Consider the following 207,740-nt stretch of genomic DNA (forward strand, 5'->3'; position numbering starts at 1 on the left):
AGATTAAAAAGGACATGCACATGTCCTCCTTTGGGAAGCAGGGAAGGGTTCTTTACAAACCATTCCGCCCAGACTCAGCCATTCCACTCCTGCGTATGCACCTGAAAGCATCCAAAGGAGGAACTCAAAGAGCTATGTGTACTCATGTTCACAGCAGAAGTATTCACAACCACCAAGTGGGGGAAGCTACCCAACTGTCTATCAATGGGGACACGAATCAACAGTCTACACAGTGCCTGGATGGCTCAGTGGGTTAAGCATCCAACTTCAGCTCAGGTCATGATCTCAGGGTCCTGGGATGGAGCCCTGCATTGGGCTCCCTGCTCATCTGGGGTTCTGCTTGAGATTCTCTCCCTCTCCCCCTGTCTCTCCCCTACCTCTCTAAAATAATCTTTTTTCTTTTTTAAAAAGTTAATTTATTTTGTTTAAATTCAATTAATTAACATATAGTGTATTATTAGTCTTAGAAGTCAGTGAATCATCAATCTTATATAACACCCAGTGCTCATCATATCACGTGCCCTTCTTCATGCCCATCACCCAGTTACTCCAACCCCCCATCCCCCACCCCTCCAGCAATCCTCAGTTTGTTTCCTATGATTAAGAGTCTTTTATGGTTTGTCTCCCTCTCTGATTTTGTCTTGTTTTATTTTTCCCTCTCTTCCCCTACACTCCTCTGCTTTGTTTCTTAAATTCCACCTGTGAGTGGAAACATATCCTTGTCTTTCTCTGATTGACTTATTTCGCTTAGCATAATACGCTCTAGTTCCAACTGCATCATTGCAAATGGCAAATACATAAATGAATCTTCAAAAAAATAGACAAACACAGTCTATCCAGACAATGGAATATTATTCAGCCTTCAAAGGAAGGATACCCTGACACACGAAAAGACATGGATGAGCCTAGGGGACAAGATGCTGAGTGACTCCAGCCAGACACAGAAGGACAAATCCTGTAGGATTCCATGTGAATAAGGGATGTACAGAAGTCAAAATCAGAGACAGAAAGAAGGATGGCGGGTTCCAGGGGCTGGGAAAAGGGAAAAGGGAAACGCGGAATTAGTGCTTCATGGGCACCAAGTTTCAGTTTTGCAAGAGGAAAAAGTTCTAGAGAGGCATGGTGCTGATGGCTGCCCAACAGTGTGAATATGCCTTGTGCCACGGGCCTGGGCACATAAAAGTGGTTAAGATGGTAAATGTTGTGTCGTGCGGATTTTGTCACAATTTAAGAATAAGCCATCCTGCCCCACCCCTCTTTTTCATAGATGGAGAAAGTGGAGGTGCAGGGAGGAACTGACAGGTCTGGAGTCCAGAGGACTTCACCATCCCGTGATCAGAATCACAGATTTTCCTTCACTGTCTCTTCCCATTAATTTTTGCTCTTCGAATATTTTTTTCAAGTTTTTATTATGAAACATTTCAAACAGGAAAGCAAATGAAACACGTCTAATGGGCACCTCTATATCCACCACTGTGACTCAATAGTAGTTACATTTGCCAAGTGTGGCTTATCTCTCTATATGCATACGTATGTTTTTTTCCTTATAAAACATTCTGAAGGTGTGCTGCAGACATCATGATGCTTTACCCAAAAATACTTGAGCGTGCCTCTCTGAAAAACAGATATTTCTTGCATCATCACGTAACTACAGTTATTGAATTATCAATCGTTCCCCAATCCCATTGGATATCCTGCCCATATTCACATTTTTGCAGTCCCCCCCCCTTTTTTTAGAGTTGCTCTTTTAGAATCAGGATCCTACCCAATTTTGAGTGCTGTGTTGGCTTGCTTTTGTCTCCTTTGTGACACAACAGCGCCCCCTACCCCTTTCTTTGGACATTGTTTTTGTTTTAGGGGTTTTCTTCTTCCACCTACATAAGCCCGACCAGTCCGGTGAAGGTCCTGCATTAGAGCTTTGTCTGATTCCTCATGGTGCTGTCTACCGCATACCCACTGGAAGTTGGGGCCAAGGCTTGAGTAGATTCATGTGGGATGTTTTAGATGTGGCTACTTCCCCTGTGATGCTACAGACTGCATGGTATTGGACGACCCTAAAGGCAGGTTGCCCCCACCAGAGTGATGCACAGTCTGGTCAGCTAGTTAATGTGGTGACAGCTGTTCTCATCATCATAAAGGTGAGTTGCGGAGCAATCTGTGAGGTAGGACTGTCCTTAGGCAAGCATCCTCCTCCTTCCCCCATGGCTTTGGCACCCACTACTGGTCCTTGCCTGAGTCAGTCCTTTTGCTGGAGGTTACGTATAATAATTCTTCAAATCCTACCATTCTTCCTCTATTTGTCTTCTGGCACCTTTTATGTAAAGAGATTTCCTTCATAAACTGTGAATGAGCCACAGTTCTTCCAAAAATGAAAATGTAAATGATTAATCTTTTCTCATTAATTGCTAATTTTCATCATAAGATGTTGGCATAATTAGATTTTTTTTTTGCTCTTCTCTCCTCTTTCTTCCCCTTAAATTTGAATATCAGTATAAAGTCATGGGTTTTTATTTATTCAACGTAACTGTTGAATTATAGAAATTCCTTTTTATGGTCAATGTGTCAGTTTCTGAGGGCTGTTATAACAAATGACCAAAACTGTGTGGCTTAAGACAACAGAAATTTATTCCCCCATGGTTCTGGAGGCCAGAAGTCTGAACTCAGGGGTGCCTGGGGGTTCAACTGGTGAAGCATTTGCCTTCAGCTCAGGTCATGATCCCAGGATCCTGGAATGGAGCCCCATGTCAGGCTCTCTTCTCAGCAGAAAGCCTGCTTCTCCCTCTCACTCTGCCTGCTGCTCCCCCTGCTCCCCCCGCTCATGCTCTCTCTCTCTCTCTCTAATAAATAAAACCTTTTTTAAAAAAGTTTATTTAATCATGAGAGACACACAGAGAGAGAGGCAGAGAGAGAAGCAGACTCCATGCAGGGAGCCTGATGGAGGACTTGATCCCGGGACTCTAGGATCGCGCCCTAGGTAGAAGGCTGGCGCTAAACTGCTGAGCCACCCAGGGATCCCTAAATAAAATCTTAAAAAAAAAAAAAAAAAGAAATCTGAACTCAATTACATTTCTTTTTCCGTGAACTTTCTGTTTGTGTGTTTTGACTTTTTCTGCTATGAAATAATTGTGCTTTTTAAAACGATTATTAAGAGTTCTCTGAACATGTTAGGAGGCTTGTGCTATAAATTGCAAATACTTTCTCTCAGCTTATTTCTTTTCTGACTTTGCTTATTTTCTTCCTGCCATGTAAAAGTTGTTTTGTTTTGGGAGGCTGTCTAATTTGTTGGCCTTTTCTTTTGTTGCGTCTGACTTTTCGGCCATTTCTGGAAAGATTTTTTTTCATCTGAATCCAAAAATTCACTAACGTTGTTTTCTCCCAGCACTTGTGTGTTGTTACTTTCGACACTTAGAGCTCTAGTCCCTTAGGAGTTTATTCTGGCATAGAGTGTGAGGTAGGGATCTAAACTTAAAATGATCCCTGTGTATTCTTCAGAGGAGACACGACTAACATAGAACCTCTAATTGAGAATTCCGGTGCTTTGTGGAGCAGGGGAGGTGTCATGGTGAATATGAGACTAACACGGGGCCTCTGTGGAATGTGGCCCTGCACACAGCACTGCAAGGGAGGAACAGAGGTATGATGGGGATTTGCCCAAAAAGACAGCCAGCTCAGCATTTCCAAGTTGAATTAGTAGGCATCTGAGTCAAGGTTAAACCTTTGACAATATTCAACAGACAACACACAGGGTCATTGGTGTCACCTGCCAGCCGCCAGTTCCTTCGCCTGCTGTTCAGCTCCCTGCCCACTCCAACCAACATGCTCTCCACCCTCGCCCGCCCTGCCGGTGCTCTCCCCCGCAGCTTCAGCACCCCGACCCAGAACAATGCTAAAGTAGCTGTGCTTGGGGCTTCTGGAGGAATTGGGCAGCCCCTTGCGCTTCTTCTCAAGAACAACCCCTTAGTGAACCACCTGACCCTCTACGATATTGCTCATACGCCCGGAGTGGCCACAAGTCTGAGCCACATCGAGACCAGAGCAACCGTGAAAGGCTACCTCGGACCTGAGCAGCTGCCGGATTGCCTCAAAGACTGCGATGTGGTGGTTATTCTAGCCCGAGTCCCGAGAAAACCAGGCATGACACGGGACAACCTGTTCAACACCAATGCCTCAATTGTGGCCACCTTGACTGCTGCCGGCACCCAGTATTGCCCTGAGGCCATGATCTGCGTCATTTCAAATCCGGTCAACTCCACCATCCCAATTGCATTGGAGGTTTTCAAGAAACATAAACTTACGACTCCAATAAAATCTTTGGGGTGATGACCCTGGACATTGTCAGGGCCAACACTTTCATTGCAGAACTGAAGGGTTTGGATCCCATGTGAGTCAATGTTCCTGTCATTGGTGGTCATGCCGGGAAGACCGTCATCCTCCCCCCTCCCCAATCTCTCAGTGCACTCCCAAGGTGGACTTTCCCCAGGACCAGCTGACTGGGTGGATCCAGGAGGCCACATGGAGGTGGTGAAGGCCAAAGCTGGAGCAGGCTCTGCCACCCTGCCCATGGTGTATGCTGGAGCCCGGTTTGTCTTCTGCCTTGTGGATGCAATGAACGGAAAGGAAGGAGTTGTCGAATGTTCCTTGGTTAAATCCCCAGGAAGCAGACTGTGCCTTTTTTTCCACATCGTTACTGCTGGGGGAAAAGAGCATCAAAAAGAATCTAGGCATTGGCAAGATCTCCCCTTTTGAAGAGAAGATGATAGTGGAAGCCATCCCCGAGCTGAAGCCCTCCATCAAGAAGGGAGAGGAGTTTGTGAAGAACATGAAATGAGAGGGCAGGCAGCTAGCAGTTTCCCTAACTTGTGAAGGCATCATGTCCCTGCAAAGCCATCTCCTGTCCTCATGTTTCCGTTGTTAACCAAACCACGAGTGTCATGTTAATGTCGCCTCCCCTTCCAATTGCAGGTCCATCGATGCGATGCGTGCATCAATAAAAGCAGGCTTCCATTTTCTTTAAAAACAAACAAACCAACAGACAACACACAAACCTTCAGGGGCCCCTCACTGCCTCCAGATATAATTGAGGTTTCTTATTTACCTTGAGGCCCTCCATATGCTGACATTTTTAGCTTCAATTTCACACATCTCTTTTTTTTAAAAAAATATTTATTTCTTTATTTATTTATGATAGACATAGAGAGAGAGAGAGAGGCAGAGACACAGGAGGAGGGAGAAGCAGGCTCCATGCAGGGAGCCCGACGTGGGACTCGATCCCGGGACTCCAGGATTGAGCTGTGGGCCAAAGGCAGGTGCTAAACCGCTGAGCCACCCAGGGATCCCAATTTCACACATCTCTTAAATCTGACCATTTATCAAGCAAACAGCCTTAGGTTATCTTGCTGGAATGCCTTTGCTCACCTGGGTCTTCCTCCTGTACAGCCCCTCTGCTGCATCACCATTTAGCAAACTCCTGATTTAGCAAACTCCTGATCCAGAAGCAAAGTTCATAACTCTCCCCCACCAGTAAGTGGCCCTCACTGCAAGTTGATCTTGGGCTGGACTTGACTCCGAATCACAGTATGGTTGGTCCCTCCCATTCCATCTGCTGGATTCTATGCTCCTTGAAAGCATGTACAGGGGATTGCATAATGTTCTTCCCCAAAGTTCATGTCTACCTGGAACCTCAGAATGTGACCTTATTTGGAAATAGGGTCTTTACAGGTGTAGTGCAGTTCAGATGAAATCATACTGGCTTGGATTAATGTGGGGTCTAAATCCAATGACAGCATCTTTATAAGAAGAGAAGCAGACACATACCGAGAAGAGGGCCATGTGAAGACACCCAGGAAGAAGGTCACATGAAAACAGAAGCAGAGAAATGAGTGACACAGCTATGAGCCACAGAATGTCCAAGATTGTTGCACCATCACAAGGCAGGAAAGAGGCATGGAATACATTTTCCATCAGAGCCTCCAGAATGAACCAACCCTGCCCACACTTTGACTTCAGACTTCTGGCTTCCAGGACTGTGAGAAAATACATTTCTATTGTTTTTAGCACCCCACTTATAGCACTTTGTTAGGGCAGCCTAACATTCATATGGCAGGTAAGAGCAAAAACAATGTTTATTGATGCCCATGCTATGGCAGGTATTCTGTGTCTCATGGTTGACTGTCCCTGCAACCCTCTGAATCAGGTGGTTAAGGTATGGTCACCATTCCCATTCTCCGGGTGCAGAAACTTAACTCGCTCAGCAACTCATCCAGGCCACACAGGTGGGTTGTAAACCCAGGATTCCAACTCCCCAGGGCCTCTCCTGCCTCACCAGACAACCTGATCTGTGTACTGCACACCTGTAGCCACCATGACCAGTTCTCCTTTCTGATTAAGACAAGGGTTGGAAAGAGCATTCTTTTTTTTTTTCTCCTTTCTTTTCTTTCTAAAAATCTAAAGTGTAGGGACACCTGGATGGCTCAGCAGTTGAGCATCTTGCCTTTGGCTCAGGGCATGATCCTACGGTCCTGGATCAAGTCCAACATTGGGCTCCTTGAGGGGAGCCTGCTTCTCCCTCTGCCTGTGTCTCTGCCTCTCTCTCTGTCTCTCATTAATAAATAAATAAAATATTTAAAAAAATCCAAAGTAAAAAAAAAATCCAAAGTGTAAATCTCAAAAAGAAAAAAAGATGAATTTGATAACATCAGGATTAATGTCTCCTTTCAAATGAATTACGATACAGTTAATAGGATGATAACCTGGGTGGCTCAGTAGTTCAGCATCTGCCTTTGGCTTAGGTCATGATCCCGGGGTCCTGGGATCGAGTTCCGCATTGAACTCCTTGTCTGCCTATGTCTCCACCTCTATGTCTCTCTCATGAATAAATAAATAAAATCTTAAAAACAGGATGATAACAAATTGGGGGCGACGTTGGGAATATCTGTAGCCAACAAGGGGTACATTGCTAGAACAGAGAAGGTGTTCCCCACAAATCAACAAGGGAAAGATAGTAATTCTGTCAACTACCGCGAAAATGGTCAAAAGATAAGGATCAGCAATTTATAGCAGAAGAAACCCACAAGCTTAACAAGAATATGATGGGGGATCCCTGGGTGGCTCAGCGGTTTAGCGCCTGCCTTTGGCCCAGGGTGTGATCCTGGAGTCCCGGGATCAAGTCCTACATCAGGCTCCCTGCATGGAGCCTGCTTCTCCCTCTGCCTGTGTCTCTCATGAATAAGTAAATAAAAAAGTTTAAAAAAACAAAAAAAAATACAAACAAACAAGAATATGATGAAACCCTCTATCTCGCTAATAGAGGGAGGTAAGTTAAAACAAGAACATGTCATTATAGCCCTATTATGCTGAAAAAAATGAAAGAGCTAGTCAATGCCAAATGTTGGCGGGGATGGGGGCACTTGCATGGACTTCTAGTGGGGGAGTAGACTGGAGCAGCCCTCCGGGGAATAATGTGGTGGTATGCCTGTGCAAAATTTTTGGAGGTGACAGATGTGCTTAGTAACTTGGTTGTGGCGATGGTATCACATGTATATGCATATGTCCACAGGTATCCAGATGTGGACAACATGTGTGCAAGTTTTTGTAAATCAATTATACCCCAATAAAGCTAAGACACTTTCTCTAAAAACAAACAAACAGGGCAGCCCCGGTGGCTCAGCGGTTTAGCTCCGCCTGCAGTGTGATCCTGGAGACCCAGGATCGAGTCCCACATCGGGCTTCCTGCAGGGAGCCTGCTTCTCCCTCTGCCTGTGTCTCTGCCTCTCTTTGCTCTCTCTGAATGAATAAATAAATAAATCTTTAAAAAAAATAAAAACAAACAAACAAAACAAACAAAACCTAAGTCCTTCACCAGTTTTAGATATGCATCCCAAAGAGATTCTCAGCCGTGTCCATAAGGAAACAAGGACAATGATGTTTCTCACAGTGTTGTTTCTGGTGGTACTGTGGCTGTCATTCCCTGGGAGAGTAGACAGTAGATCAGGGTAGATCTGCATCATTGAATAACTGTTAGCAGTTAGAAGCTACTGGCTAGATAAATACAAAGCAACATGCACAGAGTCTCAAAACAAAGGTGAGTGGGGAAAAAAGTAAGAAACAGATTGCCATCTGAAACATAAACTATTTACGTGAGTTCAGAGCACATGCATATATACGTATCTAGTCGTATATGTTAGACACGTATCTTCTTTGTCTTTTGGACACAGTGCTAGGCAGCGAGGGGCTGCTGAAGAGACCAGGATCCCGAGCTGTGGAGGCTACCACCAGAAATGTGGACTCGGACCTGCACGAGATGTGTGGCCACTGGAGGCAGTGTCACTGGCATGAGGCTGCCATACAGAAGCTGAAAGCCGAGGCAAGAGGACCATGGGAATGGATGAAATTAAGGCACCGAGGGAGAAGTTCTTTGAACTAGTGGCGTCCTTCCCAAGGCCTTCAGATCTCATTGCATCTGGAAGGCCTTTTGTTTGCAAAAGAGAGAGACCTACAACCCAAACTAGCATCAGCAAAAATAGTTGTTGCCTCATGGAATTCAGAAGGCCAGAGCAACTCTGTTCTCAAGGACTTTGAAAATTTTCCTCTCCAACCCTTCTATTTATCCCCTGACAGCAAATTATATTTCTTTTTCATATCTGTCTCCATATAGGTCTTTCCTATCTTTTGGCTGGACTTTTCTCAGAGCTTGATGGAGGAGATGGGAAGGTGGAGGGTCACAGCTTCTTCATCCCAGTTTAGCAACCCAATTTCTGTTTTAGCATCCATATATAGACCCAGGGAAGCACCCTGATTGGTCCAGCTCAAGTCACATGTCTAAAGGCCAATCACTTTGGCTAAACCATGGGGATCTGGGATTGATTGGCTAGGCTGGGCCCAGTGCCTATGGCCTGAAGGTGATACTGTGTCTGTCACCGTGTAGCACCACCTGCCAGTACCGGCTCAGCACCTTTGTTCAGAGAGGTGGACCATGGCTGGTGGAGAGAGAAAGCCCAGCCGTGGAGCCCCTGCCACAAGGAGGCTCCAGGGTGGTGCCTGGGAGGTAGTGGTCTCATTAACATCTATTCAGCAAATGACAAAACTTAATCCCAGAGAAGGAGAAAAGATCCAGGCAGTCCGAACTAAGAGTGGCAGGGGATGGTAGCCAGGCTGCTTCTGCCTGTTCTTTCTGGCCTCTTCTTGCAAGCCCCTGGTGGTCCATATGGAGAGAACAATTACCATTCTTCTTCCAGACACTGTATAAACAGTTAACAATGTGGTTATGCCCCCCTTGGGGGCCAGCAGTTGATGAGCTCCATGGATCACTGCTCCCTTCCACAGAGAAGAACATTCCAGCAGGATGAGGTCAGAGAGCCAAGGAAAATTGGGGGTAGGGAGGGAGGTTCCTGGGTCAGAGCTCTGGAGCAGTGCCTGGCCCCCAACTCCACCCCTTAACCTGAGTGTTCCAATCACTGGACTCAGAAATCTCTGAATGCACTTGAGTCCCTGCCCTGGTATGAATGCAAAGGCAGTAGTCCATTCCTGTGAAATGGTTTGTGGACTGGCGGCACTGGGAGAAACCGGATCCTTCTCATTCTCCCCAGACCTTTTCATCGCTGGACCCCAAGCTGGGCGGCTACACAGAATTTAGCATTTGGTGGATCAGCTCCTGAGAGTGATGGATGCTGGCCATGAGCACAATTAACACAGTAACATTAGTATCATTTATTGAACTAGGTTTTACCCTAGTTATATGTTAATGTCTCACTGATTCAATTTCACATCCGCACTAGGTAGGCATTATCCTTCCCCATGTAGTGGATGAGGAAACTGACACTAACTCACTAACTACAATGGCAGAAACCTGCACCCAGACTCTGGGCTATGTGAATCAAGAACTCTTGGCTCCACACCCCCCCCCACCCCCACCCCCTGCTTCTTTAACCACGTTAGTCTGGTTGAATCCCCAGCTCAATGCCTACCTCCCCCATAAGCCAGCATGGTTATAAAGGTTGTGCTGTAAGGGACAACCAGGAGGTTTAGGGGTGGGAGGGTAAGGGCTGAAATACACCCTGGGCTCTGCGCACATGGGCTGTGGGCTCAGAACGGGTGTCTCTTTCTAATTCTCACAAAGGCACCATACGAGCTAGCAGCAGCCGTAGACTTGGAACCACGCTGGGCCTCTGGGAATTCTGACAGCACCCACTGTGCTGCCACTTACACATCTGGCCCCTTAAATCATAGGCTGACTTGCATTGTGACCCAACTGGTTCCCATGACAAAACTTGTTATTCCCATAAGTCATCCAGCATTTACTGTCGGCTGGCTCTTGCTTCCTTGGTGCTTTTGGCCCGAAATGGGTCATTTCCTTCCAACCGCCTCTCCCTTTCTATTTCATGAAGCTTATTTCGTAAAACCTAAAACCAAACAGGTACCCGCTCCCTCAAAGACCTTTCAAAAATCCACCTTTAGACTCATCTCACTCTCTCTGTACCATAGTGCTTATCACATCCGGCCTCTGATGTCGGGCATCACCGGGGGAGCCTTTACTACGCTTGGGACTTGAATCCTCCCTTGGGGAACACCATTAAGCCCATTTCACAGGGGAAGAAACTGAGGCTCAGAGAAGTCCTTGTCCGGTTCACAAAGGCTAAGAAGCAGAAGGCACGGAATCGAGGCCGCTTATCTTAAAGCTGCCTGCTCGGCTGAAGGTGGCCTCCCATAGCTGCCGTGGCCACGTGCGAAGCGTCAGCAAGGTGGGCTTTTGCAAATGTTCCGCAAAGGCAAGAAGGCTGCCCCGGTGCAGCCTCTCCCTCCTGGGCGGGCTGAGCTGCCGCTCCGAGGTTCCAGGGCGGACCCTTCACCCGCGCGGGCCCCGGCGGCGACCTGGGAAAGACGACCGCGGCTCCGCGGCGGGGCCGAGCCCCTGGGTCGGGGGACCCCGGGTGCGTAGGGGCGGGGGCGGCCCGAGGGAAGGCCCGAGGCCCCGCAGCCACACCCAGCCCCGCCACCTTGTTTACGCCTCCGGCTCGGCCCCTCCCGCCCGGCCGGGCACGTGACCTCCGCCCCGCCCCTCGCCCCCTCGCGTGGCTCCTGCCGCCGCGCCGGCCCTTCTTTTCGCCTCCTTCGGAGTCACAAGATCTCTCAGCGACCTCCTTTCGGGATCCTTCCGCCGGTCCCCGCCCCCTTCCCTTCCAAAGTCTCCTGGGCCCCTTGTCGACGGGCTCGCATCCTCAGCAATGAACAGGGCGGCCTCTTGCGCCCGACGGGGCTGCCGGCCGCGGCCGTCTGTCGCCGGGGTCGCGGGGGCGGCGAGGCCCGGCCGGGCACTCTTTTTCGCGGCGGAGGCCGCAGCGGCCGTGGCCGCTTCACGACGGGGGGAGGTGCTGCACGTCCAAGATGGCGGCGCCCTGTAGGCTGGAGGAGCTGTGAGGTAAACAGCCGAGGGGGAGGAGACGGTGGGTGAGTATGGGGGTGTCGCCCCCTCCTTTTCCTGGGGGCTTCTCGGGGCAGCCCTGGCGCCATGACCCCGGCCCGGGAGGCCCCGAGGGGCTGGGGCGAGGGGCTCGCTGCGCTGGCCGGAGAGGGAACCCCGGGAAGGGGTGTTCGGAGAGCTTTCCCCTCCCTGTGGCGGGGCCCCGCGGAGCCGGCGAGTCCCCGGGGAGGAGAGGCGGGCGGGACCGGCGCTTCGCCCGTCCTCGGCGGCCGAGGGGACGGCGGCGCTCCCGGCGCGGCGCCGAGGGCAGCGGTGCGGTGGGCCCCCTCGCCGGCCCCGGCCTCCGTCGGTGGGTCGGCGGGTGACAGGCTCCGGCGGGGGCGGGGGCGGGGGCGGGGGTGGGGGCGGGGGCGGCGGCGCGGGCGGGGGCCGGCGGGGGGCGGCGGGGGCCGGCGGCGGCGGGGCGCGGGGCGGGGGGCGCGCCGGAGAATGAATGGAGGCGTGCTGCGGCTCGGGGCCTCGGCGGGGCGTGCGGGCGACCGGGCCTCGGCCCCCGCGTGCTGCTTGCTGGCGTCTAACCGACGGTGCAAGGCAGTTACCTTGAAGCCAGCGGAGGTGACAGCTGCTTGCGGAGCCACTCCTAGGCGCTCGTTCATTCATTTGAGGAGCCGGGGGACGAAGAGCCCGCGGTCCGAAAGACCTTTTAGAATTAAAGCTCTTTGTGTCTCCCGTTCAAGAGTCTTGCTTCCCGTGTTTTGGGTTTGGGGGGTGGGGGAGCTGGGCGGGGGGCGCGGCTCCCTGATAACCACAGCTCGGGCCTGTGCAGTACTCACTGTGGAAGTGCTTCGCAGCCATCCTCGCCTCCAGTCCTTGTGACCAGGGGAAGAGGCGGCCGCTGTTAATACTTCCACTTCTCTGGCAAAGAAACGGAGGCCCGGAGAGATTAGGGCTACTGGCCCAAGGTCACACCTCTAGGATTAGCTGAGCCAGGGCTGACACTGGGGTCTAGGACTATGCCGCGGGGGTTCCCAAGACTGTGCCTCTGTCATTATTTAGACTTAGGTTCATCTGTTTGTACTCTCCTTCACCAGTTACTTGAGCAAAGCCAGCCTGTCATTCTAAACAAGTGATTAGAATTAAGTGGCCAGAGTGTGTGCACAAGAAGCGCCTCTTGTCTGTGTGTGTGTTTAATTTTGAAGCGGGGGTTGTATAGGTGCAGAGCTCTGGGTGCGCATTCACTCTAGCCTTGTTTGGGATGGCAGCGTTGTGCTTGTAAATATGTTAGTCTAAATTAGGCTGGGAAGTATTTGGTGTTTTTGTAAAACTGATGCGTTTACCGCAGAAAGAAGGCCCACTAAAATCCTTGCTGTGTTTTTTTATAGAAAGCATAGAAATAGCACTTCACTTTACATAGTGAGAGCTGTAAAAGTACTAAAATAGAATAATACTCTTCTGAGATGCTTTGATTTATAATTTTGGGATCAACTTGGAGTCATCTGAATTCAAACATTCCGGCAAAGCGGAGCTGTAAATTCCGAGAAGCATTATGAAAGCGAATCTTCTGGGAGCCCTTGATTTACTGAGCAACCACCTGTGATTCTTAAGTTGAGCATTCCTGAGTAAACCTGGAATTATGCAAATGTGAAAGCTGATTTAGGGTTGTGCAGGGAAATGCACCTGTAACAGTCATGCATCAGGCAAATGAGGCTCCTCAGAAACACTGAAGCATTCTTTGCAATTGCCCTGGGGAGCTGCAGAATCTTCCTCTAACCACCCGGTGTAAACCTAAAGGGTATTTATAGAAGATGTAAAATGAAAATATCCTCTTACTAAAGTTAATATCTTATCCAAAACACTCTTACATCACGTGCCTGGAAGGGTAGATGATGTAAGCTTTCTTCACTTCATGCATTTCCTGGTGTCAGAAAGACGCGGTATGTTTTTAAATCCCTAGCCAGACAGAATCTTAGGCGACTGCTGGCCTTCTTACTTATCTTCGTTAAGTTGGAGCGTCTCAAGTCCTGTGACTCAGTTGTACTCTCCCTTCGCTGGGCTAAGCGAAGACATCCCATACTGCTACTGTTGTGGTGTAATCTGATGCCTTTTGTGCAAGCTTGGTTTCAGTTGGGAGCTGAAACTGAACGGGACAAAACAAATATAAACCTGTCTATTTAGTATTTACAGAATAATAAAATTGCCAGGAAGAGATCTCAAGCAGTAGTGTTCGTCAGAACTCCACGCTCGGATGTCTAGCCTCATAGTAGGAGGACCTACATTTTTGGTCTTCAAGGATACCCTGGATATATATTATTTTGGAAGAAGTCATAGAAGATTCTATGGTACACCGGAGGTTGAGGACCAGTGACTTCAAGTATCAATTTGGCTATTTTTCCTTTAATGTATAATTTATGGCAGAGGCATCTTCTTAAAATAGTGTCTCACCTCTGGTGTGGGTAGTGGTGAGTGAGTGGGGTGGGCTCTGAACTACAGCTGACTCGATTTTGTAGCTTTGTCTTCTTTTATCATTTGTTGGGGTACAGGGATTTTTCTTTTCTGGGGTCCAGAGCCATAGTGGACTAAACTTAGCTTTTTCTGGAATTCGTTGTATACTCTTGGATGCAGATGAACCGAAGACAGGAACACACCATTTTAAGCTTTCCTTAAAATCAAATAGCTTTCGACTTTTAACAAGCCATTGAAGTTCTCTGAGCTTCAGTTTCTTCATCTGTGGAATAAGAGAGTTGGATTTTGAATTAGAGTATTTCTGAGTCGAAATTTCTGGGATTTCAGGTCCTCCTGGGGCTTCAGCTAAACATTCTGACTAAATTGATTGAGTTCCAGTGTTAATGGCTTTATAGTAAGTAAGGAAATTGGTGACGCTTAGCCTGACCCGTTGAGTAATGACTTGTTTGTCCTTTCTTTTATATCACATGCTTTTTGAAAATGTAATTCCGTATAAGTTCATCATAAGTCTCCCTTTGAGAGGTTAGTTTTATCTGTCTTAGTTTTGTTTGCCATATAAGTAGTTGAAATTAAGCATGAAAGCAAAATGTACTCAATAACATTTAAACTTGCAGCTTTTTGCTTTAAAAAATATGTATGTGTAATTAGCATCATTCACACTCAAGTTTTTTCACCTCAGTGCTTAGTATAGTTTAGTTTGCATGACAATATTCTTTTTTTTTTTGCCATTTAAATTGGTTTGAAAGAGTTCTGCCATCAACAATTTCAGATTGTTCTTTTTCCAACTTACTTTTTAAGCCTGTAGTTATGAGAAATTAGCCATTTAATATCTGATGTCTGTGTTTTTGGGGGGAGATGAATAAATAAAAAAGAACCGTCCAAAAAGATGTGAATACCTTTTTATATATAAATAAGGTATCTGATCTTAGGATCTTGCTAGTTTCTTCTTGTCTCTTGTACAGTGCTAACTTTTGTTCTGTCCAGGGAAGTAGCAAAAGGTAACAGATGAATGAATTCAGATTGTCATCTAATGAGTAAAGTACCTCAAAAACCTTGCTGATACAAAACAAGGCATGGTCGTTACTGGCCTACAACTCACAGGTCACTTTCTTTTTTCTTTTTTTTTTTTTTTCCACTTTCTAACGTAAAGATAATGACAGTAGAGACCATGAAGCATTTGAGTAACAAGGGACAGTTTTGCCTTTCTGTTGGTGATGGAAGGCCCAGAAGGGAGTGATAAGGAAGAACAGACGTAGTGACCTTATTAACATCTGCTCGCATTGGGTAAGACCAATGCTGCTTTGAATGATTCACAGAGCACAGGAGCAAACACGAAGTGTATCCATTTTAAATCATGGAATAGTTTTATCAATGTTTCACATGCAAGTTGTTACATGGAGAGACTGCTAAGCCTTAATGTACCCGGCAATACATTTTATTTATTAGTAATACTGTTATAATCAAGTTTATACTTGTTGAGTACTTATGTGCCTAACATTGTGCTAAGTATTTTACATGTATGATCTCTGTGAACTCTTCCCACAGCCTTAATAGACAGGGTAGGAAGATGAGGACACAGGCCTAAGGTCACTTACTCAGCTTCTGAGCTGGGATTTGAACACTGTTGACTGGCTTCAGAGCCCAAACATTTCATCTTTCAGTTCGATAAATGACATGAACTGCTAATCTCATAACTAAATCATAGGTCAGTGGTTCTTAACTTTCCTCAGTTCCACTCTGAAAATCTACAGGAAGGTTTAGACCAAATATCCCTTTCTGTCCCATCATTACCAAACAATTCATACAAATTCACTTCGAACTTTATGGACTCACCCTGCAGCTCAGCTGATTATTCTAGATAGATTATTCCTCTTAAAAATGGACTTGGGTTTTACTAAAAAAACTTTTTTTTTTTTTAAACCAGTAGGTGGGAAAGGCCCAAGACTTTTTTTTTTTTTTTTTTTCATGAGAAACACAGAAAGAGAGAGAGGGGCAGAGACACAGGCAGAGGGAGAAGCAGGCTCCTTGCAGGGAGCCCGATGTGGGACTCAATCCTGGGTCTCCAGGATCACGCCCTGGCCCAAGGCGGCACTAAATCCTGAGCCACCCAGGCTGCCCAAGGCCCAAGACTTCTTTTAAAGATGGACCTGTACTCTGTGTTATAAATCATCTTGTTAAACTTTTATATTGAAAGATTCTTTACACTTCCCTGGGAATTCAACCTTAAATGCCATATTAAAAAAGAAAAATTAGAAGTGGAGATCTCAGGTGTGTAACATGCTAAATGCTTGTCAGGCTTGGCCTTCAGTCTGTGCCGGTACCTTTAGCACCCGGCAGAAGTCCATTGGGCTTTTTCCCAAGGCTTATGCACTATGTAGTTTTTCCGTTGAACCTCAAAATATGTTTAAAATTATGTATTAAATATATGTTTTTAATGTTTCTTGGCTTCATCCTTCTCCTTCCTGGACCAGTGGTTCTCAGCCTTTAGTGGGCATCGGAATGACCCCGAAGACCCCACCCCCAGAGTTTCTGGTTCAGAGGTATGGTGCAAGGCCCAAGAATCTGCATTTCTCATAAATCCCCAGCTGATGCTGTTGCCAGTGTGAGGACCACATTTGAGAACCACTGTCTTAGACTATTAAACCCTGGGCCTTTATTCCCTAGGGCATTTCTATATTCTACGAACTTGAAACTTAAAGAAATCTTAACAGTTTACTTAAATTTCTTTTAGGAGAAGCTTTGTAGAGGGACTCTTTGAAACATACATGATATCTGCCTGACCTGTATTTTGTTGGTAAATAATTTTGTTCAGGCTAAAAGAAACGTTATTTATAGAAGACATATCTTACTGAAATCAAGCTCTGTCCAAGTTCTGTAAGATTCACCTTTGACATAGGGTATAAGCTTCAGCAAGTTGTCCCTCAAGGTCCCTAATGGCAAGAATTCTGAATGGTGAATCTGGAGCTCCCCTGCCTGTTCATGTGACCTGGAGAGGGCCTGCAGCTGTGAGACCGTGGAAGTCACCCACGACTACACATTTGGCAGGTTTTGCCATCAGCTGCTTCACTCTGACACACAAAGTAATGTTTCCTACTGTCTTCTCCTTCCTTCTGTGTGTCCGTGGGAAGAGAGAATCGGAGCTAGCATCATCCTTTTTGGATGCATTTGTGCTGAAGGCAGCTTTGTTCACTTGGTAGAGTATTGCCCTAAGAAATCACCTGAGACTCTTACTGAGCCAGAGCTGAACCCAATAGTGTACTAGTATATGATTATTATTGTTATCTTTGCTATTAACATAATGGTTCCATTTTATCTGTAGTGTGCTTCACACTGAACTTTTCTGTTTGTGCCTGAATTGTATCTGAGTTGTCTTTGAGTTTTTTAGATGAAAAACCTGAGTATGGATAGCAAGTTACAGCAAAGGGCATCTGCCTGCATGTAAACATCATAGACAAGTGTGCATAAAACCGTCTCAGGCGATGTGGTTTGCAGGTTGGAAGAGTCCTAGGCTAGAAGGCCACACAGTACTGGCTTTCCAAAAGTCTGAATGATCAACTGATATTTCATATAAAATACGTTCAACTGATACTTTCAGATAAAATATGTTCTAAAGGCATTTTCAGTGCCTGCCATGAACATTTCATAAACAGATAGCTCTTAGCCCTCCCACAGCTTGTAATGCATCTTGCTTAGGGCAGAGATGTGAAAACCTGTATGTGTCCTGCCAGTGGCAGCTATCCATGGCTGTTAAGCGGAAGTCCATATGTAGTCCTACGTATAGAAGCCATCTATCTATCTGTAAACACCTTAAGAATGAAATTAAGGTGAACTGTGAAAACAAATTGACCTGTGCTCTTTCTCTTACATCTTAAAATACTAACAAACACAGAACCTTCTTTCTCAAACCTGCCCTTTATTTATTTTCCAAAAAGAAAATACTCTCCAAAAAGAAAAAACTTCCAATTGCTTGTAGGAAGTGCCATCACAGTGTTGCTTTTGGGTGAAAACACAGCTTTTGCGTCAGATATGAAAGAGGAAAAATCTAGATCTGGGGGCATGTTTCTTTTATTTGGCTTTTGAAAATGAGAATGTGGATTGACCCTCTTATGCTCTGAGGTGCTTCCATCCACTCCCCTTTGGGGTACACATCTTTGAGGGGCTGGTTTTCTCCATTCCTCACTAACATCACAAGTTCATAGGTCACATCCACTGACTGACCCAAATTCTGTTACCTAGCAGTACTCTGTAGGGCAGGATTTTTTTTTTTTTTAGGGCATGATTTAAATATTAATGAATAGGGCAGCCCCGGTGGCCCAGCGGTTTAGCACCACCTTCCTGGGGTGTGATCCTGGGGACCTGGGGAGTTCCGCATTGGGCTCTCTGCGTGGAGCCTGCTTCTCCCTCTGCCTGTGTCTCGGCCTCTCTCTCTCTCTGTCTCTCTCATGAATAAATAAAATCTTTAAAAAGAATATGAATGAATAAGTAAGTAAGCAGTTAAACATAAATAATGGCAAGTAGCCTTTGACAAGCCAGCATTAAATTGATGACAATTTATTACCATTAGCCATTTTTTGGCCTAGCGAGAAAGAGGTTAGGAAATCTTACTGTTGAGCATTGGACAAAAAAAAAAAAACATTGTGATTTCATATGCCAGTCCCTTGTCCAAGATGGCTGGGCAGGCTACAAGAGCTCATCTTGTTTATATACCAACTTTATCATTGCCCTGGATATTCCTTTTCAGGTAAAAGATCCAACTAGGATTAATTGTAAGAGGACATCTATATGACTCACTGGACTAACAGCTGATGTTAAGGTTCTGAATTTTAAAGGCTTCTGTGTTTTAGTTCCAGTTTTTACTTGATTGACTGAGGCCAGGCAAGCACTCCCGGTCTGAATGATTTGGCTGAATTTCTGAGAGGCCAGCCCACCTCCCAGCAGTGGGCGCACACTTGCAGTATGCCACTGAGGACCGTTGGTGTTTAAAGCCTAGAATGTGCTCCATGAGGAAATAAAATTACCCGGACATCTGGGGCAAGAGATTTGAATTGTTAGAGGGTTGCTGCCTCCACGAGTTTGACTTTGAGCATCACAGTATATTGAAGGGCTCGTTTGCAAGCTTTCTCAGGCTCACTCACCAGACGTATGCAGTGCGTGAAGCTCAGCTTCCATACACTACACCCCACCCTGGAGCGGGGACCAAAGAAGTTGGTGAAACATTGGCTGGCCTGCACAGGATATATTTGCTTTTTGTGTGCTGGATGCTGCAGTGGGCCTGAAGGGGGGAAGGGGGTACCTGGGAACCAAACAGATGTCCAAGTCCTCGTGGAGCTTACCATCTCATGACCAGACCGTACCTAAATATAGTTTGAAAGGCCCACGTTTTAAAGGGAAATTGGAATGTATTTGTATAGACTCATTTAACATGAGATCGTTCAGACGGAAAGTATGGTAAAGAGAGGAAGAAAGTAGAGAAATGATACCTGCCCACAAATATTTTGTGCTTGTCCTGTAGAAGGATCAGATAAAGGTCGTGCTGTTTTTAAGGCAGGATTCAGCTTCATAGGTTTATTTTAGCACTATTGTAACAACTTCCATATAGTCAGCAAGTACCAGACGCCATGGTAGCCGCTAGAGTGATAGTACTGAGCTCCTGTCTCTCCCTGGATGTTGCTTCTGTTCTAATGAGGGAGATGTGTTCAGTAACTAATTACTGAATGTCACATTTTATTTAATTGGGTTGGGGTAAGTGACACAAAGAAATATAGGCTGCTAAGCAAATATAACAGGGGACCTGACCTAGTCTAGGGTACAGGAGTGGAGGGAAGGGAAGGCTTGGCTTCTCTGATGGGGCAAAAAAAATTTTTTTTGAAGATTTATTTATTTGAGAGAGAGTGAGTGAGCATGCATCCCCACCTCCCCCCTGTGACAGGGGGAGAGAATCTTCAAGCAGACTCCCTGCTGAGCTTGGAACCTGATGTGGGGCTGGATCTCAGGATGCTGAGATCATGACCTGAGCTGAAACTAAGAGTCTGATGCTCAACTGACTGAGCCATCCACACGTGATGGAGCAAACATTTACGTTGAGATTTTAGGATTGATTGTTAGCTTGGGAGTAGGGAGGCGAGAGGGGCAGAGCTATAGAGAGGGAGGGGATACATGGGCGGGAGGACAGGGAGGTGCAGGCCCACTAAGTGCTTTGCGCCTGGTCCTGTTCTTGCTTTTGGAGTGTGCATCCCAGGGCTGTTTGAGCGATGACTGCCCCAGGCTGTGCCAGGGCTCAAGGATGCATCGTCCTGTGTAACCCCTCACAGCCTTCTGAGGTAGAGGCTGCTATTCTTCTCACTTTCCAGATGAGGTAACAAGGTCAGATGTTAGGCACCTGAGGATAACTGCCAGAAGTGGCCCAGCTAATATGTGGCAGAGCTGGGATTGCACCTCAGAGCTTTAGGACTCGAGAGCCCATCCTGACCATTTGTTTATAGCTCCAGTAAACAGACAGCTAACAAAAGGTAGAGAATACAAGTTCAGCACAATATAAAGAGTTTTCCAGCAACCAGCTGTTCAGAAATGTAGACAGGGAGAGAGGCACGTGTGCCCACTGATTGTAAGTGTTCATTCCCGTGGAAACTAGCTGGCCACCTGTCAGGGCTGGGGCAGGAAGGAGGTCGAACCTGGTGAACCCTAAACTCCCTCTGGGTACATCTGGGATTTCACTTCATTGTAAGATTATTGTATACATTATATGTGTTTTTTCCCTTCAGTGACCATGAAAGACACCAGCTTGGCAGCACTGGAAACCGAAGTACCAATTGTCCCCAGAACAGGTAAGGTATAAATTCAGTCCAGTGGTTGGGAAAGACAGAAGGGAATCATTCACCTATATGGTTGCATAGGTGTGTACTTGTTTCTTTGCACTCAGGATTTAACAGTTCTGGTTTTAGCTACTTGCTAGGAACTGGTCCTTCTGTGGCGCGAAGTAATTTGTCAAATTACCCATGATTTATTACTTATTCAGTGCCAGACACTGTGTTTGGTGCTTTCTTTTTACGTGTTACTCATTTTCTTTTTCACAGGCAAACTTTTGGTGGAGCCCCATTTTACAGATGAGGACTGGGGCTCTGAGATACTATCTGAATTTCCTAAGGTTGTATAGCTGCTACTTGGGGGACCTGCGACTTGGATCATTTCTGTCCAGCAGCAGGGTTTGGTTTTCACACTAAATGAGATTGAAGCCTTTGTGTTGGGGTGAGTCATTTGACTAGTGTGGAGGTTCTCAACCTTGGCTGTGGAAATCCACTTGGATCTATAAAAACAAACCAAATGTGTTCTCTCTGCCCCACCCTTTAACCTGTTCTGGAGTAAGGCCTGGGCTTCAGGATTTTATAAAATCTCCAGTTGATTCTAATGTACATCCTAGGCTGAGAACCCCTGAGCCTAGGGAATTAGCATTTACATCTTAACGTGGCCTTATTTATTAATTGTCTTAATTAGTATTTTGGGATGAATTATATGCTGTGACAGTTTCTAGGAATTGGAGGATGCTCAAGGTCCCAGGATATATCCTTCATCAATACTGAGGTGTTGGCACTTTTGTGGATATGCATTTGGTCTTAGTGACATGACTTACCACTGAGCTGTGATTTTGAGTTTGCTGGCAGGAATGCCCAACGCAACAGCATTGTGTGTCTGTGGGAAGGTGTGGAGAAGATAGGGAAAGTGTTTGGTTTCTCTCGATGTATGTGTTTAGCTAATGGGGTTCATTTAATGGCTCACTGATTGCTAGTTACTATATTCCATCACTGCCTGCCTTACCTTACCTCATAGGAATTGTGAAATAAAGTAGGGATGTTTTGCTGTCAAGATGATGTCTGTTCACAAACCTGATACAGACTGTAGACTGTCTAACAAGACATAAGTAGCATTCTCTCACAAATAGGCAAAGGTCTCTGAGTGTGACTTCATTTTCAGCATTTTCATGTGTACTCCACACTCTCCCTTCTTTAGAAATCTGCTGAATGTGAATTTGAACCCAGCATCACATGGTAATGTTCGTATCATTTACGCCCAAACTGAATAACACATTGTAAATCTCAAACTTTATTCCACATTTTTCAGTATTGCAATTATATGACATCGTAGTAGCTAGATTTATAAGGTTTGGAGTTTTAAAATGGAAAAATCACTTTGTTAGGACTAGCAGCCAGATTGCTCCTCTGGTCACTGTTACAAGCTGAAGATGAGCTAAATACATGCTCATCCTCGGCTGCCATAGGCAGTCCTGTCACTAACCTTTATGGATAAAGTAGAATGCAATTTAGGGAAGTTTCTCGTAGATGGTTTTCTAGAAGGAAGCTGTATCTGGGATTGATAGCTTAGGCAAGCCTCACAGATCCTTTGTCTTTAGCTACTAAAAATTATTGGCAACCTATAGCTATATCTTTTTGACAAACTTTTTGTTTACATTTTTAACCTTCATAGACCCAAAACTACAAGACACCGTCTTCCCTAAAGCATTTTTTGTAAGGTCTGTTTTTAAATTTGATTAGTGACTGTAAAATATATTAGGGGGTTTCAGTTTTTCACCAACATCGTTTTCTTTATAGTCTTTATATTCTTCATCTTTGCTCGAAGATAATTTATCATGGATGTTGATTGTGATTTTGGATTTTTTTATGTCATAAAATCGAGGTGACAGGTTGACATTTTATTTTTCATTCATCTTCATGAGATGTGAAGTATTCCCAAATATGAATTTTGCTTGAAAGACTAAGATTTTAAGTTAAATGCAGTTTTAAAGGTTGTTTTGTTTGTAATGCTACAAGACAATTCTGAAATATTTAGAATTAAAATATAGTTTAATTCCTTTCTATTTAGCCATCTGTTATTAAAATTTTTATAAACATTTGGCTTAGAGTAATTACTCTTGTAGAGTTATTTATCTAATCTACCTTCTTTTAATATTCATATTAGTTAACATATTTAGCCATTTGTAAGTTCTTGATTGTTTTTTTTTTTTTTTTAATTATTATTTATTTTAATGATAGTCACACAGAGAGAGAGAGAGAGGCAGAGACACAGCAGAGGGAGAAGCAGGCTCCATGCACCAGGAGCCCGATATGGGATTCGATCCCGGGTCTCCAGGATCGCGCCCTGGGCCAAAGGCAGGCGCCAAACCGCTGCGCCACCCAGGGATCCCTCTTGATTGTTTTTGAACATAAAAGTCACATTCGTTAGCTAAAGTTTTTATATTTCTAATCAGTATAAACTTGTACTTAAACTTATAAACACAAAACTTGGATGTTAGAGCTAGAGCATTTTATTCAAAAGTGAGTATTCAGATTTTTAACAGTAATTCTAAGCACATACCTTGTCCACATTACAGATACCGTGTAGATTATTGTAATAGTAATGACATATAGTTATTGATTATACGTGCTCAGGGGTTCTGCAAATGCTGCTGAAGTAGGCATTTGACAGTTCAAGTTTTACGCTTTCTAAAGACCAAGACCAAAGCCAGATGTTGGCCAAATAGACTAGAAGCCAAACTTGGGTGACTCCTTATTTTCCATGCACGTTGAGATCATATTAAGTATTCTGTTCTGTTTGATTGAATCTGATGACCAGTTGTAAAGTTTAAACTTGGTGTATTCAAGGGTGGTGACTAACAAACAATCCCCTATTGCTTCCAATTGAGTGGTCAGGGGAGACCTCTTAGAGATGGTGACATTTTGAACATAGACTTCAGTGACAGTTGGCTGTGCAAAGATCTGGGAGAGAGAGGCATTCCCAAGGATAGTGGGAGCAGCAAGGGCAGGAGGCTTGAGCAGGAACCAGTTTTCCTGGCTTTTGGGAGACTGGGAGCAGAGCAGAGAAACGACAAGGCAGAGTGGTATGAAAGGAAGCAGACAGAGGCCAGGGGTTCACAAGTGGCTGAAGCACGTGGAGCGTTTTGGCCACTCCTGGGGTTCCGCTTTTACTACCTCCATGGGAAGCCATTGCATGATTCTAAACAGGAGAGGGATGGATTCTGATTTCCCAATTTCAGAGTCTTTGTGGTGGTTTGGTGGCAGTTACATCATAGGGGAGCAGGATGGGAGGTGATGGGGCTCGGAGTGGCCCACAACAAAGGGAGTAGCAAAATTGGTGGGCTTGCTGATCAGGGGGGAGTGTGAGAGCTGTGGAGGAGTTGAGGATGTCACCATGGATTCATGTTGGCTATAGACTGATGGTTGTGTGTTTTCCTGAGGGGGGGAGTGTGAGAGCTATGGAGGAGTTGAGGATGTCACCATGGATTCATGTTGGCTATAGATGGTTGTGTTTTCCTGAGATCCAGAAGACTGGCAGATTGACAGGTTCTGGGGTGGGAGTAGCTGTTGAAAGTCATGTCTTCCCATCTTCCCATGTGAACAGTGTGGTCTATAGCACTGTACTGTGGCACACGGCCACTGAAGATAATGTTCACCTAAGTGGAATGCTGCTTTGGCATGTGGGATACAGAGATGTACTAACCTAGGTATTGACTTGCGGCTTCTTCTGACTCCTGTGTTCTATACTTGGTTATTTGCAGAACAGAAGAGAGACTTTCACAGCTGTAAGTCGGTGCTGCCTGCCTGTAGTGCTAATCTTCATGTGACTTTCCCCAGCCCATCTTCCCCAGGCTGGAAAGTGTGTCTGACATGTGTACGCCTCACCTGCCCCCACTACATGCATGGCCCTCTCCTCATTCTGTGCGCCCACTCAGCCCTCCGCACTTCCTTCTCCGACACCACGTCTCCATTGCACATGCACGTCTGTCTTCCCTCTCAGCACCTTGCACTTAGCCCCTTGAGAAATGTTTGAATGAGTTTTAAAAGCAAAGATAATCCAATCATGGCATTGATTCTAAAAGCTCATTATTAACTCTTGGGAGGGCTTTTTTGTTTGTTTGTTTGTTTTTTTTTAAAAAAATTTTATTTATTTATTCATGAGAGACACACAGAAAGAGAGGCAGAGACACAGGCGGAAGGAGAAGCAGGCCCATGCAGGGAGCCCGACGCGGGACTCCATCCCGAGTCTCCAGGATCACGCCCTGGGCTGAAGGTGGCGCTAAGCTGCTGAGCCACCCAGGCTGCCTGGAGGGCTTTTTTGAATGTCAGAATCCTTGAGCTTGTGGGACACTTATGAGGAACCTTACTAAAACCCAAGATTTATATTTTTGGGGGGATTAAAAACTATGGTTGAAAGGTAGAAATTTAAAACAGAATTTTAAACCAGAAAAGCTGGTTGCCAAAACTGTACTAATGTGTCTTATTTTCTTGTTTATTTATTTTAGAGATTTTATTTATTTATTTGAGAGAGAGAGAGAGAGCACGTGCCAGAGAAAGAGAGAGAGAGCGCACAAGCGAGGTAAGGGACAGAGGGAGAAGCAGACTCCCCACTGAGCAGGGAACCTAATGAGGCACTTGATCCTGGGGCTCTGGGATTGTGGATTGGCAGACGCTTAACCGAATGAGCCACCCAGATGCCCCATTAATGTGTTTTAGAATAAAACTTAATTTTAAAAATATTTATTTTGCTTTCTATAAAGAATCTGGAAGGAGCAGGCTCCAGAAACCAGACTTTGACACCTAAGATGACGTTTGTGAACTGAAAAGCAAGCAAGGTAGTCCAAGCTGGTCAGTCCTGACTGTGGCCAAGTTGCCTGGATGGACACCATCTTTGTTTGGAATTGAGCTCCTGTCATGTATTCTGGGCTGGACTTGGGGGACCAGCTCTGATATTCCTGCCTTCTGAAGTCACAAAATACAAGCTCAGAGTCTCACTAGACTGAGAGTAGATGGGTAGCAATTTTATTGGAACACAACCAAACTTAGGGCAAAATGCTTCTAAACCTGAGAATAATTTGTGATTTACCTGAAGTAGAAAGGAATGTGAAGACTAGCCAGAAAATCTGCTATTAAAAAGTCATCTTGAAAGTGGTGGCCTCTGCCTGGGTCTCTGCCTCTCTGTGTGTGTGTGTTTCTCTCATGAATAAATAAATAAAATCTTTTTAAAAAAAGAAAGAAAGAAAAAGTGGTGGCCTTAAGATTGCTACTAGTTTTCTTTTTGATAATTAATGAGCACTGCTCAGGGAGTATTCGTGCCTAGTGTATGCATACATTCTCTCATTTAATTCTCTCCACAGACATTAAATCCTGACAGGTTGATATTTTCTTCACTTTTAAATTTAATCCAACTCAAAAGGTGAAATTTGTTTCTATTTTCAGCTCTGAACTCTTAGAAGAAAATCTTATCAGTTGTAAGCCCTTTGAAATGGACTCCCTTTGTGATTTACCTAAAAGATTTATATTCATAGTGTGAGCCAGCAACTTCCTACATCACATCACGATAAGCTATCAAAAATGCATTTAAATTTATTTATTTATTTATTTATTTATTTATTTATTTATTTATTTATTGGCTTATGAACTTCTGATTTACTGAGAGCCAAATCAGTGGCCACTGCCGGGTTGTAATTAAACAAGAGCATAGATGATAATAGTTAATACTCACCAGTTGAGTATTGATGCTTTAAATTTTGCACTCTCGCAGGAGGAGCTTAACTCTTTAGTGGACTTTTTCTATAGCATAATGTTTCCTCCCTAGTGCTTGTTAAAATGCAGGTTCCTAAGTCCCAAAGCCAGCTGTGGAATGGGCCAGGAGATTGAGGTTCTGAGAGGCATCCTGGGTGGTCTGGGTCCATGTTGAAGCCAGAGGGCTGCTACTCCAGCCACTCAAAGCAGCACAGAGCAAGCCACATGATACAGCCATGGGCCTGGTAGTTGAGCCCTCACAGGTCTGCTTTATTGTGTGACCTTGGTGAAGTTACTTCCCTTTTTGAGTCTCCATATTCTCATTTATAAAAGAGGATATCTGCTTACCTCACAGAATTGCTGTGAAGATGGAAACCATGAGTTCACTTGATGTCATATTGAGGGGCTCAGGGCTTTACAGTCGAGCAGATAGATCTTGGTTCAAATTTTAGTTCTCTGGTTCTGCCTCTTGGTAGCTTTGCAACTCCAGGCAAATGGCTTCATTTTTGTTTCTCTCCCTGTAAAATGGGGACAGATGAACCAACCTCATGATACTGGTCTAAGGACTGTATTCACTGATGTTTGTAAAAGATGTGCAGTTCCTATCTCTTAAATGATCATCGGTTTTACTTGTTTTTGAAAATATACCTTTAGAGACCTAAGTGGAGACAAAGAAATTATTGCAAATGTGGATAGTGACACCTGGAGAATGAGCTGCTTTTCTGTATATAAAGATAAGGCAGTGGATCTACCACCAGGAGGAATGGAGTCTTTGAAGAGAGGAGATTTACCCTTGTGCCCCCACTTCATGCCTCTTGCCTGTGACCAACGGCATTTGAGTGTGACATATGTCTGTGAGGAGGCATTTGTATGAAAATTCGAGACATGGTCCCTGGTTCAAATGAGATATTAAATGTACAGCCTCATGACCTAACAAGCTAGACCAGCTTTTAGGCAGGGATGGGAGTTTCATGAGGAAAATAGGATGTTTTTATTTCTTCATCTGAAAATAGTTCATCTACTTTTTGGATCAATGATTTGAAATGTAAACATAGCCTTAGCCAAAACCCAAGGCAGAGTCAGAAGTAGGAATAAAAATAAAAAACTTCGCTTGGGTCCTGGCATTAAGTTGCTGTGATGGTTCTGACTGGTTGCAGTGTTCCCTGTCTCTCTCCAGTGGTTGTATTCCATAGACCTCCTCTTCACAAATTTGTCAAACAGAATTATTCTCACACCCTACCTTCTTTCATCAGCAGAATTCTGGACAGGCTTTTCTGCATTGAGCACATGTGCTGGTTGTCTTGCAGGTAATTTTTTTCTGGGGAAAAATGGGGCCATTTTGTCACACTATCTTCCGTTTTCTCAGTCTGGTAGTGACACCAATGAAGAGCCTGCAGAGTTGTTAGCGTGCATCCCGGACCCGGCGTAGCACATTTGTGTAAGAGAATGGCCCAGCAAGCGAATATCGGGGAGCTCCTCTCCATGCTGGACTCCCCCGTGCTGAGTGTGCGTGACGATGTGACAGCTGTCTTCAAAGAGAACCTCAGCTCTGGTAAGCGGGGTCACGTCCATGCGCGTCAGAACGACTGACCTGGGAATGACCATAGTCCGCTGATACAGGTTTTCATCTTCTAAGGAGAGTCTCAAAAACCACTGAGAAAAGAGCATCTATTGCTGGGTTTATTCTCTGTGTGCTTTAAGCTTTTTTTTTTATTATGGAAATATTCAAATAGACACACAAACTTATGAAGTAAGAATCACATAATGAACTCACGATCCAGCTTCAAAGTTGCTGCCTTCTTGTTTCATCTCAGCCCTGTTGCTCCCCCTGTCCAAGTATTTTCAAGGAGATGCTGTTTGGAAATCATATATGTGATTTCTGGTATAAAATGCATGGCCTCACTTTAATCAGAGAAACATGAATTTCACAGTACCTTTCTTTGCTTACTAGGTTGACAAAAATCAAACACTGATTACAGAAATGGGTACTGTTGGCAGGAGAATGGATTAGTGTTCAGCCTTTTTGGAGTATCCGCCATCCATTAAAAAGCCTGTACCATGTGTCCCACTTACAAGAGTCTGTATTTCTTTATGGTCTTGAATGAAACCTAGTGAAAAATGGGGAAACCCAAGGATCCTTCAGTAGGTGACTAGTTAAATGAATTGTGTAGAGTTGTGCAGTGGAGCAGCAGATCAGAGGTGCTGCCACAGGAGGGCATCTACAACACACTGTCGAGTGTAAGACCACACACACACACACACAGACTGCAAGTACATGGGTGTGGGGGCCATGTGCGTGTGTGCACGTGTTTGTGGTTACCCAAGTAGAAAGAGGTTTGAAAGGACGTGTACCAAACTCGGATGCTTATCTCTGAAGAAAGGATTGAGAGAGGCCAGTAGCGAGGAGGACTCGCACTTTATGTACTTTGACATAATCTGAGTTGTTACCAGTGGAACTGGTTACAATTTTATAATCAAAGGAAGCAATAAAAAAAGAAGGTAGCACTTCAGTGGTTCTCTGGATACTTAGGTAAATTCGAATAATATCCTGTTTTTTTTTTTTTCTTTTCAGTTTTATACCTTTATTTGACTATCAGCGATTAGTTCTCATCCACATTAACAGTCTGTAGATTTTTGAAAGTTTTTAAACCTAAATGGATTGAAAGGTGGAAATAGAATTTTTTATGTAACCTTGGGGAGCACATAGAGATACGCTTGCTGGATTTCGTGACAGATAGCCATTTGAGGCAAATTGAAAATGTTAAAGGAAATAATGATTTTCCTTTCCTTTGTGCAGACCGTGGTCCGATGCTTGTAAACACCTTGGTGGATTATTACCTGGAAACCAATTCTCAGCCGGTATTACACATCCTGACTACCTTGCAAGAGCCTCACGACAAGGTAACTGCTGGGCTGTGTCCTCTGTTCCCTGCTGGTGCCGCTGCCTCTGTGCACACCCACTGTGCGGTCTGTCAAGACCTTGCTCCTTTGACTTCTCTGTGCCACAGATGATCTTATTCCCAGATTGCCACTGAGTAGAAAAATAATTTGTGGAATCTGTGTGTCCTGAAAAGTTTACAAAATAAAATGTATTCCAGAGGTTTTTTTAAGCTTTTGCTATTCCAAGAAATCCTATAAATTCTGGTGTGATTGTTGTACAGTGCCAGTTTGACCTGTAAGGTGCTCATTTAAATCCATGCTTTGAATAGGATTTTATTTTTTATTTTTTAAAGATATTTATTTATTTATTTGAGAGAGAGAGAGACAGAGATAGTGACAGAGAGAGAGAACATGAACAGGGAAGAGAGGGAGAAGCAGACTAGGCTCCCTGCTGAGTAGGTAACCTGATGCCAGGCTTGATCCCAGGACCCTGGGATCATGACCTGAGTCAAAGGCTGACACTTAACTGGCTGAGGCAGCCAGGCGCCCCTAATAGAATTTTAGAGTTAATCAATGTGGAAAAATCTGTAGGTCCAGACAGCTAATGCAGCTAATGTATGAGTCCTGTTGCCCCGTAGCAGGCACTTGGAGAGCTCCTTAGTGTTTTATTTTTGTTGATGATAAAAAGCTCACAAAGCATTGTAGTTGCATACTTTGGTTAAGTGTTGACTTTCTTTTTTTTCAAAGATTTTACTTATTTATTCATGAGAGATACACAGAGAGAGGCAGAGACATAGGCAGAGGGAGAAGCAGGCTCCCTGTGGGGAGCCCGATGCCAGACTTGATCCAGGACTCGGTCCCAGGACCCCAGGATCATGACCTGAGCCAATGGCAGACGCTCACCCATTGAGCCACTGGAGTGCCCCAAGTGTTGAGCTTCTAGATGCTACTGGCTTCACTAGGATTTAAAGACCTGTGCCTTTTCCAGTATATCTTGTTTTGTTGTTTTTCTGGGTTGAATTTTAACTTCTAGACTGCCCAATTTATGTTTGGAGCCAAACCATGTAGACCGGGCTATGGGAGCAATAAGTAGCTGTTTCCAGCAGGATCCTCTCGCAGCTTCGGTAACCTGCACAGGCTCAGGACCAGTGGTTATTGTAAGAAGTGGCTTATTTGTAAGCCATTAATAAGAGGGTCCGTGAAGGAATTTCCATCCCCCTTACACATGGGTATCATGGGATCCTTTTTCAGGACCTGACAACTGGCTGCCCTCTCTCAGGCCAAATACAGTGGTGTTTTGTGTGCCAACGTGGTTTTTAAGATCTTTGGTTTGATCTCTTTATCTGGATGGCCCGTGCTTCATGTCAATGGGGACTCAAGGGACTGGTGTCATTATTGTACCTCTGTGTCACCTTCGTATATTCACATGAGGATTTGCCTTGTTTCCCCTGATTTCCTCTGCCATTCCCCCCAGCCTTACTGAGACATGTTTCCCTGTTCTTTTAATTGTTTAGCACCTTTTGGACAAAATGAATGACTGTATGGGCAGAGCGGCCTCTCGGCTGCCCGCGCTGTCGTTATTGGGGCACGTCATCAGGCTGCAGCCGCCTTGGAAGCACAAACTCTCTCAAGCACCTCTTTTGCCTTCTTTACTCAAATGTCTCAAGGTACAATGTTTACAAGGGTTTGAATGAAATGCCTTTATGAAGATAATTTCTGAAATTCTGTGTAACTCTAAAGCAAGCAAGCTAGAATAGAACCTTGAGAATTTAGAAACTTTCAGTGTTTGGCTCTCCTTGGATGTAACATAGACCAGAGTTGGTACTTAGTAAATTCTCAGTGGGTCCTGGTGAGTGTCCAGGATCTTAGTCTAAGCAGATTTGGCAATACTTGGGTCAGACTAGTTCGACGTGACGTTATTCCCACCTTCTTGGATTCCATCCTTGTCCAGTCTTCCATCTGTTAAAACATCTGGCTTCTCTTTCGGGGAAGCCCAGGTTCTCTCTTAATGAGGAGAAAAATGGTTCATGGCTTTTTTTTAGCCATTTAGGAGCATGTTCTGGTTGCAGTCATCATTAAGGTTTTGTTGACATAAGGCCTACTGAATTGCATTCTGTCTTTTACAGTAGATTTAGTGCATTTTTCTACACGGTGAGTCAAAACCTAAATAGAACTTTATGGTTTTACTTTTGACAGTGGCTTGCTGAAAGACTCCAGGCTATTTGCTTAATCTGTTTTAAGCCCTGGGCTTGTTCCCTATCTATAAAATAAGGAAATATGGTTAATAATAACTGCTCGTACCTCACAGAGACCAAAAAGATCTGTTAGTGTTTGTTCCAGGATGGTAGTACCTCTGGATCATCTGATACAGCACCATGCAAATTGATTTTTGTCTCTGTCAACAAGGGTAACTGGTTCATTTTATCCCTAGAGGTGGGTCCCAAAGAGTCACGTTAGTCTTCTAAAAACATGCATTTAATGTTGAGAAAAAAACGAACAATTGAAACAATTTAATTTTTCTTAAGTGAATGGATCGGTGAGAATATAACTCAGTTTTGAGGCATACAATTCAGTTCAGACTGTAAAACACTTACCTTTTCCAAAAGGGTAAACTCTGACAATTATTCATAGATAGCTGTCCAAGTTGTTGGTTAGAATATTACTGTAAACAAAATTAGGGTTAGTCCTTTTTACTGGAACTGGTTATGTATTTTTGAGTCTCCTACTGGTATTTTACATTCTTCTAACTAGGTAGCTATTGGCTATGACAAAAGACCTCGTGCTTAAACGTAAAAGCTAAATCTATTTAAGGCTTTATTTCCAGACTCAGAGATTTCCCTTTTTTTTTTTTTCTTAAGATTTCCCTTTTTAATAGTAATAATAAATGTCTTAACCTGTGTGGTAGTTCTTGATTACTACTTTGTTTCTTAAATCTAAATACAGTTACTTGGCAAACATTCATGATTTAATTATGGATCAGGTGAGCTGCTGTAGCTATCCTGAGTTGATTCATTATCCATTGGGTATTAAGTATCTTTAATTAGCTTGAAGTTATATGACTTGATATTAAACTATAGACATGGTCAGAGGTCACTGTATCTCCTTTTATTTGCTAACCTATACATGCTGCTGTGAAGGTGAGCTGCTCAGGAGACCTGTGAGCGCCTTGCTAATTTCCTCTTAAATTATACTTCTGTTGTAATCCTTTAAAAAAAAATACTAAATTTTTTGACCATATGTAATGTTTTTTAAATTGATTGACAATAAGTAAACATTTGAGGATTTGGTCAAATGAACAGAAACGGTCATGTTCCTTTGCTCTGTTAAAGCCGTCTCCTCATGCTTCTGTTCAGGTGCCACAGGTAGAGCATCCCCGGCTAGAGGACTTGGGCATCTGTCCCCAGGTCAAGTTGAAGCTTCTCTCCCAGATAGGTTTGTCTGGGGGCAGCAGAAGTGGTTTTGGCAGACTCATTATGGTCAAGTTTGATCAGCGTGGTTCCCCCTCAAACCGGAGGGATAGGGACATGAGTCTGTGAGGGGACCTCTAATTGTGATCCCCTCAGGATGTAGAGTAGCCTCTCGGGGGGCTTTTAGCGCTGATCCTTATGTTGTGCCTGATGGGTGTTTCTCTGCTCAACCTTTCCTTCTGCAGATGGACACCGACGTCATTGTCCTCACAACAGGTGTCTTAGTGTTGATAACCATGCTACCAATGATTCCACAGTCGGGGAAGCAGCACCTTCATGATTTCTTTGATATTTTTGGCCGTCTTTCGTCGTGGTGCCTGAAGAAACCAGGTAAAGATGTCCTTACGTATCTCTCATTCTCTACCAGGTGAAGGCTTCATCAGTGATGAATGGGTCATGAGCTGTAAGGGAAGGACATGTAGAATTCTGTAGCTGGAATGGGTGGTTGTTCCCAGCCAGTTGAGGAGTACCTTGGGTGTACCCACTGTAGGCAGATAGAAGAAGCAGGACTGTGGGAAACCTTCCTCATTCTGTTGGCCTAAAAGGATTAGTTGTCAGAGAAACTGGTAGGGTGTAAAACTCCTTAATTGTCACTAAACCTCAATATGTCAAAACACCTTCAGTCCATGTCATAGCAGTGCGGGGCTGAACTTGCGGAGCCTTTGTCTTGCTCTGTTGGTCTGTTGTGACAGAATAGACTTCCGGTTTTGAGAACCTATCTTTTGTACGTGGAGAAGGGAAAATGCAGTGGGTCCTAATTAGTGTCCTTGTTTTAAACAGGGTGGGCTATTTTCCCCCATACTGGCAGGGGGTCCAGCTCTATCCAAATGATTCCTAAGCTATAAGCATGTGGTATTTGGAATCTTTTGGTAAGCCCAGCATCAGATACTCATGTTGAAAAGACCAAGTGAGTAAGCTGTGTGACACCAGATACTGTAGCTTCCTGTATGGGATTAAATAACGAGTCCAAGACCCATGTGATGCTGGTTATTTAGTGGGCTCTTATGGGAGGAAAGGAACAATCTGTCCATCATGGAAGGGCTGTATGGATACTGTGGTCTGGGTGAGGCTCGATGAACAAAGTGTTCAGTTTATCTCAGCTCCTTAAGCTGGTTTCTGGATAATAGTTTTTTCACTCTTTAGTTACAAATCTGCATAGCTAATACAGGCTGATTTCAAAAGGATCTCTCAAATTTGTTCTGCAAATATCTGAATGCATGTTCTGCACCAAGCATCGTGCAAGGCACTGAGGGTGCAGAGGTGACTATGACAGTGCTCTTCAAGAAACTCAAGAAACTCATGCTGAACAGGACAGTAGATTTTAGGGGGGCATCTGGCTGGCTCAGTTGACAGAGCATGCCACTCTTGATCTCAAAGTCATGAGTTCGAGCCCCATGTGTCACATAGAGTTTACTTAAAATTAAAATAATTTAAAAAATTTTAGGGAGCGTAATTATCATGACAAAGGTCAGTATTGTGAGAGTGTTGGGTGAAGACTGGAGAGGAGGACTGGATCAGTAGGAGCCTTTATGGGTCATTCCAAGTAGATCAGAGTTTATCCAAAGGCCGTAGGGAGACATTGATGGATAGTGTTTGGTGGGTTCAGGTTTGCATTTTAGAAAAACACTCTTGCTATCTTTGGAGAGAGGTAGGAGCAATAGACCGCAGGTCACACCGGCAGCCACATGCTCATGTCTGCTTTACACACGTCATCTTGTGTTTGGCTAAGTCTCCTCTCCGTGATTTCCTGTTTTAGGCCATGTGACAGAAATCTATCTTGTCCATCTCCATGCCAGTGTTTATGCTCTCTTTCATCGCCTCTACGGAATGTACCCTTGCAACTTTGTCTCCTTTCTACGCTCTCACTACAGTATGAAGGAGAACTTGGACACTTTTGAAGAAGTGGTCAGGGTAAGTGAAGACTGCTCATCTAATACTTGCCATACTGTGTGCACAGGCTACACTTGGGTCTTGTGTTCAGTGGGAGACAGATTTTGGAAAGCAGCTCAGCTTCCCCCACCCCCAGTCCTAGGCAGCCACTGATCTGCTTTCTGCCTTTGCAGATGTGCCTCTCCTGATGAGCATTTCACAGACATGGGGTCTTCTGTGACTGGGTTCTTTCACTTGGTGGAATTTTTCAGGGTTCATCCATGCTGTAGCAAGTGTCAGGAGTCCATTCCCTTTTATTGTCAAGTAATCCATTGTGTGGAACTTAAGCCTTTTATAATTTGTCGACCCAAACTTTTCTAGCCAATGATGGAGCATGTGCGAATTCACCCGGAATTAGTGACTGGATCCAAGGACCATGAACTGGACCCTCGAAGGTATAGAAATGAAGCTGGTGACTCAGAATTTTACAGCATCTCTTGACAGATTAATAGTGTGATCTAGGCAGTGTCCCTATTGAGGTAGTATTTGGGAAGACAGGTTCTTCAACTTACAGAATTGCTCTGTTTTGAAGGGCTTGTACAGCTAAAACTTCTTATGAGTCTGAAATATACTCCTCTCTGATGGAGAATTAATAACTTCTCTGGTGGAGCGGAGGCGGCTGCAGTGCAGAAACCCGCCCTACAGAATCCCAGAAAGGCTTCCAGCTTCGTGGTAGCAGTGATTTTGTGAGGGAGACTGAGCAGTGTGTGGTTGAGAACAAGCAGATTGTGGAAAGTGTGGATGCCTATTGGTGAGCCTCCACCTGCATATAGCCAAGTGACTGCCATTCTCCCGGGGGCCCTGAGAAGTTTCCAGGTTTATTCTCTGGAGGAAGTATACCTGCGAGGCTTCCTATTGGAGGATACCTTGCACAGGGTGGGTGGATCTGAGAAGGGAGTGGAGTTCTCTTCATGGAGCTGTGAGCTCACCTCCCTCCCCCACCTCTTCTCTGACTGGCAGCTAGGCTGATGCTCCCTCTTGCAGAGGATTGAACCCTTTTTGGGGAAACCAGTCCACAGATAACTGACATTTGGGGATCTTCCAGTAAAAAAGGTAGTTCACTGCCTGATCTTACCTCATGGGCCCTCCCCCTGTCACATGGAGCCTCAGGCAGATTAAAACAACTTCATCTGAGAGATACCATGTGTGGAGAGAGATACCGTGTGCCTGTAATGGTGAATAGCATCACACAAACACCTGTGCACGCAGCCACCACCCAGCTTCTCAGCAGGAACATTACTGGGTATCTATCTCCCTGTTCGCTGTCCCACTTCAGAGAAACTACCATTTTTGCTTTTATATTAATCGTTCTTTCTTTTCTTTAAAGTTTTACCCCATGTATTGTTGTGCTTTGGAAAGCTAATTAGGAAGCCAAACCAGGCTAAGGAAAGGGCAGTCCTGTCAATGTTAGACAAAGGTTCTTAGGAGGCAAGGGGAAGAAGAGCCCAACATCTGTGTCTTAGTCTGGCTTCTTTTCACTGAGAGTTTATAGGATCCCCTTGTCGGGGGAGGGGAATTGGTGGCAAGGTCATTCATGACTGAGACCTGAGAAACCCTTGATCAAGAAACCCTTGATCATCATAATGATCACCCTTGTCAGAACATCTGGCAGGGCCTATAGCAAGGCTGGCTTCTGGATGTGCTGCCAAAACATGGCAGAGGATGAAGACTGCTTGGTTTGCTGCTTCTTGGCTCACTGTGGCCCACCTCCAGGGGCAGTTTAGAGCAGAGTCCATCTGTGGGGCTGATCCAGGCAGAGAGGGGAGCACAGGGCCTTCATCAGTCTTTACTTGGGACAGACTAAGCACAGACAGCATATCCAGGCCTGGGTCATCTGCAGGCTGTGTCCCTCCATTAGGAAGATAGTGTGGTGGCAGCAGGGACGAGGGCAAAGGCCTGTGTGTTGGATCCAAACAGGCTGTCTCTCATGCCTCATGCACAGATGTCCTCTGCCTCTCTCTCATGCAGGACCTCCTATCCCCCATGTCTCCCTTTTTCTGGATTTGCTCTTGTTTTCGTGGAGTGTACCCTCTAGTAGCTCTTAGAGAATGGAAGCAGTTCTGTGACTGGGAACAGACTTCCGGCCCTCCTCATTCTGAAGGCATTATTCCATTGCCACCTTGCTGCTATCTTGCTGCCATGTCACTTGAGATCCAGAGCTGTTCTTTTTTCTCACGTCTGTATCTGCCATGATTTTCTCCACGGGAGCCCAGAGAGCCTTTTCTTTGTTCTCCTTATATCCTGAATCAGAATCTGTCAGAATCTGTTCTCATTGTTTAATCTTGAAACTCTTATGTTTAAGCTCTAGGAAATTTTCTCTAATTATCTTGTGTTTGATTTCCTTCCCTCCATTGTGTCTTGTCTGTCTTTCTGGAATTGCTGGGATATAAATTGCGGCCTCCTAGAGTGTTCTCTGCTTTTCTTTGCTCTCCAGTTTTTTTCTCTCTGCTATTTTGTTATTTCTGAAGGTTTCCTCATCTTCAATTTTGAATCCTGTCGTAAGTTTCCTTCCTAGCACCATGTTCTTAGCATCTAAGTGCTTTTTATAGGTCTCTGAATGTTCCTTTTCCTGGTAGCCTGTTTTGGGTTTTATGGATGCAACCTCTCACAGCTTTGAGAATACTGAGAGTTGTTTGTTCCCTGTGTAGTCCATGGACTCTTGTTCTTTTGAAGTCTTCGAGGTTTTTCTCCAAAGATCTGATAATCTGCTTGTATCTGGGTAGGAAGACCAAAAAACTCTGTTCACAGGGATGGGACTTGTCATCTCTAAGCTTCCCGTGTGTGTGTGTGTGTGTGTGTGTGTGTGTGTGTGTGTGTGTGTGTGTTTGTATGTATGTATCTATCTGAACCTCTGTTGGAGATGTCAGTATCGTGTTCCTCCTGAGCTGGCCAAGTTTTTGTAGAGATCAGAAGATCTCTAGCCTGGCGAGGGTCTGGCTGCTACTGTAGGGAAGAGACTGATGGTGGGAGAGGTTAGTGGTCTTGGCATTCAGAATGTATATGCTCACTTAATTCCTTTCTCTGAATGGTACTCATGCCCTCAACTATTTTTGGAGTAGCTCAGTCCCAAAAATCTATTTTACTCTCTCCAGAGAATAGCCCAGGTTTCTGCTGCCTGGGAGCATGGAGTCAGGGAGGGGACTGTAACTGTCTCTCAAATAGTTTTCACCGTCTTCTTAATGCTAGCTGTCTTCATCTACCTGTTGCTCATCTCCAGTTCCAGAAGTACTTGAGGTATAAAATTTCTTTCGCTTTTGAAGGATTCTGCAGTATAAGTCAGGTTGACTTTTAGCTTTGAAACAACAGGAGCTTAGGATTCTGCTTTCTTGGACTTGCTACATTGGTTACCTCTGGGCTATCTGCCTTCTAGTTTCAGGAACCTGTAGTGCTGTTCTGTCTTCCTCCATTCTTCTCCTTCTCAGAGATTTATATTTAAAAACAAATAAACAAATCCATGCTGTAGGCTTGGTGGGTCTGGAGGTTGTACAATTGGATGTGTAAGTTTGGTCTATCATGTCGATTTGGAAGTCTCCCAGCTTAGAGAGCCTCTCTCCCTGTGGGTAGGCAAGGGTCATCTGGCTTTTGAAGAAAGCTCTAACACAAAAGACAGGGGACCAACATAGGAGAAAAAGGAGCTAGATAGAAACAGTGATAATGCAGAGAGCAGAGGAGAGCATCTGTAGTAGCCCCAAAGATGGGGCATTTGAACACATGTAGAGGTCAGAGTACCATGGAGGGGAACATTCAGAGGCCAAAGAAAAAAACCCTTGAAGATGAAAACTGAGAGCTAACGTCAAGACTTCAACAAAAGAACTGGAAGGTAAAGTTGAGAGCATCTCAGCAATTGAAGGATAGAGATGAGTATTCTGAGCAGAGAGATAAATGTAAAATAATCAGTCCAGGAGGTCCAACATCCAAGAAAAGAGAGCTTTAGAAAGAGAAGAGAAAACTTCTGTGGGGGAAGAAATTGTAAAAGATATAAGAGAAGAAAACTTCCAACACAACTGTGAAAAATACAAAAAAAATACAATGGGAGGATTAAAGGACACGCATTTCCAGATTGAAGGGGCTTACCTGGCACCCAGCCTCTGTCACTAAGAGAGAAATCTCCCAAGTCTCAAAACACCAGGGATAAACCTTTCAGAGAGAGAAAAACCAAAATGCTTATTAATAAGGATTAAGAAAAAAATAATAATAAGGATTAAGTTGGAATGATATTAGCTTTTCAAACTAATTGAGACGAAAAGGTTTTAAACATAGAATTCTAGACCTAGCCAAACTGCTGGTCAACTGTGACACGTTTAGATATGCAAGGAGTTAAATTTACCTCCCATAGACCCCTTCTCAGCTAACTACTTGAGCATGTGTTCCATCAAAATGAGAGTAGAATTCTGTGAGACAGAGTCCAGGAAACAAAGGGATCTGACTTAGGATCATGGTCACGATGAGTCGGGCTAACACTGTGCTGCAGCAGCCCTCGGGACAAACCAGTCTCGACAAAAGTTGGGAAGAGAAGGCTCCAGAGGAAGCCGGTTAGAGGGGGATGGGGATACTTCTTATAGCTTATGTACATATCATTATGTAAAAATTGTATCAGGCATTGTTTCAGAGTTTTTACAGTAAGTTTAGGAAGAATTATAGTAGATACACAGAAGACTGAGGAAAAGGAACAGAAAAATCCAAATTCCAGGACAAACTAAATCTAACAGAAAAGGAAATCTCACAGTACACTGTTGAGCTCACTGACACATAGTATTTGCATAGCCAATAATAATCACTGAAAACTGATTTTAGAGAAAACAAAACTATGATACACATGTGTTGAGAGCATTGGGGAGGAGGAAAAAGGATACAGAAGTGGCCTACATCCTCACTGACCATAGTAGAAGTCAGTAGATGTAGTGTATAATCTGTACATCGGGAAATTCGGAGCACAGAGCGTATTCTTTAGGAATATGTGGGCAGGGTACCTGTTCAGTCACAGCCAAAGCAGTTGCCAAATTGGTTCTGGGGAGTGGCATTGGAGGGACCTTTTAATTGACTTTTTAAATGTATTTATTTCATTGATGAATGTTAGATACCATGGAGCACTTCTGTCTTATGTTCCTCTGAGAAAGCAAAAAAAAGTACCGTAGAAATTAACATGCAACTGATTAGATTCTACTTCCCAGTTTCAGAGAGATTAAAATATGAAAAGTCTCTTTAAGAATCAAGGAAATTGGGCAGCCTGGGTGGCACAGCGGTTTAGGGCCGCCTTCAGTCCAGGGCATGATCCTGGAGACCCAGGATCGAGTCCCACATCAGGAGCCTGCTTCTCCCTCTGCCTGTGTCTCTGCCTCTCTCTCTCCTCTCTGTGTATTCTCATGAATGAATAAATAAAACCTTAAAAAAAAAAGAATCAAGGAAATAGTATAAATGCCCATATTACCAATTAAATCAGACATTTAAATGTGTTCTTATTGTATTATGATTCTCACCTTCTTCTCTAAAAGCTATATTCCTATGTGTACATGAACTCCTGACCCTTCCTCTCACTTCATCCCTTGCTGGTCATGCTGAGAATCCTTGGGGAGGCTACCACCCGTAACACATAGGTACCTCAGGCAGCGAGCACCTGTGCAGACCAGAGGTGTGACACTGATGTCGAAAGGCTTTCCCCTTAGGGATGTGGCTTATACCCTGGACATTCTTGTTCTGTATTTGATATCACATTTTCAGCATCTCAGATTGAATATTGAGCATTCTAGAACAGCTGTGTAAGAGCAGATGCTTTGTTGGGGTAAACTACGGCATGCCCTTAGTGCTGGGCTGTTTTTCTGTGAAATTTGGAGCATGAAGATTCCTATTTACTTAGAAACCTGTATAGCAAAATTATGTCATCTAGAAGTTTATGCTTCAGCAAGTTATTATTAGGGCTTTGTAGAACGTAGCAAATACTGAGGAGATAAGGAAAAGAAGAAAAAGAAAAAAAAGAAAAAAAAAAAAAGAAAAGAACATCCCCCATAACCTCAGTTCTTTTAATTTGAACACTTAAGCGTCATCATCTCTCTCTTTTTGGGGCTTATCCCTGAGTAGTTTTTTTTTTTTTTTTTTTTTTTTTTTAAATTTTTATTTATTTATGATAGTCACAGAGAGAGAGAGAGAGGCAGAGACACAGGCAGAGGGAGAAGCAGGCTCCATGCACCGGGAGCCCGATGTGGGATTCGATCCCGGGTCTCCAGGATCGCGCCCTGGGCCAAAGGCAGGCGCCAAACCGCTGCGCCACCCAGGGATTCCCCCCTGAGTAGTTTTGAATCCTTTATTCATTTAAGCTCATACCCTGACCATCTAACATCACTGAATCTTTGGAAGCATGGGTTTTAAAATCAGCTCTAGGAAAGTATGGTTTACATACAATAAGATTCATTAGTGGGGCAGCCCCAGTGGCACAGCGGTTTGGCGCTGCCTGCAGCCCAGGATGTGATCCTGGAGACCTGGGATCAAGTCCTACATCAGGCTCCTTGCATGGAGCCTGCTTCTCCCTCTGCCTGTGTCTCTGCCTCTCTCACTCTCTCTGTGTTTCTCATGAATAAAAAAAGAAATCTTTTTTAAAAAAAAAAGATTCATTATTTTGTTAAGTTTTGACAAAAGTCACAATCACGATAAAGAATGTGTAATGTGTCATCGCCCCCAAGATTCCTCCTTGCCCTTTGTTGTCAGTCTCCTTCCCAGTACTTGGCAACCAGTGACCTGCTGAAGGGATGCTTTTTCTTGATGGTGTAAGAGTTTTTCTTCCATAGAATACATCCCTTTGTTGTGATTTTGGGTTATTTCTCGTCTTTTTTCTGTGACAGGCTGTGCTGAGCATTGTACATCATGACATAAGTCGATTCCCACAGGCTAAATCTTAGAAGTGGAACTGTCCTCGTGGGCGTTCTCTAGGTTTGAGTCTTTCTGTGCAGCATTTCCAGCCTAGAGATGGATTAGAATGCCCCAGGATTTGATGGGAGATCTTCAGCTGGCCTCAGCTACCCAAAGGTTTCTGGTTCTCCCTGTTCTTTGATTACCCTTGTTCTGAAAGCGATTCCCAGGTTCCCCTGGTGACCGCTTGGCATAGTTCATGCTCTCTTTTGAGGATATGCCCAGCCTTTTGTTGATGACATTTTTGTTTCAGATTAGTTTCTGATAACCTGATATGACCATTTTCAACAGGGAAGGTAGAGGTTTATAAAATGAACGGCCAATTCTTAATATACCAGCACTGTTTAGTATTTGGGCAGGCGGGGGGTCTGTCTTGTCCTCTGAAGGTGCTAGTTCTGCACCTGGCCTTGCTTTAGTGTTCTCAGTGGCTTGGTTGCTTGATTAAATGGATTACAATTTGCCTTTCTTAACTGCCGTTGCCTTTTCCAGGTGGAAGAGATTAGAAACACATGATGTTGTAATAGAGTGTGCCAAAATCTCTCTGGACCCTGCAGAAGCCTCATACGAAGATGGCGACTCCGTATCCCCGCAGGTGTCAGCGCGCTTTCCTCATCGTGCGGCTGATGTGGCCACCAGCCCTTATGTTGACACGCAAAACAGCTGTGGTAAGAGTGGCACCGGTACTTAACCTGCCTCACAGCTTTGTTTCTGGAAAGCATGGCTCATTTATATCAACTGTGTTTTCTTTTCCTGGGATAAAACTCAATTCAGCTCCCAGGAACAGTTTCCCAAATGTTGAAAATTAGAATTTGCCTCCAGTTTTTCCTGGTTAACCCGTCTTTCAGGTTTCATTCAGAGTCCTATGTCCTTGGTCTCCTACCCGAGAGTATGCCAGTGGGCTTGGGGGTGCGTTTTTAATACATAAAAAGGGAAATAGACTCAAGTTTTCAAATTTTAGGCAGCCCCCTCTCAGGGAGTCTTTCAGACACTTGCAGTGAGGCTCCTGGGCTGGGCTGTAGTACTGACAGAGTTTGAGCGAGTCTGGACAATTTAGAATTGGTTTCTAGAGGGCAGCCCCAGTGGCTTAGCGGTTTAGTGCCGCCTTAAGCCCAGAGTGTGATCCTGGAGACCTAGGATCGAGTCCCACGTCGGGCTCCCTGCATGGAGCCTGCTTCTCCCTCTGCCTGTGTGTCTCTGCCTCTCTCTCTCTGTTTCTGTCTCTAATAACTAAATAAAATCTTAAAAAAAAAAAAAAAGAATTGGTTTCTAGAAAAGGCAGGCTTAATCTGTAGGTAGTACCCACTAAAAGGGTCATCCAAGCTGTGCTTTTTCATGTTATCCTGAAACTTCACTTGACATCAAACTGTCCTGAACTTGGTGTGCCTGGGAGGCTCAGTCAGTTAAGCGTCCAGCTCTTGGTTTGGGCTCAGGTCATGGTCTGGATGGTCTCAGGGTCTTGGGAGCCATGCACTGGGGAGTCTGCTTGAGATTCTTTCCCTTTCCTTCCCTCTCCCCTGCCCTTCCCCCACTCTCTCCCTCCCAAGTAAATAAATACAATTGTAAAGAACAAAACAAAGAAATAGCCTTACTGAACTTTATTTCCAAAGAGCCATTTATTTTTTTTTTAATAATTTTTTTTTAATTTTTTTTTTAATTTTTATTTATTTATGATAGTCACAGAGAGAGAGAGAGAGAGAGAGGCAGAGACACAGGCAGAGGGAGAAGCAGGCTCCATGCACCGGGAGCCCGACGTGGGATTTGATCCCGGGTCTCCAGGATCGTGCCCTGGGCCAAAGGCAGGCGCTAAACCGCTGCGCCACCCAGGGATCCCCCAAAGAGCCATTTAAAGAGCCATTCAAATATTACTTTGTCCCTGGGATGTCTGGAGTCCCCTCAGTTTTCTTTTAAGTATGAACATTATCGAATGGTTTAGAGGGCCATATTTTTGTTGTTGTTGTTTTCAGAATAATTTAAAATCGCACACTAACCTCACATGTCCTTTCCCTTCATTTTAGGGAGTGCTACCTCGACCCCTTATTCCAGCTCTCGGCTGACGTTGCTAAATACGCCCGGGCAGCCACCTCAGACTCTGAGTCCCCCGTCGACACGGCTGTTGACTGAGCCGCCACAAGTATGGTGTTAAAGAGTGCCTGCTTGCTTCTCTGCTTGCTGGTGAAACTGTTTGGGTCAGGATTTAGCATATGCTTGGGAAAATCTCATTCTGCTCCTTTTAGGAGTTATTCTTAAGGACAGGTGGTTTTAGGAAAGTTAGTCACTATTCCCACTTGGGTTTCTCTTGGAGGCTAGATTTACAGAATGCCTCTTGTCTCATAATAAAGCTTTAAATAAGATGCCTTCTTCCATTTGGTCATGGATATAAGCCTTAGGGATGACTTGGTGTTCACTTCTCATTGCTGACATTTTGTATTAACTTCCCAGGCTACTCTTTGGAGCCCATCTATGGTTTGTGGTATGACCACTCCTCCAACTTCTCCTGGAAATGTCCCACCTGATCTCTCACACCCTTACAGTAAAGTCTTTGGTACAGCTGGTATGTATGTCTGAGGTGGGATTCAGTTGGTTGGCCTGGGCCCACTGTGCAGGGCAAGGAACTGTCTCTTAGATCCAGCAGTGAGTTAGGGGCTGTCTTCGACACCTCATGCTTTGCAAACTCTGGGGTTTTCAGAACCTAGAAAGTAAACAAAGATGGCTTTAGATCCCGAGAAAGTTCTCTAGCAGCTTTCTTCACTGTCCCAGGCAGGCTGAAAGAATTCAGAGTTTTGTAATAGGCTCAGTGATGGTGTATATGTTGTCCTTGTCTGTGAGCAGGTGGAAAAGGAACTCCTCTGGGAACCCCAGCAACTTCTCCTCCTCCAGCCCCATTGTGCCACTCGGATGACTATGTGCACATTTCCCTCCCGCAGGCCACAGTCCCAGCTCCCAAGAAGGTATGCACAGACTTGTCCATGGTCCTTCTGCCCCAGCACAGGGCCCTGAGTGCAGCCTCGCTCTGGGAAGGAAGCCTGTTGTGTCAGATGGAATTTGGACCTGAAATGTGATGGGTTTGGATCAGAACAACTGAAAATAGACTGGCTAGCAGCTCTCAGAGCATGATCTGCTTACCCTGGGAGGTGGATTGCTTTTGTAGTAAGACTAACCTGCTCTTTCCCCTTTTGATCACTTTGGCGCTCACACGCATGGTTCAGAACAATAGGGTGAAGGGCCCGCCCCCAGCACAAATCAGGGCAAGCAGCAAACTGTCCAGTGTGCATTGCTGCCTTCTTCCTTGGCATGTTTTCTTCAGTTTAAAAGAACAAAGATAAACCCGAAATACCAGTATCTTAAGAGAGGGCTATAGAAAGCAGTAAAGATGATTAATTTTATTATTATTATTTTTTGATTAATTTTATTATATCGCGACCTTTGACATTTCTATATGTTTAATATTCTTTGAGATAAAATAGGAGAGACATCACAAACACTTGTGCCGTTACTTGAGTTGATTGTTGGACCAGCTGCATTTTTTGTGGAGTACCAGTCTTATTTGGAAGATCAGCTGACTGACAAACTGGGTGGTTGTTTAGATCTGGGTGTGGGACAGGCTACTGCTTACGTGACCAGCTGAGTCTGTCACTTCAAAATAAACAATGGACAGTCTTTGCTGTCAGTGCTAAAATTTGGTTTTCAGGTGCAATTAGAATATGAAAAACCTGATCTCTGTCACCATGATCCTTGATAGCGTCTCCAAGACTTTTATGAAGAGATTGAAAAGTCCAGGAGAGCTTGGTGAATAATTGAGTTTTTGATGTCATATAGTGAATAGTTCCTCATTGGGAAACCCTGCAAAATGCGGCAAGCCAGTATCTTCTAAATGTCCAGCGTGTGATGTTTCAGAGCCACTGTAGGTAAAAGGTGCATTCAGAGTACAGAGTAGACTAGTGGACTTTAACACAGTATGAGGGGTGGAGTGCCATGGTTTCAGATCCTACACTATAACTAACCTTTAAGAAGTGACTCCTTGTCAAGTTTTGGTGTGACATTAAAGATTAAGTCTTTTTGTAACTACTTAACACTGGGGCTCAAAAGTTCCTACATATACTTTAGGCAAAATAACATATTGCAACAGATTGAAAGCAGAGGCCGACTTGAGCATCTAGCTCTCTTCCATTAAGCCAGATACTGAAGAGATAGCACAAATGTAAAACAGTTCCACCCCTCTAAGTTTCTTTTTATTGTTTTGGGAACTATGGTTGTTTTTCATAAAAATTTAAATCACTTAGGTTTACATGTAATGGATTTGTTATTTTTAAGTGAATTAGTAAATAGTTTTAAAATTTTTGGTCTGATTTCTGATGTAACTATCAATAGTGAGAACCACATAAATACAAGTTTATGGGACTTTCTTTTTTGATTTTTTATTTTTTAAAGATTTTGTTTGAGAGAGAATGAGAGCATGAGCAGGGGAGGGAGGGGCAGAGAGAGAGGGTGAAGCAGACTCTGCTAAGCAGGGAGCCCAGTGTGGACCTTGATCCCAGGACCCCAAGATCATGACCTGAGCTGAAGGCAGACACCCAACCAACTGAGCCACCCAGGTGCCCTGGACTCTCAGTTTTTAAGATCATAAAGGCACCCTGAGACCAAATAGTTTGAGAACCACTGAGCTAAACTTTAAACTCTTTTATATTGTGTTACAGTTTTAGATTTTTAGAATATGTATCTTACCTAAGGGAACGTAATTTTCTGCCGTGTGACTTAAATGGTACCTATCTTTTCAGGAAGAGAAAACAGATTCAGCAAGGCCCTGTCTACACAGACAGCACCATCTTCCAAACGACAGAGGATTAGGTAAAGTCTGGGTAACCCTAGACCTTGCTTGTCTCTTCTTAGGTTATCTGTGCAACGGAGAAAATTCAGGAACACCACAAAACAATGAAGCTCAGAGACAATGAAGTATAATTAATTCTAAAAACCAACCTAATAATAACACCAAAAAAAGCTTTTAAGCTATTGCAGTGAAGTACCTGTGACCTGTGTTTTGAGCTGGTCAGACTGTGGTATTTATCTGTTCTCTGAGACATTAAGAATGGAGGATTTTATTTTCTGTGGGATTATGTTTTTGGTACCTTTTTTTTGTTTTTTGTTTTTTTTTTTTTGGTACCTTTAATTAGACCCTTTGTGGTAGCCTTGCTTTCTGGAGTCACTCCAGGGAGAGTGGTTTCTAGCCTTCTCCCTTCACTTTGGCAGGAGGAATCAGTATGGATGTTGTCTATTGCTGTGCGAGCAGTGTTACAGTTGTGGGGGTTTTATATATGTGTGTGTGTGTGTGTGTGTGTGTGTGTGTGTGTGTGTGTGTATATAAAATCTTTGTTTTTCTTTAGAAGAGCTACCTGGCCTCAAAGGTTCTGTCACTCTAAGTGACCTTCCAGGGTTTTTAGGGGACCTTGCCTCTGATGAAGATAGCGTTGAAAAAGACAAAGAAGAAGGTAGTGTGTGGGATTCTGGGGTCGGATGCGATTGCTACGAAAACTGGGATTTAGTGTCAACGCTCCCAGGCTTACTTGGTTTTTCTTCTCCTGGGGGAAGGAGATGGGAGTTTTATTGTGGGTCCTATGCCAGGGAAAGGAATGCTGCTTTTACGGGTTGCTCTGGGTGGCCCTTAACCCCACACAGCCCCATGCTGCTTAGCCTCACCTAGATGGCCTGTTTACAGTGGTGTCTCTTACCTCCCTTCGTCTTCTCAGCGGCGATATCAAAAGAGCTCTCAGAGATCACGACGGCTGACACTGAGCCCCTGGTTCCTCGAGGAGGCTTTGACTCTCCCTTCTACCGGGACAGTCTCCCGGGCTGTCCTCGCAAGACCCATTCGGCCACCTCTGGTCCTCAGGGTACCAGTGTGAACCCTGAACCTTTCAACTCCTCCTTGGACAAGCGTGGGCCAGACACACCAAAGCAAGCCTTTACTCCCATAGACCTGCCCTGTGGAGGCACCCACGAAAGCCCTGCCGGGGACAGGGAGCGCCAGACTTCGCTGGAGACCAACATCCTCACTCCCAGCCCTTGTAAAATTCCACCTCAGAGGGGAGTGGGGTTTGGTAGTGGGCAGCCTCCCCCTTACGATCATCTTTTTGAGGTGGCATTGCCAAAGACCGCCCATCATTTTGTCAGCAAGAAGACCAAGGAACTGTTAAAGAAAGCAAAAGGAAACACAGAGGAAGACTACCCGCCCTCAACCTCCCCAGCAGAAGTCCTGGATAGGCTGATCCAGCAGGGAGCCGACGCGCACAGCAAGGAGCTGAGTCGGTAAGGGCCCAGCTGCTGCGTCCTTTCCTTAGGCATGCCCTCAGCATAAGATATCGGAAGTGCAGGAGGGGACAGGACTTGTTCTCTGTGTTCACAGAGGCAGCTGGCTCCTCTCTGTCCTCCCAGCTGCCGTCTTTGCGCGTGCGCAGCTGTGTGGTGTCCTCACCGCTGTCCTGCGAGGACGTGCTCACGTGCTCTCAGAATGTGAGGATGAGGGTCTGGTGTTAGGTGACCTAGGAACCTCTGTCTTGGTGTGTAGTCCTCCAGCTGCAGGTTTGGTTTTCCTGTTTGGGTAGCACGGTTCGGCAGATGGAAGGTCTAGTCAGTGGCATTTCAAGGGCAACCCAAGGGCAACCCGGGGGGCCCTACCCCTCCTCTGTGCTGGCACACAAGCTTTTCTAGGAGAGGCCTGTCTAAGCTGTTGTTCAAACCCTCCTCCTCCTACCCTTCCCACTGGTTAGGAGGGGGCTTGAGAATTCCAGCAGGTGGAATTTAACAGAGATTTGTCTTTTTGAATGAGATTTGGTGTAACAGGCTCAGGTACATTACCTACTTTTTCCTTAAACTTGGCTACCCGCTGTGTATTTCAGTGCAGAGGGTTGAAAATAGCTGGTAGTATGTTTGATCTCTCAGTCGCCTTGGAGAGTTGAGCAAACATTGGCCCAGGCGTGAGCTCCAAGGGAGGGCATTGGCACCCTGGAGACTCGGTCATGTTTGGTGGGGGCGTCGACCCTCCATCCAGTGCACGCCACCGCCTCTAACTCCCCGTGGACCTGGGGATTGAAACTTTCTTCTGCCTCTCCTGCTCTTGACCACAAGGATGTGATCTAGCCTTGCGCAATCAACAGTCCAGAGACGGTTGTCCAGGTGAGGTTGGTAACTTTATTCCCCCAAACCTTTCTTCCTAGGTTGTCTTTACCCAGCAAGTCTGTCGACTGGACCCACTTTGGAGGTAAAGTTGTTACTTGCACTTTAGGCCCAGCCTGTGTGGATCCTGCGTGCTTGTCGCCTTTTCTGTCCTCGAAGGAGGTGTGCCCTGTAGGAGCAGGTCTCCCCTCTGCTGTGGCTCCAGCCAGCGTATCTGCTTGGCCTCTATTGTCTCAAATGTTGCAACGCCAGCATTTCTACTTGTGAAAAGTGCCACGTAGCGTGTGTCTGAGGGTAGAAGTGCAGAGAGTACAAACCTTGTGCCAGGCTTTCCTAGGAAAGACCCTGAGGTCAGTGGTGCTGGAGCTGTGTCTGGGGGAGTACACAACATGGGAGAGAAGAAAGGAGCCTTGAGTAACTGTACGTATGGTTTGGGTCTGTGGGGAAAAGTCAGTGAAGCTCTTAGGAGTCCTGCCATGTTCTAGCTTTTTGTGTTCCTTTTTTTTTTTTTTTTTTTTTTTAAAGATTTTATTTATTTAGTCATAGACACAGAGAGAGAGAGGCAGAGACACAGGCAGAGGGAGAAGCAGGCTCCACACAGGGAGCCCGATATGGGACTCGATCCCAGGTCTCCAGGATCACACCCCAGGCTGCAGGCGGCGCCAAACCGCTGCGCCACCGGGGCTGCCCTTTTTGTGTTCCTTTAATGGGGAGCTGGGTAGTAAATCCTCTCCCCCCTCCCCTGGTACATGACTGTTGCTGAGACCCAGGTGACCATTTGCAAAAGGAATGGTGACTTGTTTCTGAAAGAATTGTGTTTCTTGAGCTAGGTAACCGTGGGAGGGTCTTGACGGAACCATCTGTAAAAGCCATCTCTGCCACCCTCCCTCTGCTTTAAAATCAGGCTCTCCTCCCTCAGATGAGATCCGAACCCTCCGTAACCAGTTGCTTTTACTGCACAACCAGTTACTCTATGAGCGTTTTAAGAGGCAGCAGCATGCTCTCCGAAACAGGCGGCTCCTCCGCAAGGTGATCAAGGCAGCAGCTCTGGAGGAGCACAATGCTGCTATGGTGAGCGTCACGGGGGCTACGTGAAAGGGGCATTCCAGTGTTTGTTGGTCATGTGTAGACAGTGGCCACTGAGTTGGGGCCTAAGCTTCCCGTCCTTGGTCTACTCAATGCTGCAGTTGGGGGTGCTGGCTGGGTCTCCAGATGGCCTTGCTGCTCTTGGAACCTGTGGGATGAGTGATTTTCATGTGTGTGTGTGTGTGTGTGTGTGTGTGTGTGTGTGTGTGTGTCTGTAATTGCCTAGAGTGATCATAGAGTATTATCTTGTTTCTCAAAATACAAAATCAACTCTCCTCAATTTATTTTATGGCAGACCTCTTGTAGCATAGTGGAGAAGCCAGTCAGACCTGGAGGCCAAACCTTGGCTCTGCCACTTTTTTGCCTTAAGAAAATAGCTTAGTCTCTTGCAGCCTCTTTTACCCATTCTGTAAAACAGGAATAATGATAATAGCACACACTTTTTAAGCGTGGTGCTTAAAGAAGTCATGTGACTACTTGCTCGGTGCCTGAGTGGGCAGCCAATAAATGTTCATTATTTTTGGTGACCTTGATTGATAGCATTTATTAGAGGTCTTTTGCCAGCACTGCTAATTAGCACTTTTTTTTTTTTAGATTTTATTTATTTATTCATGAGAGTCAAAGAGAGAGATAGGCAGAGACACAGGCAGAGGGAGAAGCAGGCTCCATGCAGGGAGCCCGATGCGGGACTCCATCCTGGGTGGAAGGCAGGCACTAAACCGCTGAGCCACCCAAGGATCCCCCTAGTTAGCACTTTGGAAGCTGTTGGGAGTAATTGGTACCTGAGAAAAGTTCTTCCAGCATCTTACGATCCATTGACTACTGTGAAATTGGTAACCTGTGACCTCTAGCCCAGCTGGACGGTTGTGAGCCGGCGGATGCTGGGGCCTGTGATGACAGCTTCAGGGTGGCGTGTGGCTGTTGGCATGGGTTACATGTGCTCCTCACCACTCACGTTTGAAGGCAGCTGAAATGATCACGTCTTTGGTCTCTGCTAGAAAGACCAGTTGAAGTTACAGGAGAAGGACATCCAGATCTGGAAGGTTAGTCTACAGAAGGAACAAGCCCGGTACAGCCAGCTGCAGGATCAGCGAGACACAATGGTCACCCAGCTCCATAGCCAGATCCGACAGCTGCAGCATGACCGGGAGGAGTTCTATAACCAGAGCCAGGAGCTGCAGGTATGGGCGGCAGCCCCAGACTCGGGCAGCCAGGAGAGGGCACACCAGCGCCTCACTCATCCCAGCCAACACAAAGGGCTTTTCTACACTGCAGCACATAGATTGCATTTAGGGCAAAGGTTCCCCGGCTCTCTTGGGTTGTCCATAGTTCCCGTAGCGGTTTGGTAACTTCCCTGGCATTCCACAGCCAAAAGTTTTGTTTTTTAAGATTTTATTTATTTATTCATGAGAGACACACACACAGAGGCAGAGACACGGCAGAGGGAGAAGCAGGCTCCATGCAGGGAACCCAATGTGAGACTCAGTCTCAGGACTCCAGGATCACACCCTGTGCTGAAGGTAGGCACTAAACCGCTGAGCCACCCAGGGATCCTGCAGTAACAGGTGTACTTGTTAAAGCAGGTCTAAACAATTTAGTATTTACATTCTGACAACTCAGCAGCTGTTTGAAAACAATACACTTAAATTTAAGTGGTATTTCTTTTTTTTTTTTTTTTTTTAGATTTTGTTCTTAAATGACCACAGTAACTTACCAGTTACTGTGTGCGCCCCTGTCAGACACCACATAGAGGCAATGACCTTGCAGTCACATTGGACACTAACACCCTCATTTCCCACTTCACACTGATATTCACATGGTGGTTTTTATCCCAACAAACACCTGAACCCAGCTCTGCAAAGATATTACGTCACCACAGGCTCATGCTCACTCTGAACTCCTCCAGTTTGTAATTCACATGATGACCGACAGGTGTCACTGGGTTCCTCTCAAAAATTTAAAATCTCACGGCAGCCCTGTGGTGGCTCCAGGCTCCAGGGTTCTTCAGTGCGCAATTTGGGGACAGCTGATCTTTTGTTCTTTTGCTAAACAAATCAAGAACTTAGGAATCAACCAAAACTTAATTCTTAAAACTAAGGAGCTAAATCCCAATGGCCCAAGAATAGTAGAGCAGCTGAGAGGCTGGGCTTCCCCACTCATCCGAGGGCCGGCAGCTGGGTGGTGCTGTGTAACTTCCTGGCACATCTCTTTGGGCAGACGAAACTGGAGGACTGCAGGAACATGATCGCAGAGCTGCGTCTGGAATTGAAGAAGGCCAACAGCAAGGTGTGTCACACCGAGCTGCTGCTCAGTCAGGTGTCCCAGAAGGTAAGAAATAGGTGTGGGCTTCTCCTCACATCTCTTGCTGACATTCTTCCTTTAGACAGGGCAAGTATATTACCTGAGTGCCTCCAGCAGGGGTTCCCACTCCTCAGGGGAAATGTGGCACTGTGTGGAGGCATTTGGTTCCAATTTTAGCATATGTCCTGCTGAGGTGAGCATGTGTGGGGGCATTTTTGGTGCTACTGACATCAAGGGGGCAGGGGCCTGGGTGCTGCACACACTCCACAACATACAGGACAGTCTCTGCAGCAGAGAATTGCCTGGGTGCACCTTGTCTGTGTGTGTCCCAGGGAACTCTTACTTAAATACTCATTTATGTAAACGTGGAAAGTTTGTTCCCGAAAAGTTCTTGAGTTGGGATCCCTCCCTTTTTGGGATTCACTGCACTCCGTATAAGTCACTTATGAACAAGTGAGTTTTCCTGTGCTTTAAACCTGGACCTCGTGTCCCCGCAGTGATGGTCACAGACACACCTGTCCTCTACAGGTGTCTTGTGGGTGGCCATTTTGATGTAGCAAATCTCTGCTGCTTTGCCTTTGCACAGCACCATTTTGAAGTGCATTTCTGTCCATCGTCGTGGCCCTTGGACACCTTCCTCACCAGCAGCCATTGCATTAGGGGATTTGAAACTGTGGGAGTTTATTGTCTCCTACCACCAAAACCCTGAGTTGTTAACTAGCTGGTCCCTGTGTACTGCGCATCTGCCAGATGTGTGCCATGGCATCCCTCACTTTGCCCGCCCCTGTGTTTTGGTTAGCTCTCAAACAGCGAGTCGGTCCAGCAGCAGATGGAGTTCTTGAATCGGCAGCTCTTGGTCCTGGGGGAGGTCAACGAGCTGTATCTGGAGCAACTGCAGAGCAAGCACTCAGATACCACGAAGGTATGCTGGGGCCCGGGGGGCCACAGCCCACGGTATGGGGGTGGGAACCCATAGGACGCAGGCAGCGTGTCTGCAGCAGGCCGCACAGGATGGTTCCCGAGAGGTCTAAGTGCCTTCCTAGTGGCCGTCCCCGCTCACTGGCCTGGTGGGTGAGCACTCTTCAGCTGTTGTATAGGCCTGTTTCCTCTAGTTGGCTTGCTTTGAAATTAAGTCAGGGGTAAGTGAAAGCATCTCATGGTAATTGGTACAGAGTAGCTGGTAAAGGGTTTGTCTTCTCTTACCTGTGCCCGCTTCAAGAGGCAGAAGGAGAGAGAAACAAAAAAAGGATAGGGAGCCAGTTCTGTTGAACATAACTTTTAGGAATGTGGGTATATACTGGTATACGTATTTTTTCTTCCTTTTTATGTTGAATTTAATTTCAGCAGATGGTGGTTCAGTCCTGGCAACAAGGCCAGCATCGGGATGATCTTACACTAATTAGTGTCTCACCAGTGGTGTTGAGGCAGAAGTTTTATGTCACTTCATAAATAGCCTCGGGTAATGTTAGTGAATGAGTCGGGAATGAGTTCGAATGGAATTTTAATAGTAAATGCTCAGATGCTTCCTGTCACTAACTTCTCCATCACACACAGGTTTTCTTTTTAGGATTTCTTGGGCTTATGCTTTGTAAAGCTCCTTTTTTGACCAAATGTAAAAAGTAGTCTTAGAAACAAAGAGATGCAATTTTCATAATAGAGTTACTCCTTATTTCTCAGCTCCTCTCAGCTCTCAGATCCAGACTCCCTTTAGAAGGATGTTAAATGTGGAACTTTCTAGAAACCAGCTAGCACTCATTTTGGAGGTATAATGGGTTTGGGAAAGAACGAGGGGTAAACAGACCTAAGAGACAGGAGAACCTCTGAAAATGCTGACTGAAATGCATTCCTCATATCTGCTGAGAGAAGTCACAGCTGGGCTGGCCTCTCTGGTGCTGCCTTCAACTGGAACACTTGGATTCCCGGGGCCTCTGGAGCCACCTGACCTCTTGGGGCCCTGCTTCACACTCCCTAAGGAGACGTGATGACCCTGACATACAGCAGTTAGGATGCCTGCATTCATAAGCCGGAACAACAAAGCCCACTAACCCGGCTTAACAGTAAGAAGTTGCTTTCACTTGACAAGAAGTCCCAAAGCAGGTGAGTTCCAGGCTGGTCATGTAAGCAGTTTATGAACAGCATCAGAGAGTCTCGTTATGGGGCATCTGACTGGCTCACTCGGTAGAACGTGCCACTCTTTTTTTTAGGATTTTTTTTTTTTTTCCTAAAAAGCTCCCAGTTCTTTCCATTCTCCTGCCTCACCTGACATATTGCAGCAACTTTGTCCTCTGGCTGGCTTGCCGATGGTTGCATGGTGTATGCACAGGTAGGGTGCTCACAGATAGACACCACTATTTCCCCTGGAAGAGGAGAGGTCGCTTCCTGTGGGTCTCTCTCAGTGAGGAAACTTTGCCAGGAACCCCTTACCAGCCTTCCCACCCTTGCTGTTGGCTAGAATTGTGTCTTGTGCCCATTCCTAGCTCAGTCATTGCCTTGAACCTGTCAGGATTTGCCCTTGGGCCAGGAGTCAGGCTTCCTCTTGTTCAGTCAAGTGGGGAGGCAGGGTGGTAGTATCTGAGGGTCAATTGGGCTTGGCTGGTAGGTGCTGAGTATAGCACCTCCTGTGGTGGCTGTGAGGGTTCATGGAGGCACATGGATGCTCCTAGTTCAGTACTTCCTTTGATTCTCCATAAAGAGCTACTGTCACTGATGACAAAGGCCCGATTTGTTCACCTAACCTGTGTTGAAGTCTGGAGCCCTTGGGCACAGCTAGAACGGTCACATGATCTGGTGCGCAGTTCTGAGTGTAAAGCTGTGGAGTTCCATGCACCAAGAAAGCATTCACTGCTAATCTTCAAGGCAGGGACACTTCCATGGAAGCTCATCTCTTTGCTATTTAGGGTTTATCTTTAAAAAAAAAAAATCTATGGTAAGTTTTATGTTATGTATACCTTACTGCAGTAAAAAACACACAACAAGAACATAACACATATTTGTTAGAAGAATGTTCTTTCTGTGTCTCTCCCGAGCATGAGTGTACACTTGCCGTGGGTTCACCTGGTTTGGTCTGTCGGCAGGCAGCGCATCTGCCTGGCGTGATCTGTAAGCCTGCAGGGCAGCCTGCCCATCATGCTGCGCCCACTAGTTTTCCCTTAGTCGATGTGAGAGGAGAAGAATCTAAAAGAAAATGAAGCACCCACGACATCACTGTGTTGAAATTTTAACTGAATATCTATATGGTTTCATTCAGTGTTTGTGATTGTCAGCGTTTATGTGGTTGATCCTACTGTTCATGTGGTTTTATGTAAAGCCTGCTTTTTTATCTTTTTACTGACACATAAACTGTAAGTTTACTAAAAACTTGAAAGTATATTCAAAATGTACCTTAACTCACTTAACTGTTCTCCTGGCATTAGACTAACAGTACTTTTTTTTGCCCTTCTAAACATGCTGCATGATTCTTTTCGTGCCAAAATGTCTAGTCTTGTTTCAAATGATTTCCTCGGGCAGATTTCCAGGAGGGGTTACTAGATTAATACTTTCGTCCAGCTTACTTTGTAGAAAGTTGTACCAAATCCGATTTCCAGCAGCAGTGCACCAAAGTGCCTCCTCAATGCTTAGTGCCTCGGTTTTGCACAGTGGATGCAGCACATTTGTTTTCTCAGGGACTAACTCCAGCCCCTCTTGTAGGAGGTAGAGATGATGAAAGCTGCGTGTCGGAAAGAATTAGAGAAAAACAGAAGCCACGTTCTCCAGCAGAATCAGAGGCTCGATACCTCTCAGAAACGGATTTTGGAACTGGAATCTCACTTGGCCAAGAAAGACCACCTTCTTTTGGAGCAGAAGAAATATTTAGAGGACGTCAAAGTCCAGGCAAGGTAACTCCCGTGGGGACAGGTTTCTGCAGTGATGTGTTCCTCTGTTGGTAGGGCATTTTATATTCTGGGGTGGTCTGTATTTCAGAGGACAGCTGCAAGCGGCAGAGAGCAGGTATGAGGCTCAGAAAAGGATCACCCAAGTGTTTGAATTGGAGATCTTAGATTTATACGGCAGGTTGGAGAAGGATGGGCTCCTGAAGAAACTTGAAGAAGAAAAAGCAGAAGCAGCTGAAGCGGCAGAAGAAAGGTAGGAACAAAGAGGCAAGAGCAGGAGCCTCGTCCCTGAGCTGCCAGCAGCAAAACAGGGCATGCTTCTCAGGGCATGAGAACCCTCCATGCATTAGGCAGGACTGCGGCACTCAGACTCCCCCTGTGCCCGGTGGTCTCTCTGCGTCCCTGTCCTTGGCCCCGAATCGCGAGATGTAGTCACAGGAGGTGTCCTCGTGTGCCATTTGTCTCCTGTCCCCCGTTGAGACTCGGTTTCTCTTGCTGAGACCTCACTCTTGGGTTCTCTGCTCTAAAGTGCAGAGCTCGGTGTCTGTGTGAGCATGCCATTGTAGTTGCATGGCTCCCAGCACAGATGCTGCCAACACTGTCCCTTTTCTCCCCCCTGGATTTCTTATAGGCTTGCCTGTTGTAAGGATGGCTGCTCAGATTCTGTAACAGACCACCATGAAGAGGCATCTGGCCACAACGGCGAGACCAAGCCCCCCAGGCCTGGTGGTGCACGGGGCAGCAGTGGAAGTAGAGGGGGTGGAGGTGGCAGCAGTGGCGGCAGCAGCAGCGAGCTTTCAACCCCAGAGAAACCCCCCAACCAGAGGGCAGGCCTGTTCAGCAGTCGGTGGGAAACGACCGTGGGAGAGCCTGCCACCAGCATTCCCACGACTGTCGGCTCCCTTCCCAGTTCAAAAAGCTTCCTAGGCATGAAGGCACGAGAGTTATTTCGTAATAAGAGTGAGAGCCAGTGTGATGAGGACAGTGTGACCATCAGTAGCCTTTCTGAGACGCTAAAGACAGAACTGGGCAAAGACCTGGGTGTGGAAGCCAAGATTCCCCCAACCCTTGATGGCCCACACCCCTCCCCCCCGAACCCAGACAGTGTTGGACAGCTCCACATCATGGACTACAATGAGACTCATCATGAACACAGTGAAGGATGACGGTCAATCAGTGTTAACTTGCAGGTTGTTGGCATAGAACAGGAAGTGTGAATGCTCGTTCCCAGGCTTTCCTATTTCTAGGGTCTGGGTGGCTAGCTCACGCGGTGGAAATGGGATGGAGGTCCTTTTGACAGTTGACTGAATGCAGAACGGTTTTTGGATCTGGCATTGAAATGCCTCTTAACTTTCCCCTCAGCCCACTCCCCAGCCTGTCTTTAATTTACCCAGCAGTGTGGACTAATCCGAGGGCCAGTTTGCGTTCCTCAGTAGCTTTATTTTCTTCCTTCCCCCACAATGGTTGCACCCTTTGAACCTGTGCAATATGAGGCCAAATTTACTCTTTGAGTCTAACACACCACTCTCTCCTTTCCTGAAACTTGGAGAATGGGTTGGCTCTCCGTTAGCCCAGGTAATTGGTGGTGTTGCAGGTAAGTCTGGTTTTATCCCTTTCCACGGGGATGTAGCTTGCAAGGCTGGTCATCTTCATGTGGAAACTTTTTACATGAGACTTTTTCACTGCTTTTTGGTTCTGAAGTTCAGCATCTGAAGCAGCAGATCTAGAGAAACAATGGTTTATTCACCCTTACGTTCTTTTGGCAGTTCTGATAAGCTTCTTAGAAAGTTCTGTGTGAACAAATGTCTGTTGTTAGAGAAGTCTGGAACTGGCACTGTGGAGACCATCCTTCCCCTTAGGGAATGCTCCATCCCCTTCCCCCCTACCTCTTATTTATTTGGTGTTTGCTGGAAAGCTGGGACTGCTCTGACCAGGCTGGCATGGGGGCAGTAAAAACCTACTCTCTGCAGGAGGGAAGGTTGGTGGCTTGAGTAGTTGCCCGAGAAGCCCTTGTGGATGGGGAACTGCCCCTGGAGCAGGGATCTGCTAGCTGAGCCTCGTGGTTCATCCCTACCCCACTCCCCCCGCACCCTGCCACCGTCTGTCTGCCTCTCTCCCTTTGTGTTCCCATGAGCCTCTTTAAGGCTTTGAGTTTATGTTTCTTGGTGATGCTGCAGCAGAAAGGCTCTGAAGGTCCAAAGAATTTCTTCATTGCTTCTCAGGCTGGTAGAGCCGCCTCACCATTGCAGGTTCTAAACCACCAAAAAGGTAACAGCTTTCTCACATCACCTTAACTTTCTGGGGCTGGCCCTCCAGGGAGCTTGATCCTGCTCCCTTCCTGCATGTTAGTAATGGCTGAGCATTGACAAAGTTAGTCTGACATGCACCCTGGGATGACCACACATGCTCAGGGGAGGGGACCCAGCACAGCATCTGAACTCAATGCAGGCTCTGGAGGTTGATGCTAGAAGCCTAAGAGTTGTTGCTTAGTGTCCTTGCTGAGGCAGGGGGAGACTGGTAGGAAAGAGCTGATGAACTTGGTTTTCCTCTTTTTATTCTTTGAGTTAAAAGAGGGGTCAGCCATGAAAGGGGAAAAGACGGATTGTAACAGTACGAAATCTTACCGCATACAGAAGCTTCCAGCATGTGAGGGTAAAGGTCTCTTCTATGTAGTATTGCAGTAAATATTCTAGCACCTCTGACCAGAGGGAGCTAGGTCATGAGAGATGCTGTGTCACCAAGACTACAAGGGCACAAGGCCTCATCAGGACAGAATCTTCAGGTGTGCTCGACTGTGCCTGGCCTGGCCCCACCTGGCAATTGCCGCTGGATGTCCTCTGTGGACTACTGATAACCCCATGTGGTGAATTTGTCCAAAGGAAAGCTTAAAATCGAGTATATCCTATTCCTACTTCAGTTTTAGAAAAGGAAAACAACAAATTCAGAAAGGGAAAAAAATGTTAACTGGATACCTACTGAAACCAGGTCAAAATGCTCACCCTCCCCCAGCCCAAGAGACCTGTGCCACAGAACAAAGACACCCGGCATTTAAATCAAAGCCTTTTCCCTGATTAATCAGCAAAGGCAGAGGCCAATGTAAAGAAAGAAAAACCTTTTAAAAAACATGGGCAGATTGTAAAAATCCAGGGAAGGAGGTGGCCACATGGTGAAGTGGGCTGCAACCTGTGCTGGAGGCTCCAAGGCAGGTGTCTGGGCCCAGGGCCCTTGGCACATCCCTCCTGCCCAGCTGTCTGCTCAGCTCGACAACCACAGCCCACCCAGGGGAGCTGCGCTCAGCCTCCTTTGGGTTCTAGCGGGCCATGCGTTTTGTTCAGCCAAGGCTGGGGCATTGAGGCCTGGATGCATGTTGAAGTTACCCAGCCTAAACAGTTTCAGGAATCAAGTCAGTAGCCAGATTTAGTTCAGTTTTAAAAACTATAAACCTGCCTGCCAGGAATCAACAGGTCACTTGATCGGGTTGTGGCAAGTTTTTTTAAGGATGGAAAGGTGATAGTAGAGGGACACTAGAGAGAATTTGAATATGGGAGCCAGCAAGGCAAATGTTTTAGAATAATTAGCATCAGGGGCAGAACCAGATGGTTCAAGCGGCTTGGTGTTGACCCACGTCGGGCTTGAGCAGCCTCCACCCCACCACTCAGAGCAGGCTTGTCAGCCTCAGGGCCATGTGGCCAGTGTGCGTAACCTGCTCTGATCCCCACATGACACTAACCAGGGTCGGCACAGGCCCTGCGATTGGAGTCTGCTTCTTGGGTAGCATGAAATTTGTTTTCAAAAGCAGCACTACAGTATCAGCGGTGGGGGTCAAGGGTGGGGTGGGGCAGGGGCGGGCGGAGATGGCAGCATTGTCTCCACAGAGAAGGCACATTCCTGAGTCTGCTGTAGGACAGATGCACATGGACCTCTCCCAGACAGGACTTTGAGGGATTTTAAAAAAGGTTTTGACAGGGTTTTGCCATAAAGTCCACAAAAATTGTTAGTATGATATTGGAAGGAGGGGCTTGTCATGGGTGAGAAAACAGATCCAAAGGCAGGACACAGAGGAGACAGGGGTCATTTTTTGGGTCAAGAGGTTTTTTTTAAAAGCATCCGTGCAGCTGAGTGCTAGGCCCAGCTGGGTGCGGCAGGTGGGCACACGTGGCCTCCCTAGTGTTCAGCTGTGTTTCAGCTGCTAGGGGTTCATACCAGGCTCCGGGAGCACAGATGGAGGCGATAGGTTAAGCTACTGTGTGAGCCGGAGTGCATGTGCTGTGCAGAGGGGAAGAGGCCAGCTCTCCTGAGCAGGGAGCCTGGGAGTCCAGCAGGCCGCCGTGGTCCCAGAGGCTGGCACATCACAGAGCAAAGTCAGGACAGCAGAACATGAAACTCCAGGCCCTGAGCTGGCCCCATTTGCCACCACCTGTGTAGTTTCCAGTGGTTTTGTCACAAAAGGCCAAAGTCTTGCTGTTGCATACGAGGGGGTGACTGATACAGTGGCGGCAATGAGGGGATCCCTATGAGCTGGGCCGCAGCAGTTCAGACTCACGGTTTCAAATGAAAAATTGGGTGTCTGTGTGTAAAGACTATAGCATGTGCTATGAGTAGACAGTGGGAGTTTGTACCAAATACTAGAACATGCCACTCGAAGCCAGAATGGAAGACAAGTGAGAGGAAGTGCCACATGCAGATGACTATTTCTCTGATGGAGACCCCTGAGAGGTGGCAGGAAGCCATGCAGGTGTAAGAAGGGTGTGGGCAGAGTGGAGGCCTGGTCCCCAGCTGCTGGGCAGGTGAGGGGCCACCCAGCCTGGGAATGTTCTTGGAAGAAGCCAACCCCTCTTGGGGTGGTCCCTGACGAGCACAGTCCCACCCAGAGCTTGTCTCCTGCGGGGAAGAGAGGGGCTCCAGGAATGACCCATCAGCACACCTCCCTGTCCACTCCCGAGGCACACGTGCCGGAACACGTCTCCAGCACCACCGTGTCTATGTATGTGCTTCTGTCCAGAGTTGTGTCACATGAGCCTCCCTGACACTGCAGAGGAATCAGTGCCCTTGATGGCGCTTTTCTGTATAGGTGAAAGAGCAAGTTTAGGTTGGGGCCTGTCCTGAGGCTGCTGCTGTGACCCTTGTCTCCTTGAGCCTCATGTTCCCGTCCTTGCCTGTCTGACATGCATGGGGAGGGTGTTTCCATCTTTTCCACACCGTCCTCCAGTCTGTACGTGCTCACCTGAGAGAAGAGGGAATCTTGCCCGGGATAGTGAGCACCTGTGTCCACAACTGATTCTGGCCTTGAAAACAATTACTGAAAGCAGAGGACCCTCTGCCCCTTTCCCTTCCCCTTTCCCCTTCCCCTCCCTTCCCCTTCCCCCTTCCCCCTTTCCCCTCCCCCCTTTCCCCTTCCCCCTGCCCCCTTCCCTTCCCATTGTCACTGAATTGTCCATCCTGTGGGATAAGTAGGATAGTTGAACCATTGGAATAGATCTTTTAGAGGAGAGTCCTGAGCGTTGAGACCCCCTCCCGCCAATGTCAACCCCTCATCCTTTCCCCCACCTTGCTACAGTGTTTGGACAGGAGGGTACGGCGCTGCTGGATGCAGCAGATACTTTGGCTGATCAAAGAGGCGGCCAGGCATTTTGCACCAGGAAGAATCAGTGATCACTTTTCAGAAGACTTCTATGGACCATAATAAACATATTACGGAGGAACAGATTTTGCTAAGACGTAATCTAGTTTTATAACTCAATCATGGATCAACCACATATGGCTAACTTGCAGTGTAAAGGGATCCCATCAGTGAAAAAAAAAAGATTTTTTTAAACTGCTTTTACTTAAGTTTGAGAAAGTCCTCTCGTCAAAAGGTTTAAACCTTCCCGCCTCGATCTTAAAAAGCATGTCAAACAATCCACGTCAGATGCCATAAACAAGAACTGCGAGAGAAAATGGTACAATCTTAAATGAATGGGAATTGGAATCAAAAGGGTTTGCTGTCCTTCTTAGAATGTTCTAAAATGTCAAGGCAGTTGCTTGTGTTTAACTGTGAACAAATAAAAATCTATTGTTTTGCACTACTCTGCTGTGTTGACATGAAGTGACTCATGCTGGCCTCCTAAGGCCTTGCAGGTAAAGCAGGGACCTGTCTGGATGCAGGGGGCTCCTGGCTTGGTTGGCTTCCTCGGGCAGCTGGAGGAGGGGCTGACAAGTAGAATCTGGCTGTGGTCTCTGTAAGTCCCCTTGTGTTCTAGCCAATGACCTGGCACAGCCATAGGTCCTACCTTTGTCTGCCTCAGATCCCTGCCTTTCCCCTGGAGTGGCACGGGGACATGGGAGGGGTGACTTGAGTCATCTCCAAGATGCTCCCGCCTGCTGGCCTGCCCTGCTGTCCATGCTTAGAGTGTGCTCACCTCCCTGGGGGTTGCTGGCCGTTGGTTTTAATACAGTCCTTTTGGGGCAGCCATGGTGGCGCAGTGATTTAGTGCCGCCTGCAGCCCAGGGTAATGATCCTGGGGCCCCGGAATCGAGTCCCATGTCAGGATCCCTGCATGGAGCCTGCTTCTCCCTCTGCCTGTGTCTCTGCCCCCCACCCCCGTCTCTCATGAATAAATAAAATCTTAAAAAAAAATAGTCCTTTTGGTGGAGCCCAACAACACCGAGGTTGTCAAGAGCTTACTGGTCTGGCGCAGCCCGCACCCACCACCTTCCTTCTGTGATGTTATTGGGTGTTTGGAAGATGGCAGGAAATACCTTACCCAGCTGTTAGATCCAGCCTCGCCTCACATCTCTTCCTGGGAACGCACATTTCCAGCTGCCCCCGGACATCAGTGTGCTCTGCCCATGTTAATGGCAGAAGCAGACTCAGGTGGCAGTTTTTTATTTTGTCTGGAAAATTCAGAGGTCTATTCAGATTCTCATCTGAATAGCTTCTGACTATGGAAGGAGTCCCTGTGCCGGCCTGTGGGTCTTTGGCATGAACCTCCTGAGTGCAAGCATCTATAGTGGTTGCTCTCTGCTCACGGTTTGCTTGTGAGGCTACTGCCCAGTGTCCTCTGAGGGCTTAGGATAAATGCAGTTGTCTTTAAGGGATAAGTCCCAGGAAACCCGAGCCAGGCAGAGAGGTAGGAGAACACTTTTTATTCTTGATGGTTGCGCTCGAGGAAGCAAGAATACAGAAGCTAAGTCGCCCCCTGTGAAGGGAAAAACCAACAGTCAGAGAGAACTTCCAGCAAGCTCAGAAGCCAGAGACACATTTTATAATGTCGGGGCCTTCAGTGTTGTGAAAATCAGGTAACCGTCCTTGCACAGGAGCCATAAGACCAGAATTCTTGCGGCTTCTTGCATGGTCTCCCTCTCCCAAGTAAAAGAGAAGCGAAGGCAGGTTCACTCCACTTTGGGTTTTGGCCCAGAGACCTAATCACACTGAGGAAGTTCGTCATGCTGGCCCTCAGCCTCCCGGCAGGCCGAACAGCCCTGTCTTGCAGAGAGCTGAGCCTTGCCTACTTGCCCCTATGGCGGGAAAGGAGCTCAGAGGCCTCCAGCTCGGTGGATCAACCGGGAAAGCCAGACCTGCAGCGTGGCCGGGCCTGGTAGGGTGCACGTGGGCAGGCCAGTGGCCCCAGCTCTCAGCTGCCTCCCCAGAACACCCTCTCCCAACAACACTGGAAGTGGGGGTCCTCTTCATTGGCACAGACCTTGACACTCAGAGGCAAGAGCTTAGAAGTTAAAGTGAGAAAGGAGAGAGGTTCTCGACAGTATATTGGGCAGGCCCCCTTGGGGTTCATCAGTGGCAGGGGCTGTGGGTGCCAAAGAATGGATCAGACAGCGGAGACCAATTTAAGTGACAAAGCACTGTACGGGACGCAGGTTGTCAGCTCTGAGTTACAATTTCCCGCCAGGTGGTCTCCAGGGAGGTTTTGAACATCCTTGTCATTCCTCCTAGGTTTGGGGCTGTCTTTTGTAAGTTGCCTACATTTGTGTTTTCTTAACCGAGGCTGGGTGCCTGTGGTCCAGGAAGGATGAGTGGCCGCCGCCCCGATGGCTTCCTGGCATGCCTGGGACTCACTCACATGCTGCAGTGCTTTGCGGGGCAGCTTCTCCGAGTGGGCGATCCATTCTTTCATTAAGTCCAGGACGATGGGGATGAGGCTGACGACGCCTCCGTAGTGATTCCTGGCCTCGTCACAGCTTAGGTGGTTCACCACATCATGAGGGTACCTGTGGGGTGGCAAGAGGGACTCATCCAGACCTGGGGCAGGCTCTGATCCAGACTGCAGACATCAGAATCCCCTGGGGAGGTTTCAGGGCCGCATGGGCCATACCACACTCTCTACCAGATGTTGGGCAACAAACCCTAGCTAATCCTGTTGTGAGGGGCAGGACTCTGGAACCACTCACCTGTGGTTGTAGAAACCCAGATTAGGGGCTGTGGAAACCTGCCATAACTGCTCCAAAATGTACTGCTTAGTCCCTCTGACTCTTCTTCACCCCAATAACTAAACCATATGCTCCAGAATATGTGCTGAGGGCGCAGAATTAACTAGGTAGCCACACTGGCAGGGCTGGGACTTCTCTGTGGGCTTCTGGGAACATGTGCTCTGTGATCCCCTTCCCTTTGCCGGGTGTCAACTCCAGTGAGAGGGCTTGCGTCCCACTCTATCTTCAGCTTCAGTAAAATGATCGGTGGGGTTGGGCCATCCAATAAATCAGTGGGCCTGGGATTTCCCACCTGGGCAGGGGGCCTGGAGGCACCTGCCCTCATGCAGAAGACTGCTTCTTCCTGCTGGGTCCCTTCTCTCCAGCCCCGCCCTGCTGCCTGGGCCTCCAAAACAGGCCCAGAAGCGACTTACTTTGCTCTAAGGTTGCTTAGGTCATTGCTTTGGCTAACCAGGGATTTGCATTTCTCAAGCAGGTTGTTGGTGACCGGAGTGCCAGAGTGCAGGGCCTCAAAGTGCTGGCACAGCTTGTTCAGCTCCGAGCAGATGTCCAGGAACATGAGCAGAATGCGCCGGTCTGTGGAGTTGTTGCAGTAGTGCTCTGTGTAGCTCTGCACCTGTGAGGGCCCACACGATGGGAGCTGAGGCAGCACCACTGGGCCCCTGGTGAGTTTCTGGGCCAAACACCAGGAAGCAGCACCCCACACCCCTGTTCCTCCCAGCCTCCCAGAGTCACAGGGCAGAGGCCAGTCACATTGAAGCATTTGCATGCACAGGCTGCTATATACAGTTAACATCATGGAGTGCCCCCTGCACTGTGCTGAGCTTTGCGGCCTGGCCCTCACAACACCCTCACCTGAGCCCTATGCGCTGGGTGCCTTTTCAAGTCCTTATTTTGCAGGTGACTAGTGGGGGCTCATAGAGGTCAAATCACTTGCTCGGGCACCAGGGAGAGTGGCCAGGCTGGCCTTTGGCCCCAGTTCTGGGCCCTGAGCTCCCACCTTGTACCAGGCCCCACACACTTCAGCCCATACCTAAAGAGGGGTGCTCCCTGACCTTTCATGCCTCAAGCCTGCTCAGAGGACCCACTCCTCAGGAGTGAGAAGCAAGCAGAAGGCACTACAATCCTTTGAAGTTTCATTGTCCTATGTTTCCAGGGCCTCTCCCTGGGAGAGGGATCTTCCATAGGAGAAGAAAAGGTAGTCTTTACCTCACACCACACACCGAAATCAACTCTAGGATGAAGAGCTTCAATGCCAAAACAACACGGAAGCTCCCAGGTGTTCCAGGTACAAGAGCAGGGAAACCTTTCTGAAATCATTAAAGGTGCTCAGAATGGTAATATGGTTGATCCACTTTTAACTCTCCTCAGGGGGCATGGAGGTCCTTCCCTGGCAGGGGCTCTTCCCCTCCATGCAACCTCCACCCCCCCACCTCCCCCACTGCCCTGCCCATCACTCTGGATCTGAGGTCGGGAGAGGCAAGAGGCCTAGCCGTGGGCTGAGGAGGAACTGGCTCCGGTCCAGGCCAGATTCACTGGCCCACTTCACAAACGCATGCCCTGTGACAAACTGGTGGCTGGGGGCATTACCTCCTTCCTCTAGCAGCCAGAAATTCCTAAGTCTAAGCCAGGGTTTTCCTGCCACTGCCGGTTGCTTTTCTTTTGCTGGGGTGAGGTCTTCCCAAATGATCTGAGTGGTTCCTTCTAAGGACAGCAGCTCTGTAAGAGGGGGGAGGCTCTGGCGGCCTCCATGGATGCGGGGCACCACGTCCAGCCACCTGAGGCACCACGCTGTAGCTATAACACAGAGTCACCCGGCTATCTGGTGTGTGTGCGGGTTACCTCAGGATAACCCAGGCCCAGGGAGGGCAGGGCAAGCACCAAGAATCAACAGTTCACACAGAGAGTCAGACCATGGGGCATTGTTTACCAAGAGCCTCCCGCTGGACTTAAGGCAAGGAGGCCACTCCCCTGTGCGCATGCATTGTCAGGGGTCACCAACTGCTGATGCAGACTCTGAGCAGAGGCTGGGGTTGGGGGTCGGGCTGGGGGTGTGGGTCGCGGTGGGGGTGTGGGTCGCAGATGTTCCTTCCCGACGCCAAAAACCTGTCCACTGGCTTTGGAAGTCTGAGCCATTGGGGAATGGGCTAGAAAGGCTGTGGCTAACTTCCAAATAGTTCAGGGCAAAGGGTATTTTTCTGTAGGTTTAAAACTTTTCAAGTTAAAAAACTGGGCGAAGCTTTTACATTTATTAGACGAATGGATTTTTAAAGGATGCTGCCAGCAAGGGTTGCTGTTCTGGGGGGGGGGGCAGGGGGCGCACACGTGCTTCTCCTAAGGAGTTCTGAGTTCCATTGCCCACCCCCACCCCCACCCATGCACCACTGGCCTTCCACAAGCTGGCCCATGGGCCCGCAGCACGTCTACAGTTGGGAGGCTCCCACCCAGGTGTGGGTTACTTCCTGGAAGGCGTGTCTCATCTCCAGGCCTCCAAGTCCTGCAGAGCACACTGTGATAATCTGCACACGGGAAGAGCAATGTGCCCAGCACGGTGCAGTTTCTCAGGCCCCAGTGGGATCGCACAGCCAGGACCACAGGCATCAGACACGGGCGGGGCGTCTCCCTCATGATCTACCTAAATCCACATACTCCCTGGGGATGTGCAGTTGTTCTCACTCTACAGAGCAGACGACTGGGACACAGGTGACTCTCGGCCTGAGGTCCCTGAGGGGCCGTGGGGCTGAGCTGGGATCTGAACCCTGGTCGGCAGGCTCCAGCCCTCATGTGTAACCACTTTGTTATTCACTCACATATCTGGGGAGGGGATGCAGGGCTCATCCCACTAGTCCTGACCCTGGCACAAGTATGTTTGCTGCACTCTGAGCCTCAGTTTCACCTTCCAAGCAAGGTGTTGCCCGGGAGTCCCCAGGGAACTCTGGCCCCACCGCCCGGCAGCCCACGGGACGCCACCTGCCCAATGCTGGCGATGGGTCGGATCTTGTCGTGGGCATTCTCCCTACAGTGCTCCAGAGCGGCGATGAAGGTGAATTGTTGCTGCTGGAAGAGTTTGTATTTCTGCTCGATGCTCCGAAGGGACTCCTTTGCCTCATTCATTGTCTTCCTCAGCGATTATTCACAGAAGGAGAGGGATCTACAGGGAACAAACAAGAGCACAGGTATGAGGCCCTCAGAAATAGACTGCAGACCCAGCTCTGGAGGCCCCGACCAGCATGGCCAGGGCCTTCTCCGGGGAGCACCTCACTAGTTCCAGATCCCCCCAGGCTGTCCAAGACAGAATACAGCCTGACCCAGGTCCCTTTACCCTCCAAGGACATGTACTTTGCCATGAACCATGATTTCCTTCTCTCAAGCATGGACAAAGATTACTCTGGTCCTCAGTCTCTCCAGGCTGTGGGGGTACACATGCACACACACACATATACACACACGCACACACAGCCTATGATGCCTTCCTGTGCTGTCAGCAACAGAGGGGATCACAGAATAGGTCACAGAGTATCAAATCTGTGATTTTTATAAGTTTGGACCAAATCGTAAGACACCTGCCCCTTTGCAATTCGTGAGAAAGTCTAGGGACTGTTTCCAGTGGGCCAAGCAGCGGAAGAGTCTGTACTGGATTGTCAAGTCTGAGAAGAGGCGGTTTCCTTGCTCTGTGCTTGGGTCAGGAGCCCTGATCTCAGCCTTGCACATTCTCAGGGTAGGGGCTGGCCCTCGGCAACTCCTCTCTGCCTCCCACGTTCATGGAAAGAATGAGCCTGATAGGAAATATTCACGCCACAGGGAGTGCTCTCTTTTGGTGCCTCACAGACTGTCCCTAGCATGGTTCAGATAGCCCACAATGCGTCTAGAATCTCCTCTGTGAGCAGAGCCTGTGGATTCTGCTCTCTGTGACATCACAGTTTTGCTGAGCCCACGCAAGATGTCAGAGGTCACAGATTTACAGAGTGCTCGAACTGGAGACCCTGGTCGGTCAACTCCCTTTAACTCCTGGGCAGGGGGGAACAGAAGTCCAGGGTGTCACAGCAAGCTTGTTGGAGACACTCTAGGTCCCAGGCTTCCTGACCTGTAACTGGAGTCCTCAAAGCTGCCCCAGCCACTGTGCCTCCATCACAAGGACCCAGTACAACACACGCCCCACATGAGCAGGGGTCAGAGGAGGCCGGCCAACCTAGGGTCTGAGGGAGTTGCTGCAAGTGGAAGGGGCCAGACACCACCTGGCAAGGGCAAGGGTGGGGAAGAAGACATTCCAGGCTTCCTGGCAGGCCCTAGGTAGAGGACCGAGCCCGAGGGGGACAGAAGGCATTTCTCTCTGCTGGGTCTCCCTCGGCATCCTGAGCCCACAGCAGGGCTGGAGCAGGGAGGGCATCACCATGGCAAGAAGAGGGATGAAAGGAAGTGCAAGAACACATCAGAAGGTGGCCTCCAGGACATGATGGGAGCAGCAAAGCTGAGAACTGGGAGATCTGGGAGCGGAGCCACACCAGGATGGGCCCTGATAACGGTACCCCGGGAAACTCAGTGGTCTACTGTACATCCTAGGGAGCGCATTCAGCAGCAGTGCCCAGGCCGCACCCTGGGAACCATGATGCCTGTGTTTGCTCACAGCAGCTGCAGCTCCATGGGCCTGGGCCTGGGCCAGGCACCCTGCCCATAGTGGGTAAGCGAGAAGGGGAGCCTGGGCTGTGGGGTTGCGGTGGGCACCTGCTGTTTTACAGACACCTGGAACACCTGCCACAGTCCCTCTCCCCCTGCCCAGAGGCAGAAATGGTGGACACAGGAAAGGGGGGGCAAGGTTTTGGGGTGTGCCTCTCATGGTATAGGCTTACCAGGGCAGGTGAGGCATTCAGTGTGACATTTCAAGGGACATCCCAAAACTCAGCAATCGAGCTAGGTAAAAGTATTTGTCACACAATTTGGAGAAATAAAAGTTAATACCAGAAAGTCCACAAAGTATCTGAATTTTAAGTAAATGTGGGATGCGATCCAGTGCCACGCCTTGCTGATCCGGTAAGCCTGAGCAAAAGGAACAAGTAATATTGATCCTGGCTTCACATTTTTAATAGTTCCCTTTCAATGGAGTTTTTGCATTAATTTTGATGTTATTTGTCCTGATTACCGGGGTTTCAGGCACCCCTCACAGTCTGCATCAAGGCAAGTGCCTCACTTGCCTCACCTACCACAGGCCTGGGGCTTGGCTTACATGTGACCTTGGGGTTGAAGCCTAGAAAAGTTGGAGCCCAGCACACAGGTGGGTTTCTGGGGAGGAGAAGGAGCATATGCTTTGTCTAGCCCTCCTCCAAAATGCTCAGAGCTGGGGTGGGTGGTGAAGAACCCAAGCCCTGGAGTTGCATAGTCCTGGGTTCAAATCCTGGTTCCACTCCTTGCCGGCCTTGGGGTGGGTCTCTGAGTACTAACAGGCTGTCAGGAGAGAACAGTGTCAGCCTCCCAGCCTTGGGGTGAGCACTGCAGGAGGTGGCAGGTGGCAGTGTGGAGCCCAGGGCCTGGCACGTGGCAGTGCCTGGTCGCCAGGGCGCTCAGGGCTGTTGTGATCACACCGTGTGCACACAGTCAGGGGGCATGCCACGACAGGCATGGTGTGCGCCCTGAAAGCAGCAGAGACTCCCGGAGAGGAGAGGTGGGGCCCCTGGCTGGAGGCTGGGAGGGGGTTATGTGAGAAAACTGAAAGCAAGCACAGAAGGCAGTGGACAGGGTAAGGCTAAAGGACCCCAAGTATCACACAAAGCTAGGAGAACCACTGCAGGCCAAAAGGGGTAAGAAGCACATCATGCATTCATTCGTTCCTTCATCATTCATTCCTCACCATTCTGAGTGCTGGGCTATACACAGCACTGGACAAAATAGACAATATCTCCTTCCCTGGAGGGATTTATCTTTCAGTATGGGAGGCCAACAGTAAGGATGAGTGAATGAACCACGTTTTAGATAAGGGCACTGCTAAAGAGAAAAGCAAGCAGGGCAGTGGGACTAGCATGTCGGGATGAAGAGCTTCTGTCTGCAAGAGGGTCCTTTGCAGGGGCTGGGTGTGTGGGGGGCAGACAAACTAGAGCTACGCTCCAGCCTTCAAGGATATCCTGAACACCCACCCCAATCCTCCTAACAGCAGTTATTCTCAACAGGGCTGTAGGAAAGCGCTGACCATGCGTTAAGTCCTCACCTTGAAGGTACCATGATTACCCCTATTTGAGAAACAACAAACCTGAAGTTACCCAGCTAGAAGTGAGCAGGCCAGGATTTCCCACTTGGCTCTGCCTGACTTCATAAAGTCTGGGGTTGGACAGCTCCCTCTTTCCCTCCCATGATGGTCCATAGAGATAGGCATGCCACACATCAGATTGGCCAGGGTTGGAAGCCAGTGGGTGGGGTGGAGAGGACACCAAAGGCCTGAAAAGCTGCCGGAACCCCCCTAGGGGTCATGCACTGGCTGGACCCTGGGGTCTCATTTCCATTCCTGTGAGACAATTCTCTGTTCCCCATCCAGAAGGGCTGCCCTATGTGTCTGCCTCCCTGCCACCCTCCTGGGGCTTCCTGGGGCTGTCAAGTTCTCTACAGATGCAATGCTACCTCAATTGGTGGCCCCAAGAGCCCCTGAGAGCAAAACTGACTTGGTTCTTGATCCTAGCGACTTGTGACATGCACGCCAGGAATGTCGTGAGAAGAGCTGTAATAAGCTATCCAAAGTGATTGTCCCTTGAACGAGAGTCACTGCAGCCAAATTAGTCTGGATGAAAGGCACAGGGTGCAGGCACTTCTCGATCTGGGGGAGGAGGAAGGAAAAAATGATTACCCAATAGGTTTTAGGCTTTAATTGATTTGTATTTTCCCAGGCTGCTAAAGAAGATTAAATCATGGTATGAAAAGCGCCTAGGGCTTAAAATAAATGAGGAGAAAGGCAAGTCATTTCAGAAATGTCCAGGAAGCAAACTGAACCTCTCCAGTGCAAATTGCAGGTTTGGTTGTTGTGTTCCCTGTTCAGGGGGAGGCGGCACGCTTTTTCTTCCCCAGCTGTCTTTGCAGTTGGCTCTGAAAGCCAACCAAGGTGTGCACGCTTTGAGGAAGCAGCTCTGAGGGCACAAGACAGAACTGGAGCCTTTTACACAGGAGAGCATATCTCTGGGCAAGTGGCTGGTGGTGCAGCCTTTGGCTAGAAGTCAAGCCCTGGCTCTGCCTTTGCTCAACACTGAACTTGGCCAAGAATTTCCCCCCTTTCTGGGCCTCAGTTTATCCATCTGTAAAATGAGGTGGTTTGGATAAGATCTGCAAGGGGACTTCTGATTTTAATGCTTCACGATCAACAACTGATGAGGAAAGAGGCCCCAAAAAGGGAAATAACTTGCCCGAAGTCATTCAGCCAACTACTTCTCACCGTTTTGATCCTCCAGTTTCTCACCTGTAAAATGGGAATGAAGGTACTTATTTCTCAGGGCTGGCGCAAAGGTTAAAGGAGATAATATGACTAATAGTAGCCCCTACACATGGTGCACTCCTCCATGCCAGCTACCAATACTTCAGGCCCATTAGCTCATGAAATCCTTCCATAATCTCCCCTTCACAGGGGAGGAAAGTGAGGCACGGAGCAGAGCAGGCTCACACGGCTAGGTGGAGCCAGGAGGTGAACTCGGAGCAGTCTGTATTGACAATGCCGGACGTCCTGTCCATAATGTACAGACCCCACAAGTTTTGTTAAGAGCACTGAGAGCTCAAAACCAGCAGCTCCTCCGAAAAAATGGCAAAAGACAAAAAGCTAGAGTTCTCAGTCCAGCGCAGCGTCTGATACCAGGCTGCCTCTGTCCCACTGGGCATTAGCGCAACTGAAGCGCTCCTTCCCGCCCCCCAGGTCCCACCCCATCCCCGTCCCGGGGCGGCGGCGGCGGCGGCGGCGGTCCCCACCCAACCCTTCCCCCTGCCCCAGGGCTCCGGTGGCTCCGTCCCCGGCCCGCTTGCACCTCGCTGGTCCTAGAGCGGCCTTCACTCACAGAGCGTGCTGAAGCTGGAGTGCCTCCGAGGGTGTCTGGGGCCCTTCTCAGGGCTGCGGAGGTGAGGGGGGGGGGGGGAGGACGACGAGAAGGGGAGGGGCCGCGGGCCTGATTGTTCCCGCGGGTGCCATGGCAACAGGGTCACGTGGCCGCCCTGGCCCCGCCCGTGAGCCCAGGCCTTCCCGCCCAGCCCCCTAGGAGCCCCCCAGGGACTCCCCTACCTTCTCAAGCCGTCCCCTAACCTCTGTTCATTTTAAAGATGGGGAAACTCTGGCCCGGACAGCAGAGCCGGCCCGGCCCTCGGAGCTGTCAGCGCCCGGGTCGGGGTGCGCTGGCGGAACCAGCGCAGGACCCGCCCCCTTGGGTGGGGGGGTGTGGACGTGCCCCTCGGCGTCTCGGCACCCGGGGCCCTGCTGGAGCACCTCCGGTCCTAGAAGGCCGCAGCTGGAGAGGCCTCGCGGGCCCGCTGAGACGTGCAGACGGCGGGGTGAGGCCGGGGCGGGGAAGCACCTGCCCCCGGTGGGCGCGCGCTGATGACGCGTGCGGCGGCCCTAGCGACGGCGGTCTCCAGGGAGCGGGCGCGCGCTGATGACGCGTGCGGCGGCCCTAGCGACGGCGGTCTCCAGGGAGCGGGCGCGCTGCACCCGGCATGGACGCGACCACCGCCCCGCACCACATACCCCCGGAAATGCCCCAGTACGGGGAGGAGCGCCACGTGTTCGAGCTGATGCAGGTGACCGCGGCAGCCGCGCCCCGTCGCGACACCGGGCGCCGGCCGGGGGCCTCTGTAGCGATCGCCGGCTGCTCGGCGGCGACCCCGCAGCCGGGGGCGGCGTCCGGCTCCTGCACCGCTGGGACCCCGAGGGATGCCTCGGTCGGCGGACCCCCTGCCCCTGCCCTGCGGACCAAGGAGGGAGGAGAGAGGGCAGGCCGCCTGGCCAGGAGGTGGACATGGCTCCGGGCCAGCCAGCTCCGAGGCCTGGGCCAAGTCCCGTTCCCTCCACAGTTCTGGCAACTGTGAAATGCCAAGAGGCGAGAGCTGGTCCCCGGGGAGGCCCCTCCCGCGCTGACACCTCCAGGTTTCGGGAGTTCCGGGCGACATCCCCGTCCCCTGAGAGGGCTGCCTCCCAGGATCCCAGCCCTACGGTTGGGACAGCAGCATTTCCCACAGGGCCTTTCTTCACTAGGGCCAGGAGTTCGGGGCTGCCCGCAACCTCTCGTCCTGGGTTCTGAGTTGTCGGGGCCCTCAGTCCCCGTGTGCACTTCGGCAAAGCCCTGCCCCTTCTGGGTGCCCTTCTGCACCTCCTGGAGGCAAAGGCTTTCAGGAGCGGGACTGAAAGAACTCTGCCACTCAGGGGTGGTGAGGGCCTAAGAGAAGCTGGAGCCCAGTGTCCAGAGCACTTGCTCCTCCAGGCATAGCCCATCCCGAGGCACCCCTGTGGTGATGCCTGTGCTCCGTGGAGCCTCTGACCTGCACCCGTGGGAGCAGAGCTCAGTCAGAACCGTCTCCATCTCTCCACCAAACACGTGTTTCCTTTGGAAAGTGGTAACTGACGGAGGGAGAGACTTCTCCAAAACCGAGTGAGCCAGTCCAGGAAAAAGCAAATGGCCAGCCGAGTTATAAATCACCTGCTGGTGGGCAGGATGGGGCCAGCTCCCCAGGAGGCTGTGGTTTGCTCTAGAGAGCCCGGTGTACCTCAGAGGGATTGTGGACGGAGCAGTCTGAGAAAGCTTTTCATCCAGTATTTCCAGTCCTTAGTCATTTGTGTGGGTTCCCTCCATGGTTTTTACCATTTTCACTTCTTACACTTTTTATTTGCAAATAATTTTAGATCCACAGGATATTACAAAGGCAGCACAGAGTTCTGCTGTACCCTTCCCCAGCTCCTGTCACTAATACCATCTAACGTAATTCCATGACAATGACGTTGGTACAAAACAGTTAACCATAATGAGGCCTTATTTGGATTTCATGTGTATTTACCTGTACTTTTTTTTAAAGATTTTTTTAAATTTATTCATGAGAGACGGGGGGGGGGTGCAGAGATATAGGCAGAGGGGGAAGCAGGCTCCCTGTGAGAAGCCCGATGTGGGACTCGATCCCAGGACCCCAGGATCATGACCTGAGCCAAAGGCAGACGCTCAACCTCTGAGCCACCCAGGCGCTCTTGACCTGCACTTCTTTCTTTTTGTGTGTGTACGGTTCTATGAAATGTTATCACATGTATCAATTCACATACTACCACCACAATTCCACTTTAATGTAGTCATTTCTTTAAATCAGCCCATTTTTTAAAAGATTAGCCTGTTTTACCTCCTCCTAGGCAGAATCCTTGAAATCCTAAGTTTGCTAATATGCGTTAGATATGCAACTGTTGTAAAGTAAAATGAAAAACACTCATCTGTGAACCAGCTAGCGTCATCTCAACACCACGTCTGCAGTGAGACCAATCAGAGGCCGCCACCAGTGGGGTCTCCACCAGCTGGGGAGGTTGAGGCTCAGAGAAGGGAAGGGACTTGCTGGTGAGGCACAGAGTGGAGCTAGGACCTCTCACAGCTTTGTGCTGTCTACACACGCATCCACGCGCTCAACACCCCCAAAGGACAAAAGTCCCCTGCCCTCTGGGTTGTCCCTGAAGGATGCTCCTTACTGCGCCAGCTCAGCTCCTATTACTTCCCCAGTTCATTCCTGTGCCTCTGGTTCTGGAACCATGGAAGCTGCTTTTCCATGGAACTGAATGGCCAGACTGTCCCAGGACTATTTAGATACTTGGCTGGTAACTATTCTGTCCCACTCTCCCATCCTGGATGGACACGGGCAACAGTGTTGGCCATGCCCTCCCCAGCAGACATTGGCATTGGGCACCTACTGTGAGTATGCCCAGCACCGGTACAAGGATGAGGAAATTACAGGGACGTGTGGGGGCTACAGGAGCATATGACAGGATTTATCTAGTGAGCGTAATCAGGAAGGTATGATTACATGGAGACCTCATGACTCAGAGGGAAAAGCGTTGCAAGCTGAGGGAATAGCATTTGCTAAGGCTCTGAGGGGCACATGAACATGGTACATGAAGAGAACTGAGAGAAGGCAGGTCTGGGAGGCACCAAGGGACTGGGGGGAGAGGATCCTGGGCCCACCTGCTCTTGGGTCTGGGTGCAGTCCCTGCAGGGGTCTCCCAGTGATACCTATGTGGCTTTTCCCTCATGCCTCTGCTTGCGGGGAACCAAAGCAGATGGCACCTGGGGCAGGGGCTGGATCCCAAGTTGAAGGCATGTTTGGTGGGTGTGGTGGAGGGATCAGACCAGCCAATATTGGTAGCGACCGGGGTGCTGGGCCACCTGAGCCTGAGCCCAGGGCCCTGAATGCCCATGCAGGTGTTAACCCCCTGGGTGTCTGCCCTGTGCCCACAGAACATGCTGGAGCAACTCCTGATCTACCAGCCCAAGGACCCCATCCCGTTCATGATCACTCACTTGCAACAAGACAATGATAATGGTGAGCATCCGAATGGGCCTCCTCCCTCTCCTTTCCCTGCCTAACCACTGTGAACCCCTCTGTCCTCCCTGTGTCTGAAGGAGGGCTGGACCGGGTGGGGAGGGCTTTTGACAACATGGAATGGTGGCCGATTTAAAAATGCCTTAATTTCTTTCGGGGGCACAGCTAAAAAAGTCTCTTGCCAAGTTATTAAAACAAAAACCTCTGAATGGCCCATGGAATAAATTATTAATGTGTTTGTGGGTCCCATCTGATCTCGCCTGTTGGGTTTAAGCTCTGTGATGACTTCACTTGTCAGGTGGAAATTTGGTTTCTCGTCTACCTAGACAGGCAGCACTCAGCTTTTCCTGAGGGTCTCATGACTGGTGCCCGTTAGTGGGCACCAGAGCTTCCCAAACCTCGGCCCAAGTACAGGCCAGCTGGCCCCAAAGCCAGAGCCCAGAACCAGGGAGAAGGGAAGGGCATTCCATTCCACATTCGATTTGCCAAGTGGAGGATCATTCCCGTCCTGTGTGAACCGTCAGGGAGAACTGGTATCTGGGAGCTTTGATGTTTTTTTCATTGGCTTACTGGCCACTTTGAAGGAGGTACCAGTGCACCAGTGAAGTTAGCACTTGGCACAGCTGAGAGGGACAGAGGCCTGAAGTGCCCCGTGGTAGGTTCACAAGCCTAAGATGAGGAAGGACACTAGGAGTCTGAAAAACAAGCACAAAGAAAGGCGGGAGAGAGGAGACCCCAGGCCTGCCTGGGGACCGGGCATACCTGGCCTTTTCGGCATGTCCCAGACAGAGATCCTGATACCAACCTTCTCAGGCTTGGCTGAAGAGCATCAGAGTGAGGGGCTGCTCAGATCCCAGTGCCATTTCATCAACCTAAGCAGAGTGGCTCATGGAGAGCACAGCTGTGCCCTTTTCTGAGCCTCTGCAGACTCGAGGATTGATGTTAGTGGTAAGCCCACGTGCCACAGGTGGAAATGGAGCTGAGAGCATGGAAGGCCAGGAGAACTGTCACTTTGAGCTGTCCACCTGGCCTTCTGGTGTGAGACTCTCCTGAGAGGCCTCCGTTCTCTGACTGGCTGTTTATTTCCTGGCGTTGGGGGGGCAGAGTGGCCACCTTCCTTCCTGGCAGCCCTGCTGTGGACTGTGGCTCACCAGCCAGGCCTCTCCTACCCAGGCCTCCGTTTGTGGCTTTCTGGAGGCACATGTGTCTGCCTTCCCACCTCCTCCCACCTGAGTCTGGACAGGGACTAGGTGTTGCTATTACCTGAACCCTACTGGGTGCCCTCTGCCAAGTTTGGCTTTCTTGTACTGCCACCACCAAATAACAGCAAAGTTAGAGCAGAAGCAAAAGTACAGGATAAACAAAGCGAAAGCAAAGGAAAAGTGAAATAGGAGCAGAGCAAGAGCTAATGGCATGTGAATTCAGTGAGTGAATTCAGTGAGGTGCCACCACCCGGGGCCGCTGGGTTCACTGCATGTCAGCACTCTTATCAGAATGTAAAGAAACTTTTCTCCACATCCTCTCCAACATTTGTGGTTTCCACTGCTGGTGGGAATGTGAACTGGTGCAGCCACTCTGGAAAACTGTGTGGAGGTTCCTCAAAGAGTTAAAAATAGACCTGCCCTACGACCCAGCAATTGCACTGTTGGGGATTTACCCCAAAGATACAGATGCAATGAAACGCCGGGACACCTGCACCCCGATGTTTATAACAGCAATGTCCACAATAGCCAAACTGTGGAAGGAGCCTCGGTGTCCATCGAAAGATGAATGGATAAAGAAGATGTGGTTTATGTATACAATGGAATATTACTCAGCCATTAGAAATGACAAATACCCACCATTTGCTTCAACGTGGATGGAACTGGAAGGTATTACGCTGAGTGAAGTAAGTCAATCGGAGAAGGACAAACAGTGTGTGTTCTCATTCATTTGGGGAATATAAATAATAGTGAAAGGGAATAGAAGGGAAGGGAGAAGAAATGTGTGGGAAATATCAGAAAGGGAGACAGAACATAAAGACTCCTAACTCTGGGAAATGAACTAGGGGTGGTGGAAGGGGGGGGTGGGGGTGAATGGGTGATGGGCACTGAGGGGGGCACTTGACGGGATGAGCACTGGGTGTTATTCTGTATGTTGGTAAATTGAACACCAATAAAAAATAAATTTATTTAAAAAAAAAAAAGAATGTAAAGAAACTGGCGAGGGAGCCTGGCCCCGCCTGGGCCTCAGTGTCCTCATTGGTAAACGGAGGGGCGTGCTTGGGTGACTGGGATGGAGGGGGTCGTGCCTGGCCAGCGGTGGGTGGCTGCAGGGGCCGCTTCATCCTGTCAGTTTGAAACATTTCGCTTTGGGGTACATGCTGCCATGCGTTCTCAAACCTTGAGCCCCAGGACTCGGCCAGCCCCCCATCTGGAAGTTCAAGAGCTGAAATTTGAGGCAGATTCTCATTATACTTTAATCTTGCTCATCTATGTGCAGATTTGATTTTCAGTGTCAAACCATCCACTTTACCAGCATCTTTCTGTTTCCGACTCAGCACCGCAGCAGACACTAGGGGCTCGCCTTACCACCACCTGTGCAGCCTCTTCCCTCCCTCCGTCCCTTCACCTTCTTCCATCCTCCTCAGCACCTCCTCCGTTCACTCATGGTGTTTTCTGAGGCACCTGCCATGGAGCCTTTATTCCTTCTCCAGACCACACAGCATGCCATGTTGCTCCCAAACAGGGGTGCAAAGAATGCAGACCTGCCCCGTCTGGCTCTAGCTGGGGCCGGCCTCCTGGCCTCCTCAAGAGCCAGAGTCAAGGTTTTTGGCCCCAAAAGGGAATAGAGGCATTGAATCCCAGGAGCCACTGTTTTGGAGGGGGGTGTTTTGTTCCCACAGCCTCTCTCAGGCCATGGGCTGGCTATTCTTATGGATGGTGGAATCTCTTTGCCCTTTTTGCTCAAGTCCCAACCACTAAATAAAGAACAGAGAGGGACATATGCGGGTTTCCCCTGTGCCCAGGCCTCTGCCAACAAGTAAAGCAAAAGAGGACTTTTATGAGTTTTCTTGGAGGGAGAGGAAGCCGAGAACAGTTGAACCCTACTCCTGTGTGGTCTGGAAGAGGACCATAGATGAAGGGAGGCCCTCCGACGTCCAGTGAGTATATTCACTGCCCTGGGCTCGTAAGTGAGGTCATCTTGCCTCCTTCCAGCCACGCAGGAGCCTGAGTTTGCAGGAAGCTGGGCACTCAGCATCTCCACTTACTGGACATGGTGTGGGGTGGACAGTGGCTCACATGGCCAGTGGCTGGTGTAGAGGGAGAGAAGGCTCCAGACTCATCCTGGTGAGCATGCACAGGAGGGAACAAGGGGAGCCCCTGGCACATGGCTGGCAGCCCCTTCGCCTCGAGAAAAGCAGATTTAGTACAAAGTGAGCATTTACAGTAGCCCTGGGCAATATTAAAGCAGGTGATGGTGTATATAATGGTATGTTGCGTTTTTTTATCAAACGTTTGTCCAAGAAAGCTGTGTATTAGAGCTCCAATACCTAAGGGTTTTCTTGTGAATTTTAAATCATGCTCCTAGTTAAACCTCAAAAGGATCTGTGGATGGAAAGGTTTTTTGATTTCCTTTGAAGTGGTTTGAAGAAGTTGATTACTCTTGGCAGTCAAGCAGCCTTTTATGACACTGTTTATAAATAATTACTCATGAGCAGAGCTGGAGTTTCAAGGTGTTAGATTTTAAGAAACTGAAATTAATCACATAAATGTGTGCGAGAAATTAGGTGGGGAGAAAGGCCGTGGATGTTCCCCCTTTTAAAGCAATTTCATAGATGTGTACAATTTGGGTGCCACTTATGGGAGCCCGGAAGGGGAGGGTTTCCCCAGCAGCCTGTGAGCCCCGCAACTTTGTCAAGATGAATACATGACTTGGGAGTCAACTCATTCCCAAAAGGTTCTTGTCGGGGTGTGGCCCCTACTCCTCAGGCTCCGCAGACCCTGAGCCCCTTTGTGTCTGGCCTGAGGTCTGAGGAGCTTGAGCAGATGCCTGTGGCCAGAGTCCCAGCCAGGCAGCCAGGCGAAGGGCACGGGAGCCGGACCGGTCCACCTGCTGCTCCCTTACTGTGGCTCTGGCCAACTGTGTCTGCCGCACTGGGGCGGGCAGGAAGCACCCCAGCTGAGCCTGCCTTGGAGAGGAAAGTGGGTGCAAGGGTTTGCTGAGCTGAAGCGTGGCAACATTAGGCCAGTAGCCGGGGCTGGAGGAGATGCCCTAGTGCTGCCTTGTCCAGGGCCTTCTTCCCACCCACCCCCATCCCTGATTCACATCACCACCAACAGGAAAGATTTGGGGCTTCCAAGAAGCAAATTCACACATCATTGGGGCTAAAGGACCAGGTTTATAAGTGTTTAGAAATATAGGAAACAGTGCTCTAGAGCAATTAGTTGGGACACATAAAAATCGAAGAAGCAGCAAAAAGCCATGACATGTGCTGAGGCTGTCATGTTCTCCAGGAGAGAGCCGTTCCCTAGTCAGGGACAGGCACGGAGGACGACTGCTCCCCTTCAATTCCCACCTAACACAATTACCAATGTTCCATTATGCTTTGCTTGGCAGCATCGGTCCCAGCACCGAGCAAGGACAAGGTGCTCCATGAGTGAATCAGTGAATCATCTTAAACTTTCCCTCCATGTTTTCCCTGAAAACGAGAAGGTGCTATGAATCTGGGCAAAGGTCTATATTTACACCCATGCATCCTGGCTGGGTGTAAATATGCTGATCATTAAATCATGGGCCAAATGGACACTAGTTCCTTCTCCATTTCCACTTCCAAACTAAAAGGTCATGCCTGTCCATTGTCCTCTGCACAGATGAGGGGCCCTCCCAGTGGCCTGGCAGGAATGGGCTCTGCATGTAGACCTCAGAAGCTCAAGTGAGTTGAAGTATATGAACAAGATGGGACATGTTCATCGTCCCCTTGGCTCAGGGGTCAGGACGACAGTGGTGAGGAGAGAGATCTGCTTTCCCACTGTGTGTTCTGTGCTCCTGGCTCCCCACATTTAGGGGCAGAGGGGTGGCTTTAAGTCAAGGTGGTGCGCAGAGGAATCAGCATGGATTCATCTGTCCAGACACCATGTCCTGAATCCCAATTTGACCCGGGAACACATGCCTTCCAGTCCTTTTCCTAAAATACTGGTCTGGTCTTTTCCAGTGGGCCAGCACCTACTCAGTCATCCAAAAGCTGCTATAGGAATTATGTGGGGCCAGCAACCGCCCAGAGCCAGCGGTCTCCCTCTGAAGCAAGCCATTTGCATAGAAATGCCCACATTTGAAAACAAAGACTTTTCTATCTGGGGTTTTATAAATCTGGCCTATATACTCCAGGCTCTCCCCCATTATTTCCCTCAGTAATATGATGGGGAATACAATTTGCTAAATAAAAAGGCATATGTGTGTGTATATGCTCAGAAAGTCATTTACATAAAATACAGCTTTATCTGAGAGCGTGTCCCTAAGACAAAGTCCCTGTTTAAAATGCTTTATGGCGCTTGAAATCCAAATTGTTCTTGATATTTATTAGTTTGGCAAACAAGTTACTGTGTCCATGTCCCCTTGGAGACAGACAAATAAACCGTCTCAGTGATCACTTACCTCTCTAAACATAGAGGGTATGTTCTGTGGTAAGAGCATCTCTGAGCCCCTGGGTTACAAACGACCATGTCACTTGCAGAAAATGAAATCTGGGGAAGGAAGGAAATGAATACCCTCAGAGCACCGCAGGCTCTGGAGGTTGCTCTGTCATATAAGGTGGTGACATTCAAATCTTTCTCTTCCACAGTGCCGAAGATTGTGATATTAGGTCCACCCGCCTCGGGGAAAACAACTATAGTAAGTGCATCATATTAAGTATTGTAATACTGTAATATCTCATTTACCTGCAGAGCTGGAATGAGGCTGCCCCTCAGTGGGTTTTCACCACGACTGACCTTTCCTTCATCCTTCCCCTCTCTTGCTTCTTATTTTCTTATTACAAGAGGTGGCTTGTGTGCCTAGTAGGAAACCTAGAAAGCACAGAACACAAAACTATATTCCCCACCCATCCGGGTTGAGCATTATTTTAGCAGTTGGGATATACCTTCCAGGGTGTTCTCAGGCTGCACGGATAGCAGACTCGCACACTCTTTGGTTTATATCCTTAGGATACATTCCCAGAACCAGACCAGAGTCAAGAGACTTTTTTCCCCCTAGAATTTTAATTTATTCATTCATGAGAGACAGAGGCAGAGACACAGGCAGAGGGAAAAGCAGTGTCCCTGTGGGGAGCCCGATGTGGGACAGGATCCCAGGACCCCGGGCTCATGACCTCAGCCAAAGTCAGATGCTCAACCACTATGACACCCAGGTGGCCCTTGAAATGGACTCTTCACTCATTCTGAAACTTTCAATTATAAAATAGTTCAATCAGAAGGGCATAGAAACTGCACTATAGATACTCACATACCCAGCTCCCCCAGATTTTATAGCAGTTGTCATTTTGCCATATTTGCTCTGATGATTCTCTCCCCACCTTGAAGACCATGACTTGAAAGGCACAGCAAATACCTCATCCCACCTCCCCCTTCCTGGTCTTTCCCTGGAGACAGCCCCAATCCGGATGCTAGTGTGTCTCCTCCTGCCTACGGTTTCAGTATTAAGTTCCTGTCAAGAGTCAAAACTTGTGAAAGGTGTAATCATATGAGGTAGAACTCTATCTTTTAAAAGTCTGGCTCGGGATCCCTGGGTGGCGCAGCGGTTTAGCGCCTGACTTTGGCCCAGGGCGCGATCCTGGAGACCCGGGATCGAATCCCACGTCGGGTCGGGCTCTCGGTGCATGGAGCCTGCTTCTCCCTCTGCCTATGTTTCTGTCTCTGTCTCTCTCTTTCTCTCTGTCTCTCTCTCTCTCTCTCTGTAACTATCATAAAAATAAATAAATAAATAAATAAATAAATAAATAAATAAATAAATAAAAGCCTGGCTAGTGGGGCAGCCTGGGTGGCTCAGCGGTTTAGCGCCACCTTAAGCCCAGGGCGTGATCCTGGAGACCCAGGATCGAGTCCTATGTCTGGCTCCCTGCATGGAGCCTGCTTCTCCCTCTGTTTGTGTCTGTCTTTCTCTCTCTGAGTCTCTCATGAATAAATAAATAAAATCTTTTAAAAAAATAAAATAAAATAAAAGCCTGGCTAGTGAACATCAGTTAACTCTTCTTTGATGACTGTGCCATTGCTGTGAGCCCTCATCCCGGGCCTGGATGATGTGGGGGGCCATGTCCCCTGATGAGCTGACACTTTGCTTTATTCAGAAAAGGAATTGGGGTGCTGAGTAGCTTAGTTAAGCATCTGCCTTCGCTGTGGGTCTTGATCCTGGGGTCCTGGGACTGAGCCCTGTGACCGAGCCCTTGCTCATTAGGGAGCCTGCTTCTCCCTCTCCCTCTGCCTGCTGCTCTGCCTAATTGTGCATGTGTGTTCTCTCTCTCTGTTAAATATATATGTTTATATATTTTTGTTTTATAAATATTTTATATGTATATATTGCATATGTTTTTTTTTTTTACTTTTTATATATTATTTATAGTTTCGTTTGCAAACAGAATTAAGATGGCCAAGCCTTGTCCAAGCTGACCTGCCTGTGCTATATTCTGGCATCATTTATATCCTACCATTCTGTCTCTCTCTGTCCATCCAGCCGCCTATCTATCCATCCCTCTATCCTGCTGCTTGTCAGTCTGTCTGTAGTTTTTTCTACTGTGTTCCTCAGGATCAGGCTGCCAGCTTTCCCTCCTGTCTGCAGTACCGTCCCCCCAAATGTTGTTCTGCTGCTAGAAACCAGGGGCTCCCAAGCCGGGCAGTCTCAAGCATTACCAGGGTGCTTTGGAAGATGCAGGTTCCAGACTCCCCTCCAGATCTGACTGATCTGATCTCCTGGGGAAAAGCCCAGGGAGTCTGTAGAAGCCACTCCAAGGTGGTAGCCTCTGCGCTGGAGAGACAGGCTCCCAAGCCATGTAAAGGCAGAGGCAAGTCACTCAGCCTGAGGGGTCTCCTCTGGCAAAGGGCCTTTGTCTTTGAGACGTTGGGCTCTGGGCCCACCGTGCTTACCCCCAGGTCTAGCTCTCCCCTGACCTCTGGTGAATTTGCTGGGTAGAATTCCTGAAGTGTCAGGAGCACAGACAACTTTTTTCATCAAGGCTCAGCTTGGCTGAGGCAATCGACTTTGCCTCCTGGTGAGGTCAGGGCCCACAGTGCTTGGCTGGTGTTTGAGCTACAAGCCTTTTGGTGAATTCGCTATCCTTGCCTCTCACCGCTGCCTGGGGACACACAGACTCTAATTTTGCAGTAAGATGATATACAGTAAAATCCAGACAGTGCCCTAAAAGGCTGTCACCACTGACATCTCCCAGCATGCACAGCAGAGAGAATTAAGGTTCATAGTTGCCCCAGGGAACTTTAGGGCCTTCTGAGTCATCCTGATGCTGAAATGGTCATCAGTATAATCTGGGCATTAAGAACATTTTACTGCATTATTATTCCCTAAAATGTATTCATCTCTGTAGAGTATACATAGGCATCAATGACCTAAATATTCATTTGGCTAGACTAGGTCATGTCCCAATCTAAGGAAAAATGAATGAGCAGGGCTGTGACCCATACTTAGGTCCTGTCCCTGCATTTCTAGTCATAAACCTTCTGAGGTGCCCAGAGTTGAGAAAGGCATGCCAAGGGCAGCTACAGGCATGGCTTTCTGTAGGTCTTCTAGCTCCTTGTTGTCACTGGCTGCTGGGAGACAGAGCATTCGCCCTGTCTCTCCTTCCTGCCTTGGCTTGGGGGGGCGGGGACTCTATGGGCTTGTCCCCCTTGGCAGCCTCCTTCCCACCAGAAGTCATTGGGCTTCCTTGTGGCCAACCTTTTCTAGTAGAATATAGAAGATAGAAGGACTTGGACATTTTAATGGAGTTCCCTCCTCCATCACAGCTTTCACTAAAATGTTCTTGTCCTCTTTCCTTTCTTCAGGCAATGTGGCTGTGCAAACATCTGAGCAGCAACCTTCTCACAATGGATAACTTGATGGCCCAAAAATTTTCCTCTTTGGCTGCAGTTGCCAGGGAGCATTATCAGAAAATGAAGGTAGGACTGGCCCTGGGGGTGGGGGTGGGGGTGAGGGCAGGAAGGGGAGAAAGGACAACAGCTCCCACGGCTACCCTGCCCACCCTGCCAGCTAGTTTCCATGTCCTTGTGGACTAAGTAAGGGAGAGGCTAGGGTAAGATGAGATACAGGCAGGGTGTGATGGAAGGAGGAGACAGTTCTCAAGTAGGACACATCCTGGTGGAGATGGAAATGAGGGGTTTGTGGCAAAAGGGGTCATTCATAGAGCAAGAAGGCCCCTTGCTGATGGAGTGGCCTGGGCTTGCTCCTCTCCAGAGTCAGCCACATCACAGGGGTGTCCAGGGGCAGGAGCTCCCTCTACATATGACGGAGCCCCCACCTGGACAGGCAGGGGGTTTAAGGGTGGTCCTCCAGCTGTCTCCACACTGCAAAGACGGATGCCTTGTACCTTGGGGATTCCTCCTTCCGCTCGAGGTGCTCTGGGTGCTCTGTGGTGCTCCAGGTAGGTGTTCTGTGGTGCTCCAGGTAGGTGTTCTGTGGTACTTCTGGCACTCTGTGGTGCTCTGTGATGCTCTGTGATGCTCTGTGATGCTCTGTGGTGCTCTGTGGTGCTCCGTGGTGCTCCTGGAACTCTGTGGTGTTCTTTGGTGCTCCTGGAACTCTTTGGTGCTCTGTGGTGCTCCTGGCGATCTGTAGTGCTCCTGGCGCTCTCTGATGCTCTATGGTGTTCCTGGTGTTCTGTGATGCTCCTGGTGCTCTGTGATCCTCCTGGCGCTCTGTGATACTCTGTGGTGCCCCTGGTGCTCTGTGGTGCTCCTGGTGCTCTGTGGTGTTCTGTGGTGCTCCTGGCGCTCTCTGATGCTCTGTGGTGTTCCTGGTGCTCTGTGGTGTTCTGTGGTGCTCCTGGCGCTCTGTGATGCTCTGTGGTGCTCCTGGCACTCTGTTATGCTCCTGGCACTCTGTGATGCTCTGTGGTGCTTCTGGTGCTCTGTGGTGTTCTGTGGTGCTCCTGGCACTCTCTGATGCTCTATGGTGTTCCTGGTGCTCTGTGGTGCTCCTGGTGCTCTGTGATGCTCCTGGCGCTCTGTGAATCTCTGTGGTGCTCTGGTGCTCTGTGGTGTTCTGTGGTGCTGGTGCTCCTGGTGCTCTGTGATGCTCCTGGTGCTCTGTGACACTCTGTGGTGCTCCTGGTGCTCTATGGTACTCCTGGTGTTCTGTGGTGCTCCTGGCGCTCTGTGGTGATCTGTGATGCTCCTGGCGCTCTGTGGTGCTCTGTGGTGCTCCTGGTGTTCTGTGGTGCTCCTGGCGCTCTGTGGTGATCTGTGATGCTCCTGGCGCTCTGTGGTGCTCTGTGGTACTCCTGGTGCTCTGTGATGCCCCTGGTGCTCTATGGTGCTCCTGGCGCTCTGTGGTGCTCCTGGTGCTCTGTGATGCTCCTGGCGCTCTGTGATGCTCCTGGTGCTCTGTGGTGCTCTGTGGTACTCCTGGTGCTCTGTGATGCCCCTGGTGCTCTATGGTGCTCCTGGTGCTCTGTGATGCCCCTGGTGCTCTATGGTGCTCCTGGCGCTCTGTGGTGCTCCTGGTGCTCTGTGATGCTCCTGGCGCTCTGTGATGCTCCTGGCGCTCTGTGGTGCTCTGTGGTACTCCTGGTGCTCTGTGATGCCCCTGGTGCTCTGTGGTGCTCCTGGTGCTCTGTGATGCTCCTGGCGCTCTGTGATGCTCCTGGTGCTCTGTGGTGCTCCTGGCGCTCTGTGATGCTCCTGGTGCTCTGTGGTACTCCTGGCGCTCTGTGGTACTCCTGGCGCTCTGTGATGCCCCTGGTGCTCTGTGGTACTCCTGGTGTTCTGTGGTGCTCCTGGCACTCTGTGATGCTCCTGGCGCTCTGTGGTGCTCCTGGTGCTCTATGGTACTCCTGATGTTCTGTGGTGCTCCTGGTGCTCTGTGGTGATCTGTGATGCTCCTGGCGCTCTGTGGTGCTCTGTGGTGCTCCTGGTGCTCTATGGTGCTCCTGGTGCTCTATGGTGCTCCTGGTGTTCTGTGGTGCTCCTGGTGCTCTGTGATGCTCCTGGCGCTCTGTGATGCTCCTGGTGCTCTGTGATGCTCCTGGCGCTCTGTGATGCTCCTGGTGCTCTGTGGTGCTCCTGGCACTCTGTGGCACCGGGGCTATCCTCCTCGTCCTACTCACTCCCACACAGCTGTGGGCAGCATCCCAGGGCATTGGCTATTCTGTTCCTAAAATCTCACCAACGCCATATTTGAAACTTTTTTTTAAAAATGGGAAATAGCTTGATTATGTTGTTTCTCTTTAATACAAATAGAAACTTTGAAATGTTTCTTCATAATCCCCTTTGTTTTTTTAAGATTTTATTTATTCACGAGAGGCACACAGAGAGAGGCAGAGACATAGGCAGAGAGAGAAGCAGGCTCCTCATAGGGAGCCTGATGTGGGACTTGATCCTGGGACTCCAGGATCACGTCCTGGGCCGAAGGCAGGTGCTCAACCACTGAGCCACCCAGGCGTCCCCATAATCCCCTTTGGAATATAAGCGGATTTCTTAGTCCACTCGGGCAGCAATCACAAACTACCACAGACTGGGTGGCCTGGCAGCACAGGATTGATCCTCCCAGTTCTGGGGTCTGGGAATCTGAGGTCATGGCACCAGCAGATTAGGTGTCTGGGGAGAGTCATCTTCCTGCTGTGTCCTCATGTGGTGGAGAGGGCAAGGGCACTCTTGGGTCTCTATTTTAAGGGCACTAATCCCATTCATGAGGGCTCCACTCTTATGACCTAATCACATCCCAAAGCCCCCCCACCTCAGCCCAATACTGTTACTAGCAGCAGGGATATGCCCTCTTGGATGTTCTTCATGGAGTCTCCAGCTGCCTCTTGTTTGTGAGGGAAGCTAACTGAGAAGGAAAAGAATCCCTGTGTTTGCTGAGTGCTTTCCAGGCGTCCATCCTTATCTCATAACTTCCGTGACCTCCATGCACAGCATGGGGGTGCCGACCTCCCCCGGGGTAGGACAGATTCAGGCCTCACCCAGAGCCCGACTCCAGCAGTTGGGGTTGGGTATGGGCCGGGCAGGGGGCTGCAGTGACTCCTGGGGCCCAGATGGAAGTAGCACCTTCTTCCTTAGCTCTACAGCCAGAAATGGGCACCACTTGTGGCCACTTCTTGTGTTTCCGTCCTCTCTGAGGTTTCTCTTCTTCTTTCTTGGCCCGCACTCTGTTCCCTGGTTCAAACCACCCACAGAAGCAGTGCCAAGGCCCAATGCATGGGCCAGCTGGTCAGGTGTCCAGAGGTCCCAGGCAACTCTGGTGAGGAGTGTGCAAAGGGGGCTCAGCAAGGTCACTGGGCCCTGACATGGCCGGGAGCGCCCTGACAGGGCAGGGGGTGTTTTCAGGGATTGGGGATGGGACTCCCAACCCCAAGTTCACCAGTTCCCACAACTCGATGGAAGGAAGACCTCATTCAGCAGAGTCAGTCACTGCAATAGTGATACGACACTGAATATGCTCAGTCCAGAGCACCTCCTGCCCCCACTGCCTGGCAGGGGCCCTGGGGCAGAGCATGTGATGCCCCACCTGCTCTCTGGCCCTGCAGTCTTGCAGGAATCGCCGTGTGGTTATGGCTGGGGTGACACCAGCATCTGGGGTGGGAATATGGGTTTAGAAAGAAAGTGTGTATCTCATATTCAGATAGCTTCTCAGGATGGGGGAGGCAGTCTCATTTCTAGGATAAAGATGCTTTTATCGGGTTTATCAAATTCAACAGAGAGAAGGATTTTAAGGAAATTCCTTCTGGGTTTCATTACACTAATTATCAGCATATTTCAGACCGCATCGAAGTACTTTCAAGGGTGTCTGGTACTGGGGTTCCTCAGTTCAGAAGCATGGGGGAGGGAAGATGAAAGGCAGGCCATCAGGACTGATGAAGGAGTAATAGGTTCTGAAGAGCCCGAATGGGTGTGTGTCAGGCAGCCACAGGTGGCCGTGTCCAGGCCTGGCCTCTCATTAAGGGTCATCTTTAAAACGTCCGCAGATTAGGAGCCTTTTATAGCTCTTTTTGCAAGTAGCGATGATACCTTCAGATCCCTAATCTTCTATGAATCTCAGCTCTGCCCTTGTACTCAGAATTCTCCCACGTTTCGGGTGTTAACCAAGACCTCATCTTAGGCATTTCCAGACGGTTCCCAAAATACTTCTTCATCCCCTCCTGTGTGCCATGGGAGACCCAAAGATGACTTTCTTCCTTCCCCTGGCCTCTGGGAGCTCTGGGGGGCGGTGAGGGGACCCAGACTAAGGGACCTGGGAGCCTCGTGCCTCCGGCAGTTTGCCTAATTCACTCGGCCCTGAAGCCTTCTCTGACTGAGTCCCAGGCACCAGCTCGCCGTTGGCAGAGTGGGCAGGGCTGTAAGACTCTGGCTCAATGGGGCCCTCACCACCGTCATGCTAGGAAAAGCCTTCCTAGAGGGCATAACTGCAGGATGTGTGATGCGGGAGAGCCCAGAATCAGGCAAAGGGCCACAAAACCCATTTTTGTTTTTAACTGTTTATGATAAAATACTGTAATGCTACTCAGGCAGTGAGAAAGGCATGAAAACCCTCCCGGGCCCATCCCCGGCGTCAACCAGCCTTGGCTCCCGACAGTCGTGTTCCCTGTGTCACTCTGTGCCTGCCTGCTCTCTGGTTATGAGAGCAAACCCATATGGTATTTCATTTCACCTGGAGCTGTTTTACTGGTCTCTATCCACTGAGAGACTGAATCCACAGTGACCAGACCTTATATAAAATGGAGCTCTGAGCTACAACCTGCAGCGACCTGCGGCAGGGCACGCCGCAGCTGCCTGTTGGTCCACCGCCAGGCTTTCTTGCTCTGCCGCACCCAAATGATGCAGCGACTCCCTCACCAGAGCGAAGCCCTGGCTAAGTAGCCTCTGTTTTTTCTCATTTGGCCGGCCTTCATTTAGTTTCGCTTTCCAGAAGATAATATGTTCTTTTCTCTTAAACTCACACACACGTTCACACTTAGAAAACTTTCTTTTTTTATTTTAAGATTTTATTTATTTATTTGAGAGAGAGAGAATAAGTGAGCATGAGCAGGAGAGAGGGGCAGAGGGAGAGGGAGAAGCAAGCCCCCCGCTGTGCAGGGAGCCCGATGCAGGACTCGATCCCAGGACCCCCAGGATCATGACCTGAGCTGAAGGCAGGCACATCACTGACTGAATCACCCAGGTGCCCCATCAGTCTTTCTTTGGTAGCTGGTCTGGGTTAAAGTCTCCCTGAGGAGATGCCTTTCTGAGTCCTCCAGCTCCTCACCCCCTCTGTCCAGGCCCAGGGCACTCTGGGTATAAACACCTCTCTTGAGAGGTGTTTCTTGTCTCCTTTTCACCTTGACCAAGGCCACCTTTGCTCTCAGTTTATCCTGTTTTGTTAAATCCTTTTCCGTCATATGCCTGCTCTGGTCCATTCCCTAAGCCTGCCCTCATTGGAGGTCACAGACACTGGGTAGGGGACCCCTGTGGGTGGGGTGGAGAGCAAGATGGGCACCACCAGGAGTCCAGGGCACCAAAGTGAGGGAGGCACCGGCTGTTAGGTGCTGACCTTGCACTTGTACAAGCCTGAGAGTCAGCGCCTCCTTCGACTCTGGCCCAGGGCTCCTAGAACGCCTCACCCCAGTCCAGGCCCTGCTGGAGTTTGGGAAAACCGAGTCCTGTGGGTTTCTAATCACATAGGAGGTGATAGGAAGGTGAAGCAGTTCCCTGGGGAAGGGATATTTCTCTGCAGCAGTAGCTGAGTGTGATCGCTCTGGAATGTTTTAATTTCTAAAGAACTTTAGTGTTGAAATCCCTGCAGGGAGAAAAAATACTTGCAAGCATACTCTAGAAGCTGCCTGGTCCAGAAGTTCTCAATCTTTGTGGCACATGAGACTCTCTTGGGGCACTGCTGGACTCGATTAGTCTGATTCCCTGGGAGTGGGGCCAGGCATCGGGGGTTTTAGACGCTGCCCAAGGAATTCTAATGTGCTCTCCGCCACCAACCACCAGCCCCTTTTCTCATTGTGGTTGTTATTCTTATAAATAGTCCCCAAATCAAAGTTTCTTCAGCATGTGGCCTTTGTATTAGAGCACCACAGCATATGTTTGTTGAATGAATGAGTGAGCCAGGCTCCGAAGGCCAGTCAGACAGGAAGGAGCCAGAGCTGGATTCTTTCTAGCTGCAGTGTCATCTACTCATTTCAGTTCTGTTTACAAAGTAAATCAGCTGTGGCCCAGTGGACGCAAGTGCCCAGTTGCCAGGGTCACCATTTTCTTTAACATACAAAGAAAAGAACTTGTGCCCTTGTCCTGCCTCCATCTATATACAGGGATAGAGGGCTCTCCAGGGTCACAGAGGATTTCTGGGATTGCCCAAGTCCAGTGGGTGGTTTCCGTCAGCTCCAGCCATGCTTTCTCCAACCTAGTTGCTCCATGTCCTGGAGGCCACACTGAGACCAAGTACTCAGTGCTGGAGCCCTCCGACTGTCTCCTGTCCCTTGTCAGCCACTCAAGGTGGCAGTGTGAACAGGCCTTGCAGAAGGTTTGGGGTCGTGGAGGCTCTGCCTGCCACCCAGGATAGGGACACAGAAGCCCAAGGACCATTCTCCCTGTAAAGCTCATTGGCCTTGCCCACTGCAGAGTCTCTTCTGGGCCACCTCCCTCTGTGGGCCTGTCATGTGGCACGTGGTCAGGGGTGTGTTCTTCCTTCATCACCTAGTCTCCCCTTCTCTCCCTCTTCCTGTATCCTGTCACCTATTGCAGACCCTGCCAGGGCCCTGCCTTTCAGAACTGTGAGAATGCCTGCCATACACATCTGCTCTGACGATCCTGGGAGCAGTAGGAACTTTGAAATGAGAGATGTCTTTAAGGATTCTCTGACCTGTTCTTGAGTGAGCTCAAGTCCCAAGTACTGGCTTCCCACCACCACCACCAGCACCTGTAGGAGGAAGAGGCCAGACTGGGCAGACCAGGAGTCTCAACTCTTCCCCTCCTGTCTCTGCTCCAGGTGGAAGTTCATACTGTAGATAAAAATGCCCTCTGGCTCTTACACAAGTGTCACCCAAGGTGACACAGGACAGTAGGGGCCCTGAGAGTAGGGCCTGGTGATGGGACCCATGCCAGCTTGTGTCATCCCACTAAGGAAGCCCAGGTGTGAGAAGTGAAGTAAGGTGCCCCAGAGGGCAGAGCCAGGGTTTGACCTGCCACCATACCTGGTGACTTACAAACAGCAACAAACCAGTGTGTCATTTAATGGAGGGCAGCACCTCTGAGGTTGGCAGATCAGTTCTTCTGCCCCAGGGCTCTGGACATTGGGAGCTGGATGGAGAAGAAATGTCCAAACAGGAGCCAGCACAGCCAATTCTGCCCTTGATGAGTCAAAAACAGGGAGATGAGGGGCCAGGGACCTGCATCTGATCTGGACCTTCTCTGTGACCAGCGGGGGCTTCACTGAGCTTGATCGGTTTGTCCCTGATTCTCCCCACAAAGCCAGGCCTTGCGAGGCTGGGATGGGAGAGCATGGCAGAGCTCTGGGAGGAGGGAGCCTGATTCCTACAAAGACAGTTTGGCAGGACTCTGAGAGGCACCCCCTGGAAGCCCTGCTGCTGACGTGACACATCAAAGCTGGCATTGAGACAGCGCCAAGGCGGGGAGCAGCAGGGGGCACCCGGGAGGGGCTGTGCTCAAAGTCGTGGGCCTGTCCCCCGCCGGGCACACCCCGGCAGGTGCTGTACCCCACCTGGACCTGTCTCCTTTCAACCTGTGTTCTTTGACTGGCTTGCATCCCCCTACCTCCTCCTCTGCAACCCCTCCACCTGCCCCAGTACCTGTTTGAATGCTGCCTCCTGCATGGGTGTTGTCAGGGACAGGAGACAAATCTTGAAGGGAAACAGGCCAAGGGATGGAAGCTGGCTCTGCCTGGGGTTGGCAGGGGACAGGAGGGGACAGGAAAGGGCTACTCCCTGTTGACCCTTTCCTTGCCTACCAGGGGAAGTCTCCTAGGATTGCTGGGAAGATATGAATGGAGCAGAAAGGCACTGTCCCCAACAACCTCTCCCATGTGGGGTAGGGCACTCGGGTGCTTGAGTTTGCTTTTAAGGCAGTGGTTCTCCAGGTGTGGTCCCTGGACCAGCAGCCTCAGCATCCCTGAAAACTTGTTGGAAATGCAGCTCCTCAGCATTTCCCCAGACCTGCCAAATCAGAAACCCTGGCATGGGGCCTGTGAGCTGTGCTTTCCACAAGCTTTCTGGGTGTGTGTGTTCAGGTGAGGGAGTAACTGGCTTGCTTAAGCAAGAAATTAGCAAGATGGGGGAGAGGGCAGATGTAAGGACGTAGGTGTCTTGGGAGATCCGGAAGCCAGGGACTGCATGCTGGCTGGCCTCCTCTCGTCTCTCCAGCCTTGTCTTGCTCTACCTGTCATGCTTTCATTCATTCTTTCTCTCTCTTCTGCTCATTATTGCTCTTGACTTCTGCTGTCCTTTTGGTAGAAACCATAGTGGCCCCAAGAACTTTCAAGTGGACACATTACAGATCTGGTTCTCATCAGAGGCATACCCTCCCTCATCCTCTTGCCATCTGTTGTCTTCCTCTTCCAATTCCACATCCTTGGAAAAGCCATTCTGAGGCAGAGACACCTAGTTTCCCTTTCCCTTTGTGCTGGTTTCGGTGGTTTGCACTCTCCTTGTGCCTGCAAAGTGCTTGCTGCAGCTCTAGCCCCTCAGCTTTGGATCCACTGGAAGGCAAGGACTCCTGCTTTCCACTGACTGTACCTATGTCCTGGACCTGATGCCTCTTGGCTGGGATTGGGTTATGGGCAGCCTCTGAAACAACCACAGTGGCCAAGGGTGGGACATACAGATCAGCTTGGACCAGTCAGGGCCCTCCTCTATATCTGAGGGCAGACTTGACCCCCATGGAAACCATACACGCTGAAAGGCAAGGGGGTGGCTCCTCAAAGACCTTTGGGGGATGGTGTGATACTGGAGGTGGCTGTTTGGATGTAGGATAAAAGATAAAAGGAAAAACTACAATATTGTTACTCATTTCTACTGGTGAGGTATGTTAACCCTAAAGAGGTGAAGACTTGTCCAAGGTTGCCCAGATGGCTGGAGCTGCAGCAGCCATTATGTAGCCAAGAGCAGGGAGCTTGACACAAATGGAGCCAGCCCAGGGCAAGAGCTGGGGATATGAGCCCTGATGCTGAGCGTGAGTCTGTGTTCAATGTAAGAAATGCTGTTCCAGGAAACCCCCACCCAGCAGTGCTTGGAATTTATTTTGACTTCCCACATCCTTTATCAGAGATATAAGTGGGAGTTGGGAGAGATGTTGGTCCCTGGTTGTGCACTATAGGGAGAGGCGACACAGATACATTAGTGGACCCCTTGGTCAGAGCTGCTTCCTTGTCCAGACCCATGCTGAGGAAGGAGTGTGCAGGGAGAGGTACCTGACCATTATAGCCCTGGTGCTGAGCCCTTGCTGGGAGCTCATCATGCGTATCATCTCATTTCATCCTCAGGACAACTATTTGAAATACATTGTCTTTGTCTCATTTATAAATGAGGAAACTGAGGCTCAGAGCATTGAAGCCACTTGTCCAATGCCACTCAGTGGGTGTCCAGGGCCCAAATCATGAGTGTCTGAGTCCCTGACCAATCCAGTGGCCTCCTTGGGAATATTCTTTTTCTTTTTATTTCTTTTTATTTTTTAAAGATTTCATTTACTTATTCATGAGAGACATACACAGAGAGGCAGAGACACAGGCAGAGGGAGAAGCAGGCTCCATACAGGGAACCTGATGCAAGACTTGATCCTAGGACTCCAGGATCATGCCCTGGGCCGAAGGCAGGCACTAAACCACTGAGCCACCCAGGCGTCCCTCTTTTTCTTTAAAAAAAAATGTAGCTTCTTTACCATTTTTCCCCAAAGATTTATCTGTTTATTTGAGAGAGAAAGCATGAGCAAGTGTGCAGGGGGTACAGGGAGGGGGAGAGAGAGAGGGAGAGAGAAACTCTAAGCAGACTTCCTGCTGAGTGCAGAGCCCAACATGGGGCTTGATCTCATGACCCTGAAATCATGACCTCAGCCAAAATCTAGAGTCCAACGCTTAACCAACTGAACCCAGGTGCTCCTCCCTGGGAACATTCTTTACCCACTCAGCCCATCCCCCTCCTGAGACCAGAGATAACCTCTGCAATCACATTCTCTCAGGGCTTTGGAGCCTTTAGCCCCCTCTCCCTCCAGCTCCTATCCCTGCCCTGTGAGCCAGTTACCTGGAATGTCGTGTCCCCAAGGGTGTCCTTTGCTGCCAAACATCATCTGCCCAAACAGCCTGCTTTGTCCAGGAACCCAGTCAAATAGCTTAAGGAGGAGGAGCTGAGCACCCACCCCCAGCTTCTCTCAGCCTGCCCCAGTACCCTGTTCCCTCCCTCTGAATTGCTCTGTGGGGGAACTGACCTAAGCCCATTCACTGAGCACAGAGAAATGTTAATTGGGGGTCAAAATATGGCAAACATCCACAGTTAGAAGCAATTGGGCACTGTCTATTCCCCACACTCTCGCTGCCATGACATAACGAACATGAGGCATGGACACATTCTGCTATGTGCACCATTTCTGAGCCAGCCTGGACAGTGTGTAGCGTGTTTGAGAGGCTCTGTGGTGTCCCAGCTGTCTCTCTAGGTGCTCCAACAGCACTCCAGGCAGACATGACAGCATTCCTGAGGCAAGATCTGGTCTCTCCAAACCCTCACAAATACTGGCTCTAGGATGAAAGATCCAAATGTATCTCCAGTGTCACTTAAATATCACCAGGGCCACATTTAGCCCTAAGGATACTTCAGGAAATTGCCCTCCTCCCCAAGCCTACGTGGTCCCACTCCAGGATCCTCAGCTTGGGGGAAAGAAGTGTAAGGTAGATTTTATGCTGCCCAGAGCACACCCAAGGACCCTCACCTGCACCTGGCAGGAGCCCCGCCCCTCCTGGGAGCCGGTTCAGCCCTGACATAGCTCGGGATGCGCTGTCTGGGGCTGGCCTGGGAGTCTGCTTTGGCCAAGTGTTTGGGATTCTAGTGATTTTGGGTCAAGGGGACACTTGGGAGTGGGTTTTCCAGGTATCGGCTCCAAAGCATTCAGGGTTTTGCTAGACAAACCAGACTTGGTTGTGAAAATTGGGATGTTGATTCTGGTTGTGAAAATTGAGATGTTGATTCTGTTCAGAAGAGAGAGAGAAGGTGGGCCATCCTTGACTTCCTACCTGTGCACCTCCCCTCCCTCCCCACCTGCCTTTGCTGGTCCCAGGGAGTGTGGAGTGCTTAAGAGGTAGGGCTCTGGCTGCCCTGAATGGGTTCAAGGTCTGCTTCTGCTCTTTCCTGGTTGTATGGCCCAGGGGAGGGGGCTTAAGCTCTCAGAGACTCAGCTTCCCCATCTGTAAAGAGGTGATAAAAATAGTACAGATAGTGTAGCTGGGCACAGTGCCCAACTCAAAGGGTATAATCCACAGCTCATTATTAGTAATAATTTGTTGAATGTATTCAGGAACATAAAGTGTCATGAACTCATCAGCTGGTAAGGCCATCCTTTATCCTTGGCACTGACTTGGGGCTGGGGCAGAGGTGTGCTGGTCAACATTTAACAACCAGCTCTCTGGGGAGAAAAAAGCCTGTCTTGGCAGCGTTTGCCCATTTCCATGGTATAAATACTCCCACCGTGGCTGACTTCAAGCTACCATGTGAGGTCTCTGAGCACAGAGTTGGGAAGAGATGGGCACCACAGCCCCTTTTCACACACTCTCTAGGGTACAAAGATACTAAGACTGGTCCCTTTCCCACAGGAACATTGGCTTAGCCTGGGGAGGGCCAGGGAGGGCTGCCTGCAGGCAGTGGCACTTGGGCCAAGGCTCTGAGGGAGCCTGGAGTCACTCAGCTGGGTGGGGGGAGCATCTGGGCAGGGAAGATCGGTGTGCACATGTGGTGTGGAGCCGTCAAAATGGTGGTTGGTGTAAAATAAAACTCAGGGTAGGAGTGGAAGCTGCAAGGCGGGCTTTACCGAGGCCACTAGATCATCAGTCAGGGATGGGGGAACCTCCATGTTGACACAGCCAGCTCCTCAGTGCTCAGCTGAGCCCACTGCCCTGCCAGTTACATGTCCTTTTCAGCTCAGAATGTGAGTTGGGACCCTCATTTTGCGTGTCATCTTTCCTTTAGAAACTGTCCAACACACTGCTTGTCAGACTGATTCAGGAACGCCTGAGGGAAGAAGACTGCATCAGACGGGTAAGACACTCCATGTGCGGCAGCTTGAGGACTCCTGGGGGGGCTCTGTTATCACACAGAGGGAGGGTGAGGGATATGGGATCAGGTCCTTGCACAGAGATGACCAAAGGCCTTCAGAGAAGGGTAAAACAGACAAACCAGATCTCGGTGAAGTTCTGTCTGTGGACATGGGTTTCGCCTTGGTTGGAGCCAAATAACCTGGTGAATCTGGGGTGTCCATCAGGGATCCTAGGACAGAACTGGCTTGTCTCAAGGGGTCACATGAGAGCCTTAAGGAAAGGACAGTTCTGGAAGTGGGGGGTAAGCACTGCCAAAGCACCTGAGACCAGCCCCACAGGGATCCAGACACTCCTGGACCTGGAGGAGCGGAGAGAGAGCTGATGGGTACCCCAAACTCTTTCCTGCCATCCTTTGATCTCCTGCCAGCCCCACCTTTGGCCAGACCCAGTGAAGCCAGAGGGCAGTGTGTCCAGGTGAAGCAGTCCATTTGTGGAAGTCGGCCTCCTGGGGCACGGAAGGGGATGGAGAGAGTGGAGAAGATCTGGAGGGAAAAAGCAGGCAACAGGAACGGTGGGTGCCAGGGGAAGGCTTTACAGCCTGACTCCTTGGATGCTCAGAGGAACTCCGTTGGGCAAGCACCGTGACTCCTCGATTTTACAGATGAGGAAATGGAGGGTTGGCTCTGTGATCTCCAAATATCTTCTCCTAGTCCATGGCTCACCTTAGTATCCTCATATTAGTGGCTTTCACAGGGCAAATGGTTTTAATTTTAATGAAGTCCCATTTATCAATGATTTGAACACTTTTAAAGTATTCCATTTTAACTTATCTCTCATGTTTTTAACTATATCTCTGTGTAGCTTTTTTAAAGCAGTGATCCAGTGATGGCAGTATACAGACTCACCTTTTCTCAGTGTATTTAGATTCACTTCTGTGCCATCTGGAGCATGGTGTCCAACATAGTCCCCTCCCCTCTTTGAGTTTGTGACCACTCTGTGTGTTCCATGTGTGTACACTGGAGACCCTGGCTGGAGCCTTAGCAGTTAACTCTCAGTCATCAAACCTATTTTAAAGAACTCAAGAGGAGAACTGCCTGTCCGATCTATCCAAGCATTTCCATTTCTGACACTCTCCATTCATTCCCGATGCTGCACGTGGCCTCTTCTGCCTGGAAAACTCTGAGCATCTCTGCTGGCAGTGAACGCTCATGGTTTCCTTTCAGCTGACAATGTCTTTATTGCCTCCATCCTTGAAGGATGTTTGTCCCTGGATCCAGAATTCTAGATCCTCAGCTCATTCTTCTCACACCTCACAGTGTCCCACTTCCTTCTGGCCCACGTGGTGTCTGGTGGAAGGGCAGCTGCCCAGACTACCGCCCAGTAGTGCGTCCCTTTCCCTCACCCCCCCTCCCAACCCCAAGGCTTTCTCCAAGACTGTTCTCCTGGCTCTTGGTTTCCAGCAGATTAATCACCATATGTCTGGCATGCATTTCTTTGGATTTATTCTTTTGAGGGTTTGTTAAGTTCCTTGAATTTACAAGTTTAAATTTTTCTCCAAACTTGGGCAGTTTTCAGCCATTATCTCCTCAAATAGTTTCTGCACTGTCCTCTCCCCCATCTCCTGAGGCTCCAGGGCCATGAGCACCAGGCCTGTGGTATGCCCATGGTCTCTGGGTCCCCATCCTCTGTTTCCTTCCCCTCTGCCATGGTTTGGATAATATGGGTTGAAGCATCTTGAGGCCCACTGAGGCCTGCCTTCCCTTGTCTCTGTTCTCCTGTTGGGCCCATCAGTGAGCTTTTAATTTGGATGGCCATGTTTCTCAGTTTTCAAAATTCATTTGGTTCTTCTTGCTGTCTTCTGTTTCTGAGACTTTATTTTTGTCCTTTCATTACTTGTTTGAGCTCTGTTGTTATTATTATGTTTTAATACCAGCTGCTTCAGTAGGGCACCTGGGTGGCTCGGTTGGTTAAACATTTGACTTTTGATCTCAGCTTAGGTCTTGATCTCAGGGTCTTGAGTTCAAGCCCCACATGGAGCTCCACACTGGGCATGGAGCCTGCTTTATTTATTTTTTTTAAACATTTTTTTAAAGATTTTATTTATTCATTGATGAGAGACACACACACACACAGAGGTAGAGACACAGGCAGAGGGAGAAGCAGGCTCTATGCAGGGAGCCCAATGTGGGACTTGATCCTGGGACTCCAGGATCATGCCCTGGGTCGAAGGCAGGTGCTAAACCACTGAGCCACCCAGGGATCCCCTGGAGCCTGTTTTAAAACCCCAGCTGCTTCAGAGTCTTTGGTAACTCTCACAACCGAGTCACACCAGTGGTGATGTCTTTTCCCCATGAGTTGAGGTTTTCCTGGCTGTCCTTGTGTTACATGATTTATTTTATTTATTTTATTTATTTTATTTATTTATTTATTTATTTATTTATTTATTTATTTATTTATTTTATTTATTTATTTTTTTTTACATGATTTTATATCCCGGACATTTTTCATATTGTTGTGAGACTCCCGCTGTTGTTTAAATCCTATGGTAGATGTTGGTATTTTTGTCTTCACAGATGATTTGGGCTCAGGCCACAGGTGCCAGCCACCTTCTCTGTGCTGTGGTTCCCATCTTGCTTTGTTGTGATTCCCATCTTACTCCTGTCTTCCCAGCCTTTACATGTGCTGTGCAGTGCTCTGCAGCTCTGTGCCATGTATACCACTCAGCAGGGCCTGGGCAGTGGTCTCTGCTGTACTTCATCTCGCCATGTCTTTAGAACACTGCCTGGCATCAGACCCTTGTCCATACAACTTGAGGGGAAGCCCACATGTCCATAAACACTTTCACTTGGTAGCTTGCCTGCACTGCTCTCTCTTCCATTTCCGTGGGAGCTTCCAGTTTGTCAGTGTTGCTCCTTTTGATCCTCTGGCCAGAAAGCTGGTACTTTATTTGTCCCACTCTGCCACAGGCTTCCCGTGACTGCCTCTGCAACTGGGGCCAAGTGACAGGAGGGTGGAGAGAGGAAAAATGAATGAGGCTTGGCTCCCTTCTCTGCTGACTGCAGGGTTGCAGGCACCTATGGCCACCCTGTGTCACTGCCGCAGCAGCACAATTACCTGGAGGCTGGGGTACAAGAAAGTGGCAAAGAAAAACTCATGGAAATCTCCCTCACTGTCCTGAGTGTCAGGAGCCTCCTCTCCCGCTGCACAAGCCAGATGACAGGGCCTCTCTCGGTCTCTACCTGCCACCTACTGCTGGGTCTCAAGGCTACCTGAAGACCAGGCCAGGAGAGCTGGTTCGGTGGTATTTTGAATTCTGGTCTTCTTTCCCAATTCACCTTAGTAGACTACTGTCTATTTTTCTGATTCCTCACATAGCTGCCCTGCGTGTGCTGTCCAATCAGAGCTGCTTTTGGTGGGCGTGAGAGGGCAGGCTGTGCAGATTTCATCCTGCCCAGAACCACAGCTTGTATGCTTGCGCTGTTCTAACATTCACAAGTGTGTACACACACACACTCTCCCTCTCTCTCTTGCTTCAAAATTCACTGAGAGGTCCAAATCTAGGAAGATCCCCATGTATCTTTCCAGAGTGCTGGTGATGGAGTTGTGATTCTCACAGGCTTGGTCTGCATGGTCCTCAGCCCTGTGAGTAAATCATGGTACAGCTACAGCTAAGCTGCAGTCTGGGTTTCAAAGTCTGGTCTAAACAGTGTGTTTTCCTTCAACCCCAGGTTGTTCAATATGCTGATGGTCTCTCACCATCCAGGCCAGGCCAGGGCCCAAAATTCAGAGGCCATTCTAAATTGGGAGTAGCAAATGTTCTCTGTAAAGGCCAGATGGTAACTGTTCTGGGCTTTGTGGGCCATGTGGTCTCCTGTTGCAACTACTCAACTCTGATGTAATGTGAAAGCAGCCACACATGATACATAGATGAAAGGACATGGTTTGTTCCAATAAAACTTTATTGGTCTTGAGCTTACCATCTGCAGCTGGAGACAGCCTTGCATGACCAAAGCAGGGCCAGCTGTGAGAAGGGCTATGAGGGCCGCTAACCAGGCCAGGAGAGTCAGGTTGTTCCAGAAGCCTCCAGAGATGGGGCCAAGGTGGTCTGCAGAAGGTCTGTCTTAGGCAGAGGGGTTGGCAGGCAGAATGAGGCATGAGCTCCCCTCCATACTCAGTTCAACCAAGCTCTAATCAACTCTTCTTAAAACTGACCTATCAATCGATCACCCTTTTGAAGATTTCCTCTCTTTTATCTGGGAGATGCAGGTACAGTCATTTGTCAGGAATAAAGAGGGAGGGGAGAGCCTCCTAAGTGACTGGAAACAGGCCTGCACTTTCCTGTACAAAACGCTCTATGCCTTAATCCATAATTGATAATGAATTTGCCAAGTCAAATTAAACTCTTGCATTGCAGATCACTAGGCTGAAAGCATTCGGGTCTGCTTCTCTTCTCTTTGCTAAGATGCTTCTCTACTGTTTAGAGTAGTGCTGGTCCCATTTGGCCAAATATTGGGTGTTCCTCCTTTGGAATGAGCTTACCCAAGTCGCCCAGACTGGAACCTGCCAGCTGGATGGGGGCTACATTTAAAAGCAGAACCAGGAGGCACCTGGCTGGCTCAATCAGTACAGCATCTGACTTTTGAACTTGGGATCATGAGTTTGAGCCCCATGTTGGGTATAGAGATTACTTAAAAATAAAATCTTAAAAAAAAAAAAAGTGGAGCCAGACAGGCACAGCCTTGCTTGCTAATTCAAATTCAGTATGCTGAAGAGCTCCTGGAACCGGGGCTGTCAGCTCAGTTCGTTGTGGCTCTAAACACAGTAATTCTTCAGTTCCTGCCCCGGGAATCTTACTTGCCCTGAGGATTATGAGAATTATTGCCCTGGGCCAAGCTACCATCCCAGTGGGGGTGGCTCCATGGTCCATCTTGGTGTCACCAAAGACAGCAGGATCTCCCCAAGCCCTAGTTCAGATTTCCTTGTAAGACACAATGCCAAACCATCTCATGATCCAGGTGCTCGAGCCAGGGCTGCTGTGTCCTGGCTGTTCTGCTCATAGGTCAAATGTTGGCTTTTGCTGGCTGCCTTGGTACAGGAGAGGCCCAGAACCCCAGCCCAGCTGACCACAGGAACAAGAAAGGTGCTGAGTCCAGCAGGCATGTGCGTGAACCCAGTTTCTAGACTCAGACCCTTCTCTTAGTTTCAAGCCAGGCTTTACCCATCTTTACATAGCCCAGCCTTAAGACATACAGAACAGTGTTATTTTGTGTAAGTGATTTTTATAAATTATTGCATTTTCTGTGCATAAGCATTTAGCCTGGAATTCAGAGGTGTGGAATCATGGGGTTGGGTTATTGGGTACATTCCACGGGGGAGAGAAACTGCCTTGAACTCATGCATCAGAGATCCAGATACCGGATCTAGCTGGACTGGGCTAGTTTGTTAATGTAATTTTTTTTTTTTAATCTCTGTAAGTCACTAAGTCATCATTTCTGGGATTAAGATGGTGATTCTCTGATTTCAGCTAGACATCCCAACCTTGCCATTGGTGACCTAGAATAGTCTCTGAAATGTGCATTTAACTACTATGGACCTTCCTGAGTTTATCTAAAAGTTTGGTCCACTCAGCCTCTCTGCCCAGTGTACCTGTGGTGTGGACAGAGTGTGAGACCAGGTGTCCCTGGTCCTTGCCAACAGGTACCACCATCAAGATGGTAATAATAGGGGCACCTGAGTGGCTTAGTTAGTAAAGCATTTGCCTTCAGCTCAGGTCATCATCCTAGGGTCCTGGAATTGAGCCCCGCATTGGGCTCCCTGCTTCTCCCTCTCCCTCTGCCTCTCCCCCTGCTCGTACTCTCTCTTTCTGTCAAATAAATAAGTATAAATCTTTAAAAAAAAAAGATGGTAATAATATTTATTAGTGTTAATTTGTTATATAGCAAATAATATTATTACTAGTTATACTGTAATACTATATGACATTATAATTAATACTCTTGGTTGATTTAATACTATATATTTAGTATTTATAATGAGATTAGTGACCATTTCATTATTACTATGTTGATGATGGTGGTTAGATATTGTCTGGACTCCAAGGACTTGGGGCACCTGGCCTGGCATCTTGTCCACTGCACAGTGGACCAAGGGGGCAGGGTGCGGGCTGCATTCTCATCCAGAGGCTTGACAGAGGAGGGAATCTGCTTCCTTGCTCATTCAGGCTGTTGGCATAATCCCCTTCTGTGCTGTGGACCCAGGGCCCTGTGCATTGGGGCTATAGTCATTATACCATTGATGGGGACCACTGATGGGTACATAGAGCAGAGGGCCACATCCGAGGCCTCATTCATCTTGACAGCAGCCCGGTGGGGGAGGTACTGCCCTCACTGTGTTTAGGGATGCAGAATCTGAGACTTTCAGAGGTTGTGTGTCCTGCTCAAGGTCCCACAGTCAGTCCCCAGAACAGAAATGCGAATCCGAAGTCGTGCTTTTGGCAGCTCTGTTCTTGTCTCACCAATGCATACTGTGTTCCTCCAGGGAGTACTTCTCTTCAAGAGGCCTCGGTTCCCTGTCTGTAAAAGGACAGGCTTGGCTTCAGCTTTGAAGCCCCTTCTGGCCTTACATTCTGATTCTGATCTTGTCCAAGCCATTGTTACCTGCAGAGCAAAGAAATATCTCCTTTAATTTGTTTTAAATTTCTTCTGAGCTTCAAGGGGCATCCAGTACCTTTTTCATCTCTTCCCGGTGGAGACAGGATTTCAAGAGCAAGAGGTGAGGTTCCTAATTATGTGCTTTGGTTGTTCAGAAACAAAACAAACCCTCATCCAAAATAAACAGGCTTTCTTGCTTTTAGGGAGAAAAATGACACATATGCATATTCATTTATATGGTAATTATTATTATTTAGCTACACAGGGACTAGAATTGGTAATTTAGAGCACAAAAAGGAAGCGGGGAATAGCGTTCAGGGAAAAGTAATGCAATCATAACCCATCAGGATTCTGTAGTTAATGTCGGAGTTTTTTTTCTTCTCTTTTCCTTTTTTTTTTTTTTTTTTGGTCTAATGCAATCTCTTTGAAGAATTTCTTTGAAGTGACCATCAAATGCATTAGAGAAAGAGAAATTAGCGCTTTGTATTGGGATGATGAAAAGGAGGTGTTCTCTACCTGTCAGAGACCCATGGCCTTTCTTTAGGGACAGCCAAGGTCTTGAAGTCCAAAAGCTCTCCAGACCACGTCTCTAAGGGCAGAGGGAAGCTAAGAAGTGAGGCAGCGGTGAGTTCAGGAAATTAGAAAGGAAAAGGCTCTAATGTTAGAGAGATGCTAAGTCTTACTTCTCTGGAGTCACATTTGTTCTCACAGTTTGGATTACTGAGGTCCATTTCCTTCCTCCAGCCCTGATCCATCCTTGCAGCCATCCTGCTTTCTTGCTGGCCCCTTCTTCCTATTGCCACCTTGGGAATTGCTTAAAATAAAATGAATGACTTTATTTCTTGACCACAATACATTCATATGGTTCAGCGTTCAAGAGGTGCCCAATACCCCTCACCCTCCTGCCTCCCCAGCCACCTGCCCCCTTCCAGGAGGTAACTAATGTTAACACTCCCTTGTAAGAATACCTCTCAGAAAAATGTTTATATTTTATGCCTACAGAAGTGTTTGTGTTTTTCAAACAAATATAACAGTGCCCTCCACTGCCAAGAAACTTCACTGTTTCCCACCCTTCTTGGTGTCCATCCTTAAAGCTCTGGAGGCCTGGGCCTGCCTGCTGCCCAGCACCATCCCTCTGTCCCCTTGTGCCCACTGCCCTTCACACCTGCTCTGGTGTCACCTGTGAGATGCCTCTCAGGACCTCTGCACACTGCAGGGGAAGGACTCACAGTGGTTTTCCACCCCTGGTGCCCACACTTTGTGCCTGCCTCTCTCCCCAAGTGAGCACAGAACCAACAGAAGAGGGCAGAGGTGGAGGACAGGTCACTCCTATGGTGATGTTACACTACCTAGACTCCAGACATTGAGTGGACTGGAGAAAGAGTCTCCTTACTGACGTGACAAGTAAGCTGCCATATGGGAGAGGCCCGAGTGGGCAGCCTCCAGCCAGCGAGAAGCCAGAGCCCTCAGTCATGCAGCAGCACAGAAGAGGCTTCTGCCAACAGCCTGAATGAGCAAGGAAGCAGATTCCCTCCTCTGTCAAGCCTCCAGATGAGAATGCAGCCCGCACCCTGCCCCCTTGGTTGCTGTCCTCTGAGACCTCGGCAGAGAACCCAGATAAGCAGTGCTCAGACTTCCACTCCACAGAAACTGAGATAATAAATGTGCTATTTAAGCTACAAAGACTGTTAATTTGTTATACAGCAATAGAAAACTGATACACACATTCTCTTCTCACTGCCTGAGACCCCCATTCCACAGCGGGGCAGTTGCTCCTCATTCCTTAGTCCCAGGATAGAGTCCCTCCCTCAAGGAGGCCTCTGAGCTCGCTGAGCCGCAGGGTCGTGGGTGCCCTGTTATATGTCTTCGTGACCTCTTGTTCTCCTGTTCCTCTGGACCCTCACAGTGACAGGGTGGGAGGAGGGATCCCATCAGTCCCAATCAGTGTAGGACCCCCAGCTCCTCACGCATCCTCGTGCGGATGGCATAGATGCCAGGCTCGGGAAATAATTATGACATTTATGAATGAGAGAACACCATTTTGATGATTCCCCAGTCTGTACCACCAGGGCGATGAAATCCTATCCTCACTTGTTATTGGCCCAAGGACGAGAAGGTGCTTAAAATATAATGTGACTATGCAATCGAGTCCAAACATCCTAACTATGATTTCGACAACGAAGCATGTTTGTCCTAAGACTTCTCTGGGGAAAATATTTTGATTGTTGCCCTGGCATGGCTTTATGTAACCTGTGGAGACCTATTTAGTGACTTTCCTCATCACATCTTAAAATTGTTAAATTGTTTTCTTTTTTTAAAATGTTTTGTTAATTTTATTTATTTTTAAAAGATTTTATTTATTCATGAGAGACAGAGAGAGAGAGAGAGAGAGAGAGAGAGAGAGGAAGAGACACAGGCAGAGGGAGAAGCAGACTCCAAGCAGGAAGCCTGATGTGGGACTTGATCCCGGGACGCCAGGATCACACCCCAGGCCAAAGGCAGATGCTCAGCCACTGACCCACCCAAACATCCCAATCTTAAAATTGTTTTCCATTGTCAGTGCTTTCAAGGTCCCCCTTTGGTCTCAGTCCCCCACAGCTTGACAGGTTCAAGGATAGCCTTTGTGCCCTGAGACCCCAGGGTTTAAGGTTTTGCGAACCATCTTCCAATTTGATCATGGTGCCTTGTGCCAAGACTTCCTGTGTCCTCTCTCATCATCTCTTTAATCAACTGTAACAAGGACCAGCCACCCAGACACTGGGTTTTAAAATATTAAATGAAGGCATATCGTAAAAGTGACCGTGCCTTGTGAAGGAATTCTAACTCATCTTACATCAGTTTTTTTTTTTTAATATCGTCTTTAGAAATCATCCTACCTAAAACCTTTTACAGAAGGAGAAACTGAGGCCCAGATGGAAGAAGAGACTTCACTAAAGTCAGAGGACCAGCAGCCAGGACAGCAGGGCACTGTGGCCACTGCCCCACTGAGGTTCTTCCAGGCCCAGGTTTGGCCGGGGTCTCTGTCCTGTCATGCCAGGCCCTTTGACAAAGGCACTTTTGTGTCACCAGAACCAGACTAAGTTGGAATGTCATGGGCCAGAAAATATCCAGCTAAGAGAAAAAGAAGAAATGTTTGATATATGGTCACCTTTGTACCCCAGCTGTGTGGTGGAGAAGGAAAGCCTTGTACCCAATTACCATGGCCTGTCAGATGGTGGGAGTTTATCACCCAGGAAAAGGCAGAGGCCCCTGTGTATCAGGGATATGATTTATAGGCTCCGCAGATGGCTCGTGTCCACCTCTGCTGGCCGGAGATGTCCCTGGCATGTCTGGGTTGGTGGGCAGCAGCTAGGAAGAAGACAGCAGGGACCCAGTGCGAAGAGCTTCCCAGGCCTTGGCACATCTCTGTGTGGGGCTCCATGTAGCCGCAGGCAGGCTGCATGCACTCCAGGGTCCACGGGGCTGGCTGGCTTTCCCTATTTAATGAGATCATACAAGCAAGTGCACAGCACTGCACCTGGCTCTGAGGTCCACTTAGGCAGGGTGAAGACACTTTCCCATGTAAGTTGAGCAGGTGAAAACAGATCATGTATGGGCACTGGAGTCCCGTGTACTTCTGGGGTCAGTGCATGACCCGCTGGCACAGCATGCCATCGGAGTCATTACTTCAGTGAGTTCTGTAGCATCCACACAGCCCGCATGGATGAGAATTAGCAGCCTTCTAAATGTAGGGCCCAAGGGAACAAACCAATGAAATTTAAAAAGCAGCTGGAGTCTGTCTCTGCTTCTGTCCATGTGCCTTGGTGTTTCTTTGATTCTGTGAGCTTCCACTTGGGATGGAGTTCTAGCGGTCTGGAGGTGAGGACGAGCTCGGAAGGTGGCAGAGCATGAGGCCAAGCAGAAGCCAAGCACACAGAGCCCACTCCCCTTGAGGGCTTCTTTGGGTTGTTGGGCAGGGATCTCTATGAGCGAGGCAGGAACTGGCCCCCTTGGTGCTCAGCTAGCTATCAGTGCTCTCCTCAACCGTGTTCTGTGTCCCAGCATCCCAAACCATGATGCTTGGAGCCCCTCCCAAGGGGAACCTGAGGGGGCACCACCCCTGTCTGCACCCAGGTCTCTGAGTTCTTGCCAGCTCTGCCCAATCTCCAGCAGTCAGTTAGGTCTTCCTAGAGCCCCCACCAAATGCCTGGAGTGGAAACCAGAACCTGTCGGCCAAGATGTGTGGTTAGCCACATAGGATGTATACAGGCATCGGCATCAGTGAGCTCAAAAAATATCACCTTGCCCCCCAACTCACCAGGCCTGTGGTCTTGCTGTAGTAGGAGGCAGGAGGAATAAAAAACGAAGTCCAAGCATAGGCAGCAAAATCAGTCCATCAAGATAAAGATACAAATGACTGTTAGCCAGCACTTAGGGGCACATGGTAGGTTCCAGACCTGGTGCCAAGCTCTGAGGCATTTTCTGATGGGAGCCACACAACTGTCCCATGAAGGTGTCAACTAAGACTTATGGGCACCTACTGTGTGCCAAGACCCATTTGCAGTCATGTTGGGGATGAACCAGAACAAGGGAAGCAGTGCCCCCTTTCATGGGCCCCTTTCATGGCTTAGTGCTGCAGGTGGGGGTGGGTGTCAGTGCTGCAGGTGGGAGGTCAGTGCTGCAGGTGGGGGACTGAGTGCTATAGATGGAGGGTCATTCCTGCAGGTGGGGGATCAGTGCTGCAGGTGGGGGGGGGCGGTCAGTGCTGCAGGTGGAGGGCCTATGCTACCATCCTCCCTCTGGCTGCAAAGGAGGTTACAGTGTCAGAAACCTTCCCTGTGGATCCAAAAGTGGGTGTGCATTACCTAAAGGAAAACAGACCTTCCAGAAGTCCATCACATTCAAAGTATCTGGCTGCATATCATCTCCCTCCCTGGGCTAAAGAAAGAGTGTCATAATCAGAAGCCAGACTTCAGTCTGGCAAATGCTGACCACACTCAAGTTCTCAGTCAAGGAGAAGGTCTGTGGCACCTGCTGCAAGAGGGTCCAGCACTGGGTGGGGTGGGGAATGTGCACTGCACACAAAATGCAAAATGATACTTTGTGTTGCCAGGATGACCTTTTTTTTTTTTTTTAAGCTCATTTATTGTACTGGAGGCTCTCGGTTATTTGGTGAGAGAGGAGGGAATGTTACGATAGGTTTTCAACCAGAACCTGAAGTTTAAAATGTACTTGGCAGGTTTCTGGAGTCTTTTCCTTTCTCCCCTTTTTAGGCACAGATTTATACTTCCCTGCCTGTAACGGGAGTCAGTATTTATAGTGGAAATGCTGGCAGAGCCAAGGAGCTTGAGTCTGGGCCACAGAACCACCAGCTGTTTGTTTTATTTCTCTTCGCGGTGCCGTCAGGCTGGCATTCATCACCCACCTTTCATCCTCTGACGGGAGGAACACAGGATTTTCTTACCATTGTTTTGACACTCTCAGGTTTATGGATGTCATGCACATCCTCTGAGGAGCACGGTTTTATTGATCAACAGCTCTGCGGAGGCCCGGGGCTGTGTGTTCCTCTAACACAGACACAGTTAGGATTGCAGGGCGTTGGAGGGGCGGTCTGGCCTCCACTCAGCAAACTTAAGGCATGCATCGCGGTGAGGCAGGGCTCGGAGGGAGCTGGTGAGTACACCCTCAGGGATCCCTCATCTGAGGGTGTTTCTGGCCCCTCGCCTGAGGCCGTGGCTGGTTGGTTGGCCGGTTGGTATGATGTGGGGCCTGTGTGGCCCAGCTGTGTGCACGCAGAGCAGCAGCACTGGGTGCTCTGTGGGTGGCAGGTGCATATGACGATCCGTCTCGCTGTAGTCGGGAGGAAAACCAGGTGATGGAATGCAGCACTGAGGCTGATGTCTGAGCAGCCATAAGTTTGGAACCGGCAGAGAGTATTGAGAGGCCTGGTGACGCTGGAAACAGGGCTGAACTTGGAGCCACCAGCATGTTGCCTGGGGTGGGTTCCTCCCATTCAGAGGTGGAACAGAGACCTGCTTCCTGAGAGCTGGAAATTCTGGCCAGGGGGGCAGAGGAGATGGTGGCAGCTCTTTATGCCCTCATTCCTAAGCTCTTAACTGCTTGGTTCCTCAGGGAGCTGCCCACTATGAGCAGCATGCTGTGTGCCGGAGGCTGGAACACACGCTGAGCACCTCCACTTCCCTGGCACCTTCACCTGCCAGACACGGTGCTAGCTGTTCATGTGCATTGTCACGCCCAGGCCCAAACGCCAGCAAGGGCAGGCACTCGCAGCTATGCCTGTTTTGCAGACAGCAAGCAGTCACACAGCTGGTGGGTGAGGGTCCCGGGGTCCCCATCTGGCTTAATAGCATCAGTCAGTAGGATTTGAAAGACATGTGGAAAGTCACATGGGTGGTTTTTAGCTATAATCTGCAACATATTCACTACCTCCAACTTTGATTATTAACAGACTACCTATAACATTAACTGTACATCAGAATATTAGAATACAAGAGCAAGTATGTGTTTCTGTGGTATGCCTTTTATTTACTGAGACTTGGGGGCATTCACTACTAATTTTCACCTGGTGAAAATTCTCATTCTCTGTAGACATAAAAGATGTTCTCACATTTTCCCTTGCACCAGTTGGTTAGGTTGGGCTTTTCCTGGAGTGGCTGAAGGGGGTCTGATCTCTGGAAGTAGAAGATTGTGGCCAGAGATGAGAGGAAGATGTGAGCAGTGGTCCCAGCCTCCTGGCGATGTCCCTAGGGCAGTGGGCTGAGGGAGAAGGCCCTGTTGACTGGGAGAGAAGGAATAAGTAAGGGTGGGAGGGTGCTTTCTCGAGGAAGTGACCCAATACATGGGGGACAGAAGGACAGAGGAGGCTGCACCCACTGGGAATGGGGTGGGAATCCGGAGGGACAGCTGCTCTTTGTGGAGGTGTGGCCCATTGTTGCCCAGGGCACTGCCTGCCTTTTGAGACCTGGCGTCACAGCTTCGTAAAGTCACTCCTCTCGTGGATTCTGCCTTTCTAAGTCTTGTGGAAATGTGGCTGCCCTAACATCCCGATTGCTGGTAGGGGAGAGAAAGTAGCATGTGTGTGTGTGTGTGAAGCACCTCCTTGGGGCCAGGTATTTGACCATCACGCTTGTTATCAATGATCTCATGCGGACATTTCAGTGATTTTCTCATGGGTGGTCTTACTGTTCCCACTGCACAGACAAAGGCAGTGAGACTCGGGGTGGGGTCATTGGTTACAGCCAAGATTTGGACCCAGCCACAGTGCCATCTATGGCCAGTGCTTTCCCTGCCCGGGGCCCAGATGGGTAGCGTGGGGGCCCCAGGGTGAGGGGAGAGCTCCAGTTTGAGGGGAGACAGGAACGAGGGCTGGCTGCCTTGGTTTGGGGCTGTGCCTGGCTCAGTGGACCTGATGCAGGGAGGGTCTGAGGAGCCACTTGGGGTCTGTGGACGGGGGACACTGTGGCCTCTGAGGACGAGGCCAGGTGCTCAGCCAGCATCGGTCCCCAAACTTGGATGCAGCACTTGGCCCGTGGGCCGTACTTGGGAATTCCTCAGCGAGGGGTCGTTTGTTTTTTTTTTTAATTTTTATTTATTTATGATAGTCACACACACACACACACAGAGAGAGAGAGGCAGAGACACAGGCAGAGGGAGAAGTAGGCTCCATGCACCAGGAGCCCGACGTGGGACTCGATCCCGGATCTCCAGGATCACGCCCCGGGCCAAAGGCAGGCGCTAAATCGTTGCGCCACCCAGGGATCCCCGAGGGGTCGTTTTAATTGTCGATCAGACTAGGCTCCTTGTCAGCCCGTCCCTCAAACTGTCCCTGCTGCCCCGAGGGGGTCCTCCCTTCTTTCCCTGATTTCAGGGAAGAATTCTGTAGGAGAAGCAAGCTGCATAGTGGGAAGGAAATGATGTCACAGTGTTTGAAGAGCATCAGAGGCAGGCCTGTTGCTCATCCTATTGTTGCCTGTTTCTCCTGCATGATTATTAATAATGTGCCAGTCACTCTTGAAATGTATTGGTTAGGCCATGAATCTTAACAGTTCCTTGCTTATAAGTCACCTGGTCCATTCCTCTTGATTCACAGAGAACATTCAGCACCTTGCCCAGGTCAAGGGGCCAGGTGGAAAGGAGCTGAGCGAGGCAGACTTGGGGCGGTGGGTGACAGTTCACCCCCCAGGTGCAGACACTGACCTGTCAATATGGAAGCACAGTGTACCACACAGGGTGGTGGATAAACACCCCAACGAATTAATATCCAGATAGATGGGGGGGGGGCGGTGAATGAATGGATAGATCTTACCCAGCTGTAACAACATGATGACTGTTTACCCACCTGCTGGACTCTGACTGGCCCCTGTGGCTCCTGCCCATTTCCAGAGAAGCAAGCTGCCCAGGCAATGGAAAATGGCCCTGAGCACTCTGGAGCAGGTCCACTGTAGCCAAGGCCACTCACCAGACCCCCCTCGTTCTAATCCAAACTTGTCTTCTCCAGGTCCTCTTTAATTGGAAAGCTCTCCTCAGTTCCTATCTGGAATGCCAGTTATTCCTCTTTCCAAGAGACTGCCTTTCTAAATGAATCCTTTATATTAAGTTCTACAAACTTGGGCTGCCCTGCTGGCTTGGTCAGTGGAGCGTGCAACTCTTGATCTTGGGGTCATGGGTTCAAGCTCCATGTTGGGTGTAGAGATTACTTAACAATAAAATCTTTAAGAAAGGAACACTTGGGTGGCTGTCAGTTGAGCATCTGACTCTTGATTTAGGCTCAGGTCGTAATCTCTGGGTCATGAGATTGAACCTCACATGAGGTTCCATGCTCAGTGGGGAGTCTACTTGAGATTCTTTCTCTCTCCCTCTGCCTCTTCCCTGACTCGAGCTCTCATGTGCCCTCTCTCTCTCTTCCAAATAAATAAGTAAATAAAACCTATAAAAATATTTTTTAAAAGTTCTATAAACTTAAATAGGATTCCTTCTTGCAAGTAGGTAGAGAAAAAGAGCCTAGTTCATCTTTCTCAAAATTATGATACAACTAGCCACTTCTTTGTTGCTTGTTTTGTGGGTGTTTCCGGAGGGTCCTTTTTTTTTTAAAAAAAAAATTTATTTATTCATGGGAGACACAAAGGGAGAGGCAGAAACATAGGCAGAGGGAGAAGCAGGCTTCCTGCAGGGAGCCTGATATGGGACTTGATCCCAGGACCCCAGGATCACACCCTGAGCCTGATGCTCAACCACTGAGCCACCCAGGTGCCCCTGACTTAGGGTTTTATTTAAATACCCCAACAGGTATGGGCTAGACTGTGGTTATTGCCCTACTTTTCAGGTAAGGAGAACAAGGCCAGGGGCTTTGAGGTGACCATTTGGAAGTTACCCAATTGGTGATGACACAGCGGATCCCAAAGCCCCTGCTTTTCACCAGCAGATAATCTGACACCCTAAAGGGCAAGACCTATTTCTGAAGAGGTGGGAGCACACCACAGACTTGCTATGAAATGTTAGGGAGGAATGTTGTTGGATTCCCCATGTCATTCATTTCCAACCAGAGCCACTGTGTCTGAACCTGAGAATGAGACATTACCCCAGGAAGTGTGTTGTCTCCGCAGGGGGCTATCTTGGTGTCATCCCAGCCCTGGAGATGGGACAGGATTGGTCCATCTGTGGACAGAACAGGGTGGTCTTCAGACTGGGGTTTCCTCTGAATTTCAAGTCAAATTCAACGTGAATTTGACTTGAAAATATATCTGCATATTTTTAGCTATTCGGGAACATTCATATCTATGTGTGCCAAATTTTAACAGTTAAAATCTTGCTAGGCTTTTAACCTGCAAACCTAGGAATACTGACTGTCCTGGATCTGCATGTGTGTATGGAGTGCCACACTTGTGTCGCTGATGAGCAAGAGTGGGGCTCAGCACCGTTGGTTTTTGAGAGGAGTCACTCAGCGTGCTCAGCCTGTTCTGAGCATGTGCATTATTGCCAGGGTGTGTGCAGAAGGCCAAGTAGAGCCCAGGGGACACCCTGTTGGTGGCAGAGCCCGTGCATAGGAGCAAGTTAAGAAACAGCCCCTTCCCATCATGGCCCTGGCCTGATCCTATTTACTGATTTACGACTTCTTGCCTTGCCAGAATTTACAGCCATTAACTTCCTCTCAACCAAAACTGCAGTTTCTCCTTGAAAGTAGAGTCCATTCTGCAACTGGGTAGTTGCATAGCACCTCTATAAATGCAAGAGCTCTGGGAAGGATGACCTTTTTTGAGCGCTAAGCCTGGTGCTTCCATCCTAAGGGTTCTGCTATACTCATATACTTGAGTGTGGTCAGGAATCCCAGCAGGTGTTACATATTGTTTGAGGTTAGTTAAACTTTGAAATAAAAATTCTTGTTGGTCGTCTTTCAGATGAGTTGGATACGAAGGCATCCTAAGATTATATGGCAGGCTACGGTGTCCAGGGCTTGTATAAGCCAAAGGAACTGATACTGGGGCAATCTGATGTCAACTTTTGGGTATATATTAAGAGTCTCCTTGTTCTCACAGATCACCTTTACAACACATCAGTTTGCCAAATCGACCTTTTCAGTTGCATTTCTTTCTGGCTGGTAATCTCTCTCTTCTTTTTTCCTTTCTTTTATATGTTGGGAAATCACAGAGCACTTCATTAGAAAGAAGAGAGATGGCTGGTGGGTCTGGGTGCGTCTCATGATACTTCCCCTGGTTCAGACTTGAGCTGAGTGGATCTGATTCACCAAGTCCAAATCTCCAGCCTCAGATCACCCCCTCAGGACTGTGAGCAATCAGCATTCAGCTCCAGGGAACGTCTGCTGTGGAGCCTGCCGCATCTGCAGTTGGAGCTGGGAGCCAGGGAAGGGGCATCCCAGGGGAAGCACCCCCCACTCTGGTCTTCAGAAGAGAGGGGAGGAGACCAGGGGCAATGCATCAGAAAGGCAGAGGACCCAGAGGGCAAGAGTTTTACTGCATGAAGCTGCTAATTGTGCTTTAATAATAGTCAGGAGGGCAGGAAAGGCCAGTGTTCACACAGAGCAGGACAGCCCGCTCCGCGTCGGGCCGTGCTCTTCTGGGCCTCGCCAAGTTCCCTAGGCTGGCTGGCTGCGTTCTTTCCCTTTTTTTCATCTGTGACATCTGCTCGGTGCTTGTCCCTCCTGTGATCCCGTACCCCTCGCAGCTGTGCAGAACTCCAGCTCTGCCCTGGTGCGTGGAGTGCCCTGAGCATACGGCCTTTTTGATGTGTGATAAAACAGAACCAAGCCACGGGGGTATGGCGAGCGAAGGCATCAGAATATCAATTAACCTGCTCTGAACAAAGCTACGGCTCCAGAGTGGAATAGACATTTCACTGAAGTGTCAGGAAGATGGATAATGTATTCTAATTAGGGATTGACTGATACCTCCGCATCCAGCCACTCCTGGTAGTCAGACCCATGAACCTAACGAGTGTCCCATCATGGCACTGGCTGGGTGCTATTTACTGATTTATGACTCCTTGCTTTGCCAGACTTTGCAGCCATTAACTTGCTCCCAACCAACACTGCCGTTTCCCCTGGAAAGAGCCGTCCATTCTGCCACTGGGTACTTGCACAGGGTTGTTGCACAGCACCTCTGTAAATGCAAGAGTTCTGGGAAGGAGGATATTTTCCGAGCACAAAGCCTGGTACCTCCACCTTAAGGATGCCCCAGGACCTATGCTGCCTGCTGCAGTGGCCTTGGTTACTACCCTCCCTTCCCAGGAGAACTGGCTTGGGCCCATGTGGAGATGAGGGGTCTCCATGGCTGCCTTTCCCACCAAGCATGAGGCTGTACTAATGGGGCATGAGTGCTGCCCTAAGGGGTCCCTTAGGGACCTTACTGCCTGGGTGATCACACATCCCCTTGAGTCTGAAAGAACAACCCTGGAGAGCCAGTGGCCTGGGATTCACTTCAGAGCACCCCCTCCCTTGCCTCTTTTGAAAATTTCACATCCACACCAGAATGACGCACCAGTGAGGCTAGGCTAATTAGGGAGATGTTCCTCATTTTGCTGCACTTTTCCTGTGTAATTGGAAGGCCCGCTTTCTCCAGCGAGAAGTCGGTGAGAGCTGTTCCCCTGAATAGTTCTAAAAGCTTTGGACCACATACTGATACAGCTGCAATTTATGGGCAAGATTATAATGATTGCTCCTTAATGCAATATTAAAAGCGAAGGTCTTTTCTTGGTGCTGAGTGGAGACGGAGTTCCAACCTTCTTTCAGCTTCAAAAAAGGAACTCGAAATAATCCCCAGCCCCTATACTAGAAGAAGCCATTGGTGGGCTCCCAGCCCCTCCCTCCAAATAGAGAAAAAATAAGGGGGTCTGAACGTAGCTAAAGTTCAGGAAATTTTGGTTGGGCTTCCAGAGCTGCGAGCGGGAGCTCTCAGATGCCTTGCCTCCCAGCTCCTCTGGTGGTGAGCACATCTGTAGGTGTTTGCTCTTAAGAGCAGCAGCCCAGCTCCAGGCTGGCTATAACAAGGACTTGAGGGAGCAAAAGGCTGTTAAGAATTTTTTTTGCACTTTTGCTTCATTAGTTCTAGAAACCAAGGTTCCGTAGGCTGCGCGTTTTCCTGCATAATTTAAGAAATTAATGAAAGCATGCCTGATTTTTCCAACACTCTTTACTCGGTAAATTTGTTTAGTCTTTTTTTTAACTGTCGGTGGAGGACGTTGAACCTAAATATTTTAATATTGAAGAAATGCAGGCCCTTTTCTGCTTAGTTCCTTTTTTAGGAATACAGGTGTTCTATAAATTAGATGTTCCGGGTTTTAAATGAGCTTGAATCTGAGTTCATCCCTATAGGTCCATTGTCTGACCTTAAAGCAACCAAGTTCTCCCAATGACTCCAGGGAAAGGTCTATGGTGAGGGAACCAGTGTCAGAAACTGCAGCTTCTGGGATAGTCACCCAACTGCCTTGCAGCAGAGGGAAGGCCTGAAACAGCTGCTTTATTTCACCTTCCAGAGCTCACTTTACCTAATAATCTGGACATCAAATATAAACCATTAAAAAGTGTGTGTGTGTAACTCTAGACTCCTGGGACTTGAAAGGACTTTAGAAATCGTTTGATGTGAACTTTGCTGAGGGATATAAAAAAAAATCAACTTACACAAATGGGAAGGGAAGATACTGATGTTGTGAAAGTGTCAGTTCTTCATACATTGATACATTTAATGTCATTCCAAAATTTTAGCAGAATTTCTAGTTTTGAACTTGCTTGGCAGAATTTCTAGTTTTGAACTTGCAAAATATTTTTGCTGCCTACTTGGAAGAACAAATTTAAAAAAAATTTTAAACTATTTTTTAAAAAGATTTTATTTGGGAGCAAGAGAGAGCACACAAGTGGGGGGAGAGGCAGAGGGAGAGGGAGAAGCAGATTCCCCACTGAACATGGAGCTGATGTGGGACTTGATCCCAGGACCCTAGGATCATGACCTGAGTTTAAGGCAGAAGCTTAACCAACTGAACCACCCAGGCACCTCAAGCCCAGGTCTCTTAAAGCTCCAAGTTTTGGTGCCTCTTCTTAAGAGAGTAGGGTTTTGTTTTGACTCAATTGGTTCCTCCTCCCAGGATCCCCCATCCGAGAAACTCTCTTTATGAAATAATCCACGAGATGGAAAGAGCCATATGCACATAACTGTTAATCACAGCATTATTTATTATCACAAGAATTATTAGCAGTTGAAATGTTCCATCATGGGGAGTGGCTAAGTGACTGTGGCATGCTCACTGGTGGGACATTGTATAGACACTGAAAATAATGGCAATGCAGAGGCGTGCCGATATGAGAAAGTGTTTTGATAGCCATAATGTGTGATGTAAAAAATCAGGACATAAAATATGTATGTCGTGATTCTAGTCATAAATATAAGATTCAGAAGGGGATGTAACAATAGGAATGTACTTGTTAAGTTCTGATGTGGCTGTCAGAAACATTTACTTTTTTTGTCCTTAAAGTTCTAGTTTTTCTATAAAGCTATATTGCTCCTTTTAGAATTCCCAAAAAAAAATCTAAAAAATAAAGATAGATGAGCACCTTTCCAAATTCTCTGTCTAGGGCTGGATTCTGGATGGCATCCCTGCAACTCGGGAGCAGGCCCTGATGATCCAGACCATCGGGATCACCCCCAGACATGTCAGTGAGTAGCTTGCGAAGGGCCCTCCCACCAGAGCTGCAGTCCCCAGACCCCAGGAGTGAGGACCCTGCTCTGTGTTGCTGGTTCCCGGTGCCCACTCTCAGCCCCGTACCATCCAAGACCCAGCAGGAAAGAGGAGGATAGCACAGTTGAATTTTTCACAAAGCTAAAGGCCTTCAGGGATTGCTCTTAGAGAAAGGGGGTTTTGCTTTGGCCCTGGTGGTTCCTTGTTGCAGGAATCCCATTTCTGAGAAACTCTCTTTAGGAAATAATCCAAAATATGGCAAGAACATTCTGCACAAGAGCATTACAGTGAAAATTGTTAGATGAGATGTTCAAGTGTGGGCTGTCTGCTGTCCTGAGACTGAAGATCTCTTGGAGGGATTCTCAGGGGTGTGGATGGGTGTTGTGTTAGTGTTGTTACACAGCAAGAGAGACATAAGACAAGCTATTGGCCCATGAGATCCAAATGTTTGGGACCTGCTACCGACATGTCAGTTGTGCTGTTGTCCTTCTCCATCCAGTTGCTCTGAGCGCTCCAGACACTGTCCTGATTGAGAGAAACCTGGGGAAGAGAATCGACCCTCAAACAGGAGGTATGACATCTCCACCCCTACCCCTGCCCCATGGAGTTTCAGAGGCGATCTGTGATTGATGATTATCCAAGGAACGGTCCCAACCACCATCTATGGAGCCCTTCTCCACTCGGGGCATGGGCAGAGGGCCACATGGGGGCTGCGTAGGCAAGCACAGGCTCAGATGCTGCAGGCTGGACTCAGAGCAGGAGGTCACTTGGGATATGATGAACCCCAGCAGAGCAGGAGTTGAGGCCCCAGGGGCTGAAAGGAGGAGCCCTGTTAGTGTGGAGATGGGTTTTAGCTCCCAAAGACCAGGCAGTTCAGCAGGGGCCCGGAGCCCTTGACCTCTGGCCTGAGGCTTTGGCAGCAGACAGACCAGGGTTCATAGACCCTGGCCTCACCCCTTTCCATCTGTGTGATGTGGGATGAGCTGCCCAACGTTGCCAAGACTCAGTTTTCTTTCCTGTACGTGGGTGAGATCTACCTTGTGATCTGATTGCCATGAGGACAAGCGTGTGCAGGTGATGCCCAGGGGGGTGAGCACTCAGGAGCCACAGCCATGCTTCCTGGTACCAAAAATCCTCATCTGTTTGTTATTATTATTATTATTATTATTATTATTATTATTATTATTTTAGGATTTATTTATTTGAGAGAGAGAGAAAGAGAGCACAAGTGGGAGGGGCAGAGGGAGAAAGAATCCTGAGCAGACTCTGCTGAGCTCAGGGCCCAACGCAGGGCCTGATGCCATGACCCTGAGATCACAACCTGAGTGGAAAGCAAGAGTTGGTTGTTCAACTGACAGAGCCACCCAGGCACCCCCTCATCCTTTTGTTATTGTTAATAGAGACATAGGAGCAGCACCAGACCAAAGTGTATCCTGCACAGTTTAGGGTGAATGAATATGCCTAGGATTCACACAGGCTGTGGATTTCACACCGGCCAGATGCAATGCTGACCTTGGCAACCCCTGGGTGGGTGAGTCTAACCCTGTACATCTCTCCCTTGCAGAGATTTATCACACCACCTTTGACTGGCCCCCCGAATCTGAAATTCAGAACCGGCTGGTGGTGCCGGCGGGCATCTCAGAGCTGGAGACAGCACAGAAACTGCTGGAGTATCACAGGAACATCATCAGGATCCTCCCAGCTTACCCCAAAATCCTGAAAGTCATCAATGCCGACCAGCCATGTGTGGACGTCTTCTACCAGGGTAAACACAGATGGCAGTGGGTCCCGCATGCACTTCGACCCTCCTCATCCCAGTGTCACTTAATATGGCAGCGATGCCAGTGACCAGGCTGTGCCTGAGACCCTGGGAATCAAGTCACAGGTGGCCCAGGTTCCCTGTTCAGAGACCCTAGGTGAGGTTCTGTACTCTGGTGAGAGGAGTGTGGGAGCAAGTTTTGCCTTGGGGGTGAGGGAGAAGGAAGAGAAAATTTATAAAAATTAAAATACAAAAAAAAATTAAAATACAAACGTATGAACAGAACCCACTCCACCACCCAAACCTGCAGTGCAACTTGGGGGTCATGATTCCATTTAAAGCAAGGTTAAGGGCAGCCCCGGTGGCCCAGCGGTTTAGTGCCTCCTTCAGCCCAGGTGTGATCCTGGAGACCCAGGATTGAGTCCCACGTCGGGCTCCCTGCATGGAGCCTGCTCCTCCCTCTGCCTGTGTCTCTGCCTCCCTCTCTCTCTGTGTCTGTCATGAATAAATAAATAAAATCTTTTAAAAAAATTAAAATAAAATAAAGCAAGGGTAAGCAGCCCCACGCCTGGTACTGCACTGTTGTTGGAGCAGTAGCAAAGGCTCACAGAAAGTGGCTGGAGCATGTGTGTGTGTGAGGAGCATGTGTGTGTGTGAGGTGGGATGGGGTGGGGAGCCAGGAGCCTCGTGTTTAAATCTCATCTCCATTACACATCAGCTGTGCGGTCTCTGGCAACTCTTTTACCCCTCTGGGCCTCAATTTTGTCATCCCTAAAATGGGAACAAAAATCATGTCTTCCTCCCAGACTTGGGTGAGGATTACATGGGGATTCTGCAGATTACATATCCACAGCCATGAGTCTGGCAGCTGGTGCAGAGGAGTGCTCATAAGTGTCAGGCATCATTGCTATTGGGACTCCACATCCTGTCCAGAAAGGCCAAGGAAAGTTAGAATGATGAGATCCCAGGGCAACCGAATTATAATTTATAATTGTCTCTACATCAAATTATCCCCTCCTATGCAATGCCAGGTAAATGACACAATAAAAATGCCAGCATGCGTATCTAAGATACTTGATGGTTAACAATAGCCCTTTTTGGTATATTATCTCAAATCTCTTTAAGAAAAGTTGTGTTGTGGTGGGGAGATGCTTCTGAGCCCCCACCCCCCACCTGCTGGTGGACTTCACTTTCCTGAGAGCCCAAGGTTGGCACAGCTCAGTCACCTGGTGGGGGGATGTCTAGCAAACATCTCTATGTTGAAACAAGCCAGGCTGTGGATACCCTACAGTTTTCCAGTGATTTTGCATCTCGGAAGGGTCTTTAGTAGCAAACGCTGCGCTCTGAAGATAAACAACCATAGCATTTATCTTATGGCATGATTCTGAATTTACACATTAATTACCTCCAAATTACTTAATTAAATTTAAAAGTTCATATGATCATTCATAAAGAATTCATGCCTGGAATTGTAAATAAAAATGTGAGTGTCTGCATATTAATTATTATTAATTAATAATGCAGACAGATAAATTGAAAATTGGAATGCAAAATTCTCTCTGTGTTGTTTTTTTAATCTCTCTGCAGTGCATCCAGCAACCACATATTTTTAAAAAGAATAATTAGATGTTGAGATTGTCTGGGGGATCATTACTTCTAATTAACTTAGTTATTTACTGTAAATTAAGCATCATTTGTAAGCAGGCTGCTTTGCCTGTAGCGTTTGTGCATTTCAGATGTGCTGGATCATGGCAGTTCTGAGGATGGAGGGGTTTGCTTGCATGGCTTCCTCCAGCTTATTCTCAGGGGCAGAAAATGTTACCCAGGCAGCAGGTTCATAAGAGCCCTCCCAGCCCTGCCAGCTCTCTGTAAAACGGAGCAAGAATAATACATCTCTCGTGGGAATGTGCACCAACCGAGTAAGAGCATGTCCTCAGAGTATTTTGCCTAGCGGTTCCCACAAGCTGGTGTGTATGATATTACGATGACAATGATGAATAACGCAACCTTTAAGATAGTCAATTAACTTACCTGTACCTTTAGTTCTAAAAACGAGGGGAATTGTGATATTTGTAATGATCCTTCCAATTTAAAAAAATCCTACAAAGATTTGAAAGGTCGAAATTCATACAGTGAACAGCACAGGGCTTCTCATTTGCCCCCCTATTCCCACCCTGGGGACATTTGGCAACGTCTGGAGAGATTTGTTGTCACAACTTGGAAGTGTGCTACTGGCACCTGGTGGATATGCCCAAAATATTGCGAGGGCGAGGTTGGCAAACCCTGCAGCACCTGTCTCTTGATTCAGGGGCACCAGGTCCCTGAAGGTGGCATGGTGGCTCAGCCCCTTACTGGGGCAGAACCCATTGAAGGCAGGACAGCCATCAGAGGGCCATGCATGGCTGACCTTGCGCAGGATGCTCTGGGTCCCTGGCAGGAGGTGAGCCTGGGGAGGGAGCCCCTGTTTTGATGTCAGCCATTGGAGAGCTGGCACCGGCTCCCGGCCTCAGCAGGTTCCAAGTGGCTGCCTGTAACAGCCTCCTCAACTGCTCTCAGTGCATCCTCCGTGCTCAGGTCAGGGAGACCTGGTTTGATGTTGTCATCCAGTGCCCTCCACGGTGCAGTCGCCTCAGTGTTGGGGACACTGGCCCCATGTCCCTACTTCCTTGTTCATCAAATACCAGGGCATGCCATGGGCCAGGCAAGCAGCTGCATCTGCCTACTCATGGGACCTATTTGATCACTGCCTCTTTGGAGACTCCAAACAAAGTTGGTGTCACTGGAGCACAGCTGAAATTATTCTCTACCAATTCCTGAGTCCTTTAGAAGTCCCCATGTGCAAGGCCTGATGCATTTATAAATCAAAGTCTACATCTGACACTGGGAGACTGGCCTGGTCCTAGGCTTCATTCAGGCTGGAGGCTCAGCCCAGATTCAGTTTGGAAACATCCCAACCCATCAAGTATGTGTCCTGTGTCCTGGGACCAGGACACCAGTTCACCCCAGCAGCACATCCAGCCCCCCTTCAACCAGGAGGGAAAGGCAGGTGTCCTAGAGGAACTGTAGGGTGGACAGGCTCAGAGAGTGGCTTCTGTGGATCCACTGCCCCCTCTATCTTCGTGCCTAGGCCTGAAGCAGAAATCTTTCCCCTTCCCTGTAGCCTCACCCCGTGGCCACTAGCAGCCACACGGAGGGTTTCCTGGAGCTGTAAATGAGAGAAAGAATCCCTGCTGTTCAAAGAGCTCGCATACCGGTTCTGTAAGCTAGTTTCCTTTCTTTATGATCTGAGTTTACTATCCTCATATCCTCTCTTTCCAGCTCTGACCTATGTCCAAACCAACCATCGATCAAATGCCCCATTCACCCCACGGGTGCTGCTTTTCGGGCCCATGGGCAGTGGGAAGAGTCTGCAGGCTGCCCTCCTGGCCCAGAAGTACGGCCTCGTCAACGGTGAGTACCCTGGCCATGCTGTTTCCAGAGCCTTCTCCCGCCCACTGTCTTCCTGAGCTTTCTGGCCTTATGAGGGTGGTGAGGAGCAAAATCGCTTCTCTTTCTCGCTCTCTGCTGTCAACAGCCTTCAGATATTCCATCTTTACAGGGATGGTTTTTGTTCCTCACAAAGAATATGGCCAATAAAAGCATTAACCAATAAAAAGGTGTCCGCAGCCCCAAGAGCCAGCACATTTTCCAGTCATTGTTCGTTCTAGCCTTCGGAGCAGTGGCTATTTTGTGCTTTGCACCAGGGACACTTCCTCCAGCCCCCGTGGCCTCCCTGGAAGCCACAGCCCTTGTATAATCTGGAGCTGCTGTTGATTTATTTTCTCCAGTCCCATTTGGCTCCCCGAACCCAGGTCAATGTTTTCACAGGCAAACAGTTTCTGAACCAGACGTAGACTTCTTGCTCGTGTAGTTTCAATAAATATTTTACCAGGAGGAGAGAAAAGATTGAAATCAGTTTCTCCAGGCCTGTCCTGAGGTGGTCCCAGGCAGTCTCAGGAGCCAGCCGCCTTCAGGAAGATGAAGCCAGAAAAGAGGAAGAGTCAGAGCAGACACACAGGGCGGCTGCAGGGAGCACAAGAACTGCTGTCACCATGTCACCACCGACATAACTTCCAGTGAATGCTCCACAAGCCTCAGTTACCTCTGGTTATGAGGAAAAAAAGATCCCTGCACCCCAAATATAAAAATATGCATATATATACCTCCAAATTCTGCAGATACACCATACAAATATATGCATGTACAAACATGCACAGATATATATGTACCACCCTAGAAGGATCACGCTTTGAAAAAAGAATGCTTTTCAGATGGGCCTCCTCCAATATAAAATCCCAGAGTGATGGACAGACTAGTCAGGAATCAGTAACAAAAATCATACCCATGAAATAAAGCTAGGGAACTGAGCAATTATTCTGATTAGTAAAGAAAAATAGTCATAATCTCACTAATAGTCTTGTAAAAATACTAAATAGTAGGACTCTGATTCGATTAGTATGGAGAAATAATCTCAAGGCCTCAGGATGAAAAATGCTTTTGCTTGTATGGATGGTTTGTTGTTGTTGTTGATTAACTGCATTATTTAGGTAATTCCTTCTTTTGGTTTTACCTCTTGAAGTTTTATAAGGCAGACTTTGCAGCTCTGGTAGTGGCTCCTGTGGGAGGAGTGAGCCCCAGACTGCTTGCGGCTGCACCCACATGTTTATGGAGGGGGCTGTGGCACCAAGGGCAGGAAGTCTGGCCATAGGAGGAGCAGGAGTGGAGGGTGCCCCTAAAAGCCTCCACACAATACCTTAACACAGCACACGGCCTTATTTTAATCACAATCACTGTGTTGTGTTTTGTTCATACAAGCACTCAAGAAAAGCATTTTTAAGTTTATGTTGTTTTCTGAGTACCAGTCACGAGAAATGAAATTATATGCCTAGATTTCTTCCAGAAATGAAAATAAGAAAGCTCAACATGGTTTCTGCTTTGTAGCTGAAGAGCCACTGGGGGGCTTTTTTTTCCTGGTAATTGAGCTCAGAAAGTTCATAGTGGGTGCCTGGGTGGTTCAGTGGGTGAAACGTCGCCTTCGGCTCAGGTCATGATCCCAGGGTCCGGGGATGGATCCCCATGTTGGGCTCCCTGCTCAGCGGATAGTCCACTTCTCCTTCTCCCTCTGTCCCTTTCCCTGGCTTGTGCTCTCTCTCTCTCTCTCTCTCAAAAAAATAAATAAAATCTTAAAAAAAAAAAAGAAAGAAGGAAACTTCACATTTCTCAAATGCATTCTTGAGAAGTACAAAAAATCACAAGAATTCAGTACACCAACCTGTGGGACTTCCAATTGGCAGAGCCAAGCATGGCACTGTCCACGGCGGTTTCTCTGCAGAGGCCTGTCTGTACCCAGAGCTTCCAGGACTGCCTGCTCCCCCATGGCCACTCCTTGGCTTGGCTCTCATCTCCCCATTTATGGATCATTCAGTTGTGGGAAAACAGCTCCAAATAAGCAAGCACCCCAATATTCACACCAAAAAGACTGATTAGAAGATTTGTTTACAATTGGTGAGAATATAAAAAGGCACAACTTTTTGAAAGACAAAGGCACCATTGGTTGACTGTGAACCCTGCAAATCCTCAGGCCCAGTGGATGTCACTCTGTGGATTTTTTTTTAAAAGATTGAGGGGATCCCTGGGTGGTTCAGTGGTTTGGCACCTGCCTTCCGCCCACGGCGTGATCCTGGAGTTCCGGGATCAAGTCCTGCATCAGGCTCCCTGCATGGAGCCTGCTTCTCCCTCTGCCTGAGTCTCTACCTCTCTCTCTCTCTCTCTCTCTCTCTCTCTCTCTCTCTCTGTGTGTGTGTGTGTGTGTGTGTCTCTCATGAATAAGTTAATAAAATCTTTTTAAAAAATAAAAGATTGATAGATTGATTCATGAGAGAGAGAGAGAGGCAGAGACACAGGCAGAGGGAAAAGCAGGCTTCCTGCAGGGAGCCTGATGCGGGACTCGATCCTGGGACCACAACCTGAGCCAAAGGCAGACACTCAACCACTGAGCTGCCCAGGCATCCCTCACTCTGGATTTTATTCTACTGACACTCAGACCCTGAACAAGAGAGTGCATCATGAAAGTAGAGGCAACCCGAACTGACTTAATAAGAGGCATAGTTAAGTAAGCTGTGAGAACCCCGTATACTAGAGCAAATTAGTGCTAGTATGTAATTATTACTTAAAATGAGGAGGCAGCTATTAAAAAGAGACCTGCAAAGTGACTCAATGTCCGTGATCTCTTGTTTAATGTGGGAGGAGGTAGAGAGCTAGTCATTCAACAGTGTTCAGGGGATGATCTCATTTTTGTTTAAAAAGTGTCTTCATGTACACTCAGAGAACATCTGAAGGAACATCCACACATCAAACTGGCTGTCCCTGTACAGTGGCATATTATACAATTTGGATTTTTTTTTTGCTATGAGCATGAATTTTCTAACCAGAGACAACCATGAAAGTTTTATTAAAATAACATAATCATAGGGGCAGCTGGCTGGCCCAGTTGGTAGTGCATGTGACTCTTGATCTCAGAGTTGTGAGTTTGAGCCCCACATTAGTTGTAGAGATTACGTAAAAATTTTTTTAAATTAAAATAAAAAATACATATAATCATCCCCATTGAGTGACTGCTATACACAGTAGAGGGATGGTATAGAAAGAATCAGAGAGAAGCATAAGGATCCAGGTACACGGCTGGGCTGGGGCAGGGGGTGTGAACAAGGTAAGATGAGCTTATCCAACGTAGTTCCAGGTCTTACTGTGTTCAGAGCCTTGGTGCCGGGAGCTGTTAGGAGAGAGGAGGCGGTTACGTTGTTTTTTTCATAGGACATTGTGAAGTGAGGTTGTTGTAAGCAGGAGTGTTAAACCACTCTTTCCCAGTATAAGCCCTGAACACTACACATTTTCCTCTAAATACCTCTTTAGCTGCATCTCACAAAATTTTAATGTGTTGTGTTTTATCATTCAGCTCAAAATATTTTCTTATCTGCCTTGTGGTTTCTTTTTTTTTTTTAGATGTATTTATTTATTAGAAAGAGAGCATGCACAAGCAGGGGGGGACAGAGGGAAAGAGAATCTCAAGCAGACTCGACACTGAGCGCAGAGCCTGACTCGGGGCTTGATCTCATGACCCTGCTAAATTTCCAAATTATTTGAGAATTTTCTAGATTTGGGGGAAGAGTATTGATTTCTAATTCTACTGTGCTCAGAGAACATACCTTATATGATTTCAGTCCTTTGAAATTTATTGTTACTTTTTTATGGCTCAGCATAAAGAACATGTATTCTGGCATTGGTGGACATAATGCTACACACATGTCAGTTAGGGTAAAATGTTTGATGCTGTTCAGATCTTCTGCGTCCTTCATGATTTCTCACTACTATTATCTATTACCAAGACATTAAAATCTCCAGCTCTGATTGTGGGTGAGTCTACTGCTCTGCCACCCTCTGCTGTATGTCATTTGAAGCAGTGTTCCTGGGAGCACAGACACTGAGGACTGCTGTGTCTTCTTGATGAAATGACCCCTTTCTCATTAGGAAATGGTTCGCTGTCTTTCCAGGAAGACTCTTCCCGGAAGTGTACTTTGCCTGATAGTAACGGAGCCCCTCCAGCTCTCCTGTGATTGGTGTCTGTATGGGATATATTCTGTCTTCTTTCTTTTTAGATGATCTGTGTCTTAGATCCTAAGTATGTGTCTTGTACCCAACATACAATTGGGTCTCGCTTTCTTAAAATCCAGTCGGGGGATCCCTGGGTGGTGCAGCGGTTTGGCGCCTGACTTTGGCCCAGGGCGCGATCCTGGAGACCCTGGATCGAATCCCACATCGGGCTTCCGGTGCATGGAGCCTGCTTCTCCCTCTGCCTGTGTCTCTGCCTCTCTCTCTCTCTGTGACTATCATAAATAAATAAAAATTAAAAAAAAATTAAAATCCAGTCTGGGCATTTTCTGCCTTTTCATGAAAGTCTTTAGTACATCTCCATTTTGAGTAGTTTTTAGTAGGTTTCAAGGCTACCATCCTGGTTTTTTGTCTTCTGTCCCCTTATCTTTATTTCTCCTTTCTGGCCAACTGTTGGATTAACTAAATGTCATTTAGTAATGCATTTCATTTCCCCCATTGCCTTTTAAGCTGTGTCTTTCTGCTTTGTTCTGTTAGTAGCTGCTCTAGGGGTCATATGGCATCATTTATTTCTCACAGTGTGCCCTGACTTAATACTATAACACGAGGACCCACAACAGGCATCTTTCCATTTCCCTCACTCTCTCCCATGTGCTATCTTCGGTCATACATTTCATTTCTTTTTTTTTTTTCATACATTTTATTTCTCTATGTGCTATCAACTCTGCAGTATATTGTAACTATTTTTGCCTTAGTCATTTGGTTCTTTTAAAAAAGATTTTATTGATTTATTTATTCATGAAAGACACAGAGAGAGAGGCAGAGCCTCGGGTAGAGGGAGAAGCAGGCTTCTCACAGGGAGCCCAATGTGGGACTCAACCCCGGGACCCAGGGTCACGCCATGAGCTGAAGGCAGACACTCAACTGCTCAACCTCTGAGCCACCCAGGTGTCCCAGTCATTTGGTTTTTTACGTGAAGTGCAGGGGAAAGGCTCTGTTATGTACCCACACACATCAACATTTGTTTGTTTGGATCTACATTTCCATCTGTACCGTACTCTTTCTGCTTAAAGAACTTCCTTTAACATTTCTTGTTGTGCAGGTCTGCTGGCAACAAATTCTGCTTTCATCTGTCTGAAAATGTCTTTATTCCACCTCCATTCTTGAAGGACGCTTCTGCTGCACATAAAAATCTATGTTGACAGGTGTTTTCCTCTTAGCGCTTTAAACATGTCATCCCATTGTCTTACAGCTTGCGTTGCTTCTGATGAGAATTCAGAGATTATTTTTATCCTTGTTCCCCTACATATAAAGCATCTCCCCCACCCAGCTGCTTTCAATATTTTCTCTTTGTCTTTAGTTTTCAGAAATTTAACTATGAAGTTGTATCAAGGTGGGGTTTACTTTGTGTTTATTCTGCTTGGGTCTCAGAGATTCTCGGATCTGTGGATTGACATTTTTCATGACGTTTTGAAATGTTTTTCTTCAGTTTTTGAAATTCTCTTGCCATTATTTCCTCAAATATTTTTTCTGCCTCTCTGTCCCTCCTCCCCCTTCCTCCCCTCCTCCCTCTCCCTCCCTCCCCCTCCTCCCTCTCTCCCCACTTCTCTCTCCCTCTTTCCTTCCTTCTCCTTCTCCCTCCTTTCTGCAACTCTGATTACACATATGTGAGATTAGCCAATACTGTCCATCAAGTCACTAAGGGTCTAATTCTTTCTTTCCAGGACTCCCTTTAACTTCTCTTTGTTTCAGTTTGGATACTTTCTCTGTACTGTTTTCTTGTCTCCAGATTCACAGATTGCAGCCTATCCAATGATGTTTTCCATTTAAGATAGTATATTTTCCAGTTCTAGAATTTGCATCTGGTTCCCATTTCTCTGCTAAGATTCCCCAACTGTTCACTCATTTTGACTATCTTTTCCTTAACAGTTTTAAATATATTTATAATAGCTGTTGTATTGTTCTTACGTACTTTCTCTGACATCCATGTCATCTCTTGATCTGATTCTGTAGCCTGTTTTCTCTCTTTATAGGAGTCACACTTTCCTGATTGAGTGGGTGGTTGATTGATTTTTGCATCTCAAGTAGTTTTTTATTATATACTAGACATTGTGGATCTCACATGGCTGGGAATCTGGATTGTGTGGTTCTGCTTTAAGAATACTGAGTTAAGAGTTGAGGTCTAACAGGCAGTTAATTTGCTGCAAGATCAACTTGATGCAGGGAGCCTGACTTTTAGTGTTTATTCAGGTGGGACCAGAGTATATGTCCTCTCTCAGGTTTATGTGCCCGCATACTCAGAGTCTCCGCTGACTGGGCAACTGGCACCACCTCTCACTCTGGCTGTCAGAGTGCCAGTGTCTCCCTGCACTGTGTGCCCCTCCCTTAGCTCACAGTTTCCTGGTAGCTTTATCTCTGCCAGGCCTGGGGGAAGGGGATCTCACCCACCATGTGCATGTGCACAGCTTTGCATTGACCAAAGACCCCAGGGAGTCCCCATGAGGATTTCTGAAACCACTTCTCTGCACAACTCCCTTCTCTCCATCACCTTGTTCCCCAAATACCAGCTCTCAATCCAGTCTTTGTTTCCTGAGTTTGGCTCTCCTTATCCTGTGCTGTGCTGTGGTTGGAAAAGTGCTTATAGATGGAAGTCTATAAGGCACTTTGGGTGCCTCCCTACACCCAAGGGTCAGAGCCCAGTGCTGTCAGTGTTCCAATGCCTGAAGAGAGTTGTTTCACATATTTTGGTCAGTTTTATGGGTTTTTATGACAGAAGGCACATATAACATCTCTTGCTCCTTCCTGGCCAGAGCTGGAAGTTAAGTGTGGGTTTGATGTCACACAGACCTGGGTTTGAATTCCAGATTGACCACCTTGTTGTTCTGTGACCTGGGACAGGTGCTCCACCTCTTTGCACACTGAGCACGGTGCTAGGCATGTGGAAAGGTCTCGTCACTATCAGCTTTCATCATCACCCATGTTCCCTTAGTGAGTTGCACTGCTATGATCACTGCTGTCCTTCAAACAGTGAGTGAAGCACAAGGTCCCTGAGGGATAAGTCTTTGGTGATGGTTGTTGTCTTAAACATTCACTTTTTCCACTTACTTTTAGGAGTGGTTTTTGGTTTCTTTAATATATGAAGAAAACCCCTTGGTCTTAAAGTGAAGACTAGCAAGACTGTGTAGTCAGTCCCTCATGAAGACATAGCCAAACCTTCCATCTTAGGCTCCTAGGGGCTCATAGCCAAGGAAAGTGTGGCCTGGATTTGTTCAGGGCTTGCTAACTCACCAGCACCTGTGTGGTGGCCATGGCTGGGGTCTAGAGACATGATGGAGCTCATGATAGAATGGCTCCTGCCTGCACGGGCCATACATCTGAAGAGGGTTAGTAGCTACTGGTCAGGCAACCCCAGCAAGCTGCCTTAGTTATGAACATGTCCATCCCTCATGTAAACATAGCTGGTGTCCCATGGAAACACCTGGGCCACAGCAAGGACTGTGCAACAGTCCGGCCTCTTCTGTGCAACAACCGTGTGGACACAAGCAACAGGCAAACAGGTGGCTCCCCTGTCCAACCCCCCCAACACCAGGCATCATTCCTCAGCCCTGGCCAGAGCTGTTGTCGGGGTTCTGGGCCTGAGCGAGGCCTTGCAGGTGCTCCTCTGGTGGCACATCTCATCAGTGTCCTCCTTGCACCGTCCATTTTTAATCCATTCTCTACCGAATGCATTCCTTTTCATTTCGCACTTTCCTCCTCAGCTTCTTTTCTATTCCCCAGGTCCTTTTTGATATTTGCTTTCACTTGGACACACACCCACACTCAGAAAAACCCTTTTATATTTTTTTCAGTGACCTTTTTTCCCTCCAGCAGGCAGCACTAGCGCTTCTTTTTTTCTGGTTCCTTCTTCTGTTTAAAATTTAATGGGTGTCTTTCTGTTCCTCTCTCCCCCAGTCCACTGTGGGCAACTGTTGAAAGAGGCTGTAGCAGGCGAGTCAAAATTTGGCGAGCTCATCCAGCCCTATTTTCAGAAGGAGATGGCAGGTAGGCCACACAATCCTCAACTGCCACAGCCTTGCAGGCTAGGGGGGCAGATGGCTCTATACGGGGGTCACCAAGCACCAGGGGGTGGGGCTCAGCCTGGAAACCTTGGCTGGGAAATGGAAATTGGGCTTTCCTGTCAGCAGAGGCTCTGCATTTGCTCCCCAGCAGGGCCCCTTGGCTTCCAGCCCCGTCCTGAGCTGGGAGGGGGTGGGGTGTTGATAGGAGGTGTTATTCCTGGAGATTTGGCATGTTTCTGTTTCTCGAGAGTGTATGCTTTTCATAACTGATAACATTTAAATTGAGAGCCATGAGAGGCCATGGAGCTGCCCACATCCTTCATATTGGGCATACAAAAATACTGTGGGTAAATATTCTGATTTAATCAAAGTCCAAACCCAGAAGGTTCAGACAGCTTTCCAGATACAAGAGATGACTGGCCATTGGTCCTCAGGGGTTTTGAGCAGGGAGGCTGGGCCACACCTTCTTTCCAGCCCCCTCTGTGATCTACCATCTGAAAGCGTTCTCTGTCAACCCCCAGGAGGGGTGCCTTTGAGATCATTCTAGTTCAATTTCCTAAGCCCATAAATGAGGCTCAGAGAAGGGGCCAAGCTGCTGAGGCTGCACAGCCAGTTCACATCTGAGCTCCTCTGGACCAGGTGTTTCCTCCCCGGGGCAGTGCATTCCACACCCCCACATCCTCCTTTCCTCACCAAGTGCTGTAGCTCCTCTGGACATCACTAAGTCTGATGTGATGGTGTCTTGTAAAGAAAACCCAGAACAAAAGCACCCTCTGTAGAGAGGGTACGTGCCTTGACCAGGACACCCCCTTGGCAGAGCGCTCCTTATCTTCTCCTTCCATCTTCTGGATGGAGCAAGTTGAGGGACACACATGAGAACAGGCAGCTTGCTCCTGAGCCATCAGCCCAAGGCCCCCTGGGACCATGTCCTGGCTTGGTTCTCCCAAGCCCCCTTTAAGATGCTCCAGGCCCCCAGGGTGAGGTTCAGGGGAGGTGGGGTCAGATCCTTTAGACACAGTGATCTGTGTAGAAGGCGACACGTGAGTCTATTCATTCCTCCATCACTGGGGTATTAATCAAGTGCCGTGGAAGCAGGAAGCTCCAGGGTGAGCTCTGGTGCCTCCCTGTCTGGTTCAGATCTCAGAGCCGCTCCCGTGAGCTGCTCAGCCCTGGTCAGAGCCTGAGGCCTCTCAGTGGTGAGATGTGGACGGGAGTCCCCAGGTTGCAGGGTTCCCGTGGGGACAGGACATGGTGTGTGTACCTGGTGGCCGGCAGGCATGCAGTGGGGGAGTCTTGGGGCCTGCAGCAGGCCGGCATGGTGCCTGAGCTCACTGAGCAGTCTCCCTCCCGTAATGCCCCTCTGCAGGGATGGGTGTGGGTGCCGCTCGTTCTTAGCATCCTGAAGAATGTTTGTGGAGTAAGTGGGTGAGTGTAATAAGTTCACAGATTTATACCATTCTAAATTTTACTGCAAAATAGTCCCCTGCCTGGACTGGAGGGCAGTTTAACTCCCCACTAACTAGCAAGTGGTGGTTTGGAGAGAAGGACCGTGACCCACCAGATAAGGCTGCACTCACGATCGGCAGATCTTGGGCAAGGAGCTCTGATGCTTCTTGCAACTTTTCTGTCCTTTTGACTTTTTTTTTTTTTCCAAATAAAGGGTTACCAAAGGTCAGCATTTAGGTGGTTTCCAAATTTGCACTCCCTCAAAAACACTGTATCGGGTCCCCCTTATACCTGCACAGGCTTGCGAACACCCCTGATGTGGGAGGGTGGGTCGTGCCCAGGTCAGGAGAGAGCTGTTGTGCTGGCTGGTGTCCTCCTCTGTGTCCCCGCCATCTCTCCGCATACAGCTGACTGACTTGTTTACTGTTGCTGCTGAAACAAGCTTAGTGGTTTCAAACAACAGCCATTTGTTTCCTGGCAGCTCTGGAGGTCAGAGGTCCGGGACCTGAGCTGTGGGTTCCAGGTATGGCTGTGCTCCCTCTGGAGGCTCTGGAGAGAGTCTGCTTCGTCACCCACTCTGGTTCCCAGATGCCCTTCCTCTGTCCCCACAATCAGCACTGGAGTACCTTCAGATCCCTCGCTCCCCGACCGCTGGGGTAATAAACCCTGGGGTCTTTCCAGTGGTGGGCAAGAGGCAGATTGGGTTTTGCCTTGGGTTTTTTGGTGACTACAAAGGAGATGGGGGGCACGGGTCCCTGTAAGGCTGGACTCTGCTCTCCATTGTCTCCTCTGCACCCTGTTGCTTACTTGGCTTTGCAGCTCTGTGCTTCTGTACTTCCTATAGAATTAAAGACACAACAGCAGCCATTACTGTATCTTCCTAACAGAAGCAATAAATTCTGTCGTTTCACTAATCCCGATCTCGCAGGGATAGCAAAGAGTGCATTTACATTCATAGCCACTATCAGGGTCTCATTATGGGCTGTAGGGAAGCTGCTGAGACAGCCCCAGTGCTGGGCCCACTCAGGAGGAACACCAGAGCCACCCAAGTCTGGCGGGGGCCCCACTTTGCCACCCAGCTGAAACGGGAAGAAAATGTAAATGATGCTAACCAAACTCGGTTTTGAAGGGAAGGTCAGACTGAACACAGAGGCTCTGCTTAGCCCACCACGGCCTTGCTTATCTGTGAATCACTGGGGTTGGCAGATCCCCCACCTGGGCCTCAGGAGCAGGTCACCTCCCCACACCCCAGAGTGCTGAGCCCAGAGGGAGGCAGACCCAGAATTCTCTGGGGGCATCGGATGGACATATGGCAGTGCTATGAGGGCACACTTGGGCCTCTTGATGTGGCTTCCCAGTCCAGGCCTGGGGATGAACCAGTAGAGACACTTCCTCCTGCTAAGTGTCCACACCCTGATGGTGGGGATGGGGAGACCAGCCTCAGACCTTCCTCAGGAGGAGCCCTGAGTGAGCAGAAGCAGGAGCAGGCAGGGCAGCCCACCCTACTGGGGGCGAGGGCCAGCCAGCTGGAGGATGCGAGCCAGAGGGAAAGGGCCAGCCCAACCAATGACTCTCGTCTCTGGGGAAGAGTGAGGCAAAGGGCAGGGGAGCAGATGTCCTCCCCCAGATGCTGCCCTGGGCTTGGAAGGTGCCCCCTCCATACTGAGAGCAACAAGGCACCCCATTGGCAGAATTCCAGCAGAACTCGATAGTGATGATCCTCTGTTGCTCTTGGGGGCCTGTTGAGGCCTGTCAGATTCCCATCTTCACAAGCCTAGATGAGTTTCAAATATCTGTGCCCTGAGTGCCAGTAGCATTCCTGGGAACACAGGGGAGCCTGGCCACTCTCCTGCATGTATTTTTACATGTGAAGTCCAGAAGGGTCAGGGAGCTTGACTAAAGGACGGAGATTCTTGTCAGGGCCCAGAGGCCCCAACACCCTGGGGCAGAAGTGGCAGATGTCCCCACCAGAGCATCCTGCCATATAGCCACCTCAGTGTAGAAATCTGCCTCATCTGAACCCCTCATACTGGGCAGGGCCCTTCTGGGGACCAGACCTCCCACACTGGGGACTCTGCCCTGTGTTCCTGGCTGCTGGCCTGCTTGCCAGCCCTCCAGCCTGGCCCTCACTGGGACCCCTGCCATCACAGGCTCTTGCCCTCTCTCCACTCACCTTGGAGCTGCAAGCCCCAGAGACGGGCAGCTTTGCGATGGTGGTGCATCTCGGCCACCCTCACGGTCACCGTCACCACTGTTGCCAGCGCAGCAGAATAGATCCAGATGTCATCTTTCCCCCCACAGAGCCACTTCCTCTTATCCTCTTAGTACCCACCGCGGGGCCTCAGGATGTTATGTCCCAGTTGTGACCTCTGCAGGCTCAGTTATGTTCTCCTCCGTCCTCACAGGTGCTGCCAACACCTCCTTCTTTGGAATCAGTGGCAAAATTAATAACTGTTGTTTTCCCATCTTTCCACATTTACTGGGCAGAAGGCTCCAGGGCCCGTCACAGCCTGTCCTAAATCTCTCGATCCTAGGCTCTTGGCAACCTCACTGTGGACAGAGGGTTGGGGAGATGCACACTCTATGTCCCGGACTTTGAAATATATAGGTCTGACCTCCTAAACTTATCCTTACTCTAGCTGCAGCGAACAGAACAAATTTATTCCCCAGGGTTCTGTGCACCGTGTTCTTTATGCAGGCAACCTCCATTACAGGCTGTACACGACACACGGGGCTGGGCCTTAAGTCATGCAGGCTTAGCTGCCAGGAAGCTCCTGTCACTTCTACATGGGTATGAAGCAGGGAAAAACTATTCTGGGTGTTTGGAAAAATCATTTCTCAGCTGTTTACATACCATTTAAAATGAGATGATTAGTGCTGATGGATTCCTCATCCAGTTCGCACAATGCCAACATGTGTTGTTCTTTTTCTCGCCAACATCAGGCGAAGGAGCCACGAGATCTCAACTCTGCCTAAATCAGCAGCAACTCACAGTGGTCACCACCTCCAAATGAGGGGCTCAGCTCCTTCCCTGGGGCTTCCTTCCTACCAAAGGGTCTTGTGGCAGGTGGGATTTCTTAATTCTGGAGGTCTGGAATGTCACAAGGAAAGCACTTGTTTCCCCATTGAGATGTCTGGTTCTCCAGTTCTCACTTAAATGTGAAAACCAGCCTTCCTCACCGGCCTCAACTCATGCCATCAGCAAGAAGTCTGCACTGCTTTAGTCTTATCCGTTCCCTTGGGTATTCCAGCCAGAACTCATGATCTAGAGGCTGGTGGCGATAGATACAACCTCCTTCCAGAGGTCTCCTTCCTGGGTCTGATTAGTGGTATGCAACCATCTCTTTGGTTCAGAAGTGCTGCCTTCTATCCCAGCTCTGATAATTGTTTCCTTTCTCCAACATTGCTTGGGCTTTCTCTAAAGAACAGCTACCCAGGGAAGGTATTAAAAATAGCCAAAGGCCTATCTTGTCTTTGTTGGTGTCACTCTTTGCCCTGAGAGCATGAAATGTTCGCCTTGATCTGACCATGTGGCCCTCAGAACATGTTGGGATTGTCAGGTCAGGGGACCAGGCACATCCCCAGCAGTGGCATTTGAGGCACCTCTAGGAGGCTCTCCAGGAGAAGCACAGAGAACCGTGCCTTCCAACACCTGCCGGCCCGCCTGTTGGTCAAATTACAGTGGGCTCCTAAGTCCCGTCACCTTCATCACCAACCTGCCCTGCCAGCACCCCCGGCAGCTAAGGTAGTTCAATGACCAGAAGGCCCAAACTCCCTGGTGCACACGCCAGGCACACACTGACTCCAGGTGAGAAACAGCTGTTTAATTGGTGTAATAACTTTCCCCTAAGATCGTCAGTGCTGATGCAGCGGTAGGGCAACGTGGAAGACAGATCATTAGCGAGTGTTCCTTCTGTCCCCTCTTGCACTCCCTCCTCTTTCCAAAACACTGCTGTCTGGAGGAGGTCCCTTCTGGCCTGATCTAACCGAGCAGAGGCGCGAGATTTGGGGGCGATCCGAGGCTCATTTGCACTCTTTCTGGTGACGAGCCCTCGCCACAGCAAATGCAGCCCTCGTAACACACACCAGCCAAACCAGCCCCAAATTGGCATGATTATGAGTGTTTCCAGAGCCTTCGGCGAGCCCGCCTCCCAGGGGCGGGGGATCAGAGCTCCACCGAACTGCTGCCCTTTTTAGGGGGAATTAATATTCTCAGCACTAAATGCACACTAAAGATCTGACAATAGACCAGCTTTTCTCTTTTGTTAAAAACTTGCAAGGAGTTGCTGAGTTGAAAGACAAAGTAAATCTTCCCGTCTGAGGAGGTAAGCGGAACGGGATTGCTTGTTTTGCTCGGTGCAGCCTGGGCGAGCTGCACGCAGCCTTGCAGCGGAGGCGGAGGCGGGACCCCAGGGACCTCTGCCCGGCTGCAGCAGGGCTTTGCACGCGGCGTGTTTGTACCAGCTCAAGACAGCGCGCGGCTCTCTAAATAATTTACCAGTTGATTAATAGACTCACAGGGGTATAATTAGAAGAGGAAGAGACGGTGGGTACAGTAACCGGTACAGTGCTTGGGGGAACAGGAGCCTTTATTTTTTTAAAGAAACTTTCTAGGGTGCTGGGCGTTTGAAGACAAGTTGGGAAGAGCTCAGTGCCTCATCTCTTTTGAAGTGGAAATAGGACAGTTTGAATCCGTCGAGTTTAATTTTTCACAAGCTGTAGGGGCCCCGCAGTGCAACTCCCTTTTTATTATTGAAAAAACTCTACATTTTTCTTTCATTTTTCTACACACACACACACACACACACACACACACGCATGCACACAGTCCAGGCAGTAAGTTATAAACACATTAATTTACTCTTTTATTCAGCGTGTGTTTTATGTGCTTCGCCTCCCCTGGATGTGTCCCCGAGTGTCCCTGCGGCACCCCCACCCAGAGCTCCCGCATGGGGCCACATATAGATTGATTAATGGACGCCCCCTGTAATTTATGCATTTTAAAGGAACCCTCACCTCGGTCTGACAATGCTTTTGAAGTAGCTCCTTTTTTCAAGTCAAACTTTTGACTTTTCCACTGGGACTGCTACAAAGATTTCCTTATGGAAACTAGGTAGGAGGCTTTTTCAGCCTGAGAGGAAGCCAGGGCCAAGATAGCCCAACAGAGCAGCAGGTCTCAAAGCAGGTGGTTGCATTCGGAGGCCAGAAGGCCGTTAGTGAGGATGGTTCCAGAAAGGGGGTCAGCGCCCCCGTTTATCAATGGGTTCGTGCCCTCAGAAGGTCCGCCTCCTTGTTTTTTCAAACTCGATTTTCATCACAGATGGGTGCATTGCCGGGCATCATCAAAAGGTTTGTCACCAAAAGGTTGAAAAAGCTTTTTGTTCAGTGGTGGGTCTGGTGGAGAAACTGAGGCAGCAAGGGGCTCTCCACTCATTTGTGCATTTGTTCAACGGAAACTCTCCCCACCAAGGATGGGGGCATCTCCAGTGCCATTCTTCCCCTTAGCTGTGGCACCAAAGAGGGACAGCCACAGATGTTTTTGCTGGGCTGAGTGTTCATCCAGTGCTTGCTATGTGCCGGCATCTAGATTACAAAGTGCAATGAAACAGTCCAAACATTTCTGCGAAGTCTAAGGTGAGTCCAGAGGTGCATGGTGTCCTTCTCACTCCGACTAGAGCTTCTGGAAGTGTTTCCCCTCCACAGGCAGCCCCAGTGGCTTCCAATCCACTCAGCTGTGAAATTGTCTGCGACAGGCCAGACCCGAAGGCCCCAGTCTTCTCCAGCCAGGAGGTCTCCCAGTGCAGCCGTCTGGGCAGCTGCTCACACCCCAGAGGCAGGTGCAGCTAGAAGCCCCTTTCCCTCTCAGAATGTCCTCAATGGGGAGCTGACACTGGCTCCTTTCTCCTTGGGCTGAGTGGGGCCTGAAGTGTCCAAGGGGAGGCTGCCCTAATGACCTTCTGTGGGTCCTACACTCTGGACAGTCACCACACCCCCGAAACAGATCAGGGACATAAGACTTGCTGCGGTTTGTCAGCCAGAAGGCTGGCTGAGGCATCCCCGCAGGGAGCTTGGCACTGCTGTGATAGATGAGGGAAGCACCAGGCCCACACCTTCAGCCTTGCACCTGTCTAGGTGCTGTGCTGAGAAGGGGGCGGAAGAGTGGTGGGTGGAAGCAGGCAGGGGTAGAGAGGGGATTGGTGGAGCAGGGGGAGAGGGGTGGGAGATGAGAGGTGATGGAAGAGTATGGAGTATAATGGAAAGTGTCCACCCCCACCTGCTATCCTGGGAGGCCTGGGGGGGGGGCGACCGGGGAGGAGAGAGACACCTTCTTCCTCCTTACTTCCCACCTCAGACCTTGAATGTACATATCTGATTGATCCCCTTTGACCCTGACTATGAGAACTCTTATCTCTTGCCCCTGCCTTCTGGTCATGAATGGGTTACAGGGAGGTAAGATGGACCTCACCTGGGACCTCTCCCTACCTGTGTCTGTCCCCCCAGCACCTCACGCTGCATATTTCTCCTCAGGCTCTATCTGCCCAATCAGTGGTCTGCTCCTCAGTTCCCATCTCAGCTAATATTTATGAATGAATGAATGAATGAATGAATGAATGATGCCTTGTAGTAAGAGTTCAGCTAACACTTATGAATGGATGAATGAATGAATGCATGGCTCATAGTAGGAGCTCAGCTAATGTTCTGCAATGAACGAGTGAATGAGGGAGCACACAGTAATTGGCCCCAGACAGCATGGTGTGGCAATACCAGGCAGGCCTGCCCTGGGGCACCTGGGGCCAAGAAGCTTTTCTTCTGGCTTTTCCATTTATGTGAAAACCCGCTAATTTGGAGGAACAAAATGGAGAATAGGTGACAGAAGGCCTGACCAGCTTCCAGTTTGGTGCTCAGCCATGGTCACCTCTAGACAGTCAGGTGAGCAGCCACGGGTTCAGGCTCTGGACTCACACCACTTGATTTCAGTTCAGACTCTGCTACATCCCAGCTGCATGACCTTGGGCAAGCCACTCAGAGCTATGATGCTCTCATCAGTAGGGTGAGCTTGCCACAGTATCAAAGCCATGGGTTGGTTAGCTAGATACAAGGAAATTCTATCTATGTTGGATACTTACTAATAATAGCTAATTAATATTAGTATCAGTAATGATAGTAGTTGTCATCGCCACTGTACTAGAAGCAATGGTAGTAGGAGCAAGCTCCATGGGCTACACACGTATGTTTTATTATGTGGATATTGTTTTCCTGTGACTACTGAACCGCCTTGGGTGCCTGGTTCCATAACCAGGAGCTGGCAAAGGCCCAGTTTGCTCCTCTGGTACTCTAGTTATCTCTTGGCAGCTGCCTGACAATTCAATGGCATGACTCCTTTATTCTGCTTTTGATTTCATGGATGAAGATTTCAGGCAGGGCACGCATGGCAGAGAGGATCGACTCCACTTGGTGCTGACGTGAAATGGCTGGGGCCAACTAGGCTGGCTCATCTGAGCGCGACAGCTGGTTCTCAGTTCTGGTGTCAGCCTGGTTCCTTGGTTCTTCTCCCTGCATCTGCTAAGGCTGGTATGTCCAAGACAGATTCCTCAGTCCCATGCCTGGCGTCTGCAGTGGGACCCTCAGAGCAGCTGCGGCTGGTCAGCATCTGTCTCCATGCAGCCTCTTCACACAGCTAGCTTGGGCTTCCTCACGGCATGGCAGCCTTGGGTTGGTGTTAGCCCTCTTATGTGATGACTGGCTTCTAGAACGAGCATCCCAGAGAGTCCACGGTTGGGGGGGAGGGTGGGGTAAGCTATGGGGCTTCTTATGACTCAGGTCTAGAGGTCTCAGAATGAGCTTCCACCTGATTCTGTTCATCAGGCTAGTCAATAAGACCAGCCCAAGTTCAAGAGAAGAGCATTAAGAGCCTACCTGTTGGCGGGAGGGGTATCCGTAGTCTGCCACACCAGGGGAGGTTAGGTTGAGTGTTGCAGTTTGTCAGGACTGGCTGTCTCCTGGGACTGTGTGCAGCAGATAGGCAGCCTTCTAGATCCTCAGGAGCTGGGCAGCAGCATGACTTCACATGCCACGTAGGGGCTTACAGATAGCTCAGAGACCTGAGAGTCCAATTCTGTTTAAAGAGGAAGAAACCCCAGTGGGGAGGTAAAGCAACTCACCCAAGGGCTCACTGAGAGACAAATGCAGAGCAGGGCACAGAATCCATGCGGCTCTTTCCTCTGAAGGACAGGTGGAGGGCACAGAGACCGAGCAAGTGGCCCCCAGAGCTAGATTGCCTGGCCTTGAATCTGGGCTCCTTCAGCTATTAGCTGTGTGGCCTTGGGCAAGTTACTATGTCTCTTTGTGCTTCAGTTTGCTGATCTGTGAAAGGGGCTATCAGGAGATCACAGGAATTAGTACTTATAATCTAACAAATATATGCTTAGGACAGAGTGAGGCTCACATGCTTGTTAGTTAATGTGCCACCATATCTTTGCCAACCCAGAGAAACGGGTTCATGAGTGTCTCCTGGTTTCTTCGTAGCTGCAGAGTTTGCTCTCACAGATCACATGGCTAATAGTGTTCTCGCTACCCATGAGATGTGGGGGAAAGAGCTGGTTCTGAGCCCCGGCTCCATTAAAGTGGAAGAAAACCATGTTCCTTAAGCTCTTCATCTGCAGTGTGCATTGCACTTTTAAGACAGCCCAGTCCACATATGGACCGGCTGCCTCCCCTTGTCCTCCAGGGTACTTGCATGTTCCACTGACAGACATAAGTGTGTTTTAAGATCAGAATAACAAACTATCAAATCGTTATCCACAGTGTGCCTAAGTGAGCATTTTCTAAAAGTCCTATTAATTTGCTAAGTGAAGCACCATTTATTTATAGAGGAATGTCTATTTTTAAAATGGTCTTTTTTTTCTCATCTAAAACCAGTAGACAAACAGTATGCACTGTGGGAGGCTGGGCCTCTCTGCCGTGCTGCACGTATGGGGCATGGACACCCCCATCTTGCCTTTGCTTTTTGCCCAAGTAGACAGGCAGAGAAGAGAGTGACAGAAAGGAGGCAGCTGTCCTTCGAGGGATGAGCAGCGAGCAATATCCTCCTAATTGGTAAGAGCCCCAGGGCTAATGTACTTCTCCGGACTTGAAAAAAAATCCAATATTAAAAAAATTGTTATTTCCTGACATCACTGTCTGCCAAGCAACTTTAAATGCTGTTGTTAAGCAGTATGGATGTTAGGATATGGACTTTGGGAACCTAAAGTCTTAGGTGCCTGTTCCATCCTGTGCCTACCAAGACAGGAGCTTATCTGGAGCAAATGACTTGAGTTTACCAAGGAGGCAAACTACCCAGTGGGCCTACTCCCCGCTGACGACTTGCAGGGTGTGATCAAATGGAAGCATCTAGTTTCTCCTCCTAATCTCCCACACACGGTTCAGAAAGGTCCTGTTTATCATTTTAAGTGCTCACTTGGGGCGCAGTGTCCACGACTGGCCAGCAGGTGGCAGTAAATAATAAACAACCGGCATCACTGGTGGAACACCTAGCCGCGCCCCCCCACCCCCACCACCCCCAGGCGGGGCTGGCGATGCGAGTCCTTCTCCGACGCTGGTGATTTCCGGCGTGGCAGTGGCGGCAGTGAGGGGGGCTTGCAAGCCTCGGCCACCAGGAAGCAGTACCAAGGCGGGGTAGTAGTGGTGGTAGTAACAGTCTCCTGGAAGTGGTAGGAGTTTAGGTTTTGCTGAATTACAGTGGTAGTAATTTGAGGCCCTACAGGGGCCTCAGCTATGTCCTGGGCCAAGAAATGCACGTGGGGGGGTGGGAGCCCCGTTTCTTTGAAATCTCCCTATAAGATGGAAACAAAAAACAGAAACAAAAGCAGCCCTTTCTCCTTCACAGTCCTGTTCCCTTCCAAGATTACCCCCACCGGCCCCCTTTGGTAGCTGGCAGGACCAGGCACTGTGTTGGGATGTTGGGAAGGGGGAAGAGAAGCACATTCTGAGTCTTCCACAAACCTGCCAGACAGCTGGATGTCACCTTTACCTCGATTTCAAGGCAGGCTTGAAGAGGGAAGAAGCCATGGGGTAGTCGTGGGGTGTGCATATAGGCGAGGGTTGGTGGTATGTAACATACCTCATGTGGATAGGTGTGGGGTACAGGGTGGAGGTGTGCATGCAGGTGGGTGCAGGGTGCTTGGGGGTACATATAGGTGTGTGTGTAAATGTGCATGTAGTGGGTGTGCAATGTGTGTATATAGTATAGTATATAGTATAGGGGTTTGGATTGTTGTACGGGTGTGGGCTGTGTAGGGGTGTTGAAGGCGAGTGCGTGGGTCTGAGTGTGTGCATAGCATGTCTATGCAGGTGTACGTGTGTAAGATGCGTGTAGGGATGTGTGTGGTAGACAGAAGTGGGTTTCTGAGTGTGGGTAGAGGCTATGCACCTGCAGTGTGTAGGGGGTGTGATGAGGCACCCAGCTGTTTCTGATCGGCCCTGGCGGGAGGAGGGTAATCAGCTTATTCTGGGCATATCCATCTGTCTGCGGTCTCTTTTACCTTATAAGCCCTGACTGAGGGAGCAGGTTCCTTTTCTCCACTTCCTGCCCTGGCCTCCTGGGGCCAGTTCCAGTAGCCTTAGCCCCCTCGTGCCGCCCCTCCCAGCTGAGTCCCAAGTCTGGGCGCTAACCGGCCAGCAAGTGCAGGAATGCAAGGATGCGGACAGCAGGCGGCAGTGTGGTGCAGCAGGAGGGCTCCAGTGGGGCCTGGAGCCCATCCCTTCTGCCCCTCAGCTCCCGCTTACCCAGGAAAATCCTCAGCTGGCCCAGGTGCTCTCCCCCTGGCCTCACACTCTGCAGCTCTCTGGGCTGGACTTGACTGAGATGACACATTGGGCCCATAGCCGAGGAAGGAAAATCTGGCTGATCTGTCTGTCCAGGCATCTCATGGGGGCCCCCTCTCGATTGCCTCTTTCTCCTGTCAGGATTGATGTGCACGAAGGAGCTTGACCTGAGCTGGGTTTTTAACAGCAATGCCTTCCTTTCAAGACAGTGGGTGGGCCTGGAGTGCTGGGTAGAGTGATGGGGGACCCGGGAGGATCCTTACAGGGCCAGGGAGCCTCTCACCTGTGACCATGGCTCCCCATCAACCCCTGTGCCAAGCACACCCAGCCAGCAGGGAATAAATGGATTGAGATTTTAATAACCTCGAGGTCAGTGTGAAACTGCCATCTTTTATGGAAGATTTTCAGAAAAAAAAAAAAACACCCTGAAACCATGTGGTGTGGCCTTATGAAATAATGGGATATTCATATCTTGCACTTTGCTAAATTTAGGGTTGACAGGACATTCTGGAGAGGTAGCCCTCGGCAGTAGCTTACAGGCAGGGTAAGATGTTAACTGTCAAGCCCAGAAATCAAGCCTGAGGCACCTGACTCAGTGGAGAAAGACTTTAGACTGCACTGAAAATCTCTATCTGAGAGGAGGATAAAGGGTAAATGGACAGCATTATCAAGGAGACTTTAAACTTTCAGCAGAACACATCCAGCGAGATCTGTTCCGAAAAGCTACATTTTTGCTGAACTGGCTGGTCAGACCTTGTGTGTTTGGGAAAATGAGTCGATAGCCTTCAGGAAAAGAAAGGCAGTAGCTAAACAAAGGTGCAGAGCAGAAGCCCTGGTGGTGGTGGGGGGTGGGGCTCAGGGGTGGGCCGGGAAAGGCACTGGAGGCAGAGCAGCGGCTGCCCCCCTCACCCCAGCCCTGTCCAGAGGAGGGGAGCCTGGAGGGCTGCTCGGTCCGCGGCGCGGCCAGGAAGCAGTGTCCAGAGCCGCCACCAGCTGCCTTGCCCAGCCCCCGCTGGGGGGCACTGACATCTCTGCGGAGGAGACCCTTTGGTGTTATGTCGATCTGTCTGATCTGTTCGTGCTGGGAGGGGACCTTGCAGCCCCTCCAGAAGCTCCTCCACCCAGATTGAGGGACAGAGGAACCGGCCTTGTGGGTGGGAGGGAGGGTTCAGCAACTTTCCCAGACTACTTGAGAAGGGCGGGTCTGGGCACAGAGCTGGGCAGACCCTGTAGGGAGCTGGTGCAGTAACGGGGGTGGGAGGCCCCCTCCAGCAGCCCTGGATCCCCCCTGAGTGAGAGCCACTAATGGGGGCACGGATGGCCTTCAGGGAGATTGCATCCTTTGTCCTTTTCTGACAGTCTCTCCAGTGGCCATTCCAACCTCCTGTAGGCATTTATATAATTTCCTTTTGGGCCCCCTGGGTGGCTCAGCGGTTGAGTGTCTGCCCTTGCCTAGCATCGTGATCCCGGGGTCCTGGGACTGAGTCCCACAGCAGGCTCCTCGCAGGCAGCTTGCTTCTCCCTCTGCCTGTGTCTCTGCCTCTCTCTGTGTGTCTCTCATGAATGAATAAATAAAATCTTGAAAGAAAAATTTCTTTTAAAAAACCCTGCTTTTTAAATGGAAGCCTTTAAACATTGTAAAAAATAGAGAACAAAAAAAAAAAAAGAAAGAAAGAAAGAAAAAGGAAGCTGCAGGGCCCCATCCCTCGAACCCACCCAAGCTTGTGTCTGCACCCACCCGGAGGCCGCCCACCACACACACACAGACACAAACACACACAGGATTTTATTTTGAAACATCCTAGCCATCAGCTCACAGTCTTAGGACTGCCTGATTGATCCAAGAGTGGGTTGATCCACGAGTGGGTCGTGGTGTAGCCAGAAGGGATCGTTCAGAGCCAGCCTGGTGGTCCACCCTTGCCGAGGGACCTGGTTCTATGGGCCGAAGGACAATCCCTCGTTCTGCCACAAACACGGAAGGGAGCAAAGAGCCTTCTGGTTTTAGAAGTGGTACTACTCACTCACCCATGCATTCATCATCCATCATTTATTCATTCGGAGTGTTTATTAAGTGCTTGCCATGTGCCTGACTTTCCTGGGGTCCCTATTCTCAGGGGGTGGCCTGAAGCTGGGGACATAGGCAACAGCAGATTAATAGGAATGAAGAAATAGCGGTTCGAAATTATGGTGAGCCCTCCTGAGAAGTGCTGATCTGAGGGTCTGTGTTTCCCTGACTCCTGAAAAGAGGCACTCGTTTTGGTTTTGGCCCAAAGTCCGAATCAGTGTGCATTCCACCTTCTTCACCAAAATGCGTCTCCCCCTCCTTGCAGCCCTTAGCACTTCCTGCTTCTCTGTAGTCCTCCTGCCTTTCCAACTGGTCCCTGCCTCTCTCGACTCCAGGGCCCTGAGCTCTGCGAGGGCTCAGGTCTGATTCATACGGTGTAAGAGGGGCCTCTCCACTGGCTCGTGTGCATGGAGTGTGTGTACATGTGGGTGTGTGTATGCTGTGTGTATACGTGTCTGTGTATTTGAATTAGACCATATCATACACGCCGTTTGTTGACCTGCTTTTTCCCCTGATCAGAAGTCAGAGGCTTCTTTCCAAGTTAGTATGAGTAGAAATGGTTTGTTGAAAGGTGCATCGTATCTCATCACGTAGACGTACCATCCTTTATTGAGCCTGTCTTCTGCTGACAGACATTGTACATACAGTGTTTCTGATTGTCAACACTGGAAGCGGCACCAAGATGGACATCTTCGTGCACACGTCGCTTCCTGTCTGTGCTATTATAGCTGAGGTATGAGTTCTTAAAAACGAGATTGCTGGGTTGAAAGGCATGAACATTTTAACTTGTTCTTAAATTTTTAAAAAAGATTTTATTTACTTATTTACTTATTTAGAGAGAATGTGAGGTGGGGAGGGGCAGAGGGAGAGAGAATCCCAAATAGACTCTGTGCTGAGCACGAACCCCATCTTGGGGCTTGATCTCACAACCCTGAGATCATGACCTGAGCTGAAATCAAGAGTCAGACCCCCAACTCCCAGGTTCCCCTACATTTTAACTTGTAGTGGGAAATTGGGAAATTCTCTCTAGAAATCTTTGTAAATTTATCCCCCCTTGACCCCCCGCAGAAAGTCTCTTTGTGTTTTCATTTGGTCTTCCGTTCTTCCCTCAAGTCATGTTTCACTCCAGTGAAGGTCACTTAAGCCACAACCTCTCAGGGCCTTGGTTTCTCACCTTTGAAATGAGGGAGGTCAAGGGGATGACCTTCCAGGGCCTTCCCTATGCGAATCCCCAGGGCTCTGAGCCTCATGAGCAGCCCTCTGTTGCCTCGAGAAGGCTGCAGGTTAGCAGCTCAGGCCTCCCTAGGGCGCAGCTTGCTTTACCATAGAGCCTGTCAGAGAGACAAATATTGGCCCAATCCAGCCCTCACTCCCACACAACAGAGGCCTTAATGCACCCAGGGTGTCACTGGTCAGCAAGCTCCTTACGTAGGGGATCACCTTCTCCACTGGCAAGCCCATTTCAAACCTACAGCACTCTCTTAAAGTCTGATTTGAGCTCAGGTGTTGAATTTCTGAAATTTAATCTGAAAAGTGTGAAATTCAAGGGTCACATATTCTTACCAGTGGCTTCATCCTAGTAATCTGATGGGAAATCTGAATAAACTTTGGGAGAGGACTAGGAATACCTACCCGGCCCTTTGAAAGACCTCTAATGGATCTGGCATCTTCAGTGAGTCCTCTACTGGCCCCACAATAGCCAGTGAGGCAGGTGTTACAAGGGGGACACCGAGGTTCAAGGAGGTCCCATTGCTGCCAAGAAGAGTCTGCTGACCACTGGGCTCTCTGCTCACACTTGCCCTGAGAAAGGAATCCAGGGGAATGAAGTGGTGAGTTTTCTGAGTTTTATTCTAAGGACTGCTTAGAATAAATGTAAGGAATGCAGCTGTATCACAAATCCTCCTGTAGCCCCCTCTCCTCGACGCCTGCTCAAGGCACAGCTCACCCACCTTCCCAGTTTGCAGAGAGACTGAGGTTCAGAGTGTCAGAGGGGATTGGGGCAGAACTGGGACCATGAGAGGGAAGCTAAGGCCCCCTCTTACCACAGCTGGCCTCTCTCTGACAGGGCATTGCTGAATCAGATTCCCACAGACTTTAAGGGCTCTGTGTGCGGGGGCTCAGCAACAGATATTTCCTTTCTAGAAATTTAAAAAGTTGGCTATTAGCTGGTGACTTTGATTCAGGGTCCTCAGCCCAAGCTCTTTGCAGATCTTACAGGGGGTCCATTTTTGCCCTTAGGAGCCTGCAGTGACCACTTAGAAAGTCGTACTGTTGATTAGCCACATCCTTGGGACCTGGGGACCCCAAATGGGGACTCCACTGGCTGATATCACAAAATGAGCTTTCCATGTGCAGATGTGGCCAAATGCAGCATCCTGAGATTAACCCCCATGTGTTCATTCAATAAATATGCACTGAAGGGCCAACACATGATAATTCCCAAGGTGGCCTGGCCTGTGTGTGGCCCAAATCCCACCCCCATTCCTTCCTGCAGACCTGGCTGGGCCTGTCCGTCCTCACTTCCTGCAGACCTCTCTGCTCCAGTCACAGGGGCCGTTTCTCTGAACCTTGAATGTGTCCAGATCATTCTAGTCTCAGGGCCTGGGCCCTCACCACCCTCTCTGCCTAGAAACCCCTCCCTGGGTCTTCACACAGCTGGACTTACGATTCAGATCTCATCCAGATGGGACTTCCTCAGAGGCTGTCCTAGAGCCGGTCACACCAGCAGCTTCCCATCACTTGGTTTATTTTCTTTACAGTACTTATGACTCCCTGCAATGGTTGTTTATCTGTGCATTGTCTTTGCCCCTTGCTAAAATGTCAACTTCATGGGGGCAGGGCCTTGGCTTCTGGCTTGCCACATATTACCATGCCCGACACAGTGCCTGGCATAGCACGGATGCTCCATAACTATCCATTGGACAGATCACTAGGAAGGGTTTTTTTCTGTATTAGTTTCTGATTTAGGTGGAAATATCTATAAATTGTTAAGGGTAGACTGGGATTAGAAAGCAATATGGCAGATTCTTAACCTATTTTGCTTTTAGTCTATATTTATCCTGTAACAAGACATAGGGTTCTGGAACAAAGAACAGGCCTGTTATTTATTCATACCATAATCTGAATGCTAGCTCCCCACACCGCAGATCTTCATGGGTGATGTTGTGAGAGCCGACATACCCTGTGTACAGACATAGGGATCTGTAGCACAGGGGACAAGCCCTGAAATTATGACTTTTGGAGCTTATGGAGGGCAGCTGGCCCTAGGTTTGCAACCCTGGGAGTATAAACAAAGGTCTCGAGACAGGTCCCTAAGTCTCTGTGCAGTCTCTATCTTTAACTCTCAAGGCCTGTTTGAAGTCAGTCATCCTATATCCCAGGAGCCAGCAGTCTGTTCTCAGAACACCCTGACCATGGGTAAACATGGAAATATTCCTATTATTTTCCAATGTACATCTCCTGAACTGAAAGGTACCAGCCTCCACCATCTTCAAGTGTCTAACACATGCCTGGAAGGCCATGTGTGCCACTAACCCCATGATGACAGATCCTGTTTGCTCTTCCGGCAGATGAGGAATCTGACACTTGGTTGGGGAGGTTGGGTGACCAGCTGAGGTCAGTCATGTGAGGGCAGGCCCCAGACCCTAGATTTGTGTGCCCCTCAAACCTGTGTTCTCTCCTCTCCACCACCTGGGGTCCCCAGAGTCTGGGCAAGTTGTTTTTAACATGTTTGGTTAGTTGCAGTGAAGCTTTTGAAAAGGGAAGCCTCCTGTGTGTTTATTCTGCATCTATTTCATGCTTAATCCAGGGGGGAAATGAGGTTGGACATTGTCTTTTCCCTCATGGAACCCACTGTCTTTTGGAAGAGGCAGACATCACACAAAGACTTAGCCAGCTACAAGGGTAGCAAGCAAAGGAGAGGTACAGGGGCTAACCCAGGCTGGGTGCAGTCCTCAGGGAGACATTCCACTGGGCCTGAAGGCTGAGTCCAAAGGCTTGCCCCAGGCCGGGTGTTGGGGAGGAATGTCCTGGATGGAGGGACTGGCAGACACAAAAGCGAGGTGAAGAGCTGGGGGAGAGTCACCTGGGAGAGATCCAGGAGTCCGAGACTGCAGGGACTGCTGGCCATGGGGGAAGTGACCACTCTTATCCTCCCAGCACTGGGGAGCCACAGCAGGTGTAAGCAGGGGGAGAGATGGGATTAGCTGCATCAACTTCTCGCTCATGTTATATAGCCAGATATTCTTATTACAGCAAAAGCCTTGTCTGCTCTTTCCTCAAGACTGGTGAAAAAAAGGCTGAAAGATGTTAGAAAGAACAAATTCAGGGAAATGCAAATCACTCAGAATAAGGTTTATGGTCCTTTGGTGACAAAGGGAGTAAGGAGTGTGTCATGGCCATAGAGGAAAGCAGCTGTTTCTGCCTCTCTCACCTCTGTGGTCAGTTGGCTGCCAGCCTGAGGGCCTTTGGAAGGTTTCAGATGTATGCACCACGGCCACTTGCCCAAACTGTGGATGGCTGGTAGGAGGGGGACTGGGCGTCTCCAGAGAAGCCGCCAAACACCCTCGTTGCAACTCTAGGAAACCAGCCTGTCGGGGCCACATCCATAGCAAACACTGGTAATATTTACCAAGTATTTCTGGAAAAATGAGTGCAAAGTGCAGGAAATGCAGTGCAAATTGCTAAAACACAGTACATCAGCAACATAGGACATTTAATGAGTCTGAGAAAGAGGTATAAATTTCAGGAAAATGTCAATTGTGGTAATGTAAACAAGAAGCTTCTCAATATCTCATTCTCCATGAGACTGTATTTCAGTTTCTGGTTATAACTAGAGTTATAATTCTTGAGATTTGATTCTAGACATCAAGGAGGGGAGAAAAGGAGGAAGGAAGAGAGCAAGAGTTGCTTGTGTGTTGCCGATGAGCAGAGAACACCCCGAGGCACCAACGGGGTCCCATTGCAGGAAAGCTAAACCTTCCCCCAGGGGCCTGGTGTGCTGCCCTGGAAAGTCTTTTGCTGCAAACACTGGATCCTGGGTGCACGAGGGCTGCCCACGTATTGCTGGAGGGCTGGGAACTACCCTGGCCACTGACATGCATGGTATGCTGTCAAGGTCGGGGAAGGATCAAGGTCAAGGTCTCCAGTGCTTTTTCTTTCTCAAGCAGCCACGTTCCTCCCATTGCTGGGACCTCAGAGGGACCTGTGCACCCGAAGTCTCATCCACCTAAACCCTACTCTTCATCAGTTCAGTTCAGGGTCAAAGACGTTGGGAGACCCATGGGCCACAGGCTGCCACCGCAACCTCACACTCCTGTTGGGTAAGGAATGGTGCCTAGGATGACAGAGTGACCACCGGCCCCCTTTCTCTGCAGTCCCTGACAGCATCATCATGAAGGTGCTGAGCCAGCGCCTGAGCCAGCAGGACTGCATTCAGAGAGGGTGGGTGCTACACGGCTTCCCCAAAGACCTGGACCAGGCACACATGCTGAACAGCCTGGGCTACCAGCCCAACAGGTAAGCTGTCCCCTTCCGGTGGGGCTGCGGACCACACCACCTCCCAGAAGGTCCCTGCCAGCGGCCACCCTCTCCCCAGGGGCTCAGCTGCCAAGGTCCACCTGACGGCTTGTGGTATGCAAGAAGCCTCCTGTGATTCCCAAAGTGGGAGGTCTCTTGGGCACCCCGACCCCCACCTGCCCACTGCACTTGCCTGTGAACCGGGAGTCAAGCCTGGTTTCGGATCCAGGCTCTGTCACTTGCGGTGCTGGACCTGTGAGCCATAGCCCCTAGCAGCCAGGCCTGCCTTCCTCAGGGAATTGTGCCAATCAACAGACACTTCCTTTTTCTACTATTTTCACACCTTCATTCTGTACATCGAAAGCTTTGGTGCATCTGATAGTTGTTTTCATGTGGGTATGCAGTATGAGCTGAACACTTTTCCCCCAAAAGGCTGGCCATGTGTTCCAAAACAAGTGTCCGGTGCTGCTGAATATTCTGCTCTTCTTCCCGTAACTTGAACTTGAGAGCACACCGTCATTGGGTATGTTGTGGAGGTAGAAGAAGCAGATCCAAAGGCCACTTAGCCAGGCCTTGCTCATGAGGGAGTCGTCACATCACCTGGGTTTGGCAGAGGCTCCGAGGGGGCGGCGGAGCGGGAAAGCTGGCAGTGGACGAATGGGCCGCTGCAAGTGTGTCCTGCCCAGGTGTGGCCTGGGGGAGGGGAGGCGGCCGGCCACTTGGCAGCAGGGCACCCCATGTGGTTGGCCAGGGGAGCATATATGGCTTTTCTCTGGTTGGTCCTAACCAGACACTGCTAGTTATTGGTCAGTCAGCTCCTGGCTGTTTGGGGTCAGTTGGAGAAACTGTGATTTGGTTTAGGAGAGTTTTAAATTTCTAGGTAGTTGACATTTTATTGCTTTTTTTCAACTCACATTATTAGTTTTTTATTTTAGTGAAGAGTATGGAGTATGGAGAACTTGCTCAAGTACAACCTTTAATTTTTTATTTTATTTTATTTTTTTTAAGATTTTATTTATTCATTCATGAGAGACACACAGAGAGAGGCAGAGGCACAGGCAGAGGGAGGAGAAGCAGGCTCAAGGCAGGGAGCCTGATGCGGGAATCAATCCTGGGACTCCAGGATCACGCCCTGGGCCAAAGGCAGGTGCTAAATGGCTGAGCCACCCAGGGATCCCCAACCTCTAATTTTTTAAAAAAAATTATTGAGCTATATTCTCTGGGTGATTTTTCAGTGAGTATTTGAAAAGAAGTGTATTTTATTTTATTTTTTTTGGAGAGCAAGAGAACATCAAGGGGCAGAGCAGAGGAGGAGAATCTTGAGCAGACCCTGCACTGAGTGAAGAATCTAATGTGGGGTTCGATCTCATGACCCGGAGATCCTGACCTGAGTGGAAGTCAGGAGTTGGATGCTTAACTGACTGAGCCACCCAGGCGCCCTCTACTGTATTTTTATTAATGTTTCTTGTTCTTTTCCTGCAGTGTTTGCTTTATATGTTTTGGCACCAAGTTACACAGTTCATAAAGGCTTATGTTAGCAACATGTTCGTTGGGGAGGGTCGGTCATCTTGGTGGGAGTGGCCATCAGTGACAGAACTGGGACCCACATTCAGGGTGTCCTCCTTAGCACCAACACATCAGTTTTCAGGGAAGCATGCTGGTACCCAAGAGGCAGATCCTGTGTCCCACTCTCTGTCACGGTGATAAAGGGACTGCAGAGGTTCTGGCCACTGTGGTGCAAGCACACAGGTGTGTGGTTATTCCAGAAAACCCTCCCTCGGGGTGTAGCTGCGCCAGAATGGAAGGAGCTCCTCCCATTTGCTTTGCCTTTCTTTTTTCTTATTGTCTTTCCTGAACTTAATAATCACCCAAGACTCCCTTTGCCTTTCTCCCACAGAAGGGAGCTTGTTTGGCATCCCCCAATTTTCTTTTGCTTGGTTTACTACCTCATTTTGGTCAAGCACATACATCAGGAGCTTCTCAAGAAAGGTGCAATGGGAGGTAAATTTTGGGGGACTTGGTATGTCTGAGAGTGTCCTTATCCTACCTTCATACTTGCTGTGTAGTTTGGTTGGATGAGGAATTAAAATTTTTTTAAAAGGATTCATTTATTTATGTGAGACAGAGCACACACAAGCAGGGGGAGGGCCAGAAGGAGAGGGAGAAACAGGCTCCCCACTAAGCCGGGAGCCTGACTTAGGGCTTGATCCCAGGACCCTGAGATCATGACCTGAGCCAAAAGCAGACGCTTCACTGGCTGAGCCACCCAGGCGCCCTGGGCAAGGAATGAACCAAAGTCACTCTCCCTCCACAATATCGAATTGCCATTAAGAAGCCCAATGCCAATCTGATTTCTGACCCTTCATCAATGACCTTTTTTCCTCTCTCTGGAAGTTGGTAGGATCTTCCCTTTGTTCCCACAGTTCTAAAATTTCACTGTAAAATTTCATTCATTTCTTTGGTATGGGTCTAATTTACTCCATTGTACCTGAGGTTAACCTGGGAACCTCTGTGTCCTTCACTTCTGGAAATTCTCTTCAATTATTTTGTTGATAGATTTCTTTTTTTTTTTTCTTTTCCTCCCCCCCCCCCCCCCCCCGTGCTCTGGAACCTATTATGTGGGTATTAGACCTCCTGGAGTGGCCCTCTAAATTCTTTAAAAATATCTTTTCTCTCTTTTCTCCTATATTTTTAGTTTTTTGGTCTGCTCATGTGCATAGTTGGTTTTATTTTGTCTTGCTCTACTTTCTACAGTTCTCAACTTCTTCTCCCAATCCTATTGCATTTCTAATTGTGGCTGTAGTATTTATTTTTATAAGATTAAAGAGCTCTTTTTTCATTCCTTTTAAAGTCTCTTGATCTTGTATCATGGATTATTTTATCTCTTGGAGATGGTGACATGATAGGCTTGTTTTTGCAAGAGGTGGGAGGCTCCCCTCCTGCACAGCCTTCTCCTGTTGAGGTTTCGTGTGTCTTGGTCTCATTCTCCCTCAGTAGATTCTTTTGTTGGATTGTCTTTCAGACATTGGGTACCCTTGGTGGCTTGCTCCTGTGTAAGACTCGGGGAGTAAGACACCAAAGGACAGCAGCATAGGAGGAGCCCACAGGCTTTGTCTTCATTGAAAGGTGATCTCTTGGGGCCATCTGTGCAGAACCATCCACCAGATTCCTCTGTCCTGCTCAGGTTCTAAGCCTCCTGCTGGAGGGTAGACAGAGTAGAGTCCAGGGAAGGGAGAAGCAGTAAGAGGTGGGAAGAGGTGTCGCACACCGCACGCCATCTGCATATTTTTGACCTGGTTCCCCTAATTTCGGTACAGGTGCAGGCTCTCAAGTAGTGCCTGGCACTCTTTAGCCTGAAGAGCCTGATTATACCCTCTCCTTCCATTTCTACCCAAATGGAAGAGTGGCATTGGCTTGGCTAGGTGGAGTGAGAGGGGATCTGGGTCTTGATGTCTTCTGAGATGAGTTTCAACCAATCCTCCTTATTTTAGCCACTGGTGCCAGAGTGGTGCTTGTGCTTGAGCCTTTGGAGGGTTTGCTGGTGACAATTGGTTTGTTCTCAGTGATTTCTACTGTTGACTTGGGGTTTGGCCTTCGGGGGGGGGGGTGGAGAATCTCTATAGCTGGTTGTCATGGGCCCCCCTGCTTTCCAGCCCCAGACATTCTGTGGTTGTGTCCCTTCCTCTGTTCTCTCTGTCACATCAGGTAGGCTTTCCCCTCTGGTCATTTTTCCGGGTGGGCTTTGGGAGGAAACAGTTTGGTGTGTGTTCCAACATGGCTTTCATGTACCTGGTACTCAGCTCATGGTTGCTCTGTTGCACTTCTGCAGCCCTCACTTTTACTTCCAGCTGCTTGGCTTCCCTTATTTTTTGTTGTAGTGTGGACAGAATAAAATTGAGCTTAACATTTTCTTATCAACCTGCTTTTTTATTCCTTGAATAGTTGAAATTATCCCACTTATTTTTGCCTTTCTCACTTTATTTTATGCTTCATTATGGTTTCCATCTTTTTTTTTAATTTTAATTTTTATTTTATTTACGATAGTCATACAGAGAGAGAGAGAGGCAGAGACACAGGCAGAGGGAGAAGCAGGCTCCATGCACCGGGAGCCCGACATGGGATCCCGGGTCTCCAGGATCGCGCCCTGGGCCAAAGGCAGGCGCCAAACCGCTGCGCCACCCAGGGATCCCTATGGTTTCCATCTTTTTAAAAAAGTCTATTTATTTATTTTTTAGTAATCTCTACACCCGACACCGGGCTCAAACTCACGACCCCAAGATCAAGAGTTGCCCACTCCTCAGACTGAGCCAGCCGGGCGCCCGTCTTTTCTTTCTGATCTGTATCTCCTTTGACTCCTGTTACTGAGGTTGCTCCCTTCTCCCCTTCCCAACAATCCATGCAGATGATGCTCTGGTTCTCGTCTTGTTGATCTCCAGCCCTGCTGGCATGTTTCCCATACACGGTTGGGCTGTATTTCTCAATTGGTTGATTTTGAAATGAAACAAAGTATCCGACCATGTAACATGGAAGAGGAAAGAGGAAGAACTTCCCTGTGTGCCCCCTCCTCACCCCCTGCCTGTCCACTCTCCACTGTGTGGAGGGGGAGGCAGGGACAGACACGTTCTCAAGTTGTTTAGTCCTACTCTGTTCAACACACGTTCTTATTTTTATGATTACTAAGCATTTCTTTCTAGAAATAGGACAGTTATGTTTCTTTTAGCAATAATTACTAAACTTGTGAGGTTTTAATTCTCTCTTCAACTGGATTCAGATTTCAACACCCGCTGTTTACAAGATTCAACCTCCCCATTTACCAATTTTAATTCATCTTTCCTTTTTTTTTTTTTTTAAAGAATGAAAGTGGGAGGAGGGGCAGAGTGAGAATCTCAAGCAGCCTCTATGTCCAGTGTGGAGCCAGACTCTGGGCTCGACCCCAGGACCCTGAGATCATGACCTGAGCCAAAATCAAGAGTCAGAAGCTCAAACAACTGAGCCACTCTGGTGCCCCTAAGATTTTTTTCTGGTAGCTTTTATCCCTAGTTCTTTCCCTGTCTGTCCTGCATTATAACTTCAACTAACTTCTATTGTATTACTTTTTCGTTGCCCCTAGCTTTCAATTCTATACCTCTTTTACGTTTCCCTTCACTTTGCCCCTTAACTCTGTTAGCTTTCATTCTCATCTCCCCTTTTATTTCAACGTCTTTTCTGTGATTTGCCACATCACAGAGCCTATTCTCCCTAAATTATGTTGAGTATATTGATAAGTCTTTTTTGAAAATGTGCTTGTGTGTCCTGGAGTAATTTTTCCTCCAAAGGGTATTTCATTGTCTCTCTCTTTCTATTTTTTCCGTTTTTTCCCCCTTTTATGACTCTTTTTTGGCAGCATCTATCTGTGGGTCCCCAGATGGTTGTATTTTGCAAACCATTTGTGTTTGAATAATAGGCCTGTCTTTTGCCTAAGAATAGCATGAGTTGGTATATTAGTTTTGTTACTACGACTCCTATAATAAATCCCTACAAACTTGGTGGCTTCAGCAACACAGATTTATCGTCAGCCAGTGCTACAAGGCTAAAACCAATAGTCTGCAGGGCTGTGTTCCTTCTGGAGGCTCTGGGGGAATCTGTTTCCTTCCCTTCCCCAGCTTCTGGAGGCTGCCCACCGCCCTTGGATCTTGGATCCTTTATCCTTTATCTCCAAAGCCAGCAACGTTGTACCTGCTGACCCCTTTCTGTAGTCACATCTCCCCTCTGACCAGAGCTGGGCACACTTCTCAGGTTTCAAGGACCCATGTGATGAGACTGGGTCCACCCAGGAAATCTGGGATAATCTGACCATATCAGGGTCTTTATCTCAATCTCATCTGCTGAGCCCCTTTTGCCAGCAGGTAAAGTAACACACTCCCAGATTCTGGGGGTGGAGAGGTGGCCATCTGGGTCGGGGGGTGTTATTCTGTCCTCCATAGCTGGGTTCTCCTCCACCTTGTCTCATTCTGCTCCTCGAGGAGAGGCTGCAGAGCTTTCTGCTGGCAGGCTGAGATGTCTGCTAGTTCCTGTCTGACTGCCCATGTTGCCGACGAATTTCCAGGGATCACAGGGCCACAAGGCTAAGTTTCCACCCTCTGTTTTCTGGCAACCGCACACATTTTGATGTCAGGGGGCAAGCTTCCGTGTAAGGTCATCATCTACCTGAAGATGAAAAGCTCTGGAAAGAGATGGAACAGCCCCCGAAAGGAAGGCTGGGTGGGTCACTGACTCCGGTGGAGGAGACAGTCCCAATCCGGGCCTCGATTTCTTTAACCCCCAGGGAGAAAACAACAGTTCTATTTATTGACCCTCCACACCGTGCCAGACCGACCGGGGAGGGCACGGTGTTTATTCAGAAGCACACAGGAAAGAATATTCAGGAACCTCTTTGATTTAGGGCAGGCTTGCGAGTAACTGTTTCTCTATTCACCTCTGAATAAAATCAGTCTCTAAAGACTTAGTAAACAATGCCAATTTAATTTATTTGACCCCAGGGCAGAGGACAAGCTGGGGGGAAACGATGTTTGTCTACAACACAGGTTTAATCTTAACGCCTGTTTTAATCACCTTTCCGTATTTCCCTGCCGTCACCGGGGAGGGCTCTCTCCTCCTCCTTGTGTCCGACTATTCCATTCCGCACACCTTCACTTTCAATTAACATTTTTATGATTAATTCAGAAGGTAATTTTAGCCATAAACCTTCAAGTATAGACATAGGCTAAGAAAGCGAGAAATATTCTAAAATGAGCCCACCTGGCAATGGGATGAATATCAGGGCTGTAATTCTGGTTTGGTTGTGATGCCAATTATAAAGCACTCTAGCTGTGGTGTTGCTGTTTTTGACACCAGGAGGAAATCTTGACAGAATTATAGCCTAGAAATCAATCTGGGAATACGATACAGAAATCTATAATTCAGATATGAAAACAATCTACAAAGGCTCTTTTTTTAGGAGGGTTCGATGAAATTAGATTAAAATAAATTTACATATATATCAATTTTATTATTAAAATATATTCATGCTAGTAAATAGAGTTATTGGAGAAGGAGAAGCCTTGCTCTGTGTAGGACACAGAAATAGACCTCTCTGGCTTATCAGAAAACAAAGTTATTGTCTCCTTGTCAAATATAAATCTCTTCTCAGAGCTAATAAATGGATAGTGTTCAAACGCAATGTTTTGTTTGACTCCTACCTCATAAACCCATGGCACATAATACTAAATTATATTCCGCCGAGCAGTATCAATCTCTGGATTCCAACATCACATGGTGAGGGAAGTAGGCCAAGTAATTGATGTGTTGCAAAGAAGGAGAAAAAGTTATTTGAGAACAAATAAAATGGGCTATAAAGTTTGTTAAAACGTAATAATAGTAAAAAAAAGGGGGGGCGGGGAGAAGAAGAGGAAAGAAACAAAGAACTGTCCCAGGCTGCATCCAGGAACCTGCCCTCTGCCTAGCTGCAAAATAATTCATTTCATGCTGCAAGTTTGTTGCGCGGTCGTTCCCTTTAAAATTAATGTTTACTATAGAGAAGGAGTATAGGATTCTGATTGATGTTGGGAAGTTTACAGTGTATCAGACACACTGGGTTTTTTTTTTTTTTTTTTTGCATCCTCCATCTCTCTCAGTGCTGCCAGGAGGGACGGGACAAGCTGTGGCCTTGAGCCCCCACCCCCTGCACCTCCTGCACCATGGCTAGGCACCCAAGGTCCCTGTCCTGTCCAACGACACCACACCAGAGGTCAGAGCTGCCACGACATCCCTCAGAGATCTCTGGGGAAGAGGGTCTCAGAGACCCTGGCTCAGCCTGTGTCTCTCTCTCTATTTCAGTGGACTAACTTTGGGGAGCAGAAAGAAATCACCCAAGGGCCAGATTTTAGATGAGCTCCTTTGTGTCCCAGCTCATTTTTGTGCAAATTAGAAACTGCTTGATGGGTTTCTTTGAAAGTGGGTGTTTTGGGTTTTCTATTCCTTATTATTTTTTAAGCAAGGTGGTTGTGGTGTCCCATGTCCAGAGGAGCTCAGAGGAGTTTTGGTTGTCCCCAGGAAGGCAGTGACCCATTTTCGCTCCTTGCATGTGGCTCCCAGTTGTGCTGAGTGTGTTGTTGGCTTTTACTAAACACGCGGTCCTTTCCTCCGGGGAGCAGGAGGGCAGACTTTGGAGAGGAATGGGGTAGCAAACATTAGTGCCATGCCAGTAAGGGGCTGGGAATCCCACACCCAAGTGCAGCCTGCCGGGGCAAGCCTGGCCTGTCCAGAGAAGCAGTTCCAGAAGCTTTCAGATGTCAGGGGCCAGGCACCTGAAGCCAGCCCTGGTGGCTCCGGCCAGGACATCTCTGCTTGGTGTTTTTAGGCCAGTCCCAGGCTGCCGCTGGTGTTAACCAAGAATCCCAAGAAGCACACCTGGTCTTGAATTGTCATCCTCATCCTGACAACAATGATGTTGGTAGCTGAGTGCGGATTACATGCCTTCTTTACATCTCACTTAATCCACTAAAAAAAAAAAAAAAAATCCACTCAACAGACCCAGAAAGTAGGCTTATTCAGCACTTGGTTTGGCATAGCCTTGGACCTTGTGGAGGAGACCAGGTCTGAACCAGCTCTTGGCTCTGAACTGTTATGTATCCTTTCTGCAGTGTGATTGGCATTGATCCCAGCTGGCCAGCTTGAAAAAGCTACATTTAATCTAAGTTTTCCTATCTGTCAGATGGAGCGATAAACTCTACTCTCTGAACCTTATGGCACTGTAGTCCTAGAGAGTAAGTGGAATGTGTGTGTGATTTATAATTGGATATAGGAAGCTGCTTGAGCTGGTTCCAACTTCTCCTGGTGGGGCAAACTCTCATTCAGAATGTAGCACCAAGTTTCCTCTTCCATTCTCTCTTCTTTTTAAGGTTTTATTTATTTATTCATGAGAGACACAGAGAGAGAGACAGAGACATAAACAGAGGGAGAAGCAGGCTTCCTGTGGGGAGCCTGATGTGGGACTTGATCCCAGGACTCCGGGATCACGCCCTGAGCCGAAGGCAGATGCTCAACCACTGAGCCACCCAGGCGTCCCTCCCTTTCCATTTTCACATAGTGTGTTACACACACACATACCCCAAGTGGGTATGCTGCAGATTTGTCTACACGGTCAGAGATGTAAAAATATTTATGGTAGTCACTCATTTGGTTTTGAATCCCTGGTACATAATAAGAAGCCAAAATGGCAAATATACTCTAAAGGGATGGCCGTCAGGGAGCAGTTGCTCTATCTACTCATTATGGGTTTGTACATATAACTTACTGATACCTAAAATATTTTTTTTTCTCTAATGGCAACCAATCTGTTTGCATTTCTTCTCCACATAATACCTTTTAAAGACTCAGGGTGGCCTGAACTTGGGGAAGGTGACTTCTTATTCACCTAGTGGCACGTGGGACAGGCTGACAACCCTGAAATAGGCCAAGGCATAGTCAACACCCTCTTGTCCAGAAGGACCTTGTGGGGCCAGGCAAACTGGGAAATCACAGGGCATTTAATGGTGTCGATAACTTGTTCTGCTGAATGCTGGTTTGATTTCTTGGTTTTGATTATGTTAAATTTTAGAGACTGGAGTGAGATGGAATAAGATGGCATCATGAAAGTAAGAAGTGAACGGGCATGTAGTTTCTCGGCCAGAGTTCTCTAATTTGATTTCAAAGCTTGTTCTTTTGAGTTCCGTGTGACACTGTGTGCTCGGGGACAGCACAATGACACCCTTGGATAATAGCTTTGCCTTTCCTAGCGCGTTCTGAAGTGAGAAGGATGCTCTGATCTCCTGAGGGGACAGCAGTAGGACCAGAGAACAATTAAAATGCAAGATAGAGGGGATTTCTCGCCTTCCTCCGCTCTCTCTCTTTTTTATTATCACTTGGTCCTTCCAGGAAGCTCTCATATCTCTGCCGCTGATCCTTACGTGGATTAGGGATAATAAACAGCCCATTAATGGAGGCCTGAACCAGGAAATGGAGTTGGAATCAGCAGCCCAATTCAGTGGCTGACTGAGGTTAATAACTCCATTACTCCAGCTCTATGCTGAGCCGCCCAACGAGCGGCATGTTAGCCTTATCTTACTCCTCATTAATTGAGCTAATAGAACCCGAGTGACCCTGCCTTGCCGCTGTAGTCTGAGAGTTTACCAGACATGGGCTGGAATACATATTACTCCCCGTGTGCTCTGTGGGTGCCTTTGTTTCGGAGGAGAGATCTCTCTCAAAGGCTGGTTAGCCACCAGATCCATCCTCACAGCAGAGCCACGGTGCAGGTGTCTGCACCGGGGTCCCCAGGTCCCCCTGACTTTGTTTCCTGAGGGTAGGGTGACCAGGACCTGCCCCTCAGGTGGAGGCCGCTTGGCTATAGGGCTTGAGCTTCAAACCCAACAGCTCTGGAAGAGGTAGCAACTGTCTCAACAGGGTGTCTGGGGTCAAGGGTGAAAAAGAAAGCGTGGCACGCTGGACGAGAGTAGGGTGGACCACAGCCGTGCCTCTCTGGCTGTCCTCTGTCCTGTGACCCTGGGCAGCTGCCTCTTCTGTGCCCAGCCTTCCTGCCCCGACGGTGCCTGACAATTCGTGGCGTGGTTCCAACCACCTTGCTTCCCTGTGAGCAGCCAAGTGTGCTACTTAATCTTTCTGAGCCTCAGTGTCCTTCGCTGCCAAATGGGGTAATAAGCTTGTCGCCTGACCTCACCCTTTGCTGGCCGCACATAGGTATTCTCTGGGAAAACATGGATGGAAGGGGTCTATGAATCGGAAAATGCCCTATACAACCAAGATAATGTTGCAGGAGACTCAAATTCGAAACCTGACTTCCCCGCAGCAGTTTATTAGCTAACCTCTCTGTGCCTCAGCTTCCTCAATGGACAACCAGGGGCAGTGGCCTGTAGGACCTCAGGTGGAAAGTTTGATGAGTTGGTGCAGGTAAATGCTTTGCATAGAGCCTGGCATGACCATTCCTCGTGTACTGGGGTCTCTGAGCCTGTCCATGGAGGTCAGAGCTTCTGGAGAGAGACCAGAGCTCATCAAAATAGCAGGCCCAAGGTTCTGTGGCCCCAACTGGCTCCCTGGCTGCTCTGCAGGGACTGCTTTACTCTGGTCAGAGAAGGTAATTTCTTACTCACCAGTGCTACAGCGTGCTATGTGGCGCACGAGAAAGTTCCAGCAAGTAGACAAAGACAAATCGCACTTTCACTAGAGACACCCTGGAGCCAGCAAAGAGGAAGATCTTCAGGCTAGAATGGCCTGGCAGGTTGTGTGGGAGCTGAGAAACTAACCTGAAAAATATGTGGATTTTCATCACCTGTCCCCTGTTGTTTTACACGATTTAAAGGTTCTTTTGATGGCTGGACACAACACAGTGATGCTCAGATGCAAGGCAGAACTTTTTTGTGACAGTTCCAAATAGGAGGTGGCTGGGGCTGTGCTGGGGATTGCACTCTGGGGACGGGCGAGAGCATCTGAGCCGTGGAACGCTGCTTATGTATGGCAAGGGGGCGGGAGTACTTGGGTTTTAGAGGCTCTCTGTGGATTGGCTAATTTATTATTTTTAAAATATTTTATTTTTTTATCTGACAGAGAGTGTGAGAGAGGGAGAGAGAGCACAGAGGCAAAGGGAGGGGGATAGGCAGACTGGCTGCTGAGCACAGAGTGCAATACAGGGCTCGATCCTAAGACCCTGGGATGACGACCTGAGCGGAAGGCAGACGCTCAACTGACTGAACCACCCAGGAGCCCTGGATTGGCTAATTTAAATAATGTGGGGGGCTCTGGGGCATAGGGACTATCCCCAGTTGGAGTATGGGAGCCCCATAAGGGAAGTGGTTGAGGGTGGTACTCAGCAAGCAGCCTCACAAGAGGAATTGAGAGTTCCTAGCAGAGACTTCAAAACTGTGTGCTTGTGAGACATGTGTTGTACCTGTCCTGTGTGGGGTAGACTGACAAAGCCAACGTGGCCTAATTCCACCTTCTCCACATTCCATGGTTGAGGCACGTTTTTGCAGACAACCTTGAAGAGGTTTAAGCTCAGCCCAAAGGCCATCCACCCCTGCAGTCCTTCCACCCACCATGTGGTGACCCACCAGCCCCTCTGAAAGCACCTCTAGCATGCACTCCGGTGTCCTGGGGCTGTTCCAACCTTGGAACAAGCCTTGTCCAGGCTTTCTTATCCACTGGCCCCCACTCAGCACAGGCCTGTGCAACAGGGGTGTCATCTTCCTGGGCCACTAGCTTGGTTTCCACCATGCTTCTCACTGACTCTAGTGCCCAGTGACAATGGCACACCCTGCCCACCGGCTTTGAGAGCAGGGTTATGCTTCCTTGTAGCAAACTTAAGTCCCAGTTGGTGATGGGAATTTGGTGGCCACATCAGGGGTTTTGGAAGTGAGGCCTGCCTCCGGAGAGAGGTGGCAGCTAGGTCACTTGGCCAGCGGTGAGGAAGGAGGTGTACTCCTGGGCCTGGAGCCCCAGGTCATGGCCAGTAATGGTGGTGACGGGGCCACAGCCCACAGCCCCTGCAGTCGTAGATTTTAATCTTCCAGTAAATAAGAACTGAAGTAGAAAAAGGAAGGTTCTCCCATTATTTTCCTGCCTGGGGACTGTTGACATTTTACCACTTATTTCCAATGTTTGTGTAAGAAAGTCTAGTGAGGATGTTTCTGAGCAAATGTGGAAGGTCAACGCTGCTTTTTTTCCTGGGTTAAAACTCAGTTTATGACAGTCTGTTACTAGGTTTGTCATCTATCTTTGAGAGCATAAGAGCAATTACTTTTGAAGCAGTGACATCAAAAATGTACATTACCTTTGAACCCTTTGCCTGCAGCCTCCAGGGTCTTTCAGAGAATAAAAATACAGTGATTCCCAGAGAGAGCAGAGCCCAGGCAAGCACAGGCTTGGCTCTGCTGTCCCAGACGGCAGCTGGGGATTCTGAAGACACGTGGCCTGGGGGGGCGGCAGCCAGAAACCAGGGAGCTTTGAGCCAGGAGCCAGCGAGAACTGGTCCTCGTGGGGTGTTTGAGGATCTTTAGGAAGAGATGACATATGTATAACAGGTTCTTGTGGCATTTTCTTAGTTGGTAATTTTGTTAGTTAAAGATGGAGAGTAACAGTCTTACCTGGAGTATATTGAAACTCCATTTATTTATTAACCAGGTAAAATTTTTTTCCTAAGAATTTTCTGAGAACACTCAGTCCTGCCATCAGCATTGGGCAGATGTCCCTGCTGTCCATAAGAGGTCTAGAAAGATATCCAGGGTCAGTTTGTCACCCTCTGGGTTTAGCACACTGTTCTAGGTAAATGTGTCATTTTGGGAGAAAGTGACATTTCCTCCATTTCCTATTTCAGTGTCTGATAACCTTCACAGTCAGAAAACCCCCTCACGTCCACCTCTCCTCTCCCCCCATTGAGGCTTACTGTCCTTCACTGGCAAAGCACATCTCAATCTCTTTCTCATCTGTGGATGCTAAGCTCTTATTAGGAGTCCGGTGGGTTTTATCCAACCAGTAACAGTCGGGCCTCTGCCGGTGGTGAATAAGACATCGGAGAAGATAAACATGCCTTCTCCGCCACGGTGATCAGAGATCCCGAGCAATCTCCATGCCTGGGTGGAGAGTGACAGGTGACCTTTAACAGAGCAGAGCCCGGGGTGGTTGGCATTTGAGTCTGGTTCTGATGGAGACGCCCCCATTTTTGGCAGGTGTGATGCTCCACCGTTAGCTTAAAGTCATTTCCCTGAGAAAGGCAAGAGGCCGAGATGCCGGGATGACTTGCAGAAATCATGTTTGTTTTTCTTTACCCAAAGGAGACTTTGGAAGACATCAGAGTGTACTTCAATTTTCCATCTTCCTTAGAGGCGTAAATAAAGTGCTGAACCGGTGAACCCAGCATTGTGCTGTAAAAGCCTGGGCCTCTGCCAGATTCAGGTGGCAGATGTCTAAAAGCTTGAAGCTGTCCTTCCTAAATATCATGGACATTATTTAATAAAAGGAAAACTTTTAAAGAAAGTCTTCCACAAATAGAAATTCAGCTCTACTTTTTCTGAGATGGCAAAACTCTGGGTATTGCTGCCTTGTTGGCTTTGAGGTTTCTGCAGATTCCAGACCCCACACTCAGCCCCTCGGGGGCAGGTGCACTGGATCCCCCCTCCAACACCCTGTTGCAGGTCCTGTGCAGAGCCTCCATCCTAGGGCCTGACATTGCATCTCCTTTCTCTCTTGGGCCTCTGTCTCATGAAGTATGGGTTCGAGATCCCAGGAGAAGACTGCATCCCTCAAGAAAAGACCTGCCAGGCCTGGGACTCCCGATCACAGGGCAGACGCAAGGTGGGGATCAGGAGAGGGAAGAGTCTCTCTTTCCCGCCCACCCCCATTCATGCTTCATATATCCTAAGCACATCCACCTCCTTCCTGCTTCCTAAACACTTGGTGTTTGCTCATGATATGGCTTCTTCCAGAGCACCATGGGTTTTTGTCTAAATCTTATCTTTTCTATGAAGCTAAGTTCAAACTTCACTTCCTCCAGGAAGCCTTCCTTGATGCTTCTCCATGCTCTGTACCTTCTGGGGCCTTTGTACATTGTTCTCATGACAAGGAAGCAGCTTAACAGGATAGGGTTTAAGCAAGAGGCTCTAGAAGCCTGGATTTGCCCCTTCCAGACTCTGTGAGGCTGGGCAGGCTTGACCATCCGTGGGCATCAGTTTTTTCCTGTGTGAGTTGAGAGTGGCCTTGTTCAAATAAGCAATGCACATTCACAGAACATCCATTACATGCAGGTACTGTCTCAGTTCTAGGAACACAGAAGGAAATGAGAGCTAATAAACTTGCCATCACGTGGCTTATGTTCTAATTGGGGTGAAAAAGGCCGTATACAGCCAACAGACCCATAATAGGTTGGGCTTCATGGAGAACAGTAAAGCAGGGTGAAGGGGAATAGGGCAGATGGGCAGCAGGAAGGCAGAGGAAGAGATGGTGTGCTGTGTAGAAGGTGGTCAGGGATGGCCTTTCTGATAAGAGGACACTTAACAGAGGCTTAAAGAAATCATGTGCAGACATGGAGAAGAAGAATACAGGCCTGGAACAGCAAGTGCAAAGGCCCTGAGGTGAGCAAGGGCTTCACAAGCTTAAGAGCTTGTTGATGATGGTTGCCGCCAAAGGAGTGGGGGAGAGAGTAGGAAGTGAGTAGTCAGAGGTGGACAGGGCCCCTGAGGTCTCAGGCTTTTCCTGTGAGTCAGGTGGGAGCTCTGAGGAACCTGAGCAGGTAAGTGGGTGGATAGTGGACGACAGGCAGGAGGACAAAGGCAGAAGCAGGGACAGCAAGTGGGTGGCCCTTGGTAAGGACCAGCTGGGAGATTCTGGTACCCCAGCCCAGGGTAGTAGCTGTGCAGGTAGAGAGAAGTAGTCGGGCTCTGACTGTATTTGGAAGGTAGGACAGATGCAGTCAGATTGCATGCAGGGCATATGAGAAGAGAGAGAGACACTGAGGAGAGCTCCACGGTTTTTGCTTGAGTGTCTGGGAAGAACAGGCCAGCCAGTCATCTAAGCAGCAGGCTTGGGGAGGGGCCACCAGCTTGGTTTTGGACCCAGGAGGCCTGAGATGCCTGTCAGGAGTCTGTCTAAGTGTCCCAGGGCTGCAATAACGAAAGCCCACAGGGCGCTTACATGACAGAAATGAATTTTCTCTACATTCTGGAGGCTGAAGTCCAAGATCAAGGCATTGGCCTCTTCTGAAACCTCTCCCCTTGGCCTGAAGACCACCCTCTTGCTGCCCCCTTCACATGGTCTTCTCTCTGTGCTCATGTCTCTGCAATCTCTGGGTGTCCACATTTCCTCTTGGTGTAAGACACCAGATTGGGTTAGAGCCCACCCTGATAGCCACTTCCTTAAAGACCCTGTGTCGGGGCGCTGGGGTGGCTCAGTTGGTTGGGTGGCTGACTCTTGATTTTGGCTCAGGTCATGGTCTCAGGCCATGGTCTCAGGGTCATGGGATCAAACCCATTGTCAGGCTCCATGCTCACCATAGAGTCTGCTTGTTCCCCTCCCTCTACCCCTCCCCACTCTTTCTCTCTCTCTCTCAAATAAATAAATAAATAAATAAATAAATAAATAAATAAAAATTAAAAATAGGTTACATACAGTCAGATTCTTAGGTAGTGGGGGCTGGAGCTCAACATAGGAATTTTAAGGGGCACACTCAGCCCACAGTGGCCTCTAGGGGCCTTTGCTGTGGCAGCCCGAGCAAACTCCCACAGGTTCTTAGTGCGCTTCTCAGTCACACCTTCATGGCTGCCCCGGTGACAGCCAGGTATGGCTCAAGGAGCCCACGGCTTCCCCCAGTGCACCCTCCCATTCCTCGGCACTCACCCTCAACCCCAGCCAGAGCTCTGAACTTTCATGCAAGTCAAACCCAGGAGGTCCCTGGAGACCACCTAATGCATCCCCCAAATTGCACAGAGGGAGAAACTGAGGCTCAGAGAGACTAAGCAACTTGACTGGGGTCTCACTGTGAGTGAGTAGGGGCTGGAAGCAGGCGTCCTGGCCCTGGGCTGCCAGTTGTCTTATTTGAGTGCCATATTTTTTGAAATGCCATATGCTTTTCCCCCATCCTAGCACACCAGGGCGGAGAGCCGCTGCCCACCTTACGATCACACCCAGCACCTGAGGTCTTCCCGGGGTCCCCTTTTCCTTGGGAGGATGGGTTCGGGCTGCCACATACCTGGCAGCAGCTCCCCCCGTGATTGCTTGAACCAGATGCCCCTCTTCTTGCAGAGCTCTGGGAGCATCCCCCTCTCCTCTCAACAATAATTAGCCTTGTAAGACTAATGGACGAAATCGTGTCTAATTACCCTGTTGAAGGCCCAATTATGCGATTAACATTCGTGGGTTATAAGCTAATGATGAGAAGAGCCTCTCATTTGCATAGCATCAAGTTAATTGAGCCGCCAGCCGAGGGGCGGATGGGGTGGTGGGCAGGATTCTCTTTCTGGAAGGATACTAATGACCAGAGAGGACAGTTCACCTGACAGCTTTATTAATTACCAGCGATCTGATTACCTAGCAGGAGTGGCAAGTGAAGGTGTGGGCGGAAAGACTCGGCTTTGTCACAAATGGGAGATGGGAGACTTGTGTGCTGATTTCTGTTCCCAGCATTTGGCTGTTAGATGCAAGCTCATGATTGCCTTGAGGAACCATTTTAGAAAACTCTTCCTGCAAAATCTTGCTCAGGCCCTTCTGTTACAGGCTTCCCGGCACATTCTCTCCACTCACTTCCTCATTTATTCTCTCTCATCCATTCATTCCACTCCCACGGACAGAGCCTCTCTGGAGTGAGCCTGGACGCCCTGCCTTGGGAGTGTTCACAGAGAGGGTTCTTACTTGGCTGGAGGCTCCCAGCCTCCCTGGGGGTTTCAGACTCAGCATGGTGTCCCCTTGCAGTTGGTGAACGCCCCCAGAGACTCTCAGGCTTTGGAGAGTCCTTGGAGATCACCAGTTCAGGTCCCTTATTTTACCCCCCATGAAGTGGGGGGGGGCTCAGAGAGCCCAAAAGCCTGGACTTCACATCCCGAGGCAGGGATTGGTGGGGTGGGGTGGGTGCTGCTGGTCCTGCCCTGCATCCCTACCCCCAGAACTGCCCTGCCTTTTCAGCCCCTCCCTGTGGATGGTACACGTTCTCTCCTGGGGGAACCTGCCTAGGAGCCCCACCCATGTGCTTCCTGGCCCCTCACTTCGCCCTCATGGCACTCGCCCGCTGGCCTATATTTCTTCTCCATGAGGCAGAGACTGCACTATACTCACAGTTTAGGTGATTGAACTAAGAAACCATGAAAGTGGTGTGTAGCTGGACTAAAACACAGGTCGCTCTCCAGTGAATTTTAAAACAAAGAATTTTTTAAACAAAATGTAAAATCCTGTACATGTAACTTGCTCTTTCACTTAATAAATTATTGCGGACATCTTTCTCTATCATTACATAAAGCTACAACTCTTAATGTTTGTAAAATGTTACATTATACAAATTCTTACATAGTAACAGTTCATGTACACTGCTACATAGTCCAGATGTATCAGAATGTATTTAAATGCCCTCTGGCCAACAGTTGGTTCCAGGCTTTTTCTTTTTTCTTTTTTTTTAAGATTTTATTTATTTATGAGAGAGGAGAGGAGAGAGATTGAGAGAGAAACACAGGCAGAGGGAGAAGCAGGCTCCAGGCAGGGAGCCCGACGTGGGACTCGATCCTGGGTCTCCAGGATCACACCCTGGGCTGAAGGCGGCGCTAAACCACTGGGCCACTGGGGCTGTCCTCCAGTTTTTTTCTGTTACAATCAATCCAGCAACAGGCAGCACACACAGTCTTTGTGCATTTGTTTGTTTGTTTGTTTTTAGGAAAAAATCAGGGAATGGCATTGCTGGGCCATAGGGTCTGCACAATTAAAAAGTTAATTTTTTTAACTGAAAGGAGTCAGAAATTGAGAGAGTACCAGTGGATAGCCAGTGAAAGAGAAATCTCCAAAGAAGAACAACTAAACAGCTAAGCCTCTGACTTGGGTTAGAAAAATAGTAAAGCCAAAAGTGGCAGGAAAGAGACTATAGGAATAGAATTTGGGAATGTAGAAAACAAAATGACAATAGAGCCAAAAGTTTGTTGTTTAACCAAGTCAATGAAATTGACACACCTCTAGCAAACTAGAGAAGGTGCAGATAAAAAACATTTGACATAAAAAGGGGATATAACCATAAATATGAATAACTTTATGACCATAAATCTAGAAACATAGGCAAGATAAATAAATTCATAGGGAAAAAAAAACAAACAAAACTCTTGCCAGTATTGACATAAGAAGAAATAGAAAAATCCTAATGATCCTATAACTATTAAATGCATCAAATCATAGCAGTGAGACCTTCTCCTCTCCCAGACACTCCTGTATATGAACACTCGTGGCATCACTGTGTGTGATAGCAAAACACCTTTGAGAAGACACCACCATGCAGGAGATCCTACGTGAATTGCAGCAAAGCCACAGAGCAGTGCACTATGAAGCAACAGAAGGGGATGGACCACAGCCACACACATCAACGTGGAGGAATCTTAGAAAAATAATGTTGAGTGCAAATGCAAGAAGAACACATTTAGCATGATATCAAAATAAGAAAATGGAGCAATGCAGTTTTTAGGTACTCTTATACATCTTTAATAATTCACAATAGTGAGGGCACCTGGGTGGCTCAGTTGGTTAAGCATCTGCCTTTGGCTTTAGTCATGATCCCGGGGTCCTGGGACCCAGCCCCAGGTCACTGGGCTCCCTGCTCAGTGAGGAGCGTGCTTCTCCCTCTACCACCCCCTACCTCTGCTTGTGCTCTCTCTCATGCTCTCTTTCAAATAAATAAAATCTTTAACACATTTTAAAAAAATTCATAATGGTGGTTTTCTTTGGGCATCGGAATAGAGAAATGGAATTGGTTAAAAGCATCTAGAGCATTTCCTCAGTACTGGAGTGATGCATTTCTTAACTGGGTTCATGGGGTTAGTTTTTTTTTTTTAAGACTTTACTTATTTATTTGAGAGAGAGCACGAGCAGAGAGGAGGGATAGAGGGGGGAGGAGTAAATTTCAAGCAGATTCTGTGCTGAGTGCAGAGCCTGATGTGGGGCTCAATCTCATGATCCTAAGATCATGACCTGAGCCAAAAAGAGAGTTAGACACTTAACTGACTGAGCCACCCAGGTGCTCCACTGGGTTAGTTTTAATATATATATAATATATATGAATATATTAGTATATATAATATATATGAATGTATCTACCCAGATAGACATTTTTTCAAGAATACAATCCTTGTCTTTTCACCAATATATCTCAAGCTCTCAAAATAATAATGTCTGGCACAGAGTAAGTGCTCAACAATTATTTGTGAACCTTATGACTATATGTTACATAACTTATTTTTGTGTATCAAAATGTATCAAGATTAAAAATGGAGGATTATATTAAGCTTTCTTTTCATCCTACACTTCTACTCCCTTCCCTAGAAGCAACTGTTGTTCATAATTTGTTGGGTATTCTTCTAGAAAATTTCTCTACATTAATAGATAAGGGGCATCTGGGTGGCTTGGTGGTTGAGTGTCTTCCTTTGGCTCAGGGCATGATCCTGGCATCCTGGGATCAAATCCCACATCGGGGTCCCCACAGGGAACCTGCTTCTCCCTCTGCCTGTGTCTCTGCCTTTCTCTGTGTGTGTTTCTCATGAATAAATAAATAAAATCTTTTTAAAAAATAGATAAGAGACAAATATATGCATTTATTTTCCGTAGATGGAGACATACTACATACACACCCTACTTACTCTTTTCTCTAAATGCTGTATCTGGAGGTTTGTTTGTTTGTTTCATATAGCACTCCTCATTCTTTTAATGGCCACATAGTCAGTCTTCCAGCCTATGATTATGCAGTTGTTTCTTTAACCAGGTCCTTGCTGAAAAGCATTTAGACTGTTTTCTTTCTTTCACTTTGCAAATAATGCTAGAGTAACTGTATGTGAGACTCTGTATTCGGAAGACTCTCCCTATAGAATAAAATCCTAGAAGTGGCATTGCTGAATTTTAGCTGTAGTTTTATTTCCAATGGGCACTCCCAACGTGCCCAAGGGCTCCTAATTTACTGGTGGAGATAAAACGTTGTACGACCAAAGGTGGTGTGTGCTTTGGGAACATCCACACTATCCAAGAAACAAAGGCTTCATTTAAGCTCTGGGGGGGTGGGGCGGTCACCTAGACAGCAACATGGTGGTGGCCCTGGAGCCACCTGAGTTCATGGTATAGTTCAGTGAACCACACACCTGCTCAAGCTATGGAAAATTCTTGATGTCATGTAAGCAAAGTTTTAGGGAGTGTAATTTTTTTCTTAGGACCAATAATGGATTTAGAATATGCCTAAATGTTTCCTTTTGAGAATGGTTGTATTGCCCACAGTGGTTACTTTCTGATTTACATGTAGAGTATGTAAGTCATGACAGTTATTTTAATTTTTAGCTTTGAGCCACAATTCAAACATGACAAGGCTTATGAACAAACATAAAGGCCAATCATGATAGAAAGTCATTCTCGAAAGACCTGCACTGCCTCAAGAGGCTGGAGGCTAATGTGCCTCAGCACCTGTGCCGCATAGAACATGAGGATCTGCCTTGAGACTGGGGTGTCTCCCAGACATTTAGCCTTCAGGAAGACAAGTACCCGGAAACTCTGCCCTTGGCTCTCAGGCTGCCCATCCTGCGGCCAGGTGGGAGAAGCATGCTGGGATTACCCACCCTTTGTGGGAGCAGATGTGCATCTGGGAAAAGCATGGACATCAAGCACCATCTGGAAGCAAGGTCTATTCAGTGCCCCAGGGACCAGCTGGCTGGCTTTGCCATGGCATTTTCTAGAAGTGGTAGGTTTGGTATTAAAGGGCAGGAGCTTTGGAGTTTCTGAATCTGTGTCTGTTGACAACTGTTTAGTGAGCACGTGCTATGTTCTGGGACAGTGAGCAAGACAGAGGAGCTTAGCCTCTGGGAAGGAGCCCTGCTCTAGAAAGAAAGCTGAACAGTAAACAAGTTGTTTATAACACAGTCCACTTGACTCTGAGGCTCTGAGGCCCCAGGGGTGTATGGGAAGCTGCTATGAGTAGCTCAGAGGAAGCAGAGAGAACAGAGAGACAAAGGTCCGGAGATAGGAACTAGCTCCACTTCCTTCTGGTCACTTCACTTTTCTTCATTTGCAAAGCAGAATTGATAGCATATGCGGTGAAAGTCACCATTAGGTCCCATGAGGGAGTACAGGTAGATATGAGCAATAATATAGGCTATTTATGTTACAGGCTTGGTGAACTGCTCTTGCCTCTATATTTTGAAGAGGAGGCCCCCCAGGCACAGCCCTGTGGTTCCATAAGAGAGTTGGGACTGCCCATCAGATGACAAGGCAGCCTTCCTTTCATCCTCTTTTTAAAGGTTTATTTATTTTGCAGAGAGAGAGAGAGCGAGGGGGGAAGAACAGAGGAGGAAGGAGAGACTCAAGCAAACTTCCTGCTGAGCATGGAACCCAACATAGGGCTTGATCCCATGATCCGAGGTCATGGCCCAAGCCAAATCTAAGAGTTGGACACTTAACTGACCCCCTCAGGTGCCCCAAGGCAGTCTTGCCTCTTATCTGATCTAACTTTTCATATATAGTGGGCCCTTCTCTCCCAGAGATGGTGGGTTGGAGATAGCCTCGTTGGTGGAATGAAGATGGAGGGCTGGGAGACCCTCCTGAGCTTGGCCTCTTGCTCAGGATCCTCCCACCATGCCAGTGAGCTGTGGAGATTTCCCTCCTGCCTGTGGTGGTACGTCAGTTTGGCTGCCTCTGGACACACACGCTCAGCTGTCACTTGCTGGGTATCCACAGCAACTGCTACGGTGTAAAGGAGACAAATGTAGCGCCAAAGTGGAGTTTGATGGATCCAAAATTATGTATTTAGTTCACAGTTGGTATAGAGTGCTCATAAAATCTTGATCATGATAGAGAGCCTAATAAACATTTGAGAACATAAATATTTGGGGGAGGAAACGGCTCTGTGAAACATTTAGTTGTGGAGTAGTTACGAGAACAGAGGAAATCAGCCAGGCGGAACTCTCCAGATACCAATCTGGTGAGTTATATATGTAGGGCCAGTAATGATCTTGAGTGAGCCGTTTTATGGATGTGCGGACGTTAATTTGAGGAGTACGTGCACGTGGGGCTGCACTGCCTTGAGTAACTGCATCACACCAAGCGTGGAGCTATTTGTCCTTCAGACATCTGCAGCCGGGGGCGGGGGGGAGCTGAGGTGCTGCTGGCTGGGGAATGGGTCAGACTGGCCTGTCTGGATGCCAGTGGAGCACAGCACCGAGTCAGCCCTCAAGCACCATGCCTTGGAACCCCTGATCTGCTGCGGTCCCTGTGGCTGGCCGCTGTGTGGCTAGGAAAGAGCCCCTGCCCCCCACACTAGGTACAGCAGTTAGGGCCTATGCTGGCCGGGTTCACATCCTGCTTTGCCATTTACAGGACCTTGGGCAGGTCACTTACCTACTGTACAAGAGCGGGCACGACAGCCAGTCGTGTGAGTGTGGTGAGAAATAAATGAGGCGGTAAGTGGCCCATGTGTACAGAAGCTCCAAAGATGGGGTGATCGTCACCCTCTTACTGGCCAGAAGGATTTTGGAAGTCAAGGTGAGCAGGGTGCCAGTGAGTCTGGTGAAAGGGTGATTGAGGTTCGATTTATTTTGGAGTGTGGCCCCTGGCAGTGGATCCCCACCCACACCCATCCTCCATGTGGCAAGACATGGCTTCATGGTTGGTGGGGAGGTGGGTTAGAAGGAACTTGTTCCCAAGAACAGTGAAAGTTTTAAAGTATGCGAATTATTTACTTAATGGATGTTTTTGTAGGTTTCAGGCTGCCGCATCCCCGCAGCCCCTGCCCTGCTTCGGGAGCAGAGCTGCCACACCCTGAGGTCCCCCTAGGACAGACCAGGTGCTGGATGTTGTACTTTGTGTAGATGCTGAGAAAGACAATTGGCTTGAGCTATAGGCCTTGAAGCTTTCTCTTTAGAACCGGGGAGCTTCTTTTTGGGAGGGTGATTCTTCTCTACACAAGAGCAAGCCACTGCTTTGCTATTTCCTAGAAAAGGAAAACAGAGGGAAACAATTTAAATATAGCAGGAGGAGTCTGGACCAAAAGACCTTTGGTCTTGTCTATAAAGGTGGCCTTGAGAGAAAAAGCCAAAGGAGGCTGAGGGATAAACCTCTCTCCTTGCAGATCCTTCAGCGTTGGAGCCCATCACTGGTCCCAGGCCATTCTGCCTGCAGAACTGGAGGGCTCTGGGCTCTCTTTGCTAGGGGAAGTGCCTCACTGCAACTGGTCCCGGGGCCTGCTGCTCCCACAGCTGGTGGCCTGTGGATCTCCACAAACAGGAAAGTCATTCAGTCACTCAGTGAACTCTGGTGAAGCCCTGGGATGAGTGCTGTGTGCTCACCGTACAGGCTCTGGGGATGCCGAGGTGAGTGCCTTCGGCGGCCCCTCCCCCGGAGGTCTGCCCTCCAGTCTCTCCTGGAGAGGTTCTTGGGGTGCGAGGTAGGGCCTGCAACACCAGGAAGACACCCCAACAAGATAATAACGGGTAAGTGGTTGCTGAGCACACCAAGGCGGCTCAGCTCCCTGACACGTGGAAAATAGGAAAACCTGTTAAATATTTCAGACAACCAAGTTGTAATCCAAAGATCCTGGCAGGACAGCGAGTGCTCGCCCTGTCAGCCAAAAGAAGGGCAGATGCTGATAAAAATATCACCAAAGAACGGCTAATCAGGTCAGCCGTAATGTTTTGGCCATAAGGCCTTTTTCCTTATGTGGTTGGAGAAAAATTGAATCAAATTGGAAAATGTCGGACCCATGTGAGAGTGAGACGGCGTGGCTGGGAGGGGGTGGGGAGAAGCTGCGCTCGGCTCCCCGGTGCAGGAACGGGGAGCCGCCACCGAGAGAGGGAACCAGGGGCAGGGGTGACCCAGGTCAAGGTCTGACCGCAGACGGACACCTGCTCGGGGGAAGGGGGCGGGGCTTCTGACACCCCGCGTCCAATCAGGGAGACGGAGCGACCCACGCGCTCGCCTCATTTGCATGCGTTCTGAGCTTCCAGGAAAATTTAATCTTCGGGAATCCGGGAGTCGGTGCAGGTGGGGGAAGCTGGGTGCCGCCGCCTCCGCTGTCGCGCCCCTCCTGTCACCTGGGACCCGGCTCGCGGCAGTGGGCCGACCCCGCGCGGTCCTGGGCCCCCTGTGCATCCGCCCTCCCGCCCAAGCACGCCGAAATGCAGATAGGCAGTGCTGTTTTGAACCGAGGTGCATCTTGGTTTGCCTGCGGTGCCTGCGGGTGGCCCAAGTCCTGCAGAGACGTCGTCGCAGAACGGAACCTGCTCAGCACTTCCCGTCCCTCCCCCCCCCACCTTCAGCCACCCCGAAGCAGGTGCCCCGAGTTTGTGCCGAGGAGTGTGGGTCCTCAGGGAGCCCTAAGTAAACCCAGTGCGCCACGTCCTTTAGAGACCCATTCAGGGCCACCTGACCAGGAGTCACCACCTCTTGGAAACTGCTTGTCCTGGAGCCCGCGGAGGGCACTTCCCTTCCAAGGAGGAGTGCACCTGGGGTGGACTCTGGGATGGCTTTGGCCCCTTCCCTCTGTGAGCTCCCAGCCAGCAGCTGAGCAGAGCCTGCCACTGCACACACCCACGAGCACTTCTACCCAGGCCACGGCCCCAAGCCCTTCCCACAGTAGAATTTCTGGCACCTCGGGCCAGGCTGGGGCAGTGCCTGCTGTCCCCCAAGCCCCGTCCTGTCTTGTGGGGCCTGCTCACCCACTGGCATGATCTCCACGATGCAGGCTCAAGATGAAGAGAGGCCAGGGATAAGGAGGTAGACTGAGAACTCTCAGTAGGGGGTGACTTTGCAGGTGACTTTACCTCCCAGAGTGTCAGGCTCCTCCTTGCTAAAAAGAGTGGAAGAATAATACTGGCTCCTTCTCCAGGGAATGCTGTGGAGCACACGGCTGGGAGCCCAGTCATAGTACGAAAGGAGGGAGGGACTCACACACTGCTTTGTCTGTTGCACAAGTACTGGTTGTGGGCTGCTCATTGCCAGACTGTTCCAGATCCTCGGGCCACAGGAGTGAACAAATCATTTCCATGGGAGCACATGGCCAGGAACCAAACCGGCACAGGAGAAGGGTGAGGTGGCAGGTTCCACACTGGGGAAGGCCCCTCTGAGGAGGGCTCACTGCACTCGGAACGCTCTCCCAGACCCCATGCGAGCCGCTCTCAACCCTCCTTTGAGGGCCCTGGCCCAGTCAGCCGCGGTGTCGGGGCGCAGGATTATTGCGAGATGCTCTTAGGGTAGACTGCAGCAGAACTGGTAGGCTTCTGGACTTGAATAACAGATTTAATTCATAGACAACTATCGAAACTCAGAAGTTTTAAATTGCAGGCCTGTGTCCCCAGCCAAGGACTGGAAAAGCTTTATCTGGAAACTCAGGTTTCACCTCCTAGGTAGGTTCATTAGGAAGTTTAACCCAGGAGCATACCCAGATAAACAGTTTAACCTTGGGTTTGTTTTCAGTAGGCAATTAGGGGAGTCTTCTTTTGGCACCGCCGCAGGGCTGGCCTTTGGGTGAGGCCTCCCAGGGCCATGTCCTCCAAGTGCCATCAGTCAAGGCCAGGGTAGAGTGTGTACCTGGATGCAGCTGGAAGTGAGGTGCAGGTGTGGGAGCGTCTGGGGTCTAAGGAAGCCCCTCTCTGAAGCTGCTCGCAGGGGGTGGGACTGTCACCGTGGGATTCACCAGGTGGAGTCTGTTTGATGTGATGTAATCTAAATCTATGTCTTTGCCGGCCCACAAGTAAGAGCTTCCTATCTTACTTAGAAATTTGAGAAGAAAGAGAGAGTGGCCTTTGGAATGTGGCTCAGACAGGATTTCCCTGAGATGAAATGTTCTAGAAAGTCCTTTGACTTGTGCTGGGAAGGCTGCAGAGGGGTCTCCTGTAGGGCCCGTCAGCCAGCATGCTGGAGAGAAAGATGCTTGGATGAGATGATGGGGTTGGAGGTGCTGAGGGGAGGCAGAGGATGAGCTAGCTGGGGGAGGGGACAGGAGGGACAGGAGGGGCCCAGGAACCTCCACACCACAGCAAAACTCAACAAAAGTGTGCTGAGTGTCAATGCCACAAGCAAAAGAAGGAGAGGTGGTAGGTCATGGAGAGCATGAAAAGATGGTGAATGCCCACCCCACGTGGCCACCTTCCTCGGCAGCATATCCTTGGGGGCACTCTGCCTTGTCATTGGCAGCATGGTCCCACTCACCCTTCCAGCGGCCCTCAGCTCCATCCTGTCCTTCAGAGCATCTCCCTCCGTTCTGAGGGTGATGCTTTTGAGGACAACACAATTCAGTCCACACGCATTTATTGAGCACCGACTGCGTGCCAGTATGATTCTAGGGGCAGACACATTATGTGCCTTCAGGGGCAGATGATAAACATAATGGTCTCCCAGGGAAGGGATTTCAAGGAGAACAAAGCAGACGTGTGAGAGGCCAGGGTGCCGCTCCTTCCTGGTGTATGGGGCAGACACCTTAGCCCAGTCCTGAACCAAATGAGGGTGGCCCTGTGGCCACTGGGGACATGTATGTTCGAGCTCAGGACCAGCCTGTGCAGAGGTTGGGCCACAAGACAGCAAGGAGGTCATGTGGCTGGGGAGTTGGGAGCAGGGGCCCCTAGAGAGGATGAGGTCGGCCCACAGCTGACACCCAGGACCCAAGCTAAGCAGGTGCAAACTGTTCAGTCAATCCATTTTGAAAGACATCACCTTAAGAAATTGTCTTAAAAATTCATTGTGGAGCCAGTAGAATTATGGGCTCTAGAATCAGAGGTTCCTGGTTGGACTCCAGCTCTGGCCTGGACTGGCATCATGGCCTTGGGCAAGTTCCTTCCTCTGTCTCTGAGACTCCTACTTTCTCACGGCAAAATGGGTCCCAAGCTATAGAACTCCTTTGGAAGATTGTTCATGAGGCATAAATATGCCCTCAAAAGCATGAGGCTAAGTGAAGAAGCCACCACAAAAGGTCACATATTGTGTGATATCCCTCAATGAAATGCCCAGAACGGGGTAATCCACTGAAATAGAAAGCCACTGGTGGCTGCCCAGGGCTGCAGGAGAGGAGAGTCCAGAGTGACTAGTCAGTGAATACTGGGTCTCTTTTTAGGGAGATGAAAATGTCCTGGAACTACATAGAGGTGGTGCTTGTATGACACTGTGAACATCCCAAATGCCCCTGAATCACACCCTAAAAAATCATTAACTTCTGTGAATTTCTCATTTAAAAAATTAAAAATAAACAAACGTGACTCCAGAAAGAGTAAATAAAACAATACAAGTGGAGCACGTAGAAAAATCCCTGCACTTGGTAAACCCTCAGTAGTCCAGCCGCTGTGGGTCTCAAGTCTGTCAGGTCACTCACGAGCCGGTATGGACGTAGGGTGCCTCATTTGTAAAATGGGGATGCTGCTAACACCTACGTCCCAGGCTTGTGGTGGAGATGAGTGAGGTGGCGTCTACACAGCCTCAGTGTGATGCCAGGCCACATTGTGTGAAGAGCCGCAACTCATAACGAGGCGATCTGCACAAGAGCATCCAGGGAGGCAGTGTACCCAGCTGCCACGGCTCAGACAGCAGTGTTCCTCCAACCTGAACTTAAAAAGTCTGCTATTCCTATGGACGTGACCTTGAGTTCACTAGCTGCTTTGAACCCCAGTCTCCATACTTGTGAAATGAGGCATAATAGCGGTACCTCGCTCTGGCTGGAGAAGCTTCTACGAGATAACGTTACATATACAGCGTGCTCAGCCCACAGCAAAAGCTGTAGCTGGACTCTGATTAGTGACAGCCGTTTCATTGGGAAATTATCACCCCACCCACGCCGTTAGGGTATGCTTCGTCTGCCCAAATCATGTTTGCCGAGGATGCATCTTGTCTCCTTGCTGGTTGTATGTTCTAATCTTCTTCTTTTTTTTTTTTTAATTTATGATAGTCACACAGAATGAGAGAGAGAGGCAGAGACATAGGCAGAGGGAGAAGCAGGCTCCATGCACCGGGAGCCCGACGTGGGATTCGATCCTGGGTCTCCAGGATCGCGCCCTGGGCCAAAGGCAGGCGCTAAACCGCTGCGCCACCCAGGGATCCCTGTTCTAATCTTCTGATGGCAGATCAACCCCAGGTACCATGAGGAGGTAGCCTTTCTCTGCATATTTGTAAACAAACAGAGGAAGCTCTGTGAGGGCAGGAACATGTCCGGCTCGTTCACCGCTGGATCCATGTACCTGCGACAGGTTAGAGAGTAGCACATAGGACGCACTGGGTAAGTATTTGTTGTGTGAATGAGTGGACATAAGTTGATTTTCCTAAATCAGAGGCATTGGCCTAGCTCTTCAGACTCTCTCACCAGGCTCTTCATACACCGGGGCACTTGGAAGGCTGCCGTGTGGGTAGGAGGTGCAGTCCACCTACAGGATCATCTCACGGGCCAGCCCCTGTTGTGCCCCTGTCTCTGGTGCAGTCAGGCGCAGGTGTGTGAAACTGTCATTCTGTGCATTGTGCGGTCCACATGAGAAAGTCTGGCCCAATCGTGTGTGTCAGCACCATGATGCTGGGCCGTTGTTTAAAATGGATGCTTTGCCTTTTTTAAAATAGCCTTTTTCTTGTGATTTTGTAACTAGTGTTCTTTTTCTTGTGATTTTGTAATGAGTGGTTTTCTTTTTGTTTTAAAGATTTATTTATTTTAGAACAAGTGAGAATATGAGCAGGGGGAGGGGCAGATGGAGAAAAAGAGAGGGAGAGAGAGATAAGCAGACTCCCCGCTGAGCACAGAGCCCCAAGCAGGGCTCAATCTTATGACCCTAGGATCATGACCTGAGCCCAAATCAAGAGTCAGACACTTAACCGACTGAGCTACCCAGTTGCCCCTAATTAGTGTTTTTCTTAATTATAGAAATGGTATATTCTCATTGTAAAAAAAGGCAGACATGTATAAACTAAGGAACACTTGTCTTTCCCCTGGTCTCTCCCCCAAAATAATCATTATGTTCAATTTGTTGCTATCCTTTTAGATTTATTCTTTCTCTTATTAAATGTAAATAGGCTCATATGATACAGGATCTTATAGAACTTTTTTTTTACTTTTATGAAGGTTGTGTCTCACACTTTCATGCCACGTCAGCACTCTCGATCTACCTTATTTCTCTTGAAAGCTGCAGAATGTGGGTTTGCCACAATTTGTTCAACCTTCCTCTGTGGACATATTTGCAGTGTCTCTATTACAAGTAATTCAGCAGTGGGAAATCTTGCCCATATATCTTCGTAATTTTATTTACTCAGAAGAAATTCCTAAAGCAAGATACTTGGCTTCTCTGGGCCCTGGTTTCTCCATTTGCTCCTGGAGGATACTAGTTTCTATCTTGTGGGATTATATAACATCACGTCTGCCAAATACTTAGGACTGTTTGTTGCACATAGTAGGTGTTTGATAACTGATATTTTTATTTTATTTTAAACCAATGCATTGAATCCAGCTCTGCTACCCATCGCAAATTCACATTTAAGCTTAGGCCCCAAGGAGATATGTTGGGTGTTTTAGTTAGCTCACTTTCTGCTAATCTACAATGGGCTCTTCTTCTATCCTTGTTCCCTGGGGTCCCTGGGTCCCTGCAGCCCTTTCCTCCTCAAACAAGAGGCTCTGCTGGCTCCATCAGCCTCCTTGTAGATCCCACTGCTAGCTTCATGCCACAACTCAGCATCCGCTATGCCGTTGCAGGTGGAGGCTGACCCCAAGCACAGTAAAGGAGAAAAGCAATCTAGCCTCCATAATGGACACAGTAGAAACTTGGTAATAGTCCTGGTTAAGACAACGTGGGCACTTTACATGCCACACCACATCCAAAGCACATGGGTTAGTGCTTTTCATCTCCATGTACAGCACCCACATCCCTAGTGTGGACAGGGGGAACCCAAGGCTTGCCAGGCCACGTGGGCCTGGGCACAGAGCACAAGTGTGAATGTCGATGAGGAGTGTGGCCTCCGGTCCAGGCCACTCCCTCCTCACAACTCTGGGTGCCAAAGTGGCAGCAGAAAGATTCTTTCTGAGGCGCCTGCAGACCAATTCCCAATGTTAGCCACTGTGTGTGTGTGTGTGTGTGTGTGTGTGTGTGTGTGTGTGTGTGTGTATGTGATATAAAATCAGAGGAGAGAGTAGAGCCGTTTCAGAGGACTGGCCGGGCAGCTGGGCTACTGAGATCCACTGACCACTGAGGCAGGGCTCTGACCATCTAGGGAATGTCCATCTGGTCCTCGCAGAGAAACTGAGACCGTGGCTACAAGGGTGGCATCTTCCTGAACCAGACACCCCGCCGCTCCAGCCAGGAAGTCAGGCATGTTCGCCTCTCTGTCCTTTGGCCATAGGATCCGGGAGCATGCTCTCTCTTTCTGAGCACCAGGATAACCTTACTCCTTCATTCCCTCTTCCCGGCGATTCCCTTCTGAACCCACACCGACCTCTGACAACAGAGCCTCGAGTTTGCTTCCAGTGGGCCACTAACTGTGTTTAATGAAGCCCCGAGTAGCCACCTTGTGTGGGCGGACAAGGTCAGCCCAGAGGAAACCCTTGGCTCGTGCCCACGTCAGGGTGCAGGGTCCCCCGGGTCACCCAGAAGGCCCAGACTCCCCCAGGGATTCACCTGCTGCGTGACCCTTGAGGCCCTGCATCAGGTACGGTGCAGGTACTGTGGGAACAATACAGGGTCTTCGGACTTCGCCCCCCACCTCCCCCAGCAGGAGGTGGTCAGGTTCCCAGCGTGGCCACATCATGAAGCCAATGTCCGGAATTGTCAGTAAAACAAAAGCGGTCACATCCTGAGCCCTTTTAATCACCTAATGGCGGGACACCCAACGCCGGGGCTCGGGTTCCAAGCTGGGGCCGCGCCCGGTCACTGTAACTACAGCCAAGTTTGGCCCAGCCTCTCCGTGTTACAGCCGCGACACGGACGCACACAATCGAAGTATTTGAGAACAATGAAATATGCATGGCTATCCGTGACAGCCCCATAAAGTGCAGCAATTAGCCGCGTAATCCGAGAGAGGGAGCCGGCCCTCGGCAGCCCGTGGCTCCCCATTAGTTAAATGCATTTTGTACGCCCTCATCCCATCAAATCAACTAACACTTCCTTTAATTGGTTCATGAATTATACAGCCGTCCCGCATTATAATTTAATCGCCTGTAAACATTCATAGGGCCCCACTGTAAAGCGGATCGCGCTCATTAATTCGTTAATTTCAGCAGATGGAAGGGGAGATCGCATGAACGGTGGCAGAACAGAGCGCCTTGGGCAATGGAATAAGGAAAAAAAGGTGGGGGGCCGTTTAGGTTTTTTAAGGGCTGTCAGAAACTCAATCTGTGAGCTGTCAGCAGCCCGGACCCGTCGCCCACCCCCTCCGCTCCCGACTGCGGGAAGTGACTGGCGGATTCATACGGAGGCTTGTCAACCGTCTTTAAACATCAAGCCAGCGGGTAAACCGAGCCCAATGTAAATTAATTCTTGTCTTACGGGCCCCCCTTTCTCTGTCCCCATGAATATTTCATGGCGGGCAGCATAAATATTAATTCTAATAGCTCTGCACAGTGGTTATTATTTCTGTTTTATGACAAATATTCATAAAATATTCAGGACCCTTTTTTAGAACATTTACACACTTGATTGTGAATTTTCCCAGTTTCCCGAGGACACTGTAAACATATTGGGGTTCTCTTGATGGACTTTTCCCTGTTAATTAATACCACTGGTTTATTAATATTTAATCAGATTTAGGTTTCTCGAGAAGTAAACACCTATTAGATTGGAGGGCAGAAGGGGATTGGTTTTCCCCTTCGGTCTGTAAAATGGGAGATTTCTGCTCCCGTGAGTCTGTTTCTCTTTGACACCTGGGTGATCTGACAAAGGCTAACCCCCTTGCCTTTTTATCTTGAAAACAATATCTATCTTTTTTGCATGTGTCTGTTCTCCTCTTACTTTTTAACCGAGAGCTCTGGCAGCAACCCAACTTCCTGTAATGAAATTCTTTGGAAGAAGTCACTGCAGTATTTATGCAAGGATTTAACATAATTTTGGAGTAATTAAAGTGTGGGTTTAACAAACACGGTGGCGGATTCCTTAGGCAAGGCAGCTGTGATTGGGGATGAAGGAGCTTCTGGAATCCACGTGATTTATCTTTAACCCTGAGAGGTAACTGTGCACGGTGTCCCCACAAGGCCCTGAGGAGGGGGTTCCGGCCCCGGGGAGCCAGGTGGCCACACCGATGAAGCGGTGGCTTTGGCCCACGGGGGGGTCTGAGGAGGGGTTCAGCGAGCCTTGAGGCCTGGGTGCGTTGGCAGCATTACCCCAATCCCGCTGCACTGGCCCTTCTCCTAAATTGCTTCAGGGTTCACTTACCCGTGTCCTGATTCTCAGCCGAAGCCTCATGATGCTCTAAAACCACAGGGCATGAAGCTGAATTATTTTACAAACAGGAAGGCAGCAGGGCAGGAAGGAGGGTCTTAGAGCAGCCAGACCTGGAGCCCAGCCTGCAGGCATCACCTAACCTCTTGGGGGACTGAGAGGTTCTCGTCCTTGAAACGGGCAGGATCCTAGGGCTTGTGTCATGTGCTCCCTGTGAGGATTACACAGGGCAACACATGTGTGTAACATGCTTAGTACAGGTGCCTGGCATGCAGTAAGTACATAAACGTTCGTGGGACTGTGATGATGATGGAGGTGGTAGCTAATGAGCACCAAGGAATTAAAATCGAAGCCACATAGTGAGCCATGTTTGGAGGGAGAGATTCCTGGAGGAAACCCCAGCTGTGGGAAGGGCTGAAACAGAAGCTTCTCTGCAGCCCCTTAAAACATACAGTGGAAAAGTCAGAGCGGAGGTTCTGAGCACAGGCAGAGAAGTGGTGAGGCTGAGGACGCTTCACCAGGGACATATTTTAACACAGCTTTTGTCACTGACAGAGAGTGGTTTGGAGCAGGGGATCCTTGAAATGAATTCACATACCCCTCCCTCTGCTCCTTGTCTTGGGGGACCAGTGACAAGGAAAAGCACTTGTTTCCCAGGGGGCCCAAGGGTCCAGATCTTCCTCACCCTGCTCTCTAGTCCTTGAAGCAAATTCTTGCTCCCAGAGCAGCACCAGGGGCTGGCTCGGTTGCAGGTTGCGCTGCCCACAAAGGCACATGAGGAGGCCTCCTTGGCATTTGCCCTGTTCCCTGACTTGAGGTCCTCTCAGCTGGTCTGCTTGACATGAAGAAAGATGCCATTGACCCCAGCTGGCTCTGAACCTGGGGGTCTGTGCAGCCCAACCCCAGAGCGCATGTGTCAGAGTCTGTGGTTTGTGCTGAGCAGTGGGAGGCTGAGACCTACCTAGCAAATTCCTTCCTTCCCTCCTCTTTTAGCAAATTCACAACAGACCAAGGAGGTCAGCTGCACGAACACCAGAGCAGACTGCCTGTGTTTGAATCCTGGCCCTGCCACCGTGTTAGAGTTCTCCAGAGAAACAGAACCAATAGGATGTGTATGGTACACAGAGAACAGATTCATTATAGGAAATTGGCTCATGAAATATAAAAGCTGGCGACCCCCAATATCTATCTAGGGTGAGTTAGAAAAAGCTAGAGGGCTTGAGACCCAGGAAGAGCCAGAAGACAGGAAGGCTTTGGCCTAAAGGAATTTGAGGTGGGGTCCAGTGAGCCTTGGGGATGAGGTTGCATAAATGTTGACCCCACCCCACCTCATTAGATCTGAAGACAGGAGGAAGCCCTCCCATATCCCTGCCTGAAGGCCATCAGAGAGGAAGATTCTCCTTTACTCAGGGGAGGGTCAGGCTTTTGGTTCTAGTCACACCTTCAACTGATTGGATGAGGCCCACCCACAACCGGGAAGGCAGTCAGCTTCCTTCTGTTCAGCAACGTAAATGGTAATCTCCAAAACACTCTCACAGCTACAGCCAGAAAAATGTTTGACCAAACATCTAGTAACCTGTGGCCCATTCAAGCTGACACCTAAAATCAACCATCCCAGCCACATTGGAGCTGGTGAGTTCTGGCAAGTTGCTGACCTTCTCCGTCCCATGGTTTTCTCAGCAGCTGTCAGGGAGATGATAGCGTTCACCCCTGTCAGGTTGTGATGAGGAGCTCACCTAAGGCATGCTGGGTCTTAGGAGAGTGCTTGGCATGTTGGCCCTCGTGGAGATTCTCCTCTTATGGTACACTCAGCACGGTATGGATTATCGTATTTATCCTTGAAATAACCTTGTGAGGTTCTATTTCCTTGTAATCCTTATATAGGGACACCCGGAGGATAAATTGCTCCTCTCTCTCTCCTGCCCTAGGAGCGCTGCGCCCTGCCCCCTGGAGCTGGCAGTCTGGCGGGGGCAGACGTGGGAACAGGAAGCTGCCGTTCCTTTAGAGGGCACTGAGGCCTTCCAGGGCATATGTCACCGGGTGGGTGCTCCAGGAAGCAGACACCGAGATGGAGTCAGGATGTGAAAAGCTTGATGAGGAACCAACAGCTGATCAGAGACAGGGGCTGAAGCAGGATGGGGTGGGGAGCCATGGGGTCAGCAGGGTGGCCCCAACCTGGGCTCCACCAACCCAGCAGGGAGCTCCAGAGCAAGGCTCCCCCACTGAGGGGGCTGCCCTGGGTGGGAGAGCCAGGCCCGGGTACTGCTCATGCTCCATCACAGGCCAATGGCTGCCCCAGAGGAGTATGACCATGTTCAGAAGTTTGGGTTAACAGCAATTGCACTACTAGGGATTTATTTAGCCCAAGGAAACAAACACAGTAATCCGAAGGGGCACCTGCACCCCAAAGTTTATAGCAGCAATGTCCACAGTAGCCAAACTGTGGAGACAGCCCAGATGTCCATCGACAGATGAATGGATAAAGAAGATGTGGTATATGTATATACAATGGAATATTAGCCATCAAAAAAGAGATCTTGCCATTTGTAACGACACGGATGGAACTATTTATTGCTGAGCAAAATAGGTCAATTAGAGAAAGCCAATTATCCTATGATTTCATTCATATGTGGAATTTAAGAAACAAAACAGGAGCACAGGGGAAGGGAGGGAGAAATAAAATAAGACAAAATCAGAGAGGGAGACAAACTATAAGCAACTCTTAACTCTAAGAAACAAACTGACAGTTGCTGGAGGGGGTGGGGGTGGGGGGATGGGGTAACTGGGTGACGGGCATGAAGGAGGGCACATGATGTGTTGAGCACTGGGTGTTATATACGACTTATGAATCACTGACCCCACCTCAGAAACCAATAAAACACTATGTGTTAATTAATTAAATTTTAATTAAATTAAAAAGAAAAGAAGCTTGGGTTAAAATGTCCATCAGCTGATGAAAGGACACACCAGTGAGGTCTGCCCATACAATGGAACACGACTTGGCCAGAAGAGGGTAGGAGGCTCTGATGCCCACTGCAGGGCAGGTGGATGTCTGGAACGTTAGGCATCCCGGAAGATGCGGGGCATGCGGGCCCACACGGATATTCTATGTTATTATCATGCATTATGTACTTTATTTTTTTAAATTTATTTATTCATGGGAGACACACAGAGGTAGAGACAGAAGCAGGATCCATGCGGGGAGCTTGATGCAGAACTCGATCCCAGGACCCTGGGATCATGTCCTGAGCCAAAGACAGATGCTCAGCCACTGAGCCATTCAGGCGTCCCGCATTACATACTTTATATGGATTATTGTGTTTAGTCCTTAAATTAACCCCGTGGGGTACTCCTCTTTTTTTCTCTAGTCTCCTAAATGAGGACTGGGAAGGCTGCGTATGCTTGTATTTATAGGAAATGTCCAGAAGAGGCAAATCCGTAGACCGTAGGGGCTAGAGGAGGGTAGCGGGAGGCACGGCCTCTGCATATGGGTATCGGGTTCCCTTTGCCGGTGATGAAAAGGCTCTAACTTGGAGTGTGCCGACGGGTCGCACAACTGTGTGAGTGTAGTGAAAATCATTACATTGCACACTTTTGAGGGGTGAATTATATCTCAATAAATGTGGCCAAAATGGTGACACAGGGCGCAAGCCTCTGAAGACCTTTGCAGCCGGCGGCTGTGAGCTGATCACAGTCCTTACAGCTGAGCCACAGATTGTTTCCTAGACGGGAATCTGACGGAGCGCCTGTGTGTCAGCCACACCCCAGGACACCCACCAAATGTCCACCAGCTCAGATGTTCTTTTGGGACTGCTGCTGCCCAGTGGATCTGGACTGGTGTCCACACTGGTGGACTTCAGTGCTGAGCAGGGTGGGCCAGTGTTCCTACTGTCAGAGGGGGCCCTGAGCCAGCAGGGTTTTGGTGTAGCCACAGGCCGAGGCTCTGGGTGCAGGCTGGAAGGTGTAGCGTGGTCGGCCCGTGCCCAAGGAAGATGGGGGTTTCCGGAACACGCGGGACCTTTATGTCATGAGCGCACAGAGGAGACAGCTGGGCCATGAGCCCCTCAAACACAGACCTGGAGCTGTAGGGCGGCCAGCAGAGAAGGAAGGGAGTGATCCGTGTGGCCCCACCACACTGAGTGCCTGGAACTGGCTGCATTAGCGCGGCCACCGGGGGCTGGGTGAGCCCACATAGTGGGAGGACGAGTGCAGACATGGGGCCTTGCCTGCTGCCGGGAGGACCCTGTAGCCAGCTCCTGCGTGTCCCCTGTGACTCCATGGTCTGGCTTGCCCTGGCCCGTCTCATCACATCGCTCTTGAGATGGTTCCACTCACCTACTGTCATTTTTGCCTTCAGCTCATTCGCCTTTCTCTTTGGGAAAAGTTTGCCCGACTTTCTGGCTTCCAGTGATTTGCATTTCATGATTGTCTAGGGAGCGTCTGGGTGGCGGCATGCGGAGGAATGACTCTTTCTTCCCGGTGGTGAGGGAGGCAGCAATTTTAAGACAACTTTAAAATTGAGATGGATTATGCAGGAATTTGATCCCTGGGTCCTTCTGCTCAAACCAGACTGCTGCATTTTGTATGGCGCATGGTAAACCGCCAGGAGCACTCCCTAATTTACCAGTTAATGACAGTCACAGAGAGTGTCCCTCTTGCCCCTGGAGAGATTTTAGAGTCAGCCAGGGTAGATTTACCATCATCAATTATGCGCAGTTTTAAACAAGAAATGGCCAGCGGGAGCCTCCTTTTTTTAAGGAGTGGGGAGTGGGAAGTGAGGGACACGGCAGCTGCTGCCTGAGGGCAGGAGACGTGATGCGCGAGGTTTTGAAATGAGGTGGAGATGTCTGGCCTTTAGTTTTCAAATTGGACATGTGTCGATTAAAAAATATATACAGAGTAAAAATTATACAGTGCTGGCCATGGCCCATTCCAGACTCCGGGGAGGGCTTGTGTCCAAATCCTCTCCTACATTGTGCTCCCCTGCACACAGTCTCATGATGGTGCTACAGGAAGCCACAGCCTCGCCTGTAGCCCAGGACCTGCACGAGGACTTGGGGGGGCTGGGGGTCCCCATGATGGGGTGCTTCTCTGTTGGGCCTTCCCTGGCATCTCGGTCAGCATCTGCCTGTTCACTGCATGCACATCTGGCCCTTACCCCATGTCCTGTGCGAAGACCCCCCCAGCGCCTGTCCTCAGACAGCTCAGGCCTAGTGTGTTCCGAGGTGTGAATCTTCCTGCAGGTGACTCAGTTTTCCTGTTTTTTGTATTTTGCTAGTCTCTGCATGATTCACTTGTTCCTTCTACCCAGCCTCCGATGCGGTTGCCTCCAGACAGGGAGGCTGCCTCTCTCTGCCCTCAGACTCACAGGGGTTCTTGTCCTGACAAGTCTATAAAAAATGGTCACTCCCACCGTGTGCCATACGAGCGCCCCAGGGGTTGCCATTGTACAAGGACTGGTTGGCAACTGCTTCAATGTCGCCTCTCTTCAATGACCTCTCTCTCTGGGTGTCACGCGTGCACATTCTAGTTAAAGATGAGCAGACCATCCCAAGTGTTAATGCACGGGGTCATTCTGCATTTTTCTCTTTGGTTCCCTGCATCAGTGGGGGATGCTCCCCTTGAGAGGAGACACCTTGATTATACTGAAGCCCGAGGGTCGCCGCAGCAGACACAGAAGGGTGAGCTCTGAGAGTGTCTCAGCCCCAGAAAGAGGGTCCAAATGGCAGAGGCCAGATCTTTGCTTAAAGCTAGGATAGCGCCACTGCCTTCCAGTGGGCTTGGTGCAGCCCCAAGGCTCTGAAAGAATTGTGGAAAGAGAAGGCAGTTTGAGCCTTTTTCAGGAAACTGTTTTCCTAGATTAGGCTTGCCCAATTTCAATATCAAATTTGGAAATACAAGGTAATTAGGGATCTATTTGTGCCTCCTTCTGTATGTTATTTATGTACATAAAGTTCACATTTTTACATACTCTGGGTAGAAATCCTTTGTCGGGTATACATTTGTCAAATATGTTCTCCTGGTCTCTGGCATACCTTTCATTTTCTTAATGTCTTCAGAAGAGCAGAAATTTTTAATGAAATCTAACCAATTTTTTTCATTTACAGGTACATAATTTTGGTGTCCTATCTAGGAAATCTTTAATACAAGGTCACAAAGGTCTTCTCCGAGAAGTTTCATAGTGTTAGGTTTTATATTTAGGTTTATGACCTGTTTTGACTTAAATTTTGTGTATCGTATGAGGTGTGGGTCAAGATTATTATCATTATTTGCATCTGGATGTTTAATTGTTCCAGCACCACCTTTATCTGTTGAATTGTGTTGCCACCTTTGCTGAAAAGTAATTGACCATATTTGTGTGAGTCTATTAAAGTTCGTTTAATCTACGTGTCTAGCCTTTCACTAACACTCATACTATCCTGACTACTGTAGCTTTGTAGTAAGCCTTGAAATTAATTTGTTCTCGTTCAGCATTGTTCTACTGAATCCAGTTCTCTTCCAGAAACACTCTCCATGTAACTTGAGAGTTACCGTGTATAGAATCGTCAAAAAACCTTGTTGGAATTTTGGTTGGAATTACACCAAATCTATAATTAGGGAGGATTGACATTTTAACAATACTGAGTCTCTGAGTCCACGAACATGGTATAACTCCCCATTTAGTTAAATCTGAAATCTTTCATCAGTGTTTTGTAGTTTTCTGCACACAGATCTTATTTTGTTAGCTTTACCTATATGTCTTTTTTATACTGTTGTAAACAGTAGCTTTTAAAAAGATGTCTTCTTTATTTGAGAAAGAGAGAGAATGAGCAAGAGGAGGGGCAGAGGGAGAGGGAGAGGGAGAAGCAGACTCTCTGCTGAGCAGAGACCCTGATGTGGGGCCTGATCCCAGGACTCTGAGATTGTGACCTTAGCTGAAGGCAGAAGCTTAACTGGCTGAACCACCCAGGTGCCCTTGTAAATGATACTTTAAAATGTCAGTTTCCAATTTTTTGTTGCTGGTACCTTGAAAGTCAATTTATTTTTTGTACATTGATTTTGTATCCTGTGAATTCACTAAACTTACTTATAAATGATAGTAAACTTTTGAAGATTCTTTGGTACTTCTATTTAGATAATTACATACTCTACAAATACAATTTTATTTCTTCCCTGTCAATTTGTATGTACATTATTCCCTTTTCTTGTCATATTACATTAACCAGGACTTCTGGTATGATGTTGAAGAGGTGTGGTGAGAATGGACAGTCTTGTCTTGTTCCCAGTCTTAGCAGAAAGCATTCAGTCTTTCACCATTAAATATGATGTTAGCTATAGTTTTTTTGTGTGTCAATATCCTTTATTGGATTGGGGAATTTACCTTCTATTTTGAATTTGCTTAGAGTATTTATCAGAAATTGGTGTAAAATCTTGTTAAATGCTTTTCCTGCATCTGTTGAAACGATTGTATAGTTTTTTCTCTTTTACGTAGTAAAGTACATTGATTTGTGAATGTTTTGACTTTCACTCCCAAAACTGCACTTAGCTGTAAGGTATCATTCTTTTTACATGTTGCTGGATTCAGTTTGTTAACATTTTGTTGAGTATTTTTGCTTCCTGGGGGGGATATTTGTCTCTGGTTTCCTGTAGGGTCTTTGTCCGGTTTTGGGAATCAGGGAAAGGTTGCCTAATAAAGTAAATTCTCTTCTCTTCTCCTCTGTTTTCTGAACATTTGTGTAGCATTGGCATTATAGTTGCTTTAGACTTAGTACTATCCCATGGTTTGTATTCTTTGGTCCATCCATTTATTTTTACACGTGTATATTCTGAACCTCATTAAATTGTAAGGCCAGAGAACCACCCCTCCCCCTGCCTTCACCATCATGTTTATAAACTACACCACAGTTCTTATTTTTTATTGAGATAAAATATACTTAATGTAAAATTTACTCTTCTAGCCATTCTTAAGTATACAATTCAGTAGCAGTAAGTACATTCACGGTGTTGTGTGGCCTCACCACCATCCATCCCCAGAACTTTTTTCATCTTCCTCAACAGAAACTCTCTCCCCATTAAACACGAACTCCCCTTCCCCTCCCCTCTCCCCACCCTTCCCCTCTCCCCTCCCACCACCCCTTCCCGAGCCTCCTCCTCCTCTCCTCCCCATTCCCTTCCCCGTACTTTGGTGTTCAGCATTCTACATTCTGTGTCTATGAATTTGATTCCTCTAGAGACCTCATAGAAATGGGACCAAACACCAGTCATCCTTTTGTGTCTGGCTTATTTCATTTAGTGTCATGCCTTGAAGGTTCACACATTATAGCAGGTATCAGGATTTCATTCCCTTTCAAGACTGAACAATATTTTATTGTGTGTACACACTGCATTTTGTTTATCTAGTCATCCATCGATGGACATCTGGGTTCTTTCCACCTTTTGGCTATTGTGAATAATGCCGCTGTGAGCTTGGGTGTGCAAATGTCTGTTCTAGCATCTGCTTTCCCTCATTTTGGATATACAGTCAGAAATGGAATAGCTAAATCATAGGGTCCTACGTTGACTTTTTCGAGGAACCACCAGGCCCTTCTCCACAGCAGATGCACCATTTTACCTTCCCACTAGTGGTGCACAAGGGTTCCACTTTCTCCATATTCTTGCCAGCACTTGTTATTTGCTGGCTGTTTATAATAGCTATCCAAATGAGTGTGAAGTGGTATCTCACTGTAGTTACACCATGAGCTTCGTACAGAGTTTTGCTCCCCAGTAGAGGCTTATTGCTTGAAATCAAGAGGCTACCAAGGGAAGGATGCTGCCTCTGGGCTGCAGTGGACACCGTATTTACTTAAAGTCAGCAGTTGTACATCTGATCGCTCTATTTACCAAGTCTATGCTGGGGTTCAGGGAAAGTTCTGTCCCTCAACTTCCAGAGGACTTAGCTCTAGAGCAGGTGGTAAGCTTCAAGGCCTTTGAGAAAGAAGGCTATCTTAGCTCCCCAAACAGAGCCCTAGACAGTGTGGCCAGAGGGGGCACCATGAGAATGAGTATGATTCCAGCTGTCACTGGGTATCAGTCACCAGTGCCCTGGGTGATGGAAGATAAGCCCTGACCGCTCTGGGACTCTGTCTTCCCATCTTGTACACGAGCAGATTGGACCAGAACAGTGGTTCTAGGCCTTGACTATATACTACAGTCACTTGGGGCGCTTTTCAAAACCTCCATTCCCAGGCCTCACCTTCGGCCAATTATAGTTGAATCTCCAGGGGGCGGCAGGGACCAGTCCTCAGCATTCTCAGACCTGCTGTGATGGTTCTAGGGTGTGGCCAATGGTGACAGCTGGGATTAGAGCCTTGGTTCCCACCCCTGCCTGAGCACTCATCACCCTGAGCTGCTGGTTTACAAATTCAGGACTCCCAGCCCTTCCCCTGGCGGTTTTTGTTTGGTAGCTCAGAGAGGGCTGCCCAGAATGTATTTCAGAAAAGTCCTCCCCATGACTCTCAACACCAGACATATCTTGGAAACGTGGGATCGGGGGCAGTGCTTCTCCAACCTGGTTGTGGGTGTAAGTCACTATGGATCTTGTTAAAATGTTGACTCCGATTCAGCAGGTAGGCGGGCGGGGAAGCGGAGCTCCCAGGTGGTACTGGGGCTGCCCATTGGGGACCCTACTTTGAGCAGCACGGGAGCAGAGGCCTCCCAGTGGACCTTCCTCCTTCCCTCCTGAGGCATCCACTGGCCCAAGGTTCTGTGATTCCCTAAGCAGGTGTCACCCCTGCTCCTGGTGAATCCTGGCTCCCCCGTGCTCCCAGCTGGCCGGCTTCTGCCTGCCACCCTGCTGTGGGCTGCCTTCATTGTCCCATTCCTGGCTGTGTGACTGGAAATGAGCAGCAGAATGCAAAACACAGGCCAGGCAGGGCACACACGGGCCAGTGCATCTCCGCAGAGCTGCTCAGACTCCCTGCTCCGCCCGCCACCTGGCTCCAGCACCGCGGCTCCAGGAGCCTGGCTAATCAGAAGCTTCCAGCATGGAAGCACAGCTCATTCTCCAGTGAGGTTTTTCCCCGCGACGTGTTTCAAGTACCAAGTTGGTGTCCTTGTGCTTCTGATCTCGCCAGCCTTTCACAAGCCATTCCCTTGAATGACGACAAGCAGTCTTGATATGCTGGGTTAAAAATCTTTCAATTGGAGCTTGTTGTTTACGAAACAGCATCAATTATCAGGGATTTCCAAACTGGCTTCCTTTCTACTGGCGTCGGCATCCAGAGCGGCGCCGCCAGCCGCCAACCGCGGTGACAGCCGTGTGTTGGTGTTGCTGTTGCTGTTGGGCCTCGCAAGTCTCAGGGGTGGGAGGGGGGGGCCCAGCGTGTTTGGAGCGTGAGGGATAAAAGCTCGTTGAAACACCTGTGCTCCTGTGTTCAGATGCTCCCCAATCTCGCATGTTTTATTTGGTGGCTGTTATTTTGCAGCCACGTTGTGAATGGAAATCATTATCAAGAACATGTGCAGGGAAGAAGTGGGTTTTCGTGGCTCCTGGCCCCCCAGGCTGCTGTGGAAACCACCGCTCTCGCTTTGTGCAGGGGTGGCTGCGGTTTTCATCAGGCACTGGCGAGGGGCTTCTTGGCAACTGGGCAGAAGCAAACCTATGCAAATGGCGTGGGCAAAATGAGGCAGGGAGAAGAAAGGCAGTGGGGAGAACTTGCCTTGGCTCAGGGACTCATGTTCTTAAAAAGTGTACACATTTTCTAGAAGCAAGTGGCATCGAAGAGACTAGAAGTATTAAGTGTCCCTTGGGGAACAATTGCAGGAAACACAGCTCAAACCAGCGTAAGCCAAAGAAGAGCTTTATGTATTCATGTCAGGGAAACATTGAGGGGTGTGTCGGCTTCGGGCATGGCTTGATCCAGGGCACCAAACGTGTCTCTCACCATCTGTGTCCTCTCTGTTGTGGCTGGCCTCATTCTCAGGTAGGCTCCCCAGGCAGCCCCAGGTCTCACACCATCAGCTTAGCAGTCCCAGCAAAAAGAAAGGTCCTTTCTGGCAAGTCATGGTGCAGCCTCTTATTGGCCTGGCTTGGATCAGCTTGCATCCTGATCCGATTCCTGTCCACAGGAGGAGCCGGCCCTCAGATTGGCCACACCCCAGGCCTTCTTCATGCCCAGCCCTGCAGCCCTGGGGTGGGTTAACTACAGACAAGGCACAGAAATGAGAGACAACCAGGGCAGCCTCCCATGAGGAATGGAATCGGGACAGTCAGCAGGCATCTATAAGCTCAGGAAGCAGCAAGTGTGTAGACCAAGTGCGTCGTGTGGAGCAGCCCCACTGTGCACCCTCCTCAGCCATGGTCATATTTCTCATCTCAGTAAAATAGGAGGCTTTGCTCAGATCAGTGACTCATAACCATTTTTAAGAATTGCCACCCCTATGGGTGCCTGTGTGGCTCAGTCAATTAAGCATCTGCCTTCAGCTCAGGTCATGATCCTGGGGTACTGGAATCGAGACCCAAGTTAGGCTCCATGCTCAGCAGGAAGCCTGCTTGAGAGTCTTTCCCCCTGTCTCTCCCCCTGTTCTCTCTCAAGTAAATAAATAAATCTTAAAAAAAAAAAAGAATTGGCACCCCTTCTTAATATCCAAAATGTCTTAAGAACTCCCACAATTCAACACCCAAAAAAACAAATAATCTGATTAAAAGTGAGCAGAGGACCTCAATAAACATTTTTATGAAGACTTCCAGATGGCCTACAGACACATGAACAGATGCTGCACATCGCTCATCACCAGGGAAATACACATCAAAACCACAACGAGATACCACCTCATGCCTGTCACCATGGCTAAAATCAAAAACCCAAGAAACAACAAGTATTGGCGAGGACGTGGAGAAAGGGGAGCCCTCGTGCGCTGCTGGTGGGAATGCAAACTGGGGCAGCTGCTCTGGAGAACAGTATAGCAAAATTCCTTAAAAAATTACAAGTAGAACAACCAGAGGACCCAGTAGGTTCCACTTGTGAAGACAATTAATCTAAAAAGAAAAAAAAAAAAAAAAAAAAAAGGGATCCCTGGGTGGCGCAGCGGTTTGGCACCTGCCTTTGGCCCAGGGCGCGATCCTGGAGACCCGGGATCGAATCCCATATCGGGCTCCCGGTGCATGGAGCCTGCTTCTCACTCTGCCTGTGTCTCTGCCTCTCTCTCTCTCTCTCTCTCTCTCTCTCTGTGACTATCATAAAATAAAAACAAAATTTAAAAAAAATTTAAAGTAAAAAAAAAGGGCGCACCTAAGTGGCTCAGTGTTTGAGAGTCGGCCTTCTGCTCCGGTCGTGATCCCGGAGTCTGGGGATCAAGTCCCACATCGGGCTCCCCTTGAGGAGCCTGCTTCTCCTTCTGCCTGTATCTCTGTGTCTCTCATGAATAAATAAATAAAATCTTAAAAAAAAAAATGAATCTGCCCCCCTGCACCTCCGTTCACTGCAGCATTAGTAACAATGGCCAAGATACGGAAGCAGCCCCAGTGTCCATCAGTGGATGGCTGGATAGAGACACAGGGTAACATGGGACATGTTATGGGACATGACTCAGCCATAAAAAAGAATGAAATCCTGCCATTCGTGACAACTGGGTGAACGTAGAAGGAATGACGCTAAGTGAAATAAGACAGAGAAAAACACCACGTGATCTCACTTATCTGTGGAGTCAAAACCAAACAAAACAAAGGAACGAACAAACAAAACCTGGAAACAGACTCATGACTACAGAAAACAGACCCAGTGCTTGCGGGGGGTGGATGGGAATGGGCAAAATGGGCAAAGGGGGTTGAGAAGCGCAAACCTCCAGTTATAAAATAAGTAGGTCCTGGGGCTGAGCTGTATAGCACAGGAAAGACAGTAACATCTAATAACTTCTGTGTGGTGACAGGTGGTGACCACACTTAGCGTAGGAACAGTTGAGAATGTAGAGACTCATTGAATCACTATGTTGTGCACCTGAAACTAATGCAATATTGGGTGTCAGCTGTGCTTCATTTAGAAATTTTAAGAAGTCACTTATAGGGACGCCTGGGTGGCTCAGCGGGCTAAGCATCTGCTTGGGCTCAGGTCATGATCCCGGGATCCTGGGATCAAGCCCCACATCGGGCTTCCTGCTCAGTGGGGTGTCTGCTTCTCCCACTCCCACTGCCTCTGCTCCTGCTCTCTGTCTCTCTGATAAATAAATAAATCTTTGGGGAAAAAAAAGGTCATTTATTTTTTTTTTAAAATGGCACCCCTGTGAGATTCTGAGAACCATGGACCCATCTCGTTCCCAGAAAATATACACAGTCAAATGATGGCATCGAATTCCTAGGGGACATGGGACCCGCAAGGGTGCCTGGCACCAAGTCCCAGCCCAGGTGCCCCCCTAGGCAGCAGATCCAGGCTCGGGGGGTGCTGGGCTCCCTCCAGTGCCTGCCAAATTGCCAGGTCTCTAACATGGAGGAGGCAGCCATCCTGAAGGTTCTCTGCCCCCAGAGCCAAGGCAGGAAATCTCATTGATGTGCATTTTTCTCGCACTTAGAGCTGCTTCTTGCCTGGGTTTACTTACTTGGAAGTGGAAAGAACAAGGCTGTGGGTGCACGGGGAGTGCTTGTTGTCGATGGTGTCATCGGCATTGATGCTGTCCTCAGCCGAAGGTGCACGTGGCAGTTATCACGAACCCTGAGGTCTGTGACAATGGCCCCACAGAGTCCTGGGGCTCCGTTCCACACAACAGGCTGGTAAACGTGGGAGCTTACTTCCGTGCTTGGCACACAGCAGGCATCCAATGAATGCATGTATGGATTAATCAAAGGATGAATGAGCAGTAAGTGAGAATTCAGAATATTCCAGAAGTTAATGTTTGAAAAACAAATGGGGTTGGTTTCACACGAGAAGACAGGGTGTGGATTAGAGCCATGGGCAGGTACCTCGAACATTTGGCCCTTCACTCTCCCCACCTGTTCCACCCGGAGTGCCAGCTTCTCTCCTCTGTCCCACCTGCCAACTCTGGCACCACTGGCACTGGGGTTGCTGAACCCTGGCCTCCACCTCCTTCCCCACTGTGACAACCAGAAATGTCCCGTATGTTGGCAGATGTCTTCTCCGGGCAAAACCACCCTTGATTGAGAACCTCTGTCCTTAGGGTTTGTTTTGTTTTGTTTTGTTTTTTGTTGTTGTTGTTGTTTAAGATTTTATGTATTTATTCACAAGAGACAGAGAGAGAGAGGCAGAGACACAGGCAGAGGGAGAAGCAGGCTCCATGCAGGGAGCCCAATGCGACACTTGATCCCAGGACCCCAGGATCATGTCCTGAACTGAAGGCAGATGCTCAACTGCTGAGCCACCTGGGTGTCCCTGTCCTCAAGTTTTATATATAAAAAGGGTCCCATTGCCAAAGAGTGGGCATTCGGCCATCTGCCCTAGGGATTTGGGAGAGACCTGGGTTATCAGAAGTCTTTTCTGCTGCGCTCTGATCTGGGCTGTTTACCCTTGAAGGCCCTGCTCCCTCAGGTTCCTTTGTACACGAGAAAGTGGGGGAGCTGAGAACAACCCCAGCTCTGCGGGAGGAGGGCAGCCAGGGGGTCTGAACCCTGGAGAATGGTGCCCTGCAACAACAGGGATGCTGATATAGCCCCAGCTGCCACAGGCCCTGCAGTGAGCTTGGCACATGCCTCATGTCATCAGATCTTCAACACCAGGGAATGGTTATTGGCCCGTTTTGCAGTTGAGCAAACGGAGTCCGAGAGAGGCTGTGAGTGGCCCGAGGTCACACGGGAGGTCTGTGGTGGAGGCGGATTCTCACCCAAGCTGCCATGGCAGGGAGCCCTCTGCCTACCTCTCTCTCCGGTCACCTTGGAGAGCTTGAGACCCGGAGCTCCTGAGGCTCCATGCATGTGTGGGGGGCCATGCTGTCTCTGATCTCAGGTACCCAGGGTCGAGCCCGGGGTCCCCTCCAGCTGACTGTGGTGCTGTTTTCTCCCCGTAGGGTGTTCTTCCTGAATGTGCCATTCGATTCTGTCATTGAGCGGCTGACCCTGAGAAGACTCGATCCCGTCACGGGAGAAAGGTTTGTGCCGGGCTCCCGGGGCCTGGCCATCTGAGGGCTCCGAGGGTCAGGCCCTGCTGGGGACCCTCCCCTGTCCATTTAGCTGACCGATGATGCCACAGCAGGCTGGGTCTGGGGATGATACTGCAGAAGACTTGAGAAAGGGGGTTCCTCCAGCCAGTTCCTCTGGGCAGTGCTTGTGGACCCTCTGCCTGGAAGGGAAGCCAGGGAATGAATGTCCGAGGCGAAATGCTTGCCTGCTCTGTCCTGAGTAGCAGTTCTGACCCTGGCATGTGACGTGGCTGGGTCGGGCAGGTGTCCCCGGGAAGCTTAGAGGCCTCTGCTCTCACTGTGAGGCACGCTGAAGGGAACCGGTTCCCTGGGGGCCAACCCATCATCACCAGAGGGGAATTCTGAGTTTTATTCTGCGGTCTGACCAGGTACCATCACCGCGTTCAGGCTGTAAGTCCCCACAATCACAAAGAGGTAGAAGCCTCCATCGTCTCTGGTACGCAGGGCCAGGTTTCTCGGCAGGGATTCAGGAGTGGAGTGGGGAGGCAGGAAAGAAATACCAGGATTTGTCTAAACTGTAGGCTGATTTCTCATCCTTGCTGCTGAGGGACAGTCTCGCTGGCCAATGTCAAGTAGGTTAGCCTTCATGCTGCCCTGCCCCCGGGCCCCTCCCTGTGGTGACCTTCTGTGGCTCTTCCTGTCCTCTCCACTCACAGTCATTGTTACGTTGTCCTACTTCCCCATTCGGCTGCAAGCTCCAGGAGTGCAGAGCCAACATTGTCCTGCCTGCCTCGTGTTGCCAGAAGCACTCAGAACGCCAGACGAATAGCAGATGCCTGATAAATAATGTTTGGAGGGAAGAAGAAAGGGGAGAAAGGAAGGGGAGGAAAGAAAGAAAGGAGTTGGGGACTTAATTATTCTATTCTGTCCACCTGTCACCCACCCGCATCCTCTCCCTGGGGTGGTAGTGCTGGGGGAGGGACCATGTTCTGCATCTCCAGAGCGGCAGGGCGCAGCTGAGGCTGTGCACAGTTGTGGATAGTATATGTGTGGTGGTGGGGTGGTGGTGTTGACCAACTGGGTCAACAGTGGGACCGAAGCCCCTTCTTCCCCTGCCCTGTGGGCCGCAGCAGAGGTCACCGGCTCCCCTCCTCTCTCATAGGTACCACCTCATGTACAAGCCACCTCCGACCCTGGAAATCCAGGCCCGCCTCCTGCAGAACCCGAAGGATACTGAAGAGCAGGTCAAGCTCAAGCTGGATCTGTTCTACAGGAATTTCTTGGAGCTGGAGGAGTTCTATAGGCAGGCCACCACCGTCAACGCCGACCAGGACCCGTACACAGTCTTTGAATACATAGAGAGTGGGATCATTAATCCCCTGCCCAAGAAAGTCCCCTGATGTGCTCCAAGCAAGGAGCATCCCCCAGGGAAACAAAGTTAATGCCTTCCCCAACCTCCCGCAAGCTCAGCCAAGCCAATAAAGGGTGCCAGGTGCAGTTTTGTGGGTCCTTGTAGCTGGAAGGTGGCCTTGTTTCGGGGTCTGGGAACACAGGACGGACAAGGACAAAGCCCAGGGAGGTGGTGGAAGGAAGCGCGGCTCCAGGACCAAGGGATGCCCTTGGATAAGGCCCTAACCCTCAGCACCTCGCTGACAGCCGAGGCCGGGGTGATGACAGTCTGTGTTCGTGGGGCTCAAGGAGAACTCTCAGCCCGGTGCCTGGCACACAGCACGCTCTCAGCAAATGCTGTTTTAAAAGGTTAGTATTTCTAGAGCAGCACTGTCCCCAGCGCTGGGCGTGCTCTCCTGTACCACCTGACACGGCGGTCGCTAGCTGCAGGTGGTTATTGAGCCCTGGAACATGGCCAGCACAGCTGAGGAGATGGTTTTTAAATTTTACTGAATGTTTAATAATTTGGATATAAATAGCCCCAGGTGGCTTACTGGCTGCCATGTGGACAGTGCAGTTCTAGACATACTTTGCTATTGCTAAGGATGTTCTAGAACCTGGGCGCCTGGGAGGCTTAAGCTTCCTTCTGCCTCTTGATTTCGGCCCAGGTCATGATCTCAGGGTGGTGAGATGGAGACCCGCATTGGGCTCTGCACTGGGCATGGAGCCTCCAGGAGATTTTCTCTCTCTCCCTAAAAAAAAAAAAAAAAAAGTGCCAGAAGACCTGCTTTTGGGTCCCCCTGAAACAGCCCCTCTGGCGCCTGCAGAGCTCGCAGGGGACAGAACGGTGACATCCTTGATGAGGACTCTGAAGCCACAGAGGGTAGATGACTTGCTTAAGGTCCCCTCATCCACACTACACCTGGGCTTGGCGCTCTAGCAACTCTGCCCAAGACTAGGGTTCCAGGCTTTTGGCTCTGAGGGTGCTCAGGTACTTGGGTCTCATGCAGAGGCCCCTTCTGTCCCAGGGTGGCCCGGATCCCTCCATAACCATCTGACTCTGGTATGGGCCGCGTAGCCAGGAACCGTAGCAGTCCGTGGCTGTGTGCACAGAGCCAACCCCTGGGCCTTGCTTCTGCAGGCGGGGCGAGCCCCGGACCTGGGCCCTCCCTCCAGGTGATGCGCCAGCCTCTGCCCCTCCCCTCCTTGCCCGGTCAGCTACTGGGTCCCACCTCGTGAGATTCCCAGGGGCCTTCCCTTCCCGGACCCCACAGAGAAGAGGGCATCTGCCCTGAAAGTCCCCTGACGGGGGGCTCCTGCCCAGTGTCCCAGTCACACACCACATGGCCAGGCTGCGCACACTCCACGCGTGATCAAAGTCGGCCCGCTTATACGCGGCACCCTCTGATTGGAGGCGACAGCAAGCCCACTTCCCTTTCCCCACTCTACTCCTCTGCTTGTCATTTCAGATCTCAGAGAATGTGGTCTCGCTTTACCAGAACTCCCCCCATAAGGTGCCATTTGGTTGTAAGTGCTTAGCCAAAGACAAGGCACACATTCATTCATGTATTCATGCCCATTTTGTGGATGCCCGCCTCTCTCAGCCTGCTCGGATGGGCAGGTGGACGCGCTCTGTGCCTGCTCTGAGGCAGGCGATGTCCCCCAAGAGCCTGGGCTGTGGAACGGTGCAGCCTGGGTCCCCATGCTGCTGTGTTATCTTGGACAAGTTACTTAAACTCTCTGGACCCTCGTAAAATGAGCAAAATAGTCACTGCCTCCTAGGCAATGCTGAGCGACGACTGTGGGATTAGTTAATGCAAATTAAGGCCAAAAATGGGGCAGGGCAGGTACCTCCGGGAGAAATGCGCTCACTTCTGATTCACAACCGCCCCCCCCAGCCGCTGCCCAGGTCAGTGCTATTTTCATCCGTAGGTGACAAAACGGGGGGGGGGAGGAGAAATTCAATGACTTGCCCAAGGCCACACGCAGCCAGTGGTGGGGAGGGGTGGCCCCTCAATGCGCCCTGCGGTCCCAAACTCCGCGGGGGGCCCGGGGCGGCACCTGCCGGGGATGGCGAGCGGCAGGCTTCCTCGGGATGCTCGGGCGGGCGCAGTGCGGGGCCGGGCGCCGCCCGGTGGGGGCGGGGCGGGGTGGCCCGCAGCTCGGGCTGGTGTAGGCCCCCCCCCCCCCGGAACCCCTGGCGGAGCGAAGCTCCCCGCCGCCCGGGAGGCCGCCTAGTTGCCGCCCCCAGCTCTGCTCGCGGCCTAGGTGCGCGGCCGCCTGGAGTCTAGGGGCGTCAGTCCCGCGGGCGAGGCCGACTTGGGGCTTCCACCAGAGGCCCAGTGGGTGGCGGGAGGGCGCTGCTGTGTTGAGGTTCCCCACTGAGTGACTAGTGGGAACGTGGAGGGAACAAGTCACTGTGACCTTGTCTTCATTAACGTGGCTGCTCGGTTCATTTCCAATCCCTTTTATTGGAGGGCGGCACCACAGGCTGGGGCGCGGCCGCGGCTGCCATTGTGCCCGTCCCTCCCTTCCCTGCTGCCCTGGCAGGGGAAATCCAGGGGTGCCGAGGCCCCTTTGGGGTGTCTGCCAGCCCCACCCGCAGCCTTGTAGGAGACTCTCCGGTGGGGCCAGGGTTACCCCTGCTGGTCTCTCGGAACGGGACCAACCAGCTTCTCTGCCCGGGGAATTGAACCCAGGGCAGCTGGTTACTGTCTTGCCACTTGCAGAAAGGACATTTGGGGTCCTCCTGGCCCGAGCACAGCACAGAAGAGCAATGAGCACAGCACAGAAGAACAACAGAGACTGAAGCAAGTCCTGCGTCTCCTGCGTGCCCCCACCCGGGGACACGGGGAAAGGACAGACTGTGCCATTGCGAAGCTGCTGCTTTACAAAGATGAAGAAAGAGAGACGAGAGATAGAGACCATCTCATTCTCGAAGGTTCCCCTGTCCCATCTCTGCCCCAGGGTCCCCATGTCCTCCCAGCAGTCTCCCCTTCCTTTGCTTCGGCCTCAGACCAGGTTCTGGGGCACAGTGGTGCTGTGAGGCCTAGGCTGGGTGGAGGCCTGGGGCTGCGGGAGCGGGCCAGAGAGATTTTAAATGAAGCCAGGGCTCAGGGAGGTCCCCCAGGTCAGGTGAGGGGGCCTCAGAGGCTGAGCTGAGGCACATGGGAGGATTCAGAGGCACGGGAGGAGTGACGTACTAACTGATCATGATGTACTAACTGATCATGGAACATACTTCCATTTTTAAAAAATAGATCATTGGGGATCCCTGGGTGGCTCAGGGGTTTGGTGCCTGCCTTTGGCCCAGGGTGTGATCCTGGAGTCCCAGGATCGAGTCCCGCGTTGGGCTCCCTGCATGGAGCCTGCTTCTCCCTCTGCCTGTGTCTCTGCCTCTCTCTCTCTCTGTCTCTATGTCTATCATAAATAAATAAATCTTTAAAAAAATTAAAAAAATAGATCATTGTAGTATTATATATATTTTTCTTTTGCAATGTTACTTATACCCACACAACACAACAGAAGCACATCACAGAGGACGTGGAACTCCTCTCCTTGCCACAATAAAACCCTTAATTGCCATTCACTAGAGATAAGTAGGGTCAGAAGTTTGGGGTGAATGGATGGATGGACGGATGAACAGGTGGGTGGGTGGGCAGATGGATAGGTGGGTATGAACACCACCATTTAAAAAAAATAGTAGTAGGGGATCCCTGGGTGGCTCAGCGGTTTGGGGCCTGCCTTTGGCCCAGGGTGCGATCCTGGAGTCCCGGGATTGAGTCCCGCATTGGGATCTCAGCATGGAGCCTGCTTCTCCCTCCTCCTGTGTCTCTGCCTCTCTGTCTCTCATAAATAATAAATAAATCTTTTAAAAAAATAAAAAATAAAAAATAGTAGTAAGAACACTAAGCATGAGATCTACCCTCTTAACAAATTTTTCAGTGTACGATGCAGTAGAGGTGAGTATAGGCACAATGTCTACAGCAGATCTCCAGAACCTTTTATTTATTAAACTTTTTAAAAGCTTATTTATTTATTCATGAGAGATAGAGAGAGGCAGAGACACAGGCAGAGGGAGAAGCAGGCTCCCTGCAGGGAGCCTGATGCAGGACTCCATCCTGGGTCTCCAGGATCACGCCCTGAGTTGAGTTGAAGGCAGACACTTAACTGTTGAGCCACCCGGGCATCCCTATTTATTAAACTTTTATGTATTTATTTGAGAGAGAGCATGAGCAGAGAGATGGAGGGAGAAGCATAAGCAGGCTCCCCACTGAGCAGGGAGCCCCATGTAGGGCTCGATCCCAGGACCCCAGGAACATGACCTGAGCCTAAGGCAGATGTCCAACCACTGAGCCCCCCAGGCGCCCCAGGAGCAGGCAGTTAACAGGAACAGGAATAGTCAATTAACATGTGGAAAATGCTGACGTCATCATTAATCAGGGAAATGCCATCAAGTCTGGGAGGCCTGCTCACTTGCATGTGCACCACTAGCTTCTGAAACACGCCTTGATGGAACACCTGGGTGGCCTAGTGGTTGAGTGCCTGCCTTTGGCTCAGGTCGTGATCCCGGGGTCCGGGGATCAGGTCCCACATCGGGCTCCCCGTGGGGAGCCTGCTTCTCCCTCTGCCTGTGTCTCTGCCTCTCTGTGTCTCTCATGAATAAATAAAATCTTAAAAAAAAAAAAAAAGCAACAAGCCTTGAGGGAACTCTCTGGAAGGTACCAGATACTGGTAGTGGAAGGGAACACCAGTCTGGAGACATGTAGAGCTGTGACACCTCCTGCCCCAGGAACCAGCAGCAGTTCCTCTCCGCTGTCCCCAGGACAACTGCACAGAAAGACTGGTGCGGGCAGGGTGGTGGGCCCGTTCGTCTTAGCCCTAAACTGGGAACACAAGGCTCCATCAACTGGTTTTAAGTTTTAAACTCCAGTGAACGCACAGCATAACATTGGTTTCAGGTGTACGTGGTGACGTAGCACTTCCATGCCTCACCCCGATGCTGGTCAGGACAGGTGTGGCTCCTGGATCCGCATCACCGGCTTCCCCAGCCCCCTCCAGCCACCTCTCTGGTCACCAGCAGGGTGTTTTCCATGGTTAACAGTCTGTTTCTAGGTTTGCCTTTCCCTCTCTCTCCTTTTCCCTTTGCTCATTCGTTCTGTGTCTGAAATTCCACCTACGAGTGAGTTCATATGGTGTTTGTCTTTTTCTGACTTACTTTGCTTAGCATGATGCCCTCTAGATCCACGCATCAATAATAGAAGCCAGCAACAGTAAAGTCATCCGTGGGGTGGAGGTGGGGGTCCCTGGCCGAGGCCGGGTGCCAGGGGCCTTCTGTGGTGAGGCCTGTGTCTCACCAGTGTCATTGTGGTCACATAAATCCTAGCCACACACAGTTTGTGGCCTCTGTGGTTTGTGTTACATGTTCGTGGTCAGAATGGACTACATTTGAGATCAGCTCAGGTAGCAACTCACGTGACTGAAGAGAGAACCTTGAGAAAGACACAATCTGCTGTTTGGCAGAGATGCCTCAGCTGTGTTGGTGGCCAGGAAGTGGCCACGGTGACGGGCTAGGGACATTACATATAGGGGCTAAAATAAAGCAATGGAGGCCAGGAAACAGTGGAACTAGAATATAAATGTGCTGGGCGGGGTTGGGAGAAATAGAATTTTTTTTTTCACTATACCCTGTGAAAATATTCTCCAAAAATGAGTGGGGGAAAAATGCATATAGCCACATTAAAAAAAGAAAAAAAAAGAGAACACTGATCTGGCAAACAAAAGATGAGAAAATGTGTCACCACAGTAAATCCTTGAGGGGGAGCATCAGCAGGGGAGCCCGGATGTGTAGGACAAACCCCAACGTGATGATGGTACCTGGAGGTAGCCTTCGGGAGGTGATCTAGAGGAGTCATGAAGGTGGGACCCTCAAGACAGGAGTGGGTGGCTCACCCACAAAGCAAGCGCACCACCTGTGGCCACCCCTGAGCCCAGAGTAAGGGCCCCAGATTAAGAGGGCATCTTGATCTCGTGCTTCCCAGCCTCCAGAACTCTACTAAAGCTCTGATGTTTCTACGCCTCCCGTTACCCCGTGGTCTTTTGTCATGGCTGCCAGAGCTAAGATAATTGGGTGCTTAAAACACAGAACTTGGGACACTTGGGTGGCTCAGCGGTTGAGCGTCTGCCTTTAGCTCAGGTTGTGATCCTTGAGTCCTGGGATGAATCCTGCGTTAGGCTCCCCACAGGGAGCCTGCTTCTCCCTCTGCCTAGGTGTCTCATGAATAAATACAATCTTTTAAAAAAATAAAACACAGGATCCCCGTGGCTCAGTGGTTTAGCACCTGCCTTTGGCCCAGGGCGTGATCCTGGAGTCCTGGGATCAAGTCCCACATCGGGCTTCCTGCACGGAGCCTGCCTCTCTCTCTCATGAATAAACAAAAGAAAACACAGAACTTTGTATGTCAGGTTGCTCACATGTGTAGAAGGGAGCTCTCTGCCCAGGTGGCATGACGCCTGGGGATGTGAATGGGACATCAGCTAGCTTCTCCATTCTTTAAAACTCTCTGGATTTCATATATATAAGATCTTAAGTATTTTATGTTTATCACTTATCAGCAACAGGTTTGTATCAGTCTTGACAGTCCTTGATTTGGATCACTTGTTCACTTACAGTCCGC

At 48.9% G+C, this 207,740-nt stretch overlaps 3 protein-coding genes and 1 pseudogene across 17 annotated transcripts; 3 read left to right on the forward strand and 1 right to left on the reverse strand.

Annotated features, from left to right (window-relative positions):
• The first annotated feature begins 3,816 nt into the window (after positions 1-3,816).
• LOC129497211 (malate dehydrogenase, mitochondrial-like) lies at positions 3,817-4,828 on the forward strand (annotated as a pseudogene).
• Positions 4,829-11,358: 6,530 nt separating this feature from the next.
• Positions 11,359-62,094, forward strand: TSC1 (TSC complex subunit 1). Of its 3 annotated transcripts, none has more exons than XM_055322131.1 (23): positions 11,359-11,413; positions 20,641-20,703; positions 27,797-27,982; positions 29,228-29,331; positions 30,825-30,977; positions 32,963-33,107; positions 34,534-34,688; positions 35,028-35,101; positions 42,096-42,271; positions 43,622-43,737; positions 44,046-44,157; positions 44,436-44,554; positions 46,382-46,451; positions 46,985-47,089; positions 47,348-47,906; positions 48,815-48,858; positions 49,678-49,844; positions 50,858-51,040; positions 52,077-52,187; positions 52,960-53,082; positions 55,848-56,035; positions 56,121-56,282; positions 56,661-62,094. In XM_055322131.1, exons 3-23 carry the CDS (start codon positions 27,877-27,879, stop codon positions 57,193-57,195), a joined length of 3,507 nt encoding a protein of 1,168 aa, XP_055178106.1. In that variant the 5' UTR covers positions 11,359-11,413; positions 20,641-20,703; positions 27,797-27,876; the 3' UTR covers positions 57,196-62,094. The 3 variants fall into 3 exon arrangements, with proteins under 3 accessions (XP_055178106.1, XP_055178097.1, XP_055178112.1); XM_055322122.1 differs by having other exon boundaries at positions 11,367-11,442; XM_055322137.1 differs by having other exon boundaries at positions 11,367-11,442; positions 49,693-49,844.
• Positions 62,095-63,144: 1,050 nt separating this feature from the next.
• SPACA9 (sperm acrosome associated 9) lies at positions 63,145-72,956 on the reverse strand. Of its 13 annotated transcripts, none has more exons than XM_055304980.1 (6): positions 72,690-72,956; positions 71,859-71,882; positions 71,098-71,249; positions 67,424-67,604; positions 64,867-65,069; positions 63,145-64,234 (listed from the first exon to the last, which is right to left on the reverse strand). In XM_055304980.1, exons 4-6 carry the CDS (start codon positions 67,565-67,567, stop codon positions 63,835-63,837), a joined length of 747 nt encoding a protein of 248 aa, XP_055160955.1. In that variant the 5' UTR covers positions 67,568-67,604; positions 71,098-71,249; positions 71,859-71,882; positions 72,690-72,956; the 3' UTR covers positions 63,145-63,834. The 13 variants fall into 13 exon arrangements, with proteins under 13 accessions (XP_055160955.1, XP_055160701.1, XP_055161037.1 ...); XM_055304726.1 differs by lacking the exon at positions 72,690-72,956 and adding an exon at positions 72,469-72,498; XM_055305062.1 differs by lacking the exon at positions 71,098-71,249 and having other exon boundaries at positions 71,830-71,882.
• Positions 72,957-73,117: 161 nt separating this feature from the next.
• AK8 (adenylate kinase 8) lies at positions 73,118-201,171 on the forward strand. Its single transcript, XM_055331272.1, has 13 exons — positions 73,118-73,201; positions 75,883-75,967; positions 81,789-81,838; positions 84,994-85,107; positions 97,326-97,394; positions 118,121-118,202; positions 118,724-118,795; positions 119,789-119,989; positions 123,302-123,433; positions 131,582-131,671; positions 151,399-151,540; positions 199,603-199,683; positions 200,837-201,171. Exons 1-13 carry the CDS (start codon positions 73,118-73,120, stop codon positions 201,072-201,074), a joined length of 1,440 nt encoding a protein of 479 aa, XP_055187247.1. The 3' UTR covers positions 201,075-201,171.
• The last annotated feature ends 6,569 nt before the right edge of the window (positions 201,172-207,740 follow it).

The sequence above is a fragment of the Nyctereutes procyonoides genome, unplaced genomic scaffold (assembly GCF_905146905.1).
Source record: "Nyctereutes procyonoides isolate TBG_1078 unplaced genomic scaffold, NYPRO_anot_genome, whole genome shotgun sequence".
NCBI lineage: Eukaryota > Metazoa > Chordata > Mammalia > Carnivora > Canidae > Nyctereutes > Nyctereutes procyonoides.

What these genes read in the sequence shown, in the direction of transcription:
- SPACA9 (XM_055304642.1), bottom strand. Translation starts at nt 65,252, where the DNA reads ATGATGTTAACTGTATATAGCAGCCTGTGCATGCAAATGCTTCAATGT. An exon ending in CTAAGCAACCTTAGAGCAAA is followed by an intron (nt 64,235 to 64,866) that starts GTAAGTCGCTTC and finishes GCCACCCCACAG; the next exon opens with GTACCCTCATGATGTGGTGA.
- TSC1 (XM_055322131.1), top strand. Translation starts at nt 27,877, where the DNA reads ATGGCCCAGCAAGCGAATATCGGGGAGCTCCTCTCCATGCTGGACTCC. An exon ending in CAAAGAGAACCTCAGCTCTG is followed by an intron (nt 27,983 to 29,227) that starts GTAAGCGGGGTC and finishes TCCTTTGTGCAG; the next exon opens with ACCGTGGTCCGATGCTTGTA. An exon ending in GACGTCAAAGTCCAGGCAAG is followed by an intron (nt 56,036 to 56,120) that starts GTAACTCCCGTG and finishes TCTGTATTTCAG; the next exon opens with AGGACAGCTGCAAGCGGCAG.
- AK8 (XM_055331272.1), top strand. Translation starts at nt 73,118, where the DNA reads ATGGACGCGACCACCGCCCCGCACCACATACCCCCGGAAATGCCCCAG. An exon ending in AGCATTATCAGAAAATGAAG is followed by an intron (nt 85,108 to 97,325) that starts GTAGGACTGGCC and finishes TCTTTCCTTTAG; the next exon opens with AAACTGTCCAACACACTGCT. An exon ending in TTTTCAGAAGGAGATGGCAG is followed by an intron (nt 131,672 to 151,398) that starts GTAGGCCACACA and finishes CTTTCTCTGCAG; the next exon opens with TCCCTGACAGCATCATCATG.